Genomic DNA, 218,803 nt, shown 5'->3' on the forward strand with positions numbered 1-218,803 from the left:
CGCAAAAGCAATGGGTCTCTCTGATCCATCTTTCATTACATTTGATAATACGCACCCAATACCATATTGACTAGCATCACAACTCAATTTCACTGGTTTCGTAGGGTCATAATGCACTAATACTTGATCAGATGCAATCAATTGTTTCGCAGTTAGAAAACTTTGTTCACATGCCTTGGACCATACGAACTTTTGACCCTTTTTCAATAGGCAATAAATTGGATTTAGCACACTTGCTAACTCTTTGCAAAATTTAGCATAAAAATTAATCATACCAGTGAATGTTCGGACTTGAGATGCATTTTCAGAACGCGGTGCATCCACAATTGCTTTGACAAGTTTCTCTGTCATATGTTGTCCGTTACAATCAATATCATGGCCAAAGAAAGTAATACGATCTTTCATAAATTCGCATTTTGTTAAATTCAGTCTCACCCCATATTCTTTTAATCTCTTTGACGTTTCCCACATTCTTGAGGTGATCTTCATCATTTGATCCAGTGATGATCATGTCATCTAATATACATGCCACTTTAGGCAATCCTTGCAAAATTTGTTCCAGAACCCGTTTTCAGATAGCTGAAGCTGATGCAATTCCATAAACCATTCTATTTACACGATACAGTCCTCTGTGTGTATTCAATGTGAGTAGATGTTTGCAGTCTTCATCGACTTCTAATTGCAAATAAGCAGTTTTCAAATCCAATTTTGTGAACTTTTGTCCACCAGCTAAAATCTCAAACAGTTCTTAAACTCTTAGGAATGGGTATTGATCAATTTTCAAAGCTGGATTAACAGTTACTTTGAAATCACCACAGAGACGTATTTGACCATTTGGTTTGGTTACAGCTACAATAGGTGTTCCCCAATCACTATGTGCAACTTTGGTAATTATTCCTTCTTTTTCGAGACGATTCAACTCTTCTTATATTCTCGGTCTCATGGCGAAGGTTACTTGACGTGCCTTCCTGAACACCGGGGATGCATTTTCATTTAATACAAATTTAGCTTTGTGGCCCTTGACAGTACCAAGTTCATCTTTAAATAAATCTTCATAATTTTTCAGTAAGGTATCCAGTTTCTTTTTTATATCAATTGGATTTTCATTTGAATTCAGGCTATTCACATTGTCCCATTCATTCCAGTTAACTTCCAATGCTCTGATCCAATCTCTTCCCATTAATGGTGGTCCACCTTTTTCGACCACATACAATTTCAATTTTGCAGCTTCATTTCCACATTATGCTTCAACTGGTAACAGCCCAAGTGGTTTTAATGGCTCACCCGTGTACGTTTTCATTTTTATAGCAGTAGGTGTGAGCTTCTCATTTTTAAAATGCTTTTGATAATCTTTATTCGATATTATCGATACTGCTGCTCCCGTATCCATTTCCATTTGTATCACTTTTCCTGCTACTTTGACAGGTATCCATATGATATCAGTGACATTGACGGACACTTCTTTTTCATTTACTTTTGCCACTCGTATATTCGATAGAAATTTCGATGCCACTTTATCTGCAGCGACGCTTTTCTCTGCTTCTCTAGTGCAGTTTTGATGACGCCCAGGTCGTGGCTGGGAGTTTCGTCTGTAGTGTGGTTTAGATCTACACACAAATTTGGTGTGACCTCTTTTTATTACAATTGAGACAATATTTCTCTTTAAACCAGCATTTATCTGGATGGTGTCCAATTTTACCACACCTGTAGCATTTCCTTGCTGCATCACGCTTTACGTAATGAGCATTTTCACTTCCATAATTTGCAGTATTTTTGCCTTGAAGCACTTTTGTATCTTTTGCAGCAGTTTCAACTTCTACAGCAATTTGCAACGCTTTTTCATGTGTTAAATTTTTTTCAGTTATCAATCGATTTTGTGAGTGGCTGCATTTCAGTCCACTTACGAATTTTGTCGCGAAGTGTGTTTCCCAACTCAACTGGTGGAGAGGCGCTTTAAATCTGCGTAAAAAGCTGACACACTTTCTCCATGTTTTTGACTTCGTTGATGAAAGCGAAATCTTTCTGTTTGAACCAGTGGTTCCGGCGACAAATGATCTTTTAACACTTTACGGAGTTCTGCGAATGTTTTAGAGGCAGGTTTTTCAGGGGCGACCAAGTCACGTACAAGCATGAAGGTTTTACGCCCAATGACGCTAAGGAAAACGCTGACCTTTTTCCCATCTGCAATTTCGTTAGCAATTATGAATTGCTCCAGTCTTTCAACATACCTAGGCCAGTCTTCCTGATCTTTTATAAATTCTCCGATTGAGCCAATTGCCACCGCTATTTCACAGATTTAAAATAGTGATAACTGAATACTTAATAGCTGACTGACGACTTCATTTCAATGATGCCGTTATTCTCAGTTCCCGAAGCTTAATTTTTCTGCTGAGTGATCGAGCGGGTATTTCTATCTCTCTTTAGATTACGTTGATTCGTTTCATCATGTATTCGCCCTATAGGCCAGGGCTACTCAACTGGCGGACCGCGGTCCGAATCCGGACCTTTCGAGTATTGGATTTGGACCGCACCTAATTATTTATTTTGGATCATTAGCCCCACTTTTCGAATTTCCTCTTATAAAATGACTTTCATAGTTTTGAATATATACGAAAAGAACTATAACACCATAATAAACGATTTTAATTTGCTACTAATCATTAGTCGGTCGAGGAAGTGCTCGTTTAGGGAAGCCGAAATATCAGTTCTGGAAAGACCGGACCCATATAATTTTGAAGTTTTGTTTGCGGACCTTCGATAAAAATAGTTGAGTAGCCCTGCTATAGGCAATAATATCCCATCCTGTCGCCAGTGTGATGTCTTGGGTATTACCAAATCACCAGTAGACAGAAATATTACAGTTTATTATACGGCAAAGTAAGACGCCAGTATAACACAGCTTAACGCTAGACAGTTCAAACACAAGAATGAATAACAAGCACGCAGACAGGTAAAAGCAAGGAGCAATTACGATAAAACAATTATGACATCATAATCACAAATTTAGTCTGTGTTAAAAACAACAAGCTATGACGTAAATACACAACATAATGCTTCGCCCAATGACTGGATTCTTGTTGAACACGATGCGTGTCACTCTTGCAATATTAACGTGACCGAGATCACGAAAAAGAATCCCCCTGAGATAAGTAGTTTAAAAAAAAAGTTTTCAGATTCTCGTTCGAAAGTATCTTTCGATGATGTGAAATTAACTCCTGAGGAGAAGGAGGAATGGTATACTTTTCTTGAACATAATTTAGATATCATGTCTTCTAGTCCATGGGATCTGGGTAGAACAAATTTATGTGAACATGAAATTCCAACGGTCGGGGGACCGATTCGTTCACCTCCAAGGCGTGAGCCACATGCTTTTAGAGGTGAAATTAAAAGGCAAATACAAGAATTGCTAGATAATGGTATAATTCAAGAGTGAAAGTCCATTTTCTTGTCCTATTGTACCCGTTGATGAAAATATTAGGAAATATCATCCTAGTGTTAGAGTTCATTTTAATAGACTCAAACCCTTTTTTACTAGACGTGAATCTTTGGTTTGTCGTGGTGTACCCGATATTCCAAGTACTACTTCCCAAATCAAACCCTATGTTTCAAAAACTCGTGTTTCAAAATTACCTACCAGATTGAATAATTTTGAATTGTATTAGTTTTTATTTTATTCCAGTATTTTCATATTTTTATGAGTGTGAATTTATTGTAATTGTATTCTCACATTTAGTTCATATTATTACATTACTGTTGTATTTTCAATGTAATCGTTATCTACTGTGTGAATTTTGTAATTATCGCATTTCATTGCTAATGTGTTTCAATATTTGATTTCAACTATTGCATTGTCCCAAGTTCAAGTAATAACGCCCTCATCCTAATCAGATGATTTATAGATATATTTTAATTCTTTCACGTTGGATTTACTTGTACCCATATTTGGTGTGAAAGAAATTGACTACGTAAATTTCTTTTTTGTAAAGAAGGGAGGTGTAACGTAATACGTAGTCTTACGTTCATTCCACTGTGTGGCGCTTATGCGTTGCGCATTTTGTTGTGTTGCCACGTGTTTTTGATTACTTGTTCTTTTTAAGTCGTGTCTGTTACATCGGACACACTGTTCTTTTCTGTTCTCTGACCTTGATGGCTGGGTATCGTATCCTAGCGTTGAATACAAAAGTGCACCGTGAATATTTCTTGACTGTTTATCGTGTGAACCTGTGGACTGGGGCAACAGAATAGCCGAGTATTTGCCAGTATTCAAAAGTCAATTAAGCTGTCGTTTAGCGAGGAAGTAGGCGATCTTTTCTACACAGTATACCACCGTCGAACGCCATCGCCTAAAAAACCCCTACGTTACATATGTTGCCTTAATTAAAAGCTGACATTATGTGTTTAGTCATGTGTGACTGACTATGGTGATGGTGAGTCGACAATGGATGTCCTCGGTGCAGTTTACGGGTGCAAATGTGCTGTCATCTAATCATTGAGTTATTTGATTCGTTCTGAAATTTCCAAAACAATCGAAAACTAGCAAATAGCATGCAAAAACGAGGCAATGTTAAACCATGCCAGAAAATCTGTCTGTGCGACGGTATGTTAGTCGTAGTGTGCGACTGCTAAAACGGCTACCGTTCTGTCGCTTTTCTGAAGTGGGAAAAGATATTTTCAAAAACATTCTGAAGATTTTCTTGCTTCATTGGTGGAGCTTGGCATGTGTTTCCAATTTTGTGCATTGCATATTGTTTATTACTCATAATTGGCTACTCAATTGCTAGTTGCGTACGATCTTTTTCAGAGTTTAACTTTAAACAGATAAAAAAAATGTTCATTCGATGTCAAATTCGCGCCTGTCAAGTTTATCTTCGATGATCAGAGATCATCAAAGAAATTACTGGAAAGCGAGGTGACGGAGGCTGTCGTTCAGACATTTGTTACCAGTAAAGTAGCGATTGTACATAGAAATAAGTGACTTGCTTTTTGTAAATAAATGAGTTCGATCTTATACATGTAAGCTCAGTTTGAATATTCATTCAATAAAACAAACGTTTCTATCTCACTTGACCTTTAATTTATATATTCTCATGTCTAACGACATCTATAATCTGTTTATCCCCCGAAATATTTTTGAAGTTATGAATAAGGGACATCATTATCAGAAACTCGCCCCGGGCAGCAGAAAAGTTTGGCACGCCCCTGCTCAATGCTCATATGATGTTTCGATCGTCTATTCACGAATGCCGGTGTCTATCGTCGGGTTGACAAACTTGGGACAAAACTGTTGTCAGTCAAAGTTTGTGTCAGACGCAACCAATCAAACCAGTCAACAAACAATTGATGTGTAGTGGTAACCAATCTCTACAACCCTAACCAAATTTTGGACGAAGATAAATGTGAGTTACCATGCTGTATCTGATGTTCTAAACTAAACTCTTTGGTGATGTTGCTCAGTACTTACTTGTGCGAGCAAGGATTTTCAGCGCTTTTAAACATAAAGAGGTAACCATCGACCACGGCTTGACGTGGAGCATATATTACGTGTTTGTCTGTCTAAAACCGCTTTTCGAATTGAAAAACGTATTCTCTATAAACAGGGACAGGCTTCACACTAACGTTCTGTTTGAATGAAATAAATACTTCTGTTAATATCCACTACAATACAATTTAAATATTGTAAGTCAATATATTACAACTTTGTTTGGTGTCTGATTACCGGGGGTTCGGGTGGATTGTTAAATGATTCGGGGGGTACTTAACAGGAAAAAGGTTGTGAACCCCCGGTGTAAAAAAATTGTGGATGCATCCAGCGATTTTTCCAACTTTTTGTGTTCAAGGAACTTGGAATTATGTCGATATTTTGCTTCAAGTTTGGTCACGTGAAGCAAAAATCCCATAGACACTGATTTTAGTGATTGCTCCATGTGTATTCCTATTTTTGCTTCCATCCATATCAATACTGACAAATGAAGTAGGGGCGTTGACAGCTCACCCGTTCTCGAATCGTCATTTAGTTTGAATATGATTCACTAAATTTTATCCTAAGTAAAACTTATTAGGCTTATGTAATATTCGATGAGCGTTGTGACATGCCTTGGCCAATGCGATGTTCAGTTGCGCTAGCGTCACGCCAGCATATATTGGATATGTTAAACACAATTATGTTAATTTTCAGGGCACACTTAGCAAAAAGAGCAATCGCTAGGCAAGAGCTAGACTATAACTACGCCCGCTGAGAAAATTCCCTGCGTTTATCTATAGTTTGCGGCTGTTAGGTATATTTATCTGGAACATTTACTCTGCTAGAGTAGTTAGCGAAAAATGACCTTGATTGTTCTTCATTGTTTCTTTTTCCCATTTCCAATGCAATTCCATTTAACTTTGTGATATGCACATACACAGCTGTTTTCCGATTGTAGTTAGAGAAAACCAGGCGACCAGCAGGAACCATGTGCATCTGTCGATTGGAGTTTTCACCAGTACGTCCTAATAGAAATAGATGATTCAAAATGTATTATTTGTCAAGAGAATCTCATGAGAAAACGGAAAGAAGAAAACTAAAAATAGATGTAAACGAGTATGGGATTCATCATTAAATTAGGGATGACGTTGTAACAAGCGTCTGAAAGTTGTCAGTCAGAGTAAATTTGTCTATCATATGAGTAACTAATACGTCAGATGACTGATTTTATTCAGTTTCGACAATTGCTACAACCAAAATAAAACCAAATTTTGATATTTTACGGAATTTGTTGAGATTGCGATTCATTTTAGTTTTGGCAAGAAGCTCATTGTTTTCAAACTTTTACTGTTGTAACACTGCAAATATTATTCATAAAATTTAACTTTTCACGTCACACTTATATGGCCCGCCAGTCTAGGTGGGCAACATTTTTGACCTCTGATCGAAAAACCTTGCCCACCCTATGCTACCGTGTTTTCCCGAAAATATGACTTAGCGTGAATTTCAAAAATGCTTTTAATATAAGCCCGCCCCTTAAAATAAGATCTAGTCGATAACAAGGAATCTTTACTACACGTTTTAATTTTAAATGATTAATGATCTATGTTTAGCAGTTATTTTAAATAAAAACGTGTTATTTATAAGTAAATGGATATCGGTTTTCATATTTTGTATATTTGAAAATCTCGTAATTCTTGACTTCGTAATTTTGTTTTTGATAAATGAAAATAAAAGACCTACCCCACAATTAAGCGCTGGTGTTATTTATCGAAAAAAATTGAAATAATACAATCTCTTATTTTCGGGTGAACACGATATATAGGCTACTAACCAATGACACTGAACAATGTTTGATGTCATTGGGCTAACGCTAACAGCAAGACGAAAAACAGGTCTGGTACATGGCATGACATACGTGAGGTCATAGGTCATCAACGCCAAAATAGATCTGTTGAATGCACAGGGCGGTTAATTCGTTTTTGCAAAGTCTTTTGTTGTAGTGTAAAGTGGGTCGGCGTAGGTTTTACGCAAATAACTGAATATTGCCAGGTTGGAATAATATATTTTATTTTTATTTCTAAATTTCATAATATAAAATATATAATATAAAATAAAAATATAATAATTATAAATTAATGTGCCATGTTGTTAGTCTCAAAGTAGACTAAAACCTAGAATTACAGAATTAGACACCTTTCTGGGAATGAACTATGTCTGTATGTGTGTTCTGTTCACAAGAACCAGAGTCAGAGAGTTTGCTTCGAGTTTATTTTGGAAATGTCCTTTTACACAAAATGTTCATGATTATGTTTTTTCTATTGCTTTGAAAATCAATCATTGTGTACCGGTATTGAATAATAATTATAGCCTATAGGTATTACTTGTATTTTAATAGATTTAAATCATCAATGTTACTCACATCTGTCAAACTTAGATCGTAATGTCATTATATTAATATTGTGCACTGCCAGACATAAAATTTGGCTAGAGAGGAATTCAGTCATTATTCAGTTATTTAAAATGTTAACCTAATCCAAATGTTTGAATGTTAACAATGTGATAATGAAAATTAAGAACTTTCTTATAGCAGTACCGGTATAGCAAGAAAAAAAGACAAAATCCTATCTTACAAGAGAACTCGATATTATATACCGGTATACTGGTATAGTACAGTAGTACTGTAGTAGCTTATGATAATTCTTGCAATGCAGCGATGTGATCTGTACTATTGAAATTAATAGAATTTACTGTATTTGCTCGTTTTGTAGCCCGGGCCCATATTTTTTTAATCCAACTCACTAACCGGGCCCTTATTCAAACCGGCTCTTATTCAAGCACGGGAGCTTGTTATTTTTAAACAAGAATAACGAAAATTTTGACTTTTTCTACGCACCGCAGGTACAAATCCGCAAGATAAGAAAAGTTTTGCGACGCCCTATCAATATTGAAAAGACGCACTTGGGCGTCGCAACGCCCAGTTTATGAACCACGGTTTTACATAATCAATGCTATCTGTTAGGTAATTGGACGCCTAAGGCGTGGGTGTTATCTACCAGCGCTTAAAATTCAACAGCGTTGTGACAAAAGCGCTTCTTATTTCCTATTGTTCGCTACCACTGAAAAATCAGCTTTTACATCGGGCGGGTATTCTAGCACCGGCCCTTATTTATTTTTATGTTCTGTTCACACGGGCCGACGGGCGGGTATTTAAACAAGATCGGGCGGTAAAACGAGCATATACGGTATATTCAATACAGCACACTATACAGATCGAGTGACAATTGTCTCGCTTCAGAGAAACCCATTTTTCGATGATCAGACACCCCTTCTTTGGGAGATGCTTGGACATTATTGTCTATCAATAAAATACAGTATAATGAAGTTGCGCAAAATAAAGTTGGTACGGTAAATGCTAGATAGTAAAGTTGGAAAACATAAAAATGGTGCAATAGCGAGTCTTTGTCGTGAGGTGTTTATTGCCATCTTTTTATTCTGAATAAGTCTGGTGAGAGTGAGACTAACGTGTTTGGTGTCTGCCGCTTTTACGGGTTCTTTTGAGAGCAAGCGCAAGTATAATCAAATTAGAAAAATTTTGATGCCAGAGAAAACGCTCGTTTTTCATTGATAAATTAGAAACCAGAAATATAAAAATTCACGCCGAATGCTGTTATCAGATCATTCTGGATTTGTTAGACTATTCTATACTGCCCATCTCTATTTACAGTGACCCAGGATCTTTAATCGCAGGTCCCGGAGTATGTGCACCAAGATAGCGCACAGTCTGAACGTAGTATGTGTACCAGGTTAGGGTTCAGGTTGTGCTCCATACATACTATATTGGTGCATATACTTTGGGAGTGCCCTTTAATCTAATAACGTTAAATAGACTATCGAAATATTTTCCTGAATATTAAAGTCAACGAATAGTCTATTATTTTCATATTAATATTAATCGAATGGACATCATATGGTATATTATTTATTTAGTCTATCATTAGGTATTATATTGTTCATTCTGAAATTATTAAATAGCCCAATCTACGTTGTGGACCCTGTCCAAAAAAATATTGCCGGAGTCTCTTGCAGCGAGAAAAAACGTATTTATTGTTGAGGAAATGAAGGTTTCTGATAGGAATATAGACCGCGAAGGAGATAATTACACATCTCGGTCTTCTTGTATATTTCGTGGAATTGAATATGTGGTCTCGGCCAATACGACTAACAATGGACGAACATTGGTTATTGAGGTTGAAGATAAACTAACTGCTGATCAATGGAGAGGAAAATTCGATTCAACATGTCAGTCAGTTTGATTTTATATTCAGTGGCTTGTTCATAAAATCCATTAGACCAGTGGTTCCCAAACTTTTTAGAGTTTGGTCACATTATTTATTACCACAGCTCATGGCGACCTATTTAACTTTCATAAATTAATAAAACATAACGCAGAACACAGCAATGGCTAATCATTGCAAAACTACTGTGTTTCCTTGAAAATAAGACCTGGCCTGAAAATAAGACCTAATTTGAATTTTTAAAATGATTTTAAATAAACCTTACCCTTAAAATAAATTTAAAATGTGTGGGAGAGGAAAGGTTCAATGACCCGAGGTAAGGTGGAAATAACACCACTATTCAAGATTGTGTGATGTCACAATCACAATTATGATATTTGTCACTTGATTTTTGTATAGTAAATACAAATAGAAACAATGGATGTCGGTTTTTATATAATTTTTATTGGAAAATCTTGTGATTTTCTACAATGTAATTTTATTTTTGATAAATGGACACCAAAGACCTCTTCCAAAAAAAAAACCATAGTGTTATTCTTCAAAAAAAAATAAATCTAAATCCTGTCTAAATTTCGGGGAAATACGTTGAGAAGTGCTGTACAGGGTACAAAACTGCTATGCGTAAAAAAGCCACATGGTCATTCTTTGTGTAGCAAATTTGTGTTCCACTGGGGAGATAGTAAAAAGGAAATTTTCACAGATTAGAATTTAAATTCAATTTAATTTTTTTTTTTTAAAAGATTTATGTAATCGAGTCGCCATCGATCCTAATAACCAGTATAATTAATCAAAGCTTTCTGCATCTTTTCACGTAACACTAAGATTCCTTTTGCGACCCACCAGTGGGTCGCCGCGACCCACAGTTTGGGAGCCGCTGCATCAGACATATTTGTGAACTCAGTATTTGCATATCCAGTAATGATTTGCATATTTGGTTTTGACCAGTTTGAAAATCAAGATGTAGTAGATTCATCCCCACCTATATATATATTATAATATGAAAATCTAGAATTTCACTTTCAGATATTGAAGATCTGGCCAGAAAAACAGGGAATTTCAAACAATTTCCTGTATTTGTTTCCATGCTTGAAAGTGCTTTAGAAAAGGTGGGTTATGATCATTTTTATGAACATGTACGAAAGGTTTCAGATTTTGAGAGAATTTGCACAAAGTAAGGCCACACACAAACTCGAGGTAAAGGGGACTCATCTTTGACAAAGTTGCAGGCAATCACTAAAATGCCTTCTATAAGATTCATATCGAAAAACTTTCACTGGTTTACATAACACATCATGTTATTTGAAAAAATAAGGCTCGTAAGAGTATGGTTTCTGACGGTATTGCCAAACCATGGGCAGTGCATAAATTCATATAATGAGGCCATATTGATAAAAGTTTTGCCAACAATAGTCTGGAATGAAGAGGGAATTTCTTGGTCTGTGATGTCAATACTTGATATTATGAACGAAGTTTGTTTTTGTTTTGAGAGAAATTATTTCTATATTGGCCACTGTTTGGCATCCACAAGATTTTCTACTTTAATTATTTGAAACTGGTTGGAAAAATGATTAAATGTGAGAACTGTGAACTGTGTTTGTATATTTTGACAGAACAGTGATTCTGTTGTGCTTGATCTTTTGACATATTCTGACCTGGAACTGTTGCGAAATCGTAAAGTTGGAACCACAGCAAAACCTCTTCCAAACGCTCAAACACTTGCTCAACAAAATAAAAGATATCTTATTCTTATATACTCAGTAGAATTTGATAGGTGAGTTTGATACTACATACTGTTTGATACTGTCATTTCAATGCGAATAATTTAACATAAAAATTGAAGAATTTACTAACTTTATATATAGCATTGGACTGAATTTCATCATATTTCAACTAAACTTTATTTCATACCATATTTTCAACTATACTTGATATTTACAAAATCCTTTGGCACATCTTCATTCAACAGGGCTACATTTCTCATGTAGGACGAAAATACAGAATTACGATGAATAACTTTTAATGTTTGATATTTTTTAGGATACATTATCCTCTGCCTCTTCCTTATCAAGGAAAACCAGATCCAGTACATTTACAAAATCTTGTTCGCCAATTAAATGACGAAATCAGAAAATTAAAAACAGCACAGATGGGATTGCAAGATGAAGACTATGAACAGCTAAAGGAAGAGTAAGTGATAAAAATGGCGAAAACAAAGCCACTTACCATTGACATTTTATCTGCTTCAAAAAGTTAATAAATGTTTATTAAGATGTCAAGTTGAGATTGTCAACCAATATTGGTTGATGGCAGCTTAAGCAGGTCTAATTGTCAATGCCATCAGATTAACCTTTTTAAAAGAAAAAAAAAGCTGAATACTGAAATAATTTTGTTTTTCATGTAGAATTGCCTATTTTTAGCTTAGTAAACATGTTTACTGTCTCCCATCATATATAGATAAGGTAGTGTGTGGCCTTCCCTTCATATTTCTCTTTAGTGAGAGGACTTGTGTTATGAAGATTAAATAGTATGGTGTCCAGGTCTGGTCATTTTGTAGAATGAATAGCTATGCATTTATATGTCATTGGCGCATGTACTTGACTGGTGGAGATTGCACCAACTACCCTGTGTTCATAATTTCATTGGAAAGAACATAGTTTGATTCTGTTTTTTTAGGTATGAAATAACTTTACAAGAGAAAAATCAGTTGGAGATGGAGCTTGAAAATTTGAAACTACAAGTGAAAGATAGTACAAATGTTGCTGTTTCTAAAGAGGTGAGGTTTATTTTCATTCACTAATCTCCAAGCAACATCATTTCAAGCAACGCCTAGCCTGAAATTATAAAAATCACCTACAACTGCTGCTATAGTTAGTGTTTGATACTCCAATTTGCAGTGAAATAAAATCAAAAAGTCTGGTAAAATTTATGTGCTTTATAAAACTTTAGGCTGAACTTTGATAAATTGGACTCAATGATATATAGTCGAACAGATTCTAAAAGAATTTGACATAGAGTCAAAAGATTCTTCCAATTTTTTTCCCAACAAAAGCAGTCACCTTAACAACACTATCGATTTAGCGTATGCAATCATGTGGTTTCATAGTGAACTTAGATTTATTCAGTTTTTGCATGTGTGTCTACAGGTGCGGATTTTGAAAAAAGTTGTTCAGAATTTGGAACTTGAAATGGTAAAGGAGAAGAATCGTTATCAACGACAAATGACAAAGAAAACTGCTGAAGTGAAGCGTCTAACATGTGATGTATAATGCATTGTTGTTATTTATTATAAACGCACAGAAAGCGGGTACTGGTACTTTTTGTGTTAAACAGTTGTATAAATTAAATCATACTATTATTTATTATGTTATTGTGATATATTAATTCATAAATTTTTGTGAGTCAGAAAAGGCAGATGACCGTCGCTCATTTAAATTCATCAAGTGGTATAACCAAATCTTTTGCTTTCCATTTGTCTCAACCAATTTCAGATCAGAGCTTATAAATATGTGTATTTCTCTGTTGCTCTGTGATTGATATTCAAGTGTTCAATTTTGGTTTCACAAGGGTTGCTCAAAGCATGACCACATTTTTCAAGTGAAGATTGAATTTTGTAATTTCCCTTTGCTACAGAAAAAATTATGAAGGAGTGATTATTTCTCAGATGTCCTTGTCAATGTATATGTAATTTTTTTTTAAATATTCTTTAATGTTTTAGTTACAAGACGTTCGAGCAAAAGAAAGAACTTTACAAATAAGAGTGAAGAGTTTGACAAATGAGTTAGCGATGTATAAAAGAACGTATGTATTTTAAAATGTCATGTTCTAATTGGGGCTCTGTGAATTGCAAAAAAAACTCGCGTTTTGACTTGGAGAAAATAGAGTTTTGAAATCATTCATTTAAATTCAAATTTTAAAATCATTAGATTGAATTATTCAGATTTTCATTAATGGCGATATCATCTTATTGGAATGCTTATAGATAAACTTTTTGTATCATGCTGTATACTTGCCGATATTCTGCCATCTGTGAACAAATTTTTCCCAACCTTTTTATACAATAGTAAGGATTTGAGCCCTCAAATAAAGTCTAAAGCTTATTGCAAGCAATCACTGACAAGTGACATAGGATCCATACATAGATTTTTTCTTCTGACGGAGATTTCTGTAAACAGTTCATGCAACAGGCACTAATCTAGTAGAACATAGAAAAAATCTTCTATGAGATAAATGAATTCGCATATTATTGGAGATAACTAGTTCAAAGCTGGTTTTATATATATGAGTATGACTTTTTTGAATTCAGTCATAGAAGTTAATAGTCGCAGGGGCACCAGCACATATCATTGATTTGTATGGGTGAAGTATCCATTTCAATGATAAACCATACTCTCATTGAGGTTTGCATAGCAATTGACTCAGTTCATACATTCAGTATCATATCTTTTGAATTTGATACAAAATACATAATATAAAATAAAAGATTCTTTGAATGACCGTAATTTGTCTTGGACAAAACTTTCTGGGGCCTACTTGTGGTTAGGCCAACTCTTTTTTCCAACAAGTAACACAAATTTCTGAAACGAAGAATTCGGCTGGTTTACAACTTTTTTTTATTCATTAGGAGAACTCCCTTGGTTTCTGGAAAAACAACGAATAGTGCCAGTCGTCATTCAAGGGGCATCTCACGCCTTGCAGACCGATCATCATCATCGTTCAATAGATCTGGTTCAAGATTAAGGTCACAGTCTCGAGACAGGTCTCAGTCTCGCTCAGTACTGCGTGAAAGGTCATTATCAAGAGAGAGAAGGTGATACTTTTACTCTGTTTTAATAAGATTGAATATATAATATGAGGGCTTATTTATTAAGGCACAATCCGAAAAGACTGTTTGAAAAAACAAGGTAAATGCATTCTTTTGCTATTCAACTAGGCCTTCTTAGATTACTGGGGAGGCATTGATTTTGTTAATATTGATATTCCGTAACAAGAAGCCAAAGCTTGTGGGAATACCCAATATTTCCCTGACCTTTGTACATTAAATACATATTTATTTTACGGTTATAACTAGGGATGGGCAACATGGAATACCAAAACCGGAGGATTCGAATCCCAAAGTATTCGAATCCAACAGGATCCGATAACAGGATTTCGGGTTTCTATATATCAATTAAAGACGAGCGTTTTTCTCGCGTGGAAATCTCTCTCGTTTAAATAGACTTGCGTCTGCTCGGAAATAACCCGTAAAATCGGTAAACTTCAAACACTGTAATCTCAATCGGCGTATTTTGGACAAGAAGTCGTGAAGTACACCTTACGACGAAGACCTGTTATTGCACCATTTTTTGCGTTTTCCTGCTTTGCTATCTAGCTAGGGTTTAATGATTATTTGTGCCGACTTGCTGGCGATATTCCGATAATCTGATTGCAACAATCTTCAATTGTTTACAGGCGTGACTTGCTTCATTTTACATTACTGTAAATGATTTTTCGCGACCGGCGAGTTTCCCCCAGAAAATGATGCATGTAAACCAAAAGCCAGGCGTGAAATGTTATCACATTACTCGCGATCAATTTAAATCAAATAATATTTAGGAATAATTTTATTACTTTTATTACACCAGTTTCCAAAATACAAAGTTATATCGCAAAACACGATGATCTGTCGAATTTAAATTTCACTCTCAAAAGATTACATATCTTTCGGTCCGTTTCTATCGTTCAAGATAGACGCACGTTTGATCAAGTGTCTGTAGTTAGTAATTTTATTCGCCGATAAATTTAAAAAAAGATGCCACATCTGTCGAAAATAGTTACGTATTGAGTTTGAGTAGGGCCAAGTCTGGGTAGATAATGATATGTAACAATAATAATAATAAACGAATTCGTCTTTAGATGATATTAACTAATACCTAACTACGAAATCGTGTTTACGGGAACCTTGTTTTGCACGTCTTTATCGCACAGAATAAAAAGTTGATTTTAATTGATAGTGGTTAAATTTAATATTTTACACCGGTCGCATAGGTTGCAGTGGCCACACGCTGGTCCTGCATCCAATTAATTCTCAGCGGGTGTGTTTTAGTACACTCGACACTCCAACATTAATAATGATTTAATGCTGTTTAATATCTATTTTTTGTATTCAACCGTTTACTATTAAAGCGTTTGAAGCGTGTCTTAATTTAGCATATCAGTATTTAGAGATTGTGATAAAAGGACAGATAAGGTTTGCCTATTCTACCTTTGTACCAGTGAGAAAGTGGTTTTATCTTACTGATCGACCTAGAAGAAATGTGGACTGTTCAGCTTGAAAAACCCTCATTTCTTTGCTATATATATTTTTTTAATTTCAGTGTTTGACCTATTGTATTGAGCTCCTCAAATTATTGACAATAATGTTTCATTGCATGAAATGATACCAGGGGCGTAGCCAGAAATTTTCAAAGGAGGGGGGTTCTGAAATTTATATTTGCCAAGTTTGATCGAAACAGCTAGAGGGTCCGGCTGAACGCCGAAAAAGGTGTGTTTTCGTGAGTCTTGGTGCTTGGGGATCTAAAAAGCGTTTCAAGCTACGAAAAATTGATATGTATGATACAGAAAGATGCTTTCATTTTTTTTACATTTTATAAAGGGGGGTTCTGACCCCCAAAACCACTCCCCTGAACGATACCATAGTGGTTTTTCATGTAGGAATAAGTGGATGAGCCAAAATTAACAAACTTTTTCATGATTAAATTTTTTACTAGTCTGTGTGCAATATTTAAATAAGAATTGGTAAAAATACATATCTTATTGATACTATTTACTTTAAATGACACTTTTTGGCATTTTTTATCTGAATTCAGTTTCAGTTCACTTGATAACTAGGACTGAGATATGTTCCTTATGCTGTAGTAGTCAATGTTTCTTTCTAGTTTATCAAGAAATCGAAGTAGGACACCAACACCTCGTTTCGACCCAACTTCGTATATTAAAGAACAGAAAAGGAAACAAAAAGAATCTCAAGAAAAACAGTGAGTAGATGATGTTATTTTATTATAGTCTTCTCTTATGAATTTTGGGTTCAAGAATCAGCATCAAATCCCAGAATTTCCAGAAAAAAATCTGCAGCAATTTTTAGTATTAGTAATTATTGTCCGAAATAAGTGAATTTATTAGCGTAATATTCAATGAAATTAATATTTGGGAAAATCAAGGATATTATTTTGTTTCTATTTGTCTTCTACAGGAAGCGGAAAATCATGCATAATTTCACTCCTGGTTCTGGAGAGTCACATAGAGGTAGAGCAAGAGCAAGACAAAACGCTATTGCTATTTCAAGGCGTTCATCTTCAAGAGATGGAAATTTAGGTTCTATATTACGAGATAGGAGTTCATCCATTGAAAGCAGAAGATCGTCAAATGGGTCGATAACAAGATCAAGACAAAGGTTAGGAAATTTATGATGTCTTACTTTATGACCAAATCGTAATGTCTGGCATGAGCAGACATGTTCAGACTTTTTACACTAAAATTATGATGTACTATCTGAGCCCAAACAATGGACTGGATGCTATCTGGTTTAACTCAGGATTTAATAAATGGACCATGTATAATTATTTTATTCAACTTATGAACTTATGTTTTATAAAACTGAATGTTATAAACATTTTCTATTTACTTATATCGGCCATAGTGACAAAACAAAGCAGTTGAGAATTGTTCCTAGAATTTATTGACAATGCTGTTGTACATAGACAATTATTTGATATGTTCTGAAACAGACTAGAAGGCTAGAATATTGTTAGAAAACTTGGAATTTCATCGAAATAACGGCCTGCTATGCTTTAAGTATATGCTATAAATATGACCATGGTTTTAGTGATATCAAGTTACACTAGGTCTAAGATAAATATGATTACTTTCAAACCAATCTGTCTATGTCCACCCATGATTTACAAACTTTTGTAAGAAAATATCTTGGGATATGTATGGAATTAAAGTATATAGCTAAAGCAAAGAATCAAAAGGTTTATGTGACTGAATAATTATGAAATCACCTTGTTGGACTATTCAATTTTTGTATTTTTATAGTTTGAAATATAATATATGCCTCTCTGAACATTGCCTGTGGCTTCTCAGAAGGTTACAAAACCTATGCACCAGTCGTATTCGCTGTCAAACTTAAATGTTTAATATTGCAGTTTATATGTAAGCATTCCTTTCAGAAATTTTTTATCTATTTTTTTATTCGAAGATAAAAAATGATAAGTACCTGTTGACAGAACCATTAGAAGAGATGGTTCGTATTTTTTTGAACTTGACATCATATTTTTTTAAAGTAATGTTTTATTTTAATTCACTAGGTGCATGGTTGCATGGGATGAAACGCCTGAACGTGATGATCCAAGACCTATGCGAAAAAGATCTAGTACACCTGACCCAAAAAGATACAACACTGCTAGATCTACCAGGGAAGAGCAAGAATATGACGATAATATGGCAGAGATTGATGCCAGACTTATTGCATTGCAACAATACATGCAGGACCTAGGTGCAGTCAAATCATAATCATAATACTTTGAGTCGCAATATAGGAATTTATTCAATATTTCCTTTTTAAGTTGTTCTTCAAAATCTATAAAATATGAACTATGAAAAATAGTCTTGTTTATTTTTGAAATCTTCTGGATGCATTGACAACAAATAACCGAATGAATTGAATTTAAGCAGTTGCAATGTTGCCTTCTGGACAACAAAGAGTTGAGTGTTGTCGACAAAACGTACCTGAAAATAAGCTGCAGGAATTACATAAACAACTTATGTTAAAAAATACTCCCCTATCGGCCGAATGTGCCCATTTTGTGTAGGCCAAAAGTTCATGAAGTTTGTTTTAATGCCCTCCCTCTTGTATGCAGGGAAACGAATATAAAAATTTGTGTCTAAGAAAAGTTGTGTTGTTTTGTGAATGATTTTGATATTTGGTGTGTGGATAATGTCCATGCACTAGTTTTTACTTAACGTTTGTGTGTCTTTAATATAAACCGATGCTATTTTTATAATAAATATCGACTAGCTCAATTTTTGAATGCTTGGTGTCCCAAAATTCAGTATATTCATAATTGTATGTCCCAATCTCCTCCATATGTCCGGTTATTTTAAACTTCTTTAACGGGTGCCATGTAATTCATAATGTGAAAGAAAAAGAAAGAGGTTGGTTGTTACGTCGCCTAATAGAAGTGCTTGTGGGGATTTTCTGCAATTTACATATCGTGTGGTGTTTCACAAGGTTCAATTGTTGGTCCAACATTGTTTCGAACTTTCGTCAATCACATAGTAGATGCCTCAATATTTTTCGCCGATGACATCGGTGCGACACCTCCTCCCGTGATATAAGAGAATGAGACGACCTTGTTTTGTGAAAAAGTGTCTTCCTATTTATCCAGATGGAGAAGAAATTATAACCTTATCGGCATAGTAAATGCCTCCATACTTTTTTGCTGATAACACCAGTGGGACATCTTCTGTAGTATTGAGGAATGAGAGGACCTTGTCTTGTGAGATAAGCCTTCATATTTATCTAGATGAAGAATAAATTAAGCTTAATCGTTTGACGGAACACGTCCCGCGCAAAGATATACACAAACATATTTTGATGTTTCCAGGATCGTTTGCATCATATTTCATCGATTGTAGTTCATGCCTCTCGATTCTCATCAAAAACTCACACTTCATCTCAAGAGTTAAAACTACATTTTCACAATAGTCAATCAAGTTCACCACTAGAAAAATTAGGAATTACAATGATACCTCGGTAGTCGAGCTTATTCGTTCAGGATTGGTGTTCGAGTACCGAAACTTTTTTGCCATAACAAAAAATGGAAATTATTTTAGATTTATCTTACGCATTCCATAATACGCAATATATTAACAAAAGGAAAGAAGGTTTTACATATTTATCCCGGGGGCGCAGAAAAGCGGGATAAGACGGATTAATCATATGGCAAACCACGGCCCCTCGTCCGGTTACCAGTCCATGCCGGGTACGGGATTAGTAAGCCGGTTATTGGACACGGAGTGGGCTCATGGATCGTTTTGTTATTACGTTATGTTGTTGCTCTTGTTGGTATTTTTCTTCTTTTCACCGTATGAGCAAATGTCTTTTTTTCGTTAACTACAGGATTGATTGCTTTGATATTTTCATTAGTTTAATATTGTGTTTTTCGTCTATCACTTTTATTTATCTTATATATTTATTTTTATTTATTCAAAACTTTCTGCGGGCTCTATGTGATTCGTTTTTCACTTTCAAATTGGGTGTGATGACTTCTTGAAAATGAATACAAATTGTTGTAGCGGTTCTTCGACCAGCTACGCGAAAGTCGGAAGTTTTTTGATGATAAACGGTAAGGTAGACGACTGCTGCTTCGCTTTAGAGTATCGCTCCCTTTTCTCTGTTTTCAGGTGCATGGACTTGATGTGAAGGAAACCGTAACCGACCAGCGGTTACGTCAACTACCGTAAGGTGGCGGTTAGTCCAACAATCCTCTCGCACATGATTATCACCCACGAAATTCCAACCTGCGTATCCGCCCAGGGTAATCAGAGGTGCGATTCTATGGAATTCTCTTTTTTGTGTGTGCGATGACGGTCATCAAAAATTTTTGCATCTTGCTTATTGACAAATGTCACGAAGTAAACAAGGAAGTTGATGCTCGGGGAAAGGTCCATTGTGACAGATTGCACCCATACTATTTCGTTTTGGTCTTCGTGTCCACACATTTAAGCATTGCTCTCTTGTTGAATGGTCAAATACAAATAGCAGCCGCGGTTCGGGTGGAGATATCTCAATCGGGTGTTCGAGTACCGCAGCTTTTTTGACTGGAATTTTTTGGTCGACTACCGAATTGTCGTTCGACCACAGAGATATCACTGAAAACTCCTGAATCTTGACTTATTTGAAATCATTTTCAAAATTCAGGCTAGGTATTATTTTCAGAGTAGGTCTTATTTTCGGGGAAACACGGTAGTTGCATATTTTTCGACAGAATTCGCAATTTTTGGTTACCATTGTAAATCTTAAATTAATGTCATAAAATTTTCTGTGAAAATGTATTGCTACATATTAATTCAGTTAGTGTTATTGTGAATTAAACTTACGAGATAAAAATACGTTGAAGCCATGAAAGCTAAGAAAAACTACACTGATTTCTAGATTGGGCATTGTTGGAAAGGTGATAAAGTGGTTTAGGATACAAACAAACTCAAAACTATGACAGTAAATTCTGTGTACGGACACTATAAAAACAATTAACAGGAAAAACACTAACAACACGTGAATTAGTCTGTAGCCTGATTGATATGGCCAGCATTGTTAAAACAGTATAAACACAGACAACAAAAGTATGCCATTAAATGAATGTTCAAAAGCGTTGCGCAATGGTATGGTCATATCAAGTTACACTACAAAATTTTACGCATCTATACCGTAGTTGAATTCTCATTTAACATTCAAGTATGATTTCTAATAATAGCATTTGCAGTATCTGCTGACAGTCGCATTTCAATTCCATACTCTTCTTCATATTCCTGATTTATTATCTTTCGATTTTGTTATGATGTCTGTATGTTGCAATATCCTTTTCTTATTTCATTACTTGCTTGTTGATATTCCTTCAGTGCTGGCTCATTATCATCATTTTCGTCCTTCTGCACCGCCGAAAAATACGGCCGCATCCGATGACTACCAAACGCGACTATTTTGTGAACCATGTTTATGGAATACTCTCATTGCCACGGTCCGTTTCTTTATTTCTCTCTAGTTTTATTTATACGTCTTGCTTTCACCTCGTTTATGGTCACATTATTAAGTGTAAACTTGTTTAAACGGATTTATTGAATGTGTACTATGCTCCCAGTCACCAAAATAAATTGCATAATATTTAATACGTATTTTGCATTTTGTTGACAAATTATGGACTTTCTCTCACGGACGGGACGGCCCGTAGGCTAATACGGTATAGGCCGCGAGCCGAGGCCATTTATCTTTCAGTTTCGTAGCGCACATCAGGTAACTACCTGAAAATGATTTTAAAATGTTCCTTAGAAATTTAGTAACAAATATTGCCTTGTTCCCACTTCCAAAAGTTGCACGTTTTACAGAAAAGACGCTTTTACTACAATAAATATGTGTTACCATCTGTCCTATTTTCTCTGCTTTTCCGGTATCATGGGCCAATGAACGCAGACTTCTGCAAGACGTAACAGTCAAGTTAGTCAGCTGTAGGTGGATCCCCAGTGGTCGGATGAATATCAGATGTACTACAACTGCTCGCTTTTGCGTTGAGTAGCCTTTCCATAGTTTTTTTCAGTTACCGGTAATATTAGTTCAGTTATTCTAAGGAGGTGTTGAAAAGTACCGTATAGGTAAGATATCAAACACTTGCATATCCTTACCATAAATAGCAATTTTAGTTGAGCACTAGCTCATAAGACGTTGTTAAATAGGTACGGTGCGGTAACTCCAAGGAAGGCTAGACCTAGAATAATATGTCACAAACAACGATATTTTCTGGCTTGCATGAAATGTTTATGATTAATTTAATGACTCTTCTTGACTATTCAGCAGACTTATACTACTATATACAGATATAGGCCACAGCATATTTGGAAATAGAAATGAATGGCTGTTTCTGTAATGCACGGTTGTGTGAAAGAGAAGAAAATCAATTTTACTAATGTCGGTTGGTCTAAATCTAAATTCATAGAGTCGACAAGAACCTGGGAAGCAATGATAAGTTATGCCGGAGTGGAAAGAAAGGTACCGGTAGCATTGGAAACGATTGAGAGGTGAGAAATCAAGTTGTAGACAAACAGTTGATGTTTTAAAATATAGTCTATAGTCCATACTCATACTGTCATAGGACATTTCAGACTGTGATATATCAAAATTTAGTGTAGATATAGTCTAGTACCGGTAATGGTATGCAAACACTGCTGGACTGTAGTACATGCAATGAGCATATATACGCTCATTTAGTACATCAGATAAAATGCATTATGTATTCAAGGTATTAGTTAGTATTTAGGGGTATTTTTAAACTCATGCTGCTCCAAATATTATTTTCTTCCTCATTTTAGATACTGTACTACAAAAGAAAACGGCAATGTTCCACCAATCCGACCTAACGCAGGCTCTGATCCCTGCTGCTATCAGTGCTATAAAATGGATTAAACAAGAAGTCTTGAAGCTTAAAGGTATATGAGAATCATAATAGTTGCAAACAGCTTAGATGGGCTATTCATATTGAAATACTTTAGCACTTTTCTGCAATTGGAACTGCCCATCAAATTCATGTTGGAGACTTCATTGAGATTTTCAATTCATTTTTTTCCCTCGACTATGAAGATCTTTTGAAGTTAACGAGGCATTAATAAATAAAGCTGAGGAATTTGAAGAGGATATGAAGAATGTAAATGATACCAGGGCACGTCTATTTAACACTGTCAAACATAAGGATTATACTCTCCACCCAACAATGATTCACTGAAGAAGCATGTGGCCCTCAAATCAGTTCTTGAGTTGGCAAACTGCAAGTGTAAGAAAAATAGTCAAAATAATTTATGAAAGTGTGCCAAAATCAACTTAAATTGCACAGATTTTTGTTTTTGTATTGACTGCAAAAATCACAGTACACTTATAGAGGAAAAGTCGATTTTTGAGATAGTGGATTTCGAAAACAATTCGGAAGAAAGTGAATTAGATATTACTGTTGATTTAATAAGTATCATTTATTTGTTTTGTTTTTCGGACATTTGTTAGTGTCGTAGTCCTGTTTCTAGAAATATTATTGCCTTTGTTCAAATACATAACCACATAAACTAAAAAAAGATTAATAGTAAATTGTAATATTTCTGTTCACTATGTTATGTACATTATGTTAATTTTCTTGACTTTTGCGGTAAATTTCTAAGTGAGAAATAACTGATTTATTTGTGTTTTCGTGCTCACGATGTTAATTTGTGACTTCATTGCTTAAAAATAAACACGTTTGATAGCTTCTATAAAACGGATGTAGCTTTTTATGCTGTTCTTGTTGTAAACTGCTTGTGGTTATTACATAAAATTTATTTATGTGAATCAGCGTTGTTGGTGTCGCTGCTTTCGAGGTCACTCCCGATTCCTGTCACACAATTAAAGTATTTTTTGTTGTTGGTTACATGTATGCCATATTTTTCGTAATCTACCTAATAAATTATGATTGACTGAGGAAGTCCGATTTTGGTCAGGCAAAACATTACAGGAATACATTTGTGTTAGTGTGCTGTAGGGCTCTCGAATTGCATAGTTCTTATGTATGTGTTGTAAACTTATGGTTATTGAATTTCCGGGAACCTGTTATATTCAATTTCGCACTAGAATTGTGGAACAAGCTGTAATGCGTTCATTATGTTCGTTTTCACACAAAACTGAAGAATTTATTTAGTTACCAGATGTGCGCTACGAAACTCATTTTCTGGGCGTTTTCATGGCTTCGTCTCACGGCCCATATCCGTGGTAAGGATCTACAAGTGTTTAATAACTTACTTATACATTTTTCAACAACGTCTTAGCATAACTTAACTAATAATAACTAAACAGGGCTATGGAAAGCCTGCCCAACTCAGCGCATTCGCACTAGAATTGTGGAACAAGCTGTAATGCGTTCATTATGTTCGTTTTCACACAAAACTGAAGAATTTATTTAGTTACCATATGTGCGCTACGAAACTCATTTTTTGGGCGTTTTCATGGCTTCGTCTCACGGCCCATATCCGTGGTAAGGATCTACAAGTGTTTAATAACTTACTTATACATTTTTCAACAACGTCTTAGCATAACTTAACTAATAATAACTAAACAGGGCTATGGAAAGCCTGCCCAACTCAGCGCAAGGTCAAGCAGTAATAACTAATATTCATCCGCTCGCTAACAGCTGGTTTAATTCAATTGTTACGTCATGCTGAAGTTATTGTTCCTTGCCGAAAATGTAGAGAATATAGGACAGATCGTAGCACATATTTCTTGTAGTAAAAGCGTCTTTTCCGTAAAACGTGCAACTTTTGGAAGTGAGAACAAGGCAATATTTGTTACTGAATTTTTAAGGAACATTTTAAAATCATTTTTAGGTAACCTTTGTTTCAGAATACCGAAACACTGCTCAATCCTAGCTCTGGTGTGGATGTGCGCCTTGTTGTAGCGATTTTCTTTGCCACTTGTAGGGTTTAGGAGAGGGGTAAACAAATATGGTTTACAAGGGTAGCCATTATCCCCCAACAAATATCCATCAACTTCATTTCTCTCTAATTTATCGTGGATGATGCTGTTGGCAAAAATCCTAGAGTCATGAGTGGATCCAGGCCATCTTGCCACAATATTAGTAATCACTCGGTTGGCATCGCAAATCGCCTGTACATTTATGGAAAAATACCCTTTTCTGTTACGAAACACCTCTGCATCTTCACCCCCTGGCGACTGAATTGACACGTGCGTGCAGTCAATCGCCCCAATGACAGATGGAAAGCCAGCCACATTGAAAAAATTTTGCTTAACTTTGGAAAGATCTTGACCCAAAAAATCAATAAATTTACGTTTCTGCTTGGCAAAACAAGTCGCAACTCTATGGATAGATCTCCGAGCAGTATGTCGACTCATTCCCATCAGGTCGCCATCTGTCATCTGAAAATGACCACAAGCGAAAAAACGCAGTGCGGTGAGAAGTTGAAGAATTGGTGGGAGGGAATGCTTGCGGACAACCATTCCAGTATCATTTTTTATAATATCGAGTAAAATAAGCACGCTGTCTTTCGAAAACCTGTACCGTTGTGTAAACTCATTCTCGTTAAGTAATTGGAATGGGTCTTGTACGTCTCTCAAATATGACCTTGAAATCACTTGTCTCTCCTCGCCTAATTCCTCACTGTCTATCATTTCCAAAATATCAATTACGTCCATTTTGTACAATTATAATTTTATTTTGCTCTTACGTCTACAACACAGAACATGAATAAAAATAAAAGAAACACCGACATGGACCACGAGAAAAAGGCTTGTGCCTGTTCACTCACACAAGTGAAAAAACATTACTAAACTGAATTAGTAAAAATAATGCAATAGAGATAGATGTAGATAGATAGTTTATTTCGAAAACTCCATAACAAACCTAAATTAAAAATGGAGAATTCTGGAGGGCAAGCAAAACCTACAAAAAAGTTTAAAACATGAAGTATCTCATGTGCCTGCCCACCAGCACGCACACAAAAACACAAGCCCAATTAAATGAGGCTTGGGCCAAACTTAACAAACAAAATACACGATAGTAATAAACTTTCGGGCTGTTGTACTCTCTTTCAACAATTACGTTGATAATGACCAATACCTACAACCTCATGCAAAGATAATGTGGGGAGTGGAATGTAATAAATTTGCGACGATAGTCATACTCATGAAGCCATGAAAGCTTTAAGAAAAACCAAGCCATGAAAAACTACACTGATTGCTAGATTGGGCATTGCGGAAAAGGTGATAAGTGGTTTAATATACAAACAAACGCAAAACCATGGCGGCAAATTCGGTGTGCGGACACTCATAAAAGCAATTATTAGGAAAAACACTAATCACACGTGAGCAGGTCTGTAGCCTAATTGATACATTGACGTGGCCAACATTGTTAAAACAGTACCGGTATACACACAGAGAGAACAAATCAAAAATATGCCACTAAATGAATGTTTAAAAATGTTACACTGTAAGTTACACTGCAAACTATTTACACATATATAGTTGAATACTCAGTATTCAAGCGGAATTTCGAGAAATAGCAGTATATCATACTCTGTCACAAAATAAAATATCTGAATCAATCCCTGATGTATTCATCTTTCGATTCTTTTATGATGTCCGTATGTTGCCTTTATGCTGCCATATAATTTCATATTTCGGCCTTTACTTGTTGATATTCCTTAAGTGCTGGTTCATTGTTGTCAATCTAATCTTTCTGCGCCGTTCAAAAATGCGACGCGACCGCACCCGACGACTGCCAAACACAAACTTTAAATCCAATCTTTTATCCATAAACTTCTTTAATTCCGGTGGATAGGCCTTGATCATGTTGATATCACGAGATACAAATCTAATAGTAAATACCGAAACACACAGCGCGTAGCATTCTCAGTCCAACAGCATTGATTGATCTTTCATCTAACAGGGCAACAAAAACACGTCCGACCCAGACGGCAGTCTGGCGAAGTAACATTCATGGGCGATTTTATATCGTTTATATTTAAACGCAGGTTTGCATGTCTTACAGGTTTTAGGATCGCGCCTGCCTGAAGTACAGACCTTCTTTATACCTATTTTAGCGCGATCTGTTCTGTAGCTGAAAAAAACACTCCTTAATCGGCTCTCTTCAGCTGTAGCAAAGCGACTATATAACCTCTTTGGGTCGCAGACGACAGTTCACGAAGCCATCACCATGGAAATACAGGGTCAAAGAGCAACATGCCACGACGTTTCGGTGAAATGCCTCGTGGCGTCCGACTTAAACTAGGATTAGTTAAGTAACCGCTAAACTAGGTTTTTGATCTCCGGTTAACTTTCGAAGTTAAACCGAGTTTAACTAATCCGAGATTAGTCTTAATCTAGGTTTAAATTAAGTGAGGTTTTTGATCTCCACCCTAAATTTCTAAGGAACATTTTAAAATCATTTTCAGGTAGTTACCTGATGTGCGCTACGAAACTCACTTTCAAGGCGTTTTTCAGGGCCTCGGCTCGCGGCCTAGTAGTGAACCTGTTCCTTGACGGCCAGCAAGATGAGTCATTCGTTCAAAAGAAATCAGTGTCAGAGAATCTTTGAACAGTTGTGGCAAATTACTTTCACACAATCAAGTGGAAATCTACTATAAAAAAATATGTAACAAACTGTTTGCAGTCTTGAAATAGCAGTTTATTTCCACAAGTTACAAAATAGGCAAAATGGGATCTTGACAGCACATCTTAGGAAGGGTTGGCGCAAATTATCTTAAGTTATTGTCAAAAATTATAGAGCTTGAAGCATAGTTCGAAATTAGGACATATTGACAAATGGCCAGGGGTTGGGGACTGGGAGTGGGATGGAACTCAACTCGTGTCAAGTCAAATGCCAATAATACTGCAATTGTTTATTAGGTATTTTTATTGAGATATCAAAAGGCCTCAACAGATTTTGAAATATTTGTTTTTTCATGCTGCTGAGGTAAAGTTCCATACTGTGGGAGAGATAATACTTTTCGATTAAGTTCTCTTATTTTAGTGTCCTGTTTTTGCAAGTCCAAGCCCAACTCTAAAACTTTACGATGAAGTTCTAATTGATTTTTTTCTATTCTTTGAAGAATATTCTCTTCTGCTTCCACTTTTTTACGTTCAGTCGCTGCTGAAATTGACTGTTGCATCAGAATTGCCAACAACCCAATAATGAATGTGAAAGTGTTCGCAACTATTTCGGCACCAAGTTCAATTGCTGCTTCTTCAGACATCTGTGACGACTTTTCAATTTGTTCCTTCGTCCGACGAATTCCTTGTGTCCAGAGTCTGGTTCTCACAGACTGTTTGTTATAATCTGAATCAAGCATGAAAAGATTTATTGGATGGCTGTTTTATTTATAAATTTCGCATAACAAAAATAGATAAAAACTGATAAATATTGCAATGGCCTTGTGTGAAAATCTAATAACGAGAAAAAAATGGCAGGAGGCATCAGAATATATTCAAATAAGAATATTTGATTTTGAATACAGCCAATATTATTCAAGTTGGATTTATTTAACTACTGGCTGTAAAGTACATTTATTAATGAAGATTATGTAATAGATAAGGTAAGCACGAGGTCACATTATTTTTAATTAACAGCGGAAACCACATTATCAAAAACGGGACAGGTGTCAATGTAACACAATTAATAAAAGAGTTCATTCTAAAACAAAGAATGGTGGACATAGCACATGTCATGATTATATGGATTAGTTAAAATATACATTGTATATATCAAATAAACTGCAATTCATTGAAAACAAACCACACTGAAGTTCAGGGGCCCGGAGACAGTGATGATATTCATCTTTTATATTTACGGTATGTGAGTGAGCATTTTTCAATATTTCTTCTACACCTCCAGAATAATCAAAAAATTTCACCCTAAAACCAGCATAAGAAAACTTCTGATCAGATTAGCTCGGAAATAATAATCTACTCACAATGAGCTAAAGGTATAAACACAGAATCCTTTAAAAATCCACGTTTTCTTACATTTCTCTTCAGTGAATCAACCATTGGTTTTGTAACCACTTTAAATAACAAAGGGAGTGCCTTAGCCAAAGGCACACCTAACACCATGCCTAAATAACTACCAAGAAGCTTCTAAACAAAACATCAAAAGTAGTAAAGTTTGGTAATAATTAGCCACGCAAGGGTTCAGGCGGATAGAGGATTATATCAACTACCATAGAAAATAATAGTCTGTTTGCATTATATTTCAATATATTACTTTGTATGAGCACGGAGATGAATATTGACCAACAATTATGAAGGTATGTAAAATGCCAATATATTTGTAGCAAGTTCGTCGAATTGGTTTTGCAATCAAGTTCACATCACAGTTAAAAATCTTAGGTTCAATTCCACCTTCCCACCTCCGAGTGTAATAAATTGGGTAGGCAAAGTCAGTGTCAGAGTAAAAAGAATATAAGAAAAGTATCATTGATTATAGTTTGCGTTCTGACATACTGATTATTACAAATTCAGAAAGTGACATCCCTATTAAAGGAAAACTTCAAACACAATAGTACACACAAAACTAAATATTCTTACATTTTGCCATTGGTATAAATACTGTATCCTTCCAAAATGGGCTTTTTGTGACATTTTTTTTCAAGACATTCACAATTGGCTTCGAAAACGCCTTAAAAGCTTCTGGTATAAATTTAGCTAGTGGTATTCCAAGAACCATAATAAGTTACGGTAAACACATTAACAACTTGAAGATAGGTTTCTGAAAAATATCACCAAAACAAAAAATATGAGCTGACAAATGAAAAAACATGAGGTAATTAATTTTTACATTACCATTTCAGCAGAGATATAGTGATTTTGTTCAGAAAAATAATGATGATGGACATAAGAGATTCAACTACAATATTAAAAGCATCTTTCATTACACATAATCAAGGTATTGACATATTTCAATTCAGTTGCAAGTGTTCTGTTTGATAATTAAGATTCAGTGAGTTAATTTTATCCAAAAAAAATGGATCTAAAAATAAATCTTTTTTTGGTAAGCATCTATTGAAATGAACATCATAAATAGTTTTTAAAGCTAATTTTGCAGCATCTGATTCAGCTTTGATAACAGTCTCCCCACCAGACTCTGCCAACAGATTCTGTTCACAAAATAAACCAACAAACACAACAGGCAGCACTGAAGTGATACCTGCTTTCTTTGTCAATCGAACTTCTGGTGGAGGTAATCCTCGAATTTTCAATTCTAGTTTCAAGTGTTTCATTGGATCTTGGGGCTTCCAAATATCATGTACAATATCTTTATTGTTCAAATTAATAATAACAAAGTCATATAAAAATCTTGCTGCTGCTATTTTCCCATCAGGATTCTGTAATATGGCTGTGTTTACAGCAAAAAATGCTCGAGTCAATGAAGTAGTAGTTAGTGGAAAAAATTGAGATTGGATCAAGTCACCAAAACCCAAATTTTTGGCCAGATATGACAAGAGTGTTTCTGACATCAAGTAACTTACAATACTGTTAGCACACTCCTTGCCTAATTCAGGAAATGCATATTTTACAAATAGGGTAATGAAGTCTCGTGTGAATACCTCTCCAGTGTTTGCCATTTCTACATTATTACCAGCTTCATTTGATACTCCGCCTTCATTTTCCAAATCAACAGGCATTGGTTCCGTTAATGCCGCTTTTAATGCTTCTGCATGAACATGAATGCCCAATCGGTGCACAAATGCATGCAACTCAGCACTATAGTTCCAATTCAATTGGTCGGACCGACGCCGAGGTTCTTCTGGACCTTCAATTTCAGCTTTGCGTTTCAGCAACAATAACCATTGATGTTTCCAAATGGGAGGTGTATACTTGAGTTCAGGGGCTTGCTGAAGATGTTTGTTGCCAACAATGACTGATTTTGCCTTTTCTTTAAGAGCTTGTCCACTATGCATTTGTATGTTGAAAGTACAAGGAAGTCTGCATTTCTGAAGTCTTTTACACATCAATGAAGGCTGCGACCAAATTCTTAGCTGCTGAAGCATGACAGACATTGTCTATATTCAAACAATATCACTTCTTGATGTGGATTCCGGAGCAGCAAGTAAGCTTGAGATGATGAAATTTTTCACAACAATGGTGCAAGTCTTGTATTGCTTTTTGACACCGCGATTCTTGGTAAGAATTCTTTACCAAACAGTTCTGAATTTCACATGCGAATCGAATACAAGGATCCTTTTTTGGCATTACCAAGGATTTAGTCTTAAATCAGAAAATATTTAATTATTGAGGCTATCTACAGATCTATGTACATATCTCAGTGTCTGTATAAGTGCAATGTCTGTGAAAAATAGTGCAAATATGTACGGTCAGACGGTAGTTAATACCAAAATTCCAAACTGCAATCATTTTATTTCGGTTCTCTGATATAAACAACACAAAAAGTAACCATACAAGCAAAATACAGAGTCTACCTGGAAGGTGAGCCTAACTTAAAAAACCCACCAAAAAATATACATACAGACATAAGAGTGAACGTGATTCAGAATCGGGCAATACTTTCAATGCAATTTAAAATGAGGAAACACAAAATAACTAACAGTAAATATAAGAACAAGGGAAATGTACTTTTAAAAATATGTGACACAAACTCAGGATCTTTATTACATAATACACACATTTCATTTCCAGCTACTCTTTTGATTTCTGGTTTGGTTTTAAAGGTAAAATATCCCATCATAACTTATAGTTGAATGTTTTTACATAATTTGCCAAAATTTTATTGTGAATACTATTGCAAGTTACACCGAGATTGAAATTGTGGATAATGACAAGTCTTTCCCCATTAATACTTTTTATAACTTTATAATAAATAATTCTATATTTACCAATTTTGATATCAGACAAATTTTAAATATAAGTTTTCATAAAATCAATTACACTTTTATAATATTCATGTGGACTAAATTTATGCAATACACTATTATTCAATGGTAGATCTAAATCTAAATAAACACATAATTGTTGCCCTATATTATATTCTAAGTACCGGTAATTAGAATTGATAGTTCTGCCACTAAATATCACATTATTTTCTATAGTTCCTATATATTCAAAAACACACATAATATACATAGACATTACAAAAAATGGAATATTAATTATATCATACCCCCCCCCCCCCATACATTTTGGCTTACAGATTATCCACTCTTTTGGCATCGGGAATATTATACATAAAAACAAAAATTGAGGTAATAACTTGAGTTTTATTATCAAACATTTTCCTTCTAACATAAGAGGTATTTTTTGAAGTTCAACTGATATTTTCTTCACTCTTTTCAGACAATTATTCCAGTTCAAATTTTCAGTATTATTATTGGCAAAACTAACGGTTGATATTTCTATTGTATCTGTTGTGATGACGTCTTGAAATGAAGGGTCATAATTCGAGTTTCATGAGTTTAGTTTTATTCAATTTTATTCCAGTAGCCAATTCATGTTCATCGATAACTATTAATGCTTCATTTATAGAACTTTCCTCATTTAAAAACAGTGTGACATCGTCTGCTAATCCTAAATTTTTCAGTTCCATATTTCCTGGAGTCACGATTCCCCTAACATCTTCATTCAAGTTTATACTAATTAAAAGAGGTTCTATTGCTATGATAAACATAAAAATACTCATTGGATCATCTTGTATAATTCCTCTTTCTGGTCTGATTTTTTCACTTAAATATCCATTAATTAGTATTCTAGTTTCAGCATCTTTATACATACTCTTTAATAACATGATGAATTTATTTTTTATGCCAAATCTTTCTAAAATCCAATATAAATCTACTGAGTCATACGGTTTCGTAAAATCTAACGATAACAATGCCCTTCCCCCTACTTTATTTCGTTCCTGTATGCAAATATTTAAATAAAAAATAAGCAGTGTGTCACTTGTCATCCTCCCTGGTAGTTTGGTACGGCTCCCTGGTTTCTATCTATAATAGCCTACCGGTATCTGGTAGAACTATTTTGATTCTGTTGGCAAGAATTTTACTGAATATTTTATAATCTGAATTTCTGAATTTGGAAGAGTTAGGTATTGGTCTGTAGTTATTTATTAGATTTGCTTCTCCTTTCTTGTATAGTAAAGTTAACTTATGTAAGTCAACCCATTTTCATTTCTTTCGTCATATCATTTGTTATAAATATTTCTTATTTACTTCTAAAAATTCATCTTTAATAATTTCCCATGTCGTTTTATAAAATTCTATTCCTATTCCATCAGAACCCGGTGATTTGTTTTCCTTTTAGGTTTTTGATAACCTCCACTATCTCATTCAGTTGAATTAGGCTATACCCTCTAAATTTTCAGCATGATCCTCATTTATTCGGGGACATGATTTATCCACATTGTTTAAAAAATAGTATTTTTTTTTTTCCATTAAAAACAATTAGATCAATTTCAATATCAAGTTCATTTGAATTAAATAGCAGTCAATTCATGATTCCGAATATGCATCCTGATGTCGTTGCATTATTTAGTTCATATCCATATTCCATTGTATTAATCATGAATAAGTCCAGCAATTATAATTATGATCCATATTGTAGTTCATCCATTTCTGCATCATTCATTCATGTGAAATATCATTTAGGCTACATTATATTAACATGAGAAAAGAAAAATGGTTTCGCAAATTAGTTACATAACAATCAAAACTAGGCTATCTAAGAGTAATCTCTCTAACATGTATGTATTAAGTTAGCTAGCAAATATCTATTACTCAAATTATTATAAAAAAAAACAGCACACAATGGACCTTTGACCCCCGAAAAATTCTTCCTATACTTTACCATTGCAAAATTTTCGGGGCCATTTCAAGAGTGCTTTTGCGCGTTGGCGCCTGTAAAATGGGGTTTGTGTTTCAAATCATCATTATGATTCATCGCATACAACAATCTGTTTTTTAAAAATACTGGTAGAGAATTTTAGCCTAGTCTATCACAGCTATTTGTACACTAATTTTCCATTACTGTAATTAAATTGAAACTCCTAGGAAGACAGAGTGTTCATTGAATTATCTGATTTATATTTAAGTTTCCGAAACACAACAGAAAACTAACGGATAGAGTTCACAAACGCGGAAACGAGGTAATGTTTACGACCACGCTTAAAAATCTGTCTGAGTGAGAAAAGTGTCTGAGCGGATGCGAAAAGAGAGCATTGTTACGTCACTTTTTGCATCTTGCTGATTGGCCAATGTCACGAAGTAAACAAGGAAGTCGATGCTCGGGGAAAGGTCCATAAGGTAGAAATGAATCAACGCACAGATTTTTCCATTAATGCACCAATGATGGTGTTCAAATACAATATTTTTCTCGTTTGTGGCATACAGATCAAATGTCCTATTATATTGGCTTTCCATTGTGTTCTTGAAATACTTTGATTCTTAGTAAATCTATCATATTTAACAAAGTTTCTGTAACGCCATATGAAATATTTGCCAATTCCAATAATGAGCAACAAATTTTCCGGTCTTACTATTTACTGAATACAGCGCGAAACACCGCAAAGAGCGCGAAACAGAGGGAAACAGCGCAAAACAGTGGGGAAAGAGCGCAAAACAGAGGGAAACAGTGTGAAGCAGAAAAAAATTTTGCAATGAGTTCGGGGCACCTTGTTATGAGTTGGAGTACCACGGCAGCAAATTAAAAACACAAACCAACGTATGTAGCCAGTAATGCTGTAATGGCAGGTCTGCCCCTGCTGGTGACAAATTTTGGGTACCATAATTGAGAACATTTTCCATATGGATGGCTTTAGGGTTAGGTAAAAAGGGACCTCCAGAAGTATGTGCACCAAGATGGCGCACAACCTGAAAATAGTATGTGTGTGTGTGTGTGTGTAGCGGATTCAGGTTGTGCAACATATTGCTGCACATACTTCTGGAGCACCAAAGAGGTAGATAAAATTTCGCATGATGACCTATAATCCGGTACATAACCTTGTAAATATACCGGAAATAGCGCCATAAAACCATGGCGAGAGGCGCCCTGGTTCTTTCGTGGCATGAGGTGGTGATGACTGCGTCTCCTGTTTCCCTCTGTTTTGCGCTGGTTTCCTTCTGTTTCGCGCTGTTTCGCGCTCTTTGCGGTGTTTCGCGTTGTATTCAGTAAGTAGTAAGACCCCAGATTTTCCTCTACTATATCTTTTAGCAGAACAATATTTTGTACGTTTCTAAACATATTATCAATTTCACACCAGTCCCAGAAGTTTTTTGTAAAATCACGATTTACAAATAAAAGATACACTGTTTCGGTTTCATTTGAATCACAAAGAACACAATAGCCATCCTCATCTTGAAACCATGACTTTAGTACAATTCCTAAAGGTAGGCTTACCATAAATCTGAAACAAAAAACCGGGACGGTGCGATTTGGCAAACATTCGGTTGATTGCCAGTCTTTGTAATATTGAAACGTCTACCATGCCATTGCGGGTATATACGGCTGTAAATCTCTATGCTGATCATTGAATTAGAAAAAACACAAAAAAATAGTTTGTATTATTTATTTAGACCAAAAGTATTTGTTCGCAGATGGAACCCTTCTCAAAAATTCTTGTTTTGATTTTGTCATAAAACTGATAACAAAAGACATAACCATTAAATTTGCAGGTTACGAGTGCTTTTATATTTTCTTCTGGAATTCTGAACCTGCTTCCAGACCAGAAAATTTTAACAATGGAGAAAATATGTTCAACAGATGCCGATGTTCCGGCAAACAAAATCAACGAGTTTCTGCAAATTCGAAATGCTAATATTTCCGTTAGAAAAAACGTTAAACATCTCTGTCCACTTAAATTCAACCTCAAAGTAAGCCAAATTGCATTTGAACCATGCTCAGATAAATATCTATTTATCAGTATTCGTCAAAAAGTGCATCTCTATTCAAAACCTGACTAGCTAACCGAACATATCATTTATCAATTTTGCAAACCAAACACTTTAGTCCGGTTTAAATCACCCTTCGAATTTGTCCATATATGGGGCCTGGGGAGCATTGTAGGCTTCATCATGCAGCTCTATATACCGCAAACATTCTTTTTAAATACAGTTACGTCGATTTCGCCAGAGCGTCCCAAGGATTCCAGAAGTACAAGTGATTGCGACGGACCCTTTTCCCTTCAAATTTAGCTTCACCTCTGACATCTACGGCAGGGGTCGGCAACCTTTTGTCGCTCGCGGGACAAAATTAAGGGTTGCGAGTCATTGGCGGGCCGTACATATTTTTAGAAAGCTGAAACCGAACGGATCATACTTTTTATAATAAAAATCAAGCAGTAATACATCTTTCGAATAGAATATAGATTTATTTCCTCATTGCATCGCAAAAAATTGCATTTGAATATTTTCAGCGCCATAGAACCCTTTGCACTTCGCATCATTTTTCTGCGTTTTGTTGCCATTTGACTAATTATTATTAAATGATAGGCTCATTAAACGAGTAGTTGTGAATTATATACGTGTTAGGTTATAATATAATTTAGTTTAAAAAATATAATCGTCAAAACGGCTGTTTTGTTACTATAATTTAGTGATGTACGGCATTAGTATTATCTTTTTTCAAAATTAAAATAATTTTGTTGAAGTAGGTGAGCTGGCAAAGGACAAATTTCAAGTGAAGTTCGTACGCTGGAACATTTAAGTATAAGAGTAGAGTAGGACATCCTTCTTGAGAATTTGAATAACTTATCAAGCTTTCAAACAGTTCCATAATCCTTTGCAAAGCAGGTAATAAAGGGAAAACCCGAGTGTTGCCATGCTGTAATAGCCGTTGATACTCACTATCAACAAAATCGCAGAATGATTTCTCCTCTGTTACTCGGACAGTGTAAATGTAATAACATTTATATATACATTTTGACAACAACACAAACAGGCAAAGTATCTACGACATGTTGAAAATGGCATCGCAGTGCACTGTTTAACTACATGGTACGCACAATCTATACCGATTATATTTCTTTTAATTTGAAAAAAAGCATTATTTGTTTTTCGTCTTTTTACGCCTCCAAAGTTGATGTTGCAATTATGCGCACAGAATCCAACAACTTTTCCGAGAAAAGAGAGCAAGTATTCAGTAAAAGTTTTGGCGGTTTCCCTGGGTAAAGATTTGAATTCTAATAGTTTTATCTTCACACCAACATCAGGTAAAAAAAATAACGAACCACAACTGGAACAAGCTTTAAATTCTTTCTGTTTGATGCATCGAAGGTTACTGATACGAAACTGGTTTAAATTAAATCATCATTAGGTTCAGAGGAGAACAGCGGAGCAATTTAATTAAAAATCATCGACTCTCATTTATTTCTTGCTAAACGTGCAAAATCAGCGAATTCGCTTATCAGACAGCGGACATCAGAAATTCTAACTGTGTATATTTACAAGTTAATGCAAATTTAGGCTAAAAAAGTTAAAATTAATTCAGAGGTGCAGTCAAAACTTTGTGTGATAGGCAAATGTCGGCTGCCAACGACAAAGAATCATCCGAATTTGTTATCGCAAAAAAATGGTCAGTCGAGTCGATGCCTCAATTAATGTTTTTGCTTCCTGCTTTGGATATGATCGTTGACATCAGAACGACCGTCTTGACTAATAGAAAAACAGATCTGCAATGCGTACAGTGTACCTTTCCTCCTTCAGTTTACGCAAAATAGGGAAAATCTCTTTTCAACTCATTAGAAAATTTGTACTTCTTTTATGGCATTTCGACAACTTAACGGCATTGTAGTTAACGCCAGAAAACGCATTAAAACATATACCGATTGTGACATAACAATAGAGCAATTTTTTACTCCCTGAACTAGCGAAGTGTGTCGCAAAGCAGTGGTAAATCGGTGGTAAATGGGCTGCCACCGTTAAAAAAATTGTAACAATGAGGAAAATGAATTTTTCACCCATGACAGCCGCGTTGACAAACCGGGACATTAGAGTCAACCGGCCGGGACGCCGGGACAGCTCGTCAAAACCGGGACTGTCCCGGCTGGACCGGGACGTATGGTAAGCCTACCTAAAGGTAAAGCAAAATTTGCTATCTTCCAATTTAAATCTTGAACTTTTCTGGGTAAGTCATAAAATCTAATTTTATTCCAATTCACATTTGAATATTCTGTTTTATACCAGTCATAGAAGCGTTCATGTGGGATCCCCTTTCTATTTGTGGCTTCATCACTCATCAGTCTAATATAAAGCTGCTTGGTTTTGGGCTGAAATTTTGCATCAAAATTATCAATGGATATATTATTATACTGTTGAATGTTGGTTGAGACAAGTGTCCAATTATTAATATAAATTAAAATATTCTGTTTGAAAGTTCTTACCTTACTTAAAGTTTGTTGGTTAATCCCCGAAGTGTTTCTAGTTAACATAAGCACTATCTGAGAACATTCAACATTAAATAAGTCACCTAATGTATGTATCCCTGTCCTAATCCAGTTTCTATAGTCATATGGATAAATTATATCACCCAATATAGGGTTATACCAAATGTACTCACAAAATATATCTATTTCGTTATTAGGACATATCACTCTATTAATTTTCAATAATCTAAAAAATTTTAAAAGTTCTACATAAAATGGTGATATATTTCTCAATGGAAACCGTAGGAAGAGATTTTCAAATGAATTTACTAGTTTTATTCCTCCTTCTTCGAGATCAAAATACATTTGGGTTCTGCTAACATTTCTGTTTTGTCATTCCAAATATATGACCAAATGAGGTTTTTGATGGATTTTATGATTTCGTACGGTACTACAATGCATGGTGCCAAATACCACAATTTTGATAAAAGATAACAGTCGATTATTATTCTTTTCCCTTTTAGACTTAAAGATCGTTGTTTCCACAAGGTTAAGGTTTGTTCTATTTTTGGCACTACAGATTCCCAATTTTTAGATTCACATTCTTGCACATTATTGCTAAACCAAATTCCTAATATTTTCAAGCACGAATAGATTTTGATTTTGTTGAAAAATTTGATACGAATGTCTCGATATTCTCCAGCTAATAAAAAGCCACATGGTCTAACGAGCACACAATCAGAGGTTTATCTTCAATATTAGCATATGAAATGATGTCCTTGATGAATATATTGGTACAAATCCAGTCTGGTCCTCTTGGATTACACTGTCTATAATCTGCTTTTAATCTATTTGCTAAAGTTTTTGCTAAGATTTTATAATCTACATTCAGTAGAGATATTGGTCTCCAATTTTTTATAAGGTGTCTTTCTCCTTTTTTGTACAATAAAGTAATAATGGCTTCATTCATAGATTTTGACATATGCTGCTGTGTCAGACATGCCTTGTATACTCTCAGCAATATTGTTTGTATGTGTTGCCAAAATGTGACATAAAATTCCTTTTGTAGCCCATAAGATACCGGGGATTTATTGTTTTTCATTTGTCTCAATGACTTTTTAATTTCCTGTTCTTGGATTTCTTCCTCTAAATCATTTTTTTCAGTTGTTGTTATTTTTGCTTTGTAGTTATTTAATAGCTCTTGTTGTATATTAGGATCTGTTATGTCGTAACGATATAAATTGCCATAAAATATTTCGATCTCTTTCAAAATTTCTTTTTGTTTTGTTTCTTCACATGGTCTTTTGCTATTGCACGCAAGAACGGACACAAATGTTGCGCATCATTACCGTTACTAAAATTGTTCCTTTAAAGCCGCCATGTTGTGCCATATATCAGTATTTGAGAAACGCGAAACAATGGAGTCTTATGGGAACTTTTCGTCGTGTTGTTGAAACGAATCGAATAAGTCAGCTGTTATAAGGGCTAGAATGAAGCCGAAGGGTGGATTTTGAACTTTGGGCTCTATGCCATCTAAATATATAACGCAATTAAGAATAAAAAACTATCTAATGCGTTAAATTTGACCACAAACACAACGTAGAACCATTTTTGATCATTTTATCGAAGATTTTATAGTGATACGCCAATTTGACGCTGTAAAATGTCTCCGCAAAAATCCTACAATGTCATTTGTTTTTCAAGCACAACTTGGAGCTGAGCAGTAGGGCATTATGGAGCGTGACACACGTAAAATGTTAACCCGAAAATGGAAACGGCCATTGGAGCGAAGTCGAGTCGGCCGGTAATTTCGACGAATAAATACAACTTTTCATCTGTGACATCATAGAGAATGACATTGTCAAGTGGTTAATTACCGGTATGACCCGTACACCGTAGTAGCATATATTTACGGTATGACAATTAGAATGGCCAACTTACCTCGGAAGCAACTCGGAACCGGTATACTTGTCTCCAAAGACAATTTAATGTACTATAAATGTAATTTGGCAAACATGATAGGATATCAGCATGTTCGGTTAAGATTCTCCTTCAAAACGCGACCTTCAAAATTTTTCTACCTAAAATATTAGTGAAAATAATAGGTATGTTTCAATAACTGTGTGCGAACTTCTCATAAGGCGCCGTTAGACCGTGAGACGAGGCCCTGAAAAATGCCTAGAAAATGAGTTTCGTAGCGCACATACCGGTAAGGGAACAACCTGGAACTAATTCTAAAATGGTTCTTAGAAATTTAGTAACAAATAATGCCTTGTTCCCACTTCCAAAAGTTGCACGTTTGACGGAAAACATTTGTAGATCCTTACCACGGATATGGGCCGTGGGACGAGGCCCAGAAAATTAATTTCGTAGCGCACATCTGGTAACTGAGTAAATTCTTTAGTTTTGTATGAAAATGTACATACTGAACGCATTACAACTTGTTCCACAATCCTGATGCGAAATTGAATATAAGGGTTCCCGGAAATTCATAACCATAGGTTTACAACAACGCAGCATAAGAACTATGCAATTCAAGAGCCCTACAGCACACTAACACAAATGTATTTCTGTAACGTCTTGCCTGACCAAAATCAGACTTCCTCAGTCAATCATAATGCATTAGGTAGATTACGGAAAATAGGGCAACCCTAAAATGCGGGAAACGGGAACGACGGGAACTACGGGAAATGCACTAAAATGCGGGAACGACGGGAAATTGCAAAAACTAAAATGCGGGAACTAGGGGAATGACGGGAACTACGGGAAATTTCACTAAAAAGCAAGAAATTTCACAAAAAGCGGGAATGACGGGAAATCGCTTTGAGGTACGGGAAATACTCATTTCAGAGTATGTTTAGAAGAAATTGCACTAGAAAATGGAAGCAACGGGAAATATACGCTTGGATTGTGTGGATACGGAAATTTCACTAAAAAGCGAAAAATTTCACAAAGAGTGGGAGTGACGGGAAATCGCTCTAAGAATCGGACAATATGTATGATAGTACAATTACCCCGTACATGTACACTCAAGTATAAACGGCACTCCGAGAGTATGTGCATCAAGATGACGCACAACCTGAACTCTGACCTGGTATACATACTATGTTCAGGTTGTGCGTCATCTTGTTGCACAAAAAAGACCAGTGATTGCTTTGCCAACGAAGTCATCAAACAGCGACAACAACAACGCTGATTCAGATTAGCGAATAAATTTTATGTAATAACCACAAGCAGTTTACAACAAGAACAGCATAAGAAGTTGCATTCATTTTATAGAAGCTATCAAACGTAATCATGCAATGAAGTCACAAATTAACATCGTGAACACAAAAACAAAAATAAATCAGTTATTTCTCACTCGGAAATTTACCGGTAAAGTAAAGAAAATTAAATGAATGTACAGTATGTACATAACATAGTGAACAGAAATATTACAATTAGTCTTTTTTTAGTTGATGTGGTTATGTATTTGAACAAAGGCAATATTATTTCTAGAAACTACGACACTAACAGATTTCCGAAAAACAAAAACCGTAAATGCTTACCCTACTTAAAGTTTGTTGGTTAATCCCCGAAGTGTCTCTAGTTAATATAAGCACTATCTGAGAACATTCAACATTAAATAAGTCACCTAATGTATGTATCCCTGTCCTAATCCAAAAAGTCAAAATTTCCATTATTCTCGTTTAAATCATACTTGAGAACTGGAAATTACAATATACGGTATTGATTATTGTAACGATCGATCTTATCTACCGGTATTTTTGTGTGTAATTTTACTTTAAAAATAACAAGCGCCCCTGCTTGAATAAGGGCCGGTTTGAATAAGGGCCCGGTTAGTGAGTATGTTTAAAAAAATAGGCGCCCGGGCTATTAAACGAGCAAATACGGTAAATAATATTTTTTGTAAATCAACTTCAATATCTAATTCACTTTCCCCTGAATTGTTTCCAAAATTCACTTTCTTTAAAATCAACTTTTCCTCTATAACAGCGTTTCCCAAACTTTTTCGGCCACGGAACACTTAGACTTTTTATCTCGCCTCACGGAACACCAAAAATGGAAAGCTAAAATTGAAGAAGAAAAAACGGTGTAATGTAGCGGTTCCCAATGGGTTCGCAGTGACGAGTTGCCAAATGCGCCGCGAAAACTAACAGAATTGTGTTAAACCGTAAATATATACTACTACGGTTAAACATACCTGAAATATGATTGAATATTTTACATATTGCATTTATTATAAATGTTTTATTGTTTCCTAATTTAAATGCTGTGTATATGAATCAATAAATTCACCAATTCACAATTTTTTACCTGTCTATGTCGTTTACTTTTCATCACGTAGTGTTTGCCTCCAATGTTACCTCTAATGGAGATAAAAGTAGCCTACTTGCTGCAATTTCGCGAGCTGCAGTTTATTTATCTGCTGAATTGAATTTAGCGAACATGAGTAATTTTTCAGCATTTCATGGTAAAACCAGGCAGAGACGGAGGAAGAAGAGTTGACCTTTTGCCTTTATTTTTTAGACCTACTTGTTTGCTTATAACAAAACCAAAAGGATTGCTGTAAACTTGGGGTTACCATATTTTTGTGACCTCAAAGCAGGACGCCTCCAAAGACCATAGCTGTGTTTTTTTTCAACTTTAAATTTACCGATTTTACATTAGGCACACATTTAAAACCATCCCGGCTGTCTTCAGTGACTATATTGTCATCGAGAGTGCATGTGGTGTCTGTCTAAAAATCGGTTTCAATTCAATAAATATAAAGGACTTTACGTTAAGCGCCCTTTTGGGGCTTACACGTAACAAATTGTAGCAATTAACCGCTAATAATGTTAGCGAAAAACAACGAAACAAACAAAACCACGCACCCACCTTCAGTAAGTATGCTACCACCGGTACGCCACACAGCAACAACAGTATCGAGAACATGCTAATTGGTAATTCAGTGGCGGCGCGCCAATAGGGCCAACCGGGGCAATGCCCCGGTTGTTTTTTCGGTATAATAAAAAATATCCGAAAAATACCTCAATATCGGTTGCACAGACTGTCTACATTAGCCATATTCTCCCGACATGGTTCATTTTTCGCTCGCAAAGCCTTCGCCGAACGTCGACGGGGCGACGCCGATTTTGCCCCGGTTGCTCATTGTATATCATATTCTCTCTTTTACCTTCCACTCGCCGCGTCTGTCTCGTTTGTTTTCTGTTTCTTTTACTAAATCATCGGGGCTAGCCCCGAAATTATGACGACACAATGCCGACGTTTCTTACAACAACGTGTTGACATATTCACGCATTCCTTCTCGTTCGTTGGTTGCTTGAAGAGTTGATAGTTTTCTCGCCTTCGTTTTTGTCGCTTGTTTCGCTATTTGAATCAGTTAGAGACCTTTAGTCCATTTGCTTTCGATTTTCCACATTCCTTTTTAGCTCCTCACTTCTTTCCGGCTTCGCATTTCTTAGCCTTAGACCTCATAATGAATAAGGATGATGCACTACTTCGCACTCCGTTTTCGCAGCTGCCGCTGGAACAAAAATTAGAGGTACAACGTCTTGGGCCTTATCAACCAAAAAATTGTTCACTGGAACAATCCCATGACGGAGGAAAGCGTCGGCGTACATTCTGCGGAGAAACTTGGTATAAAAAACACGAATGGTTGTGTTACAGCGAGGACAAAAGTGCACTTTTTTGTTTTTATTGCCTACTTTTTGCTACCGCCCGTGACTCACGTTGGTGTAAATTTGGTTTTAGAGATCTTAAACATCTTTCCGAGCGTGCCAGGGATCATCAATCTTCTATGGAGCATCTGGACAATGCAGTAAAATACCGAACATTCGGAAATGTTAATATTGCAGCACAGTTGGATGAAGGACGCGCGGTTTCTATTCGTCAGCACAACCAAAACGTCGAGAAAAACCGCCATGTTCTCGATCGATTGATAGATGTTTTGATGGCTCTTCTAATAGAGGGGTATTTTTGGATATGGTGGAATACACCGCATCCCTAGATACAGTATTGAGAGATCATCTTGATGCCGCAACTGTTTCGAAAGGGACATCTAAGGATATCTAAAATGATTTGCTCGACTCAATGTATAAAATTTATTTACAACATTTGGCTCTGGAAATTGAGAATTGCCAGTTCCTTTCGATTCAGTCTGACGAGACAACTGACATCACGTGCGTTTCCCAACTGGCTGTGATTTTTCGGTTTGTGAAAGATGGTAAACCTACCGAGAGATTTCACAGCTTTGTACCAATCGTTGATCGCACGGCTTGCGGGATATCGGCTGTACTGAAAGAAGTGTTACAGCCTTACAACGCGAAGTCAAAATTGATAGCTCAAACTTATGACGGCGCGGCAGTCATGAGTGGGTCGAAACATGGTGTTCAAGTTTATATAAAAGAAGATTTTCCTCATGCGCATTTTTTACATTGTTATGCACACCAATTTAACCTCGTTATTAAAAATATGTGTCTTGATACCCCTCTCGTCCGTATATTTTTTGCAAATGTTTCGGGGTTTTCGTCATTTTTTTCCGTTTCGCTGAAGCGCTCTGACCTCCTTCGCCAGATATGTAGCCGCCGTCTCCCAGCTTGTGCACCAACACGTTGGAACTTCCAATCACGCGTGGTGCAGGGCGTGTCCGAAATTAGGTCTTAGCTCATTGAGTGCTTCAATGGCATTCAGAGCTCTCCGGTTTGGGACGAACGTTCTGTGAGGGAGGTGGCAGGTCTAAAGCGTCTGCTAGAAGATGGTGAGTTTTCCTTTTTTTTCAACAATATTCTATCACGTGGATGTATTATACGGCGCATTGCAGTCAAGGCTAATGGATGGAGCGTCTGTGCAGTCGTGTATTTCAGACTTCTGCGATGCTGTATCTCGTATCCGGGAAACAATAAAATACGACGACACATGGAGTGCTTCTTTACGCCGCGGGCAAACAACGCAGCGTTTGATTTTGTCTGCAAAGGAATGCTGTGACATTCTGGTGAATCAAATAGGCGATATCATTTTGACGACGCCTATTTCTTCCGCCGACGCAGAGCGAACATTCAGCACGCTGAAGCGTATTAAAACGTTTCTCAGAAACACAATGAAGCAAGATAGATTAAATTCCTTGGCTGTTTTATCCATTCACAAAGACGTTATTTCTGGGATGCATGACTTTAATCAGCGCGTTATTGAGCATTTTGCTTCCAAGAAACCGCGGCGTGTTGCATATATGTTCAAGCAGTAGAAGTCTAGCAGCATATATATCTATGAGTGAGCGACGCATGTCCTTATCTTCGCATTACCTTTCCTTTCTTCATAGTAACGTTTTAAACCTTATTTTAGGTTTTGTCTGCTTTCCCGAAGTTTCTGTTAATATGTCATTGTATTTATCTGGGTAAATATTGCCTTTCCTTTTGAAAGAGGTTTCAAAATATACTATGTCTATATTTATTAATCCCTTGACTTGGACCGGTTTTAAAGACACTTTCTTATCGTTAAAAATTGTCGCTTTTGCCGATTGGTTGTTACCGATGGAATGGTTTTTATACTCATAAAATGCTGGGAGAACTTACAGCGCTCACCCTGTCCCCGTAGATGGGGGTGACTTGGTCCCGCAGTAGCTTGTCCCGGTTGTCAAAATGACCACGCGCCGCCACTAATGATCATGTATCATGCTGACTGGGTGAACGCCAAAGCGGGACTTTTGGCTAACCGGTCGGGACGCCGGGACAAAACGTTAAAAAGTGGGACTGTCCCGCCTAAAACGGGACGTATGGTAAGTCTATGTAAACTTAACAGTCAAAAAGCTACGCCGACGGACGACGGTCACGAAAATGCCACTACTCTACCTCAGTTAGTCCGCTTTAGGCCGACGATAACGCGATATTGAACGGTCAGTTTGGCGACAACTTCGCGATCCCTACATCATAATGGCGATATTTTTGATTCCTTCTCCACGGAACACTCGGAAGACGCTCGCGGAACACTACTAGTGTTCCGCGGAACACAGTTTGGGAAACGCTGCTCTATAAGTGTACTGTGGTTTTTGCAGTCAATAAAAAACAAAAATCTGTGCAATTTAGGTTGATTTTGGCACACGTGCATAAATTATTTTGACTATTTTTCTTGCACTTGCAGTTTGCCAACTCAAGAACTGATTTGGGTCCTGGAAGTAGATCCATCATTTTAACCCGCAAAACACCCTTATCAAGAACACATATATTATAGCCGAGAATAATTGGCCTTGGTTTTAGGCAACAATGATGAAGCCCTGCCTGGTAATTTGCCATCAGCTTGCTTGTTTCTTGCCCCACATGCTTCTTCAGTGAATCATTGTTGGGTGGAAGAGTATAATCCATATGTTTGCCAGTGTTAAAAAGATGTATCATTTACATTCTTCATATCCTCTTCATACAGTGAACAAACAAATTCTTCAGCTTTATTTATTAATGCCTCGTTAACCTCAAAAGATCTTCGTATTTGAGAAAAAATGAATTGAAAAACTCAATGAAGTCTCCAACATAAGTTTGATGGGCATTTCCAATTGCAGAAAATTGCGGCCTACGTAGAAGTACGTATATATTTACGGTTAGATGGCCGAGAACAAGATGGCGCCCATTGTCTGAGCGTTGCCTCGCTTGTATAATACAATATGCTATTGCAAACATTAGTGCTGAATAATATTTTTCAATGCGATATTAATTAATTCTATAAAAATCTAATAAAAAGACTAGTTAAAATAATATATATATGTATAAAGTCGTCTGGTATGATATTGTTGTTGATTTATTGATATGATGAAATGGTAATTATGGAATGGTTTATGGAATTTATTAATATTGTTTCTTGTTTGTTACTATCGATATTGTTTATTGCAATATTGTTTTTATTTTATAAAAATCCCGAAAAAAAAAATATATATATAGGCTTACCAAACTTCCCTCATTAGGCGGGACAGTCCCGCTTTTTAGCGTCTTGTCCCGCCGTCCCGACAAGTCACCCAAAAGTCCCGTTTTTGCGTTCAGCCATCTAGCATAATACACGAACATGTTCTCGTTTCTGTGTAGCGCAGCGCTAGCCTACTTACTGAAGGTGAATGACGTTTGTTTCCCGCTGATTCCCATTGATAGCAGACACATCGCATGTAAACCAATACTAATTAGTCTAAATTCGAATTATTTGTACCGGTACCGTTAATGTCAATTCCTTTCTATTTTTCGAACTGAACGCGATATTTGTACAGAGAATATGCGCATGATATTTCGATAACAATATGGTCAATAAAGACAGCCGGGACAGCTTTAAATGTAGGAATGTAGTAAAATAGGAAAATATGAAGTTACAAAATCACAGCTAATGGATATTTGTCTTTTGAGGTCTCCCGGATTGATGTCACAAAAATAGGGTAATTCTATATACATATACGCTTTAGGAAAACCTTGCTTGAATCTTTGTTAAAGCCCCATAAATTGAAACTCTGCGTGATATACCTGCATGTTTCTACTTAAACTTGGGATATAGAGGACTTTCACTGATCATGTGACTTTGTTTATAATGCCATTTTGGACGGCAAAAACGTCCAGACCAGGCGCCCGCTGTGTCAGTTGCAAGTCGCATTATTCGTTTCCGTTTTGCTTGACTGTTAAAAATGGTTATTTCGTGTTGCGCCGTTGGCTGTACGTATAGACAACAAAAGGGATATTCAGTTTTATTCCATATGTTTCCAAAAGATCTGGAACGTCGCGCAAAGTGGTTATCATCTATTAGGAGGAAGGGTTGGTGTCCCAGTCATCTCGCTCGTGTTTGCGGACAGCACTTTGTTGGTGGTGAGTGATAATGTGCCGTTATCAATTTCAATCACTCAATAGACCTTATTTATTGAAAACCCATCCTACGCGCAAAAAGAGAAGTGATGTATACAAAACAATTTTAACATTAGCTCTTATCGGGAATGTAATCAACGGAGCAGAAATTTGAATCTTTCATTGTATACGTAGGCAGTTTTGAGGATAGAATATTTTTTAAATCTTTTTTAATATTTTTAGCATGCTAAACATGATCAAAGTTTTTGATAATAATCGTTCACTGAAATTTTAATGAGCGCGGTGTTCCGATGACGTCATTCTCACTATACCATGAGATTCTGCCAAGGATATGCGCTCCAACTGCTTGTGATAACAGAATACAGGAATACCGGTACCACAACTGGCGTTTAACGAAAGACCTATTTTGGTTTTTATTGGATAGGTTTCAGTCTGCCTAGCCTATTGGTAAATCCAGCCCTGGTGATGGCTCCTACAGCAAATTTCTGGCCCTAATCACTCAGCAGATTGAAATAAATGGTTTTCAGCATTTATTAGCAAAGATAGATATTTTAATTAAACATATAGTTCAACTTAAAGCCTGTATAATGATTTTATGAATATATGTCCCGTTATTACTGCATTGTGGGAAGGCTTTCCACACTATCAAGTCTATAAGGTTTTAGCGTCTTCCAATGTCTCAGATGGAAACTTCAGTCTTCATTTCGCATATTCTTTTCATTAATGCCATTAGCATTTGAAGCTTGACTGATTCTAATGTACCTTTTCCATTGTTGTTTAATGTAATATCCTAAACGTGACTTCAAATTTTTTTCTCACTTCAATCATCACATGTTTGAATACCCGAGCTCACTTCTACTGATTTGTTATTATTTTACAATTTTTTTTATAAATTAACTGTCGTACTTGCTAAGTGTCCACTAAGTGAAAATCTACAAAAAAAGCAGTGTTTAATAATGGACTACATTTTTAACCGAATCCAAAAATATTCCGTAACTTAGTCGACCCTTCCTCCGAGGAGTTTTTGTTAAAACATCTTAATTAACTGTTAATCTTGATAGCAAACATGGGGGGCAGGGGGGGAGCTGACTGTGATGGTCGTATCGCTACCCAGTCTATACCGAATAACTGTGTGTTTTGTATATGATTTTTATTGATTCAATGCTTGTATTCTGGTTGACAAAATAAATCTCCCTCTCGTATTCAGTCATGTTTTTTAACCTAGTTACGAGACCGGTATTGTACCATTATAGGTTGGAGATATTCATCTTTTTTGTATACCGGTACCGTACAACTTGTCCTGCCTATTGGCAAGATGGCCAACATTTTTGTTCGTAGGCCTATTTCAGTATTTACTAAATAATTTAGTTTTCACCTCTTGCAGCCTTGGTACGGTACCGGTAGTTTAAATAACGCGTCCGCATGCCTTCAGTAAATGATTGCTAGCTGTACAGGTATAAATGCGTAAAACCAGTAAACAAACGTGATAGAAATGGTACGGGTTATAGATTGCTAATGTTAAACGCTTCCAGTACCGGACGGACACGGACCCAAAGCGACATTAGGGCCGCATTTGCAGCGCATATCCCACAGAGCACGGCGCGTTGGCAGAATCTCATGGTCTAATGAGAATGACGTCATCGGAAACACCGCGCTGATTAAAAGTTTAATGAACGATTATCAAAAATCTTGACCGTGTTTATCATGATAAAAATATCAAAAAAGATGTAAAAAATATTCTATCCTCAAAACTGCTCACGTATACAATGAAAGATATCTGGAAAATTACAAAAAATGCAAATTTCTGCTCTGGTGATCACATTTCCCATAAGAGCTAATGTTAAAAAAAATTTTTACATCACTTTTATTTTTTGCGCGTAGGATGGGTTTTTAATGAATAAGGTCTATTCTCAGTATCTACAATGTCTTATCCCCAAAATAGCTAATCAGTTTCAATTACATTATTTTTTAGGTTTAAAAATATATATTTCATCAATATAACACACACACACAACGTTCTGCACACCCACCGAAATAAGACTAAGATTAAATATAAAGAATAAAACAGCAATGCACCCAATATAAAAGCCAACCAAGGTGAATTGGACTCGGACTGTGAATATCACAAGTGCACGTCTTACTATACTGTAGTATAAATTCAAATTAATACGCGTTAAGCTAGAATCCGTGATGCAAAAACTCAAAAATACTTCGCCGAGGTTATTTTGCCTTTGCGACGTCACAATAGTCCTGTGGTAACAATGATTATTCATTATGACGAAACAATTGCACAAATGTGCATGTCATACTGAATCTCCATTTTTATGGGTTCGGAATTCTTAAAATAAAATCTGAGTTAACAGACAAGTGCGCAGCATTACATAAATACCTATTTTATAAAAAACTCAAAATCGCCAAAAATGACTTACGCAATTCGGTTATTAGCGTGACGACATACATGTACCAGCGCTGCGCGCATTAACACATATTCAATTCATTTATTATTTTCTCTCATTCTGCAGTCAAACCTATGTTAGCACAGATGCCATGTACTCGGCATATTTATAAATTACATAAAGAACCGCCGTTACGTAACGACGACCGTTTAGTTATGTAAGAATTGTAAAGCGGACATTTTCCGTATTTGCGACCACACAGATATGAACGACTTAAAACACGAAACAGGCCATGCGACATCTTACTTGAATCGACAGTACATCGATAAATCCGAGCATTAGTAGTTTGATAACAATTTTTTTGCAGAGAATATATTTCATTGAGGCGACCAATCAAGGATCCGAATCCAGAAGAGTAAGTCAGAATATTTGAACAAAAGTATAAATTTTTTTATTTCACTTATCTGACTCAATACGATAGCCTAATTAACAAATAGAAAGTAGAAACAGCTAGAATTGAGATATTCCCATATTATAAGAGATGTGAAATTAGAACACAAAAATGTAATAAATTCGGGGGAAGGGACATACCATTGGCACATACAATCGCGTTTCGTCGCTGTCAGTAATTAAGTAACAAAGGAAAACTCGCAGATGAGCTTTCGAATGGGTAATGGTATATTTTAAACTTTTGACAGGTCCTGTGTGAGCTGACTGGACCTTTTCGAAACAAACTTTTACCTATCGATCTTAACACGTTGGGGAATAGATATTAATATTGATTTTTCCTTTATTAAGCTTGATGAATAAAATTGAAATTTTTGTCAATCAAAGTCGATTGTGTCCAACTGTGGAAAGCAAAATCAACATCTCCCTTCCCTTCCAATTATTAAAGTATTATGTAACGTAGTTATATAACCAAATTTTACGATGTTCGTCACGATTATATCACACAGCGTTAAGTTTAAATACGAAAGTGCGTTGCAAAGTTTTTTTGAAAATGTTCAAGATAAGAGTCGTTCTAACACCTTGCTATGAAAATGTAAACTGGCAAAATGGGGCGTAGGAATACATGTGTAATATGTAGCAGCGCGGTCCACTTTAGTATATATTCAACTAATTTATTATTTGTTTATTATTTTCTCTCAATCTCCCAGTGTATCCGTACTTGAACGTCCACCGGGTAAGTATGTCTGGGACTTAATCCACGTAAATAGAATTATTAAAAATTATATAACGTAGTTATATAACGTAGGTATATAATTTATATATATCAACTATACTCACGGTGATGCCACTGGATAGTTTCGCTTCGCAATGTTTGACAGTCTATTGCACAGCGTTGTTGCGTATAGGAAAGACTTAAAAGTAACGGTTTGAGGGTTTTATTGAAGCTTGTAAAATTATTGTTAGAGTCAGATGGCAACAAAGCGATTTACCACAGAAAGGTTAAAGATAAATCCATCACAATTGCAGAAAGCGTGCATTTTCTTATTACAGAATCTCCAACTTTGCTTTTCTTCGTATTACAGTAACTGTTTGGATATATTTTTGTAGTTGTTGTGGTTTATCATGTTGTCATTGTTTTTCGGAAAAAATCGCTTTTCCTCGCAACTAACTACGATCGCCATTTCAAATTATAAAGATGGATGAAATCGCTAGAAGACTATTACTTTTGTTTGTAATTTGGTCTTTCAAATTTCATCTCAGTCCCATGGGACCAAAAATACCCTTCGAGACCATATTTGAACAGTTCCTCGTTTTGAAATGAAAGCTATCGGCGCTTGGCATATTTGTTACCTCAGCACTAGCTCACGTGACACGGCAGTGAGATAAAACTCTATTGCGTGTCGCGGTATGCATTTTCGCAGTATGCATATGTGAGATAGGTAGGAAATCGCAGTTTCATCTTTTATCGCCGAATTAATTCCTCATCGCATCGACTGGCCCACTGGTGAAACTGAAACCACACTTTTTCTGGCTTGTCAAACAAATATCGATTGGCGCAAAGTGGTCGTGTAAACAATGGGAAGCGGTTTCTGTCGTCTTATTCGTTTGGCTCAGAGATCTCAATAATTGTTCCTATTATGGTGACATTTTATTGGAAATTACCAAGTGTTTAAGAAGTTATGCAACAAAAAACATTCTTTACAAGTGCTGTAGACCCGTTAGGCATTACCCCTCTCGAAATTATCATGCAGGTGAGATGAGATCTTATTACCAATCGAGCGATCTGAAAGTTTCAAAAAATTATCGAAAACTTCGGTTTTTATTTATGCTTTAATGACTATATAGGATCAACACAGCCCCGTTACGACAACAGACGACCGCCAACAATCTGATGAGTGAACTCATGTTTTGGGCAGTCAATTTACGGTAATGATAGGACTTATCCTCGTGTAACCTCATTCTGTGACGTATTGTGTTATGTAACAGAAAAGAACGAGAGAACGTAAAATCGAGAGAATATAGCGAATGTCGCGCAGGCGGGTGAGTGCGCATTTCATTATACTGGACAGTAAAGTATAAGAACTGTGATGGCAGATTGTCACTGATTTTACGAAATGAGTATTCATTAGCAAAGTAGATAATATATTTTAGCAATCAGAAAATACTGCTAAGTATATTTTATTCATATTTAAAATAATATGCAGTTCGTTCAGCAAGCTTTATCACTCTTTGTATATGACAAATAACAGAATAAGCGAGAGAAAGCAGTAACACCTACATTGAAATGATCGACTTCAAATATGATCAAGTTTATTGAATATTATGAATAGACAAGTTTACCCGTTAGTAGCCAATTCAGGAAACCTCATTTACTCATATGAGATCGAAAATATCAACTATACTCAGCCAAACAAACTTACGTAAGAGTATAAAATTACATAATTCTAGAGTCTAGACACGGAACACTTGACGCTCCTTCTTTGCTCGAAACAGTGAAACGAATGAGTTTATTGTTACGTAATGGTAACTTTTTTGGTGATTTGTCGGCTTTAGAAAACAGCCTGTCACAACGTAAGGATCGTCCTTTGAATGTAGGGCAGTAATTTTTTTTAAAGTTGTCCCTGTTCGTGACATCAGAAAAAATAATTTTCGGTATTAGATTGAAATTCGTCTCAATATCACGGTATCAATTCATGACTTCATGGAGACGCTTAATTTAAATAAGATACCGGTAGGTATAAAATCGAGATAGGGCATGAATTGAACATGAACATTGAACATGATTATTGGTTTTTCTCACGATAAAGATATAATTGATATATGTACAAAATAGATATTATAAATCCGTAAACTTCAGTTTCTCAATAATTTACATCTAAAAACGGACTAAAATAAAAGGAAAACTGTTATGGATTTTCATCAACAAAACTTCATATATTGGGATACGTTTATGCTGGTTACATTTCAAGTTTATCAATTAAACCGCAAACAAAATAAAATAAAAACGCCGTACGCGATTGCCTGGTGGGCCTACGCTTTGCAACCTTCATTGCGTTATTGCGCAGACAATACCAATCCTCCATTTTTAATTTCCAGTTATATTAAATGATCTGTGTGTGCAATATATATCAGAGACTTTAACAAATTCGACGAAAGCTTTGTGTTACGGGATTTTTTAATATTAATTCAACTTTGAAGATAAACCGGCATTGGGAGTATAAACTTTAAACGACGGAATGGGAGAGGTTTACGTCATGAAAAGGCTGATTTCAAGATTGGTAGAACAATTACGACAAGACGCTCAAGATATTGACGTTTCTGGTAGGTATATTTTATTATTACAATTTTAGTATTGTGGAAATCTCATTAATCGTGAGTTTTTAAAATTTGTATTATTGGTTGTATTATAAGAATGCCACTGGTCAAGTATTATTCCTGCTTCGCCAGGGCTTACAATGTTGGTATTGTCGAATTACCATCAAGCATAGAGGTTTTTAAATTGGTATTGTTGATTGCTTTTTGAAAATCTGTCTGCAAAATTTATTTATTTTTCTAAAGTTTTAAAAAATAGTCAATATAAATTACCACCTACAATACATTCGTCATTTGTACAACATACGTTTGCCTCGTATTATAAATAAAATTTGAGCGCCTAAAATTTTCTGCAACCTTTTAATTTTTTTTCAAGTTTATCCTGCTGAAAGGTTGTGCTCGGGATGTCAAGAGTTTCTCTATCACCCTGTAACATCACCATGTGGCCATAGCTTTTGCGATGAATGTTCTAAGGGTTCTGTAATGTGTATCCACTGCAAACATCAGTTAACGCTGTCACAATTGAGGTATTGTACTTTTAAAGCTTCAACACTGATATCTACTGGTTAATAAATGGGGTCTAGCTTACAAAAAAATCAAGTTATCAACGATGGTTTGTTCCAGATGTGCAGACAGATATTTTTATTATAACTTTATAGAAATCGATTGTCTCGCCCAATCGTGCTTCTAACCATTGTTTTCTAAGCGATCACTTCCTGTATAATCTCTATATTACTATGGCATTCAATCAGGCATAATTATGTAACACAAAGACACATCGTGGTCCGACAATCCTCTAGAGTAGAGTCTAGACAAAAGTGTTTCAGGGATGGAAATGGCGGTCAAGTGCAAATGATCGACTCTTTAGGTTTTACATATATTAGTTGATTAGATGTTTGAATAAGTTGTGGAATGAAATTAATACATGAAAATAAATACTAAGTCATCGACTCGATATTAAAATTGTACCCCGTGGGGCAGAATATCCAAATTTAAAATTTGATTTTGCCAACTTCAACAGGGTGAACGTAACACTGAGTTATGTGTTAGAGATGTTATTCCCGGACGACTATTTATATTTTCAACTTATATCAGAAGGCGACAAATTGCTTCAAAACTCTTTGCACGATGAAGCTTTATCCAAATACAATGAGGCTATATCACATAGTGAGTAGATATTTTCTCTTTTACATTACGGTCATTTCCAATATTTAGCTCTGGAGCATGTCTTCCCAACCGCCAGTCCGCGGACATTCGTTGCGTAGCAAGCCGTTTTATCGACAGGCGTTGAATTTTATTTGACATATAGAGCCAAATGGTTGCCCGGCGGTGTTTAGACCGACGAGCAATCGGCTGCCATTAATTCTAGCAAGTGTACAAATCTACACACGCTTGATTTAGTCCGTTCTGATCCAGCCCATAAGTGAACTTAATAATGATACATAATATATTGATATTGCTGTACCTGAACGATAAAATAAACAAAAAAAGCGAAATATGAAGCTTTGGAGTATCACGTCACGTATCGAAATACTTCCAAAGATATGACTCAATTACCCGTTGCTATCGCCATATTAACTGTGATCTGTGTCTGAATTCATACCGAATTTCATATTGACGAGGTGGTAGATATTACCACGAATATTTATATTCCACTATTTTAAGCTGTTGTAAATATTTCCTTTCCATTGAGTTACTGGATTATGTAACCATTTTTATGGTATCGCTTGACTAAAGAGTTATCGGTAATTTGTTGGAAACTGCGATTGAACAAGAATATCGCATCTCGCCAAGGTAATTAATACACTTGCAAAATATCATCGATTCAATTTACGTCAATAATCGAAATCTATTCTGTTTTAGTTCCCGGAAAAAATCTTGCGGTATTAAAAAGAGCCATAGCATATAATAAAGAGGGACATTGGAAAAGGGCTCTCAGTGATGTCGTTTCGGTAATATTGCGAGGCAAATATGCTTCAAAGGTTGGTATGAGTACTACTTGATTTTCATTTCTACTGTATGAAGAATAAGTCAATGACGGAGATTGTTTATTACTTATCCATGCAACAAAAATATTTGGTCTGAATTAGGAAAACCCCCAATTTTATGCACCTTCATAGTTTTAAGGAGTCATTAAACATTCCCCACGCTGAGAAGTTGAAATATCTGAAATGAGCGTATTTTTGCCATTTTAAAATCACTTGATGGTATTACATTTTTTTGAATTCACGAGGAGTTATTTGCCCTTGCACAGGCTATTAGAATCGCGTCATGATTGACATAAGTTAATTTTTGAAGTTAATAGTAATAGATATAAGGATTGTGAAGCACCTATTAGTTGTCGATTTTAAACACACTGTATTGTTAATACTCGATCCTGTTGTTCAGAGTAAAGAAATGCCCACGCAAGAACTACTATTTCACGAGGAGGAAATCATTGGAAAAATAGTTCAGGTAAAATTATGTTTAAAGGCATGATCAAATCAAGTTGGCAACTTTTGGTATACAAAGCTTACTATAAAGCACAGTTTGTGGAATCTGTGTCATTTGTTCTGAAAACGTAGAATCAAATTAAAGTTGCCCAAGAATTACATTGAATCGAACATGGACCTGCAGCATTTTTTATCTTGATTAATAATTTTAGATCGCTTTTGTAGATTATACTAAATGTTAATTTCCACATGATTCTTTAAACATTGCACTTTTTACTTGTGTCTCAAATTGAATAGTGAGCAGTCTCAGATTCACTACACAAACAATACATTAAAATCAAGTAATTTAAAAAATTGGCTAAATGTTTTTGATGCATTCTTGCATTAATTGTACATAAAGTCTTGAGAATTTTACCATAGCTGCTTTATTGGTACCAACTATCTGAAAGTTAGTACAGACGCCAAGTTCAAAATATTGCTTTTCATTTTCGGTGGGACCAAAGGCATTTTTTATCTTCGGTTGGGTTTCATCTTAGGTATGATTCTTCATAAATATATCAATCTTATTTAGCGAATATGCTGATATCATTGGTTAAACACTGTTTTACAGGCATTTACAGAGGAAATTTCACATAAGAATTTTTCCCACCAATGCAGTTCATCAACATCCCAGAAGTGGACGTATCCCATAGCAACGTATTCGGAAAATTCTTCGAGCATCCAATCACATGACGAACTTTGCTCAACTGAAGACCAAATTAGCGAAGATCCTATATTAATGGGTAAACGTTTTGAAAAACTCACATAAAATTTCAATTTCATTTTAATAAAAAATATTGTCTTGATGCTGTTATTTGCGAAACAGATGTTTAACCCTTCCCTATGCACTCGATGTTCAAATATAAGAAACTAATAATAACATGGACTGTACTATGGCGTTAATCGCCATTCGATTCCTTCATAGTTTTTCGATATAGAATAGTGAATTAATAACTGAATATTTTACTATTTACAGATTTACAACGTTTTCTTGAATTAGTGATTGCGGCAAATCTACCATTACTAACACGGAGTCATTCCGCATCTTACTGTCACTTCAACGGTTTGTAAATAATTAATTCTTGTATATTACTTTCGACAGCGCAGGATAATACGTTTGTCGCAACCAATGATGTTGTACTTATAGCAAATGCACGATAATATTGAAATGCGCATATTAACTAATCGGTAGCAATATTTTGGACATAGCGAAATGTATCTTCCTAGGCGTAATGACTTGATTGGGGCTCAACATGGCAGAATCGATTTTGTTTCCCCAACCGACCAGGATCAATCTTGAAAATGAAGAGTAAAACTAAAAATGGAATTTCGTCTTTAGATTCGACGCGAAATGAAGTACTTGAAATAGCGGAATCAGATACATTCAACTGTATTTTGTGTTCCAGATTACTATATGATCCCGTCTGCACCTCGTGTGGTCACTCATTTTGCCGTGACTGTCTTGACAGGTAGTTATTGTAATAATTTATTGCTTCGCTCTGGGCCACGTGTCCATATATTTGAGCGTTGCTCTCTTGTTATAGTTAATTTCCGTTCAGCAGTGGAAACATGGCAGCAACTTATTGCTTTTCGAATGGGAGCGTCGGCTTATTCCTATTTTGACGCCACAACTGTGAAACTGGGTTACAGACTGGATCAGAACATACTTTTTTTTTTTTGCTGTGTTTAAACAGGAAAATACTGATATCACAGAAGCAATTCAGAATAATAAAACTTTGTTTATTCCGATTAGAGTTAGGTATAGAGTAGACTGACACCCTGAAACGAATAATAAATTGATCTGATGTCTTCAAAATCTTCTTTAAACGTATATTTATAAACTTTAAAAATGTCAGATAATAATACTTAACCTCTAACCTCTCTTTAGGTGGTTTGATCATCGGCTAACTTGTCCAATGTGCCAAAGTAAAGAAGTGCGTGCTATTCAAAAAGACTCAAACAAATGTTATTCTCTAGCAACAGATATTACTATGAATATTTTAATGCAAAAATGTATTCCTAACCTGGTAAAAGAAAGAGAATTATATCGCGAGGAAGAACGCAAGGTTATAAGGTTAGATGTTACAGCCAATTATTTCAAAAATATCATCGTTGTATTTGAATAGGAAGCATTCAGATGTATGACTGTAACTGTGTTGCCAGAATCGAGCACGGTCTACTTCATAGTCATGCTTTTTGAGGTACAACTAAAAATCATACGCATCATTCTCATTATTAAATGAATATGCCGCCGATTTTTCTCATTTGTTTCTTCATATACCCGGCATCGGACGTCGAATGACCTAAATTCAAACCCCATAGCTAGTTTTTTAAGCAAACCAATTCATTGATGATCACCTTTTATTAATTTTGAAAACAGGGAGACAGTTCCTATTTTTGTGTGTACCCTGGCTCTGCCGTATGTTCGTTGTCTTCTTCATGTACACGAGCCAAGATACAGACTTATGATGAGGAGGGTTGAAGAATTCCACAATGGAAATTTTGGAATGGCCACAGCATCAACTATAGCACCGTAAGCTTATACTTTTTCTGTAAATTTGATTCAAAATTTGAGAATATCTTTTTCTTCGTGTCGATCTTAATCTTAATATAATATCTCGCGTTTATATCGGTATAAACTAAAACCATCATGTGTGTTCACTGTTTACACATTGCTAGCTTTTGGCCCCTTTTCTCAGAAAGCAGTAGCAGAAAATAAATAAGTACAATAGCCTGTAGTAGCGAGCGGTTAGATAGGTAGAATTGATTTTTTTTATTTTAATCTCGTTTGTGTCGTAATAATTTAAATCGAAAAGTTACCCAGAGTTTGCGTTCCCACTACAATACTGGATAGGCTACTTCTCCTCTTTGAAGCGCGTGTAAAAGTGAAACTTTGTATAAAAAAAACATAAAAACGCCAGGTAAGACTTGATTTGACCCCAAGTCCAGAAGTTCCAGTTGAATTGGCAGCGCAATCAATATGTACAACATCAACACTGAAGGAGTTTTGTCAATTATATAATTACCAATTATTCGGAAGTGTCGTGCACACGACAAAATTATTTTGAAAACTTTGACTCGTATCCTCATTTGACTTGTGCATCCCTGGTCTAACGTAGAGTTTTAGGAAGAACTCTAAGTAGAATTCAAATATTTTAGTATCCTAATAATTTTCATTCAGTTTCAGCAAATATGGTACAATTTTAAATGTCGAAAAGACGTCCATTCTTCCCGACGGACGATCAAACCTAGTGACAATGGGTACAAGACGTTTTGAAGTCGTACAATACGATAAATGCGACGGATACCACACAGCTAAATTAAATTATATTGTAGACGTCGCAGACGCGGACGAAAAGAGCAAACAGACGACGACAAATATGGCTGAAGAGGTAATTTTAATTACAAGCTTTCTTCTTTTCAAGCTTTTATTGTTCGAAATTCGCTTAATTAGTTAACCGCACCGATTTAGTGAAGAAGAAGCTATGTTTTCAAGTTTGTAGATATATTTCTACTTTTGTCCTCGTAAACCTTTCAAAACAGGCTGATGTGGTAAACATGCTTTCTATCACGTTGGACCAGAGTAGTAATATTTCTTCATTGTCAGTTTCGTCTATCTGGTCGCGCCTCTGTTTTTCTTGCTTTTAATTGTGTGTTCTTCATTTGTATCATATTAGAGGTAAGTTATTGAGTGGACGTCGTGATATGTGTTCAACAACCATGGTCAAACAAGTTGAAATTAAATCTGCATACATTATTCAATTACAGGTTTACCTTCGTGCTAAGGAGTGCTTCCAAAGATGTTCATTTCGCTTCAAGACAATCACAGAAATGCAAATCGGAAAATTTCCGGAACAAGATAAAACAGAAGTATTGATTGAATTTTACGGCCAAGGCATTTACGGATGCGATTAGAAAATTAAACTTTCAGATTGTAAATCTGGTCAGCACTACGACCACAGTTTCAACAAGTTGACCTGAACATGAAATTGTACCAAGTATTAAATAACCTTTTGCAACTTACAAATTCTATTTCTAATTGTCTGTTATCTAGCCACATAGCAGACTTGCTGATGGTAAAAAAACACGGTGTACGGTACTAATAACTAATCGGCACACGTAGAGGATATACCGAGTGAAAACTTCTTGCATCTTAAAATCTATCGTTTGTTTCTCATCGTCACAATAACTGACCTATCTGTCTTTCTTTCAAGGGTGACGACGGGCCTCACTGGGCGTGGTGGGTATTGGCAATGATTCCTTCAAACGACAATTTGAAACTTCATGTATTAAAGAAGACACGATTTCGACATAGACTGGCCCTGTTGAATTCAATGTTGAAAAAATTCGATAAAATGTCGTCGGTCCGAGATCTCATGCTTGACGAGTAGTAAAAGTAATGAAATGTACTTCAGCCAGCGTCTGTACGATACACGTCGATTGACATCATCCAACAGAGTTCAAGTGAGAATTTTGAACTTGAAACTAAATTTTTGTGGTACAAAGGCCAAATCAACACTCACCAACATTTTGTAAAACCAAATACAAAAATCGATGTACGCTTGAATCAGCATATTGTATGGGTATGGCTGATTTGACTTGGTGGTTCAATTCTCAGACAAAATACGAAACATTCGAGTGTTCGAGGAATGTATTTAGAATGTTTAGATTCATCGAATGTCGTCGGTTCGCAGCATTGAAATACAAATGTTACTACACTAAGACGAAAGTGGGAGCAAATGTATGATGTAACCACTGTGTACTCTAAAACTACGTTTGTAATCTTCACACATACTAAATATACATTGATTATTTCAGTGAAGTGTAAAGCAGTGTGCTTGCCAGGCATATAATATTGGTAACGAGAATAGAGCCAACGTTTATAATTGTTCTGAATTGTAACTTTATTCATTGTTTATTTGTATTATACCTACCTACATGCTCACTGTTTGCAATAATTTTTATTGACTGTCTTCTACAGATAATTCTTTATCATGCGCGCAAAATGATCATATGATGGTCTTTGTTTGTATATATGATGATTATTGTTCAACTTGCTTTTTATCGAGAATAAAATAGTTTGAAAACTTTGAGAAGTATTGCAGTGGTTGAAAGAGTTAATTAATGTAGCCTAATAAAAAAAGTAATCATTATTTTTCTACGGAATTGCCACGGACATCACCAGTGAATTGAATCATCAACGTGAATTGAAATACCAACTGAACCAAGTCACTTCTGTATTACCAGGTCAGGCACCGCAGTCTTCCGTTCCCCATAAAAAACTTCCCACTCTCTGATAAGCACGACAGGACTGCCACTATTGTCTGAATAAAAACATCTATAGATTGATTGACCTCGAAAATCATCTAAAAATATCTAGATAGGAAAACAAAACATCCAAAAAATATATCTGAATATGAAGCCACTAAATTTAATAAAAATAAACAAAACAAGAGAGTACAAATAGTTTGTTATATTACATTATAGTAGATTTGGAAGATCATTTGAAGTTGATGTTGTTACTACAGTTGCTTCAGAGGGATTTTTATATGTTTCTGCAGTACATATTTTTCTGAAACCGAAGCGTGCAACCTTGTTTATCTTGAATTGGGTTAAGTTTGATGATAACTAGTATTGCATTCAGTGAATCTGTCGTCCTGTTGTTTCTTAGTTTTTATTACAGTTTATTGCATTAAATTTTTTTCAACATCAGCGTAACGTAGTAACATTGCTGGCTTACATTGCTGTTGCGGTGTTATTGTTCCACTTTCTGACTTTACAAGATTGAAGTTCTGTAGCTGACTTTCTGCCCTGCCGATGATGTTTTTTAGGATACCTATGTTTTATGACAGTTGAGTGGAGTTCATCGCAGCTTGTATTCATATATTTCGTACATATAGTAACAGGTGATTATCGAAGGTACTTTGTTAGTAAGGTGCAGCCCGACGCGAACGGACAGAATGTACAGATGTATGTCCTACCGTGTTTTCCCGAAAATAAGACCTAGCCTGAATTTTAGGAATGATTTTAATATAAGCCCTCCCCTTAAAATAAGACCTAGTCAATAACGAATTTTTACCTGGTCGATAGCAAGAAATCTCTCCCATGCGTTATAAATGATTAATCTGATCTAAAACGTGTGAGAGAGGAAAACGTGACATTTAAGTAAATGGATATCGGTTTTAATATTTTTTATATTTGAAAATGTCCTAATTCAGTACTTTCTAATTTTGTTTTTGATAAATAAAATTATAAGACATCCCTCGAAAATAAGCCCTGGATAATAATTAGAACGTTGAAAAAAATATGTCTAGATTTTATAGTTAACATCTAGACTCCAAATTTTACATCTAGATATTGAACAAAATAAATAGATCTAGTCAGTGATGAGCTGGGAAAATCGTAACAACCGGAACGCAGCTAATTTGTGAAAATGTAATATATATTTAGAACACAACGCGGACGCTACCACGCTACCAACGCGGACGCTACTTTCGGGGTCGACCCGCGAAACCACCCCCCTGGCTACGCCGCTGATTATACGTTTTTGCTATACACTGAATATTTGTCTGCTGTAATGTAAAAAGAATTATGGCATAACAAAACGTAAGTTAATAAGTAGGTTTACAATATGTAGTAGAACTAGACTTTCTATGACATAATTTTATTTCAACAACCGAAATGCAAATGCAATAAAATGTCTAACAACCGGAGCACCGTTCCGAGAAACAGAGAAACAATATATATATATATTCAACGGAAGTATAATATTATGGTCACTAGCGTATCGAGAGTGTGCATTGGATCATGTTTTCTTGTACACTGTCATTATTCAAGTATTGAGTTTTTCAAATTGTTTTTAATTTTAAGCCTTTGAACTCTGCTTGATTATCTTTGCTTATTTGTTTGTCTAGACTAGAGCAGAACTTTTGTATACACTCAGTTTGCCCATGGACCGTTCCCCGACCTTTGACCCCCGAAAAATTCTTCCTATATTTTACCATTGCAAAATTTTCGGGGCTGTTTTAAAAGTGCTCTTTCGAGTTGGCACCTGTAAAATTGGGTATGTGTTTCAAACCATCACTATGATGCATCGCATACAACAATCTGTTTTTTAAAAGTACCAGTAAAGAATTTTAGCCTAGTCTATCCCAGCTATTTCTGTACTATTTTTTATTACTGCAATTAAATTAACTTCAAATTTAACTCCTTAGATATTAAATTAACTCCTAGAAAGACAGAGCGATCATTGAATTATCTGATTTATATTTAAGTTTCCGTAACACAACAGAAAACTAACGAATAGATTTCAAAAACGCGAAAACGGGGTAATGTTTACAACCACGCTTGAAAATTTGTCTGAGTGTAAATAGTCTGAGTGAGAAAAGTGACAGAGCGGATGCAAAAAGGGAGCATTGTTACGTCACTTTTTGCATCTTACTGATTGGCCAATGTCACGAAATAAACATTGAAGTCACTTCGCGAAGGTGAATGAGCGTTAAGGGGTTTAGTCTAAATTCTCTTTTCAGCTTTTCCTTCTCTGCTAGCTGTGAAATAATTTCTGAAGGTTTGATATAGGCTGCCGAAACCGTCTTGCCGCACGCTGCTGTTGAACAGACATCGGCGCAATATTTATGTTTTCACCCTGATTACAGGACTAATACCGTACCTAACTTACCTGCCTACTGCTGTACTGTACTGTCTGACTGTGCCACTGTGGTATGGATATTAACGATATATTGAATCAAGCAAGAAAAAATACCAAAGAACAAAATGTCGTAAGTATAAACCTTTGTCTCTATAGGCACCTAATACCGGTACCAGGTATTATTAAATCTCTACTGCTCCACACACCATCTGACAATGTCTGAATGTGAAACTGTAAAAAGGGAAGACTGGTAATGGTAAAAATATAGCGTTTAAAAGTTACTACTGGGTAACTGTGAGTTGATAGATTTTAGTCGAATTAGCTGCCCGAGGTGTATAACTGACCAATGCCTGAATACTGTCAAGTTCTCACACACTCTTGACCACCACACAAGGTAGGCACTTTTTAGACACTTCTAAAATTGACGTTTATTGACACTCTGAACAATGTGAAGAAATTAATATTAGACATACTACTGTACTAGCTATTAATATTAGTCATTTTAGCTATCCAAAATGCCTATGCGATGTTTTCACTCGAATATAGCAGTTCTAACTTGAAATGGTAACTTTGAACATTTTTCACTTCACGGAAATATTCTATGTAATATTAGGCCTTATATTCTATATTTCGATGTATTCAGTTATATTTTATATAGCCTAATTTTTTTTAGTCATTCAAGTACAGTACAGATGTTCGTCCTGCAAAGAAGTTGCCTCGTTCAAATGTCAACCCAGAAGCAATTAAAGCATTTCTCGATAAAAAGAAAAAAAATGAAGTCCATAATTGTAAGTGTAGGAATGTTACAAAACGCGCTTTTTCGCGCTAAAAAATGTACGCGCCACGTCTGCTAAGTACCGTTACGCCGTGTCAGAATACCGCTCATAAAAACGACTACGGACTGCCTGCTGTTGTTTGGAATTCCATGAAATTTTGACATAAACTTAGATAAAATACACAACTATGATTCAGTATTTGAATTTTTTCATTGGCGCATAAATTTTCCAACATTCGGGGCTTTTGAAAATTACGCTGATGTTATATGTACTGCAAATTAATGATATTGTCTATGGACACCAATAAAATATATATGGACGCATGTATGTCATTCCTAACTTGATACTTACCAATTTTTATGAAGTTTGTTCAATCAGAACATCGTTAATTATTACCCGCAACGAGGCACTGCCAAACTAATATGCACAACTCCAGGGTTGATTTGCGACGATCTTCCGACGGCCTCAATGATCGTTGCCAGAATAAAATCCTAAAATAATCCCAATTTTTCTTAGATGTGACGCACATCGAAAGATTAGTGATTGATATGTATGTGTTCTTTTTTCATATTCATTAAAGTTCTTGTTAAAAAAAGTCAATTCGCATACGATTACGAAACTGTACAAATTAATTCAAGGCACAGGAAGTATGATCTTAGCACGCTGTCTGTCAACGCGGATCAGTTATCGATTGAATGTCGACATTTTCCCTCGCAGCGATTTCTCTCGTTTAGCGTTTCACTAAGCGCGTTAATATCTTACGAGTTAAGGAATATTAAATGATAATTAATCGTTCATTAAGGTCGGATATGAAAAACGATAAATCAGTTAATTGCCGCGTAGGCGGGGACTTGCGTAGTGGGAAAGTCGTTGCCGACCAGAGGTTATGTAAAGTTTAGAGACTTTCTCGTACATAATTAATTGGAAAGCAGCTAATTTCGTTAAAAAGAATTTGTAAACTTTTTTGCATTAGGTTCTTCTATTCACAATAACTTTTCATTCCTAATTTTTTTCGATTACCTTCAAAAATAGCCGAGATACATTCTGTTGTTTATCGGTCTGACATTCTCGCGGTCACAGTTTTTGAGTCGGCGCAATACAACCCTTATGGAAAAAATTGGCATATCGAGCGATACTTAAATGCCGATATCTCCGTTAATTCTTGACCCTTTTTCGCAAACTTGGTATTGTTTTCTTGTTTTCACTTAGATCTATCCACTGGTGTAGTTTTTATTTAAATCGGATGAACTTTAATTTTTTTGTAACATGCCTAGTAAGTGTAATATCAATATGGTTATTCTCATCAAGTTTATTTTATTATTTATCCAAAAACACAAGAAACTGAGTTCGCAAAAATCACTCTTCACCCAACATGTTGTGAAGTTAATCGATAATCAAAGTGTTGTTATTGGAAAATAATCAAATAATCAACTTTAATTAATTTGCTGTTGATGTGTGGTTTATTTGTTTAATTACAAACAAATTTATCCATTTGAGAACTTTTTAATATGTCTATCTGTTTTATTTGTTAAATATATATGAGAATCTGAATACCTCGTATTCATTATCTTCATTTAACTACTGGTAATAGGCCTATTAAAAATCTAAAGATTTTTTCTGTTTTTGGTTCAAGGATAACTAGTAACAGTTAAGTCCAAAACTCACTTAATTTTCAAAGATACCCATATGTATTATTACCAGATGGTTGAAATCACAGTGACTCCATTCCCGGATCGGGAGGCTCATTTTTTAACCTAACTTTTGAGGTTTTTTGGTATGACGACTTCACGAAACATCAGCCCAAATGCCGTTTCACAGAAGCACAACTAAAAACTATGATATAAAGATTTCAATTTCAGAATCGACTTTGACAAAAACTTTTAAATTAATATTAAAATTAAATACAAAAATTGTAAGCAGAGGAGGATAGCTTTACTTATTTATTTAATTAGAAGTATTGAAAAATCATGATGGAAAAAATAATTAGATGGTTTTGCCGTATTAGAGGTAAGCAGGAGCTGAATCCGGTAAATTTTTTTGCCAGCCTTGGCTCCAGGCTCTGGCTCTTCATCCCTAATTATTATTAATACTCATTTATATAACTGTTGTGACATTTGATGAAACATATATATTCATGTTATGAATTCCACAATATTTTTAACTTCTGGTAAAGATCTGAGCCTACATGAACATAGACTAATAATATTCACATTATTGGCTATTGTTATTTTTGAAAACAATATTGAAAATTTCATCCATTTTCAAGTGGTCGAAGCACAGAAGAAGAAAGAGGGACTGCAAAAATTAAGGGACGAATCTAAAACAACAAGGAAAGCAAATTCCATGGCAAAACGCACCAAAGATAATTTGAAGGTTTGGTTTAAACAATGCAATGCTCATTAAATATCCATTATCAAAATCTTTGATTTTTTTAATAGTAATTTGGAATTATTAGTAACATTCACCTCATTGTTGTCTTTCGCCATGAAAGCGGTCTCCTCTCAAGACAACTAGACTGAAAATACAGTCTAGTATATGGCGCCGTATTTTCTTTGATCACATATCAGAAATAGGCTCAACCACCCGCAACCCTTGTTAGGTATTTCTGTTCTACATTGCACACACACACAGCTTCAGTCAACTATCACTATCACCTGGTGCAAATCACACTCTATGAATTCTTTCGATAATTTTCCATGAATCTTACGAACTGGAAATCTTTTTTCCTAGTAATCAGTTTTTCTTGTTACAGGTTTACAAAGGCGAGGATGTATTGGGTATTTATGCAGAACCAAAAAAAAGGAGACGTAGGGGCGGACATTCGCCGCTGCGGCTTTCACCTGAAGCAGACAGAAAGCATGGAGCATTTATGAAGAGTATTTCCAAGGTAAGGTTTAAGATAATGATTGGTAGCACAAATGTGCTCTGAGTTTGTTTGCATTGGGTTGATTATTTATATTTAATATGTTGCAATGTTGTAGTAGAATTTACATTGAGATATCATACTGATGATGGTAATGTGTTTTGTCGGAAGTAATGCCATTTATCAGTGGAATTGAATGTACCTAAATATTATGTTATTTTTTATCTGCATATTGGAAAATCTTATTCTCCAGTTAGAGTTTGATTCATTTCAGCTTCACAACATTGAAAATCGAGTCAATAATTGGAAATTATTTTTGTAAATTCAGATCAAAGTTCCGGGCATAAATGATGATGAAAGTGATGAAGATGAATACAAGGAACCTGTTCTTGAACAAGATGAGAGAAAAATAAGGAAGCTAGAAAAAAAAAAGGCAAAAGCAAGATCTGCTTCTAACCTTGAATTTGGTGATCTTCTGCAACTTGCTGAGAAACATAAAAATAAAGTTGACTGTCCTTCGTCTGATTCAGAAAACAGTGATAGTGACTCAGGGGAAGATTCAGATGGTACTTAAAAATATTGTCTTTCAACATTGATCTATTATGTAAAGCAGGAGTGTGCAAACTGCGGCCCGCGGGCCAAATGCGACCTATAAATTGTCGGCCCGCAAAACGAATTCTTAATTTAGTTTAATCTGGAACACATGAGTAATTCCCTTTGCGTTGCCAAACTTATACTCCAGTCCAATCTATTATTGATGCCAATGATGTTACAATACCCTAACAGCTAGCTTGTGCGAAGCGAACAACGCATGTCATAACATCAATATCCAAAATTTTTGTCTGTGCACCCCCTGATGTAGAGCATAGGCTAATTTTTATTAGAAAACAGTAGTTTCGTAGAATCTTACTGGCTTTAGCATTTTTTTTAAATCCATGATGTTTGATACTTTTTGCGTCATCGGAATTATCATTAGGCAGCAATGATATGCAAGTGTTATTAAGAGCTAAAAGGTCTAGGAATACCCAAACGAGTTGTAATTACTTAATTGAAATACATAAAATTCTATATCGTTGTTTCATGGGTAATGTAGTGACGATTTAGTCATTTGTCAAAGTGCCATGAACTAACTTTTATCCTTGGATTTCACTGAGTGACCTACATATTTTCAGGTAGTACAGATAAGTATGGACGACCTTTGACTGCTGAAGAAAAATATCAAAGAGAGAGAATGAAAAGAAGAGAACTGGAGGAGAGGCTAAAATGTGCAAGTGGTGAGATTGAGCATCATCGGTTAACAGATTTGTTATCAGCTTGAAAATCAATATTCCGTAGTAAATATTATAGTTGATATATTCCTTATGCTTGAATGAAAGTGTATTAATTCCTTAGCTATGCTTTATGTAACATTATTTCTCAGCTCCCAAAGCAACACCGACAAACATGAATTCCCATAAATCAAAACCTTCTAGTGGTTTTCTTCCGAACTTTAAAATTGGAAAATTGAGTTCTGGAATGTCCGAAGAAAGCAAGCGTGCTAAGGTGAGGGTTTCATAACATAATATTACATAATTAACAGGTAATACGTCTTTTGTCTATGTAATTGTAAACCATTATTCATGACACTAGTATATGATCAGGCCATTTCCTCCTGCTTGCTCTCTTAAAGTTGTACTAATATCTGACACATTTTTAGTTTGTGCTGCCACCGAGTTTCCACTTTTGTTTTTATAAGGTAAAACTTCTGATGGATAAGTTGAAAAAGACTTCTGCGGAAAAGGGGAATGATGATCAGAGTGAAAATAAAGGATCGTCCAAGCAAAGAAAGGCACATTCTGACAAAAAAATGCACAAAAGTCATTCAACACCATCTTTAACACAACTAGACAAACAGAAAGATAAAAGGGTTAAAGAAGGGATGCGAAAACCTAAACCAAGTGGAATCAATAATACAAAGACAAAAGAAAGCTCAACAAGATCTAAAGATGAAAAGTTAAAAGGTCTTCCTGATTCTAGATTAATGTTGTCTAAAGCATCGTCATCGAAAAATTCGCAAATGATAAGAAAAGAAAAACATGTTAGACCATCATCCGACAGTGAAGCAAAACAAACACACATTGAAAATCACTTTAAACCAAGGAAGAAACAGTTACAAGGTAGCAGTAATTTAAAGTCATCAACACATAAACGAATAGAGGAAAAATCCATAACAAATCCATATAAACACACTGTAGTTAAGCCTTCAACAGCTACTAAGAGAACTGCTGATACACTGGTTGATCCATGGTCAAAATCGAATAAAGGTAAGCATTATTATTTTTTTTTTTAAATTTTGTTTTATAGTCCTATTTAGACTCATAGAAAACTACATATATTGGTAAAATATTCTAAATAATTTTGATAATGAGCAACAGTCATTGCATTAAAAAATAACCAAACTACCATAATAATTTATTTTAATATCATCACCATTAGCATTACACACTTCACATAAACCTATAACCTAACTTTTGAAACTTCAAATATATTGCTAGTCAGTCGTCAGCCGCGGTGCTTGTTACCCATTTGCTGTGGTCGTCTAACTCATAAAAAAGGAACAGATTACTCGCTAAATATCCCAACTTTCATGAAAATTTTCTTGAATTCCATCACTGCATACTGCTCGTGATTGACTATCTGTTCATCCATTTAAAATGTTTAAAGTTAAAAAAAAAACTGCTTTTCTTCCTTCTTATAATCAGGTGCTGGTGCATGTTCAAACACTGTTAAAAAAATGAAAATGAAATCTTCGGAGCAACATATTCCAGCAAAAAAAGCATGCACGCTAAGTGTTACAAGTGAATCCGTTCGTACAAATTATCCCGGAGTTGCTCAAGCTGATCCATACATCCAAGCATACAGGAAAAATGGGAAAGTGATACGTAAGGCATTTAGGACTTTATGATTTCCGATAATTGTAACTAACAGAATTATTATTGCCCAGGAGGTCATTTGGAACATATTCTAGAGCAGGTGGGCGAGGGTTTTGGACTTGGGACCACAAATTTTGCCCATCTAGACCGGCGGGCCATGTGAGTGTGACGTAAAAGTTACATTTTATGAACAATATTTACAGTGTTACCAAAGCAAAAGGGGTAAACAATAATTGCCTTGTGACCAAACTAATTTAATCATAATTTCAACAAATTCCTTGAATTATTTTTAGCTAAAACATCGAAATTTGGTTTTAGTTTGGTTGTGGCAGCATCAGGCGGGCCAGATTGAACTACCCAAGGGGCCGGATTTGGCCCGCTGGCCGCAGTTTTCCCATTGGGCAACTTTTGAGCAAAGCCTCTTGATTACTGAAACTTTTGGGTACAATTATACACAAGCAGATGTTCAAGTTATGAATAAATTTTCCTAATTTTGATAGAAGTAAAGTAATTGATAAATTTATTGGTTCCTTTTTATGTCACCCTATGTTGACGCAGGCATGTATTCATTTTCTTACGATTATTTACCTTGAGTCTGTATATATTTGATATATTCTTCAGCTAAGTTAACACCAGAAATGGTTGCTCGGTGCAAAGCTGTCATTGCAAGAAAACTACAGCAAGATGGAAAGGTTCCACATGGGAGGGGTCACCACCCACCACCAACAAAGCAGAGATACGGCGTTATTGCAGATGATGACAGTGATGAATATGATTCTGAATTAGATGACTTTATCGTTGACGAGGAAGACGAACAAGGTTTGATTTGTTTTATATAGAACTCAATACTTATTATATGAATAGATTTTCATAGAGTTTCGATTGAAAATCAAATTTTTAAAAACATTGAGGATATTGAAAACAGATTTTGGTATCAGGATTATTTACGTCTTTGATGCCTGTTATGCTGACTTGAAATAAACCTATTATATTGGTATTCTTACTACTTGTGCTTGTTTCCAGTTGTTGATGATGATGAAGTTGACGTGTCTTCTCATATAAAAGCTATCTTCGGATATGATAAATTAAAGTATGGACGAGAGAGTGAATGGGAGTTATCAAGGATGGATGCCAGTTATAAAGATATTGAAAAAGAAGAGAAAAGAAGGTATTTTTCTTTTTTTTTCTACTTTGTCTTATGAAATGTTCGTCTAGATTCTAGAATACTTAATACTGTTCTCTACTGTGATGCTTTATTCCATAGTTGTTGGGAATTTGTAAGAAATCTGAGATTTGAGAAAATGTTGAACACCCGTTCATACGTTCTTCTTGCAACATCTTTATTCTATTACTATGGAAAATGAATGTAAACTTTTCTCAGCATGATATAAATATGCATGATACATCTGTGGGTCATTTTTGGTAGCATCTATGCCATTGAGAGTATAAAGAGTATCTTGTTGAATATTACCTAGTTATTTTATGGAATTAATTTGTAGTTTAAGGATAGCGAGAGAAGAGGATGCTCGAGAAGCAAAACTTGAAGAGGAAAGGATGAAAAAATTATTGAAAAAAAACAAAAGATAACACGGATCTTTTTTTCTGTGCTTCATTGACGATTCGTCATAAAATTCAATCATAAACCCATAACTGTATAAAAATGTTGAGTAAACGCAAAAATTGAATATATTTTATTTGAGTGCAATTAAAAGCATTTGCTTGTTGTTTTGATTGATATGATTGATCTCTTGGTCGTTACCGATGCTTATAAGTTTAAGGCGATACTGATATTAAACTATTTTCAGTATTTTTTCATGATTATCATTCGAATGAGACAGCTGTTTTCATTTTTATTGTTTTTTTTTATCATTAAGACTCAAATACTCTGGTTCAAATTTTTTTTCGAGCATCTTGCTATCTGAAAAACATTTTTGCCAATAGCCTGATAAAAGGGTTTTTAAAAGGGTATTGAAAACGTATCTTATTTGACAATAGAGATATATCATATTATGATGGCTACTAATTATCGTACTAAATTTGAGGACTTTGTTATGTTGGGAAATTATGTTTAATGTCAATATCCATGTTTCGTTTTCTCGCTTCAATAATCTAACGAACTATGACAACGGAAGGTTAACTTTTGTAAAATGAAACATTATTTGGACCTTCTGAAGTATGTGCACCAAGATGTCGTACAACCTGAACTCCGGTTGTGTACCAGGTTAGGGTTCAAGTTTGTGACATCTTGGTGAGCAGGAGTACCAAGTTTTCCTATTGAATTGCTTAACTTTTGATGCCAGTTAGTTATATGGTGATGCTTCTTTATATTTGATCTTATAATGTTAAATTGCTTTTATTTATGAAATGTCTATTGTTTGTATTGTCTATGCTGAATTAAACTGCTTGTGATGGAGAGTATTCAATTACACTGCAATTTCAATATTTGGGAGTATGTAAATTGTAAACCAATGGGATTATCGCGGGTGCCAATTGTCCCTATTAATGCTGATTCAACAAATGTGGAGTATTTCAGACTTCTGCAGCACAAAGTGGGATGGGGGCGTTTTCAAAAGGCTCCAGTGTGATGCATTTGGTGTTCAACCTGCCAAAGTATATATAATATGCTAGCGTGCATTATTTATAAATGATCTTCCTTCGTATGATCACATAGCTTGAGATCTTTCAATTTTCCACGCCAAGTTGGGACTCGATAAGTGCACTAACGACCGGTGGTTCCCCCAAATAACAAAAACAACGTTTTCTTTTTAGATCTATATCTTACTAACATAAAAGTCGATTAATTTCAATCTTGACGTCCATAATCCGTCGCCAGGTTATTAAATATTATTTGAAGATTTCTCATCTTCGCTCTCTAGGCGTGACTGTTCAATAACCCACATTCCTCCTCTGAGCGTGACCCCTAGACCGGATTTTCCCCCATTATTTAATGATTGAGTTTGCGATGTCCTATCTGCTTCCTCTTTTGCAATTCTAATTTGCTCTTTGACTATTTCGGCTTCTTTTTTCCAAAGTTCCAAATTGGCATTGCAAAGATTCAGCAAATCTTCGCATTCTGGAAGTGCTTGAACCAACGTTTCGTAGCAGCGCAGTGTAACATTCGTCGAAAATCCAACCTTAAAAATAAATAATCCGAGTTCGATTGTAAGTACAGTCGAGTTTTTACATTTGTTTCTTCGTTCCATTCTCAAAAAAGACACACCCATTGTACAACTTGAAATCAATGCGCTCACCTGCCCTTCAGGTATATCATACTGTAGATCTCGATCCATCATTGGCAAGTAAGAAAATCCATGTTTCTTCCTCAAGTCTCCTTCAGCCCAAAACTCTTCGTATAAATCGTAAACTGTGGCTTTTGTAACTTCCCAACTTTTGGCATTTGAACACAAATCACACGCAGTCATCATCATGCTCGTGAGAGAGTGCCTAAACAAATAACCACATCTTTAACTTCTGTAATTTTACATCAAATTTGTTAACAATAAAAGAAGTACCATGCACCTGTGAGTATGGTTCTTTATATCAAATTCGTCATTACTGAGCAGATCGTTAAGCACTCTCTGATTTGAGAAGAACAACGCCAAGTCGGTAGCTAATATGGCATCCATCATTAAACCGAGCAAAAAATCATAGGATTTTTGATCCATTCTGGAGAAAATTTGATGACCCTCTTGATTTAAAATTGTCAAAAGCATTTGATAGTGGTGTTGTTCCATTGTTGACGTCGGATAAAGCGCGGCCAGAGGGTGTTCAATCTTTTGTAAATACTGATTGGAGAATGCTCTGTGATCCACATCATGAGCTATACAAGCAACTACTAATCCCACCATTTCTAATTTGGAAAATATTCCCTCCGTGCGTTTTAGAATACAATACATGCAATGCGCAACGGTCACTGCATGTTTCCAATTGTGATATGGTTTGTTTCTGTAGTTTTTTCTTATTGCTAAAGTGAATCTTGCCAGATCTTCAGCTGGTATTGCAAAGTCCGGAGAACTAAGATCATTCACAATGTGTATGAAAAATCCCGGTAGTTCAATGTCGTAAGATGCGACTGAAAATTGAAACCTGAATGTACATAAAACAAAAATCTGAATCTTTATATGATATATAGATATATTCGTGTGACTTGACTTTAGTATAGTTTTGTTTTTTGCATTGCATTCACACCAAAGCATTTTGACAGTCTACACTCAGTGGTTCCCAACCTTTCTACCCTGGCGGACCGAAATGTACTCGCGGACCGGCAAAAATTAGAATGAGTGGAACAGAAAATAATAACATAATATTTGCATGGTGTCAGGCAATCACTATGCTTTTAAAAAAAAGATACACTTAAAAACGTTACACATGAAGAAAAACTATCAAACAATGTGCCCGCCAAAAAATGAAATGGGGGAAACATAAAATAATAACATTCCATTATGCGTAAAAAAAGGCACACATCTCACATAAAAACATGTACATGCCAAATCATGTATAAATGCAATTAACTCCAGTGAGAATTTCACTACTGTTTCGTTTCCATTACAGCAGGGGTTCTCAACCTGGGGTTCGCGAACCCCCAGGGGTTCACGAGAAGATTTCCAGGGGTACTTGGATGGCAGTCGAGTTTTCGTGTGTTGCTATTTTTTAATATCCTTATTACTACCAGAGAAAAATGCGTGAAAAAATTGAAACTCAGCGTAGATTTTCCCTGATCTTGCGCTGTTGTGATTATGACTCAACAATGTGAATTCACGGCTTTGCAGGTAAACTGTGAAATCTCAAAAGACAGTGTGCTGCGAGTAGGGATGTTCGTATCCGAATACTAAACTATTCTAGAATGCTTCTGAAAAAACATTTCGAATATCGTTAAACTAAATTAACAGAACCAAATCAATACTGCACCAATTTTTTCCCAACATAGGTGAAGTTATTTTTTGGAATTGCTCATTTTCACCAGTGCTTTTTTTTTTTATATCAAATCATGGTTGCAATGTAGGAATTTAAGAAGCTTCTACGTGCTTTTCAGTTAAAAAATTATGGAATTGAGATGACATGTGTTGCAACTTGCAAGCATTGTGGTATATTTAAATTACTTAAATAAGCTTTACAAACAAGATAAAACAGTCAAATAGCTATACCAATCAGAGACAACCTAATTCAACCCACAAATTGCCGAACTGATAAGCAAGATTTGCGTTGGAATAAACAGCAAATAATATTTGCAAAAGCCGTTTAAATTGAAAATTGTTATTCGTAAATAAATCCGCTTGTTTTTCATATTTTGTTGCGACGTTGTAAACGTTTCCATAATCATTACAAACATCTTAAGAACATATCTGGACACAATTTATCCCATGTCTGTCTCGAATCTAGGCCAGATGCTCTATTAAAAGCGCAGAATAATTTCCTATGAAATTTTCAAAACACCGACTGCGATTTTCACAACACTAATTTTGTTATCAAAATCACCGATTGTTCAAAATCGGAAATTCCCATGCAACGGTTACTAAAACGATCGTCGAGATTATATGACATTTTCAGCCTACAATAACTTTTATGTGGCGTAAAATATTTAATCCCGACAACTACAGGAATTTTAAATGTCCTTCTATATTAATTTAATTGTGTTCAGTGTAACTTGTTGTTGCGTCGACTTGCGACAAAATAAAAGGTTTCTACTGTAATATACCACGGCAATCTGTGGACATAATAACGCGAGGTGAAAATTACCATGGCAATCCGCGGACATAAAAGTGTGTGGTAACGTGCTTGATAATATCGTGTTTTGATTTGTATTTTCGCGAATTTGACAAATCTGAGCTGTTCTTGTAACTTTGACACGGCTCTTTCGCGTATCTATCGGCTCTAATGCTTTGAAGATAACACCTTAGACAAAACACAGCGTCAGCAATAAAATTTCATAGAGTTAATTTTATTTCAAAAAGTTAATTGAAGATACTTTACATTAACTATTTTATATAAAAAGCTACGCTAGTTCCACGTCGGTAGTTTTAGAATGAATAAAAAGTGCCTCGCTCGCCCAATTGACAAAAAGAAATAAACAATTTTAATTTTATCTTTCTCGTAATACAAGACATTCGTCTTCCACTATTTGTGATTTCGCGAGAATAAAAGCCAAAAATAAAAATCATTACTGGATGAATAACACCGACGAAAACAATGGGCGATTCTAATAACAACATTAGCGCTGTAAATTGTCATCAATTGTGCAATTTCACTGACGATTCATGGTCTCGAGGAAGGATACTGGTACCCAGCAGAGCTAATGCGTTGGACCAGTGGTCGGCAACCTTTTTCAAGTGACGGACCGGTAAAGCTTGACCAAACTTTTGGCGGACCACCTTTATACAAACGAACTAAGCCTATGCAATAACTAATACGCATTAGGAAATTTATGTTGACAATATACTAAAAACGACGGTGATGCTATTTAAAGTGATGTCTGTATTTGTTTGATGGCCATTAACTGTTCCCATATTCGAGATAGGGTCGACATTGACACTATAGTAACGTGTTTCTTACTTCCAGCCTATTTCGATATTTCGTTTTTGTAGTTATCAATATTGAAAACCAGGCCTCACATTAAGATTTCGGGAAAGTTAACAATGCCTGTATCGTTTTGTTGGGGAGATCTTAGTCGGACTGATGAGTGACATTCTTATACAAGCGTAGAGAAAACAATTTACCCAGCATTATTGCGACATACTGACATGGCAATTGTTTATGAAATAAGACATGTTGCTCAATAGTGTTATGCAGTGGTCGGCATTCGGCAAACTTCATGTACTTGCGGGCCAAATATAAACATTTCTGGTAGCGCGCGGGCCGCAATATTTCCGCCTTCGAACAATCTCTACCATAATTAAACTTCAAATTATGGTGCATTCGCATTGCTATCCTTCTATTGCTGTGTTGAAAGTCTGTCCCAATGAGATGTGTATGTGGCGTTTTTTTTATTATCCAGTAATACATTGTTTTTTTGTACTTATTATCAATGTGAAAGATGATGTTTTTATGGCGACTCGTCGTCCAATTGATGATCTGACAAGCGAGTACGAAATTGAATCTAAGTGTAATGCATTTTAGATAAAGCTGTTCAAGACCATATGTTCTTCCGAACGTTCACATTACACGGGTTGCACTGTCGCACAGATGAGCTGTGGCGCAGTCCCGGGTCTCGGGGTCGAATTTTCGACGACTCGTTTCGTAACGAGTTTAACATTGAAACCCTTAACGACTGCGATGCTGACTGGGCATATCGAGCAAACCGGTTTTCGAATGCGCAAGAGAGAAAAATATTTTTCCATTCAAGCACTTTGAAATGCTCGATCCGCGTCGCTTCGTTTTCCAGACATTTTCAAATTTTAAAAATCAAAATTAACTCGAACGACATTGGCTACTTGTTACATAAGAAGCGCCGTACAGCAGCACTTGTCACCACATAAATTCGTGTAGAGACAATAATAAATTTGGGATTCATTGTTTTATTTATTAAATGTCGGGTCGTTCAAGGGCCGCAACAAATTAGCTCGCGGGCCGCATTTTTTCCGACCCCTGGGGTTGTGTTTGTCTGGTTTACTGTTGGGTGCTGTTTTTTAGTCGTAGGGTTTGTGGTTGGATTGTAGAAGTTTTATTAAGGCCTTGTCCGTTTTTGTGTCACCTCCCTGCGGACCGGCAGTAACCTTTCCGCGGACCGGTGATGGGCCGCGGCCCGGTGGTTGCCGACCACTGCGTTGGACGATTCAGTATATCCACCAACCGACATACCGAAAAGATCGCCCGGCGACGTCGCAAGTTTTGCACATTTTAAATTACGATTAACCGAAATTGGAGAAAACTATTCGAATACAGCTCTAAACGAAAACGAAAGGGACATCCCTAGCTGCGAGTCTTGCAGAAAGTGATATGCTTATTGAAACTTGAGAGAGATTTTAAGAATTCATTAATTAGGTGGAGGACAAGGTCATTAACATCAACACCAAGATTTAATTTTGTTACAGCAGTCGGTCAATAAGTTGTTGTTGGAGCACATTGTTAGTCAATATATCACAACAACTTTGTTTGGTGTATGATTACCAGGGGTTCGCGTTGATTGTTTCGTGACTCGGGGGGTACTTAGCAGAAAAAAGGTTGAGAACCCCTGCATTACAGGATTGCAAACGAGGCATTAAAACAGGATTTGCAACACGTAGCTTTGCAGCGGCTCACAGTCAATTTATTTACTTCGTTTTAATTAAAGCTATAAGTAACTGGTTGAAAATTCGGACAACTGTTTGATTGCTCGATTATTCATTCTCAGCGATGGGTATTTTCGTTATCAAGAGAGCTCAAGAATAAATTGTGACAATGATTCGTTTATAAATCTGGACTGTAAAGTAGAGGTTTCATCGGGTTCCTCATAGCAATCCTTCTGCAGTTGATCGACGCCCGAAATAAAATTAATTTATAGTACAATGATAAAGTCGTTGCTAACTTGGCACCAGGCTCATAGTCCTGCTGTGCATCACCCGGAAAATATATCAGCGGCCCCGGTTTTGTTACGCGTCTCGTGACTACCTGCAGGGTCGCAACAAGTTCATATCTTGTTGGGTGTCATGGTGCAGCTCTGGAATATTATACTGTTCTTGACAGTTTTCGGGTTTAAACAAAGAAATATTCATAACCTTTTACTTGGATGGTAATTTTAATCAAGGAAAGCATGCAGAGCGGAAAAAGCACGAATGCTGATTTCCAAGTTTCTGAATCTTGCGAGATTTGACGGAGCGCTTTCGCGATGAATCGGAACCGAAAAAGCAAAAAGTGTTATTACTCTTCGCCAAGACGTCGCCGGGCCATTAATACCGCACTTATCAAACACCAATATGACGGCGGAAGAGAAATTGCGTAATAAACCAACGTAACTTCGTCTTTTCAACGATTGAGACGGTAGAAAAACAACAAAATGAAATTTGTTGCAAAAAAGCTTCGCGTACCGGCACCGGTCCGCAGACCGGCGGTTGGGAACCACTGGACTACAGAATGTTATGTGTGGCTTTTCTTATGCTCAAGTGTTGAGGTGTGAATATATTACAGCCTTAAAACAGGAGTTAGGGTCCTTCGTACGTAATGGTACCAAATGCGAACATCAAAATTTTCAACCTGAAACTGGTAGCATGGAAGACAAAAATATATATTCGAAGCTGATTTACCTTTCAAACTCGACTGGAATATCTGGCAAGCTTCCTTTGGTAATTTGTACGATTAATTCAGTAGCTTCTGTTTCTGGTGCTTTCATACTATTTCTGAACTGTTCTGATACTACCAAATGACTGTTATGCTCGCTTTCCAGTTTTGCATGAATCTAACCACAAATAGGCATTCGTCCGGTAATGTAGAATGTTTTTTTTTATTGATTGTGATTATATATATGATTTTATCAGTTTTCTTATTTTTAAAATATTTCAATCAATCACAACTTACCCGAGAATATCTCAGAGCCAAAGCACAAAATATCGCAAACATTGTGAAATTATCTTCATCGAGTTTTGTGAAGGATCCGCCAGTCCGTTTATTGATCATCTGAACCACGCCGTATACTTCGCTTTCGCTCATAATGGGAAGGCACAATATGTTGTTTGTTGTGTAACCTAATACATAATGGCAATAAGGACAATAACAAGAACTCTACCGCTATATTTACAATCACCCCCAAGTACGGTTCTAGTCGAACGCAAATCATGAAATTGTAATATCTAGTGTAGGCCTATTTGGTAGAACCTTTCAAGTATGCAAAAAATCTTGAACAGTACAGATAAATTTTGGTACTTTCGGGAATTATTGCCATCCTCATAATATCTATTTAGTTCACCTGTGACTTTATCAACCTCCCTGTTGAATCTTGAATCGGCGTAGGCATCCTGAATATTCACGACTGTTTTCGTCGATGCCACATAACCCGCAATACCTTTCGACACATGGAATCTGAAGAAATTGAAAACCATTTTAGGAAACTTAGCCCTTACAAGAAGCGGATAGATTTTGGCATCCCGCTTCATATAAGCGGATTCAGTTCCTGTCAGAGATCGCCTATATATTTCAGTTTGTTACGATATACTCGCTGCCGCGAACTTTGGTACACTGGAACTTTCTAGTCTTTATCTATGCTAGAGTCTAGTCTAGCACGTACAATGATTCATTTAAGCACTTTATTAACAGAAGATTAAAGGTTTTCAGACACAGTTATTCAACAACGCAACGCGATGGTTGATTTTCTTAGATTAGATCCTGAGTCCGGTACCTTACGAATAAAACGACGGTGTTCTAGCATAATAATCATGTGTCAATAAAACGAAAATGAATTTAAAGCAATGGCCCACAAACATCACTAAAAAGTTGAAGTTGTAAAAATTACACGGGCTAACATAAACTCACCGAATTTCGTTTCTTTTTTCAAATACTGATTTCCCATCAACCTCGTCACCATTATCAAATAAATCGCTGTACAGTTCTTCATTGTTGCTGTCGTACAGAAATAACGTACAACGATCAGCTGAAACAAGCGTTTTTGCAAACCTGGAAATGATGAATTATATAAAACAAAGAAGGGGCAGTAAAATAGTTAGATAAGTAATGTAAAAACACTTTACCGCATGATGTGCTCAATGATATTGTCAATATGTGTAATGTCATCGAGATAAGTTCGTGAAACATCTAGCAAAAAATCATTCATCTCCGTTTGCTGTTTGAGACTGGAGCACACGGCTGATTTATGAATAGCAAGAGCACTCCATTCTAATATACTCTGTAACATTAATAGCTTCACAGAATAAGTACGAAGCATGGGTGTTGTAAAGAGTTATAATGAGGGGGGCAGTAAATATTATCTCAACTGATCATGGATACAAACTATTTAGCTTACCTATAGTATAACACAGGATAATGGATGCCTGAATAATGCGCACAATATGCTATGTTTTTTGCATTTCATTAATTAGTAAATGATTTGAATAAAGTATACCTGCACAATCTGTAGGTCGTTCTGAATATAACAACCATTATGCCAAGACCTGTAGAATTCGACAACGGCTATCAAGTCATTGTTGGGAAGAATGACAGGTAAACAAAGAACGGCAATGCCGTCTGCGCTACAATCATCTGTTCCCATTTTTTTCGGAAAACGTGGATCCATGTGGACGTCCTCGATACATATTGGCTTTTTAGTTAATGCCACATGCCCCGATACAGTCGTTTTTTTGGAGATGAGAAAACTGAAACACGACATAACATGGCTAACATTGTGCGTACATAATTGATTGAATGCCAAAGAAAATTCGAGATATTCCATTTGAGAAATACCACGCGGCATCAGTACGAATTCAAACTTGTGTATGATGTGGTAATCCATTTCAGTATAGATCCACATTTGGCACGTTATTGAAAACGCAGTTAGCCCACTTATTACCCGGAAGGGCCTCCAAGGTTCTGTGGTTGTGAGTTAATTTCACTATCTCATTCAATGATCATTTACTAGAAATAACTGGTAGTCAGCTATTACTTGCTCCCGTATGCTAAACAGACTGCTAACTGCGATAGATGCCGTAGTGGTCTGTAACAAAATCAGTCGACTCTATCGACTCTAGAGTAGACTCACAACATCATTATCTACCGGTAATTATTTTCGCCAAAGGGGACGTCCATACATCCGAAACATTGATTTGGTGCACCAACTGCAATCTTGAACCCGGACTACGAACTATAATACCAATTACCATTTGACAAGTATAGAGTAATTGGCGACGGATAGTGAATTCATCGCGTGACGTTGAACGAGTCAGCTAAGGGTTATATTTACGAAGTTCAGTCAAAATTAGAGAAATTGATAGTACCTTCTTTGGCCAGTTTGTGAAGAATCCCACTGCGGAATTTCTGGGTTATACATGACTAAGGTCTTTCCTATTCCTCCTACTCCGTATAAATTGAATCCGCTTGAATGCGTTATTTGGCAGAGAGCAGAAGAAAGTGAAAATAATGGACGTAAAAAGTTTCCGCCTTCCACCTTGTCAAATAGATAAATAAATGCCTCATTGTAGTTAGAAAACTATTACTCAGGATGCAAAAAGTTGAATAAGCTGTTTCTGGAAGATTTCTGTTTTCCAAATAAAACGTAGCATCTCCTTACATATCAGTCATTGAAATAACGATGTAAAGAACCTTAGAAAAATTTATCTTACTACTATTGAAAATAAGACAAAATTACACAATTGTGTGATGAAGCTTTCCACGAGAGGTCATGTTTAAGTCGTCTTACAGCTACTACTACTTTCTACCCTGGCTAAATATAAAAATTCTAATCTCCAGGAGTTATTTTTACCAATTGTCTGACGCTTACTTTTTTTATAAATTCTGTATTCAGCGGTTGTTCCCCGTCCGGTTGTTCGGTATCCCAGAACATTTCAGAATCAACGCACGAACTTTTCTTCGATAATTCTCTACATTGTTCCTTGTTCTTTCTTTTTGTGAGCCATCGCGAAATGTTTTCGCTTCTAACATTTTCCACTACATATTCTTCTAATAATCCAGGATAAAAAGACAAAAGGGAAGATAAATGTCGAGAGACGTCATCATTTGAAGCCTTCTCGAGGCTGAAATCTTTTACGGGCAAGAAGTCAGGAGAAGACGCTGCCCTTTCTGGAGCACAGGGACTTATTGCCTGGTGTCCGGGAAATGGCAACCGTGGCTGTGATCCCATTTGTCGATAGGGCCACGGCGATGCCATAGTATCCTCGTTTTGACTAACGTTTCAAATTATTCTGATTTTTCCTATTTCTGGCGACATTCTATTTTTTATATTATGACGTGACAATCCCGATGAAAAAACATAAGATGCATCGATTGTAGATGAATATGAATGATGGTTCCCAACCAGGGGCCCGTGGCCGAGCAGTTGAGGGGGAGGGGATTAATTTTGATGCGTTTTTTTTTTGCGTATTTTTCCGTTTAGAGGAATTTTTATTACGTGAAAAGGTTCTTCCCAGTCGCATTTCAAACAGCTTTGACTTATCAGCCTTCGGTTTGTTTTTGCACGCCATAAAATGTTGTAACACAAAGTTTTTTAGAATCGTGAACAGAAGGCTATGGGCTAAAAGCCTTCGGAAGGGGGTCACAAGCCATGAAATGTTGGGGACCACTAAATTGGAAATATCAAAAACACCATAATTGTAAAATGATTATCGTGTGATTTATGTTTTCTAATATAAAATTCGCTTATTACCCTTTTAATTAGAAAAATGAACGATGATGCCAAGAAATAAGTTTTTTTTTCAGAATGAGCAAGTTTTTTCTGCAGACTCTGTCACCCATTCCTTTATTTTATTTATTTTATCTCATTTTGTTCATTTCATTTGCTTTCATCTATGGTACTATATCATGTCATAGTTAGTTTATATGGAGCGCAAGGGTCGGGAACCTAGATCGGTCCGAAAACTGACCCGCAGAAAACGATATTCAGTCATTGATAAATACTGCTATATTATTTTTTTTATGGGCTTATATTTATAAAAGTGTTGATTTTGGTTTTGGGATAATAAATCCCTATATGTTTTTGTACTCTATTAATTGTACCAAATAGCTAAACGATTTAAAAATACCCACAAGTTTGATGCTAGAGGTAAGCAAGAACACTTCAGTCACGTATTTAATACAGTGGCGTATCTACGTAGAATGGCGCCCATGGCAAAGTCTAAAAATGCGCCCCCTTGATAGTTGTTTGACAATTTATAATGACTCTTATTGAATTGAGGTACTTGTACGTTATTATTTGAGTAAAAATACGAGTTTCAATTATTCCCAATCTGAAATTATTTCATTGAAACTTTTTATGATTATACTTTTTTGCAGTCTTTGCGCCCCTGCTCAAACGGCGCCCATGGCACGAGCCATGGCTGCCACACCCTATATACGCCACTGATTAAATATCATTGTTTTTCAAGGAATATGCTGAAACCTTTCGAAACAAAATGATAATATAAGCTATGTGATCTCTCAAAGTAAGCACTTTGGTCGCCCCTGCTCGATAACCAGCCTTGGTTTATCTCGGCTTTTTTAGCCCAGTAAAACTGCGTGCCTATCTTTTTTTCTCGTAATTGTATGCAATTGACTCTATTTTACTGGTTGGAATGAATTAACTTGCATTGACTTGCTGTTTGAATTTTTCGAAGGCAAAATTATGGTTTTGAAGATGTATAAAAAACAAACAGAAATGAAGGCCTTGAGCGCGCTCCCTGCACCACACTCTCCGAGATAAAGTTTCTGCCCATGGTTTCTGCCCGTTTTTAACATTGATTTGCCGTCGTCTCTTCGAAACATAAATAGTGATTTCTGAATTTCTCAGGCAGTCAGGCTTCTACCAATCTTGACTTCAAACTATTAACCGATGGCGTCCTTGACAAGGTAAGATCGTTGATCAACCTATATTTTAGGTGGTAAACTGTATTACCATTACTCTGCTTCAGTTCAGAACCTTCAGTTCAGAACCGTTCAGAAAGTTCAGACCGTACACCGCCACCCAGGCACCGGTGCAGCTGTAAGACAAGTTTTTTGAACTCCAACATAATAAATTACAAAAATGACAACACAAGACAAACATGTCTGCATGTAGAATTGAAATTTCTGAATAGGGCACAGTTCTACAATTCCAGGAATAGCCACCACAATGAAGTACATCGGGTCTCTTGAAGCACACGTAATACGGCCCTCCAAAGTATAAGTATGGTTGTGCAGACAATCATCCGAAATGGAGCAAGCTATTTCTCTCGTTTTCTCGTCGAAATGATACCAATAAAAGAAAGATCGCTGACGTCAGTGAGTTCATTATAGTCGGCACAGATGCCATTTCCGCAGAGGAGTCGCCACCCCTGTAGCTCCAAAGGCCCACCACATGACTCAAAACAACAAACTGCAAGGAAACGCAACTGGATTCCTTGGAAAAAATAATCTAATTTACCAAAGGGAGAAAAATTTACCGTAAAATTTGAGAATTTTTATTAAAAGCACACAATTTTGGGGTCTAGTGAAGTAAACGCCGTGGCTGTCCAAATACTGAAATATCGGGTCTCATGTAGTTTCTTACCTACCATACTTCTAGTGGGCGTAGTATGACATTTTTTTCACGTATCAATCCTAACACCATCCAAAAATTACATCACAATGATGTAATAGAGCCCTTCAAATTATACGAACTGCCATCCAAGACGCGCAAACGAGCACCCGAAATCGAACAGTTATTTCTCTCGTTTTCTCGTCGCAACGATTCCAATAGAAGAGAGAGACCGATAACGTCAGTCAGTTCTTTATCGCCAGCACCAATGCCATTTCAGTCGATCGTGCGTATATTTGGCAAGCTCTATGACGTGATTCTGATGTCGTAGCGATTTAATTTTTGGATGGCGTAATCAGATGGGGGTTAGGATTGACATATCAAAAAATTGTTATGCTACGCCCACCAAAAGTACGTTAGGTACGAAACTACACGAGACCCGAAATAACACCTAACAAAAATGTCAAATGAAAGCTGAAACTGCTCAAATAACGCCAAACAAAAATGTGATGTGAAATTGTAATGTAAATAACGTAAAAGTCTGTACGGCGGCGCAGAAAGAAATTCTTGAAACACGCGTTTAGTTCAAATCAAGCCCACTAAATTTTCAACTAAGCAGGTATGTTCCATGTCGTTTGAGGTATTGTGTTCGTGCCAGATAGACCCTTATTTTTTTTTTCAAAATGAAAATTTGGGTTGTATTTTTACATCGCATTTTTGTTTGGTGTTATTTAAGCACAGCTTTTATTTTCACACCACATTTGTGTTTGGCGCAATTTATGCAGTTACGGCGTTTACTTCACGAGACCCCAATTTTGGTCATGTGACAGCCTTCACGTCACGATTGATTTAAATTATTACCGAGACAAGCTTGATTCAGGAATGTTTGGTTCTATTGAATCAAATCTCGGGGCATCTTGGAATCCGAGAACTGTGCCATACTGAACATTGATGACTCATGAAACTGATGGTTTGGAAAGCTATAATAACTAACCCTCTTATAGGAATTGTTGAATAATTGCGAAAAAGCCTTAAAACTTGTATTATCTCTTAACAACTTCACCACATTACCATAAATAAGAAGCCCAAAATTAACAGTAAAATGAAGGTGATTGTTTTTATTAGATCTGGATACACTGATAAAATCATGATCAACGATTTGGTAAACGATGAATCCCAACATGTTACTGTGTGAAGAGCCAATATTGGCAGAGCTGATGAGACTTAAAAACTATTAACAAACCACAAACCCGCCCTACCACCCTCAGATCCCTTCCACAAAACCACAACAAAGTTTGCTCAATAACTTTCCTTTTAAAATTTTATAATCTAGGGCAGGGGTGTGCAACCTTTTTCGCAAGCGGGCTAAATATCAAAAACTGGGTAAAACCGCGGGCGCACCTTCATTTAACATAGGCTTTCTATTGGTTGCAGGCACAAAATACTGTATTTTTGGTATTGATCTCATGGCGTCATCGTAGGGGTTCTTGCAGAAAACGCATAAATTTCTTAAAACTGTAATTCAAATATATTTTCACACACAATCTAAACGAATTCAGTGAAAAATTTGCTGCTGGATTATTTTCCAGACTACTTTTATCCAAATTTGCTTAAATGGAAGTGCTAGCATTTCGATATGACGCTCATTTTAGAAAAAAATATGTAACCGAAAAGTGCCTTATTTGAAGCCATGACTTTTTTCAAATGTGGAAAGTTATCTTAGTTGAGATGTTTTTTTGGTATAATACGCCAAGATTCGTTTCCAAATACTTTGCTGTCAAATCTTATTCTAGATTGGATTTAAACAAAATCAACTGATAGGCTGAAACCAAAACTCATTTAGCTTTTGTATCTCTTAATATTAAATTTTTTCAAACTGCTTTCCAGTTGCCTAATCTTCAGTTGCCCGTTATCACATCATTAGCGTCTGCTCCGCAAATTCCTTTCAATTGTTCGCTGCTCGGCCAGTGACAGCTTTGTGAATCGCATTGTTTGCTTCGCTGAAAGGGCATTGTAACGTCATAGGCATAGATAATAAATTGGACTCGAATATAAGCTTTGCAATGCAAAAGGAACCAGATCAAACTAAATTAAAAACTAGTTTAGTTGGCTACTACACCATTCAAAATTGGCTCTTCTCCGTGGGCCGCAAAATTTTTTTTCGCGGGCCGCACTTTGCATACCCTTGATTTTGCCCCTAGCGTGATTAATCCCTATTTTTGCTACTCGCTAGTGTCAGTGTATATTTACTCAATATAATATTTTATTATTTGCAGTATTTTGCCGGCACCTTCGCAAGTTTCTTATGAATATATTGAACCACAGCGGCAAACCTCAAAAGCAGTTGTTTCTTCAAAATTTGAGCCACCTCCTTATGGACACAGGAAAGGCTTTGTTCCGCGAAATGAACAAGATTTTGGTGATGGTGGTGCATTCCCTGAAATTCACTTAGCTCAATATCCTTTGGTATATTTTCAAATAATTCTCTTTTAATTATCTATTTTATTTAATATTACTACTTTATTAGGTTTTTAAATTGTTCAACCAGCAGCATTTTGAATGTATATATCAGGGGTTATATTGATTTTTTCATATAAAAGTTAATGATTTTTTGAATCAAAAAGCTCTCATACCTCACTTCACCTCACTGGTCAAAATTGTGCCAATAGAATAGTAGGTTTCATCATCTGAAATTTTCTATTATAATGTTTTGCTTTTCAATCATAATTCACCTTAAAGGAGTTCATTAGCATGAATTTTAAGACCAATTTCTTACTTCAGAAAAATCCCGATTTCTTAAATGAAAACATGTATTTGTTGTTTTCACATTATGATGGTGGTTATGATATGCGTAACTGACCATTTCTTTGAGCAAGACGAGCCAATATTTCTAGGGAGAAAACTAGCTTCCGTTTTGGAAAGTTTTTTCAAGATAATCGATATAAGTTTATTTACTCAGACGAATGTACGATTGAATATGATCATTACAATAGGAACAACGAAAATAAGATAATATTGAAAGTCGAAAGATATTGACGTTTTGTTTACTTCAGGGTCTTGGACTGAACAAATCAAAAAAATCTAATGCGCTTGCAGTGAAACTTGATGCAGAAGGAAAAGTACGTTATGATGTCATAGCTAAACAAGGGCATAGTAAAGATAGGGTAAGTACTTCTACTTATTATATATGTCGTTACTATAGGCATAGTATTATTTGGTAACATTTGTGTTTGTTTGATATTTTTTTAAGCATTTAGATGACAACCTTGCTCATTACTTTTATTCATGTGCTATTGATAATGCATGACATTAAAACTTTGTCTGTCAAAGATCCAAAATAATTTTGATTAATTCATCACAATAACTATGAGTCATCATTTACATTTGCAATACAATTTTGAAATATGACAGTTTCTATTATTGGATTCGGAATTTAGAATCTATATTCTGAATCATGGCATCAAGATTTTGGGAATTATTTCAGATTACTAAAGTTGAAAGGTGAAATTGTCCGGAGTAACACTTCAAACAATGAGAAAAGTGCCAAAGTAGTATTTGATCTATATTTCTTTGCAATCTGAACAAACTTATATCTAGATTACAATAAGTAAATCAAACCGATAATACCATACTTTAGTTTTCTTGTCATACAGAACAGTTAATTTTTTATGCTTATTTCGAAAGAAAAATTAGCCCAGGAACCAAAATTAGTCACTGGACCTGATAATTTGTTTTTGTAGGTTGTTCACAGTAAATTTTCCGACTTAATTCCAAAAGAAATATTGGATGAAGATGACCCAGAGTTGCAAAGACCAGATGAAGAGGCTGTGGAAGAGGTGAATATTATTTATAGTCATCACCATTGTTATGGAGTGGGAGGATACAATTATCATTTTTTATATTAGTTACATTTCGAGTTTCATTTTTTGATTTTAATGAAATTATTTAAATTAAATCCATACAAAAATGAAATAAGGTAAGTTGTAGCTGAAGGATGGTCATTGCATATCATCTAAAGATTTTTTATGTAGTTTATTTGACGCTACTGGTGTTTTGCTTTATTAAGTCTTGTTTTTTATGTTACAGACAACAGAAGCAACCCGCAGGGCTTTGGAAAAACTGACAAATGAAAAAATCTCAGCCGCAATGCCTGTAAAGCGTGCAGAAGCAAGAGCACCAGCACAATATATAAGGTAAATCATCTTAGGCACTGTGAAACTTCTGATTTGTGTGACAACAATGTTACGAGTAAGAATATGAAATCCAAAACAGTGTTTACATTTACATTAAACATTTTAAAATCTGTATGGACGATATTGGATTGTACTTCAATACAATGGTTTTCATATCAAAAAGACAGCAGCAAATTTCTAATTGAATTGGATTTTCTGCTTTTAATTGCATACTTTTGTCGTACTTTTGTTTAATTATATTTTGTGTTTTTGACATTTTGTGTCGATTTTAAATGATCACTGTTCCGCAAAATTAGTTTTTTTACCGGTCCACAAACTGAAAAATGTTGAAAACCACTGCTGCAACCACCACTGTGGATGAACTTTTCAAAAATATAATATATATATTCTTTTTTGACTCTATTTTTGCTTATTAATGAAACGAGTTGATCATATATTTGAAACAGGTATACTCCATCACAACAAGGAATGTCGTACAACTCTGGAGCGAAACAGAGAGTAATACGGATGGTGGAAGTACAATCAGATCCTATGGATCCACCTAAATTCAAGTAAAAATTCAACACATTTTCATAAATAATAGATTAGGTGTAGTAATATTAATGTAGTATGGATGGCGCGACAGAAGCATGTAAGACTGGTGAGTTCGGGCCCCTCTTATTAAGACAATCTGGAAAATGTTGAAAAATCAACTAAAAAGCACCAGACATGCATAAGACTGGGAGTAAATATCTGGAACAAATCTTCGTCATACCATAGTATACCTGGGGTGCCGGTGGACTTTCACTTTTACTTACAGGCCGTGAACAATGCTCGATAAACATCCAGATTCCTCAGTTGTCCCACACTCGAAGATAGTGAAATACAGTTCATATTATTCCATAATTGCTCAGGGATAATTAGATTGCATGTGGTTTCTCAAATTGCTTAGTTATTGTCAGCATCTTGGTTTTGTGAGCTCGCAGAAAATATATTTTTTCCAATATGAATTTTTAGAACGAATAAAAAGATTCCGAGAGGTCCTCCAAGTCCTCCTGCTCCAGTGATGCATTCGCCAAATAGGAAAGTTTCCGTTAAAGAGCAGCAAGATTGGAAAATTCCTCCGTGCATTTCCAACTGGAAAAATGCCAAGGTAATTGAATTTGAAATCATAATATTCTGTTATATGCATCCAAGTGATAACTGACAAGCTGACGGTTTTCCAATATTTTTGTGTTACTGATTCCTATATAGCAGAGGTTCTCAAAGTTCCTAATACGGTGCTCCCGGGCTCTGTGAGAGAAAACCTAGTGGCTTCGCGAGGTTTTTATTTACTTACTAAAATACTGACTTGCCTTATTTTGTAACTGTTCTTATTTTGTAACGACGACTGCATTAATGAAACGAGACGATAATTTAAATATGACATTGCCATATCTAGTTCGAATAGATATTTTAAATACCACCTTGTTGCCACAATTTGAATATTCTTTAAATACAAATAAGCAAATAGATCCGAGTCATTAAATGAAGTGAAATTCAAGCAATTTTAATTTACTCAGGAACATTAACCGGTAAGAAAATAATGTGTTTTATTTTTATGATTTTTATAAATTTATGGCGGAGCTCCGTAAATAAGAGTCAACCTCTTCACAGGCTCCATAACACCATAAGTTTGAGAACCCCTGGGATGGGATGTGAACCTATTTGTTAAGACACTATGAGGAATGTTACTTCGTTAAAGTGTTTTTATATTTTTCTAATATATTTCTAATTTTGAACTGCAGGGTTATACAATTCCTCTTGACAAACGTCTTGCAGCAGATGGCAGAGGATTACAGAGTGTTCACATCAATGAAAACTTTGCTAAACTTGCGGAGGCTCTTTATATTGCGGACAGAAAAGTAGGTTTGTTTGATGAATAGCCAATTGGATTAAGATATAATTTCATATCTCAAGGGAGAAAAAACGCAATGATTGAAATCATTAGAAATCGTATAGCAAAACATGGCTTTCTATTATTTTGATTTGTCACAATGCATTGAACCTACACATATTTGGGACTATGTATATGTGATTTAATGCCATTAGATTTTATTTCTTATGAGATGGGTCTGTTAAGAGACTGGGAATGTAAAATATTTAAATGAAAAAATTTGTTTTTTCAATTACTATTTTTTTATGCGAATCCCAACAATGATGGTTATAGGAAAACTGAAAACAATGTTGGCAGTGGCACCACATGTATTAAAATTGGAAGCCAGCTTTATAGCTAATCTGAATGTATTTTTGAATTAGCTTTGCTTGAAAATAAACATCTTAAATATCTTATATAATTTTTGGCTCAATATTTTTCACTTTGCGTTGAGGTTTTGATAAATTGACATCTTTGGCATTACCATAACATTTTTTAATCACAAGGCACGAGAAGCAGTGGAAATGAGAGCACAAGTAGAAAGAAAGATTGCTTCTAAGGAGAAAGAATCGAAAGAGAAACAACTCCGAAAACTTGCTGAAGATGCAAGGATGAAAAGAGTTGGAATCCGGCCTGAGGGAAAAGGTTGGTTGTGTTATATTTGGACAAATTCACAACCATATTTACAATACATTACTTTGATCCACTCTCTCAATGTCAAAAAATGCATTGCTGTAATAGGATTTGGGAGATTTGTGTTTTGGTGGCCCAATAAATACCTGGAGTTATGCATTATTTTTAGTATGTCCAATGATCTGCAACTTCAGATATACTGAACTATTCCGGTTATAACTGGATGCTTGACATGGCTTGACATGGTAACAACCATTCAAGATGTTTTAAATGTGATGCTTACATGCATAAGAGTTTGTCAAGAGTTTTTCTGTATAGTCACACACGATTCATCTGACGGAGGCCAAACTTTGTCAGACAGGCTTCTTTTGCATCCAAATTGCATTTCGAACCCAGAACCTCTGGACTGGAATTTCAGCAAGGTACTCATTGTGCTTTGGAAACTGCATTTTAAAAACTTATACACTTGCTGCAATCATAGTATCTGTATAGATATTAAATTTCGTGATCTGACCTATGTCAATTAAAACATTTTTAAAAGCCTCTAAGCTGTTGCGGTTAACGACTATGACAAAAAGTAATTTGCCTAACCAAGTCATAAATAACATACTTGCCTACAACGATGCTTGGTGAAAAATTTTTAAAAAAAAATCAGAAACAAAAAGTATTGGACATAATGCCACATATTTCTATACAATTTTAGATAAGGATTTGCAAGAAAGAGAAGATCTTCGTAAAGAACGTCATCGAGATAGGCAAAGAGAGAGAAACATTGCTCGTGCTGCTCCTGACAAAAGGTAGGAATTTGACATGCTTGGAATATCTAAATATATATATGAAGTCAAGAAAAACTTAAAAAAACATATTTATATAGAAATAATGTTTTTGGCTGGGAAGCCATCAAGCAACATAACATATCGTATTACTGGAGGAGAATTGTATTTTTGCTTTCAACATTGTCCGCTTTATTAAAAGTGTCATTTTGTTCAGAAATCGCCTGAGAGAAGAGAGAGATATAAGTGAAGAAGTTGCATTAGGATTACCAAACGCTCGACGATCACAAGATTCCATGTTTGATCAACGACTGTTCAATAAAACAAGGGTAAGAAAACATTGCATTAGTTCATTATTTAGGTGGCTGTAATGTTAAAATTTAGTGATGGTGTTTTCTGACAGACATAGAATAACTTCTGATTGCACCAGTATTGTGTGAAGATATGTTCGGAAACATCTCCAACATAGCAGTTGTTTGGGAATTTTAGCTCTGTTTAGATATCACAAATGCTTTGTTTAACAAACAATTATATCTAGCAATATTTCCATTGTTTCAGGGTATGGACAGTGGTTTTGCAGGAGGTGAAGATGACATGTATAATGTGTATGATCAAGCTTGGAGAAGTGAAAAAAATATCGGTAATAGCATTTATCGACCTCGCGCTGATAAAGACAAAGACTTATATGGAGATGATGATGTCGATAAAATGATCAAATCGAATAAGTGAGTTTCGGTTTAAAGAGATTATGGATTGTGATATGAATGAGTGAATGATTTGTGTTGGATCTAGATATTGTGAAAACTTTGGAACCATTCCTCTCTTGACAATTTGAGATATCAGATAATTAAGTTGATGCTCATTCTGAACATATTGTCAAAAAAACGTATGAAAGTGAATGACGGATGATTTTTGTGTAAACAAAAATCTTCAATGATGCGGATCTTAATTAAGAACTCTTGCGTAGTCATCTGCTTAATATGTTTCTATTATTTTCAAATTGGTTTTCTGCTAGTTCCATCATAAATTGGATATGTCACTGGAACAATTTTCGTTGTGAGAACCCTGCACTTGATTAGTTATGTTAACTTCATCTTTGCTGCCAATAATCTTCCATAAAGATTCTGAAAATCAACCAACAGTTATTTCTGCCTTCTAGATTTGTTGCTGATCGTGGATTTGAAGGAGCTGATCATTCTCGTGAAAGAGAAGGACCTGTACAATTTGAACGAGATGAAGACGATCCTTTTGGTTTGAATAAATTCTTGGAACAAGCTAAACAGGTCAGTGTATAGTTCGAGAACAATGATGGGTTTTTAAATGCAGTAAGAAATCAAAGATTCCAATTCTGAAGTATATATAAAGGAGCTAGTATGGTTAAGACTTGAGGCGTTTCCAAGACATTTTGGAGAACTTTTTATTTAAAAACATTGCAAGAAATAGATGCTTCTTATTGAGCTAGTATCTAATCATAGTTTGAAGAAGCAATATTCAGGAAATTATTTTAATAAGAAGTTGAAGGCGTAAAAAATGTAATTTTTTCCGATTTTCTCAGAGCAGTATTAAGTTTTGCTCTTTGATCTGTCGACTTTTAGTACCATTAATAAAATTGAAAGAATTTTCAGTTTATTTTGGGTAAATACCATTGCTTTTTTTTATATTTTTATAGGCAAGTAAGCGACCGGCGGAGTCCGGGAGCAGTCGTTCTAGAGATGAAAGAAAGAGAAGCCGCAAGTGAATGATCACTGCTCAACGACATTCGAATGTTTATTAGCTCGCTATACTTGTTCTAGTGGCAGTCAAAGATAAACCATTGCCGAAAAACTAACAATATTTGTATGTGAGGAGTTGGATATTGTAAATGTTTTTCGTTTGTTTTTATTGCTGTTATCTTATCATGGGCCGAATTTTATATGTAAAGTTTGAATAAAAAGCTCATTTGACTGTCTCATTCCAACTACTGTTTTAATTTAATTTAGATTTGTATTAAATTAAAACATTGCTGATAAAAATCAATGGTCATTTTTCATCTTTCAATCAAAAATGATAGTGATGATGAATATTTTCTTGCTTTTATGAGAATAAATATTTCACTGGTGAATATTCAGAGGCTTAATGTTCATTCCTACCATACCTGTAGGCAGGGCACCCATTTGCCACAAACTAAAAAAAGGACTGTGGTGAAAACTACTTGTCCAAAGACATCAGCACAATTAATTGGCAACAAATTTATTTTATTGCAACACAAGATGTGCTTGGAGGGCAAGGGTAGAAAGCAGTATCCAGGAAGTGAATGAAGATTTACAGCATTCAATGATGAATTTCAGACAACAATCAAAGCTGCATCTGTTTTTTAACAATAAGTTTGATGTTGTGTTTATCTTGTGAAATTAAGGACAAATGTTTGAAACAAAAACAAATTTTTAAAAATATACCAAAGAAGAATGTATTGGCCCCTATGCTTGTAGGAGTTTCTTTACCGTGATTGTTTCCCCAATTGTGGCTTTTCTAGCAATGGAGTGGTTTCCGAACTGTGTGTGGCGAGAAGATTTTAACGGATCATTTTCTACAAATATTTTAATTTTCCTGCATTTGGAAATAAATATTCACAGTGAATTAATGTTGGAAGCAAAGTACCAGTGCTGATATCCGACATTCAGCCGCTGCATCGTTTATATATAGAGGAAAACAACAATGTTTTGTATTACTTTGTTTAAATGTGGTTTTAAAAAAATTTACCTTGCAAATCAATGCCAATGGCGCGGCGGTGTGGCTCATCGTGCTGAGCGTTAGGAATACAGCTGCGACACAGCACCTATGATTATTCTGCGTGGGTTTGCATCCCATGTGGGGATGGTGATGTGCGGGAGGATTGCTGGACTCCTTACCGCGGTAGGGTGGTTCACATAACCGCTGGTCGGTTGCGGCTCCCTCCACCATCAAGTCAATGCTTCCGAAAACAAATAACTAACTAATCCCATACCCGACATGGAATGGTAACCAGACGAGTGGCCGTGGTTTGCCATATGGTTAAGTCGTCTTATCAACTTTCCTCTTTCCCTGGATAAATATGTGAATCCTATTCTAATATAGTTGAAAATTTTCCAATTCGCCAGGCTTGCACTGCAGTAACAAAGTGCAAGAGTCTGGGAACCACTGCACTGAAGCATGAGGAACAACTCTTCTCCACATAATCGCCGTAATTTAAAGGCTGCTATCTGATCTTGAAAGCTGTTGGCTGAAAATAACTACAACTCCTGTTTTATTGAATAAACCTACAATCACTAATACCGTTTTTTCATGTCATGGTTTTGTGTACAATTCAACTGATCATTGAGTGGATAATAGGCTTGCTTGCATAGACTTTAGGATATTGCCATATAAACACTGAAAGTTGTAAGTCGACCCTTTCATGACATAAAGTTAAATCATTTTCATGTAATTGGTGTCTGCACCATGAAGATCACTCCGAGATATTTAAATAAAATTTCTTTTATTAATATGATCAAATACACACAATAAAAATAAAGATTAAATATTTGGATCTCAAAAGGATACAACTCGTGTAACTATTGGTTTTATCTAATTAATTTATTTAGGCATAACATGATAATAATAGCGAACTAGCATAGGAATGTAATAAGCAGATACAGTAATTTAGTATATTGTTATAAGCTTTATTGTGGTTATATATTGAAGAAGTATAAATGCATATAAGTTTATAAAATTAGTTGAAGAAACACAGTTTTGTTTAAAAACGGGATTTGACTAAAAACAGACAAATTTATTAAGCCAGTTCACAGATTATTATTAGACATGTCAGAATAACATAGCATGAGTTTTCTTAATATCTGATACCACATAATGCAAATCCGATGTGCATGCTTATACCGCAAATTGTACTGATGGAATGGAATGTCATTCTATCCGATAAGTTGCATATACATTAACGGTAAATAAACAGTTAGATATAATAATGACAGTGATGAAGAATAGTTGGTGGCCACATATTTTTCAGCCTTGTTTTGGTTCCAATATATTTCTTTCAAAGACGGCCCCCTTTCTACCGTATGCTGTTATTAGATTATTCCAGAGCTCATCTACTTGAAGAAGATCCCGGTTTCCTACAAAATGTAAGTTCATGATAAGAACATATCACAACAACCCTGAGAAGAGCTTGGAAAATCCACCCATGGAAGATTTTATCTATCTGATATTTCACCACTCCAAATTCAACCCTTATTTCTGTTAAGATTAGTCACTTCCCTTAGATAATTTAGTCACTTCCCTGTACATTATTGTGCTGGTTGTGTTTTAATACATCAGTGAGGCATGTTTAATATTACTATCAGAGAAAGCTGAAGTGGCTAAATGCAAGATTTGTCAAATTCCAGAGTTCATCTGGCAGAAAAGTTTTAGAGTTACTCATTATGTGTAGCTATTTGTAAAACTTTCACAAGAGAAAAAAAGGTTTTCTTACCAATAATGATTAGTCGACGCCGTGCTCTCGTCAACGCAACATTAACCTGATTACGATCAATCAGAAATCCAAGATGTTTTCTCCGCCATTGAATATTTGGCATTGAAATTATGGAAGAATCGGGAAGTGATCTCACAGTGGATAGTATAACATAGTCTGCTTCACTACCTGTCGTAGAATTAAACAAAGACTTGGTGGTCAGAAAGTCACTTGCACAAGAAAGCTCCAAGTATAATTAAAACTACTAATGTGTTCACACCTTGGCTTGTCACGACTGTTCCGACATGAACATCTTGCAAATTGCTGTGATTTCTTCTGATATTCTCTCGAATTCTTGCACATTGGGCAGTGTATGGTGACAAAATCATGATCCGATGTGTTTGAATTTTGGATGTGTGCAGTCTGATAAGAAGTTTTATCTAAAAATGGAAATGTGAAACCACCATTGACAAAAGTCACATTATAACAACAGGAGCAAGACTATGTAGCGCTGTCCTATGTTTTTCAAGTGTTGTTGGCATTGCTATAATTCAGCATGATTTGGAATGGAAATTGACTGGCAATGTCTAGCAATATTAATATGGTCTGATCCAACAGTCAATAACTGCCAATACTGTCAGCTATGCTATTAATTTTTTGCAGCGATAATTTTAATGATAAAAAGTAACCTAGTTCAAACAGTTAGTTTTAGGGTTGGAATCACAAAATTATTATTAGGGTACTTTACACTGACTTTTTGTGACATTATTACTCCACAAAAGGGAATTCAGTGCATTGCCCAATCCTCAGTAGTTATATAAAAAAAATTTGACAGGTCAAGCACACTTCACATACATTTTAAAGCAGTCGAATATTAAATATTTTGCATGGCAACATGCCAGAAGTTTATTTCTGAAAACAAAATCTCACATCTCAATAGCCTCATATTTGGTATATCATTTTTACACAAACATATTTAAACCGAAAAATAAGTATTTCTTGAGTAACTATCTATCAGACAATAATATTGAATGCCAGAACTTACCACTGCTCGGACTTCTGTCATGTTGTATTTCGATTTTTCTCCACCTTCTGAAGATTTGAAGTTCTGAATTTTTTCTTCTCCTTTGACATTCCAAAACACTGCTGCCGTGTTTTTGATCCACTTAAATGGATCACATTTGTCTTTTGGTCTTTGCAAAACAGATTCATCACAGATAAGCCTATCTTCATAAAACATTCTTGATGGAAAGTCCATGATTGTAGGATGCTGAAATATATAACAGATGGAAAAGATTACAAACAAGTTCTATCTGACAACGCTTTCAGCCACAACTTCTCATGTGGTGACCAGTTTGGCCAGGGTGAGAAAACCCAAGTAATCCTCACAGATTCATGAACTTGGTTAAAAAGGAAAGCCACAATTAACCAGTGGGGCCATGAATTACCTTGTGGTTTCTAGAATTCATGCAAACATCTTGAATAAAATCATATCACACAGGCCTTAAAACTGTAAACAAATAGAAGATAATTAAACAAACATCCAATTTCTCCTTCAAAGTCATCGGATGATTTAAGCGCTATTGATTAATGGCGTTTGAATTTAGGGATTATGTGGTTTCCATTAAGCAATCTTCCAAGGTGATATGTCAATACCATATACCGGTAATATATATAAAAAATTGTTCTTGCTTATCAGTTATGATGGAAGATGAAAAGCCTTTAATTTGTTTAAACTGTTACAGTCAGAGGTGACTTTTCAAGTTCTACCAATTATTATATAAGATCCCAGAAAACGATGGTACTATTTATCTATATTAATGTTTTAAACATCCTTCTGACAATTGGTGACTATTTATCTCTTTACCGCAGGAATGAAGATTAGTTGGAAATAGCGCATTTTCGATATAGAAACCAGTTCTTGAAAATGCGCTGTGTCAACTCTAATTCGGTTCCTGACCCATCCCTATTATATAAATACTTTGTGATCAAACTTATTATTTTATTTCAATTCAGGTTGATTCTTGTACAATGAATGGAATAACCACAATATAGCACCAAGCCCATAAAAGTCAACACACCAGGCACATCATACTCACCATTCTGTATTGGATTGTAAGCATTCCAGCAAACTCACTGTATCGATTGAAAAGTGAGCTACTGAGTCCAAGTCTTTCAGCAGTTGAACATTTGATTACAGGCCTCAGTTGTTTATGATCTCCAATAAGCACAACCTGAATGTAAAATATCATATTATATATTTTCAGAGTGAGGCAAATCCCTTCTCCCACCTTTTATATTCCTACTTTGGTAATGCTGTTGCAGTTATTCACCTTATTTAGGCAAATTTATGTTATTAAAGAACTGCCATTTTGTACTTTTGTTGTCTTCTAGAAATTGATTGAATTGAAAGTGATTTATTATAAAGTTTCAAAAAAATTCTCATGCATAAATATGACTTGGGCAGGTAAACGCTGTGCATTTATTGGGGAATGTTTTCTCACTATAACAGAGAATATTTAACTGAAAATGTTCTTGCTAATGATATTCTGATTACCAGTGATGAAGCTCACTTTTGTTTATCTGGTTTAGTCAGGAACCAAACTTTTTGGTACTGGGCGGAAAGAAACTCTAGAGCAGTGTTCTTCAACCTTTTTGACTGTGGTATACTTTTTACAAATTTTCCAGAACTTTGTATACATTACAAATACCAATGTTTATTCTAAGCACATATTGTACTGCAATATCATCATGCAATCTAATGGGCTATTCCCAAGTGACTCTACAGGGCAATTCCAGAAATTTTGCATGTTGTTAGATGCAATATATTTTTACATTTTAGCTACATGTTTTGTTTCATTGTTCAATCAGTTGCTTTATGGAGTTTGAACAAAATTGCACAAAAATTACACACAAGACTTAATTAGTGGATATGAAACCAATAGTAAAATACAGCGTGACGCTACAGGATGGCAAATTCACCATGCATTAACGTTACATTGTGCTGTAGTTTGTTGCGATTATAGGCTACAGCAGGGGCCCATACTGCCATACTATTTTCTGGTGCAGTAGCTGAAGGACCCCTCCATGTGTTGCTCAAGTTACTTAATGTAACACTGTAAAGATCTATGCCAGTAATGTGCATATTGTATGTGACACTACAGGACATTTTCCACTTCGGAACAGCGGCCTCTATCATTTCTTAAAATTCTGGTAATAAATTGTTAAATAGGTGAAGACATGTCCTACAGCCTTGCAAATATTTAAACTGTATTAACTTAAATCCAGTACGTCTATTTCATATGAAATAACTGTATCACACAATCCAACACTTTGTGTCACAAAATATGTCAAATATACCAAAACTTCTACATTTTAGGTCATTTTGTGTAAACCCACAAAAACCTGAGTGAAATTTTAACTTTTTCGGTGAAGTGAATGCAGTCCAATAAAAATCCAATATCTTTTGATATAAAAATACGAAACAATTACTTTCACTACACTTTTAAAAAATTGATGAAATTCAACATTTGCTTGGAATGGCCCTGGTAGGCTAGTGTTCGCAAGTTATACATTTGACTGATGGGCTTGTTGTCAAAGGGAATAATGTTCAACATAATTTCAAAAGAAGTCCATGGCAGCCGAAATTACCAACCCAGACATTTTACCGCATTATCTATATACTTTGTGATGTACGGTATCAATGTGCTCACGTCGGTTCATTGCGTAAATAACCTTTTATATTTAATGTGCACTGCGTTTGCGTTGTTGTCTCCCCTTGAATATTTTATAATTCACTATATTCGAGTTTAGAATCCCTGACTTAGGCTGTAAACCCTTCGTATACCCTTTATCAGTTGTATACCCAAATCATGGACTGGTATACACTTGGGTATACCGTATACCCGGTTGAAGAGCACTGCCTTAGAGCACTACACAAAAGGCGACCTCACAGCGAGCAAGTAACAGGGTGGTGTGCAGCTGCAAGTTTTGGAGTTTGTGGTCCTTACTTTTTTAGGATAATGAAAGAGCAGTTTCATATATCAGCTCGTTATGTGCAAGTGCTGCATGATGCTAAAACTTGAGGAACTTAAAGAAAATGCAATGATGTGTATTGAACAAGATGGAGCAGCTGCAAAAACATCAATGGATGTTTTGTGAGGATTCTTTTTGGAAATTTGTTTTCTTTGCATGGTAAAGAGGAGGTGATAAGAGAAGATTAACCCTTTCTGTGCGGTGGGCACGTATACGTACCAACGACAAAAGTCGCTAGATTGCGGCGGGTACGTTGATGTACTCCACTGTTTTATTCAGCAATCGGTCGCAAACTGTTGGTCTAGTATTTCCGGGTTTTAGTTTATTGATAAGAAGTCTTCTTCGAGATTAACATAAGCGACGGTAAATCTCGCTTTCGTTTATGACGGGAATTTTATTTGCGGCGGAACGAGGGAGTGTTTTTGAAATTTATGCAAATTTCGGTGTTTTTTGGGTGGTCATAGAAGACATATTATCCCTTCCATCTACCAAAGTATTTTGAGTTAGATCACGAAATTGCTACAGCAATATTATGCTATTGTTTGCCAACCACGAAGCGGTAACAGTAAAGGATTTAGCAAATATTTCTATTTTTTATCACGGTTTGAAGTTTCAACTCCCAAGAAAAAAAAATGCCCTTTTTCTATCCGGTTTGTGACTCAGACCACCACTTTTAAAAAAACTTTTTTTTTCATCGCCAATTGCAAGCTCTTTAAATAAGCTTCCCAACGAGCCGTCAGTGGGCAGCAGAGGATCAATAGTTTTTCGTTAGTCGATCGATTAGTTGTGGGGGTACAAATGCATAAAATCGGCGTAGCAAATACGATTATTTAATTAAAAATAAAAATCGCATGGAAAGGGTTAAGTAGAAAGCACTCAAGTGAGTTATTTTATTATTTTTTGTTTTTCACATTTTAACAAACAATTTTTTGAGACAACATCAGAATATGGTATGAATAATATGAATATGAAATACAATTACATAAGCGGAATATGACACTTGTGAGATATTGAGGATTTCCAGGCAATGAAGGAACTATTTATGTACAGTCCTAATTAAATAGGGGCTTCAAAGTCAATAAGAAATTTCAAGGCTTCGAGGGAGATATTTTGACATTGCATTGTTCCGTAAATACGAACAGTACAATCTTAAAGTTGATATATTCATATTTACATATTCTGCTGCAAAGAAGAAAGGAGGAATAATTAACAGATAAGAGAGCTATTTACTGTGATAAACGATAAAGCTTAACACTAAAATATGATTACCATACCTGATCTGGTTCAGTTGTAGCTAATGGGAGAATAGTTTCTGGTTCACAACTCATTGCACATTCATCAATAATACATTGTCCAAACGAAAGTTCTGAAGAGAAAGACAACGTTGAAAATTTCCATGAATATGAAGTTAAATATGAGGACATAATAGTGATTCATGTAATAGTGATCATATATCCATATATCTACCAATGAAACATTTAAAAAGAATTGAATTATTATTTGTATTTATTTTCAATGAACACTGGTAAATAAATTTTAAATATTTGCAATGCTGGAAATTCTGTTCATTTTTTTCACAGTCTGCATGTAAGAATCCTATGACCTTGCATCAATTTTTGAAAATAAAATCAGGCACTGATATTTTCACCAATCAACTATGTGGGAATAAACATAAATTTGAAAACAAATAAGCAGTATTTGGTGTCTAAATATTTGTTTTAATTGCATGTTGCATGTTGTATTGATGACAAATACAGAGGTGGATAAAATGATTAATAACAGCACTAAATTACTTTTTCACCATTTGTATACAGCGTTGTACCGGGGGTTGTGAAATCGTTAAATGGGTCATTATTCGAATTTTTACATTTGCATTAAATACAATCATATACAAAAAGCAAAGTTGAATAAAGGAGGAAAACCACAACAACTTGCTTTAATTATTTTCTCTGGGGAAGTTTTTGGTGGGAATCTTTACAATGAATTTACTGTAAAATATTAGGATTCAACTGAATCTCTGTCTAACAAAAAAGATTTTCTGAAAATGTCAATCTCTTTTTTCCTTCACTTGGGGACTGTCAACTAAATGCTCTATATATCAAAATACAAAAAACTATGGATTATTCGGGAAAAATCAGGAAGTATTCATACCATCATTTTGATTCACTGCAGCCATGACTAAATTTTTACATGCATAGTAATGAATGAGCAGAAAAATTATTTACCTTCATAGTCTCCCAACTTAGTTGAACTTGCACAGGTACAAATGATGATGTCACAAGACTGAAGAATAATAACTTTTGCTTTTCTCACCATCGCTTGATAATAATCCAATTGTTTTTTTGTAAAACTTGTTCCAGGAGTTTTAACCCTGTACATAAATACATAATTGATATATTTACAAATAGCCTAGTTCACGAGTGATGAACAAATCCAATAAATTCAACCCATTTCTCAAATTGAAGTCATCCGCATCGCCATAATTAACGCATCTCCATTAAAATAATATTTTGTAGTATTCATAAGAGGTACTCATAAATGTAATTTTTTTCAATCTGAATTTTTTTTAAATTCGCAGAATTAAAGTTTTTAGAAATCAGTATTTACTATGCTCCAATCATAAGATAGAGCAGAGCCATTCATTGTGCAATGTATAAGTGTGGTCATACCTGGCCCATGCTTATTAAGCAGAAGACAGTCATAGTTAAAAAATCTAATCATGTAAGAACAATTAATGCCTATTATAAATCCACTGCTAGATTGATCAGTTTAAAGAAATATGCCTGTTTCTATAATGGGATATTTAATTATAATTGGTGTATCAAATATGCAAGGTGTATTCATGTATGTATGGAAAGTTTTGTCACTTTTTTGTTATAATACAAATGCTGAATGTTGTATACATATATATCATAAGTACAAAAATCCTACTTTGTGTCAAATTCACGAATCTGTTGTGAAATACTTTCAGCATTTGGGTCAAGACTTTGATTCATGTTTCGAATTAGCTGGTGTAGAGCTAAACTCTTCAGTTCTTCGTTGGGTTTCTTTGCGTCTTCTGAATCCAATGATGGCTCTTCTGGTTTCAAAGGATTTGGATATAATTTTTCTTCCAATCCAATACTGTACATCCTCACAACTTTAAGCCTATTTATATCTTTTAAAAACCCTGAAAAGTATGACAAAAAATTAAAGTTCTATGATAGAAATCCACCAAGACAATTTTAATTCCAAAATACTCTCATTTGTGATCAACTAAGCAGCAGAGCAACTGGGAACTGGGTACACTGTTTTGTTTTCAATATACCATGATTGGGTAACAGATGAAATTTGCCTTGAGTAAAAGAACTATTGAATCATTTTGTGGAACGCATATGGTGGATGTTGAATAGGCAATATTTCAAAACTACAAAAATTTTTAAGAAAATTGTTAATAGAGTTTCTCAAAACAAAAAACAAAATGTCAATATTTTTACAGAACTCCTTTTTTTATATTTCTAAATTACCAAAATTACAATCATTGCTATTGGCAGTGGTGATTATAGAAGTGGTAAAGTTAATATTTTGCCCAAAAAAGATTATTTTACCTGCTGCTACATCAACAGATTTGTTAGAAGGACCACAATACAAAACTTTTTTCCCTTCTCCAGAATATTTGTTCATATATGCAAATTTTGCAGCTAAGTGAGCTGCTAAGTATGATTTTCCAGTACCTGTATTGATAAATTAAACAACATTCAACTATATGATACAATACTATATGATAATACAATAAGCAATACTAAGTACTACCACAACAAAATGATAATATATAAAATTACGAAGATACTTGAAAAAGAGAAATACATATATTACGCATAATACAGAGTGTCCAAAAAAGTTTCGCCCGATTTCCTAGCAACACCAATTGCAAATTTGAATAAATTTTGTTGTATGCTAAATGGGGCTACAGGGGTGGTGATTCCTCAACGGCCCAGGGGCCGGGGCCATGGCCCATCAAGCTATGGGCCGCGGCCCCATCAAGAAAAATTCAATTACATTACCAAAATTTTCAATTTTTACAAAATTGTCAATATTCGAACCAAAAAAAAATCGCGGGATGCCACCAAATTTTTTTCTTACTAGGCTATACAGCTATAAGCCTTTATGTAGGAATAAAGCAAAATACCAAGCTAAGAAAATGATACTCCTGTAGTATGTGTACCAGGTTAGGGTTAGGACAAAAAAATTTTCAGATTTTTCACATTATAGGTTAATTATGAGTTCGGGGACTGTCTGTGTTAGCCAAGTGAATATTCCCCTTCACACAACTTGATGGGCCACGGCCCATATCCAATTCGATGGGCCATGGCCCCGGCTTATGGACCGTAGAGGAGTCACCACTTCCACTCAAATGGGGACTACAAAATCTAACATCCAATTAGATACAGGTTGACTATGAATTTTTTTTATATTTAAAATATAATAACATTTGATTATAAAGACTTTATAATCGGGTGAAACTTTTTGGACATCTTGTATGTAGTTGTTGATGGTTGATTAACAAATCTTATAGGTTAGGAACAAGTGAACAATATCTGAGACTTGCATAAAATACAAATGACATTTCGACAATTAGTTTGAATCTCTGAAATATTACACTTGGGTTAAGTACAAGTCGATAGAAATTCACGAGGTTCGTAAAAGTAAAAAAGCTTTCAACACTCAAACAACATGAAAATATCAATAAAATTTATTTTTAATATATGTGAATAACCTATAAATGAAGCTTTATCATAATTGTTTCACATTTCATAACATTCCATTCCAAAATCTTTCACCATGTTTATCAAAAATAGTTCAGTGAGAAGATAAAAAGTGATTTGACAAATAAATACATTGTGATTCTGACTTATTGATTCCGCAATAAGATTACAAGACTCATCATGCGTGATACAACAGTGAACAAGCAGAATGGCTTGTGATATACTTCACTAATATGTTAAGATTTTCCTCAAAGCTTGTGCCATTTCCGTCTTTTTTGTGTAGATTGCCTGGATTTGTCTAAACTGTAATGGTCTATGAACATTGGTATCATGTTGGTAAACTACATTTCTGCCTATCTCACAGGTATCCTGCTGCTGTATTTGATTTTTTCCCAGATCATGATCATATATACGGTAGACTATTCAATGTGAAGTATCAATTTTCACTGTACTACAATAAATTGTACTCCTTGGGATTTTATCGCAAATCTTTTTTTTATATTAAAAACAATCTTCAGAGGCAGCACAGCGATTGAGCGTAGTCAGAGGTAAAAAAATTTCTTAATTTGACAAATTCGCAAAATCCTAAAAATATGAATCAAAACTAAATATAATTGGGTAGTTTTAACACATTTTTATGTTGATAGATTGGCTTGCTATTTTGAAGAAATACTGCTTTTATGTTTTCGTAATTCAGAGCAGCCGCGAGTCAAATTGAACACAATTACAGGTAAGTTAACATGACAATGATTACAAAAAGAGCTTCACAATCTGACAAAATTTTTGAACAAGCTTGAAATTACATTCAATAAAAAAAATACCAGAACCATGGTTCATTTCTAACTATCCAGAACCATGAATTTACATGCGAACATGGAAAGCAACTAGTTCCAGACAGAATGAAATTTTCACTTCTGTTACAAGACTTACCTGGAGGTCCTTGAATCAGATGAAAATTTTGTCTGATTGCTTTCTGTTCTTGTTTGAATTGTTCTTCATTCAACGAAAACCGAAAACCTTTCATTTTTCTTTTAGTAGCAATATTTACTTCAATTTCCTCACTGTATGTCATTGGTGCTGGATGTATTGTCCCCAAACAAATGCTTTTATTCAAATCTGATGTGTTTCCAATATTTCTGAGAGTGCTTTGCATTTGCCTACAATAAGACAAATTAAATATTTATGTAAGAATCATTTGACAAACCTGTAGACACATTGTATGTTGGTACCACAAGTGGAAGATTTCAGGTTCAAACTCTGGTCAGTTCTTCAAACTACTTGAAGATTTCAGGTTCAAACTCTGGTCAGTTCTTCAAACTACTTGATCTTCAAACTCCCTCTCACAGTGTAACAAACTGGATAGGGTCTACTCCACAATATCCAAATATTTCAAAACAACCTTGTTCTCAATTGTTTCATATTAGATTAATATAATGATGGACAATAAAATAAATTATGATTCTACTTATTCCCAGATGTTGAACATAGAGAACACCTGAGCATACCTGTGTGAGTAAGAGAGTGGAATGACTTCAATCGTCCATCTTGTACCTTTTGCCTCAGCAAAGCTTTTGGCTTTTTCAGAAAGGTGATTATGGGGTACTTCAAATAATATCCTTAGCTTTTTTGATTCCTATACAAAATTATAAGATAGAAATGATAATAAAAAAAATAGAAAATTACAAAATTCAAATATGTTTCAATGACAGACTATGATTTTTGAATGTCCACAAGCCTTTTTATGAAATTTAAAAAAATGTTCAACACAATATTACAGAATATCAGAAATATATACAAAAACTATACAATGATTTAGAAAGTACTTTACTCATACCTAGCCTCAATAATATATTAGTCAAAACAATATAACTCAAACAAGTTACTGCAAATCGACTTGCAAAATATATAGAAGTTGATATATGGTAAAATACAAACCCTCAGTTACTTCAACAAAAATTGTGAATAAAGTTTAACAACGAATTAGTTTAGAATTAAATAATCAGCAATATAATGTCCACATATATTTTATTTTTTAAGAATATGAATGAAAAAAGAATCGAGAATAAAGTCACCTTGGATGGTTCCTTAACACCTGTAATGATACCATGTAAAACAATAGTGTGTGTCGAAAGTTTGACGTCACTATCTTCAATTTCATTTTCTAGAATATTCAAAAATTGAAATATCAATAATAATGAATAGCGATTCATATAATTCGTTTTGAATATTTGACCAGGCCTAGACATGAATGAGAGGTTAAACTAGGAAAGGAAAAGGGGCATGGTTCCGCCCTTTCATTTCATATTTTTAACCCACATCAAAGTTGTTTTTTTTTGTTCACATTTGTATAAATTTACTATTTAACAACCTTAATATGCAAGTTTGTTTCACTGTACAAGCTTTATCAGTCAATCATAACAGATAGCGAAATAATAAAAAATTATAGTAATTCATTTATTATTGCAAATTTTAAACCTGCTACTCTACACAAAAAAAGAGAAACTTCACCTGTTGTTGCAGGAATTCCTTTTAATCTGAGACAAAGTAGATCGCCAAGATGAAATTTGATATATCTTTCTCCACAAAAATGATCATTTAAATCAAAGTAATTGACAACACAGTATTTACTTTTTACACTGTCACCAAATGAACTATTCTTCACATCTGTATAAAAAAATGATAACTGTAAATTAAACCTTCAAAAACTGATTAAAAAATAACACATATATCATGTAGTTTTTCATCTCTACAATCTGAGATACTTACAAATTAACAGTCTAACTACTGTTTTGAGGAATTCATTGAAAGCTATGTCACCATTATGCTGAAAAACATACCAGCAATCTTTTTCATCTTCCTCCAGACTATTTTCACACCATCATGTGTTATTGAACTTCCTTCTTTTACTGCACTGTTTGCAGCATCCATTCGTACAAGTGGTTCCCATTTTTTTTGATAATCGTCTATTGTCTTTATTGTTCTACTTGCTGTAAAATATAATGATGAAACTTATAATCATTTAAAGGTGTTGGTTTTGTAATGTTAAAATTTTAATATTTTTTTGCCTCATTGTACTGCTCAGAGAGCACGTTTTATAAGCTCTTTTGGTTTTTATATGAAGAATATTATTTATCGATGTGTATCCCTAGATCACCAAATTAAAAATCGAATCACGAGATTATATATTATTCACCAACATCACAAAAATGCTTCATTTGAATATCAAAAAACCACCTGTTGCTGTTGCATCAGAGGCGTAAACATTAACAGGATCACGACAATGCTCAATGCAAACATCATAGTTATCTGCTATACGAAGAAGTTGAACAGCTGGTGCAGGTAGAAATCTTTTATCAGTTGACGATGACATTTGAACAATGAGTGGTGAGCCAGGAGTTACATTCCATTTAATTTCTCTCAGATGTTTTATTGGTTTGGGATTGTTTCGTGTATCCCCAACCATCCTATCATGCGACGTGGGTATACCAGGCTCTGCTTCCTTTGAAATTCTGAAAATAATACAATATAACTTCATAGCTATAAAAATATAACTGGTAATATAAATCCATGCATAATGAACAATATCATTTATATGATCCTAGCCCCTTTATAGTGTTGTGAATCCACAATGACACAATCATGGCATAATCAAATTATAACTGCACAATTGAACAACACATGAATATAACTATAGCAGAGCAAGTAAAGCGGTCAGCAGTTGAAGCTTTAGAATACTCATCTTAGTTTCGAACCCCACGCCCCCACCTCATCCGTGGTGTAGTAAATTGGGTAGGTAATAGCGAACCACAAAGATTCCTGACCTTCCAAAGTGGCTGCTTGTATAGGACCTTATTCAGGGCAAAAGGAATAAGCATTGCATAAAAAATTACTTTTCAACAGCTTCTTCTATATCACTTTCGAAGTTGACCTTCTTAAATTCAGAATCGGATCTTCTTGGTGGTTTAGAAATTATTTTAACAAACGAATTCCATGTTTGTGCAGGAATATTCACTACTGAACTTGTCATCTGCATATTCTTAACATTTTCAATTCCCAATCTACTGTGATCATAGTACCTGTAAGAAAATATTATTTCATCATTGTCAAGTACGACAATACCAAAGTGCAAAGTGAAAGCTAATTCATAATAGATAGTAAACACAAACTTAACAACATCTGTTGCTACTAATACTCCTTATGCTTAGATGAATGGTTTCCTATTGTTAATTTTTATATCCCTTCTGAGCTTGAGATATCCCCAAGCAAAATTTCTAATACAACAGCACTACTGACAAAAAAGTTAAATTAGTTAGAAAACTAGTTAAATTTATCCTCATTGCATATTTTTTTAAATGATTTCTTACCGGAATTTCCATACAAGGCAATATTTATTCAATATGAGATCACCCTGGGAAGTTCGTATTTTCTTTTCTTCATCCACATCTTCAAAATCGTTATATGCTACACCTTGTTTAATAGTAAGCTGAGCATATGAAAGTTCATTTGCTCGTCGTGATACATACTTTCTCATCGATGGAAGTGCAATTTGCATATATGCATCTGTTATCTAAATATAATTTAAAGTTGCACGTTGTTGAAAACATAATTCCAGTTTGTTCCATAATAATACAATAATATTTACCTAACACATTCTGAGACTAAATTCGTTTTTATTATAATGAAAGTTGCTCAAGCACTCAATCAGAAATAGAGGAGATTGATCACTGAGTGAAGTTGTAGCAACTAATTAATTTCCTAAGATCTACTGACACTATATATTATTATCACGTAAAATTGCACATTTGTAATTATCAATCAACATGAGACCTAAAGCAGTTCAGGTCAATACAACCGGGAAAACAACTATGAGGTAATAATTCCACATAATCAAAGTTCTTGGGAAAAATACGTTGGGCATCAAATTTGTTTTATCTGGGAAAAACATTGATAGGGTCACAACCAATGGCTAACTAAATTTGATGGATGAAAACCTTTTTTTTGAGGAACATGTTCCGGCTATTCTGAAGAACACAACTGACTAAAATCTCTGTAAAGTAAAAATGCAGCAACTCATCAATGACAAAGAGTTTGCTTCATGTATGCCAAATGAATGTTAATCATGTTTGATATTCTATTTTGTATTGGGTGTAGAAGTTAGTAGAGATATCACAAAAGGAATATTGATAATACAATTTGTTAAGAATGATACTTGCTTTTATTACAAATAGTATTCTCAGCCATCTAATGATACATTGAGTTCAATTTCCAAATTTCAAGTGAATTACATTATTCACAAATATTCCTATGTTTTTTTCCAAAAAGTTCTCACCAGTGTAACACAAGCCTGAACAACCTCTGGTTGAGCCTTAAGTGTTTGTGCCTTCTCAGTAATACATAATTGTTTTTCATACTGTTTATCCCTGTCTTCATATTGCCAACATATCCTAAAAATGCAAATATCATATTAAAGCCATAATTTGATTGAGTGTTTAGAAAATGATACAATAAGAAAAATTTCACTGTGAAAAATATGAGATTTTACTAAAACATGCTGATGCTATCAAAAAACTATAAATTGAATTACACGCTTTTCGTTACTATATTTTGAAGTATGATTAATGACTTGATTCTATAGTATAAATAAAAAGTGATTGCACTACATGATTTATGCAAGAAAAAGTAATATGGATAAATAAAAATGAATAAACATATAATGATGAGGGAATCACTGAATGATTACGAGGTTTTTGTCTCATAATAAGAAATAAATAACAATCATACAACTTGTTACGCTCAGTTTTTAAATACTGTGACATAAAGTTACTTACATTTAACAATAATTTTGTTATTTGAAATCACCAAATTAAAAAAAAAAAAAGGCAAAAGCCACCATGCCATTTTGAGCAAATTCAAGCAAATTTATTCCAACTACATACCTTTGAATTGCGTCATGAAGAGAAGAAGAAATGTTATGTTTGTTTAGCACAGTATGAATACATCGTTGTATTATAATGTCAATATATCTTCGAATTGGTGAAGAACTCCATGTGTACCGATCCAGGCGTAAGGAAAAGTGGAAATTTTTCGTGGAAGTCATTTCTGATTTTTTCTGGATTCCACGATAGCTTTGGAAAAAAAACAAATAACATAATGGATAAATGATAAATTTTTGTGTTATATATTAATAGCATGATTGGCATCTACGGACACTGACTCATGCATGCCTGAATTCAGAGTTTACCGATCACAATTTCGTAAAACAGGAAGAAGTCTGCAGACAATGCAATTTCCCCATAGTAGGGCATTTCCATAACAAAAAGTCCAATAACAAAAAGTCATTTTATCTAAATCTTTAATGTAAAATTGCTATGCAATGACTTTATTCATTTTAAATCAGCAATAATGGCAACACAAACAATTTGTATTGGCCAATTTGGTTCAATTAAAAGTGAAATACATTAAAATAAATTTGCAGCACAGTCAAGAACCAAAAAATGTATAAATTAAAAAAGTCCCCATGGTTTTTGTATTACTAGTATTATGAAGTAAAATTTGACATGAATCTTCATTATTGTGTACAGATTTTCTATTATACTTAGACAAAAATATATCTACCGTTCAACAGTTGAAACAAGTGAGGGATGAAAATCATCACAAGCTGCAAGAAAGATAAAATTTTCCAATTTCCTTTCATCGAAACACTTCTTCATGCGTTTCCAGAATGTATCGAACAAGCAAATGTTTGTCTGAAAAATATGATGCACGCACATACATTTCATTATTTGAAAGGTATACTAAAGGCATCATTAACTTGACAAAATACAGATTCAAATTTGTCAAACAATTGCAAAAACAAACAAATATATGTGAGGCTCATGTACTTTCATTGATCACATGGTGGTAATTAACTTACAAGTGGTTGGATTGAAGTTGGCATTTGATGGTCATTGTCTTCCTTTCTTTTTTCATTCTTTTTTCTTCTTCTAGTTTGTACTTCCCAAATGCCTTCCATATCTTCATCCTCGCTCACATTTTCTTTGGGAGCACCCTCTTCAATCCTTTTCAAATTTTTTAAATATTTCGAGCAAGACGTCATGTAACTAGAATTTGGAATTAGATTATGACATAACCTTTCCCATGTTCTCCATTCACTTTCATCAGGAATTGCTTGTATCCTCAAAGGAAACTCAATCCCCTGAAAAAAAATGTCAGAAAATCATTCTAAAACTGTTATAAATAAATATGTTCCAAATTTTACTAATTAGACAAAACTAGTGTTCCATGCAATAAAAATTATATAATCTGATTTCAGATTCCAAAAATATGATTATCTATTTATTCATTCTTAGTAACTTGGCAATAACCTCTTTGCTCAAAAATGCTGCAGTGTTGGCATTTACTGTAATCATTGCTTCTTCGATGAGTAGATGAGCTCGAAATGCATCGGAACTTGTCCCTGTATAGTATGCTGCACTATTCAATCGTGAAACACGCCAGTCCCACATAATGCTCCATAAGATACCTAAAGAGGTAAATAGATAATATTTTTGAATAAAAATAAATAACCAAATATGGATGCTGATAATCATTACCATAAAATGAAAACCAGCATGGTAAAGAAAATAGGCTCATTGTGATAATTATGGAAGAAGCTAGAAAAAAAAGAGAAAGAATCGTCCTAAAATTCAGTTACAACTGTTGATATATTTCATTGGAATTTCAAATGAGCATGATGAAACACAAGCCTGAAGATGATAACAATGTTTCATGCACAGCAATGCTTGAATTACTACTCTTTCCTCAATCAGTTAGGATTTACATATTTATCCCGGGGGAGAGGAAAGCCGATAAGACGGTTTATCTATATGGCGAACCATTCCAAGTCGGGTATGGGATTAGTTATATTGTTTGTTTTTCGGAAGCATGGACTTGGTGGTGGAGGTGGTGGAGGAAGCTGTAACCAACCAGCGGTTACGTGAACCACCCAACGACGGCGAGGAGTCCGGCAATCCTCACGCACATAATCATCCCTGCATGGGATTCGAACCTGCGAACCTACACAGAGTAATTGGAGGTGCGGTGGCGGAAATTTCCTAGCACTTAGCCCGTTGAGCCACACCGCCGCCACGTTGTATTCATTGTGATATAATAATAATGTCTTGGTTATTTACAACTTGAACATTTAGATCACATTAGTGTTGAAAAAAGTAACATTCCTATGTTACGTTTTGTTTGAAAACTTTTACCAAATTTGATGTTTATGGCTCAATAAAGTACATCTCAACTATCTGTATGTATTTACACATGTTAGAATGATAAGAAAGCAGGAACATGTATTTCATAATATTGCTGTTGTTATTTGAACATTAATATGAGTCTTCAGAGTCAAGAAAAACTTGCTACCAAGTTGCTACCAAAAAACAATATACCATTTACCCAAAGTTTCTGACAAATTTTTGTCTGTGGATTCAACATAGTCATTCTGACTTAATAGTTCTTCAGCTTCTCTATAACTCAATCTTTTGATTGACTTTACAAAAACTTTCTGTGGCTCTTTAGGAACAAAGCCTTGAAGAAAACATATTAGAATAAGATGTTACAATATTTATAATACTTTTATTATCATTACATAATAGTTTTAAAAATCATCAAATGTCACTGTTTTGCACAACAGAAGCTTTTGTAATATGTGTTGTCTTGCACCAAACAGAAATCCAAAATTTAAAAAAATAATCACAGTTAATTCCTTCTAAATCTTCTAAAATTTTGAATAAAGTCTAAGTAAGTTTGAAATGTATCTGAAAACCTCACGTAAAGCAGACTGTACTGGCCATTTGTAGCTTTGTTAATTATAATATCAATTTCGTAATGAGTTGATGGTTGAGTATTCATTGAATGTTGAGTGTATTTATATTAAATATAAATCTATAATTCTATGAAAACATTTTTAAATAGAATAAAGTACCTGATACATGTGGTGCTTTTTCGCAACTGTGAAAAAAGGTCGAAATTGCGGGACGTACTTCATTTGGTAGAAGGCTGCATTTGGATGTGCTTAATTCAGATGGAAGCATGTGTATGGGTTCTTCATTTTCACAGCCATAAAATGTAGTAAAACGTTTTTGGGCATCGCGATCTATTTCTGAACCCTCTAACAGTACAGATGCAACATCAGTGATATGGATTCCAATCTAAATTGTTTTGTATATTGATTATGGCAATAGACAAGTACATTAAGCACAGACTTTCACGAACAGTTGAGAACACCTACTATACATTGAGTACCTTTGAAACATTTGCCAAAAACTAATATTTTATGGGCTTCAAAATGTTTTAACGTCTCTATTTTACTTTAAAACAATTATTGTGGCCGTCGACATCACACTTTTCCAAGCTTATTGCATCATCCAAGTCCATAGATTTCTCGGGATCAATTGTGAATACTTCTATTGGTTCTTGCTTGGTTGTTGGAACTTTAAGTCTTTTAGCAAGGCTTTTCAATCCTGGTCTAAACAAAACAAAGCTTATTTACCAATTGCTACAAGCAATGCATTTGAAAATAAAATAGTCTATGTGATGTATATAAAAAAAAAAAACATTAAACAAAAAACAAGTTTAACTCGGTGAGCAAAAGGCATATAATGACATTTAATAGATTGCTTGACACTTTTCAAGAACTAAATAAAGAAAAGCAATCTGTTACAGATCTGAATATCAGGCTAGTTTTGGTTTGGATTTGATATTTATTTTCATCATGCAAGAATCAATATAAAGCAATAATTTACATAAAACAAAAAATGGAAACATTAACTCATAGCAGTTGATGAAGGGTCGCAAAAGACTCACAAACAACAAATACACAAATACAACAAAAATAATCTCGCTCTATAATTTCAAGGGTATTAGTGTCATCGGAAAACAAGTTGGAGTAAAAAGATGAACAATATGTTATAACATTGATGAATATCAAGAACAGTAAAGGTTCCAAACAAGATCCCTGTGGGACCCCGTGTGTCACTGACAAGGGAATCGAAAAATGTCACCTCTAGGACTGAGCGTTTCAAAACACTGTTCTGGAACGTTTTGAAACACTGATATGTTCAAACAGCACTGCTTCGACTTCCGAAGCGGATATTATGATGTCATAACACATGCAACCTGAAATTAGGCAAGGAGTCATGACTCCACTAGTTTGCAAGGTATGCAGATAAAGTAGCAAATGAGCCAAACCATTACATGAGATGTAAGTAGGATCGGATTTAGACGCTGAGAGGCAATTATGACACACTCCATAATAGGCTGTGTAAAATGTGTCATGGCCTTAAAACATATAATTTTTCAATTTGCGTAAAATACAATATTTCAGTCACAGGCAAGACGCTTGAATTATCCAAGTAGATTGGACGGTAAGTTGAATTTAGCAACATCTTAATAAGAAACTCAAGGCTATTAAAAAATAGTTGAAACACCCGAGAAGCTGTTGGCATTTTACTCATTTTACAGTCATGAGACCAGGGGTGCACAACCTTTTTGCTATTGGCGGCCACACTGCATTTATTTGTATTCAATACGGCCTCCGGGGGGGGGGGGGGGGGTTGATGAGCGCCAAATTTTTTCGGCTTTTATGACGTCATAACCGCGTATTTGACCCATGCGAGGTTCAGTCTGCCCAATTATGAAGTATGTAGGACTACTTGAAAGTATAATATTCGTCTTTTAAACGAATTTTTCGTTTCGGTGGACCTATTCTTGAGCAGATATATTGCAGCAAGTTGCACAATTTTGAAAAAAATCGAAAGTCGTGGAGGGAGGGGCGGTCGCCCCCATTTTCTTGTCCCCAAAAGTATAATAAAATGTCAAATATTTTAATGAATTTATTCTTCAATATACGCCAGCATAGCCGCCAAATCCTATATTTTGAACTGTTTTTTGTTTTTGTTTATAGGATTTTGTATGTGGACGGCCGCATTATTTTTTCACGACGGCCTACTATTTGATCACTATTTTGCCATCAAGCGGGAACCTTTGTGGAAATAATAACTTGCACGAGGTGCTTTGCAATTATCATTTATGCTCTTGAACTATATTCCAGTGCTTTCTTTTTGTGAATTAATTTCAATATGCGATAATGATGTCACGTTTTACTGTTTGTGAAAATCATGTGTTTTGTTTCGAAAACAAACTTTTTATTTTCGAAACGACTAGTCCCCACTTCAACATATTGAGATCAATTGCTTAGATATCTAGAAATGAGTTTATTTCATAGTTCCCTAATACCAAAATGTACCAACTCGTAAATTAGAATGTCATGATTTACAATGTCAAAAGCCTAATCTAAAATTCTTGCACTACAAAACTCTTTTTTCTTCAGTTTATCATAGATGTATATTGTATCTAAAATATCATGTGATATACTACGATTGTTGTGGAAACCAAACAGATTTATTAAGTACATCATATTTAATAAAAAATTATCAAGTCGCTCATGAATTAAGCGCTCAAATATCTTATCAATCGATGAAAGGATAGTTATCGATATACTGTATAATTTGACACAAATATGAAAAGAGAGATAACCCGAGCAATTTGGAGACAAGAAGTAAAAATTCAAAACAAAAGTGAACAATTGATAAGTTCAGAATTATTTTTTAAGATCAAAACATTATAAAATAACAAAAAAAAAAAAATTTCGAATTGGTTCAGCATCCTATCTCATTTTCTCACCTATGGTCACCAGGTACTCCATATTCCAATTTGAGATACTTTTTGAAGTCACACATAGGAAATGATGCTTCAACATACCCAATAGGATATGGAATGTATTCAGACCATTTCAAAAACCGGACAACATAAACTTTATCATCACTCACTTCTACTTCATGTGATAGCTCCAAGTCAGTCCACTGTCCCCCTAAAGATTTTGTTGAATAGACATGACAGACATTTAGAAACAGATGACAGCAATAGTTAGAAGATGTTCTAACTTTCAATTTTTTTTACTTCCCTCACAGAATTTCTCTAAAGACTTTCATTTTATGTTTCAATTATCTATAATTTATATTTTATAGTTTAAATTTATAGTTTAAATAATATGATAGAAGTATTATTTTCTAGTATCAAGCCCATGGATCTGAAAACAAGAAAATGACTGGCAAATGAATCCCATACCCAATATGGACTGAAAAACTGGACGAGAGGATGTGGCACACCATATGAGTGAGTCGTATAATCAGCTTTCCTTCTCCCCAGGATAAATATGTTAAAACTATCCTAGTGAACAAATGATACAAAACAGCCTTTTAATTTATAAATTTATATAAAGCAGCACTGCATAACAATTTAAATTAGTTTAGTGAGTTTTAATTTTGTTCTACTATATTATATAATTTAATCTAAATGCAGGCAGACTTATAAAATTAAAAATATAATAAAAAAATTGCATTAATTCATCTGAAGCATAACATCATTTGACAGACTTCATGTAAGAAAAATCAAATATTAATTTTTTCTGAATAAAAATTATCCAGTAATCTTGAAAAACATTGTAAGGTACAACATTGAATTAAACGCAACATACTTTTACCAGTCGGCCGATAAATGGGAATCTTTGAACGAGCAGACTGCTTGTGGCCTTTTGGAGTAACAATGATTATCTTCGTTACTTTCTTATCAATCGGACACATAAGGGTAGTATTAAATTCATCAGGTCGACATAAAAATCTCCTATCCTTGGGATTTCTGAATCTATTATATTAAGAGTATTATTATGAGCATTTTTTTAATTAAAGTAAAAACGAATTGATTTTAACTGTTGCTGTTGTTGTTGTTTTTATATAGATTCCAGCAAAACATAACTATAGTAATATAAATAAAGTTATTTCTTCGAAAAATAACAAATAGACAATGAGTAATTCAAGATACCCTAAAAGTATATTTAGTTTAGAGCCACAAAAATAAATTCAAAAAACTTAGTATTCATATTATTAATTATTCACTTCAACATGCATTTAATATTTAAACTAAAAATGAAATTTCGAGATTTAAGTTATAATGGTAAAACACTCTGGATTTTCTTACCTCTTCTTCAATACACCAAGAACTTTTCCATATTGCTTTTGAACAGTTCCAGTTTGTACTTCTGCAGTCTTGCGATTTTCTAGTATCTATAAAATTTATTAGATGGCAAGAATCCATCATGAAAAATCTAACACAACAGAGTTTTAGTACAGGCAATTCCAAGCAAAAAATTGGCAACAGAAATATTTGACACAAATAAGCATTATAAATTTGATATATATCTTGTTTAACTTGGGCAGACTAATTCTAGACAGTAATTTCGATAATTTAGGCTAATTTTTTTGTTGTCCACCACAATATTTTTCTTGCAAAATTTGAGAATATTTCAAACCTTTCTAAAACTATTTTTGATCAATTCGAGGATTTTTTTTTTGTTCTGTGGTTTTACACCAATTTTGAACAAAATTACTTTTTTCACATTCAAAAATGGAATTTGTTATAGTAAATTATCTTTTTCGTACTTGGGCCCCATGGAAACCATCTCAGTCTTTATGCACAATTTTAACTAAATATTCTTAATGAAGATAACAGTTTTTGTAACTGTCCTCAATTAACTCACAATACCCTATAATATTATATATATATATATATATAAAACAGCCATTTGAAATTCTATACAAAGTAATTAGCAATATAACCTTGACCAAGACTTCGTCTTTATCAAATGTTCTTCCCAAATTGCCTCTTGTTTCAATAGAAATATAAGGCGATATTTTGGCAGGGCTTATAAAGGAAGTTGAAGGTTGTACTGCGTCACTATTTTCAACTACAGAATCCCCCCCAAAACTGCCCGAGTAACTTTCCGATTCAGACTCTGTAAAACATTCGTAATTGTTAAAAAATAAGAATTCAGATTCAATTATTCTCATACTCCTTCGGATATAAGCAAACAGTAAAAATTTTGTTGATTACCTTCATCTGCTGTTGATGTATCATCATCATCATCATCATCATTATCAGTATTTTCATTATTAGAAATATTTGAAACAGGAGCTGATTTGATTTTTCCACACTCATCAACTGGAACAGCTTTTGCAGTACACCAGTTGATCATATTAATTCTGCAACGTTTGTACTTGCTGGGATCATTCAGCAAGAATTGCTCAAGTTGTTGTATAGTATATTTTGGATATATCGCATTGCCAGAAGATTTTCTAAAAAATATTAATCACAGTATTAAAATATTAAAATCTGGATAAATTCATACCAATCAACTCAAAACTGTTCATTTATTCTATAGTTTATGATACAGTTGATAAAACGCTGCATGACTTTTTAAATGAGAATATCTAGTGTGAAAAATTGGTTATTATGCGATCATCTCCAACTAGATGCAAAGAATGATTGAAGATACTAAAATATCATTACAAAAATTCAATTTGGCATTGCAATTCATTTGACAAATACAGAGATACCGGTATATTAAAAAGTGAATCCGCAGATCAAGTTTCTATCTGAAAATACTAAACATTAATGCTGCTTTAGTAGCCCTGACAGATAAAAACCTTATTTTAGACACTCTGATCCGCCAATATTTCACATGATGCTGAGTTGAAATCTATACTATAGTGACTAAATTTATCATCTATTGTTAAATTACCGTCGGCACTGCACTTAACATATAAACAAATCCTCAAATCAAATTTTTTATTATAATTATTAGCCGAAAAAGGGGTATATTACAGTTTAAAGGTTTCTAGTATTGCTGTAAAATAGGTTGATTGTTAGCTATTGCTATCGCCATCACCAATATTGTAGCAGCTATTCAATTATGATTCGATATCAAACTTCATTTTAATGTTATCTAATACGAATACCTACCGCAAAGGTGTTCCAGAATCGTTGGGATCTTCATCGTGAAAGTCTCCTGTTTCACCATAATGTATGATTTCTTCTCCGTGGTTTCTTATTCCAACAGTAATTTCAGATGAATCAATTCCCATCAATCTTTTCAACATATCATCTAGAATTTTGTCTTCAATAGTGTCCTGAAATTAATTAATACAAGATATCGAGTGTGTTGTTTTGACAATTGTTAAACAATTACTATATTTACCACATTGCAACTGCATGTACCTAATTCCAACAAAAATTCAGCACTCCAGCATTAAACAATTTACACAAAAATTTACGCATTTAAATGGATTAAAAAAAAAACACACAATCAATATTTTTTTCGATCAATTTCCTATATTTTGAATGAAACAAGGAGTTCGCATTTAATGGTGGTTCACATACAAAATACATATCTGTGCAGGGCAGCAAAGGACCTCAACTCCATACATGTGTATATATCTCAGCTTATAATAACCAATTATAAGTAATTATAATTAAGAATAAGTTTTTCTCACTTCGGAACACCAAGAATCATTATCATCATCGTCATCATCACTTCCATTCATACTCAAATCCTGTGTATTGTTTGATTCAATGTTTCGCTGCTCACCCTCATGATCATCAGCATTATGAGACTCTTCCTATAATTATAACTTCCTTATTAAAATAAAAAGGATTTATGACAGTTAATAAAATAACCAACTGAACAAATATTCAGATATTCGTTATATTGAATAAAAATTAAAGCGTTTGAGTACCCACCTTTCGCTCATCATTATTCAAACCAGGTGTAAATTCAATGGCAGATAGATTTAAAACTTGATCAGCAATTTGAATTTCTCTTTTTATGGACTGAACGTTAACAGTTGGAGGAAGAATTGCACTGTTTTCTTCACAATGCTATAGAATGAACATATAATCAATATGGAATATTAAAATTTCAACTATTAACAAGAATAATACATTGTGATATTTTGTAGTTGATACAAAAAATATATTGAAAACATTTTTTTTTATTCCGCTACATGCCAAATTCAATAAAATATTGGATATCAGCCAAATTGAACTTTTTGATACCCTCATGAATATCTTCCACTGATTTTTACAATGCCCTGTAGAGCAAAGTGTAACAGCATCTCCAACTGCCAATATCATTGACTGAGCTCTTGTTAATGCTGAATTCAATAATCTCACATCCGAAAGAAATCCAAAATTATCACCAGTAAAACAAAATTGACGACGCATTACAGTGCTGAGAATGACAACTTTGTATTGTTGACCTGGAAACAAAAGGTTGAGCATTTCATTGGCTAACAAAATTTTCCTTCTTCGCTTATTGGCAACACTATGGACTATTTGCAAAAAACAACAATGTTTCTTGTCTTGATTAAAATACTGCTCCACATCAATAATGTTTTTTCAGTTATTTTCAATTATTTTGTGTTTGATGAATATAGACAAAAAGTGTCATTGATACAGGAGGATAGAGGAAAACCGTTTTTTTTAAACATGTTGAGTGAAACAAAACTTTATTCAAGAATAGTGAAATAAAAATATTAGATTAACAATTTGCATAGAATAGCGTAGATTGCATAGCTTTTTAAGATATGTGAGGTATTTCTCGAAACATTTCTCGAAATGGAGCATATTAATGATGAATATATTACATAGTAAACGTTTTTGGCGCATACCGATAATATGATATGATTATTTAAACACAAATTCTAGAGAATGGGTATGGTACATGTTAATAATTCCGTTATACCGTAAATTGAAATCTTATACTAAATATCAAAAAAAGCATTTCATAGAAAATTTATACCTTGAACATTCCTCACTGTTTGAACAGAAACGTCTTCGAGTCCATTTTGTCGAAGAACGCCTCGGATTAAACGAGTCTGGAAAAGAACAACAATATACAATTTATTTGACTAATAGGCATCAACAATGCAAAATTCTATTTTTGTACAATACATTTATTGTTTTTGTTTTTTTGTGTTTGGCATAGAAATAAATATATTCATTGCATGCTTTTTTTGCTGCAAAGATCAACCAATCATTTATTTGATTGTTTCAAATAAAGTATAAACAACATAAATGTATCAGTTCTAATTAAAAACGATGAAACTTCAGTTTTGCTGAGTAAAACTTACTACTGGGTCACCTATTCTGAAATCTGATATAAGTCGTTTTCAACAAATTTTTAAAGGGAGTAGCAGTATTGCTCATTCAGTTTTATAGTGAGGCATAAAATATTTTTCTTGTAAAAGTTATTGTAAAAAACTACGTTTTACCCATTTTAAAAAAAATGCAGAATTTTACACAAATCTTGGACTCAAAATGGAAATGAATATGTCATATGTACAGTGATTTAGGTTAGAGCAGAGTAATTATGCCAGAATTGAGTCTTTTGATATTGTTTGAACCAGGTTTAAATAAAAGAAAAAGCATGGTTGTATGCAAACCTATAATTAAGTAATCTTGGTAACACTAAATCAAGTTAGACCTGTGGGAGATCTGCGGTAAGCACAACAATATCTTCAACTTCAATCAGTTTGAGTTTTTCGCAAAGTTCTTTACATTCAAGCATGATTTGGAATGCTTCCTCTTTATTCACATATTCTCCCTCATCTGTTACAATGCATTCACCTTCAATAAGATAGAATATTTTATTATAGAAACACTTTTAGTGTTTTAGGACAATAGAGATAAGAAATAAAAATAGAAATTGATCAGTCAAAAAGCAAGAATTATGTTAGGTATCATTAATTTAAAAAATAACACTCTACAATAGACTTTATGCAATTAATTTATTATCAATGTTAGCATTGGAGACGAAATCTAGGGTTCAAAATCCTATCTCGCACAAATCTATAAATCGTGTCGATAATGCTGAAACACATAAACACATTCAGTTTGCATATCAATGAATACTTGTGTAGAGACTTATTTAAAGTGAAAAAGTTAAATGCTTACAAAATTATCAATGATTCGAATATAGTTGCACGCAATCAAAGCAATTGTGAGCAATATATTTTTATTTTCTACAAAGTATAAGCTAAGAGACATTAATGTACATGATATTATCTTACCTTGTATGTGAATGAAATACACAGATTGTGCTCCACTGATACATTGAATATTTCCAGTTTTTTTCAATATATTTTCTTTGTAAAAAATTTTAGTTATCAAGTGCAATATTCCATCAACACAACTAAAAATACAAATTTTGATTGTAAATCTTTCAAAAATGAAATTTCAAAATGAGGCAAAATGGAAACAACTATTTTTTGAAACCTTTGCAGTGTAAAAAAGTTGCAAAAAGTAATTTTCCCTACTACTAAGAACACAAACTTTATGTGAGAAGAATTGGAAGAGATATAATGAACTTGCAGTACTAATAATTGTCATCAAACTACAGTGATTTCATCGTTAGGCATTAATGACATATAAGTTCTATTTTATATTCGCAAATATAATGTAGTCTTCAAATCTAGAAAGTTGATGCAACCAAGATGAGAGGGTGAGACAGAGCCTAAAAATTGATTGCAATTTTGATCTGAGACACTGGCATCTAAATAACAAACAATTGAATGAAAGGTGGCATAACAGACACATTTTTTGCAGATATCATATTATTGAAGAAAATTGATTTTTTCATTCATAGATATTAAAAAATGTAAAACCTATCATTTTAAAATTCACAGGACTACTTTACAATAGGCATTAGGCAAACTAATACGAAATGTGATTTTAAAAGCCCATAGACTAAAAACTAAAATACTCAATAGATGTATGCAATCACAAAAAAAATTCAAATAAATCAATGTTTTACCGATAGTTATTTGTCAAAAGTACTCTGCATCTTTTGTCGACATTTTCATAAGCTTCGTAGACTCTCTCAAGCAACGTTTGAACTTGGTTACTTGAGGTACAATACATCTGAAATAAAACATTTTACAGCTCAGACACTACAACTCACTAATTTAAATTGGTGATTGGGACATTGTGCTAAGCAATGGAACACGCTCGACTAGGCTATTAGCACATCATGCTAGGCATTAGGAACATGCTCGATATTGCACCTATTATAAATATTAACTTCTGTGCTAGTTTGCAGCTTTGAATCCTATGGGAGATAATTATGTGTGAGAGAATGCTGGACTTGCGGCCGTAGGTTGGCTCACATACCTGCTGGTCAGTTACGCCTTCCCTCACCACCAAGTCCATGCAAAAATAACTGTTTAACTATTCCCATACCCGACATGAACTGGTGATCGTATAGGAGGCAGTGGTTCGCCAAGTGATTGAGCCCTCATATTTTCTTCCTCCCTCATATTTTATTCCTATCCCTAGGATAAATTTAGAAATCATATCCATCCTATCCTAAATCAGTTCAAACAAGCTTTTCACTTTTGAATGCACCATGATGTTCAAAAACTTTTCTCTTTCATTATATATATATTGACTTCTTATGCACATAGTAGTGGAAAACAACAACAATTACCTTTTGAGTCACTTGTTTGTGATCACCAGCAATGACAACCCTGGTGTTTTCCAAACTTGCTAATGTCAAAGGCATTATAACTTCTGCTTCCATAGCCTAATAAGATTTATTACGTCATTGAAATTTTTTTTAACCATAGATATATTAAAAAGCTGAAATGAGCAAAAGACACTAAACTACATTGAAATGCAACAAAAGACCAAATTTAAAGGGATCCTAATTAGATGATGGTGGTGACTCCCAGTAGTTTGCAAAGAAAGGTCATTCAGTGAATTCTCTAACAATTTATTATATAATTTGTAACAACTTTTGCATAGGTTATAAAGACATTAAAGTACATTTTGCAGGTTATATTTTGAAAAAATGGTGGCAGAAGCAGGGGTACAGTCAAGATTTTCAAAAGAGTTAGGAGGTTCAAAAGAGAGTATTTGAACGTTTTGTCATATTAAACTTAAAAAAGTTAATCTAAAGTTAATCTAAAATCCTAAAATGCGCAATAAAATCCCAATGAGTACAATTTATTTTAGTACAATAAAAATTCATTGGCCAGGTTTTACACTGATAAGATAATAGATCATCACGATTATGATCACGAATCGGTGAAAAGACTTGTGCGGCCCTAACAGTAATTTGAGAATGAATAGGAAGATTGACTGTTTAAACTTTATTGACTATAGCATAAAGGCGATTCAGCATAATGTTTGGCGTCCCATAGTATGTGAACCAAGATATCGGACAACGGAATGTAGTATTTGTACCAGGTTAGGGTTAGGTCATGATTCTATTCCAATTTTCCTTATTTTAGTTCTATTACGAGTTCGGGGACTAGCCAAGTGACTCCCGAAGTATTTGTACCTGAAACTATGGCGTAACCCTAACCTGGTACACATACTACACTCCGTTGGCCGCCATCTTGGTTCACAGCGGAAGAAATGGTGTTTTTATATTTGTTATGAGTGAGTTATGAGTTACTTTTGAACCAAATAAGTACAGGTTGCGAAAAGACCTTGAAATAATACCAACCAACCTGTGAAGCTTCATCCAGAAAAATATGAGTGAATACATTTCCTTCCAATCCAGTTTCTATGCCGAGAGCCATAACAGCAGAGAAAGTTGTAATCACTAGTTTGAATTTTCTTAATTCTTTCAAACTTGGATAATAAAATGTACCATTTTTGATAAGGCAATATTTTCGCACTGATTCCTTGAAACAAATAGTGGATAGAATAGAATTTCATAATTATGCAGGAGAGAGATTATTACAATAAGTAGTTTGAAAATAAGCAAATCAGACAATGAAATTGATATTTTAATATGACAACAACACAGTTCTTCAAACTTACATGTCAAGTTGAGATGGGATTTACATATTTATCTTGGGGAGAGGAAAGGAATAAGAAAAGTACACTAAATAGATAAAAAAGATAAATTAAAATCGAACAGAAAAAATTTAAAAACCTCAACAGTTCCAATTCGCCGTTTGTGATAATACAGTCTCAAAATTTTTCCTCTCCACTTTTCAAATTTATGATCTTCCAAATAAGAATCTGCGGCACTGTAGGCAAAAAAACATATGTATGAGCCATGAATGAATCGTTCGAGAATGAGAATAAATAGGAAAATGTATACATGACATTCAAGTGAAAACTTGTATATCGACAGAGCTGAAAAAAAAAGAGTGGGAAATTGAATTTGGTGTTTTGTATTAGCCTTTTTAAGGCTGGCTGATAATACTGTACAAACATAAGGCATGAATGGACTCAGTTTATTGAAAAGCATATACCAGTACCTATTTGAATGAGTACAGAGAAGAATTGTTGTTTCCTTTTCACCCATTTTCATCAGCTCTATCAATATGATTTTGAAAGTATGTGTTTTCCCAGTTCCGAATGGTCCTGCTACTATCAAGGGTGGATAACTTTTATTTAGGTTATGAACGCCATCTTTCTTTTGCCATTGAAGATAATCAAAAACTGCACTCTGAATAATAAGAAAACATCAAATAAATTACGGTATTTCTGAAATAGAAATGGTACTTAGTACTTACAATATAAAAAATATTTATTTTAATAATTTAACTGTGTTTACCTGATAATCATCCAACTCCTTACATTTCAATTTAGTAGAATCATAGTTCAAACTAGCATAATTCTCGTGAGCTGGACATATTAATGATGTTTTTTTCTTCAAACAGTCAATAGCATAATGCTGTAGGCAGAACACACTCCTATCAAGTTGAAACTGAAGCAGTAATTTTCTTCCTTCATGAAGTTGCAAATTTTTTGTACAACTACATAAAAGTAAACAATCTCATTAGGGTGAACACACAAAAAAATGCAACTTGTTTGAAATATTGGATAGTACTGACGAAATTTTTTATATATGTTATTGTTGTGGTGCCGCACAAAAATACAAGCATAGTATTCACAGGCAGGATCAAAAATATTATTAGAAAAAATATTATTGTGAATAAATATTATACATAGAAGTCATATCATTCTAATAGATGGTTAACTGAAAACAAACTGTTTTTATCATATCACTTTGGCTACAATTCTGTTCGCTGTGATATTCAAATAAATTATTTTTCCACGATCATCATGAAAATATCTATTCTGGATTTCAAAAGATTGGTAAATTTAACAAATTTTCATCACAACTGTTGTTAAATTGTTTTTTTCAATCATAAAACCAACCCAGGAGCAGTACTTTTTTCTAAAACCCTTATGCACATCAGCTGATTTGCAGGGTAGTGTATGTAGATAAAGCAGATTTCACAATATTCGACCAGCTCTGGTTTGGGACAGGCGAATTTAGGAAGAAACAATCTTATTGCTCATGATCATCAGATTAAAGCAAGGCAAGGATGAAACATGAAATAATTGTGGCGCTAATTGAAATGAATTATTAGTGTTTAGTTTTAAGGTTCAGTGGTGCATAAGATCTCAATGAACAATGTACAATGTTTTGAAAATTGTTACTAACTCATCAATGGTTTTTATCTGTGTGTGTATTGGAAATTAACGATAATGAGAGTGGAGTGCTCAGATGAGGTATGTGAATGGAAGCAGCAGGAATGATGAATGTAGCTATAGCAAAGACACCTAACCCTAACCACAGTTCTCGATTTACATCCCATGATAACCCATAAATAATGAATAGAAATAACATACTTGGGTGATATATCAATCAACACTTCACTTTCATTACAAGAAATTATAATAGCTTCATATGCATTTATGTCATCTTTTTCACCTATGAGAACCTGTTGAGAAAAAACAATAAATCATCTATAAGCATCTTAAAAAACTAAATCTAGGATGGGCATGCGTGTTGAAGAATGCCATGCCACACAGTGATATATAGTAGACATCATTTGAGTTATACCATATAAGTTGAAGCAATAAGTTGAACAATTTTAGACATAACCAAATGACAGTTCTAGTTTTAGGTTCTGGGAAGCCGAAATAAATCAACTGATGGCCAATTAAGAAGTTTAAAACAAAAAATGTTCGAATTTGCTAAAAGTGATTTCGAATTACAATTCCCAATGGCAGAGAATTATGGGGGTCATGAGATGTTTGGAGTTGTAAAAAGGGTTTAGTCAGTATTGATATTCTGCTTGTTAGTTCCATTAAATGATTCTTACAAATGATTAAATGATATTTACCGGTAGTAATAATTTTTAATGCTTTAGGGATATTAAATAGCACTTTGCAATATTTTTTTCAATAAACACAAAAATAAATAATATATTTTATAAAAAACAAAAATTTTTCAACATTTCCAAGGATTACTAGTAAGCGCTAATCTATTCTCATGTATAATTTCAAGTTGTTAGTTTTGTAAGATAAAAACATATGTGAAAATTCAAATGTTTACATATTTACTCACCGATGAACAACAAGTTTCTTTAAAAAGCAATCCTTCATCTGTTGATACACTGAATAAAAATAGGTATTCGTATATTTATATTAAATATATATGCGTGAAACATTTCAAAATAAAACTGAACTGCTTTTTCACAGATCTATAGAAGAATAACGGTTCTGAACAAATATTCTAATAAACTAAATATTATTTTATTTGTGCAGTTCAATTTAAAATTTTGAATTGTCTAACTGTTGTCATTTTAAGACTTATACTGTGTTATTATATTTGACTTGACAACAAAATGAATCGAATGGATTTTTCATACATGTGAATGGCATGCATACATACTTTTCCATACTATATAAAATGCATTCAAGTTCGGGGTGTAAAAATAATTGCTAATTTCTTGTGTCTGATTATTAGTTCATTACAATGTTTCAAATGACTTCTTTCGAAGGATTCTATGAATATCAAAATGCTATGTATCAAGAAAATGTTCAAGAAGCACTACATTTCTGATTAAAAAAGTTTACCCACTTTATAGGAAGTTGAAGCTTTGCCAGCACATGGCCTTCCGAATTTCCTGTTGATAAGACTTCCAAATCACATTCAATATTCAACCTGTGGAATATATTGAGTCATATTATTACAAAAAAACATTATATCATCATGTGTGATAAATATACTGAACTACTTTACGTTAATTCATATTCACAAATCAAATACCAAATACAACAAAAACATTTCAAATTGTTTGTTTTCTTCTTATGCAGTTTAAACTTTAGGATAACATCATAAGTACTTGTGAAAATATGTGCTATTTTTTCTTACTTTGCAAGCACAATTCTTCTTGCTTCTTCTTCTTCATAAAGCAAATTGTGCATTTTCTCTGCATAGTTGATTCTTGTTATGTCTGTAAAATCCATAACATCACTCCTAACCTTTGGAGGAAGATACTCGTTTTTGAGCTCCGAAATTCTTTTTTCATATTTTCCAATCTGGTTTGTCAGCATAGGATGTTTGATAATCTTTCTATGTTAGAAATACAATTGTATAATTATGCTCAAGAATTGTAATTTTTTTAGATGTGATATTAAGTTATGTTACATGCAATACATATGATAAAGTCAAGGAAGTTATAACAACAAATAAGTTATTCACTTTAATTACAACGTTATTCACTTTAATCTCTGGGGATATTTCCTTAAATGTGGAAGATTCATATTCAGGTACATTGTTGTCATTTTTTTTAATTAATCACACTAGATTAATCACCAAATTTGAATGATTCAATGGTGATACAAATGACTCAATGATGAAAGGTTTAAAATTAAAAACCCCTATATTGCTTATGTTTTCATACAAGAAATTTGGGACTTCCGTCATATGTGAACCGAAACGTAGTAAGTATACCAGGTTAGGGTTAGGACATAATTTCAGATACAAATACTACGAGAGTCCCCGAACTCGTAATAGAACTAAAAGAAGGAAAATTGGAATAAAATTATGGTGTTACTCAAACCTGGTACAAATACTGCATTCCGGTGTCTGCCATCTTGGTTTACATACTACAGGATTACCAAAAATTTATGCACAAAAACATGTCAGTATTGTACTAATAATCGTATTTGAGACAAATTATTCAATGGTGGAGTATGAGTTATCATAATCAACATTTTAAAAAAGAATGTTTGTTTGCATCTTTAATGAAATCTAATTTAGTGAATGTGCAATTATATAATAAATAGCTGAAATGACAAATACTTTGAGAACCAATGAATAAAAACATTTTTTTTATGATTGAGTAAAACGTCTTGGTTCAAATATATCTGATGTATATTTGCGAATGTATTGTGGATCGAGATACCTGTCAGAAATCCAGTTGTTTTGAAGATTGTTTTCAGGAAGTTCAATGCCTTCACCATGTACGAAAACAACAAATAATAGATTTACTGGTTTTTGTCCATCATTGAAGTCAAATACTAATTCTCCAACATGTTTTCCATAACTGTTTGGATTTGTGAATAACACCTAAAATGTCAGGTCATTACTTTAGTCAAAAACATTTTATTAGCGCTATGCCAAGCCTGATGATCGAAGACAATACAATTAAAGTTAGTGGGGGAATACTGAAATTTGAACTTTAGAAATATACTTCCACTTGGAAGTTTTCATATGTACGGTAGATACTTGTATCAACACTTAATTTACTTTACCAGAAATAACTAATCACTCTCATTGGAGAAAATTGGAGAATAAGAAAATTATCAGTATCGATCTGTGTGCAGAAAGATCTGTTTCTGTAGTCATATTTATGTTCTCAAACAGCCATCAAATAATGAGCATCAGTGCAACATGAAACCATTGTTTACAGACATTAAGTCTAATTTTCTGTATTTATCAAAAACTATATATTTAATTTAATCATCAGCACTTGAACTTGAGGTTAAAAAATTACCGTACATTGATTCAGCAAAAACCATGTACTATGTGGTTTTGAAATTGTGTTGAAGTTCGTTCACAAAATCGTCTGTGTCATAAAAAAGCTCAGTTGGCACATGTCTTGATGCCAAATTATCATTGAAAATATTCTTTCATTACTATTTCTAAGTGCAAACCCATGCACATATTTTTATTTAGTATCTTGCTGATTTTGATAACAAAAAAATAAAAAATCCATTGTAAGATGTTGCCTTGGCTATTCATTCCTATAATTGATTTCTGAGTATTTGTATCATTCAAATAGCAGTTAAATTTATAGTATGCATCAATATTGTTTACATAATATGATTACCATAAATTCCAAGTTTTTTCTAATATTGTCATCCAACGCAATATGATATTTGTAATGAGATTGATCAAGATGTCGTATTTCAAATCCATATTTATATGGAAAACTGACATGATTCAATTTCAACTGCAAAAAATAGAAATATTGTTTACATTGATTATCAACCAAAGATCAATTTTAAATAAACTAAATATTTGTAGTATGTAATAATGAAAATATACAATATTTCAGGAATTCATGTCATTCTAATGCATGTAAAATGGAAACAGTTATTAATTTTTTCAGCTTGACAAGTGTTTCATGAAACGTAAATTGGCTTTTTTACATTTGAAATATTCGAAATACATTATTAAAAGCTAAATGGAAAAATTAATTACTGAACATATAATATTTGTCAAAAGTGAAGAAACAATCGCCAAAAATCAATACAGTACTACTGGGCAATTACATTTGTATCAGTGATGTTGATCTTCAATTTCCATTTGGTTTTCTCGGTTTTGATATCAATGTCTTTCGTTGTTTCATCAACTTTGAGTTGAACTCCTTTCAAATGTGTAATCTCCTAATGATTGAAAAAAGTCAAATCATTTTCTGTACAATAGACCGTCAAAAAAGAAAAAAGCGAAAAATAAAGCAAATATAATGAGATAACCTAAATAATGGTTGGCATAAAGATTGGCATTCCTGATTACTAATCTTCAGATCACGCCCAAAAAAAGAGAAAAAATAAATCACACTTATCACTCTTACCAATGTTGTAAAAAAGGCAGGTTATTTCCATAGCTAATACTTTTTTATAAAAAAGACATTACTTCGATTAATAAAATAGTACAACCTATTTATTCAATGCTATACAGTAGTGGTTATTAAACTTTTCAAGTTGGTGCCCCTTTTAAGAATTTTTCGAGAAATAACTAGCTAACAATAAGATAAAAATAACAGATAATAAGGTGAAAGAATGTTTTATTTAAAGAACACATTAAAAGTATGTGAATGGAATGCATATATTCCAAAATAAAGAAAGATGAATATCCAAAATGAGGCGGGCAAGATCAAATCTAACAAATATTTTTATTTTTAATTATTTCCATGCCCCCTCAAAAATTGTCTATGCCCCTCTTGTGGGGCATGCCCCACTGTTTGAGAATCACTACTATAGAGTATTCCCACACTAACCTCCAGACGTTCTGTTTGAATTCTTTGTTGCAGAATTGAAATATAGTTTTGAGGTATTTCAGTGAGATTGAATCTGAAGGCAGAAATATAAAACAATAAATAAAAATAATGTGTAATATTAATACACGATACCATTAGATATTTGTCACAGACAGTACGTTTCTCAAATATTCTTGATATAATATTTGCTATTTCAAAATGATTGATATAAAATCACATGAACACCAAATATTTTATTTTATCATAAAACTTGTTGCCTAATGGAAAAACTACCATAAGTACTACATGAGCATGATTCATGATTGTCATTCCATAATAAAAAATGCATGGAAGCCAACAATATTTTTACTTTCCAGATTCTATATTCTTTATGATTATAGGAAATATGGTATACTTGTTTCTTGCTTTCTCTAGCAAAAGTCGCTGATTCCATTCCTCAAGTTCCAAGTCGCTATGAGCATTTTTACAATTACAATCAGGAGGATAATTTTCCTCGTAGCTGAAAAAGCAATAAATACATTAAAATTACTGCCTTATTTAAAACAGTTTTGTTTAGAAATTAGTTTTATGTATAATCTTCATGCAATTCCATTACTGCATTTAAACTGTATATCAATACATACGGTATGCTGTAAATGATCATCTTAAAAATAAGATTTATTTGAAATAATAACATGATTTGTGTGATGATCATTACTTGAGTAAAATAAAAATTAGTGACAACAACCATGAACAACAGAGAAAATTATTTACTAACTTTATCAAATGACTAAGCCCAAAAATGTATTTTTAAAATTTGGCACTAACAACATTTTTCACACTAAATACAATTACCTGCATAATTCAAAATCCCTGACTTCATATTTTTTGAATATCCAACTTGTTCTCTTTTTGATATCAGGAAAATGGACATGATTTTGTCCCATGTACTTTAAATATTCATCATGACTAGAAAAACCCAAACAGCATAGATCACAATAAAACATCCCATCAAGAGTTGCCCCTAAGAATAATGTTGCTTTTAATAGTGGTAACTATATGTTTATATATGTGACTTTGAAATATCTCTTTTGTCCTCTTAATATTGTCGGTGGCAAATTCTTTTGAATCAATGTTATTCTGAAATGAATATGAGGGCATAAAGCATATGTCAAAAGGTGATTTTCTAATTCATGTTAAATTAAAATCAACTGGGTAAATAATTTTATGTGTAGAAAAAGTTTAAAAAAACTAAAAATAACTAAAATATTTCAATTACATTACATTTCAAGCAAATAACATGTTTGAAGGAAGAACAAAGTTCAAAACAATTTTTGTATAAAAAAGAATATGGATATGATGACTAAAATATTATACTGTTTATTGGGGCTTGTCCTTTGCAGAAGTTCACAAGCCATTGTCTGGATGTGCTCCTACTCTCCAGCTTCCACACTTGAAGTTCCAAATAACTGTGCGCAAATGTGCATTTCGTTTTAGAACAAGTTCCTCGAAGGTGATGCCTAAAATTACAACTTCATTTGTTTGGAAATTGAAAAAAATTATAAATTTTATTGAACTCAAACTCTCATATACACATAGAACAGAAACACATTATACAAGAAAATATGATGTACTGCTTCTTATTTACTAGTAACAAGACCTAAACTTTCTTTTCTGTAGCACACATTCATTTTTCGAAGATGAACAATAGAATTGTTATTTCCATGTATGCTGTACCAAGCAACATCACATATAGTTTATCCTTCTATTAACAGCAAAAATTGTCTCCAGGAAAAAAAAACCAACCTGCACATTGAGTTTCCCCGTGTAGTAGATCTTCTCTCTCCAATTATTTCATATTCATAAAAAACTACACCTCCATTACCATGAGTTATTTTCTCATAAAGTAGTAGTCCTTCACTTTTTTCACACCAAGTACAATGCAGCCGTAATTCTGGAAATTATAGAAGTTTTTCAAGTTCTATCAAATATTCCAACAAAACAAGTTTCTAATTCTGGATCACAAATTTAGATACCTGTGGCTTTAAATTACACCAAACACATCACAGGCTAAAAATATAGGGTGTGACATTCACCTTATACAGTGTGGTATAAATATGGGAACCACAGAGATTTTGTGTTCTTTCAAGATACATAGAATAACAATAGGACTAACATACTTTTTCCATCGCCAATTTCCATCTCTTTCACAATGCAGGGTTTTAGCTTGTAACATGCTTCACAGGCATAGAAAAACCTTCCTCTATCGCATTCATGCCTCAAGAAGTATTCAATTTTTTTTTGTTCGTTACTTTTGTCACCGTGCAGACCTTTATTATTGTGGGTATGTCGATTCGACGAGTATCGACGGTCCCTTCTTTTTCTTGGTGGAGTATGCTGGACAATAGTTGGTTCAACTACATGTGTGACATCGTCAATGTCTAAAATTAATACTTCAAATTAAAATACTGATTTTATATGCCAGGGGTTCATGATACCTAGATGTGAGGTCACACAAAACAATGAATAAGTACCAAAACTTTTGCTCAGATTTATTGAAGAATAACATTCAAATGGTGCGGCGGTGTGGCTCAGGAAGAAATATGCTCGCCACCGCACCTCTGATTACTCTGCGTGGGTTTGCAGGTTCGAATCCCATGCAGGGATGATTATGGTCAGGAGGATTGCTGGATTCCTCGTCGTCCGTCGTAGGGTGGTTCACGTAACCGCTGGTCGGTTATGGCTTCCTCCACGAACAAGACCATGTTTCCAAAAACAAATAACTAACTAATTCCGTACTTGACATGGAATGGTAACCGGACGAGAGACCGTTAGCCATATGTTCAAGCCGTTTTATCGACTTTCCTCTTCCCGGGATAAATATGTAAATCCTATCCTATCCGAATTGGCATTCTGATGTCACTGCCATTGTTGGAAATAAAACGTATCATATTCCATATATGATGGAATAATAGTTGAAGACAATTTTTTTAGTTTTAGTTTATTGTCAAGTTCTCATAAAAATCACAAGAAATTGATCATCTCCAGATGTGGCAATTGGCCTTGCTATATACTATGTAAATCTGCAAATGCAATAATACAAACTTAAAAAGTATCAAATTAAGTTTAAAAAAAACAATTTATAGATATTATGTAATTTTGCTCAAAATAATGACATTAAAAAATCCTTACTTACCCCTTGTATTACTATAAATAACTTGACACACTTCATTTCAATAACAATTAACCAACAATTTAATGCAACCTTATTTTTCTATAGGTTGACATATGGAAACATCAGAGTGCAAACACTCTTACCAAGGTAAATCAGCTGCGGTAGAAAATTACTCAGAAATAAATCATGTTCTCGCAGCAGTTGCCACAACAGAAGTTCAGAATCACTGTGTCCTTTTTTGCATTTCTTGCTTCCTTTCTGGCATTTCTTATCTGGACACAATCCAAGTTGCTAAAACATGATATAAATATTAAGCTGCATCAGAAGTCTGATTTCAATCTTGCAAACTTGAATACTACTGATTAAGCACATATATTAATTCCAATATTGTTCTTGTAATAATATTTATCACTTAAATAAAATATCAAACCTGATCAGTAACATTCACAGGACGTTCTCTGATACGAACCCATCGGCAGGGTTGATTTGCATAATCTTGTTTCTGTACATATATACCAAGTTTGTTTTGCTGTTGGCATTTAGTGCATCTGAGAATTAAAGATCAAGTGTTTGATTGTAACAATAGGTGACAAAGAGAGAAAATAAAAATAAAAACCATAATGTAATTATTTCAATGAAAAAGATTTTTGTATTTCGAACAAATCACTCTTGTTGTCTAAAATTAGGCCAGCTGTCAACAAGACCATCCCTAACATCAGAAAAATATTTACCTTATTTTTGCTAAGGTATATTTGTTCCAAAACCTAAATAATTGCCGATTCTGTTTTAGACTTTCGAATTCCAAACCTTATTTTATTTGGGTCTTGTTACTTCTAATTGATAATAGACTATTGCAATTTTCACAACACACTTTGAAACCAATAATATCGGTATCATCTTCATCCCAGTCATATCCATACTAGAGGATGTAAGTCATTAATATGGTAATGCTTGAATGCCTTCCCCAGACTGACAATCACCAATGATTGTCAATTTTGATTATCTAAATATTCAAATACCTTGCCTATGAGAACAAATTGGGAAGTTGCACTGGTAATCAAAACTTGGCTGTTTCCGACAGAGTCAGAGAATCAACCACACCGGTACCGGTATATAAAACATCATTCTCCGTCCACACAATTGTAGGAAAATACGAAAGAGTTGGATATTAACCGTATAACCGAGCAGAATCGTAGAGATATCGACGATAATAAACTAATTTATACGCAAAAGTAAGCTTTGTTTGGGTTAGGTGCAGCATTTTACACAATTCGTTCGTCAACTTCCTAGAACTGATGTGACTTGATGGGAGCTTGAGAGGGCCACGACCAGCTATGAAGAGTAATGAAACAGCGCTTAAGAGACATTTCGAAACACTCGAGTTCCGTATGTTGCGACCTCAAAACGTGCACGATGGTGTTATATAAAGTGAACGATCGGGACGTATAACTAGTTACGCACTAGAGTGATTAAAAAGATGTCTTCAAAATTCGTTCATCTGAGAGGTTTAATTGCCGTTTTTATTACAACTAATGTTCGGGAAACCATAGCAACTGATTCCGTTTGCGTAAGTGATTTCGGTATAGCCAGAAAACTATAATTGTTTGGTCTCTTATTCATGGCCAATAGCGTAACTCAAACCGTGAAAGCTTTGCCTGACAAACTAGTTTTTAATGTGTAATGGGGAATGTTTAAATTTCTTCTGTAAAATGTTCGTGGAATCAGAGACATCTTCTAATAAGATACGTATCATTTATATCGTCTTTACGTCTGTATTTCCACTACAATGCTTGGAGTTTTTGGGAAGTGTTTAATTGGGCCATTGTTACTATTCATTTACCATTGAGTTTGCTGAAAAGATCGGTTCCCTCAAATCGAAATAAAACAATAAAATATCGAGTCTCATGGAGTACGGGATATTTGAAACAAGAAACTTGTTTAACCTTTGGAATGATGCTGATGTTTTAAGCCAACGGGAATATGAATCAAGGGCTGTATTATTGAGAGTTTTTCATCGTTATTGACCCCTGTTTGCTAGCGGTACGCTTGAAACTGGTTCATGTTGCTTTTTCAAGCCCAACATTTACCTTAAGATTTCGGGATTTCCCTGGTACTCCCGTAGTATGTGTACCAGGACAAATACATTCATATATTTCATTGACTCATAAGATTACTTTACGACATGCGATATTAGTATTCACAATCTGTTATTACCGTTTTCTTACATTCCCTATTCCTTAGTTTAGTAATTTCACCATTTCCGCGGGTATCGGTTCTTACATAATACAGTATAACATATTGGTACATACACTTCTTGAGCGCCGAACATACACAGGAAGTGTTGGTGAACCAATCACAAATTCGGAAGTAGCGCTCAGAAGAGTAGTGGCCAATGATAACATAGTTGCGGGCGGTAATTGATGCCGTTTCAAGGTAGCAGCGTATTTTGCGTTATAAATAACTCACTCGAGATTTTGAAAAGGTTAGGCATGACTTATTCCTAATATTAAGCACGAATTATCTATGACGCAGTACAGATTCGCTGTACATGACTTACCTGTATGTTTGCTCGTCGACGTCAGCCTCACACTTGATACAACGAAAAACGATGGCGCTAGGGGATGCCTTCTTGAAGTCGTCCCAAATCTTTTTTATGTCAGCCATATGCAATAAATGGGTTCAAACCATTTTAAACTTCATATGGTATTAAATATCTGAAATGATAATGACATACAAATAAGCTATCTTCTCAACATTAGACGCAATACGATTTGGCGCCAATTCCATGGTGAATTTCTGTCGGCATCTATAACCCCAACACCCTGGCAATCATAATAAATTAATTCCATGTTTCTTTTCATAAGCTTTATAATACTCTCCGCACCGTTGCCCCGCGATCACCCGAAAAATAACGCGAGTGATTTGAGGTACGTTGGGGATATGCAGACGCTAATCTAAACGTTCGTATCACATGAATAAATGAGCACTACTTAGCTTTCTCATTTCTTACTGAAATCACGTACTGCCGTAAGTTGGGGTTTGATGGGACTGCAGACATAACCCATCATCAAAAATCGGCCCCCAGATAATAAGCTTCACCACAGTAATGTTATTATACGTCTTATTGAACGTACGTTGTTAAATAACTTCAAAGTGACCCACCTTATATAGCTGTATAGATCATTTCAGTGTTTTTGTCGGTGTGGCCTCTTATTATTATATATCGCTTGACTTTACTAGGTCATTGTGCTCCCCATAATGCAAATAACACCTGACAAAACACACATACGTTTGTTTTCGAAGTGGGATTTGTTCTGCTTTCTGTCTCGACTACCAGGTAATTGATTGAAAATATATCATTTGTATATCTAAAGAAACATTTCGTGTTCATATTTATTTTACAACACGCAGAGTAGACTTACGGGCAATTTTGTTGAACTGTTGCTTTAGTTTTCGTTCTAGCTCTGAAGAAACTAATGCACCAATTAATTGCAGAAATTTTCCGTATTGGAAGAAGGCCACTGATAATTGAATTTCATGATTCTATGGTGACTGATATTTAACCCTAAATTTTGATGGTTTCATTAATACATCGACACTCATTTTAGTCATTGATTAATTGTGTTAATTTAGACTGGTTAGTGTACAAGTGATGATATAATATAAAACATAGGTCTTCGGTTACAATATACCCTATAAAGTTCCTAATCCGAACCTGGGCCAGACTAGGACATCCATGAATGAATACAGACAAATATGTCGCGTTTCGTTACCCATGACCTTCCGTTCTGACAATGATCAGCGTCGATCTTTCAAGCGTGAATGTCAAACTTTTTATGCCAAGTATAAAATACATATATTATATATAAGTATTCATCACCAGGGCTGTGGACTTGGAGTGAATTTAAAATCGACTCTAGTTAAAAAAAAATTTTCTTCCAAACCGGGTTGGGAAAAATCTTGTATATATATGTAAAAATTCAACACGGACTTCAGCCTGAATTTCGATAAAACCAAAGCCACTTTGGATAAAACCAAATATTCATGGCGAAAACGTAGGCGTATACAAGCTTTCTTTAATGGGCTGTTAACCCTTTGTTAACTTGATACTTTTGAATTTTAGCGCGTTCACCCGAAAAATAACGCGAGTGATTTGAGGTACGTTGGGGATATGCAGACGCTAATCTAATCGTTCGTATCACATGAATAAATGAGCACTCGTTATACGACCTAGCAAAACTACTTAGCATTCTCATTTCTTACTGAAATCACGTACTGCCGTAAGTTGGGGTTTGATGGGACTGCAGACATAACCCATCATCAAAAATCGGCCCCCAGATAATAAGATTCACCACAGTAATGTTATTATACGTCTTATTGAACGTACGTTGTTAAATAACTTCAAAGTGACCCACCTTATATAGCTGTATAGATCATTTCAGTGTTTTTGTCGGTGTGGCCTCTTATTATTAAATATCGCTTGACTTTACTAGGTCATTGTGCTCCCCATAATGCAAATAAAACCTGACAAAACACACATACGTTTGTTTTCGAAGTGGATTTGTTCTGCTTTCTGTCTCGACTACCAGGTAATTGATTGAAAACATATCATTTGTATATCTAAGGAAACATTTCGTGTTCATATTTATTTTACAACACGCAGAGTAGACTTACGGGCAATTTTGTTGAACTGTTGCTTTAGTTTTCGTTCTAGCTCTGAAGAAACTAATGCACCAATTAATTGCAGAAATTTTCAGTATTGGAAGAAGGCCACTGATAATTGAATTTCATGATTCTATGGTGACTGATATTTAACCCTAAATTTTGATGGTTTCATTAATACATCGACACTCATTTTAGTCATTGATTAATTGTGTTAATTTAGACTGGTTAGTGTACAAGTAATGATATAATATAAAACATAGGTCTTCGGTTACAATATACCCTATAAAGTTCCTAATCCGAACCTGGGCCAGACTAGGACATCTATGAATGAATACAGACAAATATGTCGCGCTTCGTTACCCATGACCTTCCGTTCTGACAATGATCAGCGTCGATCTTTCAAGCGTGAATGTCAAACTTTTTATGCCAAGTATAAAAATACATATATTATATATAAGTATTCATCACCAGGGCTGTGGACTTGGAGTGAATTTAAAATCGACTCTAGTTAAAAAAAAAATTTCTTCCAAACCGGGTTGGGAAAAATCTTGTATATGTAAAAATTCAACACGGACTTCAGCCTGAATTTCGATAAAACCAAAGCCACTTTGGATAAATCCAAATATTCATGGCGAAAACGTATACAAGCTTTCTTTAATGGGTTGTTAACCCTTTTTTAACTTGATTGAATTTTGAATTTTAGTAAAATGGTTTTGATTTATTCATTATTGATCATCATCGAAAGTCTGCAATTCAAACTCCAGTGACTTCTTGGAGAATTTTAAACTCGGCCAGATATTTCAAATATCGTGACATACAATAATAATTACGTAGTCTGCTAAAAATATTTAATGGAATGGTTGGGTCACTTTGTCATGATGGTAGACAAGAAGACATTTTCTCTAATTGCGTAATGCACCTTAGCAATTCCTTTCCACATTTTATCCTAAACCCAATCGCCCCAAATTTTCAGGTAACTGTAAAAGATGATTGGTCTGAAAATTGACAACTAGGTTAAGACTTAGTTATTTGCAAATTGTATTTGATTTCCACATATGCTATTGAAATTATAACAATTATATTGATTTGAGCTTCCTGCGGTTTGTCTCAGAAATGTCGGCATGCTCCATGCCAACTAACAGCGAGTTTTCACTCAGCCTCGGTAGAGTTATTTCATCTATGGAGTTGAAAGCATCACCTCGAAGTTTTGCTGCTTTCATAAAAATTGTAGAAAATACTGGTCTGTTACTATATCGATAAGTATGACTTTTTTCACTAATTTTGAGACTACGGTAGTTCTCATTACCCTCTAATGTGGTGCTCACTTAATGCTGATGTGGCGTACTCGTGCCTCAGTTGGACTATACATACATATAAAAACATTGCGTAGGTGTCATATCTTTTGAACTAGGTGTTGTTCTCAAACGCTATGACGGCAGCGCATTACGTATTTATTCAATTACACCACATTGAAATACACAAAATTCAGTAAAATCAACTTACATTAATGAAGAATTTGTTTCATTTGATAACGATCGTGTACCGCAGATAACCGTTGAAAGACGTGCGTTACAGCTGGGTGAGTTAATAATTAATACAGAGCAAACGGTGTAAATATTAGTGTTACGTCACATATATCAGTTTTTCGACGCGTTTCAACAGTAGTGTCTTCGTTGAGTACTGAAATGCGTCACGTTAAATAGATTGACTATAATAGAAGTGGGCAATTAATATTTAAAAAAATAGGTATAATTTTAACTCTTCCGCAAATGAATCAGAGGTGGGTATTTACATAATCAATTACTTCTGTGCGTGCGTATTTGACTCAAACATATTACTAAGTTCAAGGCAGAACAACTGCGTTTCCTGATTGTCTCAGCGCGCTTCAAGTATCAGCTGATCGGCGTAATCCATAACACAAGAAATCTGCAACAACAATTTCTATATAATTCTCTGATCCCACGTTAGCAAATAAGCTGTTGCTACACCCTCTACTTATAAGAGCTGGAGTATTCTCTCACATCGAAGTAGGAACAATTTAAGGCGGCTCGGCGTGTCGACGGGGAAGCCCCAACCGAGATACTTCTTTCCTGATCCTCACGTGATAATGTGATATGCTATTTCTCCCATCCGACGATAAACGCTGAACAAATGTACGTTTCTGCGGTAAAATTTTTATTTGTATATCTTGTACCTAATTTTCTGGGAACAATGAATTTTACACCATTAACACAGGAAACGTGTTAGCTGACAGTACAGCGGACCTTCATGCATATAACAATCTTGGTGATACATGTTCTAATGTACCACAACATATGGTAACCCCGCGATAGCAGCTTTCATTGGCGTCCTAACATGTACCCGAATCACCGATCCGAAATATTACGCAAATCGATCGATACATTTTGCCGATTTCTTCACCTCTAAACTGGAATTTCGCAACCAAACTTGCCATCCTATCACCTGAACAATTCACGATTCATAGCTAAACTTCAGTTTGAAATTACAAACAAAAGAGGAACCTACGATAAACTGCAATAAGATGACGTGGACCCTACAATTTGCGCAATAACCAATAGACCAAAGCACATTGTCCTGTGTCCGTTTCGATTTTCGTGGAACCCCCTTTGTGAAACCCTGGTACACGTTCGCCTCGGCTTATTATTCGTCAGAAATGTTCAAATTTCTAAAAGTGCAAACATCAACTCTCTATTTAACAACAATCTCATATTACACAATATTAATCAAATTTCATCGACAGGCCTGTGCCACGATAAGGAACTCAATTGGGTGTAGAAAGGCATAACATGTTCTCAATTACTCTGTCAATATTTATTTCATCTTTCAATAAGTGACTAAGAACTCACGCCATTGTCAAATTTCAAGTGTTGTCATGAAATATGATTTTTTTTACTTCAACCAGACTACATGAAATTACTAACAGAAATAAGCAGAATTTTTATTGTAAAATTTATTTTTGGACACCAACTGTGACTGTTTGAAAACTACACTGAATAGCCTTGATCATAGAAATTTGGAAAATATTATCCACTAACACATAAGTTACAGAACCTTTCAAACTTAAATGACACAATGCATTTAAAAGTTGAAGAACAAATACAAAAAAGGATATTGGATAAATCATTTGAACTGAAAATCTAAAAACTGAGCACCAGTAACCAAAATAAACATATGAAACAAAAATGTGACAAATTTTCAAAATTTGATGATTTTGCAGTGCTGATATCTGCCAAATATTTTGACCCTGAAAACACTGAAACTTTGTGAAGGATTATATTCGTCAAATAAATAATAGGCAGACATGAGCCATCTCTGCATATATGTCAGAAAAACACATATTTTAGTATTTTGATGAAGGTGCGTGTTTCAAACACAGATGATTACTCAAGAACTTAGATACCTTTTATGGAAAGGGAAGCATACCAAAATTTATTTACATCATTACTTCATCCACTGTATATTTTATACTGATGACTTACTATCCGATGTCTCAAGGCAGTTTTATTGAAAATAGGGGGAAAAAAAATGACATCCAGTGGATAATCTCGAACATTCATGACAGGGTAAGTAAATTTTGCACTGTATGATGATATCCCTGTATGATCAATGGCAACAATTTCCAATCGCTCCAATTTTATCACTTCTGACAGAATACATTTCTTCCGAGAGAATATACAGTAATTTCCCCACACAGTTTAATGTGATTTTTGAAAAACAATAACCTAAATATCATCATTCAAAAGTAATGACACCAAATAAACTCATCAGACATGCCCATAAGCATGTAGCAAGTATGAATGCTAAATGTTTTATTTATGTTATATCTTAATGCCGCAGACAGGACATTTGTGGGGCTGGAACAGATAAAGAATACTTGAAAAAGTGAGAAATGTTAATGTTGTTGTCATTAAATATTTTTCTTTTGAAGTTTTTTTAAAATTGAATAGTAGTTCCCAGTCATTAGTATTATTACATCATATCATCAAATTCTATTTACCTAAAGTCCTCATGATACATTAACTTGGCTGTGCAATGTTCTCCAACATAAGCCCAATTTGGACAGACAACCAAAAGAAGTGGATTGCAGAAACAGGTTTCCACTAAAAAAGACCTTTTGACATGATGTACCAATTGAAGATACTATAATTGTTTTTTCAGCAACCTTCAACTTCTTTTGATTCAGAATTTTCTGTTCTAATGATTTTTGCAGATGGTTGATCTTGATCAGCTTCTGGGTAAATAGATAATAAAATAGTTGTTTTCAATCTCATGGTTATCAGTAATGGCTTTGCGATATGGACTCGACATAGGTTAGCAGAAAATGACCAACAAAGCATATTACGGTACTTATTGCTATTAAAATCTTCCAAAAACAAATTTAAAGCTAGATGGCTTATATCAGGAATGCCCAAAACAAATTAAATACAATATATATCTATCAATATATATCTGAATATCTTTGATTTAAGTATTAACCAATCCAACTGATATCGATGCACTTTTTAATTTGGTTTCTCAAGGAGAATTTACTATTTTTTTCCCTTTGAAGAGAATTCAAATTAGTGTATATTCAACAATTCATCTTCAGAAATATATTTTTTAATACATTCATAATGGGAGATTATTCCGTTTCGACTATCCCTGCTATGTCAGATAAAAAATTAATATTCAGATTGCATATTCTGAGAGTGAAAATGAGTGAATCGACTGCAAAAATAATAAAATTCACCTCTTTCTTCGTCGCTGTCAAATGTTGTTCTCTTTCCTCCAACTTTATCTCCTGACCTCTTTTTATGAAATTTATTGTATTTGTGCCCTCTTGGATTCTTCTTACCTTTTCTTCCTGTAAGTGTAACAAATAAGGATGTTATCTTTTGCAAGCTAATAACCTTGGATCCTTCAGTGACCAAAATGATTTTTAGGAATGTACAAAATCAGAAAGTTATAATAACAGTAAAGTAATGGCATATCTTGTAATTTCTCATTCAGAAGAGAAAAAAGTTAATGAATTGACACAAAAGGTAAAGAACACTATTCATTAATTCATTCGAAATTTCATATACCTAATTATCCTCAGAAGGCTAGACCTTCTTGAAAATCACACTGAAAAACCACAGGCCCATCCCAATAAGTGGTCAAGTTGTAGTACATTACAACTTTTTCATACATAACTTATTCGGTGAATAAAATTAGGAAACGATTTTCACATGTATATAAATAATTTGAAACCATTCCTTCTGATAATACAACTGGACGAATGATTGATAGATATTGTACTAGCAGCTAGTGAAGTGACCACACTAGCAAACCATTGCATGATTTGAATTTATTCCATATAGCAGAACCTAAAACAGATTCTGACATTTCAAATCCTACATTTTTTATCCCACCTTTGTAACACTCCAAATGACTGAAAACTTATGGAGTTGACTTAAAGGTGGTGGTTTTCTAATAACCAGCCATTATGAACTGCTATGGTCTCATTGTCATTGCTTTTATTAGAAAAAATTTCACACATGCCCCCAAAGCCTGTCTTGCACAAAATATATCGGTTGAAAATATTCACCAAATGTTCTTTGTCTGGCCTCAACATATTGCTCTCCAATATTCTGGTTTTCTTCCGGTGTTGGTACAGAGAACTCTACCTCTGCTGATTTGAGAGTAACTTTTGTATCACCTTTGTTCTGCTTAAGTATCTCTAGCAGTTCTTCAGGCTTGCGTTCATCTTGGAATATCAAGTAACCCTAAGATGAAGGCAAAGTATCTTTTTAGCGAATTGAAGTGATTATCAATTAAGTAGTATGGCATAAGGATATAAATTCACCCACAAAGCTATCTTCCGGAAAATTATACGAATACATTCTGTGATACTGGATAAAAGGCAACAGTGGATCAATGTAGTTCGTAGTTTGAATAAGTAGAAAAGCGTAAAAGCCGGAGATCAATATATTATTATTATTATTACATAGGTGTGGTAGTAGGCACATTGCGCTAAGCATTTGGAATACAATTGTCATTGCATTGAGAATAATTGTGTGCGGAAATATTGCTGGAATCCTGGTTCATGTACCGCTACTCGGATACTATCTCCATCATCAAGTCCATGCATCTGAAACATATAACTACTGGTCATCTATTCCCATACCCGACATGAACTGGTAACTGGATGAGAGGCAATGGTACGCCATTTAATTACCCCCTCCCCTGGGATAAATATGAATATCCTATCCTGACTGAGATGTATCGGTATCGGCCAATTTTTCGGTAGTGTATTGGTATTGGCTAAATGTAGATCGATATTTCCGATATATTTAGCTTTTCAATATGATCCAAAATGTTTTAAAAAATAGGTTAGAATACTAATCTTGAAATTATTTTTTTCTTCGATAGATCATGAACTATGGGCCATGCACGTCCCCATCCTCGCTAGTAGAAACTGGAATCGGATTCTGACCTGTTTTTAGCCATTTATCAGCAAAACTAGCTCAATCAATTTGAGTATTTTCGCTGCCAAATTTTTATATTGAAATTTTCAATATTACATGGTAATTAGGAAGAAATATATCAATCGGATATTAATGGATTTTCCGATGTGTAAAATATAAAATATGACATTATATTGGCACCAAATCCTGCGCACCTAACTCAATGTATCAGTTTCATACGATAAGTAGGCTAAGCATTTATTTATTTTACCACCAATAGTAGCCAAATCCTATAAGTTTTCTAATTGAACACCAATATTACTAGCGCCAGTGCTCAATGCATCTGAATCATTTAACGCGTTTGGATCCCAAACATCAATTTCTTAATATATATATGTGATATTTCTATTTTTCGATCCAAAATAATGTATACTATTAATAATGCACAAAGACTATTGTTTTAACCCGACTGCCCTGCACACATGATAAATACATAGTATCGGAATATCGGTATTGGAATATCGACAAAATCGGCCTTTTCCAAATATTGGTGTATCGGTATCAGCGTTTTTAGCTGGTATCGGTGAAAAAAGCGGTATCGGTACATCTCTAATCCTAACATGAAATAGATCCCTTACCTCACTGCCCATCTTGCTCAATCTGTCAAAAAATCGAATGGTATGGACATCGCTTGATTCAAAGACTTGCTTCACATCAGTATGAATGATGGTGTCATCAGTGATGCCAGAAACCTGTAAAACCGAATGGATGAAGCATAGATGATAGAGCATGATAAAACAGTTAAATTAAGCTTCAATTTCTTCGCTATCAAATTTGAGATGATTATATTTTTTCTGGGTCACAGCATGCAATTTAATGGCTTGATGGCTGGTGCATTGTGCTAAGCCAGCGGTTCCCAACCTTTTATGTCCACGTGTTCATCGCAAAAATAAAAGAAATGCATGCATTGTTGACATTCTAGGTGATCTCGATTAATTTTGTAAAGTCAAAGGCAACGAAATTGCCATCATTTTGTGCCTAGTATTGTGGCCCCTGGTTGAAAACTGCTGTGCAAAGCGTTCAGTATACGCTTACCATCGCACCTATGTTACCCTGCGTGCAGGGGCGCAGCCAGGATTTATGCGTTTATAAACTAAAATGTATGGTCGTTCACAGCGAAACTCCGCAGTTACGTATAGCCCGCCTCTCTTTGCCTGACGGTGTTTGGTGAATATTTTGCAAGTCTTATTTCAAACATCGACCATTAATTCGTAGTCAGCGGGTATCCGCATTTAGAAATAAAACATTGAAAATCGCGAAAATCAAATTTGGAGAGAACTATAACTCGCAGATGTCAGTAGCGTCATATTGGTTTATATGTACAAAAACACGCTCACATGTAGCGGCGATCAAATTTGTGAAATGTGCAACTATTACTTGAAAAATGTTGTTAATGAAGTTGATTTTTTATTGCCATTCAATGATTATTTACATGCGTCGTGATTAGTGGAGGGCAAAATCGTATTTTTTAATCGAGTTATTCGAATATTTTTAACGAACACCAAATAATAGTATTGTCATTTTAAACAAAATTATTTGGGATGTCGGCCGCCGAAACGATCGCCGTGGCAATAAATATTTTTTATTTTTACAATGGGGCGTTTTTTATTTCATTCAATTTCGTTATAATCGAAAGCTGCAGTAAATTTTTTGTCACCGCGATCGTTTCGGCGGCCGACATTCCAATTAACGTTGTTAAACTATATCAAAGCACTTTTTTATTCACTAGCAAATATTAATGCTCGCGTAACGGCGGATATCGTAGTTTGGTTTTTATATTTCGGACAGAATTGTGAATTCACATCGGCGAAGATTAAAGACAGGTATTAAGGAGTGCAAATTAATATTTTTCTGATTTTTATCTTATGTGTAGGATTTGTATCACAGTTTGTAAATTACGGTCCTAATTTTAAGCGAAAAATATTATTATTAGTGACCCCGGGATGCGATATTTGTGAACCGGATAGTGGACATTACTATGCTTTTAATTTTAGATCTTGTTCGTGTTGAAAAATTCCGCAAATTGGTAAACACTCGAATACTCAATGTTGAGTATTTACGTAACTCAGCTTTGGGTTGAAACACTGATACTAACTAAGCACGTGAATAATATTTAATAATATTTCTTCCCAATATATCATGAAATTTTCATAAAATACATTATTTACTTGTCTTACTTATCTGTTTGAACGTTTCTAATTTACAAAAACGGTGTTGACACGCTTTATGCAAAATCGTTTCAAATTTATTGTTTCTACTTGTTGTAAATTAATGTTGACAGATTGTATTTTACTTTCAAATGCACTGGGATTTGTATTATAAACATGATTGAGTCGGGAAAAGAAAGTTCTCAAATTGGCTTATAACCCTTTTCTCCTTTTGAGCGCCCATACCGGCGGTTAAATTTGTTTCATGGAGAGAAAGGAAAATACGCTTTCCAGAATTGCAATCAACAATTACACATTCTTATTTATCATTATCAGAGCCCAATAAAAAAGATAACATATCGTGAAGATGAAAAAAGTCTGACTGCTATTTTGTAGATGAAGTTCTACTTCAAAATTTTTTTCTCAAACGGGGGGGTTCGACTCATGTTACCCCCCCCCCAAAAAAAAAGATTGCTGTAGAGTGGTAACGAACATAACCGCTGGCCGCTTGTAGCTTCCTCCATAATCAAGTCTATGTCTATGCATTTGAAAACAATAACTGGCTGAATAATCCCATACCAGACATGGAACAAGAGGCTGTGGTTCGAGGCCATATGAATAAACTGTCTTAATAACTTCTATTCTCTCCTTCAGAATAAATATGAAAATCCTATCCTCTTGGACTCCGTAGAGTTAGGGTGGACATGGATGCATTTTCATCAGCACAGATAGTGGGTTTATATATTAAAGAATTTTGGCAAATATATGGAAAGCAGATAAGAGCAATTCAATCCATTCAACTATTCCAGGAGTCAAAAAAGACATTGACAATCAATCATTGTCAAATTTGTAGAAGATTCATATGGGATTCCATATAGAATATATGGTGACCGTACATTTGAACCCACGTACATTTGAACCCATGTGTATATCCGCGGGTGCAATCTATATGCGGGTGCTAAAACCCGTGGGTTAGGTTAGTATTGGTTCAAATATCCGTAAAACAAAAAAATTTCCATAGGTGCAATAGTATGCAGGTGCAATTGTCGTGGGTTCAGATGTACGTGGTTCAAATGTACATGGGTTCAAATGTAATGGAACCAAAATATATACTACCTTCAAAGCTACTGTTCCTTTAAGATCATCATGCTTCGATTGAGATCTGAAATTAAAATATAATGTGAATAAATAATAGTGATGTGAAGAATATCAATACTTTGGATAACAAGATGGTACAAGGCAGTGGTTCCCAACTGCTGGTCCACCGACCGGTGCGGTCCGCGAAGCTTTTTTGTCAGTCCGCAAGAAGAGTAGCTCAGGTTGAGAACAACTGCTCTGAGACATAGATTGATGACTTGTTGGGACAAAATTTCAGCATACATGGCTCGAGCAGTCAAATTCCAATCATAATGAGGCGTGTAGTGAAGGCAAAGGGGGGATATATCGAAAAATAGCAATGAATTTCATTATTTATCTTTGTACTGCTATTTTTCACAAAATAATTTTTTCTCTCACATTTATATTGTAGATATTTTAATAAGCATTTGTCTACATTTGGTCTGATCAACGAATTAATACTAAAGAAAGACCAAAGTAGAACTTGTTCATGTGAAACTTACTCATCTGAAATTTTTCTTTTCTTTTTCTCAGATTGTCTGGAATCATTCAATTGATGATAATAATCAGATCTGAATCAGACAAATAATAATTGCACAAAAGCAGAAAAATAGTGTTTCAATTACCACAATACAAAAGAGCGATAAATACTCGCCCGTTTTTGCATTGATGAATGGCATAAAGGTTATGACACTAGGATAAAAAATAAAGAATAAACTATATAAACATAGGTTTGTTCACAAATCCCACAGTGTAAAAACCAAATATTTAATGGAACTGTGGAGGCATAATTTGGGCTCTCTGTTGTACTAAAGAGCCAAAATCTAAAATTAAAATTTGTAGAAAAGTTTGAGAACCATTTTGGTAGCAACTTACTTTGACATTTTGGTCAGTTCACAAACTTTATAATAAACCATTGGAGCTTGAATAAAACTATCAGCATCCTCTTGTTTGAAAAATGTTGCAAATAATGAACCCTGAATGAAAACTATAATCAGTAGTGTAGTAGTAATAGTAATCAGTAATGATCTATAGTGCTCATGTGACAATCAACTGGTATCAATGATAAAAAAGGCTGCAATGACATATCAATGGTCATTTAAAACTTCAAAGCTGTGAGAGGCCGAGATCAGGATAAAGGAGTTGAGAATATTGAGTTAGAAGAATGAAGAGCTGTGTTTATTATAAAAGGCCAAAATACCATATTACTGCAATTTGGTAAACGAATTATAAAATCAAGTTTACACATATTAGAATTTAACTATTGTTTAGAACAGGCATGTCCAACCTTTTTAGTGTCGCGGGCCACTTTTACATGAAGAAATTCATTGCGGGCCACAAACGTTATTATTAAACTTAAATACCACCCCATGCCCGATCACGTTAGAATTTGAGCGTCGCTAAATCAACTGACTGAATTGCACAACATATTTGCGGATTCCTGAACACAAGATGAACACAGAGACTCTGAACCATGATATTCAACTCAACTTTCATGTAAAATGCACAACTTTCAAGCATTAATATCCGTGGCATTAAAAACCGAAAGAAAAATAATGAAGTCTGCAATTTTTCTTTTCACCTAGTGCGAAACTTGCTTTTTAATGTCATTGCTCAACTGTTTAATATCAACGGGTATTTTTGATACCGCACAACGTAACTGACTTGTTAAATTATCGTTAATCAGCTTACTCGTATGCTTTGACTTCATAGTTTTCGATTTTGAAAAGAAAGATTTGCACAAATATGTTGTTCCTATTGCCACCGCAATACGCATTGCCATTTGTCTCAGGATGAGAAACTTATCTTCATCGATATATAATTCAAGTTTTCTATCTCTTTGAAACAAGTGTTTCAGTTCCGTACTTGACTGAACATCAATTAATTCAAGTTGCATTTATTCTGGCGCCTCTCCGCCCCCGAATGTCAAATGGAATGCTTCCAACAACTTCTGTAAAATCATATTCTGTGGCGCTTAACAACGCTTTTCTTATGGCAGAGCCGTATGAAATTAAAGCCTCAAATATAGTAAGACTTGATATCATACCAGGAAATTTTTATTTTAAATATGTTTATACTTCCATATTTATATAAACACTTCAAGTGGGCCGCATGCGTCTGCATCAGGTTGGACATTCCTGATTAAGAATACATCATTTAGGGTCAGAGTAATTTCTAGAAATCATGATAATGGAGCAAGTAATAATTCTTACTTTAGTTCAAAAAGCAAAACAAAGCATGATCTGACTGAATAACAATAACTTACTTTAAATTTTTTATCACTTGTCCTTTGTAACTGAACACCTTCTATTCTTCCATATGTTGCAAGAAAATCATTTATATCATCAATGTTTTCTTCACTTTGGAAGCCATTCTAACATACAAAGTCATTTTAAGATGTGAAGGAAATATTATAGCTTTAGATTAGAAAAAATTCTGGTATGTATCACCATTCACCAAAATCAAATTTAAATGGCTAAGCACAGATTTAACGATCAATAGTCAGTGTTGATAGCCATGAGAGTGTTTATATATCAATTCTCAAAAAATATTATGATTTTACACCATTGAGCTCGTACACAAACATATTTTTACTGCAAAGAATTGAAATATAAAATTTCACAATTCTTATGAAAATATAACTGTTTGGATAACTTACAATATGAACTGTTCTAGCTTTAACTTTTCTTCTGTATTCTTCATTATCTTCAGGAATTTCACGATTCGGTTTCCTTCGAATTCTATGATTTTCTGCATCAATCTAAATTTATTAGTGGGTTATAACATATGCAAGAACATGGTATTTTCAATTCATTAACAAGAAGAAATCGTAGACATAGCAAACCTAAAGTAATATATGAACTACCTGCAGACTGAAAAAAATGTACCTGAAAATTGACAAGCACCTTACCTCTAATAATCCAATTTTTGATGTTTTCAATGCTTCTATTATGGTTAATGGTTCAGAACAAATAGATGATAATCTTTTGAATTTTAACATTGTCTCCATTGTAAACCAGCCTTCATCTTTTTTCATTTCATCTCTCATAAAATTGTCTCGCATCAAATTGTAATCTCCGAAGTAGAACTGATAAAAAAAATTCATTTTGATCATAAAGACAATATATTTTTTAATTATAACAGATATTTGCTGATATTGAGCAATAGCTAAACGAGAATATCGGTTGGAAACCGAAGACTTATCGATCGATAGTTAGGGGATCCCCCAAAACAGAAACTGCAGTTTCGATTCATCCGCTCTTGTAACTTGCGCACTGCGCATCGCACACACACACTCAGCGGGTTTCAAAATTCTCTCGCTTTACAAAAATCTAGATCACTATATCAATAATTGATTGATAACTCGCTAAATATACGACATAATTCGCCCAAAATCAATAGGCTTCTGGTCCGAGATAAGATGAATGCACATGCAAAATCTGGAGCAGATTCAATCTCGCTTTCGTGAGATATCGCGTGCATCTAACAGACACACACACAGACAGACAGACATACAAATACCTATCAATATACTAACCGATCTTAAGATCGATAAGTAATGATCCTAATTTCAACAATATTTATTATTTTATTCCTGTATTCCGCAAAGAAATATATACCAAATTAGACAATAATGCGATAGTTGAAGCAGAAGGGGTTTTCAATACTGCAGTACTGAAATATCCTGATACTGGTGATACGAAATCATATTTACCTCAACTTGACGTACTATTCGTCTGATTAGTTTTTCATCTGTTTTATCAGGGACAGCCATGTCCCCATTTTTTGAATCATTCTCAGCAGTTTCTGTCATTGCCACAGGTGATATTACACTGTTACAGGACCTTGACAAAATATTTTTCGTATACCCAGAAACCTATATGACAAAAATTTCTGTAAAACATCATTCCATAAAAACTTGGTTGCCATGATTCTTGATAACACATACTGACATTGACAAAGACAGAAAGATGATACCGGTAGGCCTATACCGGAATCCTGATAAATCCATGGACAGGATTTACATAGGCTATTTATCCAGGGGATGCGGAAGTCGATAAGACGACCCGTGTCTGGTATAGTTTAGTACCACATCCACTTCTAGTTGGCCTGGCTCAACAATTTTTGCATATGTCAATCCCAACCCCCACCTGACTATGTCACTGAAAAATTCGTCATTCCGACGTCACAGTGGCGTAATAAGGCCCACCGAAGTATGCGGATGGTTGTCCAAAACGCACAGACGATAACCCAAAATCAAGCAAGCTATTTTTCTCGTTTTCTCGTCGCAACGATCACGATAGGAGAGAGATCTCCGGCTTTAGCAAGTTCTTATCGGCGGCGCAGATGCCATTTCGGGCGATCGTAATTATACTTTGGCAATCCCTATGACGTAATGGTGACGTCGTAGTGACGTAATTTTTGGATGGCATAGTCAGGTGAGGGTTAGGAATGACATATGCAAAAATCGTTATGCTACGCCCACTGGAAGTACTTGTGGTACTAAACTATACTAGACCCGACGACCCATCCATTACCCAACCCCCATCTTTCGTCAGGTTACTGTTAGGATAGGATAGGATTTACATATTTATCCCGGGGGAGAGGAAAGGGGATAAGACGGCTTATCCATATGGCAAACCACGGCCTCTCGTCCGGTTACCATTCCAAGTCGGTTATGGGATTAGTTTTACTGTATTGTTTGTTTTCGGAAGCATGGACTTGGTGGTGGAGGAAGCGGTAACCGACCAGCGGTTACGTGAACCACCCATCGACGGCGAGGAGTCCAGCAATCCTCTCGCACATAACCATCCCTGCATGGGATTCGAACCTGCGAACCCACGCAGAGTAATTAGAGGTGCGGTGGCGAGCGTATTCGCCGAGCGTTGGAAAAGCCTTAACACACCGGCGGTTACCGGTACGTGAACCACGCTACAGCGGCGAGAAGTCCAGCAATCTTCTCGCACATAATTATTCCCCGGGCGATTTGAGTCTGAGAACAAGCACACTGACACAGGATACGGTAATTAATTAGAGATGGTGCGTCAAGCGTACCGGTACCGGTACCGTATTCCTAACGCAGTAACGCTTACCACTACAGCACTATCAGACTCCAGAACGATGTGCAACATCGCTGATTCTACGGAACAATTACCGTAACTGTTACTTTAACCCAAGTGCTGTGGCCTAAAAGCATTATTTAGTAGAACTGTACAAGTACCGGTACGATATTATACATTGTCAGAGCATGTACAGATGCAAGCCGAAGTGAGCTCAGCCTGACAGCAAGCATGGTTTGCATCACCAGTGCCTGAGCGTGGGCCAGCGTCACGTGAGAGGGAACTGACTTTTACCTATGTTAGATATTTACGGTTAGATCTCTATTTACGATTAGATTTCCTATTCTAAACGTGAATTAATTCCACAAATCCCTCCCTAGAGCACCATCCGATAGACAAAATATGCATACATAATATATATTTTGAAATATTACATATCCTCAAATAAGAACCTTAAAAATCTTAATTTTCTGGCCCGAACTGCTGCCGATATACATAAATTTTAACGTACCTTGTGAATATTATAACAGTAATAAAAAATCTTTCCGGAATAACATGCTGCTAGTATTTAAAAATCATGTATTGTCTATTGTAATATTTTTATTCAAAAAAATACTGGACGTGCTGAATGCTGATACGCTCTGAAAATCATCAAAACAGCCATATATGGGAAGCGTAATTTAGTTTACAGGAAATTTTTTTTTTTATTATCTCTTGACCAGAATTAAAAATCACCAAAATATAATGACCTGCTATATAGAGGACTTGCACAGGTCACGTGACTTTGTTACTGGACGGCAATAAATCAAAAATGTCCATTTGGCTCCTGTCAGTTGCAAGTCGGATTAAACGTTTCCGTTTTGTTTGGCTGTTGAAAATGGTTATTTCGTATTGTTCCGTTGGCTGTACGTATATTATAGACAACGAAATGGATCTTAAGTTTTATTCCACTGATTTCAAAAGATCCGGAACGTCGCGCAATGTGGATATCATCTATTGCCTATTGCAGTATTAGCGGAACTGCTTGGTGTCAAGTCCAGAAGCCATCTCACTTGTGTTTCACTGTTTGCGGACAGCACTTCGTTGATGGTGAGCAATGACATTAAACAACATGATGCGCAACTCCGGCATTTTTGGCCGAAGATCGTATTCGATAGCACGCTCCAATGCACATACTTGACGAGACGAAAACGAGCGGATGTGTGCTGTATTCAAGGCGTAGCACGAATGGTGTTCGTGCCTGCTTCGACAGTTGTTGTCGATTTTAATGATATTTTGGAAAGTTAAGGTAAAAAGAAATCGGAAAAAGGTAAGGTAAATACTATTGTGGTATATGACACCCGGGCATCGCACTGTTAAGTACATGTGGGAAAGCCAGCCTTTGTCAAATACTACGAAGTTATTAATTCAGTACGGTACGTAGTTGCCCATTTGCCAAATTACATATTTACTTACCCCTTATGCCTGGTTTCAAAAAGTTCATGCACCTCCAGTTAGATTTTTTTAATCAGTGAGGATATTTACTCATTGTTGATTGCTGCTCATTGTAACATACTATTGCGCATTCACTTATATTTGCGTATTGAATCAAAGTGTTAACAAGTTCACCTAACATTTCACTCATACCGGTCTATCTTGTATAGTCTGATCTCTCAAGTATTTGGAGCCGCGAATGCTTGTAATTTTCTGACTAAACCCTTTTAATAGTTGGTTTATATACCAAATTCAGTAAAATATGAGATATTGGATTTATTAGCTTTTCCATTCTAAATCATATAGACTGCTTTATTTATTCTTAACGAAAATTAATAAATCTCCTCTCTTTCTTCAGATGTGAAAGTTGTGGACAAACCTTGGTAAGCATTGCGAGACTTCTGCAGCACAAGAGGCAATAGCAGAAATAGTAAGTATATCAATCAAGAAATTAAGCCGGCATAAAGCAAAACTTTCAACTAATTTCCTATTATTTATTCACAGGACAACTATAGCAGAAGGGGAGATATCACAACTATAGCAGAAGGGGAGATATCAGAAGTCTGGCGACATATCAGTGACAGTGTGATTCCAAGAAATATAATTAGAGTACTCCATAAATGTTTGCAATAGAAAAACAACCTATGGAGGCATGCAAAGACATTTGACCCTCCGGTAGAGTTGTGCATGGCCCCCACATCCTGCAGGGCTTGAGGAAAAGAACTAAAAATTCTAAAGCGTAAGATTGCATAAGCGGTCTTATTTGTAAAAAGGCACAAAACACGCCAGACATACTTAAAACAGCTTTGGAAAATGAGGATTACGGGTAACGCACTGCACCTGTGTTATATTTGGTTCATCAACTTTTGGTAGTACTATAGAAGAAATTACGGAAGGGGTATAATCATCATTCATGATAAAATACTATCATATATTTTTTGGACAACTTCAATCTAGACCAGGGATCTCAAACTCGCGGCCCCAGAAAACTTCCAGTGCGGCCCTCGAACGCTTAACAATAATTGTAATAGTATTTTGGAAGTTTTTTTTTTATCTAAATGTAATAGATTTTTCAAACCTTTTAAAGTGAGATTGATTATCCACACAGAAAACAGTTTACTGAAAGTAGTTTTGGAATATTAAATTTTTTTTGTCCACGTTTTGACCCAATTAAGAATACACATCAAGCTAGCAAAAGAATACTTGAATAAAACACTTGAGTGATTAAATTAAACGCAAAGTACATGAAGAAGGTGGCATTTTCGAAGAAAATGGGAGTTGCAATATTTCTGCTTTCCACAAAATTTCGAAGCACATTGTTTAATTTGTCATATTTCCATCAATACAATGAAAAAACACAATAAGCTCAGAGGTCAATATGACAAATTCGAAGACCAACTTTGAACAGAAAATTGCCATGTGTTTGTATATTAATATAATTATACAACGACTTGGTTACTAAAAATCAATATCAATAATAATTCAAGCAATCCTATGCCACGCAATGTGGTGCGAAATGTCTTGTCGAAAAAATCTGTCATTTGTTTTTTTACTGATCTATACATGAAATGATAAAAGTAACTTTTTTGCATTACTGGAATTAATTAAACATTCGCAAAGATCCAGATTAACCCATGATCATGTGGCCTCGTTAGTTAGAGTTGGTACTATAAAATCATTTCAGCCTGGCCTTAGTATGCTGGTGACACAAAAAAAAGATGCCAAACGTCAGGACAAATGTAATTATTAAAACGTTGAGTTTATACTGTAGTATTTTTGTTAATTTTAAGTTCATATATTTAGATTAAGTTATTTTTAGTGTATGTATTATTCTTTCCTTATCCAAAGCTTGTTCAAAAATGATTTTGATGGTTGTACATAGAATTTTATGATTTTTTATAATAAATACAGTAACTTGCAAATGTTGCAATAATAGTGGAATGCAAATATTAATATGTAATTGCATTTGAAATTGGAGAAAATAATAAAACTTAATCCAACTGTTTAGTTGCATCACAATATATGTCACAAACTAAAACTATCTTAAAAATATCTTTCAAGTATACATTAACAAAAACTGTTAAAAACTTGCGGCCCTTTTTACAATTTTCAAAATGCAATGCGGCTCTCGAAAACCCATGAGTTTGACACCACTGATCTATTCTAGACGATTCAAGCATTGCTTTGGGAAATAATATCACTTCAATTAAATTGAAATAATCTCGCTATATTAAATACAAAATCGTTGCTATCATAAAGGTAAACCAATTCAGCCACTCGAAATATATTGGCCTTCACAAAGCAATGGAGGCAAAATTGAGAGTTCATGAGCTATGAACATTTGTTCTTTTCTTTGTCTTGAACTTTTCATACTCCACAGCCCCTATTAATTTTTTATAATTTTAATTACCATGTAATGGTCATACATATCTTTAACTTGTATTTTCTGTCATGATGTATTATCTCAATGTGCCAAACTATTAATTAGTGTGCATATTTTGCTTCCAGATGACATAAATGTATTGTCTTGTTTATTACATCAGCTTGGAGTATTGACAAGAAAAGGTGCCAGTAAATTAGGTAAAAAAATTTTTAACTCTTTGTTATAATCAGAATTCACAATCAATAGAAATTATAAACAGCCAACAATCAATGAGAATTATATGCGAAATCCCTCAGAATAAATTTGTCTAAAATCGGAGGAAGGCAAAAAATATAGGTAGTTTCCACTTTCCATCCACACAAGCATTTCAAGAAAACTTGCTCGAGCCAAACTAAATGAGCATCGTCAGGTGATCGGTAAGGCTGCAAGTTGAATTCAGCCGCCCTGCAACCTCCTGCATAGAAGATAATATTAATTAGTGGGCTATGAGCTAAATTCCTAAATTTAAACAAACCTATCTACGATGCATTATGTACCAGCAATGTTACCTACGATTAACTGAATATGTAATATGTCTAATAAATTCACCTACAAAAGCAAGTTCGATAGGTGCAAACTTTGTGTTATGGAATTGTATCACAGCACAGTTTTGTATGACACCCTCTTTAAATGAAATTTCAATGATTAAGCGCAAACATTAAAATTACTAACTTTGAACTTTGTCATTATCTGCAAAATGTTCCACACAAATATTTCCGCTATCGCGTTTGTAATCTTCTCTGATAAAAAAAACGTCTATGATGTCCAGAATTGCTCTTTACAGCTTGCCCGCCATTCCAGCTTTCCAAGTGAGCAAAACTTCTTAGATATAGAGATTATTTTGTTTCGTTACAGGCGCAAAAATGCAGGTACTACACGTAAAAAAGACGCCGAGTAGCAAAAGCGAGCGGAAAACGGACGCGAAAGGTGACGAGAAATATGTGCATTGGAGCGTATCATGAAATACAATCTTTCGCCTGTAGTCTTATGGAGTGACGTCAGAGTTGCCTATCATGTTGTTTAATGTCATTGTGGTGAGTGATAATGTGGTGATAGTGTGCCGTTATCAATTTATTTAAATATTCACAAGCTCCCTCATTTCAATGGAAAGCAGATGACAAACTACTGTTATTAGTAGGCCTAGGCGTGGGCCTACTTGCAGTTGCAGACTAGTAAGACAGTACCGAATTAATAATCAATTGCTATAGGGTATTGTTTTCCTAATTAGCAGGTAATCTATTACTAAGTGTGAAAAGTTGAATAGATAACTAAAGTTTAACACCATGGGGCCTGGAAAAAATAACCAGAATTCAATTGAATTCGCCATCTAGGAATACGCTCGCCACCGCATCTCTTATCACCCTGGCAGTTTCACAGGTTTCAATCCCATGCGGGGATAGTTTTGTGCAAGAGGACTGCAGCTCTACTCCCACCGAGGGTGGTTCACATGACCGCTGATCGGTTACGACCATTCCCCACCATCCAAGTCCATGCTTCTGAAGTGAAAACAAATAACTGGCTCCCCCCAGATAAATCCTATCTGAATGGTGCTTGTACAACTGATCCAAAATGTCTTTTTTATTGTCATTGGTGAAAAAGATATGCTACCCGAAATCAAATTCATTTACGACTAGTGGCTGTGGTGGGATATGGACATAAATTTCACACTCCTTGTTCGTTAGATTTTATGAAAACTCCATATGTATCCATTATCTTACATATATGGGTGCGACCATGGAATAGATGGATGGCAAAGTATAAGTTGCAACAAGACCACAGTGGCACAAGACCTCAGCTCGCATGACTTGATAATACATCCTCAGTATCCTTTTATTGATGCTTATCGTAATGACAAAGTAACTTGTGATTACTGTGGATTGGTGTAGATAAAGTGTCAATTGTGCTTTAACGAAAGCAACTTCAAGACGACCCTATCAAGAAAAAAAATTGTTTCGATGGGTCTGGAGTGAAGGTTTCAGTCTAAAGTTGGACACCGATACTACAACCAGATACAGTTGCCAATGCAACTCAGCGAGGCGTAATATTGCGACTTTGTGATCTGAAAGAAAATTCTGATGGGTAGCCGGCTAGCCGCAACATTTTGTTTAAAGAATATTATGAGATATGACTTAAGAGTCTAAAGTTTTATTTGAGAGGGGTGTAACCCAAGCTAATTTGCAAATGGTATTCATGGTACCAAATGTATCACACACTTTACAGTAATTATAAATTATATTTGAAAAATAAAGCACATCAAAAATGTATTTTTAAAAAACAATTGGTTTTATCTGCAGATACTAGGTTGATATTGAGATTGACCATTTCAATGCTAAATTTTCTTTAGTCAAAAGGCACACTTGATTCGCAAAGATTCGTGAATGCGCACAGTTCACCAATTTGTCCAATGTTTGGATTCCATAGGCAGGAGGTTGTGGATCGGTGCTGCTCAGGATGGGATATTTTTGCCTATAAATGCATATTACGTGTTTCACATGAATCCATCGTGCTCAGATTCGACTGTTTTCAAGGTTTGGAGGCTCCAACAGCTTAATTTTATCGATACACAAGAGAATTTTCAGTGTGGCATGCATGGGTCAGTTGGAGTCACTGACCTCAAGATATCTATAAGCAAGGATAAGATAACCTGGAAGTAACATTCCATAATTTAGAGTAAAAAATGTATCTGCCTCCACAGCCCTTTCAAATGGAAGATATGACGCCTCGGGGGTAATTTCTATCAAATATTTTACAGTATCATGTGAAAATGTTGTATCTAGTGAGAAGGGGCGTAGGCGGCTTCTTTTAAAGTGTGGTAGATCTAGTCGAAAGACATATTAAATGTTTATGCTAACAACTGCAAAGTAATATTGCAACGCATACAAGTTAACAGAATTTGTTGAAATGGTCCTGCCTTTTGCCTTTCTTCAAAATCCCCTTTTCTAACTATTCTCTTCCTCTCTGGAGATGGCGAAAATTCAAATATCGATGGGACATATAAGCAGCTGATAATGGGTTATCTTCCCTTTTTTTCTGAAAATAAATTAAACACTAATCAATAATCATCATTTGACAGTGCCAAGTTTGTGTATCAGATCAGTAATAAATTACCTGCTAACTAATAAAACAATCAGACAACACCTTCTGACCATTAATGAAGATTTCTTTCAATTTAAAACGCAACTATGCCTACCAATGTGGGTAGTTTTTAGGATAGAATTTATCTGGGGTTTGGGACAGATTGCAAGGTGCAACATCGTACGATTACCATTCTATGTCGGGATTAGTTAGCCAGTTATTTGTTTTAGAAGAATGGACTTGATGGTGGGGGATATCGTAATCGACCAGCGGTCGTGTGAACAATGACATAAAACAACATGATGCGCAACTCCGGCATTTTTGGCCGAAGATCGTATTCGATAGCACGCTCCAATGCACATACTTGACGAGACGAAAACGAGCGGATGTGTGTTGCTTTCAAGGCATAGCACGAATGGTGTTCGAGGTTGCTTCGACAATTGTTGTGGTTTTTAATGATATGTGGAAAATTGAAGGTAAAAATAAATCGAAAAAAGTAAGGTAAATACTATTGTTGTATATCACACCCGGGCATCGCACTGTTAAGTACATGCGGAAAAGCCAGCTTTTGTCAAATACTACGAAGTTATTAATTCAGTACGGTACGTAGTTGCCCATTTGCCGAAATTGCATATTTACTTACCCCTTATGGTTTCAAATAGTTCATGCACCTCCATTTAGATTTTTTTAATCAGTGAGGATATATACTTATTGCTGTAACATACTATTGCTCATTCACTTTTATTTGCGTATTGAATCAACGGGTTAACAAGTTCACCTAAAATTTCCTCATACCGGTCTATATTGTATAGTCTGATCTCTCAAGTATTTGGAGCCACGAATGCTTATAATTTTCTGACTAAACCCCTTTATTAGTTAGTTTATATACCAAATTCAGTAAAACATTTTTTACAAAAAACATAAGATATTGGATTTATTAGCTTTTCCATTCTGAATCATATAGACTGCTTTATTTATTCTTAACGAAAATTAATACATCTCCTCTCCTACAGATGTGAAAGTTGTGGACAGACCTGTCTAAGCATTGTGAGACTCCTGCAGCACAAGAGGCAATAGCAATAATAGTGAGTATATCAATCAAGAAATTAGGCCGACATAAAACAAAACTTTCAACTATTCGTCTAACCTCAATTTCCTATTATTTATTCACAGGACAACTGTAGCTGAAGGGGAGATATCAGAAGTCTGGCGACATATCAGTGACAGTTTGATTCCAAGAAATATGATTAGAATACTCCATAAATGTTTGCAATAGAAGAACAACCTATGGAGGAATGCAAAGACATTTGACCCTCCGGTAAAGTTGTGTATGGCCCCTACATCCTGCAGGGCTTGAGGGAAATAACTAAAAATTCCAAAGCGTAAGATTACATAAGCGGTCTTCTTTGTAAAAAGGCACAAAATATGCCAGACATACTTTAAACAGCTTTGAAAAATGAGGATTACGGTTCACTGACTACACCTGTGTTATATTTGGTTCATCAAATTTTGGTAGTACTATAGAAGAAATTCAGAAAAGGGTATAATCATGATTCATGATAAAATAATGTTATATATTTTGGACAACTTCAATCTAGACCAGGGATGTCAAACTCGCGGCCCCAGAGAACTTCCAGTGCGGCCCTCGAACGCTTAACAATAATTGTAATAGTATTTTGGAATTTTTTTTATTTAAATGTAAAAGATTTTTCAAACCTTTTAAAGTGAAATTGAATATTCACACAGAAAACAATTTACTGAAAGTAGTTTTAGAAAGGTCATTTTTTTTGTTCACATTTTGACTCAATTAAGAATACACATCAAGCTAGCAAAAGAATACTGAATAAAACACTTGAGTGATTAAATTAAAGTACACGAAGAAGGTGGCATTTTTGAAGAAAATGGGAGTTGCAATATTTCTGCATTTCACAAAATTCTGAAGCACATTGTTTAATTTGTCATATTTCCATCAGTACAATGAAAAACACAATAAGCTCAGCAGTCAATATGACAAATTCGAAGACCAACTCCGAACAGAAAATTTTCATGTGTTTGTATATTAATATAAATATGCAACGACTTAGTTACTAAAAATCAATATCAATAATAATTCAAGCAATCCAATGCCATGCAATGTAGCGTGAAATGTCTTGTCGAAAAAATCTGTCATTTGTTTTTTTACTGATCTATACATGAAATGATAAAAGTAACTTTTTTGCATTACTGGAATTAATTAAACTTTTGCAAAGATACAGATTAACCCATGATCATGCGACCTCGTTAGTTAGAGTTGGTACTATAAAATCATTTCAGCCTTGCCTTAGTATGCTGGTGACACAAAAAAGATGCCAAACGTCAGGACAAATGTAATTAAAAAAACATTGAGTTTATACTGTAGTATTTTTGTTAATTTTAGGTTCATATATTTAGATTAAGTCATTTTTAGTGTATATATTATTCTTTCCTTAACCAAGGCTTGTTCAAAAATGATTTTGATGGTTGTACATGGAATTTTATGATTTTTTGTAATAAATACAGTAACTTGCAATAATAGTGGAATGCAAATATTAATATGTAATTGCATTTGAAATTAAAGAAAATAATAAAACTTAATCCAACTGATTAGTTGCATCACAATATATGTCACAAACTAAAACTATCTGAAAAATATCTCTCGAGTATACATTATCAAAAACTGTTTGCGGCCCTTTTTACAATTTCCAACATGCAATGCGGCTCTCGAAACCCATGAGTTTGACACCACTGATCTATTCTAGACGATTCAAGCATTGCTTTGGGAAATAATATCACTTCAATTAAATTGAAAAAAAATCTCGCTATATTAAATACAAAACCGTTGCTATCATAAAGGTAAACCAATTCAGCCACTCGGAATATATTGGCCTTCACAAAGCAATGGAGGCAGAATTGAGAGTTCATGAGCTATGCACTTTTGTTCTTTTCTTTTTCTTGAACTTTTCATACTCCACAGCCTCTATTAATTTTTTTTTAATTTTAATTACCATGTGATGGCCATACATACTGTATCTTTGTATTTTCTGTCATGATGTATTATCTCAATGTGTCAAACTTTTAATTAGTGTGTATATTTTGCTTGCAGATGACATGAATGTATTGTCTTGCTTATTACCTCAGCTTGGAGTATTGACAAGAAAAAAGTGCCCGTAAATTACGTAAAAAATGTTTAACTCTTTGATATAATCAGAATTCACATTTAATAGGAATTATAAACAGCCAACAATCAATGAGAATTATATGCAAAATTCCTCAGATTGAATTTGTCTTCTAAAATCGGAGGAAGGCAAAACATACAGGTAGTTTCCATTCACACAAGTCTTTCAAGAAGACTTTCTCGAGACAAACTAAATGAGCATCGTCAGGTGATTGGTAAGGCTGCAAGTTGAATCAGCCCTGCAATCTCCTGCATAGAAGATAATATTAATTAGCGGGCTATGAGCTAAATTCCTAAATTTAGACACAAACCTATCTACGAGGCATTATGTACCAGTAATGTTACCTACGATTAACTGAATATGTAATATGTCTAATAAATTCACCTACTAAAACAAGTTCGATAGGTGCAAACTTTGTGTTATGGAATTGTATCACAGCACCTTTAAGAGAAGTAAAAACAGTTTTGCTGTTTTGTGTGACACCCTCTTTAAATGAAATTTCAATGTTTAAGCGCAAACATTAAAATTACTAACTTTGAACTTTGTCATTATCTGCAAAATGTTTTACACAAATCTTTACGCTATCGCGTTTGTAATATTCTCTAATAAAAAAAACGTCTATGATGTTCAGAATTACTCTTTACAGCTTGTCTGCCATTCCAGCTTTCCAAATGAGCAAAACTTCTCAGATATAGAGATTATTTTCTTTCGTTACAGGCGCAAAAAGGCAGGTACTACACGTAAAGAAGACGCCGAGTAGCAAAAGCAAGCGGAAAACCGTCGCGAAAGGCGACGAGAAATATGTGCATTGGAGCGTATCATGAAATACAATCTTTCGCATGTAGTCTTATGGAGTGACGTCAGAGTTGCCTATCATGTTGTTTAATGTCATTGGTGTGAACCACCCTCAGTGGGAGGAGAGCTGCAATCCCCTCGCACATAACTATTCCCGCATGGGATTGAAACCTGTGAAACTCCCAGCAGGGGGATTCAGAGATGCGGTAGCAAGCGTATTCTTAGATGGAGAATTCAAACTTTAGTTATCTACTCAACTTTTCACACTTACTAATAGATTACCTGCTAACTAGGGAAACAATACCTTATGACAATTATTGATTAATACCTTACATAAGTCAAGTCTACCAATAACAGTAGTTTGTCATCTGCTTTCCATTGAAATGAGGGAGCTTATGAATATTTAAAAAAATTGATAACAGCACATTATGACTCACCATCAACGAAGTGCTGTCCGCAAACAGTGAAACACAAGTGAGATGGCTTCTGGACTTGACACCAAGCAGTCCTGCCAATAGATGACATCCACATTGCGCGACGTTCCGGATCTTTTGAAAACAGTGGAATATAACTGAAGATCCATTTCGTTGTTTATACTATACGTACAGCCACTGGAACAATACGAAATAACCATTTTCAACAGCCAAACAAAACGGAAACGTATAATTCGACTTGCAACTGACAGGAGCCAAATGGACGTTTTTGTTTTATTGCCGTCCAGTAAACAAGGTCACGTGACCCGTGCAAGTCCTCTATGGACCTTTCCCCAAGCATCGACTTCCTTGTTTACTTCGTGACATTGGCCAATCAGTAAGATGCAAAAAGTGACGTAACAATGCCCCCTTTTCGCATACGCTCAGACACTTTTCTCACTCAGACAGATTTTTGAACTCTATTCGTTAGTTTTCAGTCGTGTTTCGGGAACTTAAATAAAAATCAGATAATTCAATGATCACTCTGTCTTCCTAGGAGTTTTAATTTAATTGCAGTAATAAAAATTAGTGTAGAAATAGTTGTGATAGACTAGCCTGAAATTCTTTACCGGTACTTTTAAAAAACAGATTGTTGTATGCGATGAATCGTAATGATGGTTTGAAATACATACCCCATTTTACAGGCGCCAACTCGCAAACACACTTTTAAAATAGCCCCGAAAATTTTGCAATGGTAAAGTATAGGAAGAATTTTCCGGGGGTCAAAGGTCGGGGAAAGGTCCATAGAATAAATAAAACACAAAGTCCAAAATGTACATTTTGTAATATGCAAGTTGAAACTGTGTTACATTTATTTTATCTCTGTGATTTTGTGCAGCAATTTTGGGAAATAGTTAATGCTTGGCTAACCGTTGAGTATGGATTAAACCTTAATTTGACACATAGAGAAATGTTATTGGAAGTAGGGCAAAACCAGGGTATAAATTGTGTTTTATTGTGTGCCAGATATTTTATATAAAAATGTAAACTGCGTAAGGCCTCAATTTTGCCAATTTTTATATATGATAAAAAATACTAAAAACTGTGAAAAGATTATTGCAACTAAAAATGGTAAACTGTCAATCCATAAGAAGAAGTGGAAAACTATTATGTGCTCGTTTTCTTGAAATGCAATTGTTATTGTGTTTATATAAATGTATTATGTGATATTGTGTCTATATAATGTGATGTTTTTATTAAAAAAATATATTTAAAAAAAAAAAATCTCATTTTACTGCTTATGCGCAAGGCGATCAAAATTGGGGCAAAAATAGACGTTTTTCTGATCATTAGTTTAATCGGTTTAATTCATTCAAGTTATCTTTGTTGTTTGACATAATATAGTTGCTCATCTCTAGATGCCAAAATGCGTTAATCATTTTTCTCCGGCGACCGAAGTTGAAGACAGAAACGACTAAGATAGTAGCTTTTTATTTCCTTCAACTTGCATTGTTTGCATAACTTAATATTTATAGGGTGTCGATAAATTCCTAATAAATTTTAAAATTACAAAGGGAATTTATAGATTACCATATATATGTAAAAAATGAATATAATATAACAATAAATATATATTATTTATATAATATCTGGGATTTGAGCTTAATTCCTGCTTTTATCAAACCCGTATTAGTATATATTTAAGATCAAACTCCTTATCGTCCAAAGTGAAGTCTAAATTTTATTTGTTATAAGGAAAATGCAGTTGTTGTTTACGATGATGACAGTTTGGAATGGAGGATTGTATACCGCTACTCCTTGGAAAACTTAGCTATAAATCGTATATCACCGTATGTTATTAATTCTTGAATTATTTTTATATTTGATTTTCTACATAGCACCTCAGTTTGATTATCTATAAGAATTCTCTTTTGTCAACCCGAAGTTCTTAATCTCAACATGGTTAATCTCTGGTTCAGATTACTCCGTGTTCAGGTGCTCCGCAAAGACAAAATTTACCACCGAAATTTTCAATGATCTATACTCTATGCCATAATTTGAGTTCAACATACTTTTCTTTCGCACAAGTAATCAATGAAGATAAAATAACTACACACCAATATTTTTGTCACAAATTTGTAATTTCTCCTTTCACACCTCAAACAAAAATAAAAACATGTTAAAATGTTTGATGTTGCAACCCAGGGGCATGATTACTGGAGACGTCGAACTTGTAGCTTATAAGGATGGTTAGGTTTACTTTAACTCTGGATACAGTTTTAATGTTCATCAAAATCCAAACTTTCATCCAATAACACATAAGGGAGCACAGGTCACTGGTGACAGAATTGCAAACGACAGCCAATATATTGGAATCGACAGATATATCATCTTTACATTTCATATCATTTCTAATAATCTTATGAATGAAGGATATGAAAAGTACATAGCTATCATACAAGAATCGAGTCTAAAAACGGGAGATAACTTTTGACGTTGGAATTTGGTTCAGACATATGGCAGTCATGATAGAGAATCCTAGACTTCAAGTGGTTAATAAAAAAAAATCCACTCAGCACTCATGCTGAAACAGCTTCCCTAAGTCAAATTGCCAAAACAGCATCTTCTATAACGATTCCTATTACATTATGATTTAGAAAAACTAGTTCTAAACCCATGAAACAAGGACTGACTGAAGCACTACGTTGTAAGGGTCAGGAGAATAACAAAGAAAGTTTTACTAGCATGCACTTATCATCAACTCAAGTTTCTGGAGTTGACGTTCAATAATGCTTTTAACAAATTGCCTTCCTTAAAACGAGCAACAAAACAACAGAAATGTCATAGGTAAAGAATCACCCCTAGCGTCTTCTGTGCAAAGTTGCTAATGCCTTACGCCTTAATTTCTTTTCATCAACAGGGGGTTCTGAATCATCCTCACTACTACTTTGGGATGACGACTCTGTAACAGGCTCTTGTTTCCTACGACTTTTTTTAGCAGGTGTGACTTTTGATTGATTTTTAGGCTGAGGACTATCTTCAGAAGAGGAACTGCTCTTGTACTGCTTTTTTCTGGAATGTGCAGCAGACGCCAAGGATGAAGGATGCTTTAATTTTCGCACTTTAGCAGGTGGAGATGGCGTTTTTCTCTGCTCCTTCTTGTGAGCCTGTTTGTCCAACACTGAACGCCTAACATTTCTTGGACTTCCTGAAGATCTCTTCACTGCTTTTGGTGATGCTTCCTCTTCTTCAGAAGAAGAGGTGGATGGCGAGCGTTGTGCAGGCTTCTTACGAACTCTCACAGGGGGTTTGGAAATTACTTGTTTGCGATTCCCTCTTTCTCTCACAGAAATATGTTTTTTTTCCCTACTTTCCGACTCGGAAGAATCATCTTCATCACTACCAGACTCTGAAGATTCGGATGGTGTTGTTTCTTTACGACTTTTTTTCCTCTTCTGTTCCTGAACAACCATCTTTTCTTTTACTTGTTGCCTTCCATTTTCAGAATAAGACTCAGATTCAGATGATCCTGTGCTCTGAGCAGTATTTTGATTTACAGCTGATTTCGCCTTTTCGCCTTCCTCTTCTTCGCTACTCTTCTCGCTGCTGGAAGATACTTTAGTCTTTCTTTTTGACGGTTGTTTTGACATAACTTCATTAGAACGCTTTCGTGCCTTCAGTTTTTGATGTTGACTTTTCAAATCAGAATCAGAGTACTTCTTTCTTCCACGTTCCTGAGTAACCTCACTAGGTCTTGCCTCTTTCTGCCTCTTCGCCACATTTATTTTCAGGTATTTCTTTTTTTCTCTTTCTTTTTCACTATCATCAGATGAGCTTGATTCCTTTCTTGTTCTTACAGGAACAGGCTTGACTTCTTCCTCGTATTCTGAAGACTCTTCATCACTTTCAGTAGGTTTACGTTGTTCATCTTTTGGTCGTTCTCTCACAGTATTCTGAAATACAAGGTAAGAATTAAATTTGAGTCACAGACATATTTCATGACATGGTATCAGTACATCTACCAACAAATGAATGACGAAAATTCACAAACAATTAAAAAAGGAGTTGAACATTTGAAAAAGTTTGATAGTTAATTTGAAAGACAATGAAAAAAGCTGTCAAATAAAGATAAATTCTGAGATTGAACCAGGCTTGTGAAACGTTGAATCTTCCGACATTTTGATTGGGGCAATATCAAACTTGCTAAGATTAATTAAGTAATTGAGATTGCATTTTCACATTTTTCATACTTTTCAATTTATCACCAATTTCACCTAGTTGGAAAACTGTTACAAAGTTCCTACATCGAGTCTTGGTACGTTAGATTGAAATATGGACAACTTAACAAACTCAAATGCACCTAAATTTGAATGATGAAAAATTTTAAACCTGCATGCTAGCAACCATAGTCTCACCGAGATCTGCCCTTAATATGAGAGCCAAGAAGTTAATTGTATAAGCTTAAATAACTAAGAAAATTATATCAAAGCTTATGGATAGAATGAGATTCAAACAGAAACTGAAGAATAAGATTCAAACAGAAACTGGATTCATCGAACACCCGTAAGAAACCCGTTGTGTAAAAGTCAGTGAAATGATCTCAGAGCAAATCAGATACAGTTAATGTTAAAGTTGAGGTAGTTTTGATGAGTTATTCATTTATTATTTTCTATGATGTCATTTGATTATCATGATATTATTGTGAAAGAAACATGAGGCTCACTGTATCGGTAAGAATATGCTGAAGGCAACAGAGAATATTCAATCAGACAACAGTACAAAAAAACCAACCTTTACATTAACTTCTTTCGCCTTTTTAGTTGGTTTAACCGGTTTTACTTTTTTGTCCATGATTGGTGATGACTTCTCATCACTACTTTCATCGGAAGGTTCAGGTACTTTCTTGCTTTGACTGTAAATCAAAATATGCTGTTTGACTGACACCCCCAATAAAAATTTGTGTACAAAAACTGCAAACTGGGGGACACTCACACTCTGACTTTGGATGATTTAGTTGGAACAGACTTTTCTTCTCCGTGAGAAGGCGATGAAGCATCTTGTTGTTCTCTTTCAACTGATTTTTCCTCCTCTCCACTTGACATTTCCTCAGAACTTTCTTCTTTTCGTACAGGCTTTGCCAAAAAAATAAATTGCATCGTAATGCAATGTACAGTCTGTATTCCATATGACAGGCAAAACTTGTCATGTTTGGTTAAAAGACATTTGTATGACTGATTAAATATAGAAATGACACACCAATTAAACATATACATATTTACAGGTTATTTAACTAAATAAGAATGTTGGATAAGAAATTTGTCAGGCATCTGAGACAAGTTTCTAATGTGACACCAAATCCATTTGCAGACTAATATGATACAGCAGTCCTCTATTGAAATGATTCACAAATAGCCCAATTAATGATACTCATGTAGTATGTGAACCAAGATGGTGGACACCGGAACGTAGTATGTGTACCAGGTTAGGATTAGGCCATAATTTCAGGTACAAATATGACGGGAAGTACGATAAGAAAAATTAGAATAAAATTATGTCTTGACCCTAACCTGGTACACATACTACGTTCTGTGTCCGATATCTTGGTGCACATACTACTAGAGCGCCCAATTAACCTCTTTGTACCAAATATTTTTCATCACTGCAAAGCCTGTACTGGTTATTTTTAGAAGTCAGATATTTTGTCTGTGAAAAAATAAATAAATTTTATCAACATCTATGATTTAATCATCAAATTGTTACCTTTGCTTTCGGACTTTTATACTTCTTGGAAGTCGTTTCGTCATCACTCAGTTCTTCTTTTTCTTGGCTTGCTTTCTTTCTCTTGGAATGCTTCTTCTTTTCTTTTTTATTCTTCTTTCTCTTCTTTTTCATTTTCTTTTCCTTTCTTTTCATTTTTTTCTCTGCCTTTTTAAGCTTCCTCGACACTTCTTCATCCTTGTCACTTGGTGAATCAGATGACTAACAAAATTGAAAGTCACAGTGAACAAATAGTCGAGTGGATCAATAACAACAAACGAGCGTAGTGTGAAATGAAAGAGAGATGTAATATTGATGATAATTTACAAATTCCATAATGAAACTTGGAATGTAAAATTCTGTTAAAACATATTCTACGATTTCAATTTGCTATAAAACATTCTTACTCTATGCCAGTGGTTGTCAAAATGAGCGCTGCAAGGCACCGATGCTCTTATAATTTTCTATTTACGATGCAGGAACTTCAACAAAGAAGTACATGGCTATATGCTCTTACGTCAAATTATTAGAGTAAACTACATTAGTTTGCATTCCAAACAGAAATAATTGACACAAGGAAAACTCCTAAATTACTTATTATACCAAACCTCTAAAACACTGATTATATATTTTTCAATGTTTTAACTTCATTTCAGTTATATTCATTACCTCGCTTCGATCATGTTCAGAAGTTTTTCTTGCCTCTACTCCCTTTTTCATTTTTTGATCATTTTCTGAAGACAAATCATCTTTGTCTGATCTTGATTCTTTTCTATCAGATTCTTTTCTAGACCTACGACGTTCTTCAGATCTTCGTGATCGGCTACGTTCAGAATTTACTCTCATTCTCTCATGAGAACGTCTCCTGGCACTTGCTGAACTATGCATCCTTAACATGATATAACAAAAATTAGATATATCGAAAACCTTCAAAATCTAGTAATTTCATTGGAATCGATTGGTAAGGTCACATGAATAAAATAAAAAATCATAAAGACTGACATCTCCAAAGCAGAGCAGGTAGACTCACAACAACATGCCTGCTATGAGTCTTGTTGTGTTAGCTTTTTAGTGAAGTTGCACTGAGCAAACTTGACAAGCTAAATATTCAATAAAGCATATCACGCAGTTAATATTAAATTGCCAGTATTCAATAATTATAAGATTAAATTTCACCATATTTACATGAGACTATCACCAAACATATTTACAAATATGCAAAACCTATAATGGGTATTGTGAACACTGAACAATGAACCATGACAAGGGCTGGGAGCCAAAGCTGGGGCAATGACGTTTGATGGAGCTGAAGCCACCAGAAATTTTAGCAACTCCAGCTCCTAACTATCTGATTATTTTCTTACACTTCGAATTTTCTGATACCTCATACAAATAATAAAATCTATCATTTTAGCTTTAAATTTTTAATATTCATTATATGCTTGAAGTTTAATTTTAAAATTTGAAACTCTTAAAAACACTGCATTTGAGCTGATGTTTCAAGGTAGTCTTCATACCAATAAACATCTATGGCCAGCTATGGAGCCAAAGCCATTGTGAATTCGAACCAGCTCCCCAACACTAGTGCAAACAATGCTTAATATCTGTGACTCATATGAAAAAAATATAGAAAGAAGATTCTACAGCAGTGGACACATTATTTCAAATAGTCAACACCTCTATATGGCAAATGCTAATGTCATATGCATAATGCAACCAACATATTCCTAACGTCATTCACAAATCCGAGTACATCACTGCAGTGGTAAATTTTTATTAGAACATTTTGCTGCTAAATTCCAAAAAACTATTATAGCCATACCTTGGCGATCTGCTCCTGTTTCTCTCTCGTGATCTGTCAAAAGGTGATCTACGGTATCGAGGCCTTACCGGAGAGTAGCGACGTTCCCTGGAATAATGGTAATCTCTTCTACGATGGTGATCCATGTATCTTGAAATCAGTTTAAAAAAACTTTACTGTCAGTTATTATATGAAAACAGTCATGCAAATCATGGTGAATCAACATTCAATTTGGACAACATTAAAGAGAAAGTTTGCCTGTAGCCACTCGAATAATAACAAAATCAAGACTGCATACATAACATTAGCTTCTGTGATGCAGATGAACAACACTTGGCCGGTAGCAAATTATGACCCCAGCGCCCAGCGTAATTCTCAAAATGCTGAGCAAACAGCAGTAAAAATATGGAAGCAACCATAAGAATGAACCTCAATACTGCTCTCTCCTAAGCAAATTTTAAAAATGGTTGAAATATTGACTCATTTTTGCTGTTTTGAGTTTCATTATATCGTTTCAAGTAATGTTTTCACTCTTCTCAGGGCGATTTGGAGAACTATGACTGTCTATGATTTCTTGGCAAACATTCCAATTCCCTGGGCTCCAAATTACTTTGAGTAACATTGAAAATTTGTACTTGAATATCTATACTATACCATACTCCGTAGCATAATATCCAAACATTTGGAATACGGTATGTACAATCTGAACTGTTTTAAAGATTAATGTATCTTTGCAAGCTTACAAATTACTCCGCGAATTGCCGTATTGAACTACTTAAAAATAACTTTAATTTGAATAATAAATTCATAGGGTAAACTCATGGATCAATTTATCCTCTAGTGCAGTGATTTTTAACCATGTTCCACGATAAACTGGTCTTCCGTTGAAGGCCTTCAGGTGTTATGCGTCAAATTGTTGATTCACTTTTTTGATTGGTATATTTTATGATATAAAACAATACAAATTAGGAAATGTGCCCAGAACCTACTAAAAAACTCAATAAAACATGCCAAAACCAAATTTTAATAAGGTGAGTTTGTTGCATTATAATGAGACGTATCACATTAAAATGTCATCATATGTAATTCTCATTAGTATTATGTTTAGCGCCAGAGTTTGAGAAACTTTCATATTCAATTCTTCTATTTAGAAGATCCTCGCATATCGTTAGGTATCAGTGGATGCTCATACCCTGTCCGAGTGAAAGAAGTAATATTCTGATAAAAAAAAATTCTAGTACCTTCTTGGTGGAGATCTTTCCCGGCTTCGAGATCTTGTTCTGCGTCTATGTCTTCTGGATGGTGAAGGGGATCTCTTTCTTGGTGGCGGTTTAGATGCTTCTTCCTCAGATGAACTAGATGAGTCTTCTGTTGGCGTATGGGAAAAAGTTTAGTTTGTTAGTCAAAAAATTGAATTGCTAAATAAATATGTACCACACAATACCTGAAGATTGAGTTTTTCTAGCTCTATACTGGCGTCGTTTCTGTAGTGAATCTTTATTATCATTTTCATTCGATTTGTTAGTTTCGGTGTCAATTTCTTTTTGTGATTCCTCATTTTCAGCTTTTCCATCATTCACATTCTCTGCGTCTTTGTCTAAGGATACAAGATTGAGATATGAAAAAATGGACATAAACATCAAGCTGTCGAACAACATCAAACATTGAGTGTGGGACCTAATTTTTGAATACAGAAACATGTTTTTTTATACGTTTGGTCGACTTTTTTCAGTTTCTGTAACTACCGTAAATTAGCCTTACAATGCATTTTGAAGTGATTCAAAGTTCTGACACCTACACTCAACTCATGTGAGTTAAAAAATACAACCCCTGCTCAGGGATGGCAATACCGAATAGTTCACTATCTCGAATACATTAGAAAATATTATTATTGAATATGAAATTTTGAATACATTCGACAATAAAATCAAGTAAAAGAAGCTTATCTATAGTGTGTGAAGGAATTAGCAGACAATAAACAATGGAATAACTGGCTATATTTCTAATGTTGGCAGATTACTTTGATATATATTTTAGAATAATAATGCTTTTATTTCTTCCAAGTCAACGCAACCATGAGTTATTTTAACAAAATAAAATTATACGGCAAGATATGTAAAATATTGGTATCGGTCATGGTTTATCGTAGTAAAAAGTCCATACTTTCCAATACCGACCATTATCCAAATTATTTGCCAATAAGCGGAATAAAGTATAATTATTTTCAGACCTGTGACAATTTTTTTATGGAGTTCGATAATACTAATAAAAAATTAATTATATTTAAGCACTTTACCACACATTTTAAGTCCACAGATCGCCGTTGTATTTTGAAGTAATGATACTAGTTATTTTGTAAATGCGAAAATACGAATCAAAAATTAATTATATTCGGGCACTTCACCACACACTTTAAGTCCGGAAAACGCCGTTGTATTTTGGAATAAAAATACTTTTATTATTTTGTAAATACGAAAATAGGAATCAAAAATTAATAATAATCGTACAGATAGCCTTGATATTTTAAAGTAATAATACTTTTGGTATTTTGTGAATACGAAAATACGAATCAGAAATTGATCATAACCGGGCAGTTTACGACACATTATATGTCCACAGATTGCCCGCAACCATGAGTTACGTTGAACAAAATTAAATTAATAGGGCAATAAGGGCATAATGATTTTATATGCTGATATCGATCATGGATATGAATATTTTGCGTAACAGAAAATCATCCTAGTGAAAAGTCGAAACTTTTAACTATAGTCATCAAAATTATTTGCCAAAAAGCGGGAAAAAGTATGAATTATTTTTCCTAATAAATCGACTTGTTTTTCCGATGTGCGACAATCACTTGGGTATCATAACAATTTCAACATTAAATAATTTTTACGTAATGGAAATAAATGTGTAAATTAGAAGCCTTATATGGGAATGGCAGCAATATCCACCACGCAACTGTGCAAATGTGTCGCAACAATATGCGACGCAAGATCACACAGAATATAAACAATCAGAGTGCCGATTTTATTTTATCGTCATTACAATAAGTGACAAAGTTCGTTTGAAGATTCTCGCGAAAACGAAACACTGTGTTTACGGCGAAAAGTGGCTATTATTCGCAATTCAGCCAAAAAGGTATTCAAATACTTTGATATTCGAATACATTCGAATATTTGATTCGTTTTGGACAACTCTGCCCCTGACCCGACTCCCAATCTAAATATCTCAAGACTGTCTCTGGCTCAACATCCCTGATATGTACTTGATAAAAAAACTTTTTAGAACTGAGACAATTCTGCATATTGAGCAAAAAAATTGCATACCGACAGTAGCAGCCTGGTTTTCGCCTTTTTCACTCGTTAAGTCTTCGGTTTTCTCTTTCACTTCATCAACCTTCTTTCCACCAGAGTCCAATGTCCTGCTAGAATCTTTCTTTTCGGCTGAAGATGATCTCGAACTGGATGATGATGAAGAAGAGGCAGTTCTCTTTCTCTGACGTCTCCGGGATTCTATCGAATGAATTAATGAATTTAGCGTTCAGGAAAGGCATCCGATATAATATTACTTTCAGATGGAACTGGTATCTATCTACTTATGAACACAGGCAAATACAAAGATTTTATTTTCAATCTGTATTGCTTGCATAATTTACAGAAACAAGGTATACAAGAAATATATCTGATTATAATATGCCATCTTTATACTCTGTGAAATTAAATTGAAGCATTTCTAATGTTCGGTTCTTGACTTCTTGATAAGACTCAATACAATATCTAAGGTGGAATAAAAAATCCGATTATAATATTCTTGGAATGAATTGTTCGAAATACTCATTGATATACTACTGAAAAAACACAAGTATCGAAACATTCAATTTCAAATATGTCTCTACTAAAGTTTTACTCCATATTCAATTTGCAGCCAGAGTTACATAGCAGAAAAAATACACATTATAGAAGATTGAGGAAGTATGAATACAGTACTCAACAACAAATCTAAGGAGTTATAATATTTGGAAGTTAAATCATCATCAAAAACCAAAATCACAGCTCCAGAAGTGAAAAGCGAAGATAAAAATGCCTAGACAAGGAATTGTGTGTATGTCTATAAATGAGATAACTATAGTATTGAACAATAGTGATACCAGCAAAAGGAGGAATTGAATAAAAGATTACCATCCTCTCTTTGCCTTTCTCTGGAACGAGATCGTCGTCTTTCTACTGAATTACGTCTTCTATCCCTCACGTATGAGCGACTTGAGCTTCAATAAAAATTGTTCTTATTTTTATCTTCAAAATAAGTGATATTTTATAAATTAGGAAATATAGCCTATTCACGATGAAATATTACAGAATAACAACAAATGCAATTTATTAGTAAAACAATAAATACCTTTGATGGTAAGACCTGCGATATCTCGACCTGTCATAATCTCGCGATCTTGATCGTCTGGAATAGGAACGACGAGGACGGGATCGGGACCGAGAACGTGATTTTCTGTTCCGGGGCTCACTCCTGTGAAAATTGAGTATGTTATTATAAAGTTCTATTTAAAAAAATGTATTTTTATGCCCATCATTGAAGTATACGAAACTAAGATAGTAAAATAATCAGCACATTCTATTCTACCCATGACATCCTGTACATCTATCTTAGTCACACAACTATTCATTGATTACTTTCCTTAGTAGCCTATAACGACTGTAACTTATCAGATGAAGTAAAGAATATTCTGATGATGTTTTAATTATCTCATGGGAGGTATGTGAAATGCCAGAAATTGCGAATAATTGGTGAATAAATGCAAGCCCTAACTACTCCTACGAGATGTAGAAAATACATCTGAATTGGTATTGGTTCAGTTGCTTTACATGGGCGCAACTTTCAATATCATTGATTGTAAAATACTATTGTATACATTTGACAATATCAGTTTGGTAATTTTGCAAGAAATAAAATAAGAGAAATCCCAATGTAAATAAGGGTAGATGTGAAAAACAGGTTTTTATGATGCTTGATGGGTGCGTGGAGCTCCAAGGGTCCATATTGAAACCTATGGTACTATGATTCACTTACAAAGTACTTAATATGTAAACAACAAACTTTGGATGAAGTGTTTTGACTTGGAATGACAAGTTTACTCCACTGAATCATTGATAAACTAGGTTCCCTAAAAAGACTTGGGGAAAAAAGAGGCACCTAGAGGTTCACATTTTACAAATATTATTACACAAGATTTACCTTTATTAGATCAAAAAATTCAACACCTGGATTGTTTTTTGCTTTGTGACACTTCTGCATCATCAGGCTTTTTCTCAGTATCCTCTTTCTTCTCACTGGTTTCTTCAGTAGCTTCATCTTTTTCTTCTTTGGTCTCATCTTCTTTCTTTACATCTTCACTAATACATCCAAAAATATGTAAATATCACTTGTGATCAAACTTATAGCATTGAAGAAAGAAAATAGGAATAAATTAGAAAGCAGAATCATGCTAAATTAACCCTATTACGAAATTCTAATGATGTTTCATAACACTTAGGCATAACATAACCCTTTGTCACTTTAGTAACACCGGGAATTTTTGCTGAATTCAGAATCAAATTGAATATATTTTTTTCAAATCGAATATCAAATACTTGGAAGATATGTAATTGTATGCGACTTTTTTATTATAATAGATCCTCCAGACACATTAATTACTAAAAACATAGAATCTATCACTCAGTCAGTTCGCTGAACTACAAATTTATTAAACAGAAATAATTAGCAAAGTAAATCCAAATAAAGGCAAAGTTAGATTATAAAATACTAATTTAGTAACACTCACAATGCAATCGTGACATAATAGAGTAATCGTCTGATAAATTTGAGAATCAATAAACCATTATTAAACATTGAACAAAACAAACCTCTTGTCACCATTTTCAGTAGAAATGGTATTTTCAGTCGAAGGTTGTTCATGATTATCTGTTTCCATCTTCTCCTCTTCATCTCCTTTCTCCTGCTTTATATCACCAGTATTTTCTGTTGAATCCTTCCTTTCTTCTCCAACTTGGAAATATACTTCTGTGTTATTCAATAACAATTAAATTTCTAATAAATAGCTACAATGTTTCAGCAAAATTTTAAACCTACAAAGCAGAATTCTACACACATAAGAAATATTTAAATTGACCCCAGAACCAGAGTGAAAGTAAAGAAATGTGTTTTCAAGTTTTTTTTCTTTCTAGGTGACTGGCTAATCACATTTTAATACATACAGTATTAAAATTAAATTTATATTTTTATAGCAATACACAGAGCATAAGACCATCAACCATTACACTAAAGATAAAATTAAGACGAAAACAAAAAACAGCTGCAAAATGCACTCTTGTCCTGTTGTGGGTCAGACCGCTTCACTTCAGTCTTCGGTACTCATTTATTTCCTATCATTTAATCGATTTTTATTTAATTTTTCTTATTTACCAGTAATTATTTCATTTAATGTATATGACAAGAATGGCTAACGCCAGGCCAGGGGGTCACAAAGTCACTCAGCTTGTCACTAATTATGGAAAAAGATATCCAATAACTAAGCCAAGTAGTACGGATGCAAATATCACATAAACAACATTCCAGGATTGATTTAAAAAAATAGTACCAAATTTCTGATTTAAAAAAATAGTACCAAATTTCTACACAATTGATCAAAATTCTGAAATGATTATAAGGTAAATACTCTATGTGAGCAGGTTAAATTTACACAGCCTGATTCAGATGTCCAATTAGTCATTGATAATAGGTAGTTTTAAAGCAAAAAACACTGTATTTGGTCAAATCAAAATTAAAATACCTCCTGCCGCATCAGATTTATCTACTTTTTCTACCTCATCTTCTTTCTTATCTTTAGAATCATTTTCCTGTTTGTCCTTTTGCTTACTCTCAGTTGATCTAATGATACATTAACATGAATGAACAAAAAATAAGTTTTTGGAATATGTATAACTATAAGGCCCAACGGAACTATCAAGCATCGGATAAATGAGCATTGTCTCATTACTTCCCAGTGAAGATCTACTTTACATTGTAATTTTTCAAATAATATTTGTTAATGAAGACATGATATTACTGATACAGATCCAATCACTTTCCAAAAGTAGGACAAAATCTCACTTTTCTTTATATTTATCTGATTTTTTGCCTTTCTGTGGAGACTTTGATCTCCTACTTCTTCTGGAACGATGCCGGTCTCTTGATCTGGAACGACTTCTTGATCTGGACCTACTACGAGATCTGCAATACATGAAACTATGATTTGTCATATTGGCACTCGGTAGTATTCAGTTGGAAGCTAATCAAAAATAAAACCACGCTTCGATTTCAATATTTTCAGATCCGAATCAGTTGAGTGTACATCATGATATAGTTCAGGGGTGGGCACACCGCGACTCGCCAGACTTTTTGTGCGGCTCTTCTCGCTAACATAAATTATTATCCAAATTTCAACTAAGAGAAAAACTTTAATATAAACTCTTTTAATTTATTAACAGTCGTAAAGAAGTTTTCGTCAATGATTAAAACAAATTATGTTTTAGTATGAAAATCGATGTAGCGTTGAATTCAAGTCAGTCAAGTCAGCAAATCTTTACAATGGTCAATGTTTATTGATGCGGCGGCGGTATTGCAGCTTAATTGCGGTTAGTCTAAGTTACTGTGCGATATGTCCTCAATTAAAAAAGTACGAAGATGAAAACAGAGTTGTCAAGTCAGAATGGGAAGAAGAATACGCATTCACCAGTCAGGAGAATAAACCTTTGTGCATAATCTGCCATAAGCTACTAAGTCAGAATAAAGTCAGCAATGTTAAATGGCACCATGGAACGAATCATGAAAACTTCTTTACAAGACTACCCTTGTAAATCAGCTATAAGGAAACACATATTAAATGAGCTCAAACTGTGCATATATTTGAGCATAGCTGCCTTGTTTATCTATTTATTGTTATTAGACTCTTGTGTGAATTTCCTTTCTGTTCATGGTATTTTGATAATATTAAGAAATTCACAATTTCTCCGTCCCTTTTTTAAAGTTCTGACTTGCAGCATGCGGCTCTTATACTAAAAAATTGTGCCCACCCCTGATATAGTTGATCTTATTTAGAAAATCAGAAAAAGATATCTCATATTAGTAATCCGTAAAAGACGCTTATTACCTCTATAATAATGTTTTAAATTATAACATAATATATTAGATTATAAAATGACAATCGAATTTCTTGTGTCATGTAGAACAGACAGTCGCCCAGGAATGGAAAGTTAATTTCAGTCCAGTAATACGGATAGATTTTTTGAAGTGTGAATAAATTAAAGTTAATGTATGATTGACATGAACCAAATTTGCTGAAATATTTTTACAGGCACAATGTTACAGTTTGCCACCATGTTACCACTTCAAAAAACGAAACCTTTCAACTAATCCTCATCACAGACAGAAATTGAAAGTTGAGTTTCAAATCGTCATCTCACATGCGTTGCATAAAATACACTTGTATAGAATAAATAAAAGATATCCAATATATTTCTCAAAAAAATTTCCGATTAATTTCAGGTTTACTGCATTTGAAAACGATCACTTGTAAGGACCCTTGTTACGCTAATTTTTTTTAGATATTGCGCATAGTGAACACATAATAATTTTTCGCAAAACTTAAAAACCACTCACTAATAAATATATTGTATCGAAATTCTTAGAATTATTAAACATACACCCCCCGATATAAAAACCACAAGATATCATACTGTGAGATGTTTAATTCAACTCTGTACTTACCTCTTAGTTTTTCTTTTTTTCTCTTTATCCTTTTTCTCCGAAGCCTTTATTAAGGCAGCTATCTTTTCCGCTTCAGCCTGTTGAATGATGAAGCCAAAATATTAGTTAGCCAAAGCATCAGAAGTTATGCATATAGTGCACACAGCATTTAAACTAATTGCCCTTTTCAGGACTAAGGCACACAATATTTGAGAAGTATTAGATAAAAACCACCCCTTAATTTTACAAGAACATAACATGGTTTTTGCCGGGATTAGCCTCGCATAATCATATCTATAATATATTGTTCAGGAAAACAATTATGTTTTAAGCCAGCCTTCTTGATGCCTGATCCAATCCAAGATTAGCACCTCGATCTTATTACACATCAAATTAATTAGGAGTAAATTAGTTGTTTTAATAGTCGTATACGAGAGGTTCGAGATATTGTCCTATTTAATATTCACATACCTGGCGAAGTTTTATCTCTTCTTTCTTTTGTTCCATAAAAGACAAAGGGATACCAGTAGCACTTTCTTGTGCTGATGTAAGAAGCGGCCACAATTGTCCAAGGAAAAGTCTAGAATTCTTGGCGTTCAAAAATCCAGTGAGATTTATTTGAAGATTCTTTGGGTCAGGATACTAATACAAACAAAAAATAAACATGAACTATATAGATAACCATTCTAATAAAAAATCAGCATGTGTAGAACTGTACATATGGCATACTTTGTAACTAATAAGACAATGTTCAGACCCAATTTTCTAACCATTTTAATAAAAAATCAGCATGTGCAGAAATGTACATATGGCATACTTTGTAACTAATAAGACAATGTTCAGACCCAATTTTCTGGGGTCGGTGCATTAATACTTTCCGATCAGAAAATATTGTGAAAGAACAATAGCACGCCTTCCCATCAGTTTTCGTTAATCGCCGTTCATACAGTGAATCTGTAATATCTCTGCAGTGAATATTTGCATTTGTGTGTGCATCACTAGCAAAAGCCTTTACCGATACTGTCCTCATAAAAATAATGTTATTAAAATTTGAAAACAAAGAGATATTCCTAATCTTTCATTTGATTAGGTTCTTGACAAACATACCGCCAATATAATCATCCTTTATGAGGCGATTAGGATATGTATCTCATGACTATCATGCAAAACTTGATTTTGTTTCGGCTCAATCTGGACGTGTCACAATTAGGGATGGGCAATATAGAATACCGAATCCGGAGGATTCAAAGCCCAAAGTATTCAAATCCAGCAGGATCCGATAACAAAATTCGGTTTCCGCCTCTCCAGCGTCTGCTCGCAATAAACCCGTGAAATCGGTAAACATCAGACACTGTAATCTCAATCGGCATATTCAAGACACGAAGTCGGCGAAGTACACCTCACGGCAAAGACTCGTTATTGCACCATTTTTGCGTTTTTCTGCTTTGCTATCTAGCTAGCGTATACTATTATTAATTATTTGTGCCGACTTACTGGCGATATTCCGATAATCTGATTGCAACAATCTTTATTTGGATACAGACGTGCCTTGCTTCATTTTATATTAAATGATTTTTTGCGACCTGCGAGTTTTCTCAAAAAATAATGCATGTGAACCAGAACCAAAAGCGTTGAATGTTATAACATTACTTGCGATTAATTTACATCAAATATCATTTACGAATAATTTTATTACATCCTTTTTTCAAAATACAAAGTTATATCGCAAAACGAGAAAATCTGTCACATTTGAATTTCACTCTCAAAAGATTACATATTTTTCGGTCAGTTTCTATCGTTCAAGATAGACGCACATTTGATCGGGTGTTTGTAGTATTTTAGTCGCCAATAAATTTAAAAAAAGTTGTCGCATCTGGCAGAGATAGTGACGTATTGAGTCTTTGGATGTTATTACCTAATAACTAAGTACGAAATCGTGTTTACAAAAACTTGGTTCCACGAGTCTTGCTCGCACAGAATTAAAAGTTGATTTTAATTGATAGCGCTTCAATTTAATATTTTACAATGGGTGCATAGGTTGCAGTGGCAACAAGCTGGTCCTGCTTATATGTAATTCTCAGTGGGTATGTTGTAGTACACTCGGCAGACCTAACATTAATAATGATTTAACGATGTTTCATATCTATTTTTGTATTTAACTGCTTACTATTAAAGTGTTCAAAGCGTGCCTTGATTTAGAATATCAGTATTTAGGGATAACATACATTTGGAACAATTGGAAGGCAAAATATATTGTAATATTCATAAAATTTATTGTCCTGGGAAATGCCTGTTTAATATCAAATGAAATCAAATGTCCAAATGAATAATACATTTATAGTAATACATTTAAAATTTTTTAACATCAAAATCTAGCAATGTGGAAATTCCCACTCTTTGAATAAGTATGAAAATAGATTAGGATTCGGTATTCTAGATTCGATTTAACTATTCTATAATAGTAAATTATCCTACATTGCCCATCTCTAGTCACAATGCTGAAAAATATATGTAAGGAAAGAGAATTTCAAAAAAATGAAATGAATTTTACTCAAATAAATAAAAACTTTCATACTCTTTCCTCCAGGTGATTAAAAACATATTCAATGACGACATCATCTTCAAAGCCAAGCATTTCAGTAATTGTCTTCGTAATCCAAGGTTTAATTGTTTCCACATTGATCTTGTTCATATCAATCTGAATGAAACATGGCTGATCTCAACTTTAAAAACAAAAACGCTAGAAACACGGTGAACTACAATAAATTTACATTTGATGAAAATATATAAATACATCCTGATACAATACTGCAATAGTTAAGTATTTTAACCATGTAATACTTATAAAAAATGAATGAAATATTATCCTACAGAAATAATAACAGCAAATATGCCTCAATATTTAAGAATTCGATTCGAAGGTTATTGAAAGTGCCAATCCAGCAATCCCTATAAAAAAAAATGAAATGTTACCTTGCTCTCCAAACCGTCTGCAAATTTCATCGATTTCAACAATTTTTTTTGCTTGTTGGCAAAACGATTATCTTGCTCGGCACTGGTGCCCTAAAGAAATGAAATGTGAAAGCTAAAATATCCAATCTATAATTTGACTAATTTAATCCTATTTATAATTTGTGCAAGCTTATAATACGAATACCAATTATAACAAAGTAGGAAACAGATGCTTTGAATTTTGCGGATTCAATATTCTAAATTGACCATCCCCAATTATGTTAATAATCTTATGTAATAACTTAACCTATAAGTTAAAACATATCTAAGAAAGTAGATCCGATCTTATAAATCAAAAAATAGAGAACCAACTAACGTAAATGTGAAAAACAGTGAAATGAGTGAGAATGACCAAATGCAGAAAGCTGAGGTTGAAAATGAGATAGTTCAATTGAAACTCAACATTTTAGATTTATTTAACGATGAAATGATTGAGGCTTACCCTGAAAAATCCTGCATCCATTTTTTTCACTTTACGCCTATTGCTAGTGACCAAAATGTATTACCTTGAGGATCAAATTTTAGAATTAGATTTTGGTCAATTCATCAGTCAAATCAAAATTTTAAAATTATTAATCGCAAATATGTCAAAAATAATTTAGTTTGATTAAATTGAGCATTGAAAATTTGTTGTTTTTGGATTGAATATTACAGTAACCTACGGCGCAGCCGTCACATTAAGAGATATCAATGATAAGACCAAAATTACTCCAGCCCACATTCAGCCTGACGTCAAGGGGTTAACCAACTATTTTACTGACTTTATAACTGTTATTACATAAAAACTTGGTGACTCTGACAACATAGAGACCATATCTGATATACACAACGCAAATACAATACCAAGCACGGCCCAGTTACCCCTAGTATGGCCTGACAAAAACGAGTGTGGGCTAGCTTCACACGAGTGTCAGAGTGTAGGCTAGCGTCACACGAGTGTGTGCTGGCATCCCGCGAGTTTGGGCTAGCGTCAAACGACAGAACGAGAGTGGGCTGACCTGACGTTCTGACAATGTTTCACCGTAAGTCAAGGCATCCTAAACGTTCACAGATTACTAAATTACATATATCCATGTTTAACTCAGCGCCAGAACCTCTCAAAGTCCGGCAATTGATGGCACAGCCACAATTTGGGTGAGCGAACACGTACTAGATCTACTTCTTTTATCAATACCTTTCCATCTAAAATCTGTACGTTTCAAACCTTACTCGAGGTTTTGTTCGCTCTCCCGATTCTATAATCAGTTACTTTTATTTTTATCTATTATTATCGTCTATTGCTGATTATGGAGTCGAAATAAACTTATACTTATATAATTGCCGGGAAAATGAATCAAAATCAGCTGAACAATAATATCTCTTATCCCTTATGCCAGGTATGTAGGTAAACAAGCATGAATTCACAGGACTGCAGGAGGGTTTCACAACATGAAAATTTAAATCTAAGCGAATATCAAACCTATTCATTTCCATCAATAAAATTGAGGTATGAACAAATCGAATCTGATTTGCACAAATACATCTTTTAAAATAAAGATTGAACAAGCAAATTGAGTAACATTTATCCAAAGAGATACATTGTCTTGATGGCTTTGAAGTCTGATTTCGGCACTTCTAATACTCTGTACACCATGAAATTGACTTATTACATTATATATCTAATTATCCAACAAATAACGAAAAGTTCTACCAGGGAAAAAAACGGAATCTACCTATGTCTAACGATAATCCTATTTCACGATAATAGCAGAGCCATTATATAATGACTCTGATAATAGTATTTTATGTCAAAATGCGGCAGGGAATTGAAACTTTTATATTATTTTGTACATCACGCAATTTGCCTTTTATATTATATAGTGAATTATCTTACAAATTCTGAAAAATTCTACCGGGGGGGGGGGGGAGACTTTAAAATAAAACCGGAATCTACCTATGTCTAACGATGATCCTAATTCCCGATAATGGTATTTTATGACAAAATGCAACAGGGAATTGAAACTTTTCTATTAATTTGTACATCACGAAATTTGCCTATTATATTATATAGTGAATTATCTTACAAATACTGAAACATAAAAAATTTTACCGAGGGGGAAGACTTTAAAATAAAACCGGAATCTACCTATGTCTAACGATAATCATATTTCCCGATAATAGTATTTTATGACAAAACGCAACAAGAAATTGAAACTTTTCTATTAATTTGTCTGTTGGTGTCACGTACGTAGACCAAATTCCTGTCTCGCCTTCTCCGGCAGCCATTTCCAGCCAGTAGGCACGTGATAAACCATCCGAGGTAAATACTTCATTAGTTGACTGATGGGTGTATTACTTAACTATTTGGAATCCTGACAAATGAGTTGGCCATCGTTGTATTAACATCTTAGGGCTCGGATTTTTCTGTTATTCCTTCATTTTTTTAAGCCAAATACTCCCGTATTATCTGCTAGGATTGTGAAAGGAATCGCGTATGGAATAGATTGCCACTTGTCCACCGACTCCTTTGTGCGTTAATCCCCTTCGTGCAGGGGTCATATGCTCTGGCTGCTGGGGTGATTATAGTGCGCTATAGGATAAACGTTTTCGAATGGTGATTCCTTCCCCTCTTTTGTTTGAAATATGACAGCACCAAACCCGTTCTCTAAAGCATCCGTTACGACATACAATAGAAGCTTTTGGTCTACATCATGTAATATTTTCGTGTTATTTAGTTGGCGTCGTGCGATTTTGTAGTCTTCAAGTAATTCTTTAGTCCATACTACTGGCGTGCCTCTGCTTCTTGTGGTAGGTACGTTTCCTGTTAGGGCGTCAAACTTCGCTAGTTTCCGATTGAGTTCCGGAATATGATCTGCTATATACCTCAAAGCACCGATCCATCCTCTGAGTTTGTATATATTTCGCGCCGGTGGTAGTTCTTTCATCATCTTCAGTCTTTCCGGTTGAACCTCTATTTCTTCCCCACTCAAGGTGGCGCCTAGCAGGTTGATCTTGATCTAGCAGGTTCTTTTCCAATAAAACACTTATTGATGCTTAAAGATCGATTTCATTTTGTTAATTGTTCGAAGGTCATTTAGAGTAACGTTAGGTGGTCCTCGACTGTTTTAGTGCTCAGGAAGATGTCGTCTATGTATGCTTCTATCAGCGACGCTTTTTGCTCCTCCAATCACTTTTTGTTAGTCACGTGTTCCCGATACGTCGCTGTTATGGGTTTCACCACACACTCTTGCATGTTAGCCGACCATAACGCAACGGCAGTTTTGAGTCCCATTGGAATATTGCACCAACGTATGTGTACCCCTTTCACTGTTATTCCAAGAAAGGTTCTAAATGCTTCGGTCATATCACAATGAAAATAGGCTTTCTTGAGGTCGAGTAGCGTGAGTACTTCTCCTCCTTGTGTCATTTGCTTTATATCGGGTATTAAGGAAGGCGGTAAATCGATTGGCTCTATCGTCGCATTTTATTTTTGACGGACCTCCATCCTATGCCGTATCAATTTCTGTGCCTAACCAACGAGGAAGGATCATGTTTCCTTTGACGGAATAAAACTCATAAAAGTCTGATTCAATACATATTGAAGTTATAATACTGGTAGACCAATGGCAATTTGATGAGATTATAATCTATTTGCTACCTTATATCCGGACTGCCGGTACTAATTGAACACATGGACCTAATTTAATTTGTGTACATAACTACACTGTCACACAATTAGGTAAATTTTATTTCATGCCTCTTCCTTGCTGCAACGATAACACCCTCAAATGACCTGAGGAATTTTGTGACGCGTTCCACGACCACAGCAACACGATCGAACCAAGCATAAAATTTACCATAGAAAAAGAAGTCAATGGGACAATAGCCTTCTTAGATGTCCAGATACAGAGTGAAGGAAATGGAGAATTGACGACTGATATATTTAGGAAAAAGACCCATACTAATCGCTACCTCAATTTTAACTCTAGCCACCCGCTTAACCATAACGTTCAGTGGTTAGTAGTCTTATGAATCGTGCCAAAACTCTTATATCGGATGAAACAAAGCAGAAACAAGAAATAAATTTCATTAAGAAGACTTTACGACAAAATGGATATCCAACGAAAATGTTCAGAAATCATGTAAATCTCCAAAAACCGCCTGATAAACCCATACCAATCGCATCTACCACCATTCCGTATGTCCAAGGACTAAGTGAAAAAATTCGAAGAATTTTGGAAGACGTTAAAATCAGAGTAAGTTTTAAACCCCAACACACTATCGGCCAATTGCTCTCCAACGTCAAAGACCGCCCATGCCCTAAACAAAAAAAACGGAGTTGTATATACAATCCCATGCAGCGATTGTTCTTCAGTCTACATTGGAGAAACCAAAAAGAAGCCTGGAAACTCGCAGCAAGGAACATCTACGAGATATTAAACAAAAGAAAATTGACAAGTGGGCCCTTTCGAAACACGCCCTTTCTAATAACCATAGCATCGACTGGGAAAACAGCAGGATACTAGAAAAAGAAACTCAATACAGGAGAAGACTATTTCTCGAATCTTATCACATAAATAAAGAGAAGAATTCGATGAATGACAAAGAAACCACACTTTTCCCGCCTGTGTATAAATCATTGTTTAAATAGTCCCCTTTTTGTTTGAACTTGCGCTAGTTTGTTTATTGGACACGTAGTGGACATAACGATCGTTTCAATATTATGTTGTTGTTGTTGTTCTTGTTCTTTGACACGTTTTTAAAAAGACGCTTTTCTTTTCGAATACTGGACCAATTGCTTTGAAATTTTCAGTGGTTAAAGATTAATTTTTTCGCTAGAAGGCTATTACTTTTATTTATTTCAAAATTTTGCGTGAATTCTATGAAATTTGATATTTCGTCTAAAATTTTGCTGTATTATTTTTTATCCATGGGAACACGGATTTTAGTCAGTGTCATGACTGGCTGTACGTTTTGATTCTGCAAAATTCTTGCTACTGGAATTTCAGAACTTTTTTGAGGGTACCGGTAGCGTCAAAGGTACCGGTAAGGACTGATTCGCTCTGGTCTGACGTGTCCATATATTTGTGCGTAGCTCTCTTGTTTATACATATTATCTTATCATCATCCTTTTAGATTAGAGTTGACGCCACGATAATTTTTTTCATATTTTTCCTTTTTTCTTTTTCTTGCTTTATATATATCCACTTGTGTCCTTTCCATATCATGTCCTGATGAAGTTTTTCTGTATAGAAATTCGAAACGTCGGCAAATTACATCGTTTTGCTAACACAGGTTGTGCTTCAGTTATTATCAACAGGCTCAAATGACCTTAGCAAAGTCGCAAAAGTTATCGACTGGAGATAACTCAGTATCCCATTTCAATTTTTAACGACAATGTAGCCCTGTGACAGAGGTCTACCTCACAGATGCTAAAAGCAAGCATAGTTCTACGACATCTTTTTCATCCCGATTGTTAAAGTTTCGTAACAATAATGATTTGCGATTGCGTGGAATTTATGACTGTATCTCGTTTACGAATGTTTCAGACTCTTTTCATATCGTTGCGGACCTTCTGTGCAGTCGTCGCGGACCGCACTTTGGGAAACCCTGCTGTAGATGACCCTTTAATTCTTTGGCGTATGGCTTATATACCCCGTCCTTACTTCTTTCGATATTATTGTCTTTTCGGGCGTATTTAATTCGGGCGGGGTATACATCTATTTTGCGACTGTTACTGCTTTGTCGCTAAATCTCTGTAACTCCTCCCTTACTTCCATCGAAGTACCTCCTTGTAACACATAGTCTTTTATGGGTCCGAACATTGTCGCTTTTAGGCCTGTGCTTTTCTTGCACTCTGTGCGTCATCGCCGATTTCCAAGACTTGACCTCTCTATTCAGGGCTGGGACTCTATCCTCCGGATTTAGTCCCAGGGCTGGGACTCTATTCTCCGGAATTGGCCCCCCTTTTGTGCGCTTGGATGTCTGGCCTTATGAACTCCGTTCTCGACCAGTTGTATTTGACAAGTTTGCATGCAACTCTGTATTTTGCCCTTCCGCGTAGGCTCCTGACAAAGGGTCGTCACCCTCTGATTAACCCACGGTCATTACCTAAATTACTTATACACGACCACGGGTCTTCATTTTTGTCGTTATCGACTGCAGCGCTTGTACTCGTTCTAACCAACCGATTATATTCGAAGGCCGATTATATTCAGTGGTATTCCCTTTCTTGTGGCGAAAGGGTTCTATAGCCCAGGGGTCCGCAACTACGGGATGGCGACCCAAATGTGGGTCGCGAAACAATTTAAATTTTCCATAAATATGAGCATCGCGTCTGTGTAGCGTATTTATGTATAACACAATTATAAATCTCTGATTATAATTATGAATGTTTCCCTGAGTATACACTTCCTTATTTACTGCCGTAACATTGGTCAGTATCAGTATCAGTAGTTTATTTTTACACATGCCGAAAATACACATTATACGAATAGGAGTAAGTAAAAAAAGAATAAATGCATTTTAGTGTGAAGGAAGACGCGATAAACCAGTAATGGTTATCGAGCAGCGTCACCTACAAGGAAGTCTAACATCAAATTTTATAAAGGAATAAAAAGACGAACATTAAATACTAAGAGAATACGGAAATAGAATATATTCAGGCGACCCGAATATCCGAGTCTCGTTCATAACGAAGGAAGCAAGCGACTCCAGTCACAACAGGCGGGGTAACCATGTCAACCGCGTTTTATTAGATATCAAAGTGATAAACCATAGCATTATGAGGTAACTATGGATAAACGGACTAGGAAACCTCGCTTGTCAGCTGCAGTAAGGGCCATTGTTTTTGGGGCAGTACCTCATTCGGAGGAAATTAAGCATCAATCAATCAGCATAAGTGAAAAATTGAAGTAACAATAAACGTTTCAGAAGCGCTCAGATACTTTTGCCATTCAGAAAGTCTTCCGTGGTTGTTGACAAACTGGTTACTGAAGAATACACCAAAAAAAGCCGCAAGCGGAAGATACAACGGAGAAATTAAGTGGGAACAGAACACCGCATGCACCTTCAGACATCTTTGCGTCTTCAAGCAGTGGGGATCAACGCCCGACAAAAGACTCATCTCCTCACGCTCATCGGATAGAAATACATCACTCGAACCATCCTTATAAGCGGAAGTACAGAGGAGAATTTATAAAGCTTGGTTTCAGAAAAAGAATTGTTAGGCGAAAAGAAATCAATGACAAAGTATCTCACAATCTTAGAAAAATCTCAAAAGGCATTGTATGAAGTGGCATATTTAATCACAAAAGAGAAAAAACCACACACCATTGGAGAAACACTAATCAAAACTATTGCAATGAGCTAAATTATGAATGGAGACAAGGTAACTAAGGAAACGAGAATATCGGTCAGAGACCGAAGACTTATCGATCGAAAGTTAGGGGAACCCCCAAAACAGCGCTCTTACTCCATAGTGACACCTTGTGTCCCATCACTAATTAATTAATAACTCGCTAATTATACGACATAATTCGCCCAAAATCAATAAGCTACTGGTACGAGATATGATGAATGCACATGCAAAATCTGCAGCAGATCCAATCTCACTTTCGTGAGATATCGCGTGCATCTAACAGACAAACAGACAGACAAATACCTATCAACATACTTACCGATTAAAATCGATAAGTAATGAAAGAAATACCAATGTCTGTACATACAATTCGCCGACGTATCAGCGAAATGGGTAAAGATATTAGGTGCCAACTGATTGATAGAGTCAAAGGAGGAAAATACGCTTTGCAATTGGATGAATCCACGGATACGTCTGGTTTAGCGCAGTTGATTGCGTTCGTTGGGTATATAAGTTACTCATGTGCTTGGCTCTTTCTGGAACATGCACTGGTCAAGACATATTCTCAGCAGTGGCGACGAGACTACAGAACGATGGATTATCATGGGAGCGGTGTATTAGCATTTGTACTAATAGGGCTGGAGCCATGGCGGGAAAACAACGGTTTTTTAGTGAGAGTATTACAAATTGTAACTCATATCAATTTTACGCATTGCATTCACTATGGGGAAAATCTGGCTAGGAAAACATTGAACACACCGGGGGTTCGCAAATACGGGGTCGCGACCCAAGTTTGGGTCAATCAGCATAAGTGCAGAATTTGACAAAACAATAAACGTTTTAAGTTTAGGTTGATATTAAATTTAAAAATAAAAGTGATGTTATTCAAGTAACGTATTTCTTACTTTTAGCCTACTGCGATTTTGTAGTTGTCAATTTTGAGAACCGGATCTCACATAAATGTAAAAATGCCTGTAAAAGCTTTTTTTTGCAATGCCGGGGTATTCAGATAGCAGTATTGCTCAAAAGGTTGCCAAAGTAGCTACCCTATAAATCGCAAAAACTCTTTTCAACTCATTATTGTTTGAAATTTCAATCAACTAAAGATGTTATTAGAACATTGTCCGTCTTTTGCGTCACGTTTCTGCGGACCGGTAGTAACCTTTCCGCGAACCTGCGATGGGCCGCGGCCCGGTGGTTGCCGACCACTGATTCAGTCATTCGGACAGATTTTCATGGTCGTGAATATTACCTCGTTTTGTCAGTTTTCGCGTGTTATTTGTTAAATTTTAGTTGTGTTTTGGTAAATATAAGTCCTAAACTCGCAAAACCATTCTTGAAATAAGGACCAATAAATTTGCAATAGTAGAGTGTAAAGAGGAAGAGATCAAAAGCCGGGGAAACATTCGTTACTTAGTTGTTCGCATTGTTATATCCTACTACGTAGATTTAGGTTCTCAAAGTGCTCTGTACGGAGCCCCAGGAGAAACTTAGGGCCTCCGCGAGCTATTCATTTATTTGAAAACTGTCCTCGACCCACTGCCCTATCTCCATCTATTTACCTATCCTCGACCCACTGCCCGACCTCCCTCAACTTTCCTATCCTCGACCCACTGCCCTATCTCCTTCAACATTCCCAACTTTACCACCCTCGAACTACCCCGCTCTATCTCCCTCGACCTACCTATCCTTGACCCACTGCCCTGTCTGCCACAACTTACCTATCTTTGACCTACGGTGCTAAACTATTCAGTACCTGACCTAACGGCGCTTTATTCATGACCATCGGTTATACTGGTCGTGTATGCCAATGAGATGATTCAATCGTACGTCGACAAAACATGATTGACGACATTCGTATATGTAGGCTCGAATCTCAAATGGTAAACAATAACCATAATTGGCAGTTTAAAAATGTGTTACTAATTGGGCTACTGATGGTTTCTTGTTCGGAATGACAGTTTTCTAAATTTTAACAAGCCGTTTTACCTGACGAGGCAGTCAACCGCGGTCACGCATGATCATCAGATGAACCAGTTCGAGAGTATTTGGTTGCATTAAGTACAAATTTGATTCATTGAGGATATATGGCAGAATAGTCTAATTCAGACACGGCGTTGGATTATATGCTACTCGTGGAAATACTACAATAAGATAAAATGGACTATTCAGCAGCCGTATCCAACCAAGGTACAGTGCAAGAAAATCGCCCACGCTCGGTGATCGCAGAGGTAAGTGACGATCTTGATTTTAATAGTTTCCTAGAAACTCTAAGGAATTCGGCGTCTACCAGAAACTATGTCGAGCACCTCACGGCCCTTTATGAGCAACGACCCAAAGAGTGGGTATTGTCGTTTAAACAACTCGACCCCGATAATGAGAACATTTCAAAGCGCGATGAATTTTTAAAGGATAACATTGAAATACTATCGACACCCCAGGTAAACATACGCTTCCTTCCACCTACAAAGCCCGCAACCAGAATTAGCATCAAAGGCGTGACCGACGAAGTGCGAAAGCAATTAGTCTGGGATTCCCTAATCAAAACAAATTGCGGAAAGCTGCGTAATTTAAGTAAACAGTACCACCGTGGAACATCTCTGTATAATGGATATATAGCGGCATGGATTACCGATTTCAACCAGACCCGATTTCCGCCCTTTCTTAATATAAATGGTACGCGTTACAAGACATATCTTCCATCCGAGCTCTATACACCAACTTGCGTAAAGTGTCTCGAAAGGGGTCATACCCAACGAAACTGTACTGCTGTACAAAAATGCCGTTTGTGCCTCAAAGATGGTCACATTAAAAGCAACTGTCCCCAAAATAACAGAGGTAAACAAGAAGCCCTCTCCACTTGGCTGAGAAACAACGTAGTCTCTAAACCGACACAAATCCAAAATGTAACCCCAAAGAAAAATCTCGATACACAAAACGAAACAGTGATAACGCAATCGACACCTACTCCAACTAAAACCACCACGCCCAATAACACCTCGTCCCAAGATATTTCCCCAGAAACGATAGATGTTGAAAGTAAAGAAACAAAAGATTGGTCCCTTAGTCCTGAAACCTACGTTCCACCAAAATATCAGGTCACACCACCCCCAGTAGCTACCAGAAAACTGAAAATTACATCAACAATTGGAAACACTCCATTTCGGCCTCAAAACCTTGGATCTTACACCAAAACGTACATCCCGGAATACGGTCCTCAATCCACCTCATACTCGTCGGGTTTTTTTCGACTTCCCTCTCATCTCCTCCGCGCCGGCATGCTTAGGTACAGAAAACAATGTGCTACCAAACTCAACTACACCTACCATAGCAAGGTCGCCTAACCGAAACAAAAGGGAAAGAGCCGAAACGAAGTCCTCTTCGTCTTCGTCAATCCCTCCGCCAACACACAAAAAAGGAAAGTAGGTCTAAGGTAGCACTAATAAACAGACTATATACGTTATGAAACTTTTCTCTCTAAACATTAACGGGCTCATGTGTCACTTAGATGAAATAAAATACACTCTTCTTACCCACAAACCAGAAGTGGCCCTTCTCCAAGAGGTCCATAAGGTTAGCCGGGCGAAGGTAGAAAAGTGGGCAAACATGATAGGTTATAAAATATTTTTCAACACCATAGAGCACCCTTCGAACCAAGAAAACTACTATTCCGGAACGGCCGTCATGGTCATTACCACGATTGCGGAACAAGTTACTCAGTATAAAGAAATTATTCGACATCGCGTGTGTAGTTTGGAACTCGAGCATTTTAACAAATCAATCAAGATCATAAACGTATACGGACCCCCTTACACAGGAAAGAAAGTTCAAACAGACTTTTACAAAACTTTGACGCCAATATTAGAATCCGAAGCAAAAAACTTTGATCTTTTCATCCTCGCTGGCGACTTCAATGCCGTCACGGACAAATTAGACGTATTAAACACCAAAAATTTCAGGCTGACAAAAGGAGAAATGATTCTAAAAAACTACATCCAGGAAGCATATCTCGTAGACCCATATTTTGACCACTGCAAAAATCAGCCCCTATACACTATAAAACGTCAAAACCAAGTCCGCCGAATTGATAGGATGTACATTTCCGATAACGCCGAAACTCAAATCAAATCCTGGAGACCGATTTCGAACTTGAACCTTGATTACAAAATACTTGCCAAAATTATCTCTAACCGCCTACGTCACAAATTTGCATCAATAATTCACCCGGCTCAAAAATCCTCCATCCCAAATAGACAGATCTCAGATATTCACAGAAACATAGAAAGCCTAATTAGATACTCCAAAAAAATCAAATTCCAACATATATCCTGACAGTTGATCAAATGAAAGCGTTTGACATGGACAATCATATCTTCATTCATAAGCTGCTAGCAAAAATCGGGGTTGGAACAAGAACATGTAATCTAATAAAATCCCTGTACTCGGACATTAGAAGTACCATAGAAGTAAACGGAGCTTTCACATCTGAGATCCATATCGTGAGAGGTATCCGCCAAGGATGCCCCCTAAGCATGTTATTATACACTTTAAATATCGAACCAATCGCGAGAGCCGTAACAAAAAATATATACATCAGAGGCATCAAACTCGGGAAAAAGGAAGAAAAAATAGAACAATTCGGCCGACCGGCCAAGCCTTGAACATGGAAAAATCACAAATTTTATGTATAAATGAAGAGGCAGAACTGCGTTTAAAGGACAATTGGTTAAATAAATACCGACACGACACCGTCAAAATCTTGGGGGTTTATAACGGGAAAGAGGTAAAATACAAAGTGCAAGATGAAAAGATTCGTAAAATTACCCAAATTTTAAACAACACAAAGTCGCGTCATTTAACATGGCGTGGAAAACTTTTGATAATACAATCTCTCGCTCTACCGTTAACACTACTGGAAGCTAAAACAAGAATAATACCAAGCCGATACCTTAACAATATTCAGTCCATATTTTTTAAATATCTATGGTATCCTGAATACCTAGAGAGTATCGCTCGGAAAACGTTGCTCCTTCCCGTGAGAAAGGGCGGAATAAGTATGATAGATATTAAACTAAAATCTCATGCATGTCTTTTCCAAAAACTGACCACAATACTTAGCATAAATGCCCCAACCGAATTCTGGCACTTCGAGGCGCTATATACTCTCGGCGCGAGAATAAGAATCTTCGACAAGTCGCTATACAACAACTCGGCACCCCATGCACTCCACATTGACCATCACTGGCAGCATATCCTGAATATTGGTTATATTATGGAAATTGGCCAATCCGAAAGGGAAGGAGCAACCTTGCGCTTTCTTTACAATAGGTTGAAAGAAAAGTCTTATGAATTCGACCGAACAGAAATATGTGAATGGCCAAAAATACACTTAGCAGATGACCGACTAAAGCAACACTTTTCAAATGCCGAACGACAAACGTCATATAGGATTAAGAGAGGTGGGTACCTCTTTGGCCACAGGAAGTGGAGGTTTGGTATATTACGAAACAACGAAAACTCTCACTTGCTGAAATTGAACTGCAAATTCTGTAGAGAAAACCCGGATACCACTCCCCACATCTTTCTGAGGTGCCCCCAATATCTAAAGCTTCATAACTCAGTTAGCCAAACACTGGAAATTATAACAGGCCACAAATTACCATTAAGTCGGCAACAAATATTCGACAACACTTTTGAAGATAAATACCAACTTGTTGTACTCAAAATTTTCTCTGTACTAAAATCTGAAGTCATCCAACTAAAAATTGAATTAGACAGGCAAAATAGATATGGAACCGTCTGCGATATAGAAAGTGTATATCAAAGAGTTGGACAACGTAATACTTACGCTTGGATCAGCCCAAATATTTGAACTCAGGTCAGACTGGAAAACTCTACTACTTCAGAACAGAGTAGCGACTTAGCCCCCCCATAATAACTGCATCCCCGCCCCCCACAAACGGGAGCGTAAAACTGCTAATACCATCACAACCCCTACGGAAATGACGAAAAGGTAGCTTCACGGTGGATGTCATGCTGTGCGCGCGCTTCACGTCTTCACACAGTATGTACGGAAGCCAGGGCAGCGGAAGTTGAGCTATGCATGGCATTAACGGAAGCCCTGGGCTAACGTCATGCTATCTGGCAAATAGCATGTACAGAAGCTCGGGGTCGAAGTTTTTACCGTGCAATGCATAGTATATACGGAAGCTCCCAGATATGTATGACGGTCGTGTACCCCGCGACATGACTACGAAGCGTTAGTACCGATGTGACTCGGATATGACGTGTCTTTGAGACACTGATCCGAGACCAGAAAACTCTGATCCGTAAAAGTAAAGAAAAAAAAAAAAAAAAAAGCCGTTTTATGTCCTTAATAGTTGGCCATGTCGTGAGTCTTGTGACAACATGATGCTGATCCGAAATAAGCAATAGTGCTCTGGTCCGTAGAAAGTATTTTCTTCAACATTTTTCAGTAAAAGCGATGCCAAGAATTACGTACGAACTGCGTCCTTTGCAACTTCATTAAGTTGCAGAAAAGATAAGCTCAATTTTGGGAATATACGCTGAATTAAAGGGCAGTTGGCAACGCTAGCTACGACAAAACATGTCATGGTTTAAAAATAGTTTGGAAGGGATTACACTCATTGAGCGACTTATATTTTTGACTGTTTATTTGATTATTTCCTCATTGTTTTGTCTTGCTCGGAAATACAGGCGACATTGAATGAGTTTCTGGAAAGGAACTCAGATATGTCGATATCGAATTTTTTTTTTGCCCTGCTAAAGTTTTAAAAACAGTGACTCCACACCCGATGCCATCAGTAGCCCAATTGGTAGCACATTTTTAAGCCACTAATTATGGTTATTGATTACCAATTGAGATTCCAGCCTACATTTACGAATACCGTCAATCATGTTTTGTCGACGTACGATTGAATCCTCTCATTGGCATACTCGACCAGTGTAACACATGGAAGTTGGTCGCATGATGGTAATGTTCATTTGACGATCGAGTCGTGATTATAGCGCCGTTAGGTTAAGTACTGAGTGGTATAGCGCCGTGGGTCGAAGATAAGTAAGTTGAGGGAGCTCGGACAGTGGGTTGAGGGTGGGAAGTTTGAGGCAGATAGTGCAGTGGCGAGGATAGAAAAGTTGAGGATAAAAAGGTTGGAGGGGATAGGAAGGTTGGGGGAAATAGGGCAGCGAGTCGAGAATAGGGAGGTGGAGCAGTTGGCCGAGGCGAGAGAGAGGGCAGCGGATCGGGAATAGGAAAGTGGAGGGAGATAGGGCAGTGGGTCGACGATTTGAATTGGGATAACTGTATATTATGTATAACTTCACTGGCTCTAAAGCAGGGGTTCCCAAACTTATTTGGCCGCGGGCAAAAATATCAAGGCGAGGATACTCGCGGGCCAGTAAAGCGAGATGACTAAAAAAGGCTGACGTAAAGGCTGGGGTTCAGGGCGCGATTAAGCGCCCTGAGACAATTTTGAAAAATAGGCACCAAAATAGGCTGCAAGATTGATTTTAGATACACCCAGTATCGCAGTTTGTTATGTAATAAAATTCATAAGTATAATAGTTAGGTGATAGAATACCCGAGGAATAACAAGCACGACTTTCAAAAAGGATTTGTAACTGATAACGACTAATGAAGTTACTTGCTCATCTGGAGTACGGCTTCGTATAAATGTCTACTCATATCAAGGTCAAATTTATTTTTTTCCATCCAGTAAAAATAACAAACGAAATTATGAAAAAAGTAAAATTGACACACATTTTACTGGAAAGGGAAATCGCTGGGAACTGATTATCAGGCAGCGACACCCAAGGTTTGTGTGGCGTACCAAAATTGATATCACCACTCAGGTTCTTTCTGCCAGATTATCGGACACTGAAGTTGCAATAGATGTCGTTCACAAAACAATCTTCTTGCGGTTCCAATTATAGCAGAGTAACTAAGTTAACTAACTAGATTAATTATACACCTTAATACAACCAAATACTCCAATACACAAATAAAAACACAGTACAAATACCGTAGGATACATACGTAACACAAGATACGGAATTTGTCTATGACGTCACAGTCATGAACTATTTACTTATAATGGGATACTAAAAACCGGGTAAAACATACCTAGATATACATAAGAATAGCTAGTATGACACTAAAGATACAACACAAATCCTATCTTATCGACAAACACGTAATATACATGGAAATACGCATAGAAATCACACAGGAAATAAACTGCGAAAATAGACTAGTTACGGAAGTGTTAAATACAAGCTAACTAGTGAACAGAGCTATGCCAAACTGGAGAAATAGTAAACCTGTACTACTAATATCATTTTACAACAAGAATTACACAGATTAACGGCACTAAACACTATAATAATAACCTAAAACACAGAGGAAATTCCACACTGCCGGCACTCTGACAAACCAGCTAAAAGAGAAAGTTACACAGTTGCTCACTAATGACTCAAGTGGTAAGAATAAATATGGGCATACAGAATAAAACGGGGTTATAGACGTGGTCGTCTCATTACTCCCCCCTTTTTCAGATGGGAAATTACAACGAAATTTTCCATCTTCAAAATTGAAAAACCATAAAAATATGAAGAAACTGCAAAGAACTGTACACTCAAATGAAATGTATATCTAAAATCAAAACAATCAATTGTTAAAAGTACTATCACAGTCAAATCAAATGTAATCATCCAAATATCTAGGCCTTCGCCTAGTACGTTGGCCATTATCAGAGTTCGCATCAACTGTAACTTCTTCTGGTACAGTGTCTGGCCTTGAAGAGAAAGGTAATTCATCAAAAATATCATGAGCAGCCTGCTCATTATTTTCCATAATAGGTTCCACATCAGGTAAAATGTCAAATCCGGTTAAGTCAATGTCGTTGTCTTCTTCATCTTCATGAAGGTAAGGTCTCAGTTTGTCAACATGCACAATTCGAGAACGTGTTCCCGAATTCTTCTGAATCCTATACAAGTGATTAGGTAAACAGTCCACAATTCGATAAGGTCCAATCCAAGGAATACTCAGCTTACGATGCTTTGGTGGATAATAATACCACACCAATTCATCTCTCTGGAAAGTAAGTGGTTTAACACCCAAATCAAAATTTCGCTTTTGTCTGGTTGCAGCAGCATTTAGATGTTGCCTAGCATGAAGAAAAGCTTTTTCAGTTGCACAGGAAAACCATTCGACAAATTCAGTGTAACAAGGATGAGTTGATGACTCTGGTTTGCCAAACATAACATCAACAGGCATCTCGATTTCTCGTCCAAGCATTAACTTGTTCGGTGAATATCCTGTACTATCATGCACAGTGGAGCGATATGCCATACAAAGATATGGGAGATGGTCGTCCCAATCATTTCGATTCTCATTTACAAAAGCTTTCAACATCTGCTGTATGGTCCTGTTGAAACGTTCAACTTGTCCATCTGAACGAGGATGATATGGAGTTGTTCGAGTCTTTTGAATCCCGTACAATTGACACATTTCTGAAAATAGTTTTGATTCAAAGTCTCTTCCTTGATCTGAGTGGAGAATTCTTGGTACCCCAAATCTCGAAAAGAATTGAGTAACCAATGCATCAGCAGTGGTGTCAGCTCGCTGATTTGGTAAAGCAAAACATTCCACCCATTTAGAGAAATAGTCCGACAAAACCAAAATGTGTTCATTTCCATTTTCAGTTACAGGCAATGGTCCAAGAAAATCAATGGCAATCCTTTCCATAGGAGCTCCAGATATAAGTTGTTTTAAATCTCCCTGTCTTCTTCCGTAAAGCATCTTTGTTGAAGCACAAGACTTGCAAAATTTGCACCATTTCAGAATGTCCCTTTTGAAACCAGGCCAATAAAATCTGCGCCTTATACTCTTGAAAGTTCGATTAGCACCAAGATGACCTGCAGTGCGCAAAGAATGGAGCTTATGAAACAAGTCCTGCCTCAAATTTGATGGAACAATCAATTGGATATGCGATTCCTCCGATTTACAATCAGGAATCCAACGACGATAGAGAAGTCCATTATCTACAAAAATCAAGTCCCACTGCGACATTAAACGTTTGGTCACTGTTGATTCAGGCATGTATTCTTGAATGTCAGGTTTCTGAGCAGTAAGTTGTTTCCATTTCAAAACAGCAGAAATATCTGGATCTTCACTTTGCCAAGATTTAATTTGCTCATCCGTGTAGGTATTTAACCAATTACAATCGGAACAGTCTGACGATGATTGACCGGGCTGTTTTGATATTGCACTTACAATAACATTACTCACAGCCACATCACCATTGGTACCACAATCAGAACAATCTTCTCGCTTGCATTTGCGAACTTGGCGTGACAATCCATCAGCATTGCCATGTTTCACGCCAGGTCTGTGTTCAATCTTAAAGTCATAAGCGCCAAGAGTTAATATCCATCTTGCTAACATTCCTTGAGGTTCACGAAAATTGATCAACCATTTCAAAGCAGCATGATCTGTGCGAATTCTGAACGGTCTCCCGAGAAGAAAATGACTGAAGTGACGAACAGCCCACACCACAGCTAATAGTTCCCGGTGTGTAGCACAGTATCTACGTTGAGACTTGGACATAGTCTTACTGGCATAAGAAAGTACACGTTCATTGTCGTCCTGAACTTGAGATAACACTGCACCAATCCCAAAACCACTGGCATCAGTATCCAATACAAATTCGCCGATTGTCCTCGGAAAGCTAAGAATTGGGGCAGATGTCAGACAATGCTTCAAAATTTCAAAAGCCTTTTGACATTCAGTACCCCATACAAAAGAAATATTCTTCCTGGTCAATCGAATAAGAGGTCCAGCAATCGTTGAATAATCTTGAACAAACTTTCGGTAGTAGTTCGCTGTGCCTAGAAAACTACGAATATCGCTGACAGAATTTGGCGTTTTCCATTCTTTGATAGCCGCAACATTTCCAGGGTCGCAACAGACACCTTCAGATGAAATAAGATAACCAAGATAAGAGGTGCTTCGACGGAAAAGTTTACATTTCGAGGGCTTCAAGCGTAAACCGGCACGGCGAAGTCTTATAAAAACTTCCCGAAGATTTGAGAGTGCCATTGAGAAATCACTACCATGAGCCAAAACATCATCAAGAAAATTGAAACACCCGTTCCACAGTAGATCACCAAGGATATTGTCCATCATCCGTTCGAATGTTGCGGGAGCATTCGCCAAACCGAAAGGCATCACTACAAAGTGAAAATGACCACGGCCTGGGATGCTGAAGGCTGTCTTTTCACGGTCTGCAGGATCAACCTCCACTTGCCAATATCCGCTAGCGAGATCAAGAGTTGAGAACCATTGTGCTCCGTTTAAGGACTCAATGATATCCTCAATACGCGGCAAGGGATATGCGTCCTTGTATGTGACGTCATTAAGCAATCTAAAATCCACGCAAAATCTGGTAGAACCATCCTTTTTAGGAACTAGGACAATGGGAGAAGAATATGGGGAATCGCTGGGTTCTATGACACCCTGAGCCAGCATATTATCAACAGCTTCTTCGGCTATCTTCCTACGTGCCCACCCCATTGGACGAGGAGCCTGCCGAATCGGCTGTGGTGTGGTTGTGATGATCCTATGCTTTGCTGCTGAAGTACGGCCTAGTTCACCATCTGGCCCTACAAATACATCATGAAATTCACAAATCAAATTGACCAACTGTTCACGTTGACTCGGGGTTAGATCCTCAACGGAATTGACCATGTCATGTAGATGTTCTGGTAATTCAGAAGCTATAACCCGATTATCGGATTCGTCAACTTGAATTTGTGCTACAAGTTGAGGATGTGCAATACCAAGCAAAGATCCAGCCCTGATCTTAAGTTGTCTGCCTTTTTGGTTCACCGCTAGAACAGGAACAGTGGACTCTCCTGGATCCACAACAGAAGAAATCAGCTGAATGCCATCAGCGAGGAAAGAAGAATTCAGCGGTTCAACAAGAGCAGCAACGTCAGACAAATTGCTTTTCGGCCAAGGACGACTAAGTTGTGCAGGGATAACAACCTTAGAATATGGCGGTATCGTAATATCTTCTCGAACAGTTACACGACAACACGGTACAGACTTTTCAGTAAACAGTTTGATTTCATGACCCTCTATCATCATGTGTCCAGATGATAAGTAAAGAACGCAATCATGTTCTCGGAGATAGTCCATGCCCAAAATACCATTAGACATACCTAGGTTGGCAACAACAACCGTGCGTCGCGATGCAAAAGAATCAATAGACAAATCAACTTCCAATGTACCCAGTGGTGATAAATCATGTCCTCCCACTGCAACAAGAGATTCTTCGAGCGGTGCTAAATGTGCTTCTTTCCCACCTATAGCCTCAAAGATGGAAATGTCAATCAGAGTAGTCATAGCACCACTATCTACAAGAAAATTGAACGGTTGATTGTTTACAAGTACCTTCGCATGCCAACTATTGTCATATTGCAAGGAACAAATATTCAGGTCTATATTCTGGTTCGTTGGTCCGTCATCAAGTAATAATTCAGCGGACACTGAGGACCTCAAGCCCGCTGAGTGTCGTTTAAATTTGCGGTCGAAGAGGAAGCAGCTGTTGCAGGATCAGCGGGATTCTGAAGATGTGGACAATCCCGTTTAAGATGACCAGTCTGCTTGCAATTAAAACATGCCTTGCAATCCCTGCCCCAATGACCATGTTTACCACATCGAGGACACGGGTTGCGTGGTACACCATCAAAATTGCGATTGTTGGCACGCGGTTTAACATATCCTATAATCTCATCCAGTTTCTGTACAAGTAACTTGATACTGTCTTCAAGAGAAAAGTCGCTTTGCTGATTAACTACATTACCAGTATTGCTCTGTTTCACTGCTGCAATGCGCGGTTTAGACATGTTCTTTCCCTCGGAGTGGTTATTATCAACAGAGTAATACAGTGTCGCAAGAGACAAAGCCTTTTCAAAAGTATCAGGCTGTTGCATGGTAACATGCTTGATCATGCTTTCATCGGTTAGACCGGCAAGAAATTGCGATTTCAAAATATCATCTTGACCAGTAATATCCAGATTTGGGTAGGCAAGAATAACAAGCTCTTTCAACTTATTACCGTAATCCCGTGGCGCTTCATTTGTCTTAATCCTACGACAGTGAAATGTAGTACGGTAGGAGCTCTCATTTCCGGCAGGTTTGAAGAAATGATTGAAATGAGTCACAATATCACGATAGCTAGTACGTTTCATATCTGGTAAATCTTTCAACACATTTAGAGCTTGACCTGTCATGCAAGTAGCCAATTCTAATCCCGCAGTGTCGTCATCCCACTGATTATAACTGGTGACCAATTCAAAATGGCATAAATAACTGGGCCACGTCATGACAGTGGATCCATCGAAATACATTGGCTTTTTGGCATTTCTTGCCATCATCGTAGCATTAGCTGTGCTATTGAGAACACTACGACTAACATTGGCATTTGAGACACTACTAGCGCTCACTGGAGGAGCTGATTGTGTAGCCACTGTAACCATTTTCGTCCTAGTACTAAGTTGCCTTCTGACATTTGTGCCCTCATTACCATTATCATTCAAAAAAGGAATTGTAGGTGCAAGGTTACTCACATGATCATTTTCCAAAAATTTCACTTCTAATGTCTGCGAGAACGCATTCCGCTTCCCTTCTGGCTGTCCATCTTCTGATCCAAAATCAGAAATTTCATCATGCTTGAGAACAGGTGCTGCTTTTGGAACAACTGTTGCTGGTGTTGAAGTGATCAGGCTGACGTTTGGGTCATGTGACATGGGCTGGGTTTCCTCAGGATCAGCAATTTTTCCTTTATTAACCACGCCAGAAATATCTTGCAGAATGCTGTACATCTGCTCAAATGACGAGCCCATTTTTGTATTTTGGAATTCAACTGATTCTAGTTGACTTCCAATATGTTGTACACAACCGTCCATCTGTTGCATGCGACTGTCTATCAGTTGCAAACGGCTGTCAGTCTCCTCTTGCTTTTCCTCTGACTCCCTCAATTTCGCCTTCAATACCTGTATTTGCAGATGCAGAAGTTCATTCTCCTCTTTGGCTTGCTTTGGTGCCGGTACAATCTTTCTTCTCTTAACCATTTTTCCAAAATATCAGGCAACCGCAATTGAAAAAAAATTCGGCAACCTCAAATGTCCAATATTGTCCAAATATTATCCGTCACAGACTAGCCTACCTAATCGGCTTAGTCTTAATAGTCCCTGTGTCAAATAATATATCCTGGCGTGTGCTCGCCAAAAATTCGTATATGTGGCGTACCAAAATTGATATCACCACTCAGGTTCTTTCTGCCAGCTTATCGGACACTGAAGTTGCAATAGATGTCGTTCACAAAACAATCTTCTTGCGGTTCCAATTACAGCAGAGTAACTAAGTTAACTAACTAGATTAATTATACACCTTAATACAACCAAATACTCCAATACACAAATAAAAACACAGTACAAATACCGTAGGATACATACGTAACACAAGATACGGAATTTGTCTATGACGTCACAGTCATGAACTATTTACTTATAATGGGATACTAAAAACCGGGTAAAACATACCTAGATATACATAAGAATAACTAGTATGACACTAAAGATACAACACAAATCCTATCTTATCGACAAACACGTAATATACATGGAAATAGGCATAGAAATCACACAGGAAATAAACTGCGAAAATAGACTAGTTACGGAAGTGTTAAATACAAGCTAACTAGTGAACAGAGCTATGCCAAACTGGAGAAATAGTAAACCTGTACTACTAATATCATTTTACAACAAGAATTACACAGATTAACGGCACTAAACACTATAATAATAACCTAAAACACAGAGGAAATTCCACACTGCCGGCACTCTGACAAACCAGCTAAAAGAGAAAGTTACACAGTTGCTCACTAATGACTCAAGTGGTAAGAATAAATATGGGCATACAGAATAAAACAGAGTTATAGACGTGGTCGTCTCATTTGTTATATAATTAAATTTGTAGTTGAAGTTTATAAAACACTGTTATCTCTGGTGAGTATGGTTTTTGCAGTTGTACTACCAATATTATCCACTGACACAGAGGTTGAGATTGACCCCAGAGATAAGAGATGACCCCAGATAGCGACTCATGTTTTTTTTGTTAAACAAAAAAACGTCTCAATGTATATGAATATTAAAAAAAAACGAATAGCCAACATAATTTACTTGCATTTTTGTAGATACGTGTAATTGGGGTTTGCTCGAAACTGATGTTCAAAACGTGGCTCCAATTTGTTACATTGTATTTGCAATACCGCACTCTAAGTGATTATCTGTCAGTCTGGACCGTAGTTTAACAGGAATAGAACAAGAATAGTTTGTTGGCAAAGAAGACAAATCGCTGAAGTTGATTCTTTTCAATAAAGAAATAAGAACGCTGCCATTTATCCGAAAACGCCTGTTTTCAGTGTCTAGTTTTCGTTTTTGTGACATCTTCAAGCTTCCTTAATATAGGGCTGATACGTGATACCTAAAAGACTGCCGTACGCAATCCTAATACCGGTACGTAAGTTAAGATACCGGTATAATTGAATTGTTACGATATACACGTGCTTTAATTGTGATAATGACGTAACAATTGGCGGCATCTACGACATAAAAGGATGAACACATTTAAATTGTTAAACGTGTTAGTATTTATTCACGGGTATAGTTTCACTAAGTCATTGGCGGGCCGCACGTGTTTTTAGAAGGTTAAAAACCAAAGGAATGGCCAATGAATCACATTTTTTCACCCAGATTTCAGTTAAATTTCAAACAGTGCGTGAAGACTGATCATTTGAATATTTTCAGCGTCATTAAACTATTTGCGCTCAGCATCAACTTTTTTACGTTCTGTTGCCATTTCTCTAATTATAATCAATTATAGGCTCATTAAACGAGTGATTGTGAATTATATACTTGTTAGGTTATAATATAATTTAGTTTCTCAAAACAAATTCTGTCACGTAAAGAATATAATCGTCAATAAAGCTGTTTTGTTAATATAATTCAGTGAAGCGTCGCGGGCCGTATCCGGCCCGCGGGCCGTAGTTTGCCGACCCCTGATCTAAACCCTTCAATGAAAGTTTGATCATTTTACTGTGTCGGCCGATATTTGTACCATCACTGCATCTAGAAATCACTGATACATTCATGCATAGACCGAATTCGATATGAAGGTATCAAATATAATTGGCTTCATTACTGCAAATTTTCCCTTAACAATGACATATTGCAATAATCCTAAGTGCTGAAAGAGCAACTCAAAAATACGATTTCAATCCGTTCATTGCTAGTAGACGGTTTAACAAGTATTTCATGGTTGCCGTAGTGGCGTAGTATATTAGTCAACTCAAAGGCGAGCAAAGATAAACACAATTGAATTGATATGACAAGACATTTTAAATTGTCGGGTCGGCCATGGATTGAATATTTTACGCAACAGAAATCTCGTTATCCGCTGAAAAAGACCTTTTTTAAGAAGTGGTCTAATCGCGATGAGTGTTGCTCGGGAATTTTTTATTCTGAACCCCCTCCCTTTTAAAAAAACCATGGCTGCTGCGCCCTTATTATTATTACTTATTATAGGTAACGTTATATTTGAATCACTACCACATTTCGACACCACCGTCGTCACATTTCATTAGGGACGTTAATGCTTCTTCACAGATACAAAATTGACCAAGTCAGTTTTTTAAGTGAACGAATAGCTCGCGGAGCCCTGAGGCTCCGTACGGAGCACTTGTAGTGGGGATCAACGCCCGACAAAAGACTCATCTTCTCACCCTCATCGGATAGAAATACATCACTCAGACCATACATATAAGCGGAATAACAGCGAATAATATATATAGATTGGTTTCACGTGTATTCTTGTAAATGATGATTCACGTCCTCAATGTGTTGTTTGTTCCAAAGAACAAACGTTCCTCATGTTCTTACCAACGAAAGCTTGAAAGCAGCGATATTGAAACGCCATCTTACAGCAAAGCTTCCAAAATTCATTAAAAAACCAATACATTTTTTCCCGCCTATCAGCGTTTTCATACATAAAATACAATTACAGATCAAGGCTAGAGGTAGAAAAATATCTTCGAGTTGTCGTCTCCCAAATTAAACCTCAATCTGATATGTTGTGTACACAAAGCTTAAATGTTGCATTAGTCATAATAAACGCTATTATTCACAATTTTATGTGCTAAGTTTCATATAATTTTGTGCAAGAAAAATACTAGTGTCGACAATAGTCTTAAAATCGATAACTAATTACACGTTTACCTAATGCTTGGGTCGCGAGAAGTTAGAAAATTTTTTTTTGGGTCGCGCTAAAAAGTAGTTGCGGACCCCTGCTATAGCCCATCTATTTCAATTGTAATTAACGCATTTACCTGGCATGTACCACTATGCATGTTAAATTCATTTTCAGGGGTTGGTGTTTTTCCCAATAGCGGGGATACGTTCGTTTGGCCGTTTCCTTCGTTATTAAGTTTGGTACACTGCGGTGTTAGATAAAAACATGGCTCCGGTCTTGCTATCTTTTAAATATACATTATTTCGCCCCCAAAAATACCATTAAAATCTATATCGTCAGGGTTTTCTGGCATCTCGAACAAGATGAACAGAGGCAGAGATTCATAGTTCATTGCTTTTGAGTATTTACAGGGAAATGTTTTGTCGAGAAGTTGGGTCACCTGACTGACCAACCCCCTTAGGCGTTTTCCGTCAAGTATAGGCTTTGTTCCAATATTTGTTCCGCCCAGCTAGGTTGGATATAGTTGATCGAAGCAGTCGTGTTTCATGAGGCTGCGTAGTAGGCGGTTGCCACTTCCATTGCAACCTGTCTTGCCAATGAGTCTTATCTCGGGTTTTTGGTAGATCTCCGAAGTACGTTTCGCACAAGTTTTCTCTTTCCTGTAACGTTGGAGATTTATGCGTCGCGATATACCTATTCAACTCGTCTACGTCTCGCAATTTCATCCCGATTTGATTTCTTTAATTCAAGCATCGCCCCACTATCTTTGCAATAGATGATCGGGTATGGTTGTCTTATTCTCGGCTTGATCACCCACTCGCTATCGTCATTTTTCGCCAGTACCATACCGGTTGTCCAGAGTATCGATTTAGTCAGGCAGATAGTCGCGATGTTCCCAGGAGCCTTGCATAGCTTCAGTGGCGTGCCTAGAGGGTGGAGGGGGGGGGGGGGGGGCGAAGGGGGCAACCGCCCCGGGCAGCACATTGTAGGGGGGCAGCAGAACCAAGCTGTAGAGTTTGCGTTATTACACATGCTCTTCTAGATGTGTTCCTATTTAATTAAAAGCTAACATTATGTGTTCTGTGGTAATGGTTATTCAACAAGAGTTGTTTCCCCGACCCATGACCTCAGAAAAAATTTTCCTATATTTTACAATTGCAACATTATTGATGCTTAGTTTAATAAATCAAACGTTTCTTTCCTACTTGAGTATTATTTGATTTATTCTCGTGTATGACGACATCTATAATCTGTTTATCACCCAAATTATTTTAGAAGTTAGGTTTAAGGGGCAGCATTATCAGAAACTCGCCCCGGGCAGCAGACTAGTTTGGCACGCCCTTGCATAGCTTCCCCATACCTTTGGTCCTTCTTGAGCTTGTCGATGTAGGCGATTCCTTGTCGGCTGAGGCGAGCCCATTCTATTCCCGGATATTTTCCCATTTGTGCTACGGGGGAATCCCTCAGTACGTCCGCAAGCCGTTCGTTCATCCTGAACGTTCTTAGAAAAGTGAGGGTACGAGTGTAACAATTCACCTATGGAAAAAGAGGGCACTGATCCCTCGGTGCTGAATGTATGTTATACACATTCACCAATAGGGCGTGTATGCGGGTGGCGTCATTGACATCGCAGCATGAGTCGATTGTCTCCCGCTTCTGTTGGTCGCCTTAACCCGCTTGCTGATCCTGTTAACTTGTGTGTTCTCATTTACATTTCATCCAGGTGATTGTCATCCTTAGATAAATGTACTTTAATTATATTCTCACTCCTCAACTGACCAATGACAGCACAGCGTGATGTTAAAGCATTGTGGGTAAAACCACTGAAGCATGAAGTCCTGGGTATAAATACTGCCATGCTGGTCTCCAGAGGTCATTTACTACTTGGGCGTAGCAGAGGCAACATGTACGGAAGCCAGGGCAGCGGAAGTTGAGCTATGCATGGCATTAACGGAAGCCCTGGGCTAACGTCATGCTATCTGGCAAATAGCATGTACAGAAGCTCGGGGTCGAAGTTCTTACCGTGCAATGCATAGCATATACGGAAGCTCCCAGATATGTATGACGGTCGTGTACCCCGCGACATGACTACGAAGCGTTAGTACCAATGTAACTCGGATATGACGTGTCTTTGAGACACTGATCCGAGACCAGAAAACTCTGATCCGTATAACAGAAAAAAAAAAAAAAAGAGGCAACATGTGTCTTATGTCTAACTTTATATTCTATTATTTGTAGTGACAACTGATCTGTTTATGTTAAGTACTGCTTGTGTTCAATAAAACATTAATTTACACCAATAAACAGATCTAATAACTCCGAATTCCAGAACGCATGCAATTCTATTGATACATCATTTCACGTGTAGTTCTCGCGGCTTTGCATCGATATCCTGAGGGATTCTGATAATCTAGCTCGGAGATTACGGAATAGTCTAATTCCGTTTGGGTCTTCCTTATTTCGTCCTCCAGTTGTATATCTAGTTGGCGCAGTGCCATATGTATCTCAAACAAGAGCCTCTTTCTGTAACTGTTTGCAAAGTCACTCATCACTTTCTCATCATTCTAGTTGAGGGATTCGAGAGCTGATTCCAAACGGCGTTTCTTCGTCGTCGCCATCAGGACTCAAGAAGTCATCATCCCTGTGCCATGAAGTTCCGCCAGCCGGTGTTTCCATGCACGGTACTGGAATAACCACTGTACGGCGAACCATAGATGAGCGGAGTCAAGAATTTCAGACTCCGATCCTGATCCGAAACCAAAAATGAAAATCGGAGTCCGACTCCGAAGCTGGAAATATATGACTCCTGTTTCTTTTGGTGCTACTGCTCAATATGACTTTTGTAAGCAATTCGTGTAAACTTGAGTTTGGTTGGAAACAACTATATAGATTATTACACTATGACATGCTACTTCTTCATGCTGAAATACAATACAATTAAAGAATCAACTGAAGCTGCAGACAAATCTTGCCCTTATCTTGGTAACTGTGTTCCCGCAAGCACTAAACGCTCTCTAACTAGATGAACTTGATGCAGGAATAGATAAAATACCTATTACCAATCGACAAAGCAATAGAAAGCGCTTTTTTATGCTGGATAATTGCCAAAAATTTAATTTGTTGAGTTGAATTCACCACAAGCTTCATTAGATTGCGTAGCTTCTGGTCCTTCAAAACAAAATGAAACATACAGCGATACTTCATCCATTACTGGTGGCTGCTCAAGACACTTTTGCCAATCAATAAATTCATCATCAATCGAGCCTTGGCGCTTTTCGCATCGAAGGGTGGTGTAACAGTGGTCGTTATCATTGGTAGCAGCACTGCTGGAAGTTTGGGGAAATAATGCTTCAAGCAAATTACGGCAGTAAGCATGGATGCTGTTTCTTTTCTCTTCATCTACAGCGATCGGTGACTTCAATTTAGGGTTCAGAAATAAAGCCAAATAATGTATATCAGGAACTTCAAATTTCGATATTAGGCATCCCTGACACCTTTTTTTCAAAAATTTTAACATCTCTGAGTCATTAAACTTGACCTGTATATGACGTTTAAACTTCTCAAGCCATAGAATAACTTTGTGTATGGTGGGATAGTATACGCTTTCAAGATATTTTGAAGCAACATAAAATGGTGACAAAAATTGAATCAAAATTCTAACATTGGCCATATCAACCATATCAATTCTCCAAAGCTGATTCTCACTTTCAAGAAGATTGTGAATTTCAGTGTAATTTTTATTAAATGAATCCAGCATCATGAAAGTAGAGTTCCATCTGGTTCCATTGCTTTGTAGAAGACTATGACTAATCTTGTTATTCAAGCCGGAGCGCTTAAAGTATGCTGCTACGGTTTTAATGCAGTTGATCGTTGCCCGAATACATTCCACATACACAAATTCTTCTTCAGTGCCAGTTGGATTAACAGTGCTGTTTTTTTTTTCTAATTGAAGAGTATGCCGTAAGCCCGTAACACAGTTGCCAGCATATGACAACAACAAGGGACACGGTTGACATTAGCCAATGCCAGTTTTATGTTACTGCCCTGATCAGTGACATAGAAAGAATGTTGTGCCATATACTGGAAAGAAACTCCCAATTGATTTACAATATTATTCAAGCATTTTCTTATTTTAACTCCAGTTTTAGCTTCATCTAGAAACTTTTCCACTGCCAACACCTGGGGGACTAGAATGTATCATTGGAAAAATTATGAACAGTGAGGCTTGTATAGTGCCTAGTTTTTGGACACGTTTAGTGGCCATAACGATCGTTTCAAAATTTTGTTGTTATTGTTATTTTTGGACACGTAGTGGACATAACGATCGTTTCAATATTATGTTGTTGTTGTTCTTGTTATCCTTGTTGTTGTTCTTGTTCTTTGACACGTTTTTAAAAAGTCGCTTTTCTCTTCGAATACTGGACCAATTGCTTTGAAATTTTCAGTGGTTGAAGATAAAATTTTTCTCCAGAAGGCTATTACTTTTTTTTTCGCTATGACGTCATCAAAATTATTGCCATTGGGTGGCGCTACGTGTCCATATATTTGAGCATAGCTCTCTTGTTTTCTTTCGTCATTATCATTAAAAAATCGCTTTTCTCTTCGAATACTGGACCAATTGCTTTGGAATTTTCAGTGGTTCAAGATTGATTTTTTTGCCAGAAGGCTATTACTTTCATTTATTCCTGAATTTTATGAGATCTAATATTTCATCCAAAATTGCGCTGTATTTATTTTTAATTATGGGAACACGGTTTTTAATCCGCCAAGCGTGACGGCCCACTGTGAAAATTCTTGCGACTGAAAACCCGGAAGTTTTTGAGGGTACGGTACCGGTAACGTCAAAGGTAAACCCTGCTTCGCTCTAGTCCACGTGTCCATATATTTGAGCGTTGCTCTCTTGTTATATCAGTCCACATATCCATGGTTAATCCAATTAAACCATATTCAGAAATAGCATTAATTAACTTTGTAGAAATATCTGACTTCACTTCGCTAGCACGCTTCACAATTTCTCGCTGTACAGTGGAGCGAGATGGTAAAAATATCTTTGGCCTCAAGCTTCCCAATTTGCGCACCAATTTTTATGCTAACATTTATAAGTTTTAGTGAACCATCACCTTCAATGGCACGTATTGGTCTCATATCTGATGCTATGAGAGATACTGCTGCATGGTTCACCTCTCTCTTCAATGAGGGCGTTATAGTTTTATTTGATGAAAAGAAACTTGTGACTCTTTTATGTCTCTGATTTCCGCCTATATCTCTTGTTTTGGCACAATTGGTTTGATGTGCTATGATATGCCCAGTACCACTTCTTGCACGACAAAACACAATTCTCCCATGCTGCACTTTTCCCACTTGCCTCTCTTTCAACTGAATCTCCCGACGCTAATTTTCTTTCAATATCACCAATTTCAGACATGGTCTTCTGTCAGTGGCTTGCTAATATGGTACCGTGCAGTAATCTTAAATTTGTAATCACCGTAAGACTGATAGGATAGGATTTACATATTTATCCAGGGGGAGAGGAAAGCCGATAAGACGGCTTAATCATATGGAGAATCACGGCCTCTCGTCCGGTTACCGGGTATGGGATTAATTAGCCAGTTATTTTGTTTTCGAAGACATGGACTTGATGATGGAGGAAGCCGTAACCGACCAGCGGTTACGTGAACCACCCTACGGCGGCGAGGAGTCCAGCAATCCTCTCGCATATGATCATCCCCGCATGGGATTCGAACTTGCGAACCCATAAAGGGTAATCAGAGATGCGGTGGCGAGCGTATTCCTAACGCTTAGCACGATGCGCCACACCGCCGAGCCGAGATAGGTAAAACAACACCAAGACAACGATGGTATGGTGCTCTCCTAAGTATTGATTTCAAGAATTTAGAAGTTTAGACCAACCGTACCTTAAATCAACACCTGATTAAATTATTCGTATACCGGTACCGTACGTCAGTACGTGCGGCTTCCGCCCGCGACGAAAAATTTTCTACGAGTCAGCCTAAGCACGGTAAATACGAAGTAAATTTGTTACATTACAGTGAGTGTGAGTACAGTGAAAAGAGACTAAATTGAAAACGCCAAAAGCAACCCAAATGAATTATATTAATGATTTCTCTTTATTTTAAAATAAATTTCGAAAGAACGTCGACTGAAACTCCTGATTGACTCTTGGGAACAGCATAGAACTGCACTCCTGCTCCGATCCTAATCCTAAAAAATCGACCCGGAGTCCTGTTTTGGGGACTCCTGATTGTGCTTAACACTACGGCGCACTCTCCTCATTGAGTTATCGCGGCCACTTGGCGTTTCGGCATCAACGCTGCTTGTTGGGATGGCAACATTCTTGTTTCGCCTTCCTCTTCTACTCCCGGTGTTCTTAATAGGTAACCTCGGCGCACTCTGCTATCGGGGATGACATCTTGGCCTGGTACGCCCACTGCCGTAAACACACCCATGTTGTCTGTCATTTTTTTATATCGTCTTCACTTTTTGATGGTCAAGTCTTTTTTCGAAGACTATCATTGGGCATTCGGGGATCCCGGAATGGGCCACCATGACTTTGAGAGAGTGCTTTCTTGGCCGGGGTGG

General features: G+C 35.4%; 10 protein-coding genes and 2 long non-coding RNA genes across 17 annotated transcripts; 6 read left to right on the forward strand and 6 right to left on the reverse strand.

The window, feature by feature from the left end:
• Positions 1–9,431: 9,431 nt before the first annotated feature.
• LOC120325401 (centrosomal protein CCDC61-like) lies at positions 9,432–18,819 on the forward strand. 2 transcript variants are annotated; one of them, XR_005567333.2, is made up of 11 exons: positions 9,432–9,763; positions 10,783–10,865; positions 11,370–11,530; positions 11,797–11,946; positions 12,433–12,532; positions 12,903–13,019; positions 13,475–13,557; positions 14,381–14,566; positions 16,657–16,772; positions 16,988–17,188; positions 18,105–18,243. XR_005567333.2 is itself a non-coding variant. In XM_039391502.2 (11 exons), exons 1-11 carry the CDS (start codon positions 9,580–9,582, stop codon positions 18,307–18,309), a joined length of 1,569 nt encoding a protein of 522 aa, XP_039247436.2. In that variant the 5' UTR covers positions 9,433–9,579; the 3' UTR covers positions 18,310–18,819. The 2 variants fall into 2 exon arrangements, 1 of the variants encoding a protein (XP_039247436.2); XM_039391502.2 differs by having other exon boundaries at positions 9,433–9,763; positions 16,674–16,772; positions 18,105–18,819.
• Positions 18,820–21,757: 2,938 nt separating this feature from the next.
• LOC144420688 (uncharacterized) lies at positions 21,758–24,379 on the forward strand. Its single transcript, XR_013474718.1, has 2 exons — positions 21,758–22,587; positions 22,879–24,379. It is a non-coding gene; the product is annotated as an uncharacterized LOC144420688 (long non-coding RNA).
• Positions 24,380–27,563: 3,184 nt separating this feature from the next.
• Positions 27,564–29,759, reverse strand: LOC120325405 (optic atrophy 3 protein homolog). 2 transcript variants are annotated; one of them, XM_039391504.2, is made up of 3 exons: positions 29,621–29,756; positions 29,008–29,170; positions 27,564–28,373 (listed from the first exon to the last, which is right to left on the reverse strand). In XM_039391504.2, exons 1-3 carry the CDS (start codon positions 29,672–29,674, stop codon positions 27,961–27,963), a joined length of 630 nt encoding a protein of 209 aa, XP_039247438.1. In that variant the 5' UTR covers positions 29,675–29,756; the 3' UTR covers positions 27,564–27,960. The 2 variants fall into 2 exon arrangements, with proteins under 2 accessions (XP_039247438.1, XP_039247439.1); XM_039391505.2 differs by lacking the exon at positions 29,008–29,170 and having other exon boundaries at positions 29,621–29,759.
• A 39-nt stretch (positions 29,760–29,798) lies between these two features.
• LOC120325404 (large ribosomal subunit protein mL44-like) lies at positions 29,799–31,240 on the reverse strand. The gene has a single exon (XM_039391503.2). The coding sequence runs from the start codon at positions 31,090–31,092 to the stop codon at positions 29,992–29,994; it is 1,101 nt and encodes a 366-aa protein (XP_039247437.2). The 5' UTR covers positions 31,093–31,240; the 3' UTR covers positions 29,799–29,991.
• Positions 31,241–54,140: 22,900 nt separating this feature from the next.
• On the forward strand, positions 54,141–62,565 carry LOC120348472 (LON peptidase N-terminal domain and RING finger protein 1-like). The gene is made up of 13 exons (XM_039418596.2): positions 54,141–54,390; positions 54,758–54,908; positions 55,403–55,548; positions 56,245–56,363; positions 56,770–56,835; positions 57,424–57,595; positions 57,829–57,915; positions 58,192–58,321; positions 58,741–58,926; positions 59,233–59,385; positions 60,034–60,244; positions 60,621–60,722; positions 61,067–62,565. Exons 1-13 carry the CDS (start codon positions 54,306–54,308, stop codon positions 61,241–61,243), a joined length of 1,785 nt encoding a protein of 594 aa, XP_039274530.2. The 5' UTR covers positions 54,141–54,305; the 3' UTR covers positions 61,244–62,565.
• A 1,856-nt stretch (positions 62,566–64,421) lies between these two features.
• Positions 64,422–73,469, forward strand: LOC120343095 (uncharacterized). Its single transcript, XM_078110332.1, has 12 exons — positions 64,422–64,630; positions 65,174–65,288; positions 67,543–67,649; positions 68,029–68,163; positions 68,468–68,705; positions 69,312–69,413; positions 69,560–69,681; positions 69,875–70,442; positions 70,881–71,060; positions 71,673–71,870; positions 72,075–72,219; positions 72,551–73,469. Exons 1-12 carry the CDS (start codon positions 64,574–64,576, stop codon positions 72,636–72,638), a joined length of 2,055 nt encoding a protein of 684 aa, XP_077966458.1. The 5' UTR covers positions 64,422–64,573; the 3' UTR covers positions 72,639–73,469.
• A 321-nt stretch (positions 73,470–73,790) lies between these two features.
• On the reverse strand, positions 73,791–83,857 carry LOC120343087 (cAMP and cAMP-inhibited cGMP 3',5'-cyclic phosphodiesterase 10A-like). The gene is made up of 11 exons (XM_039412196.2): positions 83,446–83,857; positions 82,943–83,112; positions 82,075–82,324; positions 81,704–81,858; positions 81,489–81,629; positions 80,926–81,038; positions 80,538–80,704; positions 80,267–80,418; positions 74,571–75,137; positions 74,303–74,495; positions 73,791–74,185 (listed from the first exon to the last, which is right to left on the reverse strand). Exons 1-11 carry the CDS (start codon positions 83,830–83,832, stop codon positions 73,889–73,891), a joined length of 2,592 nt encoding a protein of 863 aa, XP_039268130.2. The 5' UTR covers positions 83,833–83,857; the 3' UTR covers positions 73,791–73,888.
• Positions 83,858–85,344: 1,487 nt separating this feature from the next.
• On the forward strand, positions 85,345–95,749 carry LOC120348308 (SNW domain-containing protein 1-like). The gene is made up of 14 exons (XM_039418428.2): positions 85,345–85,505; positions 88,428–88,617; positions 89,205–89,315; positions 89,892–89,987; positions 90,238–90,344; positions 90,791–90,895; positions 91,341–91,476; positions 92,111–92,227; positions 92,745–92,883; positions 93,575–93,668; positions 93,862–93,973; positions 94,203–94,369; positions 94,804–94,927; positions 95,314–95,749. The coding sequence occupies exons 1-14, from the start codon at positions 85,489–85,491 to the stop codon at positions 95,380–95,382; spliced, it is 1,584 nt and encodes a 527-aa protein (XP_039274362.1). The 5' UTR covers positions 85,345–85,488; the 3' UTR covers positions 95,383–95,749.
• Positions 95,750–97,175: 1,426 nt separating this feature from the next.
• LOC120347014 (3'-5' exoribonuclease HELZ2-like) lies at positions 97,176–143,589 on the reverse strand. Of its 2 annotated transcripts, none has more exons than XM_039416824.2 (60): positions 143,466–143,589; positions 139,855–140,011; positions 137,728–137,845; positions 137,441–137,588; positions 136,303–136,563; positions 135,929–136,076; positions 135,500–135,642; positions 134,978–135,146; positions 134,538–134,642; positions 134,144–134,216; positions 133,416–133,529; positions 132,971–133,093; positions 132,044–132,207; positions 131,008–131,208; positions 130,714–130,797; positions 130,198–130,246; positions 129,477–129,568; positions 128,392–128,593; positions 128,093–128,283; positions 127,762–127,858; positions 127,331–127,507; positions 126,304–126,399; positions 125,632–125,738; positions 124,889–125,010; positions 124,303–124,445; positions 123,619–123,694; positions 122,874–123,076; positions 122,559–122,696; positions 122,312–122,437; positions 121,782–121,948; positions 120,873–121,114; positions 120,599–120,774; positions 119,961–120,046; positions 119,461–119,627; positions 118,608–118,794; positions 116,235–116,391; positions 115,849–116,074; positions 115,320–115,451; positions 114,248–114,405; positions 113,797–114,078; positions 113,499–113,629; positions 112,820–113,008; positions 112,213–112,327; positions 111,248–111,450; positions 110,774–110,959; positions 110,118–110,392; positions 109,721–109,870; positions 109,392–109,547; positions 108,956–109,044; positions 108,389–108,516; positions 107,814–108,040; positions 105,726–105,851; positions 105,070–105,307; positions 104,364–104,509; positions 103,413–103,504; positions 100,203–100,337; positions 99,149–99,373; positions 98,384–98,543; positions 98,125–98,292; positions 97,176–97,768 (listed from the first exon to the last, which is right to left on the reverse strand). In XM_039416824.2, exons 2-60 carry the CDS (start codon positions 139,959–139,961, stop codon positions 97,659–97,661), a joined length of 9,006 nt encoding a protein of 3,001 aa, XP_039272758.2. In that variant the 5' UTR covers positions 139,962–140,011; positions 143,466–143,589; the 3' UTR covers positions 97,176–97,658. The 2 variants fall into 2 exon arrangements, with proteins under 2 accessions (XP_039272758.2, XP_039272766.2); XM_039416832.2 differs by lacking the exon at positions 143,466–143,589 and adding an exon at positions 140,460–140,481.
• A 1,930-nt stretch (positions 143,590–145,519) lies between these two features.
• Positions 145,520–202,875, reverse strand: LOC120348237 (lupus La protein homolog). Its single transcript, XM_078110357.1, has 12 exons — positions 202,860–202,875; positions 155,447–155,625; positions 154,643–154,819; positions 154,391–154,492; positions 153,998–154,105; positions 152,608–152,708; positions 152,235–152,303; positions 151,732–151,777; positions 149,047–149,160; positions 147,550–147,727; positions 146,713–146,826; positions 145,520–146,214 (listed from the first exon to the last, which is right to left on the reverse strand). The coding sequence occupies exons 2-12, from the start codon at positions 155,543–155,545 to the stop codon at positions 146,138–146,140; spliced, it is 1,185 nt and encodes a 394-aa protein (XP_077966483.1). The 5' UTR covers positions 155,546–155,625; positions 202,860–202,875; the 3' UTR covers positions 145,520–146,137.
• LOC144425148 (uncharacterized) lies at positions 164,063–167,847 on the forward strand. 3 transcript variants are annotated; one of them, XR_013477312.1, is made up of 4 exons: positions 164,063–164,237; positions 164,775–164,846; positions 164,935–165,079; positions 166,883–167,847. It is a non-coding gene; the product is annotated as an uncharacterized LOC144425148 (long non-coding RNA). The 3 variants fall into 3 exon arrangements; XR_013477310.1 differs by lacking the exon at positions 164,063–164,237 and having other exon boundaries at positions 164,258–164,846; XR_013477313.1 differs by lacking the exon at positions 164,063–164,237 and having other exon boundaries at positions 164,258–164,846; positions 167,673–167,847.
• Positions 170,286–188,035, reverse strand: LOC120339308 (uncharacterized). Its single transcript, XM_039407402.2, has 20 exons — positions 187,972–188,035; positions 187,491–187,580; positions 187,093–187,215; positions 184,989–185,159; positions 184,539–184,615; positions 182,883–183,002; positions 182,563–182,660; positions 181,637–181,793; positions 180,995–181,126; positions 180,120–180,242; positions 179,903–179,988; positions 179,051–179,236; positions 177,166–177,318; positions 176,963–177,089; positions 175,743–175,871; positions 174,590–174,809; positions 173,924–174,142; positions 173,156–173,295; positions 172,955–173,075; positions 170,286–172,116 (listed from the first exon to the last, which is right to left on the reverse strand). Exons 1-20 carry the CDS (start codon positions 187,990–187,992, stop codon positions 171,025–171,027), a joined length of 3,585 nt encoding a protein of 1,194 aa, XP_039263336.2. The 5' UTR covers positions 187,993–188,035; the 3' UTR covers positions 170,286–171,024.
• Positions 202,876–218,803: the final 15,928 nt, after the last annotated feature.

Source organism: Styela clava, chromosome 1 (genome assembly GCF_964204865.1).
Source record: "Styela clava chromosome 1, kaStyClav1.hap1.2, whole genome shotgun sequence".
NCBI classification, from domain to species: domain Eukaryota; kingdom Metazoa; phylum Chordata; class Ascidiacea; order Stolidobranchia; family Styelidae; genus Styela; species Styela clava.

Excerpts from the sequence above, each read along its gene's own strand:
- LOC120325401 (XM_039391502.2), top strand. The coding sequence starts at position 9,580 with ATGAAGGTTTCTGATAGGAATATAGACCGCGAAGGAGATAATTACACA. Across the intron at positions 9,764-10,782 it reads AGGAAAATTCGATTCAACAT|ATATTGAAGATCTGGCCAGA; the intron begins GTCAGTCAGTTT and ends TTTCACTTTCAG. Across the intron at positions 11,947-12,432 it reads TATGAACAGCTAAAGGAAGA|GTATGAAATAACTTTACAAG; the intron begins GTAAGTGATAAA and ends CTGTTTTTTTAG.
- LOC120325405 (XM_039391504.2), bottom strand. The coding sequence starts at position 29,674 with ATGTCACAAAAAGCCCATTTTGGAAGGATACAGTATTTATACCAATGG. Across the intron at positions 29,171-29,620 it reads ATTTATACCAATGGCAAAAT|AAGCTTCTTGGTAGTTATTT; the intron begins GTAAGAATATTT and ends TGTTTTGTTTAG. Across the intron at positions 28,374-29,007 it reads GTTTATACCTTTAGCTCATT|ATTATAACAAACAGTCTGTG; the intron begins GTGAGTAGATTA and ends TGCTTGATTCAG.
- LOC120325404 (XM_039391503.2), bottom strand. The coding sequence starts at position 31,092 with ATGTCTGTCATGCTTCAGCAGCTAAGAATTTGGTCGCAGCCTTCATTG.
- LOC120348472 (XM_039418596.2), top strand. The coding sequence starts at position 54,306 with ATGGGAGAGGTTTACGTCATGAAAAGGCTGATTTCAAGATTGGTAGAA. Across the intron at positions 58,927-59,232 it reads GAAGAACGCAAGGTTATAAG|GGAGACAGTTCCTATTTTTG; the intron begins GTTAGATGTTAC and ends TTTTGAAAACAG. Across the intron at positions 60,245-60,620 it reads CGACAAATATGGCTGAAGAG|GTTTACCTTCGTGCTAAGGA; the intron begins GTAATTTTAATT and ends ATTCAATTACAG.
- LOC120343095 (XM_078110332.1), top strand. The coding sequence starts at position 64,574 with ATGGATATTAACGATATATTGAATCAAGCAAGAAAAAATACCAAAGAA. Across the intron at positions 69,414-69,559 it reads GAGGCTAAAATGTGCAAGTG|CTCCCAAAGCAACACCGACA; the intron begins GTGAGATTGAGC and ends ATTATTTCTCAG. Across the intron at positions 72,220-72,550 it reads GAAAAAGAAGAGAAAAGAAG|TTTAAGGATAGCGAGAGAAG; the intron begins GTATTTTTCTTT and ends ATTAATTTGTAG.
- LOC120343087 (XM_039412196.2), bottom strand. The coding sequence starts at position 83,832 with ATGGCATCGCCGTGGCCCTATCGACAAATGGGATCACAGCCACGGTTG. Across the intron at positions 81,630-81,703 it reads ATCATTGAGCACATCATGCG|GTTTGCAAAAACGCTTGTTT; the intron begins GTAAAGTGTTTT and ends CATCATTTCCAG. Across the intron at positions 75,138-80,266 it reads ATTCCAGTCGAGTTTGAAAG|GTTTCAATTTTCAGTCGCAT; the intron begins GTAAATCAGCTT and ends ATGTACATTCAG.
- LOC120348308 (XM_039418428.2), top strand. Across the intron at positions 88,618-89,204 it reads ACTTAGCTCAATATCCTTTG|GGTCTTGGACTGAACAAATC; the intron begins GTATATTTTCAA and ends TGTTTACTTCAG. Across the intron at positions 90,896-91,340 it reads ATGGATCCACCTAAATTCAA|AACGAATAAAAAGATTCCGA; the intron begins GTAAAAATTCAA and ends ATGAATTTTTAG.
- LOC120347014 (XM_039416824.2), bottom strand. The coding sequence starts at position 139,961 with ATGGCTGACATAAAAAAGATTTGGGACGACTTCAAGAAGGCATCCCCT. Across the intron at positions 121,949-122,311 it reads ATGATTCTTGGTGTTCCGAA|GACACTATTGAAGACAAAAT; the intron begins GTGAGAAAAACT and ends AATTAATTTCAG. Across the intron at positions 120,775-120,872 it reads TACATCAACAGCAGATGAAG|AGTCTGAATCGGAAAGTTAC; the intron begins GTAATCAACAAA and ends AATGTTTTACAG.
- LOC120348237 (XM_078110357.1), bottom strand. The coding sequence starts at position 155,545 with ATGACAGAAACTGCTGAGAATGATTCAAAAAATGGGGACATGGCTGTC. Across the intron at positions 154,493-154,642 it reads CAAAAATTGGATTATTAGAG|ATTGATGCAGAAAATCATAG; the intron begins GTAAGGTGCTTG and ends TAATAAATTTAG. Across the intron at positions 152,709-153,997 it reads CAAGTGATAAAAAATTTAAA|GGTTCATTATTTGCAACATT; the intron begins GTAAGTTATTGT and ends GTTTTCATTCAG.
- LOC120339308 (XM_039407402.2), bottom strand. The coding sequence starts at position 187,992 with ATGGATGCAGGATTTTTCAGG. Across the intron at positions 179,989-180,119 it reads CGCAGGTCTTACCATCAAAG|CTCAAGTCGCTCATACGTGA; the intron begins GTATTTATTGTT and ends TTTTTATTGAAG. Across the intron at positions 174,810-175,742 it reads AACAGGAGCAGATCGCCAAG|GATGCATAGTTCAGCAAGTG; the intron begins GTATGGCTATAA and ends TATCATGTTAAG.